This window comes from Megalops cyprinoides, chromosome 17 (assembly GCF_013368585.1).
Source record: "Megalops cyprinoides isolate fMegCyp1 chromosome 17, fMegCyp1.pri, whole genome shotgun sequence".
NCBI lineage: Eukaryota > Metazoa > Chordata > Actinopteri > Elopiformes > Megalopidae > Megalops > Megalops cyprinoides.
Genome location: NC_050599.1, coordinates 19,278,833 through 19,517,283, shown reverse-complemented (window position 1 = coordinate 19,517,283; position 238,451 = coordinate 19,278,833). Strand labels below are relative to the sequence as shown.

The window sequence follows — 238,451 nt, the reverse complement described above, 5'->3', positions numbered from 1 at the left end:
GCATGTCTTTTGATCTACCCAGAGAATCTACCACATAACGATCCCCCATTAACACCATGGTAGCCGTTCTGTATAGACAGGAACTGTCTCACCCTATAATGGAATGTCAGACAGGAAAATGAGATGGAAAACTTCAAATAAAAAATACCAGCTCATTTAAATCAGGAATTCTGTAAGGGTTTGTGTGTAGAATTACAGTATTTAGACCTGTCTGTACAAAAGGAAGTGTTTGGAGAGAAACATGACTTATCCTGAAAAGGTCATTCTTGGAAAATCTGATTTTTCTTGAGAATGACAAGTTCAATCTAAAACAAAACAAATTGATTTTTTTTCATTATTCAAGTTCATAATACCAATGGCTTCTATGTTTCTGATATAGAAGGAAAATATCTCAACCTGATTGGCATATGTGCCCTCAGAATGAAGTCTTCCCAGCCACTCAATTAAGATTTCCACCTTGTCCAGGATGTTTTTAAATGGCCTGTGTTGACCTTTAGAGAGTGTAGATCTTTCTAAGTGTCTATTGAATAATATTTATCACCAATATATTTTTAAAAATAATTTTATGATTAAATAGCTTTTGACTAGCTATTTTCAGCTGGTCAGATTCATCTTGCATTATTGCCTTATTTGTCACTGAAGCCAAAGTTTTTGTAACACTGTAGTACAGTAGCTTTAGTCCAACAAGCGGTTGGTGGCTGTCAACCATCTTCTTTGTATCGTAGGATATTGCTGTGCCACTAATAGTTTGAGGGGCAAGAGGTCTGTGTGCATGTGTGCACCTCCATTATTGGTATGTAGGTGGATACCTGTGCGTTTCGGCTGTTGTCTGACCAGAACGTAAAAAAAGACAACACATTAATCACTACATGTTGAAGTAAACTTCTGTTTTAACAAGCAGCTCAACTTAAGTGTGCCTGGTTTTTTTTTTCTTATAGTAATGTTACAGTTTGTAATGTAGTGTCGATGTGTTCTGTTGCTTGGTTACACTTTCCTCTACGTCATAAAATAATCTCCTGTAATTCCCGGAAGTTCCGGCAAAAATTGAAACGGAAGTAGGTACGTGGCCGCTTCAGCTGACATTCGGCATGATGGCGATGGAGGTGCAGAGCTCCGACCCGAACAGTGGCACATCCAGTCGGCTCGAAGTCTCTATTGACGGCCTGACCCTTAGCCCCGACTCTGAGGGCGACCAAGAGCATGTCGAAGGGATGGACCCTCCGCAAGCGAAGCGCGACAGCGAAGTTCAGAGTTCACCCGGGGGTACAGATGGGGAGGAGGGCGAGACTGCCAAAACCATGGAAAGGAAATGGGGCTTTTCTCTTGAGGAGCTCTATGGACTAGCGCTGAAATTCTTCAAAGGTAATTTATGTTTGTAATCTGTCTGAAATATTATCATTAGCATTGTTAGATCCGTGTGGTTACCTGGCCGGATACATAGTCTCAGTTACAGTGGTTTGCCAGTTGGCTAGCTGCTGTAGCTAGATTGCTAGCGAGCTGGCTGGCTGGTTGGCTGACCCGGATTGGTGTTGATCACCACTCATTGTTTTATCTGTACATTGTAAATGTGACAGGCTGTGAATGCATGTTTATATTTATTTACCAGACATCGCCTTGGGTAGACTCATATATAATCGTTGAGTCATATATAATACATATTGTCGTTTTATAGCCAGTCAGCTACCTCGCTAACAACCCATTTCAGACAGCTAAATTAGACGTGTGATCGAATACAATGTGGCTACCTAGTTGGCTCAGTCATGTGCTTAAATGATCATGGGTCATGTGCTTGATTTAATCCAGCAAATAGCTGTATAGCTATACACTTGATTTAATATTATCAACTATTTTTCTGTACGACCTGCCGTATTTCGTTTTGCTCGCCATGAGCAAAGTTTTCGTCGTGTACTATATTGCATTAAAGTCAGATTGTGGACTTGTGACTTTTGGACGTTGATGTGGTCAGTGTCATCTATGTTTCAGTAATGTGCTTGAACGCACACACATTCCAGGGCAATTGCTTGTACCACTGCCCGTAAATTCTCAGATTTGCAGGAGTGGAGTGTTTTTCCCCTAGCGTTTAAATGAACAGGACATAAGTAAACGTAGTTGAGGTATTAGCGGCATGTTTTGGTCGTCTTTCAGCCACAGTCTATTGGCCCGACTGATCCAGGATGCCTGATGTTTAATTGATGGAGTGTGGTTTCTTTTGAGACGTTACGGTTATTTCTCAAACTTGTTTCCAAGCGTCAGTGTTGTTGCAGTCCTCCAGGTGGGCGGTACCCCGCCGGTAAGGGGTTGCTCTCCACAGAGCCCTTGAATGGCGGCACATGGGTTATTGATCCCGGAGTCATCCTGGGTTTTACAGCTGACTAGTGTAGATGAATCACCGTTCGTTCCTGTCACTTGGTCGCATGAATTCTTACATCAGACAGTTGTGGTAAAAGATCGTATCATCGCTTGATTTCTGTTTGTCTTATTTTAGTGTTTCTCGTGTTTGTTCAAATGAAATAGCGTAGACGTTACATTTACTCTGTCTAAAAATAAAATAGCCTACAAGTTTCTGTAAAATTAAATAATAGTCTTTTTCGGTGTTACTTACGTAGCAGGGGATAAATAGTTGTAGCTTTTTTTAAATGATAGCATTAGGTATACATGCCCATGTACAAAGAATCTGTTTATTCTTGTAAGTTGATTTTTCACATTAGTATAACATTAGCATAAGTATACATACACATATTAAAAGTTGCTGTAAATTTTGAGACCTGAGTTTCTGGACTTAGACACTAGGAGCCGGATTTAACTCTGACATGAAGTGCATGAATGTTTCCCCCTGTTTACCCAGAGCTGCCCTTTACAGTAACAGGGAACAATGCAATACTGTATGTGGGGCATGTCCAACCGTCAGTCGTAAGGCTGGTAGTACAGGATGTCTGGCAGAGTGCCAGCTAATGTTGTAAGTATGTCTTTCTGTTGCAGGTAGAAGTGTAATTTATTTGTTGCAGTGAATGCTGCAGTATCTCAGAGTCATTGCATGGGTGCAAAGGCTACGCTAGAGCCTAAGGCAGTATGTAAATGCAGACTCACACTTGACTCTGTTAGGTGGAAAATCCTGATTTTTGCCTAGTTCAAGATTTGGAAATGGGCCATGAGGAAATTGTTTGAGAGTGGACAGTGATCTGTCTGAACAAAACCTATAACTAGGCTAATGCTGCTGCATCAAACGGACGAATGTTCAAGAACAGCTTAGAACATCCTAGAATGTGGGGAGTCAGTGCAGGAAAGTGGCAGGGAGCTTATGGATTGATTACTTGTTGTACTGATAACAGTGGCTGTAGCTTTTTAGCTGATACTGCTGAGGTTATAGCAAAGACAGTTTTTATGATTTGTTTGCTCATCTAGAATGAGCCCCATGTCACACAAAAATAAACCAATTGTTTAATTTTAGCAGCAGCGTCTTGATTGGCGAGAAATGGTTATGTATAAAGGTTATAATACTCTAAAAAGTGTCAATTTGCTCTTTGGTTTATCTCACTGAAGAGGGCATGGTGGCAGAACGGGATTCATATTCCAGTGGTGTCTGTATCACCCAGTCCGTGTTTAACTCTGTTAATCAGTAACTTTTACATGGAGTCTGAATTTCCATTGATTTGCTAGAAAAATATGTCATAAATGTACTGGCAAAACAGACAACCTCATTCAAGGTGACTTACTTTTAATGCACTGTTTGTTTTCAGTTATTCTTTCTGTAACATTGCCATAAAGTTACCATGCATAAGCAGGCCCATTGGAAGTGACCGGTCTGGGACTTCTTTGACATTTCTGTCATTTCCATTGCTGTAACTGGACCATGCTGGCCTGTCCTTGATCAACTTTCCATTTTATTCCACTAGTTTGTGGTTTTAACATATTTTGGCCGCTTCAAGTAAGCGCTTAGCATAGACTTCAAGTATATTTGTGTCAAAACTGGGGACGGGTGACTGTTAGATCATCATAAAGCTTCCTGTGCTAAATTATGAGCTCTTGACATATATTTCAAAGTTGACTGTAACTGTCCTCTCAGATTGCTTCAGAGCCTGACAGTGTAGGAGAGACAGGAGTTACATCAACCAGTGAGGTGTTTTGTTGAGTCCAGAACTGTCAACACCCACCCATTAACAACACTTCAGTTTTTGAATGTGCGCAGTTAGCCAAGAAATACATGACTACATTGCTCCATAGTTCTTGCTTGTATTAGCACACTGGTTTGAATCCTACACTGGCTTGAATACCGCACTTGAGCACCCTAGAATAGAATTTCTGAGAGGAGCAGTGGGGTAGTATGCTCATGAGTTAACTTTACCTGAACATCCGTGGTTATACTTTTTCACAATGTGTGTGGTGGGTAAGTGAGCAATGAATGAGGCTGCCCATCCCTTAAGCAAACAAGAGAACACAATTGAATTGTACATTGCAATTGTATCAGAATACGGTGCTGCCTGCAACTGTTTCCCCACTCATTCTCCTCTTGTTGCTGTAGTCCTGTGAAAGGTGGTCTCGTACAGCTCAACGTGGAGCCCGCTGCAGGAAGGATTCAGAGGGCTGGCTTTTCTGTTGTTATTTTACACCTGAAACAATAGCCACAGAGCTCGCATGGCGCGCCGAGGCGTTTCAACAGCTGATCGTTCTGAGGCAGAAAGCACGCCTCCGCTGTTGCTGGCTCCCCTTTAGTAAAGAGCCTCTTGCCACTCTCGCATGCACGGCGTTCCGCTCGCAGTCTTTTCTCCGAAAAGCATCCAAGTTGCTTCCACTAAGAGAAATGGAGTAACTGCGAAAGAGAATAGGCAGTGTGTTCCATGTCACCAAATGGGTCGACTGAGGAAAACAGTATAGCACACACCCACTATGAGGCTACGCTGAACAGTTGTGTTTAGTTTTGTGGATTGGAATTTACATCACAGGAATAGCTCGGGGTTCCACCTCTCATCCGTGTTTCAAACACAGCTGCCCCCCCCCCCCCCCACAATCGACAACAGCACTGGGCTTGTTATTCTTGAATAGAGAAAGGGTCAAAGTTTCTATTGACTTTGGAAAATTCTCTTGCTGTTGCATAGTCTTGCATAGTCCTTCTTAGATGAAGTCACCCTTTAAAGTGAGCAAATCAATCATAAAGATGACTAATGTTGTCCCGTTTCTTTTTCTGCAGACAAAGATGGCAAAGCCTTCCATCCGAAGTACGAAGAGAAACTTCGGCTAGTGGCCCTCCACAAGCAGGTGTTACTGGGCCCGTACAATCCAGACGCTTCTCCGGAAGTGGGATTCTTTGATGTCTTGGGAAACGATAGGAGGTAACTTGTTCTGTGGGAAGCATCTTTGAACTGGTTTTAAACTGAACCTGTTGACCCCTTCTGTGGTGTGTGTGTGTGTGTGTGTGTGTGTGTGTGTGTGTGTGTGTGTGTGTGTGTGTGTGTGTGTGGATAAGCTGTACCCATGTTACAGGGATGTTTGAGGGTGTAAATGCATAATGTTACACATCAAACAACAGTGGCACCGTGCATAATAACACAAAAACACAATTGCTTGTTGAAACTTGATGGCAAGCGTGACCTTGCTAGGTCAGGATCAGTTTAATTTTGTAGCTTAGAATGGTAGAGTGAAGGATTTGGATGAGGAAAGCCTGTGCTGATTCAGTGCTCAGAGCACTGTCTCTCTCCAGAGCAATTGGCATGCTCTGCACATGTCCGCAGAGTGTATTTGAACATTGCAGAATTCAGTGTGATTGGGAGCATTAGCACCGCTTATCTGAGTGATTAGGGATGTTCCCTGGTAATGGAAAAATGTCACATTTCTGTTCTGTTGGCCAGGAGGAGAGGTATTAGCTAGGAAGAGTGCTGGGCTGTACAGGGCTAAAGGCAACCCTGTAGGTACCATAAAAGGCTTTTCTCTAACCTTTTACATTTGCTGGTTTTTGGCCTTTGTGTGATTGTGGTTTACAGATCTACACTCAGTCATTTTAGTCAAATGACCTGGTCCAGGGTTTCTTTGAATCTACAGTGGTATTCAGGTTTAGAAAGGAGATTTTTCGAATGGGTACGTGTAGGTCTTCATTTTGTGAAAATACCACTATTCAAGTAGGTAGCATATGCTACCTACTTGTGATTCCATTTGTTAAAATGTTATTGACTAACTGTTTTAGTGCAGGCTTGGATAGATTAGATTGACATTTGTGTCTGCTGTTTCTGAAACTGAACACTATTCAGAAGGGATTGTACAACTTCCCAACTAGACTGCAATAACTTTTCAGAATCGGGAGGCTGTACATCAAAGTTGTGGGTTGTTAAATATGTATAAGCTTTCTGATAAGCATCTTTAACACTGTAGCAGGACCTGCAACGTCCATATTTGTACTTTTATTTGTACTTTGTATTGAACTTGACAATGTGCAAAATAACCGGATCCTCATTTCCTGCTGAAGAGCCTAAGTCAGCAAGAGCGATACAGGAGGAGGAGGAGACCTACAGCTCATAGAAAAAAAACAGAAAATTGGTCATCCATTAAAAATGCTTTTGCCTGCGTCCTTTCTTTTACAATACTGTATGCAGTGCAGCTTGCTTGTTAGTTATTTTGTACTAGTTTTCAATCTTTACATTTACAGTATATGCCATTTCCACACCTTTCCTTGGTGATTCCTGCTTTATTTAACATTGTCAGAATGGTCAGTATTATGGACTATGTTAGATACTCTCAAGAGTCAGTCGTTTGTCACTGGGGAAGGAGTTGACATTTTCATTTTCTTCTTTCAGTTTCTTTGAATTTTTTATTTCATGATTGTTTCAGAAGAGGCTTAGTTCAGATCGCTTACCACATTGGGAACATAACCTGCATTGTAACAGAAATAGGTACAGTAATTACAGCAGTTGTCTCTGCTGTAATGGCATGCTACTGTGTTACTGGTATGCAGCTGTCATCATAGTACTGTAGCTCTGATTAATTACCTTAGCATAGTTAGGGCTGGCTGCCTTAACTGTAATAATGTCTGTCACTAAGACATGCCTCTCCAGCAGCTGAACATTTTCTTGGATATCAATTGGTGGCATTATATACTACTATGAACCACTACACCAGCTCAGTATAACTTGTGGTTTAAATGGTGAGGCCTGTCTCACCCTGAAGGATCCGTATTTTCATGTATGTGTTCCCCTCTCTTCGTCTTTGAATTTTTCAATCTGCAGGCCACTACAAAAACCTCATACTTTTATTGAGAGGTTCTTAGAAAAGTTTTGATGTATGATGTAACGATCAAGAGTGTCATTTGTCAAGTGTGTTCTTTGAAGAGTCAGCTTCCTGGAATGCTAAAATCGCACACGGTGAGAGCCTCTACGCTAACAGCTTGTCTAACGTGTCCTCCCCTGTAGGAAAGAATGGGCATCTCTGGGCAATATGGAGAAGGAGGAAGCCATGGTGGAGTTTGTGAAACTGCTGAACAAATGCTGTAATTTATTTGCACCTTATGTCACGTCGCACAAAATAGAGAGGGATGAACAGGAAAGGAGAAGGTGAGAAAGTGCTTCTTTGTCAGCATTGATCACCATCTCTCTTCCGTTTCCTGTGATGATCACATCTTTGCTCTCCTTTCTCCTGTGATGATCGCCCCTGTCTCTGATGTGTCTCGCATGGCGGTTGCTCTGTCTTTTGCGTGTCTCCTGTTGTTATCATACTGCGTCTCTCGTGTCCGGCTGTGACGAGCACTTCTGTTCACGTGTCCAATCACCATAACCCTCTCGCTTCTCCTGCTGTGTCCTCCCTGTGGCTCGGGCACGTCTCCTACCCATCCCGCCTCTCTCGGCGGGCAATGCGTGCAGGAGGGAGGAAGAGGAGCGGCAGCGAAGGGAGGAGGAGGAGCGGGAGCGTCAGAGGCAGGAGGAGGAGCAGCGGCGCAGGGAGGAGGAGGAGAGACTGCGGAGAGAGGAGGAGGAGAGGAGGCAGGCGCAGGAGGAGAGGCTGCGCATGGAGCAGCAGAAGTAAGATAGCGTTTTTCAACAGCTGTTGGTGAAACTTGCGCATAAACACATAGGTTACATTTTTATATTTAGCTGTCCCAGAAGCTAACTTTACACACAGTGTGCTTTCTTACCACTGTACCTGAGTCTATCCTGGAGCTCTCCATAAGCAGCAAGTTCCTCAGACAGTGAAAGCAGCTTTGATGCTCCAGCACACCTTAGTTAGCTTAACCATGAACACAGCCCTCTGTACTGCGTAGCGCACTGCAGTGATGCAGCCAGTGCATACGCAGTACTGTATGTATGTGCTGCAGGGTAGAGTTTGACCGCGTGTTCTCTGTGCAGGCAGCAGATCATGGCAGCCCTGAACGCCCAGACAGCGGTCCAGTTCCAGCAGTACGCCGCGCAGCAGTACCCAGAAAACCCGGAGCAGCAGCAGGTTCTGATCCGACAGCTGCAAGAACAGCACTACCAGCAGTACATGCAGCAGCTCTACCAGGTGCAGCTGGCCCAGCAGCAGGTACTGTAACACGCCCCAGGGGATTGTGGGAAAGCACAGTTCATGTGCCAATCAAGCATATACCATTGATGACTACTGTTTTTTGGTCAGGTTAGACAGTGAAGGGTCACATATGGGTCCTGTGCAGTTCAACATACTTTTTGTATATATGTATGTATGTATGCATGCATGCATTTAGTCCATCTGTCTGTCTGTCCATTCAGCCATGTCAGTCTAATGGACCTTCTTAAGTAAATGAAGACATTGACCTGAGAGTTTGGGACAACTGAGCACTGGAGTTTTCATCCTTGTGTGATTAATAAAGTGAGGGAGTCCAGTGAGAGAGATGTTTGAGAAGACCTCTAGAGCAGCATTTGTGATTGTGTCTGTTTTTGGTTGTGCTCCAGCTGTGTATTCTGTCATATCACAGGCCGCCCTACAGAAGCAGCAGGGTGAGGCTGTTGTGTCGTCATCATCGGCAGACGTTAACTTGAGCACAGCGTCCCCTGCTGAGACAGAGGTTCCAACACTGAACGGCCAGCCCGACGAACAAACAGAGTCTCTGGATAAGGACCAGGAGGTGGAGTCTGCAGAGGAGCTGACTGAAAACGGGCCAATAGGCATGTATTTTCATAATGATTGTTTGCAGTGGACGCGTCGGTTATTTGGGAGACCAGAAATGAATCATTTCCCCGTTAGTATGTGTGTTAAAAGTGTACATGCTGTAAAATCCATGCATCACCCAACCTAGTTTTGGTCCCTTGGTTTAGTTCAAAGGGAGGCCACCCCGGTCTTCGAGGACCACGCTCCAGCAGGTACATATGATTTAGTGCCTGACCCAGAACCAGGTGAACATTGGCTTTACATTATATCCAATTCATACTAGTTAGCGGTGCAAACCTAGCATGGCATAAGCCAGTTTGTCGACCATGCTTTTTTTTTTTTTTACCACAGATATTAACAACACTAACTAACCGCTACTGGTCCAAGCTTGTAGATCTGCTTTGTGGTTAACATGTCCGCATTGGTAATGCAGTAGAAGGGCTTTGGCTGCTCAAAGTGACCACCAATAAATTGCATAATGTAAGGAAAGCAACCATACTGAGCCCATTTCAGAGTCTAAGAGCTAAGATTTATCAATTGCTTGCAGTACTCAATATACTCAAAAATTAACTGAATTCATGAGCTGCGTGTGTACATTATAGCAGAGATAGTTTGGAAAAAAGTACAAACACTCTCCCTGTAAACTCTCATGAAATGGAGGCTTTGATGTAAGGTTGCTATCTTTGCTTTTCAGTATGTGAAAAATGTCTGTCCAGCAGGTTGTCTTCATTGTGCAACAGCATGGCTAACGGTAGTAAAGACTGTTAATTAGCTGTACCCCTGCCTCTGTTTGGGGCCCGGCAGTGTACTTGCATGTCTGGCTGCCTCATGCTACGGAGATCAGAGAAAGAGTCCTGCAAGCTGCTGAGCGCAGCCTTAACTAATCGGGACTCTCCACGCCCCCCTCTGTAGACATCGCCCCCGTGATAGCCGCGCCCTCCATGTGGACGCGGCCGCAGATCCGTGACTTCAAGGAGAAGATCCGGCAGGATGCGGACTCCGTCATCACGGTGGGGCGGGGCGAGGTGGTGACGGTGCGTGTGCCCACTCACGAGGAGGGCTCCTACCTCTTCTGGGAGTTCGCCACTGACTACTACGACATCGGCTTCGGGGTCTACTTCGAGTGGACGGACTCACCCAACACAGCAGTCAGCGTGCACGTCAGCGAGTCAAGCGAGGACGAGGAGGACGAGGAAGGTGAGCCCTGTGGCAGAGGTGGCTCTCTCCGCAAACACATGTCATATCCTGTGGATCGCATTCCATTTTACGGAACAGAGAGCCATCCTTCATACTCAACTGTCAGAGTTCACTATGCTTTAGTCCCTACTGATTAGTGTGGAATAGGGTTGAGGCCAGTGGATCAAATCCTGTGTGAAAAACCGCTAAGTATACTAAACCTGAATTTATCGAGCAAGGATGTAGCAGTTCAAATAGGCAAACAGACTTTACAGCCTGCTGTATATCTCTAAGTGCGCCAATCTCTCGTTTTCATTACAGGGGATGCTCGGAGTGAAGAGGAGAAAGCCAAAAAGAACACCAACAAGCCCCAAGTGGACGAGATAGTGCCGGTGTACCGGCGGGACTGCCACGAAGAGGTGTACGCCGGGAGCCACCAGTACCCCGGCCGGGGCGTCTACCTGCTCAAGTTCGACAACTCCTACTCCCTCTGGAGATCAAAAAGTGTCTACTACAGAGTTTACTACACTAGATAAGCCAGGAGGCGGACACCGGGGCTGGGGTGGGGGCGCGCGGGTGGGCTGGAGGCACAGGGTTCTTACAAGCTGGGTCCCCTGAAGGGGCGCTGCCAACGCCTCTGTCCAACCGGGATCTGGAAGGGCGGCGGCGGAGGACCCGTTCGCACGCCTCGCGAGAGAGAGCCTCTCTCGGCCTGCTTCCTGAGGAGGGGAACATCGATTTTGTGTCTCATCTGCCGCCTTTCAGCTCTCTTGTCATAGACAGCGTGAAGTTCATGGGTCTCCTTTCAGCAAAACACTGCCTTACCTTGTCCTAAAGGAGCGAGCATGACTCATAACATGATACCACGTTAGGTCTTTTGCTGCATGATTTCATGAATGAGTGGTCTGCATTTGTCTGTAAACCTGTTTTGCATACTGTGTTCAGTGCTGATACATGTTATCCGCTAACGATCTGCAGTGATGCATGATGCCGAGTTCACCATCCTAATGGTGTGTAATATAATAGATTGATTCATGGAAAGGGAACGTGTAGGAGAGTCTTTGGAAGGACTTTCGGTAGATCTAATCAGTACATAAGGTTCACTGTTATCACTGTGCTGAAACAGCTTGGCATGTAGAACATGCTTTGCCCAGCTAAAAACGTGACCGTGAAGGTTCGGAATCGCAGAGCTATGGTGTTGAGCATCTTGCCACGGGAGTTTGCAGGTGTGGGGAGATCAAGGCTGTCTTTACTCTTAGCCTACACGTTTTCTGACGCCTGACTGGCTCAGGTCAGAACGGGCGTCTTGCCTTTTTGTTGCGGTCAGACCATAAAAACGAAGCCATGGTGAGGCAGTGACTGAGGCATTCATTCACCTTGGTTAACCTGTGACCTGCGACCCTGCTGATGCTCATATGGTAGACAGGACAACCTTAGGACAATTGTGCCCAGTTTCACAGCAAGCATTTGGCCCACGCAGCCCAGGCCATTTCAGACAGGGATGGCATACTTTCATAATGTCCAATCCTCACACTGTATCTTCACACTGTCGCTCTCTCAGCATTCAGTTTGCAGAAACCTGTCCTCTTGTTTTTGTGCATGTCTGTTATTGGTGTAATCTGTTACTCGAGTGCTCATCCAATCATTAAAAAAGTATGGAAGGTGTGTTTTGTTCTCATTCAGCAATGCAAAGTTTCAGAGTTTGGGATTGCAGTAACAACTGAAAGCACACGTGGTTCATGCTGATTTCTGTTTCTCTTGAACTTGCCGTACTGGAACTTGCCTTCCAAATCAAGGTATTTTAGCATTGCCTCCTAAATTGAAAGGGATTAGAAATTGTAAAGAGGGCTCTTCAGACATGGTTTGACTGCAGGTTGCTGTAACACTATGAAAGAAAATATATAAAGCTGTTAAAAGATCATAATTTAGTATTCCTCTCACTTTAAGTACAGTTAATTACAATCATAACTATGCTAATGCAAGGTATACACTGGTATTTGGATGACTGGCTCATAGTGTTAGCACAAGGATCAATGTAGAGATTTTTCAGTACTGGAATGCCAAGAATTTATAGAGTAATTAGAACTCATGCCTACCCTAGATGATGAGGCTTGACCTAGTTTTCCACTGTCAATCCTAGCAGTGCTATAGTGCAAACAATGCATCTCAAACTGGCATTGCTGTTGGAACAGCAAGTATGCAAGTTATACTATAGTTAATAAACTGCATTCTGTGGAAGCTTTTGGATATAAATGTTCAGGAGGGATAGCAGCTAGCAGCAGATATGTCTTTTACATGCATCACCTGCGACTCTTGTCTGTAAATTGTGGGGAATAGTTGTCCTGTATTCAGTGCTGTTTGCCAAGCTTCATAAACTGACTGCACTTTGATACTAAATTCACTGAAGTACTCTGAAACCAACAGCTGGATTTCTGCTTCCATTCATTTAGATGTTTTGCCAATGCATGTACAAAAGTAAAATGCCAGCGGCCAGCAGTACTATTACCTGGTCTTCCTATAGAAGATGAGTAAACCAAAAACTGCTTTCCCATTTTTTGCAGTGTGGAGCCTCTGAAGTATAGTCTTTAAATGACCATTGTTTGATGTTCTTTATTTCCAGCTACATTTTGCTATGGATACGATTTAACTCAGGCTTTGTGTAATTCCCCTGTTCGCTCATGTTGAATGGGATTGGATGTGCTCTTTCCTTGGTTAGTGTCACCCACTCCACATTCTCCAGTTACCTTTTGTTAGTCTGTAGACCCTTGGGATATCATACAACACCATACTGACTTCAGTGTCCCCTTAGGGTAAATTTTATATTCTAGCACTAAAAGCTTAGTTTGCAGCTTGTGGGCTAACATAAAAACAAAGTATTTGTTTAATGTTTTGTAGTTTTGGTTTATATGTAGAAACATCTGGAAACTAACATGAGAAACAGTATTCTGTCTAAAATCTTTAGTAGGAAATATCGCCATCACAAAGCTGTGTTGTGTCTATAAATTTAGTATTTCAGCTTTCTTCAGTAATGTTAACAGCTCTATACTAAAGCCTCTGTCCTCATTTGACCCTTCTTTATAAGGTCTTGTGGTAAAAGCTGCAATTAGCAGTCAATTACCGCTACTTGTGCTTATACCTGGAGGATTGAACTAACTTAGAGGATTTTGAAAGTTTTAGCATTGGTTGTTTATGTTACTTAGTATGGGTGTTACCTTTTGGCTTCAATCAACCGCCAAAAGCTACATTTAAACAAGCCATGTTGGCACTCAAAATATGATCACAATATGTTTTGCCTTTGTTCATGTTACTTGCACGGCTGTTACTTGGCTGTTCTATTCAACACTGAGAGCACACATTTAAACCTAGAGTTCTGAGTTTCTCACTTATTCAATCCATTCTGAAACTGGTCAGCTTTAGTACTAAGACGTCTTCTAGCCTGACCTTTACTGGGGCTCACAGTGCCCTTTAGAATGTGGTTATTTCCTTTATGTGGAAGTGCTGGTTTTGGCATCCACCTGCCACCTGGACGGTGTGAATGAAACCCAGTTGTGGTTCACCCCTGTGATTTCTGCCTGGTGCTCTTACCTGAGCCTGTACTGTTGATCAATTCAAAGTGTTTTTGTTGTCATTTGATTACCAGTATGTACATAAAATCCATATTCCTATTTGCTGTGAATTAAATGAAAAAAAGCTGTTTCCTAAAGTGGGGCAATACATGTCTGTTTCACATTATCACTGTGACCCTTAAATGTATGCAGCTGTCTGGAGGTCCATCCAAGTTGAAGGAATGTAATTTTGTATGATTAAAAAGCTATGGGGCAGGAAAATGGTCTGCCTAAATAACGGATCGTTCCAAGTCAGAGATGCTCGGCAGCATTTGCTGGCATATGGGATTTAAATGACTACAAATGGCCCGCAACCAGCTTGTTTGAGTTACTTGCATGTAAAATAGTGTTGTGGATTCATTGGCAATATCATGCAGTGAACACAGGACAGGCTCCTTCCTTAGATGCGGTAATATGGAGACCAACAGCAATGGTAAAGACAGATGTAAGAAACAAAGGCTTGCTCCCCATGTGGGTAAAGACATCTTCCCCGAATCTAGTATGTTCAGACTGGCTTAAGTTCCTTTTTTTGTTATTTTAACGGTAACAGCACAGATGTTGGTTTAACATTGATCATCATTCTTAGCCTCCAGTGCATTTTGTTTTTCTCTCTAGCGATAATGTTGAATGTTGGCCCTTGTGAAAAGAAGGTGAGGTGGGGTGAGCAGAAGCTTTGCAGGGGTAAGATGAATGCTTTTGTAAATTGTTCAAGGTGAAAAGGTGGGGCTCTGTATGTAAGCTGTAAATTTCAAACTTCCAACATGAGAAAGCTCAGTGATTTTTATTGCTTTGACCTGTGTTCTGTGCAGTGCGAGTGGAAAACTCTTGGGCATATATTTAATCTTAATTAAACTTTCATCTACCTGTACCAGCCAAGTGTGAGTCTTTCATTATAAGTGCTGTATCTAGCCATCTCTCAGAGAGATTGTATTGCTCTCAGTATTATCAGGTTTCATAAGGAGAAAATTTGTTGATGTAAAAATGTAAATTGCCGTTTATGATACTGAGCTATGATATACTAACTCCAGCCGTACGCCTTAGTTGCTGCTGATATAAGATCAGTGCACAGCATGTCATACTAGTACTGACAGGCTGATTACCGATTCAGGATTAGAGTGAGGGAGTGATTTGCTATGCGGGCCTTTCCTCAGGGAGAGATCCACCATTGCTTCAGAAGAACTTTTGCCAGTGTGTTTCTCCACATCTGGAGCTGATAAGAGCATGCGCGAGGTAAAGGTGTGAGGGCTAACGCCATAAAGAAACACTTCTTTGGTGGCCTGCTTTGGTTATGAGAGATGATGAATTCCACATGTACAGCACCCACAGTGAGTGGGCGTGACTCACCACAATACCAGCAATGTGTTCCACCAGCCTGGGGTGGTCCAGGAGTACTCACCACTAATCATGTGATGTGGAGACAGCAAGATTAATGTAGTCCGTTAAACTGCAGAACAGTTACACCTCTACACTCCAAACAAGCCAAGACACCGGGATATCCCCCACTTTTTGCTGTGAAGCAGCATGGGAATGGTGCTGTAATGGCCACAAAGACTGAAAACAAATGTAATTGTAAGCTTCATGTCCTGAGCGATTAGGCAGGAAAGGGTGGACCATGTCTTGCGTGCTCAGTATCTCCATTATGTTAGCTTATTTGTTTACTTGGTAAATATTTTATCTAGGTAGGGTGAAATGCAGTTATGCATTTTCTATCAGTGCCACATCCCATCTGAGCTACTTTCTTCTTCCACCACTGAAGACAGACACCCCCTTCCCTTCATAACCCTGTATAAAACATTTCCACCTGTTAAGATGTAATAAGGAAATTATACATCTTCATCAGTTGAATTCAAAATTCATTTATTCATTTTTCAAAAACAGATTTTAAGTACTCGTTGTTGCAGAGATTGCACAGTTAATCATTGCAAAGATTTTCATCATGGTAATAATGATTACATATTCACATACTTCCCCAGACATTTCAATTTCATAGTCCGCATGGATTCATTTTCATTACACTGATTTCCTTTCAAGTGCTCCCCATCTAATAGTATTGTCCTCAACTGCCAATTCAAACAGTTCAACTGTTCAACTTTCTTATCCCTGAATTCCCCTGTAATCCAGGATGTGATCATCACCATCACTAAAACATCCTTCATACCGCTAAAACATCATTTGTACATTCTGATCATCACTTCCCTTATGTCTGTTTGTCTTTCGACTGAGCATCCATTATATACAGTGCATGAAACATATTCACTTGCTTTGGAGTTGACGGCAATCATGAAGGTCAAATAAAGTGTAAATTGAGCAATTTAAGTGTAAACAAGTATCTTCTTTCTTCACTAAGGACATAGGAAAAATGAGGGCCAAGAGGTGAAGCCCTGTTGTGTGTGTAATACTACACGCCCTTCTTGTTGTCAAGGTTAGGAGCACAATGCCTATGTATTCAGGTGGGTCAGAGCTTCAGAAAATTAGAAGCTGGAGGTCCTGGGTAATTCCTGGCTGTCTGCAAGGTTTAGCTTCTGTCTTTGAAAAGGGGTGTTAAGGATTAAGCAAGAAACATCACAACATGTCCATTTAGAAACCTTATCCCAAGCTCAAGCACACATTGGTTTGTGCTCATACTTTTGCTGAACCATGAAGTGGTTAAAACAGTTCTGTAAGGAGTGTTAAATGGCATCTGTGGCTAATGTGTGGAAAGTCAATGCTTTGACTTACAATTGTCTTCTTAAACACAGGTGCCATATATTATACTAAGGATCTGTGTAGCAACCCCAGCTAAAACCATGTTAAATAAAAGTCATTTGCCACATATTCCAGTCAATGTTACTGCTGTATAATGATCAATGTTGGCATCCTTCTATGCATCTTATTTTCTGAATATCCCATCCAACTAGGATTATCTCCTGTTCAAAGCAGCCAGTGTACCAACTCTGTCCCACTAAGTGAAAAGCCTTTTTTTTCTTTTTTTTTTGCCTTTGGGGTGGGGAGGGATTCTGTGGCATGCCATAAAAAGCAATGGTGCACTTACATGATAAGTTACATACCTACAATTATCTGCTTTACTGGGCTTTTTAAAACTCCTGTGTGTTTTATATAATGCAGATGTCAGACTTAATTTCCGTGAATCTACTTAAACTTTGACCTTTTTTTTCATCAGACAAACTAGATAGACAGCTTAATTGGGTGTTCACCACTTCCCTTTCACCAACTGCATTTTATGGTCAGCAGTTTCAGGGCAATGTAATTAATCTTACCCATTTGACTGATTCATTACCCTGCAATCAAAGGATACATCGATGAGCTCAACTCCTCCAGCTGAAAAAAACACAGCATTAGTCAACCTATAACGGTATTTTTAGTACAAGCAGAGAAGCACAGAAAGAGAAATGACGTGTGAGGAATCAGTGCTGTACATTCCACCCAAAAGGTGTGAAACAACACAGGGGTAGTTATTTAACCCTCTGCATAACAGTGACAAAAGCTGGCTATGACACAAATCCATCCTTTTAATGCCAATGTGTGCCAAGCAGTGGGTGTCATATAGGGCTACACTTAAAACCTGGCTGGGGACTGAACCGACTCTTTGTGAAAGCAGACACAAACCATGGACACAATGATAACCCTGTGAACGACTGGTGTCCTACTCAGAGGGTGTGCTTCTACAGTGCATCAAGTAGCTTCATAGCACGGAAGCAGCTGTAGCGCCACATCACCCAGGTTTGGTAACAGCTCTCAAAAGCTACAAGCTGCAGACGCACCCTGAAGCCACCATTTCATTAATCCTGTCCTGGCGTCCATCACCTTGTGGGTCACTTACGTTCGCCAGCAGCTTGTTCATGTTGGCGTCGCTGGCGGCCTGCCTTTGGTCCTCCGCCATCTCCTCCTCCTGGCGGCAGAGGTCAAAGTGCAGGCGGGCCAGCCTCTCCTGCATCTCGCGCACTTGCTCCATCTGGTCGATGGAGCACTCGTGCCCTGCAGACACGAACCCAGAAAGCAGAGAGAGAATGCTCAGCTTCCACTGTCAGTGATCAGGCGAGGGTCACATACATCACAGCGATAGCAGGCTGCTGGACTGTGAGGTATTTCTGTTGCGCCGATATTGCTCACTGCTCATATTCCCACCATATTCACACCACTGTTAAATTCAACTAAACGCATATTCCCACAGACAAACCTCACTACAGAATATTTCACTGCTTATATGTTTCTCAGACAATGGTGCATCTTTGCAAAAAAAAAATAAATAAATAAAATGATCAAAATTATTCACTCCTCTCAGAGTCTACTAAGAAAATCGCACAAAACTAATCCTGCTTCAGCAATATGTTATCTGGACTTTCATAGGAAACTGCTGGAACAAATTTAATGAATAAATACGGGGAGGGTGCTGTATATTGAGCACCCCCACCCCCCAACCCCACCAGTCCATAGCTTGGTGAATGGCTTATCTACCAGCCCAATGTCAAATGTTAGCAATTAAAGACACACTGGATAGTAGTGCGTGCAGGTTGAGAAAGGTCCAGTGCACATGTTTACAGGATTGGCCACAATACCAGGGAAAATGAAGGCTTAAGGAGATGTCATTCTCGCGGGTCCTCCACAGCCCCGGTGTGCTGTGTGCTGTGGTTGGAGCCACAGTGTCCGCCCCCTGAGACTGGGCTCACCGAAGGCCTGTAGCTTTCCTGAGTGGAAGTCATCGAGGAGGCTCAGCAGGCCCCTCTCCATCTCCTGCACGTCAGACACGTCCGTGAGGAAGGAGTGCTGGATGGGAGCGGACTGGCTGCTCTTTCCCATCTGCCCCTGCGGCCTGGGCTTGTCTCTCCCCCCTCTGTAGAGAGGCACCACACAGACATGTTAGGTCAAATAGCATTTGGCAGCACAGGCTAAGGGCAATGCACTTGTGGGTCACTGCTTTTGTACTTGTTATTGAACTACATGGCCTGAACAAAAACATACAATTCACAAGCAGAAACAGCAGCAGGAATGGGCAATGCTTGCAGTGAGAATAAGGGCAATATAATAAGCTCTGGGGAAGAGGTTTTTCAGGGCAAATAATCACTGTGCCAGTATTATGAGTCCAAGCGAGCTAATGTAAGTTCTATTTATTTCTTCCTTCAAACACAGACTGCACCATACCTTCACAGGAGAAAATTAAGAACACACATTCAGTAAGGTAATAACCCTACAGTATTCACAGCACACTGTAAAAAGGTTGATGTTTCATAGGAGGGAAAGAGAGTGGTGGACCATAACAAATTGTTTGCATGTGTTTGTAGAGGATGTATGTTTAATGAGTGATGATGTAAAAAACACAATGTCCTAAGATATCTTTGGACCGCTACGCTTATTCTGTAAGGAGGCCAGTCGGCTAGAAACTGACTGTACACACAACATAGATACCTGATTCACAGTGTTCCAAGGTCCTTTATGTTTACATACTTAGGTCTTAATTGTGGCCCACAGGTTCTGAATCAGAAGGGAGTGCGTTTCAGGTTTCACTTGTTTTACATCAAGTCCTGGGGCCAGACCTGCCACAATGTTTGCTGGTTTTAATTGTTTAACTTAATTTGATAAGAAGTAACTAAAACAGATGAATAAATGAGCTGATGATAGACATCACTCGAAAGCCCAAGTCAGGGTATTATAAAACTGAATGTGCTCTTCAGTCGAACAGCTTGGCCGGTATATTTACGGTTTGACCTCAAGTGGTCAAGTGGACCCTGGTGATAAGATGCAGTTAAGTAGCTGATCAGGAGCCAAAACTGAAAAAGGAGGAAAAAAAACTCGAACACACCCAATTCTGCAATGCGTTCATACTGCGAAGGCAACATCATGGCTACGAAAAGTTTCTTCCAAAGACGACTTACCTCCGGCACTTTGCTTTCTGATTGGAGTGCGTTCCCAATTTCAAAGAATCAAGACTTCTACTGGAGGAGATGGGGAGTTTTCGATAAAAGAAAGCGGGTGGTGGAGGAGGAGGCGGCGGAGGAGGAGGCTGATTATTGAACAGCCCTTGAGTTTTTCGCCTCACTTTTCTCTCTTCCATTTGTTTTCAGTTTTAGGCTCTTTCACCGCAGCGGCTTTGCGATCAGACCAAAGTTTATAAAAATTACAGAAATTATCAAGCGTTCGTAGACGGACGAAAGAACGCCCGAACCTGCCAATTCCTGATGAATAGCTAATATGATGTTAGTTAGCTAGCTAGCTAGTTGTGAGCTGTATATTTAGCGGAACAGTATCCCCAACGATTAATGTTAAGCCTTTATTAATAGATAGCTATTAATAAAGCGAGCTATAATGTTCTTTAGAAGCATGCCAGCGCCAGGCCAGTTAAACGAATGCGATTAACTAGCTAACTTTACAGACAGTCCACACTTAGCGTCTAAATATAGGTTATTTTATGCAATTGCTACGTAAATAACGTTGGATACAAATATATACTAAAAGGATTAGACCTAACAAGCAGGGAGCTCGATGCTGCGTTGTGGCTACCTTAATTCATAACGCGTCTTTGGACCTGTAACTTCGCAGGACTAACCACTGGTTTCGATAACGAGAAAAGCACGCTGAAGTGACCCGTTATAAAGAAATTCCCCACATAATTTGGTCATCGGTTAGCTAGGTAGTTTACTGACTTAAGTGTGTCAAACGAGCGTGTTAACAGCAAGCTACCTGTCACTCCCAACTTTTCTTAAAAGAAAAACAGTGCAGTGGTTGCTAGAGCTTCAGCCAGCTACACTTCCCCAAAAAGCGCCTCCATAACTTCGGACTTTTGATTAGTTCCTCGCATCCCGAATGTCCTTCTTTATTTGTCATGTTACGTATCTCGCTAAACCCGTAGATAGGAATCCTGGGAAACGTGGTTCAGCAAGCTAAACCCGCTCACGGCGGGTGATAACGAGGCACATCGTTTCTCTGCTTCGCGTGAAAATAAATATAAAAAAAAACTGCTAGTAGTGCATATTTCAGGTGTAAAAACTAAGCAGTAAATTTGAATGAACATGAGCACGACCTTAAATATTGAGATATTTACAGCAATGACTTTATGTAGTCCTAATCCTGATCAACCTCACTGGTACTTTTTGTTCGTTTTGTTGCTAATTCATAGATGTCATATAGATGGATGTTTCTGTACTAGGCTACTCACTTCAATTGAAAATAAGCAGTGTTGAGTGTTTGCTTGTCTGCTGATAAATCTCGTAACAAATAACTTTCAATAACATTTACATTTTTCTTCAGACCACAAGAAATACTCCAATAGTTCCTGTAACTAATGGAAATGCTGCACAAAACAGTTTGCATAAGGCAGGTACAGCATATCCTTTGTTCCTTTACCTGTACATGGTGAAATGAGTAATGTGAAAACGCTGAAGAATCCCATACTATGCCATATTTTCAGTCTGCAAAAGAAACATTTGGAAATAGAATGACACTGGGAAACGGGAGAGAAACGTCAACCCCACAGGCAGAGACATTAGTTATTTTATAACCTACTGAGGTATAATAACGACGCAATAAGTTGTTGAGATAAACGGGGCTTTAGAGGAAAAAAACTGCATCATCGTTTTTTTTCCCCAGAAGGCAGAATTTAATCTGCAAATACTAAGAAATGGATAAGGGTAATGGTGTACTGGAATAAAGACGGAATCCTTGCTACAAGTTCTAAACTCCAACCAGTGCTATGTTCCTTTCAACCACAAGGGGGAGTCAAGTATTGTGTTTTTTATGGACATACCGTCATCAGGTTCAAATCACTGGCGTTCTGAATCGTTCCTGTTCCTGCGTGCTTATTTTGCTTTTTTTGTTTTGATAATATTGATTTTTGTCTTGTTGGGTTTTGGAAAACATCCGAATAAATCTATTACAATCAATCACATTGTAGTTATTTATAGGTGTGCATCAAGCCAAGCAAACTATACTGGATGTTATTTAAGTGGCTCAATAATTACGATGGCCTATCTGTATAGTAACGTGCTGCAGTGTTAAGAAAAAAGAGTGCGAATTCTCCATATATGCATAAACATTTATATAGCTTTAAGGTACGGTAAGGATACAATTTTTTTTTTTTTTTTTTTTGCATTGGTATGAAAAAAGATTATCGCGGTTTTAGTTAAATGGCATGGCTAGCGAAAAAATGACTTGTATTAATTATTTGCTGTTAGAAATGATAATAGTAGATATGCATCAATTTTGAATAATGAGAGCAAATGTATTTTTTTATTATTGTAGGCGCCGTTTATTATGCTATTTTGTAATTGTTGCCTATTTTATTTATTTGATGTGTAGATATTTTATCCATAACAGCTACAAGGCTGAGATACAATAAATAGAAATCGTAGGATCAATAAGGACAACACCAACAATAATTTGTGCAGAGCATCCATGAAAAAAAAAAAACAGAAAATGGGCATAGAACTTGAAAACTGTGTCAAAATAAAAACATAACAGTGAAAACAGAATGCCTTACAATTACTTTAAGAGCAACATACATCATACTAATAATATCTATTTAAATAATAATATTTAGCCTATATGGCGTGGGACAACTATCCCACAAAGCAAAATGAAATTGCCTCATAAAACTTTTTCTCACAATAATGAATTATAGTCGGAAAGACATACACTGCACCGTATAAGAATTCGCTGAAGTACAGAGCGATTCTGGAATCCTGGATTATGACAGATCCTAATTCTGGGAACCAAAAACTGGGTAACTAATGTAAAACGGTACTGTTCAGTTCTGTTCAGTTAAATTATTCTCTAGTACGATAGTTACTTTAGTTACAATTAGAATAACGTATGGGTATTTAAGTAAAGTAAATGGTTAACGTGAAAATGTTTTTTTTTCGATTGCACGTTGTTGTCTATGGTGCACGTCTTTCTTCGGTGTTTCTCAGCGGAAGGATGGGTCCAGGTCAAGTTCCATTCCACATTTTTTCCCAGACAGCGCGTAACCGTCGATCGACAGACGCAGGTAAATTTCTGCTCCGCGTTTTCTGTTGGACTCCAGTTCCACTTGCTACAGGTGGTTGCCTGTTCTCCACGTTTTCCGTGTGCTCTCCACACTTCGTCTCCGAGTAGTTTGGTTACTAGCCTCGTCTGTCAGGGGATTTGGACGGACTTGGTGCAACATTTCGCGAACAGTTTAAATTCGCATCCTTTGTAGAATATGGCGGGATCTCTCGTTTGTGCAACGGCACAGTTTCTGAAACTAGCACAACTTTCTCTTGGATGTTGAAATTTTAAAAACTGTTAGCCATCTAGCAAAGTACTACATTTAGTATTCGCTGGATTGGGTAAAATGCCGTTTCACGAAAGGACAGTGGAACCCCGGCTTGTGTGCAGGTTGAACGATGGAGGTTGCAAAGCCGGGGCGCCCGATGACCACGAAGACGTTAGCCTGGTCGATGGGGATGGATACAAAGTCCGAAAGAACATCTTGTTTACTTCTCTGGAAGAAGTTTGTTGTCACTCACTCACCAACATTCTCCGTCAACTTTCCGATCTTTCGCGGCATGCGAGCAACATATTTCTGGAGATAGAAGCAGAAGCCGGATTGTTATCGCAGAGATCCTGCAGAATTCAACTTCGCCTGGAAACTTTACAGAGTACTGTCCGCAGTTTTGACCACAAGAAAATCAAAATCCGTAAGTTGACGTGTTTATTGTTTTTGGTCTGTTGTTTATTTATGTGCTCTTCTTGTTGCACAAGCATACTGTCTTGAGTTCCATATTGTTCTTTTTATTAAACCAGCCTGCAAGCTACTGTACTGTTTTTGTATTGCGTTTTGCATAATTTTCTTTGGAAAAACTGCGCTTTAGCGAACAATTGCACCTCCACGTTTTTGACATATTTCTTTGGAGACCATAAAGCAGGCGAACGTGGAGCTTTGTTTGCTAACTTGGTCTAACTAATCTATTTGTTATTGTGCCTGTGATACCTAGCTAGGTAGCTATACAGCCATTAATATAGCTGGCTAAACTAACATTACATTTAAAATGGATCAAAGGCAGTTTCAATGACGCAAAACGCTGTTGCTGTTCAAGTACCAAATGGCCAGCGAAACGGTGTAAAACAAAAGGCCCCCGTAACATGTTGTAGGAGGAAACACCATAGCGTCTGGGATGGAGAGAGTTGAAAGTTATGCTAATGCAGTTTTTCTAAGGCGCAAGTCCTGTCAAACTTGATAGATCCTCAGTCCCACATTGACCATCTGTGAAAAACGGTCGCCTGGGGCGAGCGCGACAAAACTGATTTCACTATCACTTCGGTGTAGTGGGTAATTGGCTGGCTGGAAAAGATTTCGTGGTTTATGCCAGTGCTGTCACTGAACATGTGGGACAATGAATTGAATGCATTCGGTAGCGTGCGTCAGTGTGGTATTTTAAGTATCACGTTTAGGTACCATACCTAGTTCTGCGTTACAACATTCACAATATGTTGCCATTCTGAAGTAAACAAACGGTACATCGTCTAGTGGCAAAGAGTTGTTCAAGTGAGACTCTTTCCTTTGCGTCTTTGTCCTTCGTCATTTTCTTTCCTTTCCACGCCGTCTTTAGTTTTTATTTATTACAGGAGCGATGTGCTGTCCAAGCAGTAATATTTTATGTAGGTTTAACATACCGTCAAGTGAACTGACTGTCAAATGAACGTTCAGTGCAACGTTGAACATGAAAATAATTATGGTTCCTTCCTCAGTACAAGGTGGAATCAGAATTACAAAGACTTGCTTAACACAATAGGTAGGCTGTTTATTGTTGAACAAAGGATGAAGAGATTAATCCATCTCAAGGTCATTGCATAATTTTGAGCAGGGTATAGGTGCATAACTTGTTTCCCTTTTAGTGGATGCTAGCAGTGAACATTGACAAACTTTGGCTCAGTGTATTTTTAAGAAACTGAGAAGTTCACCTTGCCTCGATAAAAATGTGTTCAGATGGAAGGGGAATATGAATATGGAAGGGAATATAATGTCTTTTACAAGGCCAATGACCTGCTTAGTTCTACAGGTTGGTTCTGAAAGGGCCTTGGCACTGGAGTATTTGTCTCTCAGAAGCAGGGGAGGCTTGTGCTGGTTCATCTGGATGGGCCGTGAGCGGTTTCCTCTCTTTCTCTTTCCTCTCTCAGCTTTTGTTTCCCGTCACATTTTCTCATTCCCCTCAGAGGCTGTGTGGAATGCTGATTTGGGAGGAAACAGGAGAGGGAAGGCCTGGCCAGGCAGGCAGCTTTGGGGGAGCTGGTCGTGGCAAGGTTGGAGAGCAGTTGGCTGGTCCGTTTTGAGGGAAGAGCTCCTTTCACTCCCCTTCTCTCTCTCTCTGTTTCCAGGGGGGGCTGCTGGCACCAGGCCCTCGGCTTCATTATTAGCTTGCATTTGGCTAACAATGGCCGGGCAGTCCTGTGCCAGGGCAGGCAGCTCATCGGTATGTGCAAGGCCGAGTTAAAGCTTTGCCAGTGGACTGGAGAGCTGAAAGGGGTGGTTCCATAGACGGATGTCCTAGAACACCAACATGAGAATAAGAAAGTATAATGACAAGAACAGGACATGCAGCTCATGGTAGCTTGTCGTTTGTCTGGAATTAAGAGCGACTCTATTACTGTGTAGAGTTTGTTCTGGAAGGGTTCTGCTGACTAAAATTTTGAAGCCTTGATGCAAATGTTGGTCTGTGAAATCCTTTTCAAACAGTTTCCTCCAGCACTTTGAAATGATGTTAATTTGGGAATGCAACCATTTGTCAAAAGTGAAGTCTTCCCCTTAATTTTAGCCACAGCGCTGGTTAATGCTCAAATGAGTGGGTGTAATGAAGTGTGTGAGCATTTCTGTCTGTTTTGATTTCTTCAATGTTAGGTCAGTGTGGTCAGTGGTGTTAAGGTGCCACTTCAGTTATGCTGTAATTGAAAGGCATATGTTGTGCTTGTTCCTCTTGGACGCTTACACGACAGAGGAAGCCACTGAAGGAAAAAAAGAGCCAGATGAGTGAACCACCTACTCTCAAAAGCAAAAGGAAAGAGGGCGTAGCAAAAGGTGATGTGAAGTCCAAAGATATAAACTGCAACATGAGTTCTCTTTACCAAATACACTTTTATTGGAAGTCACGGCATGGTTAAAAAACAACAGAAATTCAGGTTACCATGCCGTGTCTCCAGCTGACCCATTTCAGAGCTGCCTGACATTATAAAATCTTTTCGGTTGTCAAAAATCCTCACCAATACAGCTAGCGCTTGGGTTAAAAAAGTTCTTCCAGTACAGTACCCAGATTTCAGTAGCCACACTGTTTGCTTAAGCGCAAACAAAAACGAGCCTGGCTCCCATTTGGATGTTTTTACGAGCCCTTTCTACATGACACATCCAGTCAAGGAATATCACACTTCCCACTGAGGCTGGTTAAAACCCTGCACTCAGGAGCAGATAGCGTCAAAACCCCGCTCAGTGACCCAAGACAGCAATTAAGTCCATTAAGTCATTGCGGTTTGTGTCTGTGAACTGTATGAGTACAGGTTTTGGAACATTTAACAAGCGGCGCTCCAGTTGACTCGAGTGAAACAAAACCACTGCCCAGTTTGGCAGCCATTGTTCTACGCTGTGTTCAGAGAGACAGGGTGCTACATACAGAGCAAATAAGCCATACTAAATGGAACAGGTGAACTACACAGACAAAGTGGGAGCTATGAGACATTTTGTGACATACACATTCTTTACATTCACCTGTAGTTTTATTTAAAAATGGGGCAGGTTTCAGCCTCTTTGCAGACCGCAGTGGGGTTTATGTTTTGCTTAAGTGGTGTTTGCTAACCCCTTTGTGCGGTTGGGAAGAAGCTCTGTTGTGCGTTGCTGTTGTGAGATGTGACCTCCCGCTGCGAAAGGCGATCTGGGTGATGTGCATGGAGAGCGTGGTGACGCTGTAAGACGGGTGGCGTTTTGTGGTCCGCGATACCCGTGAGACACGTTCTGTGTGACACATAACTCCATGTAACCGTGTCATGGTGTAACCCCATTGTTAACTCCCCCTTAAAGAATCTGAAATATGCGTAGTGGAAATACACCTAGTGGCCTAAGGGCCAATGCGGCTGTTGATCGATTGCACAGTGTAGACTCCAGTTTCACTGGTTCTGGTCCGGCAAAGTGCTGAATGCTGTCTTAGTCCTCAGTTTCGCACTGCCACAGGCTCTCTCTCTCTCTCTATTGTACGAGTAGATCATGTCAGCTGTACTTTACTAAGGCTTTAGGATTAAGCTTGGGATGCTTGGGCTCCCAGCACGTCAGTTTGAATCATCTAACCTTCAAATTGTGGTCAGGTGGGCTGCTGCTGCTTAAAATGCCTCATTTCCAATAAAATGACTGGAGCTGCACCTTAACTGCCTCCCAGGCAGGACTGGTGTATTCCACTAATGCTTGTAGTAGCTGAGGGTGGCCCATTTCGCACTGAGGTGCGCAGCCAGCTGAGTAACCCCAACCAGGCCCCTAGGAGCACTGCACTAAAAGCTGCTCTGTGCCAGAAGGGGAGTGGAACCCCTAGGTAGCTTCATAGCTGGAGGCTGTGTCATGTTGTTTTCGGACAGCGCATGAATCTGTGCAGACCAGTGGTTTTGAGTCACACGTCTTATCTCTAATAGTGATGTCACACCTTACACCACAGTGTTTGTCCCAGTGCGGGGCCGGAGCAATACGTGTTTTCAGAGGGAAGTCAGAGTTGCCTGCTGCTGTTGACACCTTTTGTCTCTGAGTGAGATGAGGCAGGGGGCCGTGGGTCGGAGTGTCGGTCCTGGCACTCAATCAGCGGGGAGGGGAAATGGCGGCAGAGCAAAGGGCAGTGTTTGTGTGAGAGAGCGAGCGAGCGAGAGGGAGAGAGAAAGAGTGTAGCTGTGGGGGCTGGGGGGAGAGAAGGTCACTGAGCTTCATTTTTTACCCTCTTCTCCAGTGTCTTTTATCCCCTGGTGCTGTCTTTTAACCTGTTGATAAGTTGATTGATAGCCTCATTTTGCTTGCACGTTTCTTCTTTTACCTTCAACCAAAATCGTGTTTTTCTGATTTCCATGGCTAATAATTAATCCATGAAAACTAAGTCCTAGATTCAAATCAGTAACATTCAGTAACCAGTAACATTCCTTAACTCTGAAAAATGAATTTAATAAGCAGGAAAAGTTTTACCATTTTTTTCATTTCTTTCGCAACGCCTTGCTGTTAATTTCAGTATCATGCAAGTAGTGAAACAATTTTATTTGATAAATGGTAACATCTGACAAATCAAATCCAGCCCTAAATGTATTGTTTTTTAATCTCTCATGTCCACTTTCTTTGTTGGTGTGCTTTGGCAAAACTTTTTTTTAAGTGGAATTTTAACAGGGTGACTGTAGGTTATCTGTTTTCTTCTGAGTGTGAGGGGGAATGTAAGTGGAATTGTCTGCTCTTGGAACTGTTCCAAGCCTTTCTCAGCGATGACTATAATTTTCCTCTTGTATTCGGGTACGGCAGTCCCAGTCCTGCTCTAGACAGTCGTTAGAGACTAACGGTGAGTCTCAGCTGTGCCTCTGGACAGATGCTGAGGGGAACTCCTGTAACCCGCTTTTGTTTGACTCCCGTGATCTCTGGAAAGTGTTACCCATCTTCTTGGACCGGATTCCGGCGCGGTGCCTGGCGGCCTCCAAAGAAAATACTGAGTATTTGTAGTGGCTGGCGGGGCCCTGCCTTCCAATGTGCTGAGTCTGTCGTAAGGTGAGCGCAGACCGTGAAAAGCGGTTAAGTGGTTGCATGTGTGCCGCACCGGTCCGGCCCTCTCAGATCCGGGCATGTGCGCATAGCAGTTGACGGATTTGCAGTGCGACATGGAGCCCCGTTATCTACAGCTTCTGCTGAAGCCTCTCTGCCAATCATCAGATTCAGTAGTCATGAATTTTGAATGAAGTTGAATCTGAACGTTGCTGGTTCGATTCCCTGCTAGGGCACTGCTGCTGTACCCTTGGGCAAGGTACTTAGTCCACAGCTGCCTCAGTAAATATCCAGCTGTATAAATGGATAACATTGTAAAAATTGTAACCTGTGTAAGTCTCTCTGGATAAGAGGGTCTGTTAAATGACAATAATTTAATGTAATATTGGACTATATGTGTGGTTACCCAAGCAACATGTCTCCTCATGCAATGCTTCAGCTGGCTCATAGTCGGGTCGTGGGGGCTGGGAGGGCAGGTATAGGTTTGGCCCAAACTGCTACCATGTAAGGTGAAAAATAGGCCTTGTCCTTAGAAATGGACTGAATGGCACACAGTGGGCTTACCAAGCTGTTTATTTTACTTTGTAGGCTGTCAGTGTAGGAGAAGTTTTGTTTAAGACATGGTTGAAAGAGGCTAGATGCTACCATTAAAGAAACAGACACTGAAGTTAGATATCTCTAATCAGAAATTTGTATTCAAGTGGACCGTTGTAATTGATTTGATTTGGGGACCTACTGTATTTAGCATTGGGAATTGGAGCCTGTTGCCTTCTGGTGTATCACATAGGTGTAAACAGGTGTGAGTAATGAGTTTAGTTTTAGTGCTGTTTGCTGCCCCAGAGGCACGTGGCATAGTTTTCGTGTTGAACTACAGTTCTCAGTATGCAGATATGATACTGCTTTATAGTCCCGTGTTGCAAATGCTAAATGTGGGGAAAATTATAGTATGCAGTTACAAATGTCCTTGTACCTTTTTCAATAATCTGTGAAAAACATGTATGTTATATTATCAAAATATGTTATATTATCTAGTAATTATCTTTTTTTCTGAAACAAAGTCTAAAATCCCCGACTGTAGCAATTGCACAGGGTATTGAGGGGAGAAGTTGAAGTTTTGATGGATTTGATGCAGCTCACCATCTGGAGTGCCCAGAGTGAGCTTGCAGCTGAATTTGTCTGCAGGTCTACCATCTTGGGAAAGGTCAGCAATCAAATTGCTGTGATTGGCCTGGTTTTTGCATATGCCCCAGTGTCCATCTTCTGAGCATAAACCGATGAGCGTGCAAATGCTGTTTGTGCTGATGGAAGGTCTCTTGGATTGCTCTAGCCAACGACCGTACCTCATGTCAATAGCCTAGCTTCTAAGAATGGTGACACGCTATTGGTTAAGTTCCTGTCGATTGGCCAACCGGATAGCTGCCTGAAAGGAACACTCAAACACAGGGCTTTGTGTGTCATTACATTACACTACATTACATGCATTTAACAGATGCTCTTATCCAGAGCGACTTCCATCACAATAGAACATAAGTGTGTCCATTTAGTTTAAATGAGCAACAGAGTCAGACCAGGCTCACAGCACTCCCAGAGCAGTGAGTGTGATCATAACACTATTCAAGCCCTACCATAAGTTAACTTGTGCACACAATAGGCAAGTATACTGCCATATAACAGTCCCAAGAGCACAAATTATAATACATCTTAATACTACACATAAAATTAATATCAAATGTAGGACGTAGTGGTGTTAGGGGGTGGGGATAGTGTCAGCAGAGAACACGAGGCACAGTCTCGTGTCCTTGTGAAGGAGCGGTCTGGCCCCGCCCTCTCTGCAGCACTTTAAACAAGCACACACCTCTCTCCTGAAGCTGCCACATTCCTCTCTTTATCCAGCTCGGATATTTTTGGAGTTCACAGCCCCTCTCCTGAGTCACTTATGTTTCCCTCAGCCTCGTGGAGGGATTGTGCGAAGCTTTTCAGAAGAATTCTCAACCGTTCGTCTGAGATGTAGGCTGGAATTCAATTAGGTCCAACCCACCACTTAGTGGTCAGTTAGTGGTTCAGATTTTTATATTTAGTTTCCAGTTTAGTCTTCCTTTTTTCAGCACGGATCTATGAAATTGGTCTTTGAGGTCAATTAATGACTTCACTACCCGGGTTGCCTTTCAGTGTTTGTATTGTCAATTTGGGTGCTGGGACTTGCTGGACCGGTCACTGTGTGCGGCCGAGAACACCAGGGCCAGCATAAATAAGGGCACTTATTTCCTGTATCCCCACAGAAATGCCACCTTACACATATTCAGCAAGATTTTTACCTTTAAGAAGACACACCCCTCCCCCTCCAAGTTAACAGTAACTCACACAATGTAAGTTGTGTCTGGGATGCATAGTTAGTAACACACACCTGAGGTATATAATCGTTGAATGCTTTGTAGTGAAGATGACGACTGTATGTTTCATAATGCACATTCATACCTGTCGGTCTTAGTCACAGGTAGTGTCCTTTGGTTGTCTCCAGCTTTTATGAACAAACACCTAAATGAGGCATTATGAATTGCCATGGCCTTTGTTTAGATGTTAGCACCTTTCAGGCAGCTAGAGCGCCGGTGATTAATTTGAAAGAACGAAGTTCGAAGTGTAACAGAAAATCCCTCCTAATCACTGTTAGCGCAGAGTCCACGTTTGACCCATAAGTGAGCAGTCTGACAGCCTCTCATCTCCTGGTCTTTTTGCGGAAAATCCGGATGCACGCAGCTGTCACTTGGATTAAGAAGTGCATTTCCTGCAGCAACCATGCATCAGCAGTGCCACGATTTGCATGATCGCTGATGGAAATCAGCTCTCGGTTTGACTTTCCGTGAGGCAAGATTGTCTCCTACACAAATTCAGCTCCGGCTGAAAAGAGTTTTACTGTTCTTTACAGCTTTGTTGCTGCTTTCGAAAATAATTTCAACATAGCCGTCTGGTAATTACTGCAGCCAGCCAGTTGCAGTTCTCAAAGCGTTGCCTGTAGGTTGTTGTTCCTTTACAAACACTGTATTGTAATGCTATACAATATTTCTGTGGTACGGGACCTTGGATATTTCAAACTGGAATTGCATTTCAGTTATGCTGCCAAGGTTAGATTTCCATTTTTCAAGGGGGGTTGGGGGGGGTGACATGTTGGATACTAAAATAAGGAAGAGGTCCTCTTAAATATAAAAAAATTATTAAAAAAGAGGAGGGATGAGCACTTTTATAACTACCTGTGCTACTCATACAAGTAGTGACACAAACAAGACTGATCATTTCAGAGAATGTTGTACCGTTAATACCCACTTTCTGTTTGCATGTGGATTTCGAGACTGATGACAGATAATCTTTTCCTGAGGCATGTGGTGGATAAATATAGCCTGGTATACATTTCACCAAAGGTTTTGTACTTTTGTCCTGGAAGCTCTGTGATGAATGCACCTCTCTACGCCCTCGATTAACATTGTCTCACAGCAAGGTCACCTCATGCCCTCTCGGTTTTGGTTCAAATCATGTAAGACACAGACAGTTGCAAGATTTTGTTCCGGTGGCTTGAAATATGTTTTTGTGTTATGACTCGTGTTATTGTTGGTTTATAAATTGGGCAGCTTTTTTGCACTGAGCTGAGGATGAGGACTGTATTGAAATGGGGTGGAGTTTGTGTGCCGTAGGACAGAAACCTTAGGGCTGAAAGGATTGGCACTTGTCACACGTAGGTGTCTTACGCCAAAGTTTCGGAGGGTTTTATTATTTTGCGGCAGCGGTGACAGGAGTCGTTTTGCCTGCAAACCCAGCATCGGATGTTAAGTGCAGGTGGGGCAAATAATGGGGTGGTTATCATTGGCTGTGAGATTTTGCCCGTGGACTCGGAGGCCGAAGTAGGCTCTGGGGTCCGCGTGGCGACACTTGGCTCCTGCATTCCATCCCTGACCCCACGGCCCTCTCATATGGGGCCTCTAACGTGCTAACACTGCGCTGCTGGAGCCGGCGCTCGGAGACCACAGGCAGGGTCAAGGCCTGCTGTCCTGGTCATGGCCGTGCAGTCCATCCAACCGCGGCTATCCCTGAGCTGAGGATATTTTTGTTTGGCATGGCATTAATCACGTTTGGTTAACAGGCGCCAAGGGGCTTCCCTGGACAAGTGAACCCCAGGGAAAGGGTTTAGTTGGACAGAGCAAGCATTTGTAAATGAGCCTTGTAATGGCTGTTGAATTGCTCTGTGCTAGGTTGTCCCAGCTGAACACTTTTTGTGCAGTTCAAGTTCAGATTCAGCTTTGCGTCTGATTTCAGTGTACCCTTGTATGCTAAATAGTAATCATTATAAGATAATCGGCTGATAATTCTTCAGGAAACACCTTCCTGTCTTGCTTACCCGAACGTTAACTGGGAAACCGGAAACATTGCTCCATTTTATCTGAAAAGGAATGTTCGATATGTTTGTGATAAGGCCGTGAAGGGAATGGCTACGCTCCATTAAACTGAGGCATTTCCACGTTCTGCATCGGCACGGGCAAACGGTGACAGGCTGGCTGCATCCTTTGGCACGTTGCCACTTACCTGCAGAGAAAGGTCGGGCCTGAAAATCACAGCTTGTGTTTGTTTTCCCTGAAAATGTAGAGGGGAAATGTCATTCATTCTCTGTTTACTGTACTTATACGAGCAGCAATGGCTGTTTGCACTGATTAACAGGTACCTAAAAGGTTTGCCTTCAAACGCTCTCAGAGAAAATAATAATTCAGGGGCTGTAATCGCATTGCGGTTGCATGTTATTTAAACTTTCATTATGGTAAATGCTACCCTGAAGAAGCCTGCGAAACCACAAATAAGCAGCCAGCAAACTCCTGCACTCTCTGGGGAGGGGTACTCTACATTTACCCAGCTGCCTCAGATTTCTCTCTGTTCAGTAAGCTTACATGCAAAGGCCCATTTATTATCTCCCAGCCTTCCATTATCGTTGACCACTGACGTGAAGAAGGCATGTTTTATGACGATTTAAATCTCAGTGATGGATTGTGCAAAATTGAATCTGTGAGAAACTTTCTCCTTTCTTAGCAACAGAGGGGTATATTCAGCCATTGTTTTACATAAAGGCATTTAGCTAAACCTAAAAGCGCATGAGAAGGATTTTGGCAAGGCCACCACACCCAGATTGGTCTGTTTAAGCCCCCTATCCAGGGTAACAACGACTATGGGGTTTAAATGGGAAGAAACCATCAAGTCCTTTTGTCCGGGACTCTTGAGTCCTCCTTGGGAGTCCTGGCTGTTGTGTGGGGGTTTCTGAAGAGGAGCATGCAAAACACATCCCGCTTAAACAAAACTCAGGGAAGTGGGCCAGCCCTCCTCCGCATGGGACGAACAGGGCGCCCATTCTTCTCTCTCCCGCGTCCAGGCCAAGGCCTCTCGCCCCGGGGCCGAGGAGGCGTGAGAGAGAGAGACGGAGAGAGAGAGAGACAGAGAGAGAGGGAGAGCCTCGAATGGGCGCCCTGAATGGGCCCTGCCAAGCCAAGACCATCGCACCACCCTGCTCTCCTGACTGCGATCTCCTCACAAACCTCGCTTCACCCTTCATTCATAGCCTACGCGTGCGTGTTCATTGGCTATGGAGACCGAATGTCTCTGTGGATCAGATACAGAAACCCCCCCCCGTGTTCAGAGCGACGGGATACTTTCTGTACTTTAAAGAACAGACTGTCTCCGGTTCAAAGCATTGCCATATTGACAAGAATAAAATGTCAGTGTTTCAAATGGAATTGTAGTTAGTGATTTGAGCGTGCAAATGGGAAGTGATACTGGATGTGCAATTAAACAAGGGAATTGAATCCTGAATGGGGCGTTTGTTGCCCATGGGGGCGGTCACGCCCCGCATGCTGCATTTCCAGCTACCTTCCATAAGCAGCCCCGGCTCTAAGCCACCGAAAGCTGTGGGATTAGCGGCGATAGCGTCATGCCCGAACATGTGGCTCCAACAAGATGCCTCGCGAGGGGAAAAGTGAAAGGAGATAGCATTACGTGCTTTTCCCTGTTTGCGTACATTCCCCATCTTTCCCCCCCACCCCCCACCCCAGCTCGGGCCACACGGTCACGCTTTAGGCTAATGTGACTCGAAAGCCCAGTTCAGAGCGGCGCTTAACCCCACGCTTTCATCTGAGCGGAAACCACAGGGAATGAGGGCACTCTGAGCATCGGGAGATGAATCTGAAACAGTAAGATGTTAAATAATAGGGGTTTAAAGGGAAGGGATGATGAACGTTTTTAATCCCCTCCTGGGTTGCGTGCGGCAGCGAGGGCGCCGACGACATGCCTGTTTCTCTCCCACGCCCTGGGCTTGCTGGGGCCTTTCTTCCCTGGCTATGCATTTTATTAAGGGCTGGCTGTTTTCACAGAGAATATGGTGTTGAATGGTAAGTTATTGACCTGTTGGCCTAACAGTTTGGGGGAAAGGAGTTACCCAAGTCTCTTGCGAGGGGGTAGGGGATTTTATTATTATTTTATTTTATAAGGTTCCTTCAAGTCAAATAAAATGCTTGTTGGTACAGAAAACAAACATGATCTCACCGCCTACCCAAAGATCTAAGGGTAGAGGTCTTGAATAAAATACATATGATTTTTCTGCCATTGCTTATTACTGCAATGAAGGAAAACTGTAAACAGCAGGACACTAGGTGGTTATTACTAAATACAATGGCAGCTTCTCTCCACTTGATCATGATTTTTCCACTTGGCTGGCAGCATTCTTAGTTAACTGTTGTGTTAGATTCTGAAATAACTGTAGTTTTTTCATTAGATCTGGCCTTTTTTTGAAAACGATCCACACTTCACCATGTCTGTCCTTCCTGAGGTCATTGTGACACTTCCATCAAGAACACCAAGAAACAAACTTTGTCCAATGTGATTAAGTGATACTGAAGAAGAGTTCTGAAATGAATATGAATGTCATATCAGTGTGCAGATGCTAAAATAGTGTTTGCATAGCTGTGTGCTCTGTGTCTCCACATCATGTCAGACATACGCTCACATGTATGCTCACTGTATTTTGCATGAGATTTTGCCCTTTGCCCGAATGTTTGCATCCATCATTGTTGGAAAGTACATATGTTAATGTTGTCAAGTTGTAAAACTACACATATACTCCCACATATTTTAATTGGCGGAGAAAGAGGTTTATTTTTCCATTGGAGTACTCCAGAGAGACACAGTGAGCGGCTGCCCTTTAAAACAAGTGGTGAAGCAATGCATTGTTAGACCCCAAAGGCAGAGTTTACCGGGTGCTGTTTGTCAGAGTTATGCACTGAATTATACATTAGGCCTAATTGTTCACCACAAAGAGTTCTGCACTGTAAAGCGACACCGTTGAATGCTGCAATAGGGCTCCCAGCCACCGCTGATTAAGGGCAACGGGAGGCTTTTCCATGCTACCAAACAGAAACTGATTGAAAACCGATGACTGATGACTCTCGGTAGCTCACATTCCCTGTTTATCAAACTGTATCTGCTGTTTACAGAGCTCTGGCACCACAGTAAACCTGTGGGCACGTAGGACTGAGGGTTGCAGGTTTAGCTGTTTTGCATGTAGTGAAGGCTGAGTGTGGGAGTGCGAAGTGAAGGGGGGATGACAGGGTAGCGGCTGGCTGCGAACGTACTGTGTGTGACTGGCCCGAATATGCAGCAAACATAACATTTTTTATTTCTGTTCCCAGGGACACGATCAAAATCAGGTAAAGGTGTTTGAACAGCTTGTCCGGATTTGTAAATATTGGTACAGCACCCAGCGTACAGGCTTTTTAAGTGCACTACCATTCGAAGTTACTTTTTAAAGTAAAGCTAACAGGCCTGCGTTGGCTGTTGACTTTTACCCCACTGCCTCATGGGACTGATTGATGAACTTGCCTATAGATGGAAGAGTAACAGGTTAATCACCTTGAGTTTGCAAAGCGACACCCAGGCTCACAGGAGGGGTTCTTCTCTTTGCATTTAATACATTTACAGTCTGACTATCAATGGTGAAAGCATAAAGCCTCTTTCAGAGAAAAAATAAACTCCATTTTTTACGGTCTTATATTCAAGTGTTGTGGAATTTGCAGGAGAGTCTGAAATAAACTCTTTTTCTTATATTTCACTAAAGAAAAATACTGAAATGTGTTTGTGAATTTGGTAGGTTTAGCTTTGTTGTGTGTTGTCCACTTTATCCTGTCCTTGTATTCAACAAGCTTTTGTTACACAGTTCAGCTCTGGGGCAGCCATTTTGTTCCAGGTGTTGGGCAGAAAGGATAATAACGCATGGAACTAAATTACATTTAGGCTAATTCCTTCACTCCGAATTAAGTTTTACCGTAGGCAAAATTTATAACCCAGGAATTCTGTTCAAAATGTAAAGTTGGAGCTTGCAAAGAAGATTGGAGTACACAGATGGTCTTCATAAATGTTTATAAAATGGTTACATTGTTGCTCAATGACAAACACGTGTCTGAAATGGTGAAGCGTATCCATATTGATGTCACATTTTCTGAGGTCTGGAAATCCATTTAAGAATTTACACATGTGCAAAATATAAATCTGAAACCCAAATAAGGATTTTCACAATAAAACTGGTCGATTGGCTCATGAATCAATCAATCAATTGAAACCAGAAACCTCTAGATCCATCTTGCAGTTTGTCTAGGGGTCGAGTTTAAGCGTACATCAGCAGAGAAAGAGGCCTGCAGAGAAAAAAAATGGAAATTTCACAGATCAGTGTGACAGGACCCTGAACATGGATTTACAATCACAGAATGGGTATGGATAGAATGGCATGTGCTACACTCCTTAATTTGCTAAGCAGTTGATGCAGTTGTAGTGTCCCTCTTCACACAGAACTCCCTACTGGCCACTCTAAAAGGGTTGTTCCATTCCTAGGCTGGGTACCTAATGTGTGTGCTGGATTTGCCCCCCCCCCCTGATTTTTGGTTGGTTTGACCTGTTCGTTGAATACTGATGATGATTTGACATCCCTTTGTCAGTTATCCTCTAGAGGTCTTTTTTGAAACCTATTTTTTGTTCATTTGTTACTCTAACAATCTGGCAAGGCAAATCATTTTTCAATTTAAAATAAATTTCTATTTGAATTGATTTTTCGAGAGCTCGTAACAATACAATGAACAATTGGTTAAGCCTAATTTAGATGGGGGCTCCAGTGTGTGAGGGACAGATAACTTTACATTCGCTCATCAAACGCTGTTATTCAGCGTGACTTAACCTGAAGTGCCTCAGCTGTGTACATGACTAACATGTAAAAACTGTCAGTTAAGTACCTTGCCCAAGGGTACAATGGGGCTGCCCCACCTGGGAATCAAATCAGCAGTTTCTGGGGTAGGAGCCCTGCTTGTCACCACTACACCACACTGTTAGAAAGAACAGATCACAGATGAAAAACGCTAAACAGGCACCGTTTATTGGCAGCGGCTATTCTTCAGGCCTCTCTGGCCACCACCACTCAGACTCAGGGGAGCAAGGCACTCCAACACTTCAAGGAACGCTCCTTGCAGAATAAATTGTTTAAATTGAATTTCAGTACTTGAAGATGCTTATTGTACTGATAACAGACATGCCTGCACACCTTCAATCACACATTTCTTTAACAAAAAACTGACAGGTTACATGATATATCCAGATCAGCAGTCAGATGGCTGCTTAACCAGAGGAATTGGTAGAGGTTTGGACAAACGGCAGCATGCTCAGTGAGTCCACAGGACCGGGGCTGGGGAGCAGGGCTCAGCAGGGGCCCGGTCGAGCCCAGTTGGCTGCTGTCCTGAGTGGAGCAGGAGATGGGGGGGTTGTGGGTGGGGGTTTTTCCATTTTCCACGCTGTGCTGTTTGAGCGGCGGAGGAGAGGAACGGACGCTCCGCGGAAGTGACCTTTTCTGGAGGGAGTACAAAGCCGGGCTCCGGAGGGGACCTGCGGAGGAGGCGATGAAAGGCGAGGGCGCTCGCGCTGGCTGCCGGGCCAGCGCTCCTGTGACGTGCCTGAGCAGGTGGCGATGAAAGCCGCCGTTGGCTGGGAGCACCAATGCAGGCACTAACGCAGACACAAAGCCCTTTGTTTTTTAGGCCTCTTCCGCTTAAGTGCAGCGGAGCACAAGGATTGAAATCAACAGAAAAATAAACATGGATTTTCTTGGCACATCTGTCAGCGTTAAGTTCAATCTCAGGTTATTTTGTTTTCGGCGCTCCTCCTCCTCTCCCCTCCCTCACCATTTTGTGTTTTTTTGAAAGGATGTTGTTAATCTGTGCTTAGCATATTTCATTTATGCCACAACCTCTGTGAGTAACGTATGTAGTGTGGGCTTCCCTCCCTCCCTCACCGCTTGCTTACGTTAAACAGAGCTAACCTCAGCAGTGAGGGCTGCTTGTTGCAGGGGTGTAGCACAGTGGTAAGGAGCAGGACTCGTAACTGAAAGGTTGATGGTTCAATTCCCCACTGGGGCACTGCTGTTGTACCCAGGGGCAAGGTACTTAACCCAGAATTGCCTCAGTAAATATCCAGCTGCATAAATGGATATCATGTAAAAATTGTAACCCATGTCAGTTGCTCTGGATGAGAGCGTCTGCTAAATGCCAATAATGTAATGTGATGTTGCACAGCAGATTGTTATTTCTGTAATTTTGTTCTGGTTTAACCCTCTGTCTTGCTGGCAGAGTTTGGTAGCTCATGGTGGGCTATTTCCCTCTCTTCCCTTGCAAGCTGGCGATGATGTCATGACCAACTGCAGCCTGGGGGTGAGGGCAGGAATGTGCACAGTGACCCCTGCACTGTGTCAGCTGAACCCCAGTCTGGGAGTCTCCATGTCCGCTCATGATGGGTGTTGTCCGTAGGCCATGCCCTGCCTGTCATGTGAATAGTCCAGTCCCTCAGGTCACTATTAGCGCTCTTCTCAGTCAATAGCTGAGGTCAGTGTCACAACCGCAATATGCCTATAAACGAGGGATATTGCAAGTCCAGCAGATAACTGTTCTAAGATTCCTGTTCACCTTAAGCCACTATTCCGGACACAGGTTTGTGTGGATAACTCCGGGAAAGAAGTCGCACTCTTCTGGAATGTTCAGAATGTCGAGAAGGCGTTATCTTGCGTGTTCCTGCTACCCTGACGCATCTAAAGAGAATTCCGCACTTACCCTTGCTTTTGTCACTCTGTTCAATGCCTTTTCAAGGGATAATCTGACTTTGCCCTGACAGCCTGACCTTTCCGAGAAGGATCACGCGATTTGATGTGAAAAACGAGCAGTTTGTGAGAAGAGGCCTTGGAATCAATTCGTACCATCTTGAAACTAAACTTACAAAGCTGTTTTGCAGTTTTTTTAGCGGGTTAGATAATAAAGATAATGATGATAATAAAAATATAAACATAGCTAATATGTATTAAAAAGCAAAGACTGAAAGTTAATGTGAAATGTTAATGTCAGCACAGTGTAAGAAATTGTCAAATTGAGATTTAATTTCTGTTAAAATCTCAAATAAAAGTATTGTGCTGTTATCCTGACCTTTGGTGGAATTACTGTACACTGCAGCCTGAGTGATGGAATTTTCCTTGGTGTTTTCTTGTTTTAATTGTGGTTCTGAATTAGCTTAGCTCCATATTTTCTTATTTCAACAAGAAATCTCTTGACACAGAAAAACATAAGCAGCATTTTTTGAATTTTAAGAAAAAAGGTGTTTTCTGTGGGATTCTCTTTTTTTCTTAATAAGCATTGAGGAAAATATATATTGTGTGTTTTTAATTTAATATTAATCCAAAAATATTTTCTTGTCGGTTTTTTGTTTGTTTTTCCTGTGGACAGCTAGTCCATAGAGCAACATAATTCCCTGGGCTATGACTCTAGCCCATACAACGGCATGTTTCCCTGGGATATGACTCTTCAGGAGTTGTCCAATAATAGGGTGTTTTTCAGGAAGGCTTGTTAGACCGAAGTGCCTTTGTAGTTCTGCCAATCAAAGCAACTCACTACTCCTCTCTCTCCATTCTCCACAAGAAAGCGACCAAATAAAAGTGAGTTTTTGCATCGTCAGCTCTGGCCTTGAGACATATTTCTTTTACTTGCTGTGTCGTTACTTAGACTTGCAAAATTAGAGCTAATTTAGGAAAGCAAAGGGCCCATAATGTTTAGGCAGTGATATTAGTGTTTGCTTCATCCTGACATTTTATGCCTTTGATTTTCATACTGGTGGATCAGGAGGATCCAAAATTAAAATAGGAAGCCTTCTCTTTTTTAACCCTATATTTGGTATGATTTTGAATTGAGTTCCACTGAGCTCACCTGATCTGTGCTCCTTGGGACACATTGTGTGGAGAATAGCAACTGGAAATTGCAGTAGTATTAATAGTTACTTACAGTGGCACGAATGGCTTGCGTATGGTGACAGACTTAAAAATTAAGGACAAAGAGCATTGCGGTTAAATTGAGTAGCAGCTTAATACATGGAAATATCAGGATTTAAACATATCTTTTTTAAATATGCTGTATATGTATGTGCATATGTTGTATATGCTGAACAAATATTTGATTTATGATGAACCCAGAGATCTGCTTATTCAGGGAATAAATGCCTGTCTCTAAAATGATTCAGGTGCCCTGACAATAATCCAATTGCTTGTTTGCTTAAATTAAAATCAAATTAAAATCAATCAAAAGCCTTTTTGGTGTCTTCACAGACTGTCTTTTTTAACACACAGTTAGCGTGACCTCTTATGAAAGCGAAAGCTAATCCTGGATAATTAATTAAGGAAACATGTACAATAAAAGGTAGGTAGGGCGTGACATTTCCATTGAAATCCTCCAGACATGCTAATACTCTTAGGGGCGCAGCCTCAATAGACTGCAGCAAAGAAAGGGCAAAGTATGGGTGGTGTTCAGGTGCCAACTGGAAGCGTTCAGCGGGGTGACCAGGAGCAGAAGACACTCCAGGAGCATCATAGAGCTCCACAGTACCCATGCCGTTTCCACTCAGCCCAAAAAAATGGAGAGAATGTGTGTGGGATAGGGTGGAGGGCCTGCCCTCGCCCCCCTCACACGCAGTGCCACACTTGATGTGGCCAGTCTTCCAGTCCACATTCTACCACAGGCCATGAGGTGGAGGAGCTTGTAGAAATGCATTCAGTCAGACTGGCGAGACCAGGAACCAAGAAGCAAGAGCGCGCAAACAACCTTAAAAACCCACATCAGAGCTGTCAGAAAATGGAAGAGCGGGGTAAATGCTGTTGTGAAATCTGACATGTGCAATGCTAACCTGAAGCATGTCCCTAGGCCATTTGCTTTCTTGAAAAGAGGAAAACAGTCTTCTGCTTGGAAGCTGCAAACTGTGGGAATTTGGCAATAGTGGTTCGTCTGGTAAGTCACTGAGGTAGCGTGAGGTTGCTGAGAAAACGATTAAAGATGGGTGTGCAGTAAAAAAACACATTCATGGAGGCATTCAAACATATATAGTTCTGTTTTATTTAGTGGACAGTCTGAAAATGATTAAATCAAGGTTGATCCATGTCCATGTTTGTAAATAGTACTTCCTGTTTGCCTTTGTGACAGACACAAGGGATGAAACTCAACAGTATTGTTTGTAATCTACTCAAATTTTATCAAGTTTTGGCCCTGATAGGAAATATTGAAAAATTGTTGGGAAATGATTCTCCCACAAATTCTCCCTGCTAAAATAACATCCAGCATGTATGGAGGGACAAATGTCTGAAACCACCAAGGAGGGCTTTTGAGAACATTTGGTAATTGAAGAAAACAAATTTTCATGTGCTTCTGTAATTACGTGATCTGAAATGTTATGATATGATCCATGTCCTGATTGTGATTATTGACCTAAATTTTGAAATCGAAGCAATTGAACACTTAGACTTTTCAAACATTGTATGAGAAGCTTATAAACCTATCTATTGCACAACACCTTCACACCTGAAATATTGGTATGTACATTACTACACCCAGCTGTTCTGTGGTATAGATTGTGTGTGCTGTTTCTCTGCCTCTTGCAGAGCATGCAGGAATCCCTCTGGGAATTTCAGTTGCCTGTACTCTGTTTACAGTGAGTCGAAAGACACTGCTATGCATTTACTAGTAATGGACCGTTCTGTTCTGGAACGATCAGAGATATAATGTACAAATCTGAAGCATTTCTAAAGCTGCTTACTGTGCCTCGGTTTGATACAGTGACACTGGTCTTCCATAAAGGGCCCATTGTGTGCTCACAGTGTGTTTAATCCACTTTTGCAGCATAGATAAAACAGTTTTAAAAGCACTGATGGAATTTCAGCCGTTGTTGCATCTGTACTAACAGTCTTGTAGCTGTCAAAATAGACAAGGAGGCTTCCATAGTGTATTTCAGTTCACTTTAGATTGGAATGAGAAGAGAACCCAGGCGATATCAGGACGTTTTAAAATTGACTCGCGCCGTAGTTTGAACCCGTGTCTCCATTTTTTTTTTGTATTTATGTTAATAAAAACAACCCTCAATTTTCCCACTCCCAGTTTCCCACTGTTCAGGAGTGTGAGAGCAGGCCCAAACCAACTCTGATCTGGCTGCTGCACTGTATCCAGCACATATATCTGCAAGCACTACAGGGCGAATTCCTCTGTCTCTGCGGGGGGAGGAGATGTCTAAACCAGATGTGGCTCCTTCTCTTTCACAGACTACCCCAGTGCTGCTCTCCTTACATTATCTCTCCCTCTCTCCTTATCTCTCTTTCTCTCCTTCTCTCCTTCTTGTTCATAGTAGTAGATTTTGTTATTCTGTTACATATGGTGTGGTCTGTCTTCTGGTCAGCAAGGGACATTTAGTCTCTCAGGCGCTTAAGCAAGCGTTAACTCCTGTTGACGGCAGATTCACATTTGCCACCCCCCGTTATGATCCAGTGAAACCTGTTGATGTTGCGTAAATCCCAACGCTTTTTGCCTGTCGGTGGTAGCCACTACTGCGCTGCAGGGCTCTTAGTGAAATTGTGTTTACGCTGAAGGGAGAAACTATGAAATACCGGCCAGAGGGCGAAACTCAATCTGAACTGTGAAAAGGAAGCTCATCTTCAAAGTCTTCCCATGAGCTTCCAAATCCCGGACAGTATGTTCTGACCCATACCACATAGATACAATTTTGACACATTGGGGTCTGCAAGTGATGGATGTATGAAGGATCTGATGCTGGAAAGTGGTTGGTGGTGAGAAGCAGAGGTGAAACAGTTAAAATGAACGGCGCTAGAATGGGCCTGGTTTGCTTAGAGGCAAATTCTTGGCTGAGTTTTTACTGAGGAACAAATAGGAATGAATAAAATAAACACCTGTGGGTTTGCCACCTTCACTGCAAACAAGACTTTATGATGTGTAATTGGAGAACTTTCATGCTTTTTGCAGCCAACTTAAAAATGGAAGTCGTGAGAGAACATGTTGAAGTATGAAAGCTAGGGATGAGGGTGAACTGCACTCGGGGGGGGTCCTTTGTTTACCTTGATTATGGGATCAGAGAATATTATCATGCTTAATACATAAAAGTATGAGTATTTCTTGTAGAGTGAGTTGTGATTGGCTTTGACAATGATGCTGCATATCTAGTCCGTCATCCACATGTTGACAATGCTGAATCAGGGTTGGCTAATCAATTCTTGCATTTGCAGTGGAAGTATGCACAGGCTCAGAATCAGTTCCTCTAAACATACAACCTGGTTAACCCAGAGGATTTCTGTGTACAGTAGATGGAAAACACTTAAGAGTCCTAATTTCTACTGCACACCTGTCATTAACATTGCACAGATGCTCTGAGCACTAGCTGGAAATGCTTGAATGCCTTCATTTGATTGTCATCAGTTTATTTTCATGAAAGGTACATTTTAAGGCATGCAGTAGCATGCCAGTATGTAAAGCAGAACTGGCTTCTGTTTGTTTTTATTTCTGTAATAAACTAGCACAGCAGCACGTGGATTTACTTGATATTGTTGCTGTTAATGATTTAGACGTTGTGTCACCTGCTGCTTACATAAGACTAGAGTTTCTGTGTTGTGGTTTAGCCTGTATTCTGATTTCAGCTGCTGTGCACCTTTCTTCTGGGCCCCTTTCTGAAGGCTTTCCCTCTCCGAGAGCTGATCCCCCCAGAGGTTTCCCCTCCGAGCGTTCGTCTGGCGTTAATGTGTGTCAGAGGTCTAAGCGATAAAAACGCAGCGTTTCTGGGATACCCCCGTCTGCCTCTCAGCTCTCTCGGCCCTTCTGTAGCCATCTGCATCTGCAGTGGGCCCTGTCCAGTGGACTGCAGCGTGAAGCAGGCCCCCGACTTCAATCAGTGTTTTTCAAAGGAAGTAATTAAACTCCACCACTGCTGCACCCCAGTTTCTTCCTCCCCGCCCCCTGGAGTAACAGCGTTGGGGGAAGTATCTGCACGGGGGGGAGAAGAGGGTCTAATAAGCCTGAAAATTGCTGGTGTTCCACAGGGACCGCTGGAGCGCCCCTCTTCAGATATGTATGTCTTTGTCCCTTCAGTCAGAGCGGTAATTTGACACTCGACATAGAGGCAGTTTAAATGCCAGGCCTCAGGGAAAAAAGGGCTTCTCTTATGAATAAAGTATGTTGTGGAGTAATGGGAACTGAGGCTGAAGGCCTGGAGAAAACTGATTTCAGATCGTCCGTCAGGATAAGACGAGGTGCCGGTGTATCCCGTGCGAGAATACAATCTACAGATAGAAGTTGCTTATCTCAAATCAACTTCCTTCCTTCCCTCTCTCCTTCTCCGCAAAATACACTCATCCAGTTGTGAGCGGCTGTGAATTCTGCGGGCAAGCTACTTGCTTCTTTGCAAGACCGTTGCAGTCCCTAAAGTTGTGCGTTGCTGACAAATACACCATATTCTCCCAGTGAAAGTGTTCCCTGAAGTCCCCACCTCCTGTTATGTCTGAAATCTGTTTCCTGTTCAGTGCAGCAGACTGGCATGTGTTGTGATTTGAGACATGACTCCGCTTGTCCACCCCAGGTGTGGACTGACTTTACTGCTAGCTGCTGCGGGACTCAGGTCGTCTTGTTTAGCGGCTCCTCCCAAACCACAGGTAATGCATTTAAGCAGGTGTTGCATGTCTTTGCTACATGCATGTTTATTGCACTTTTTATGTCCTAGCGCTGAAAAAAAGGAGCAGGTCTCACGCTGGTCTTGCTGAAACGTGTAATTCGATGTCTAGGACAGACTGAAGCACAGAGGAACTGAACAGGGCCAGACTGTAATGGTTTAAGACAGACATCATGGTTTAAAGCCTAGATTGCTGATGCTGTCTGCACAGCATAAGCAGAAGGAAGTGAATGCAAATGGGTTATCTGGCAGCACCGTTCGAACAGCTTGCTTCTCCAGCCGTGAGGTTCTGGAAACATCTACCTCGGGTATGGGGTGTATGTGGGCCCTGCTTGGAAGGGAGAGCGGAGTCTCCAAACCATCTGCTGTTGAATGACAAATAAACAGCACTGAAAAGGAAAGACAGGAGAATTCGAGCGCATGATGGATTGAATCTCTCTGCTGCTGTATGATGTATGGAGGAACGTATAACCTTTTGGTTCAATCACTCGCACGCTGCCTCTGAGGCTGTGTGGCCAGGCTTTGAGGGGTTATAGCAAACATTCGCTAATGACATAACAGCGTGTCCTAATTGGCCCGTGAAAGGCGATTTGGTGAATAAATGAAACAGCTGGCTGTGTGGCCCTGCAGGCTTAGTGAGGGAGCCCCCCTGGGCCATATGTCCTGGACACCAAGCAGCCCTTTCGTGTAGCTGTGAGGTGAAGAGTGCAGACAGCTACAGAATGACTCACACGCTCCGTGGGGCTCTGTGCTGTCTCCCACCTCACCCTCTCCCCCTTTATTCATGTATCCAGAAGCACCCTGCAACCTGGAGACTCTCCATCTCCTCACAGTGGCAAGAACGCTGTGGCATGTTGAGTGTCTTGTAACGATTACAAGGGCACCTTGTGCTGACCTCTGAGACATTATCAGTTCTTTAGCCTACTTTCATCATGCATGTTGGGGATTGAAACAAATTGTTTATGGCAGTACATGTTTGACAATGAACCAAAGGGAACGCGCTTAGTTAGATGTGCCAAACATGCACTATGGCCTAAGATTGGCCCAAGAACGCTCATGGATGAACCCTTGAATACGGTCAACCTCATTCTTTGTCTGGGTTTTATTTTCCTCACAGAAGCCTCCTCTGGCACCTTTGTTAAGGCAACAGTGAAAACCTTCTGTGAGCAAAAAGACACATTGTTTCTCATGTATAACCCTTTATTTTTTTTCCCAGGCACCAGAAGTGTTACATGTCGGTGTAAACATTTTGTCCAAACCGCATAATGGTGAAGGCCCAAATTCATGCAGTCATCTGTTTAAGCTGGGAAATGCGTCCCAGAAGTGCGAAGTGAAAGGGGCCAAGAAAACAGGAGAAGAGTGCGGGCGAGAGCGCCGTTCTTCCTGCCCGGGTTCGCCAGGGAACCCTCCCTCCTGCCTGGGGACCCGGGGGTTTGGTGTGGCCCGGGCCGCCTCTGGCCTGCCCGGAGAAGTACAAAGGGAGGCCGCATCAGTGCCTGGCTCTGGGAACAGACTTGGTCTATTTGCAGATGTTGCGCCCACGCCCTCTCTAATTCTGGCTCTCGGCTGGGCCACGATCCATGAGCGCCTCTCTCTCTCTCTCTCTCTCTCTCTCTCTCCCTCTCCGCCGCTGCAGACGCCTTGGCTGCTACGAGCTGTCTGTGAACACACAGTGCCGTCGCTGTTCTCACAACTTCCCTGCCTCAACGTCAGTAAATGTCAGTCAGTTAATGGAGTTGTTCTCCTTTACTTGTTGTCATGTAATGCTGCGGAATTCCAACGCAAAAAAGCACACTGAATAGTCATTTCTGAATATGAAGTTGTTTTGTAAGAAAAAAGGCCTTCAAAGTCATAGCAAGAAAATCGTGGTTAAATAGAAACGGCAAGGCAAGTCAAAAGACATGGGGCCAGCTCTTTTAGTGTGCTTTAGTGTATCCACACAATCTAAATTAAACCACGTCTAGCAAATAGCACTTAATTTTCAGAAAGTCTTGAGAAGAATACTATTGCCACAGATCTTATTCCATAAAGAGAAACAGAAGACAGAAATTAGAGCCGCCCGTGGCTGCATGTTCTGGAATGCCCCTGTGTTCTATATTTGATTCTGTGATGACATCACATTGCGTGGCCCCGGCGCTGCAGGCAGGCCGCTGCTGTTTCCCATTTGCAGGAAGCGGAGGAGGAAGGAACGGCTGAGGGAACGCCACCAGACTGCAGAGTGTTCCCCTCCTGCAGACCCAGCGGGGACGGGTTCGCGGGCACCTCTTTTTCAGAGCGCAACAAAGCAGCCGAGTGTCAGCTCATTCCACTGTCATATCTCACCTCCTCATCAGCCCCGGCCCCCGACAAAGGAGGCCATTGTGCGAGGTGGGGCGCTCCAGACGCGCTAGGCCCTGTGGCAAGGAGGGGGGGGCCAGGGCCTCCGTGTAATCGAGCCACACGCAGCCGTGCTTGCAGTGAAGATTCTAGACACCCCGAAGCGGGCTTCGGGGGCCAGGGGTCCGGAATGCTTCGCCCCCGTGAGCGGGCTCTCGGGGGCCCCGGCATTTTTCACCGAGGTTTGTTTTCATACCCGCCCCCCAGCCCTCCCCCGCCCCCTTCCCGTCGGTGGTTTGCCGTTGGCCCGCGGCCCACGCCGGCTCGTTTTATAGCACTTTCATACGGGACTTGGCCGCGCGCCCTCCTCTCTCCGCATTGTGCTTTGATGATCCTCTCCAGCTATTAAATCGTGAGAGCAGACCGCGCCTCGCGGCCTGGGTCCCTCAAGCAGAAAATTGCCCCTCGGAATCAGAGGTCTCGGTAATCAGTCACCTCGCCCTGGTGTGAAGAAGTATGCGACGCCCTCATTGTTTTTGCTGCTTGTTTCGGCCTTGTTTAAAGAAGATCAGATTAGACGCCTCCTCGTTCATCCCTGTAAGACGAGGACTCGGGGTCTGTGTCAGCGCTTTGATCTCTCTGACGGTAATATCCCCAAGACATTAGCTCTGTATCAGCATATAACGTCAGCAGAGCGGAGCAGCTCTCCTGTATGTTTTTGTAAGATGGAGCACAGCTGGGGATGAGACCTGCGTGTGCGGTTTGTATATTGTCTGAGTCCCCTTCTCCCCTGTAGTGCACCAGGTCAGCGGTGTGTCATTGTCACCCAATACATGCGATGGGGAGAAAAAAAAATGTCTGTTGAAGCTTGAAGAGCGGAACCTCCAAAATTCAAACATACGAGGAGTTATTCCCACAACAGACATCACACATTGTTGGATTGCCCCAAATCAGTTCTGGGGAAAAACAAGGGAAGTAGATGAAAAACATGTGGTGACCTTGACCTACTCTGTGAATTCCTATCCTCGTGCAATCCCATGCGCGACTCTCTGCTTGGTTTTGTAAAGTAACTGGAAAAAATCAGCTTTGCCGCCTTTGGAGAGCATATGCCCATTATAGTACATTGAAGTCACAAACCCTGTAATTGCGAAAGCCTTTCCTGTTCAGAAGTTCTCTGGTTATTTCGCATGATGGTTTGTTGTGTGAGTTAGAGCGAGTGAGATACGTCCCAGGCTGTTAATATCCCTTAATTTGGCCAAACCTATGTGGGGCTCTGTGAAAATGCTCTGTGGTCAGAATTCATGGGGCATATGGCAGCTTTTTATCGTGCAAGTTGCATCAAGTTCTCAAAACCAAGTCTTTGCTTCAAAGGCTCTCTCTGCATATGTGGTATATTCCACTAAGAGTCTGTTTAGAAGGAGTTTTTTTGTCTGTAAATGTCACATTTTTCGGCCTGTCTTTGTTAAATATTTATCCTGATCTCTTGCTGTTTGTCTCTTTTTGGGCAGTCTTTTGTTTGCGTCTCTGTCTGTGTGCGGGGGTTTGTGCCTTTGTGTGTCTTTAGATAGGCTGTTTGTGGTCTCCTTATCTGAAAATCGCCAGTTTCGGTCAACACAGCGTTCAGGATCCAACCACTCAGCAGAAAAAGGGACGCGGAGTGCCCCATTTGTTGAGGTGTAAGGCTGTGGTTTGGACGGGTCTTTCCTTGTTCCAGTGAGATAAAAGTGGTCTGCTGTGTGAGGCTGCCCAGCCAACGAGCTCTGTTGCTTCTGCTGTGAAAAGGGCCAGAGCCTCTGCTGTGAAAAGGCTAATTGGACAGAACTCGCTTCCCCCTTCAGGCTGGGTTACAGCCCCATACACATGCCTCACAGTCTCGTCCTGAATGGAACTGTATGAATTGCCCATTGAGTCACTGATGGAGCTGGAATGGATCAGGCCTTTGACGGCGGGATGAGGAGGGCTCCACAGCTGACTCATGTAAAGATAAATGCCTGGACTCAGTCCGACCACATTGATTGTGTGCATTTTTTTCAGCACCTGCTTAAAACCACAGTGTTGTGTAAGTGCTGAAAAAAAACACTGCATGAATTTGTTGCTCAGACTTAACAAAAAAGTGCTTTGTTACTTGCTTTGTTCAGTGAGTTTGCCTGAATGCCTGAAAACATTCATCATCCTTTTTTCAAAGGATGAGTTGTTTTCGGCTACTTTTCATTTTTGCGTCCTGTGGAAAAGTGGAAAAAGCCTTCTTTTGAGTTTGGTTCTGAGTTAAGGGACTCGGATTTTCAAGTTTTCGAAAGCAAACGCACAACAGAAGGTGATATTTTTGACATGAGTGAGCGTTTCCTGCTCTGAAAATGTGACCTGTGTTGGGCTGTGTTGTTGACACCTCGCCGCTGCGTTCTCCTGCTCTCGGCGCGTTGGCCGTGGGAGCCGCAGATGGCGGTGTGAACGCGCTCCCTGGCGAACAGGCCGCAGAAAGCGCCGCCCTGCTCTTTCCTGGAGTGGGCAGCTTTCCAGACGGACCTGGGGCTGGGAAACCAGCCGCTACTTTCTCCCAGCGTGGTGTTCACAGCTCTTCCGCCCAACACTTGGAGACAGGACAATAGCAGCAGGCCCACATCCACGATCCCTCCTCAGTGGCTCTCTTAAGCTGTTCCGCTCCGGCTTACGCTCAGAGGTCCTGGAGACAAAGGAGCAAGAGTCGAATCTGTCGGCTGTCCAAGCGTATTAGCTCTTTTTAATCGCTCTTTCGTCCCCCTGTTTTGTTGCTGCTCGTCAAGTTCTCCGTGATTCTGAGGCCGTTCTGGTCAAAGCCCGGGCTGCACGTCGCTGCCTGTTACAGTACGGCTTCAAAATGCCACGCAAAGCCCCGCGTGGCATTGCTCATTCAGCACGACGGGCAGGCTTTCAACACCGATGGGTGGGACAGGGAATTCAGTGTTTGCTGTTGTGCCTTAAGCCATTTTGGAAATGTCATCAGCTTGCACTCAGCCAGCAGCCTCAGCTCGCAGTCTGTTTGAGAGGCAAAACTCTTTGCCTGCAGTGTATGGTGTGCCAAAGCCTTTCAACAGAGGAGCAGAGAGCTCTGATATACAGTGATGGTGTCTTTCACTGAGTGCTGCGGAAAATGACACACAAACTTCTCCCCTCCCCCCCCCCCCCCGCCTGTGGAATGCTGTGGTGCGCGGCGGCGAGGTGAAATGCGTTAAAAGCGGGAATGCCGGCGTCGCACGCCGGAGCTGTCTCCCTGGCAACCTGCCGGCTGGGGGTCACATTGGGCAGGTCCCCCTTCAATGGCCCGTCCTCTCGACGGGACGCCCCCTTTTATTCGGCAGTGCGTGTCTGCGATCCCCGCACACGTGCAGCCGAGCGGCACAGAGGCTGCAGAGAGGGGGGCGGCGTGGAGGAGCGCGGCGCTCGTGAGGGGCACAGCCGCAGCCGAAATGCCCGTGAGAGGGATCAGCTTCTGGGGCTGCAGGAGGAGGAAGAGCCCTTACCCAGGTAGGACCGGAGCTGCATTACCCTGGCGCACTCCGGAGAGAACCAGGCAGTTGGTTCGGAGGGACGGGATCAGCACAAAGGGAAGGAATTCTTGTGCAGAGAGAGCTTGGCAAAGACGGTCGCGTGCAGCGCGGACCAATGTTTGAATGCAATCCCACTGAAACTTTCTTTGTTCCACAAAGAGAAACTGAGTGGTGTCTTTGTGTTTGCTGACAACAAGACAGGTGAAATTCTGCTGGTGTTGTAGTAGTTGCATGAATTCAGGGTGTTTCATGCATGCGGGAATTGCATGCTGATTTATTGCATTGGTGTGGAGCACGTGGGTGATGCACATTGTCACTTGCAGATACCTATGGAGTGCATTTAAAAAATCTGGTTCTTGTTTATAGTTTTATTTGGCAGATTTTCTTTGCAAATTTTGGATTTTTTGAATTTCTGCTTTTCTCTCTGTTGCATTCGTTCTGTTGCAAGTCTTCGCTGTTAAACAAAAGAAGTGATCATGGATCAATGGATGAATCTCTATTGCATACTTATGTGTCAGTTGTGCAATGTAAATTCTGTAGGTGTATGTGTATTTATCTTTTTCGCGTATCAGCTGTAAGTATTAATGCTATTTGCTTGCTACTTCTTGGAAACACATTTTCACACCATCCTCTTATGAATGTTGCTGGTTTGTGCGTTGATATGGCAATGCTTTTGGTTTTCCAGTCCTGAAAGCAATCATGGTCTTAGCTTTTCCACACTTTCTTCCTTAAGAATACGTTCATTTTTCCAGCGTGATTTCACTTGTTGCCTGGAATTTCTTTGCACCATTACCCTTGACTTGCTCCAGACCACTTTTGAGTTTCTCCGGATTACCGGTTGAAATTTTTCCCAAGCCTGCGCTTTTCAGAGCGCACCTAAAGCGTCCCTCTGTCTTTTGTCTCGGCGCTGATTGAGGCGGGGAGGCCGATCGGGGCGGACGAGATTAACTCGCCTGGCTTTAATGAGAGGGTCGCCCAGGGATGTGTCGGGAGAAAGTAGGGCAGTTTGAGGCGAAGCCCTGAAAAGGGAGCCCCCTGCGCGCGGGCTGCCGGTAGGGGTTTGTGCTGGGAAAGGGGGCCCCCGGCTTTGGGGAGCAGTGGAGGTGCAGTAATCACAATGAGCCGGAGGGATGAAAGAGGGGACAGCTTTCGGGAGCCATTATCCCCCCCATTCCTGCTCCGGCTCCCCTGCAGCCTGCACACCTGCTCCTGCCCTGCGCTCCAGCCCGTGCACAAGCGCTTTTGGGGATTTTCGAGAAATATCTCAAGCGCGCTGCTCTACCTGAAATTTTTTATGTTCTGGGCGACGGGTTGGGCTCTGTGGGTACTCGTACTCCTGACACATCTTTGTTTCATGTGTGTTTTAATTTTTCATTTCCCAGACATATTGTTGTTCTTGATTCCAATGCTTTGGGCCATGTTTGGCTGCAAACGGCATATTTGGCAAAGCTGGATGGTTATTCCATTTCTTTGACAGTATGTGACTCATTGCAGTGACTGAGGCTCATTTTACGGTTTCATTACATTACATTGTTATTCAGCAGACGCTCTTATTCAGAGCAACTTATACAGGTAATGATTTTTACATGTTATCCATTTATACAGCTGGATATTTACAGAGGCAATTGTGGGTTAAGTACTTTGCCTGAGGGTAAAGCAGGAGTGCCCCAGCGGGGAATCGAACCGGCAACCTTTCAGCTACAAGCCATGCTCCTTACCACCTCTTTACCACTATACTACACTGCCACCTCAAACATACTATGAAAATGCATTTTACCTTCTGGTTGACTGCTCCTAAATCTGTCCTGCAGGTCTGTTAATCTGCATTGACAGAGGTCCAGGATAGACCAAACTTTTGTGTGGATCTGCGTATAGAGGGGTTTCAGCCTATGCGTTGGGCCTATATGAGCTAACAAGGGTCTCTTCCCCCCCATCACTCACCCACACTCTCTGTGCGGTGCTATTTATTCATTAACACTTAGCGCTCTCCTCCTCGTAACACAGCGAAGGTGTTAAATTGGATCTGCTCAGAGCCCTCACTCCTTTTCCCCAGTGTGTCAGAGACAGTGCAGTCAGAGAGGAGGTGCAGTCCTGTTCTCGCTACCCACCCCTCTGAGATTACACTGTGTGGCAGGGCGTACACTCCCTTTGTCTTCTCTCTGACTAATTACAAAGGCAAATATACATTCTTTCCTTTTGTGTTTTAAGTGATAAGGAAGACTCTCTGGTGAAGTCGCAGTCAAAGTGTCGGTGAGATATGACATCGTTGTTTGATTCCTCTCCTTGGAGTGATTAATGTAACAATGAGCTATAAATATTACGAGACAGGCAGTGGTGTTTTTAACTGATGTGGAGTCCTAGTTTTTTGTGGTAATGCAAAGTGAAAGCAAAGACATGGCTGAATAAATCTTGAGCCTCACTCTGAGATGTTCCTTGCACTCTGGTATTTTGGTGTCTGACAGTGTTATTCTTTTCTTTACATGTGCGTGCACTGGACCCTCCTCTGACCCTGGCACTTCACTTCATCATAGGTAAGTCTGCTTTTTTCCTGCAACCTTCTTTATGACCTCACATGCTCTTTTTCTCCAGGGTTTTAATGGTGATGGCAATGATAGCGGTTGTCGTTATGATGTTGCTGGCCGGTGTGTCAGTTTATTCGAGGATATTCCTCCAAAGGCCACCGAGCAGTCTATCCGCCGGCTCTCAGAGGAGCTGTTGGTCTGACCGTCCCTTTGAGCGAGCCCTTTTAAACTCCAGACCCAGGCCCTGCGAGGCCACGCGGACCATGTTAGCAATTTCCTCATGGTGGGAGTGTAAATAATGGCCGTGCGCGGCGGCGGATGGAAACGCTCTTTTCCGCCCGGCGTTACGGGGACGGAGCCGCATTGTGTTTCGGATGAGGTGGCGGAGGGGAAATCCTCCGTTTCAGAGCAAGTCACAGGCGCGTTCATGTGCGAGGGATGGACGCGGCTCGTGTGGGAGGTAGTGGAGGTGGTTATATTAGGGAGAACGTGCTGGGTGATGAGCAGGCGGTAATGATACGGCGGCGTGGTGCTGGAGGGAGGTCGGATGCAGTGGGGCTCTGTGAACGGCCCGGGGGCCCTGGCATTGACTGAGAGGTGTCAGGGAACCTGATCGCCCTTTTGATTGGCTACGCCTCCCAGGCCTCACCTGCAGCTCAGGAAACCGCACCATAAAATATGTCAAGATCCTATCTAAGTGAGGCCTCTTTCACAGTGGTATCTGTAGATCTGAGAGGCCGGGGGGGATTCTGAGTGAGGTCACGCACACGGAGAGGAGTGTCTCTACCTGTGCGCTCTGTGTGTGGCTGGTGGGGAAGAGCTGTGATTTATCCTCTCTGGGTCCTGCAGAATAGCCCTTCTGACCCACGCTAAAGGAGTGGGTACATCCGTTTCTCATTGGAACGATTTACCGGTGCTTAGAACACATCTCATACACTTATTTCATACTCTGGTGTTGCTTCAGGTCACTGTGCTGACTGTGTTGAGCCTGTCCTGATTTAATGTGGGTCCAGGCTTAAGAAAGAAGAGCTTTTTGGGGGAAGATAGGTAGGTAGGTACACTCTGGGGAAAAGGATGCAGCTGTCATCTTGCAACCGGCTGTAAGGCCATGGAGTACGTGGATCTTTACAGCTCTCCCAGCTCTTTGTTTTACCAAAAACAGAATCATAGCTGTAGGGGTTTATGTTTGTGGATGTGTGTGGGCTCATGTGTGTGTAGGTAAGAGTGCAAGTTTATGTGTCTCTTTGTTTCATTGATGTGTTCAGTTAAGGGCAATGTGCTGTGCAATTATAGGAAATATTACCTTTGCACATTGTTTTTGTGCTGCTCCCTGGACTGACATTAATGCCTGCAATGTGTCCATGCCACCTCTGTCATTGGCAATTTGGCATGGGTTTATGTGACTCTCGTCTCAGTCAGCAGAGATGAGCGGAGCACAGCCGCGTGCTTTACCCGCTGAGCAAATATGATTCTGGACTTTGCACCGCAAGCTTTGCATGTATTTTCACAGTCAGGAGATAACACTTGTAACACTTGATAATACCTGTCTGTAGCGAAGCAGTAATTTGATAAATTGAATTTATGAGGATCCCGATGTATGGCCCATACTGAACATGATAGATTTACCAAGTTTATGATGCTGACAGTATATTTAGAAAGATTGGGCCCAACAGTAATTATCCGGTATCATACCAGCCACTGGAAATGGCTTGGCAGAGACATACAGAGGTGCAGAGAATGCATTGCGTGTCAGTGTGTTTTCCGCTAGCTCCAGCTCCTCTGTGAAACTCACTCTGTAACAGCTGCTGTGCAAAGAAGAGTCTCTGCATGCACTGACACATACTGCTGTTAATCATATGTAGCACGTTTGTGTTTTCCCCTCCAGGCAATGCCACTGAATAACACCAGCCAATTAGCATGGAAATTACATGGAGCCAAACCACACTCATCTCAGAAGTCTCCCAGAATACCCTTTTGACTCTGTATCTGTATCAGCACTCTTTGTGGGTAGTATATACCACTGTATCTGTTTTGGAATATGCTTGGGGTTATTGTCACAGATTCTCTGTTATAACCAGATATTCAAGTCCTGCACTCCTGTGCTCCCTTCATACTATAGGAGGTTCTGTTGGGTAACAGGCTCTGGTGCTCTGATGTAAAACAGAGTGAATTTTCTGTTTTAGACCAAGCACCTTCAAGAACAATCTCAGGAACAACAGTGACACGCACTGAGCTGACTATACTCCGTTCCAGACTTCCCTGGGGGGACTGTAGTGTCTGTATCCCAGCAGGGCCTGTGGGTAAATGCAGGGGGTGTCCGCTTGCAATCAGAATGAGTGACAGACAGGGCCAGGGATCTGTATATGTCTCTGAGTAAGTGTGTTAAGCCTTTGCCAGAGGGGCCCCGATTTGTCTATCAAATGTAGCATGCTAGGAGATGCTAATAGGACAGTATCCCAGTAGCGCACAGGAATTGGTCCCTCTTCCATATGCACGTGTTACCTGCAGCGTGGGTGTTGTGTCTGTAGTGTTGGACTGTGCGAGCGAGTACGCTCCGCGGGACCGGGCAGAGAGGGGGAAATCTTCCCTCTAATTGTCCTGGCGCCTCGCTCTAACACAGCTGATTTCACGCCCCGCCGGGCATCACCCCTCTCTGTCTCCCGTGGGAGATGGGGCCGGCATATGTCCTTAAATTGGCACCATCCGGTGCACGTGGGTTTGAATAATGCAGCTGCCCCCCCCCCCCCCCCCCCCACCTTGAGAAGGGGCAGCAGTGAGACAGACCCAGATGCTGACCCCAAAGGCCCCCCCCCCCCTCCCCAGCAGTGCCCACTCCGCAGGTCTCGGGGGGCCCATTACGGGGGGGTGTGAAGCTCAAGGCACACTCGGTCTGTCGCAGGACAGGCATAAACGCTACTCTCCATCAAATTTACATCTCACACAAAGAGCCTGTGTGTCAGGGGTGCATGGGCTCCTTTTGAGTTTGGGAGAACGGGGCTTAAAAAGCTCTGAACCTGCAAAGCTCACTACACAGAGATCTCAGGGGGATGTGCAAACAAGGGCAATGCAAGGGAAAGGAATTATTATGTATTTATTATTATTTCTGCCTTTTATTTTCTTGAATCTGGGTTAGTTGGTGTGTTAGTTTTTCGCCTGAGCAGCTTTGTGTGAGGGCAGGTCTGAGTGGTCAGGATAATAAAAAAAAAAATCTCCCTCCTGTCTGTCTCAGTTTTCCACCTCACATTTCTTGCCCACTGTTGCAGCAGTCAGGCGGTGTAGTGCGAGAAGAAGGGGAAAAAAAAAAGGCTGAAAAAAAAAAGGGCCCCATTCTCTCATGAGGCTGACACGGATCTGCTGCTGATCCCTGTGTTTAAACAGCGGCCCGGGGGAGCAGGCGCCGCATTAGCATGCTAACGTGCTGCGTGAGGTCCGTGGGGGCGGCCCGCCGGGGAGAGACGGCTCGCAGCTGCGGCGGGCCGCGTGCCAGCCCCGCAGCCGCTCTCCCATTGTCACCCGTCAGGCAGCCTTCCCAAATCGCGTGCGGCCCCCGTCAGCACATCGGAGGCCTCTCCCCGCTGTCTGGTGGGCGTCACACTGTTTGTTCCCCCCCCCCCCCCACCATGAATGTGAAATGTGACCTCTGAGCGGGGAGCCTTGTGTCTCTGAGAGAGAGAGAGAGACCGAGGGCGGGCGTCAACACACTTTGGCAGTTCTGAGACTTCTCCCCCCGTCAGTACATTACACGAGACCCCGGGTCAGTTGCTGTAGTGAATTGCTGTAAATTTAGCTTTTTTTATCTCCCTGGCTGTTAGTAATGGCAAACAGCTGCTCCTAGCTCTGTTTGTTTCAACTCTAATAGAGCGTATCGCAGCCAATTGATAACCCATTTGCGGAAGGAGTTACAGCTTGTTTAGTAATTGTGAAACTGGGACCTAGGGCATCGCGAACACACACGCCGTTTCCACAAAACTGTTGATGTTGTCTCTACACGTGAACGTCGGTGGTTGGACTCAGTGTGGAAGGAGCGTGCTCCACCGTGGCAACTCCATTCTCATCCGGATCGCACCTCTCCGCATGGTTGTATGAAGGCTCCCTTGGGCGACCTGGTCACTTAATATGCTAATCCCAAACCATTTCTTTTGTTCACACAATCTCCTCTTGTGTTCTTAGTTTGCACAGAAAACAAAGGGAAATAATTGATCTGTGGAAGAAGAGAATGAAATTTGAAAGTCCCAGATGTGATATCTCTTTGTCTCTGTACGCATGGCAAACAGATCCGGAGCAGAGGTTTTCGTATGAAACCTACATCATATAGGCCGTTTACCGATTGACCAAGAACGAGAAGGGATTAACCCTGAATCTTAATCAGGTTCTTTAAAGTTCTTTAAATGATATTGATATTATTCCATATGTTTCAATTTATTCCAAAGTGTAACTGATGGAAAGTGTGCTTATAGTGTGATGAGGTGGTAATGTTGATGTGGAAAACTAACCTTTTATTCTTCGGTGTTTCTCAGACAGAAAACTGAATGTTATACTGTAGATAGAATTATAATTCAAGTGAGAATTGAATAGTCTTAAATAGGAACTCTGTTTGGGATTTTGTGAGCCAGCAGATCTGTGCTGTGTTTGAATTTTGTGTGGGTGAGGGGTCAGATGGCGAACCGTTCCAGCCCCTCACCGTGCTCCCAACTTGCCACCCCCAGTCTGATAATGATGTTTTGGAGAATGCTAAAGGCATGCGCTCAGGGCTGAAATAACGGCCGCCTTGCTCAGAGAGTGAAGGGAAAGCCAGAGAGTGGCGTGCCGGGCTGATGAGTCAGCGTGCAGGGGAACGCTGGAGCCTCCTCGGAGAGCCTCTCCTCAGCAAGCGCTCTGAGAAACACCTGCACTCCTGCGTGGCCCGGTGTGCGACGTGCTGCATTCCCGCCTAATGCGGGAGGGCCGCTGTTGCTCTGCCGGCCACAGCCCCAACTGTCTGTCTGTGTGCCATCCCACAGCTGCTGTCTGTCTGTGGGCCTGCCTGTCTGCTGTCCAACAGCTGCTGCTTTGTCTGTCTGTCTGTCTGTCTGTATGTATGTTTGTCTGCTGTCCAACAGCTACTGCTTTCTGTCTATCTGTCTGTCTGTCTGTCTGCTGTCTAATAGCTTCCTCTTTCTGACTGTCTGCTGCTATCTGTCTGTCCACCTCTCTGTCAGTGGTCTCCTTAACTGTATGACTCTCTTTCTGTCTCCTGGTCTATCAGCCAAACTGTCCCCAGTGCCTCCATGAGTCTGCCTGTCTGCTTGCCTGTTTCTGTCTGCCTAATGGTCGGTGTCTGACTGTGACTGCGGCCTCCAGCTGGCTGGCCATCCTTCAGTTGTTAGTCTGTGGTGCTCTGCCTGCTAGTAGCTACTTTTTACATTTATACAGCTGGATATTTACAGAGGCAGTTGTGGGTAAAGTACCTTTTCCAACGGTACAGCAGCAGTGCCCAGTGGGGAATCTAACCAGGAACCTTTTAGTTACAAGCCCTGCTCCTTAACACTATGCTACACTGCCAGCCACCCACCTTGTCTTATGAGAGTTCCTGGATGCTGGAACACAGACTCAGTCCTACAGTTACCAGATGCCTCTGGGTATGTTGCACGAGGAGAGCCCCGCCCTTGCCCTGCTAGGGCAAACCTGCACATGCGCACAGACACAGGTACAGAAATGGAAGAACAGGGAAAACCACATTGCTGAAGACGATTCTCACGTCAGAGTGCTTTATCTGTGCACCTGACTCCCTTTCACACCAGGGACCCATCTAAATTATACGGTCCATTGTTCCTACTGATTGTTTGCCAGCGAGAAATGTATTAATTGAGCCTCAGCACTTTATTTGTTTTTTCCATCATGTGTGTCAATGTGCTGTGCTGGCAAGACAGCTTTGGCAGCTCCTCTGTGGAGCTGTGGACCCCCATGGTGTGTACAGTAGTCTGCCGCACACTCACACCTGTGGGAATTCACTGTCAGGGACATGACGAGGGACAGGTGCTGAAACAATACTGATAAGAGCGGGGATGAATGATAATGGAACGGATGCGTGATACCAAGCTGTGACACTCGGGGCAGGATATCCTTCACTGTTCCAGGAAAGAAAAAGTCCTTGTTTCCGCTCGGCGCATTTTCTCAAAAAAAAAAGAAAAAAAAAAGGGAAGCCAGCCCTGAGAATGTTTTAAGCGTTTTCCACTGAACCGTGACTAATTGGGAATTCACCCTAACGAACCCACCCTCTTCCCCAACAAAGCTTTCACAAGCAGCGGCTTGGAGTGATGATCCGGGTCACGCTGTACTCCCGGACTACTTCAGAAGATGTGGCCGTTCTCGTCTGCCTTGTCAAATCAAACGCACGAATGAAAAATGAATTGGCCTCCACTGAAATTCTCACACCCCCCAAAGGCTATGACAGTGGCATGTTGAGAGCGTAGGGGTGCGTCAGTCACACGGACCGCCCTGCCCCCGGGCGTGCAGGCGAGGCCACGAGTATACAAAGGGGACTGAGACGGGGCAGAGTGCTCTCGGCTGGAGAGGAAGGGGGCGGGGGTGGGGGGTGAGAGGGCGAGGGGGCTGGGGGGTGGAGCCGCGCGCTGGCTGGAGCCCATCTGTGCCGCGGGCAGCCCTAGCAGGCAGGCCCACTTCCTCTGGGGTCCCCGCACCTCCGCTGGCCCCATGACATCATCTACAGGGAGAGGGGAGGGAGGGGGACGGTTTCGGGCTGGTGGCTGCAGGCTGTCAGAGCAGCAAACTCTTCTCCCGCTCACCTCAAAAAAACGTCCAGGGAACGGGATTTTGTCTGAGTGTGGGTTCTGAATGAGGGGGACCTAACGCTTCGCTCACAAGCTTCTCCTGGAAGTTGTGGACGAGAGAACAAGTGAAGAGCTGAGTAACCTGTGAAAATGGCGGGGAGTCTCAGACTCGGCCAGGGATGTCGTCACCCGTTTCACACGTCTGCGAGACGCCCTGTTTCTCCAAAGGGCACTGGGTACGGGCCAGCGGCTGTGGAAGGGCTGTAGGGCTGTAAAGGGCTGTGACAGGAAGTCTATCAGTAATTCACCTGCTGCGACAGTGGCCTGCTGGCAACCCCGCTCTGCCCTGAAGACGAATGATAAAACCGTCCCTCCTCTCCGTGAGGGGCTGGGTTCCCGAAACCTCACTCGAGCATTACCACATGGCATCAGCTTAATGTCATTTCTTCTCAAGAAATTGCATCTATGTTTGATGCAATTTGACCCAGGGCCTACAGCATCTTCTTGAATGATGCCATTGAGGTGCGCTACACGCATAAGCGACACATTACAAACCTCCTTTACATGTGTTACACCCTGTATTCCTTTTAAGCACCCTTAGGAAACACACTGACATGCTGACAGGCTGGCATCTGGCAGTACCTGAATGTGATTGTGTAAACTGCCAGACAGGCCTTGACTTACGGTTAATCAGGCTTTAATCACTGTGGAGCAATAGGCTTTGGTGACAGTGGGGTGGCTGGAGCTTATTCAATAGGCCAATAAATTGAAAGTCAAAAGGTCACGTAGTTTAATGTGGAGCCCGTATGAAGGCATTGATTTGACCTGTGCTGCTGTGTGGACCTTTTTAATTAAAAATCAAAGTTACAATTCAATATTTAAATATTTATAAAGGGAGCTGACACTTGCTTTTTAGTATGCTTGTATGCTTGCTAGTGTTGTCAAGGGCACCTCTGACAGGTCAGTGTTTGTGTATCTGTCTGTGTGCAGGTGTGTTAATTTGGGAAGAAGGAGAATTGGGTTCCTCTCTTTATGGGGTCTGAACCCGTTTTACTTAAGTGAGCCCCTGTATAAACAGTACCGTGGCTCCGTATATAAAGATAAGCCTCTGCCATCTATGCCCCCCCCCTCCCCTCTGCCACCTGCATTCAGCCCCATTCCTCCCCCAAAATGAACCTTAACCCCCATCTTGAGGCGAAGGTAGCACCGCTGCATTCGTGGCAGCTGCTGTTAATTGGCACGGGCCTGGATCTCATATCCCCCCTGCCCGTGACAGCGGGGTCGCAAGGCTGACAGCTCCCGTCGCCATGGATACGCCCATCAGCCCCCGGCTCCGGAGTGCCAGGTGCCCCGCTGCGGGGCCAGATTGGGTCACTTTACTGTATCCGTGTAACTGCCACTGCCATTCATGCCTCCATTAGCGGCTGGGCTCAACTGAATCTTTTGGCACCTCTATTGTTACTGACTCCGTATTTTTTATCTCTAGTAAAGTCAGATTGAATGCAGATGGTTTTGAACATGCTTACGAGGGTGGAGTTTTTTTTGGCAGGGAAACGACCGTTTACAATGGTGCTGTGGCTGCAGGAGCGATACGCCTGGCTGTGTGGCGGTTTCCGTGGAAAGGGCTCGGTTGCACAGGAGCTGTTTCTTTGGTAGGGAGAGGAATTCGGAAGGAGGACAGCGGTAATCTCACTAGAATGGCACTGCTGGGCGGAGCCTCTGGATTACGAGCCAGAGTGTGTATGTGTGATTGTGCGTGTTTGTGTGTGTGAGAATCCAGCGCCCAGATGGCCCGCCCATGCCGCTGAGTCAGACGGGAGTACGAGCCGAAATGACTAACGCCGCACGGCAGTGAAGTTGACTGTCTGGTTTCTGAATGGCTTTCTCGTTTTGTTTATTTAAAGTGGGCAGCATCCGGGCCCTCCTTAAGATCAGCCTCAAACCGAAGTGCACCGTTTGAAGGAGCCGGAGCCCCAACAGCTGTACGTGCTGTTTTTTTAAGATCTTCCTCAGCTGCTTGGGGTTAAAGGTCAGAGACCAGAGGTCAACACCTGCTCCACCTACTCTGTTGAGTCATTGTTAATGAGCTTCCCAAAAAAGACCATATGTGGCCACAGTTAAGCACACAGTTGTATCAGTGTGTCTTAAAGCTGATACATTGATTTATTATTGAATGAGAATGTTAAGCATGTCAGGATAGAGATTTTAATGTAACTATATGCCTAAATTACCATTGTTTTTCTACAGGTCTTGTTTAAACCTGCCCTTATTCCTTCTTTTTCAGTGGTTTGTGCATAGTTTGTTTAACCACATACTTATGATTCATAAGTTAAGCTTTGCCATGCATTGAGATACGTTTGCATGCATTTTAACCTTTCCTTCTGCAATACGCTTTGTCCTTAACTTTTACTAATTTGCGCAGGTAAATGTTGCAACTGACTTTATCTTCTTACACAGTCAGGGGCCGTAAAACAGGATCTTAGCTTTTTCAGCACACACCAAACACAGATTCACTTCCAGACTGCTTTGCCTTACTTCCTTTGAAAGTCACTGGAGTGAATGAATAGTGTATGAAGTGCCAAGTGAGCGGGATCCTTCAGCGTCAGGAAGCACGGTTTACATGTTTCCTCGAGGAGGACGACATTGCAGGAAACGCGAGGAAGCGGCTTGTTTACAAAAGGTGCTTTCAGCAGGCCTGCTTTGGTGAACTTCCTATCCGTTATCAAACTCCTGACACAAAAAAATGAGACCGTGGTCTGTCAAGAGTGTTGCTGTTTAGTGATATGACGAATTCCAAAGATCCAAGAAGGATGGGATTAAACAGAGCAGTCATCCATGTTTGGAGCCGTGGCTCTTGGCTTTTGAGTAGGAATATGTCCATGTCTGCTCACTGTGGAGCTGTAGTCCTGGGCACTTTGTTTGGCAGATTACGCAACTGTGTTTATTTACTGTGTTCTGATAGGAGGGCGAGGCGTGCTTTTCTTGTTGGTCAACTAGGCAGTGTGATAAGGACTCTTCCAGTGAATTTTGAGGTATCTGAAGAGTTGGAGATTCTCCAGGACTAGCCATTAATTAGTCCTGGAGAATCCTGTTGAATGTCAAATGTGTGATGGGAACTTCTTGCAGATGCGTATGTTTTCTAGTCTGCGGTGCCCCCTTGTGGCAGAAGTGAAATCTGTCCACTGTAAAATCATGTTTCTGGAGGTCTGTGGGATGCTGGATTTTGTGCCTTCTTGTTTCTTCATTGTTTAATTGAAATAATTTGGATGATTATTTGCCTAAAATGGTGCTAAAATTTAAATTAGTTGTTGACTGAAAAGCATATACATCCTGAATACTGTAAATGCTGGAATTAGTACAGTAAAATAACTGGGTAGGGTGGACATCTATCATTCCATGTTTTATTTACTTCAACAGAGTCATTGATTGTATGGGCATCACAATGTTTGATTTCATGTGTACAAAAAATGGATTAAAAAAGACAAAAGTTTAAAAATAAGTAAAACACAACAGAAAAGACTTGCAGAGTAAATGCATTTCAGAAACATACTACAATTCTTCTAGCACAGAAAACAATGCTAGTTTTGTAGAAGAAATTGTGCAGTGGGGTAGTGTGGAATCGTATCTCAAAAGGAGTATTTTAATAAAAAGGTCAAGATGATATTGTATGATGCTCATTTTAATTATAGCTATTCATCTAGTGATTTATTATAGGAGGTGACAGATGGAAGGTCATCTAAATCATCTTTTATTCTGTTATTCACCACTAGTGGTAGGTTGAGGGTATGGAGGTTACTAAGATTTGTAGGTGATATTTAGGTCCCTAAGTATGAAATGCCTTGAAATATTGGTGTCTTGATTATACATGTTCTTTCAGTTTAGTGTGATGTAGGGCTGCAGGAATTTGACATGAGGTGGAGAAAATGAACTCATGGCAAGAGGAGAGGCCATTTTGGATGACAGAGTTGTTATTTTTAATAATTTTGCGAATGGTTTACCAGATCCACACTGCTTTAAAATCACAATTCAAATCACCTATCAAATGCCACACCTGCATCTAGAAAGAGTATTAATGGCTTTTTTGGAAGATGAATTTGAAGTATATTTTTATTTATATGGATATAACATATGTTTCCATCCTGGAATGAAACAGTCATGGCAAGTGTTCGCATGCCATGCTTGCCATAAAATATAACTAAACCTGCACATGCACACACATACATACACACAAATGTGTACATATATGTCACATGCACTGCTTCAGCTGAAAGATTTGTCACGAGTAGTATGATTTATTTGTGAGAATTGCAACTCTTTTGATTTGTGGGAAGCAGAATAGATCTGGCTAATCCAAGTGGGTTTTTCTTTTTGCTTATGGGAGCTTTGTTTCTGTCAGTAAACGTAAATCTCACTTTAGCCTATATAAGTGATTGAGAATGTTAGTTCTTTTAGCAGGGAAATGGATGCCGCAAATATTCCTGGAGATTAATTTTATGGACTGTGACATAACAAAAACCACAAATTCCTCATTGAGTTATCTGACGATCAAGTATGATCACCGTGGATAGGAATGCATGCTAAGCCGAAACAGAGGGGAGCATAGTGAGACACACAATATACAGTAGAGGGTAGATCTATAGACATAAGTATGTAATGTACCATGTAGAAAGAATGTATATGGATGGAAACAGTGGGCAGGGTGTGGGTGGTGTTGTGGATGGTCTGGAGCCAAGGAAACCAAACTGTAAATCAGCCGTTATTTGGTTGAGGCCTGAAGGGAATTTGTGTTGAGACTCAAATGATGGATTACAAAGATAGGGAGAGCAAATGCATGTTTGCTGCTATTGTTGATATATTATAGCCATAATTATTGTATTTGCGTGTTCACTACATAATCACTCAGTGCACGTGATTTCAGGTTGAGTCTGTGGGCACTAGGGATCTAAGGGATTGTGACCTGGTAGAGTAGAAATCACCAAACAATGTGGTAGAAGTCAAACTAAGCTAGGAAATTGCACAGAAAGGGAAAATTGGCAACAGGGGATGCTGTACAGAAGGCACATTATTATGGTTTTGTGACAGATTTTTTCTCTCAACTCAATGAATATCACCCGTTGGTGTGAATGGCATGTTAAAGCCCCTGGGAACCCTGGAATTTATCAGCAATCTCCCACTAAAGCCTTGCTGTGAATGGATCCACTTTCTCAACCCGAGGAATTTCTCACCTTGTGACCAAGTACAAAACAGTGCTACAAAACATGAGTGTAGCAGCCGGCCCTGAATGTCACTGATTCTGACGGGTTCCGGGTATTTACACACTGACATGAGAGGACCATCGTGTTTGCTAGCACAGATCAGAGATCTCCAGACTACTCAGCCTTGCTGACTGTAAAATATATAATGCCACATTATCACTTAAGGAAAGTATGAACTTGATTGTAGGACCTCAGCAAATAAACAGTGATTGTTTAGAGTTGGCTATCAGAGATATTCTTTGGTGGAACACGTCAAACATGTACCGGTCACGTCACTCTTTTTTGTAACTTATTTTCTTAGACCATAGGATGTAATTTTGTATTATGAAGGTCCATGATTGACAGAAAGTTTTTCCCTTTGGTTGTGTATAAATACATACGCGCAGTCACAATATGCGAGCGTTCACTTTGTCATGTATTCTTCTATCCCGGAACATGACATATGCTGAATGTGTGCATGTCCTGTTTGTCTTTCCAGGCCATTGTCATGCATAATTAACACCGTCCATTCACAACAGCTCCCCCTGCTGGGGTAATAAAGATTAAAGCAGAGCAAACCATGTCAGTGTTCAAATCTGACCACTCACTTCACCTTCCTCGCTGGATTTTATAGTCATGATTTTCTGAAAATAGAAACAAAAGACAATATCTGTTTTGCAAATTTTCCTTGATCAACTGTACAGCAAACATTTTACAGCAAACTGTACAGAATTAATTTCAGAATGAACTAACAACGATTTCTGGGGTATCTGACGAGACACAAGATGTGATTTGTGCATTGCCTGTAAAATTCTGAGTATTTATGCCTGGTTATGTCCATAATATATGGTGTATAATATGTAATATGTAGCAATTCAGACATTTTTGTAATAGTCTTCCTTAAGAGTTATTTTATTGAAACATTGAAAACTGAGCTCTTATTCATCGTTTTCCATGAAGGCTTTTTGAGGAATTTCTCAGGTATTATTTTGTCTGGATTTTAGTGGAATGTGAGTGCTGGTCAAAAAAGCAGTTCACTCAAGACAATTAAACACCATGAATACACGGGGCAAGTGGGCACACCTGGAAGAGTATATTAACTGAATTCTGAGGAAGGCCTCGAAACTGCGAATCTCCTCTCCCGTTCCCCCCCAGCCACATGCTGTTGACCCCCAGGAAGAGCCTCCAGAAGCAGCCAGGAGCCCTGGTGCCGCACTTCACTGACACCACAGCGCTGTTGCTGGGCTACCACTTCCTGTGGGGCCCAGTAGCACTCTGTGGTTGCTAGGAGAGGCAGCTACTATGGAGATAGACACCTGCTGATTCTCATATAGCCTAATCCATCTCACACCGGAACCCTGCTTGTCCTTGGATAGATCTTGTGTGAGAGCAGTACCTTTGGATGCTAATGAGAAGTGCTTTATTTTCTTTCATAAGAGAAAAACTATTCTTCAAAGAAACTCTATTCTAGTCCCCTGATGTTATGCCTGCCTTTCTCTGTGGTGATTACCAGCTTTCTGTACAACTGCTGTACAGAGGGTGGATGGAATCAAAGTAGACTGCTGCAAATCAGTACATTGTCAGTTATATCAGTTATAAATGCATTAAAAAGAGTAAAAACAAACAAGCAAAATTAGCTTTCTGAGCTTTAAAGTATCATGGGTAGTGCAGAACCTCTTATTTGACTGTCATTCTCACATAAATGGTCATGTGACCAGTGTAAACAAGGACTTACGGGAGTGCATTATAAGGTGAATTGACTCAAATATAGCAATAGGTAGGGCCCATATAATAACATAGATTTCCTGGATTTTTGTGTTTAAGATGAACACTTCCAGATGCTCTGCTGAGTCACCTGCTTGTGCTGTTAGGAAAACCAGACTGCGGCCCTCAGCTCTCTGGATCTCACTTTGGGGCAGCAGTGTGTTTAAACAAGGGGTCAGCAGGTTAGAGGGCACTGCATTTAAGCAGGGGGTGGAAAACCTTGGGGGCGCACTGTTTTTGTGCCCTTGACTGAGGTGCTGAACATCAATCAATCTATTATAAACTCTCACCTCTAAAAAGGGGTAATAAAATATAAAGACTTTACAAGTGTGGTGTCTTAATGTGTGGGTGTGTGGGGTGTGGTGTAGGTCTTACTGTGTGGAGCCCTTTATTCTGCCTGTGTCTGGGGCCTCACATGGCTAATTGCCAAAGTGGTCCATGCTCTGAGCCGAGCCCCCTGGGTAATCCCATCAGCATCATCGATACTCTGAGCTTCATTGATAGCTGAACTGCTGGCCTGCCTGCAGCACGGGGTCATGCCTGATCTGCATTAGCGAGACATACCCTCTCTAAAAGCTTGTGTGTATGTGTGTGCGTGTGTGTGTGTGATAGACCAGCTGACCCCTCTGCAGTCACAAAGTCTTCCTCTTACGCGATTGTCTTCTCTCAGCCTGTGTTATTAAACAAATCATAATAAGCTTATTTTGTGTTCTCTTCTGTTTTAGGCAGCCTCGGATTTGGTGTGAACTTTCGAAATGCCCTGCCAGCTTTCGGAGAGTGTATGTCTGAGTAGTTACTTAAAATTGTTGTTAAGGCTGATCGATCAGTCTGACGACTCATGTGGCACCAGGAAGTAGACATTCTATTGACCTTTTTGCACTGTCCAATCCACAAAATGTCTGGACGCTCAGTGTTTAGATGCATGACCTGCACTCCATCCGAACCTGTTCCCAGGTGCCTGTGCACAAAGCCAGCCGCACATCCTCTTTGGTACGGCCTGCGGAGCAGTAAGGGTTTGGTGTGGTCGCAGGACGAGGAGAGGCATGAGACAGTGGGGTCCCGTGCGAGTGCTGTGTCCCCCCTCCACCCCAGCGGCCTGCCCCTGGAGTCAGCAGGTGAAACCCAAGGCGGGCTCCTGGAAGAATGCGCCGAGGTCAGCAATGCTGCTCCAGGGTCAGGGCTATAAATACATGCAGTGTGAGAGAGGTGGGTGACAGAAAGAGAGAGAGAGAGAGAGAGCGTCACAGATCAATCAGAATGTGAGGAGGCCTGCTGCAGGAGATGAGGATGGGTCACAGGGCGGGGCATGTGTGGCAGGGCGGGGGGAACAAGTTCAAATGGAATACAGGTCATGCATGAGCCTGTCACATAACTGCTTACAGATATTGCCAAATGATTCTCAAAATTATGTACGATAATCACAATACATACAGCAGGGAATAAATACTATGAATAGAATATTAAGTGTGATACCTGTTATACCATTATAAGTAGCATATCATGTGACTTATAAATGACTTGTCTGTAACTGTAATTGCCTCAGGGACTGCAGCCAATTGTGTGTGCTTCTGCCTCTAAATCTGACTGTTCAGGGTGTGCTTAGTTACAGAGTAAAGCTAGTGAACACTTTCACTATAAACTGCTATCCTTGACTGAGAAGACTGTGAGAGAATAAACAACATGACCGACACTTGACCCCCTGAACTCCAGCAGTAGTGTCTTGAGGCAGCCACCCCCTCCGGCTCTGGGAGGCCCTGTGTTTTCTCTTACTGGGACACAAATTCTGTGGCATTGGTGCTACAGTAAACAGCAAAGCCAGTGATGAGCACTGCCCCTTACAACACGCTCAGCGGTGTGAGGCTGCAGGGGCTCATGGGAAATCTGGCTCTGATACACTGCAGTGAACAGTTGGCCTGGAGTCGTCCAGAACACGCTTTCTGTTCTCTCCCTCTGAGAGCTGATGCGTGCGGGCGGGACAGGATAGCACAGGATAGCAGCAGAATGGCTTCCACCCAGGCCCAGACACAAACCAGATGGCCTAGTGGTGAGTTATACGGGTCATTGTGTTATTAGCTGATTTATACGAGCCTTGTGGCTCTTCATCAATGACTTGCCAACTTACAACAGGAGTCTTTTCATTCATCTCTTTTAGTTTCAGCAACAAGCTCAACAAGCAACAGCCAATAAAATGCATCAGATTGGTCTTTCACATGTTACCCTTAAAGACATCTCTCCTCCAGATTTACTTTGAAAAATGCACTTCTGACACTGTTAATGTGAGTTGTGGTGGGGCTAGTTCTTGCTACATACTACACAGTGCGTGTAGGTCAGTCAGTGGTCGGTCAGTTTCAGGTCAGGCCTCCCTCACATATTCTTAGTCAGAATAATTTATATGATGCATTTTTGTGTTAAGTCAAGAAAAGATATCAGATATATTATAATTTTGTTCTGAAATATCCAGTCTGTGGAAAGCCAGAGTTCCATTTGAAAGCAGAATTACCCTTCTTGGTTTCACTTTCTGTCTTCCTCTGTTTGAGCGTCTCATTTCAGAAAATAAACCCCGCTCCAAAAGCTGTGAGTAAACAATATAACGATATCCTACTTTCCCCTCTTTGTTTCTGCTTTGTGTCCTGCGGTGAAACGCGCAGAGCCTCTTATTTCTGCCCTCTGGTTTTTAAAGAGCTGGATTCTTGCTTTATACAAGCTCGGGCCATGAAAACAGGCAGGCCATAATTACAGAGTCCTGGTCCAGCTCTGTAAAGAGGTGGGGGGGGGGGGGGGGAGGCCTCCAGAGCCAGCAGACCCAGTCAGCCCAGCACCCCCTCCTTTGCCCAAACTTCAAAAAGCCTCTCCCTGCACTTGGACCCGACCACAAAGACCGTTTGAGTGGCTTCCCAACCACCCACCTTAAAATAGCCCAACACCCTCACACACACAAAATAAAATCCACTTATAAAAACGGGAACAGAACCCAATAAAAAAAGCCTCCCTTTCAAACTGCAGTTAAAAATGAGTTTGGGAAGAAATTGGGAGAGATTTCAATTTAGAATTGCACAGTGGCCAATTTGGTGTTCCGTTACTGTGGTGCGAGGTTACCAGGAGTTTCTGCTAGATCTGAGCAGAGTTTAGAGTGTGATTCACTGTTACTGCTCCACTTAGGAGTTAGGAGTCCAGTAGGAAATTTAAAATGTTTTGTTAGCAGATCAGAGGGTTTATTTATGGGGGAAAATGGCTAGTTTACCCTGCACTTTCACCCCAGACTCCAATATTGTACCACACACCTCACTATGTGTTGCACCTCACTGCTTGACCCTTGGCAATCTACTTAGCCACACTGACCAAAGAGTATACACACATGCTCTTTAAGAGGTGCCTCTGTTCTGTGCTGTATACATTAGTATTTAGCAGGCCGTTGTGTTTTCTCAAGATTGGTTTTGTTTACATTGAGATCAGCATTGTATACGGAAGGCTTTCAGCTCCTTCGCCAGCACACCCACGCAATCTTCGCTCACAATCTGTAGAAAGTGGTTTTAAAACATTAACACAAAATTTATGCGTTCATTTGAATAACAATCTTTGATGTGTATCTTTGATGTTTTTAATGTAAAATGGAATTTAAATAAACCACACTTGTGTTTTACAATGAGTTGGGCAGAAGAAATAAAGGCCTCGTTAAGTCATATTTGGAACTTACATAACTGGCACATTGCCCTTTGCTCCCAGTGCCAAACCAGGTCACGGGTATGATGGTTGTGTGTGTGTACTTGTTTGTGTAGCCAGGATGCCTAAAGTAAAGAGAGGACACATTCTCGCTTTTCTGGGCCGGTCAGGTTTCCTGCCGGCAACACCTTTTTAGAACCCAGCCCGGTGTCACACCCACAGCTGAAGCAGCCAGTCAGAATTGTCTGTTTTCCATCTGTATTTTAGCATTGAAAAGTAATCTAATTTTTCTTCTTATAACTGAAGTATTTTAACTAGAACAAACCAACTACCCGCTCAAGTGTGCTCAAAAGACTACTGCCAACAGTGACGCCTTTAACTCACACTGATGGCTGTTTCTGAGGAAGAAAAAGTCCCTAAATGAACTTTAACATTTTAACATCTGAGCATTTAGCATCTCACTTGCAGGTGGAATTCATTATAACATTTCTGGAAATAATTTGGATGTGAAAACTCAGCCTCAAAATGAACCTGCCCCTGGTTAGGGGTATATGTGGACGTGCAGTGGCTGGTGTTATCGTTGCTTGTAGGTTGGTCTGACCCTTGCCGATGGGCTCCGGCACGCAGCTCTCTGTAGAGCTCTCCCATCAGACCGCAGCTGTTCCTCTCCCGCTTATCTGTGGAATGTGCAGGGAGCTCAGATGAGCCTCCAAAGCAGCACTAGCATGCCCAGGGTTCCTGGAAAACGCACACGGCCGCTCTAGAGGAAAGAGTGCACTCCTCTTTATTTCACACCTTGTCATGTAATGAAATGGGTAAACTCTCATGCAGGCAGTGCTGCCAGCTGTACATGTTATAGATGTGATCTTCGCTGATTGATCAACCTCTTCATCAGTTTAGTTTCGTACAGAAGATTCCCAGCATTATGCTTAGCAATAATGATTTGCGGAAACTTTTACGTTTAGTAACTTACGGTAACTTGTGTCTTACACCGGATCATTGTATCGTCAATAATAATCATGACTGTGGGCTCATCACCTTTGTATGTTATTGTATCGGTACCATATAACAATATTGTGCCCATCAGATTACATGTCATTGTTCTACAAAATTGTAATGTAAAAAATGTGCTCATAAGAAATTGCTATTTAGTATTTTAGTTGATGCGATAATCTGTCCAGTTTAATCAGTGAATTGCAGCAGCCCTAATTGTAGTGTGTTTGAAACTGGAGCAGGGTTGTCCTGATGAGGCAGAGGCATTAGTGGGGTTCTGTAGTGGCTACAGGGCCTGGTCCTCTTTCCTGTTTGCCCTCAGAGCAGAGTATTTCCCTGCATACGGTTACGCTGGGTCCTTCAGTACCATCTCTTTGTTACACGGTTTATTTTGATGTCATTCGACTTGATTTAAAGCAGTGAAACTGCCCAGGGCTGCTGGCCTCAAATAACCTTTGAGAAATAGGAACCGCCAGGCTGTCTGCAGATGCTTTTCAGCAAATTATTGAATTGTGTGAAATAGATATTATTGATTTTGCAGTGTCCCCCTCCAGAATCAGCAGACTCCCCCCTGAGACATCTAAGCCCTCAGTGGTTTATCGTGATTGTAGTGTGTGTGTGTGTGTGTGTGTCTGTATATGTAGGGGGGGTTGGGGTAGAAGGCCCAGAGAGACGGAGACATAAAGCTGACCTTTACCCACACCTTCAAAGCAACCGGCAGTAGACAGCATTTCCTAAAAACCAAGCTGTCCATCTCAGAGAGCGGTAATCAATGCAGCCATGACAGACACTTTAGAGAATTAGCTCGGGACACTTCGCCCCTATGCAGGGATCAGGCCTATTGTTGTGGTGACAGAGGGGACCGATGTCAGGACAGCACCGCTCAAGTGGGTGCGGGCTTTGTGGAATTTATGTCATTTAAACTGGTCTGGGCTCCCTCAATGTTTCCCCACTGGCTTTGGACCGCGTCAGCCCCGGCATTGCAGACGCTGTAAAGCATTCTTGCTGTTCTTGACCCGCTGAGCTATGAGATGCTTAGAGATAGAGTGCATTCCACCAACAGGACTTGCGGCCTGACACACCAGGTCTTGAACTGGGTCACGCCTCACACAGAATATCACCCCTGCGGGATCCAGCCTCTGTGTGCTGATGCACCAAACATAGCCATTCTTCAAGTAGCACAATGATTCCCTATGACTCCTAGCACCCAAAAAATCCTGCTTTAAGCACATATTTCTCTCAATGACCGTATATTAAAAACATTGAAACCCGAAGTGTGTTCCTTATGTCCAGTCTACTCCGTAAATTTCGTTTTTGTTGCCGTCATTATGGAAAACCTCGCTTCGCAGAGATAGGATGTTGGAAATGGAAGCAGTGTTTTCAGTGCTTTTGTGCTTTTCTCAGGATATTCAGCCTTGATTTTAACGACTTTTTATCATGTCAGCTAGCTAGCTAGTACAGAGTTGGCAACACAGCTCAAGCAGACCGTATAGTAAGTGATGAACTTGTGGCGCACGCGTTACTCAAGTTCAAAATCTGCAAACTGTTGTGGGCGTGAGAGATATTAGAGTGGTGCAAAAAGGACCAATAGACCGCACCAAGTTCAATGTAATTACTGCGCGACTAGCCTATAATCGTATATAATTATGATTACTTTATTATACAGATTAAAAAAAAATTAAAAAATAAATTATTTATCCTTTCTGTGCGGCCCGGTAGCGAATGTGCCGTGGCCGGTGCCCCGTGGTTGGGGACCGCTGCATTAGGCTGATGAATGCGTTGAACACCACAGAGCCAGGACTCTGTCAGTAGCTCTCCGTTTGAGGCTGCATCAGCGCCTGTGTCCTGTTATCTGTCCCTTCATCTGTGCGCAGAGCGACCTCTTCAATTATTGATATCGTGTGACAGCGGGGGCCCGCCTTTCATTACGCTGCAAGGGACAAAGGTCCTGCAACTCAGCAGAATCATTAAGTCAGGGGACTGGCGGCGCTCTCCTCCGGGCTGATCTGAGGTCAGCCAGGTGTCCGCGGAGATTTGGGGGGGCGGGTTGGGGTACGCCTTAACAGCTTATTGTCCGTAGTGTGCTGATGCAAGACCCAGTGGGCAACAGAGCAAACGTCTAAGGTTTATGTAAGCACGTTTCCTTACACAACAAGTCATAAATAAGTAATTATTCACTTTCTCATTAACCCTGCGTTGACCCTTTATTATCAGCTGCACAGGACTTGTTTACATCTGCAGACTTGTTACTTATACAGTCACCATGCCTTTGCAGTGTGCTTCCTCCCCAGTTAATGCAACATGTGCCCATATCTAATCATGCAGATCCAAGATTTATGAATCAGGGCCCAGTGGGCCAACCTGGCCAATTAAGGTCAGTGTCCTGTCACTCAATGAACTGTTAATCATTTAATCCAGCTATTGTAATTACAGCTAGTATTTAACCAGTCTAACTTCTCTTGTAATTCCTAGTCTTTGAGTTATTAGTGGAAAAGCTGCAGGATTCAACAATGCAAGCATGGAGTGGGCAGGTTTCAGAGAGAATTGTTATTGTAAGCACTATAGGCTTTCTATGATTACAGTTCATTAATTACATTGGTTGCGTGGTTCACAATGTCAGTGTGTGTCTGTATTGTTTTTGTGTAAATTTAAAAAAGAGAAATGTAAACCCCCTTTCTGAAAGCACCTTCAGTCCAGGAGTGACCCTGTCACAGTGATATCCCACAGTGCTCCTCTCTAGAGGGGGGGTTTTATGGTATATCAGTTACATCGGAGTGGGCTGGCTCACTGTGGCCCGGGAGAACGTGTTTATCCTGCTGCCTGGTTTGCCCACACAATCGAGGGTTTTTCCTTTCCCAAAGCGGACCCCCCCCTTCCCCCCCGCCCCGCCCGGCCCCGTGTGGTCGCAGCCCCGTGTGAAGGCCGCTCCCACATCTTCCCTCAGGGCATCTTTTCATTTGCGCTGCGGAGACTAATGTGCCTCCCCTATTTCTGTCTTCACATAGCCTTGTGGAATATGCTACCTCTGGGAGATTTAGTGGTCTAGAGAGAGCTTAGGCTCTGTTAGGGGGGAGCAAGTCTGTGCTTACGGGGTTGGAGTTATCAGAGAGGCAAACCAAAACACCTGTTGCCTCCCCCACCTTCTCTGTTTTCCCTCTCTCTCTTTCTGTGTTTGTCTCTCTCTCCCTGTTTTCTCTCTGTGTTTCTCTCTCTCTCTCTCTCTCTCTCTCACTCACTCTCTTTCTGTTTGCATGTGGTTTGTTTGCCTGCCCTGCCTGTTGATTCGGTCAGCGAGGCGCTCAGGGGCGGAGCCGGTTGGCTGCCCTGCTGAAGGCAGGAACCCATTCCAGAATCAGGTCCCTCCAAGTCAGGGAGCAGGGAGTGGCTGTGGCCCCGGCACCTGGGGGGAAGGAGAAGGGGAGGGGCGGCGGGGGGAGAAGGGGAGGAGACTCACGCAGCGGTTGCCATGCCTGTTGACAGAAGAGGAGGGAGAGAGGGAGGGAGAGAGGGGTCGTATTTCAGTGGAAGACTTGCCCGTTGGTAATCCTAACCCCACAGCCTTTCAGTCCACTCCCTGAAGGTTTGCCACTGGCTCCTAATGAGAAGCCTGCGATGTTAGCGAGGGGCAGGAGAGCCGCGGAGCACAGACCCAAAGCTGGGACCACCGCGGCTGCGCCGGCCGGGTGAATCATTCACAGGCCTGGCCGTTGGCACACACTGACTGCGTGTGAGAGCAGATAAGAGATCTCCCTTGTGCTTTCCAGCCAGGGCACTTTGCATGCACTCGCCCACACGCGGCTTCCGGAAACACAGAAGGCAAACACGCACACACACAAACACACACATACACATGCGCACCCACTTACACACACACACACACACACACCGCAGTGGACATCTCTTCAAGCTGGAGAGCCACATGTCTTCTCCATGGACCGCTCACCAGCACCAGCCGCTTCTTCACAGTTCTGCACCGGACAGAGCGGGCCGGACTGCAACACGCGGATGATCGTGTCTTATCTGAACGCCCGTCAGCCCGAGAAGCTCAGCTGGACTTTTCAAACAGCAACCTTTGCTCCTTGGGGTTTTTAAACGGCGCCTGGCGGCTGGCGAAGAGGAAAAACAAAACGCTGCGTCTCTCTGGAGCTGCGTGCGGGGATCGCGGAGAGCGGGACTTACCGGCCAACTCTGAGGAATAAGGTGACTGCGCCCAGACTGGAGAGAGCAGAGAGGACTAATTACAGCTTATTCAATTCCACTCACAGAGGAGGACTTTGTGTAGATGCCGTGCTGGAGGAGGAAGCAGAAGGGTCTATCCTGCTTGAGTATCTTTTGGAACCTGGAGTGGATGATCACTGGACAAGGAAGAAGAGTAATGATTTTCCTGTGGTTGTTGAGCAGGGTACATTATTGAAGATGGGGAATACTTTTTTAGTGTGTGTTTGTGTGTTTTGATCTGAACTGAGGTGTATTTCTGGAGAACGGAGAACAGGTCTGATTTCTTTTTGTGAAGGGGGTACCCCTGGAGGGTGTGAGTAAGGCCTGCCCCCGTGGCGGAGAGAGAATCAGGGTCCGGGCCACATCTCTCTCAGCACCCGTCTGCCTCCCGCCGGGGGCAGGATGAGGAGGGACAGGAGCTCCGGATCCTTCCGGAAGGAGGGGAAGGAGAGGGCGGCCTCCATCCCACGCGCGCTCAGCTGGCTCAGCCTGTCCTCGCTGTCACGGCAGACGCGCCGTATCTTCCGCAGCCAGGGCGAGCTGGCCGCTGGGCCGCCGGGCGAGCCGGAGGAGGACGATGACGACTGGGTTTACACGCCCCAGCACCGCAAAGGTGAGGCCGGCAGCGTCTCACACCGGCGGTGCCTAACAGGTGTGCTGGACCTCTTACAGGCATTTTCTGGATCTGTTCCTCTCCTGTGGAACCTGACAGCTCTGTGTAACTGGCATTGTTTTAATATGTCAATGATAATTGACATGGAGAAAATGAGACAAACGTTGTAGTGTTCGTTCTCTTTTAGAGAGAACCATCTGTTTTATATTTTCTCTGGGTTTCGCTTAGTGATCTGGAGCCTCTGTGTTGAATGCAGTGAGTGTGTTTTGCAGGTAAATTCTGAGGCACCTGTTGTGAGGGTTCTGCTTTAGTAGCACAGAGGAGAGTTTCTCTCGACTCTGCTCATCACCACTTCCCAGGATTCCTTAAATAGGAGCAGGACAGGTCTGTGCTCTCTGCTGTCCCCTGTTCTCTGGGGAACGTACTGTATGTGCTCTGAGTGTCCATAGAAATACTGTATAGAATACAGGCTTTACCTCATGAGAGAAGAGATGTGTGGGTGTGCTTGGGTGTGTAGGTTTTGGTGAGTTTTTTGTCAGGATTGCACTGTTGCCCATGAGACTTGGCTCTCCTTTAGACAGCCCTTAAAAGACGAGGAAGTGATGTGTTTACGCACGGGGGAGAAGTAGGCCACGGCCCTTTATTGCTTGCTGTTGTGTGCCATATACACACCTTGCTTACAGAGGCCTTTGTGTTTGGTGAATTGTAGCATTGTGACAGGAGGTGGGTGGGGACACTGTGGGGTGTGTGGGGGTGTTAAAAGCATCCCGCCGAAGTTGAAAGTGACCCGGCGGAAACTGGAGTCACAGGCGGGCGGTGACGCTACTGGGCACCTGTGCCAACATAGCGGAGATGGTGACTCTTGGTAACAGCCGGGCCACGGCGCCTCAACAACCTGCTCTTTGAGGCAGGGGCTGCTGCCTTGAACCCCACACAGTGATGTGTATCAGTCAGTTGTACCAGGGCCAGCGGGGAGGGGGGTGTGGTCACAAGAGTTTTACAGTCCTCTTTATAACATCTGGCTGGAGCCAGGGGCAAAATTGGAGGTAAAGCAAAATTGGCATCATAACATGAACATGTTCACAATAGAGCTATTTTTACTGGTTAACTTCTGCTCATAGACTGGTGGAAAATGAGTGACTTTTTAAAAGGCCATGATGTAGGCAGGGAAGACTGTATTTGCATAGAAAAATAACACGCACGCACCAGTGATGCGATGTCACGTTGGCATTAAGCCCACAGCTGATTTGAGGTGGCTCTTTCATTGGCTGAAAAGTTACAATCTCTTGATTAATTCAAATTGTCAAGCAAAACAAACTCTACTGGTCAGAGTGGCAGGAACTAATGTGTACAACCTGAAATATTTCATTCTGCCAAGACTTTGCTGACTCCTCTAAAAGCAGTTTCAAGTAGTTTTAAGAGACACATAATACTGCAGGGTGTGCAAAAGGATGAGAGAACTGCAATAGACTACAAAATACTGTGTGTGCACTACCTGATCCATCACTATTACAGATTAAATATGACAAATTCAAATTTTGGTAAAAACAAAAGAAAAAGAATCTGGAAACCAGCAGGAGTGACTGTCTTATCAATCATCAGTTGGATTTATTTATTATTAAAAAGAACACACATCCCAAGAAAATGCAGGTGGAACAGAAAATATGTATTTATTTGGTGAAAACTTGATAGATGATAAAGTAGCAAGCCTGAAAGTAGTCAGCTTCCAGAAGGAGGCTCACACTTTTGACTCCAAGCTGGCAGAAATTTCTATCTGTGGCCTAGTCTGTTTTTCAATCTGTTTAGGAATTTAGGACTCTTCAGCCCTGGATTTTTGGGTTTTTACGAGCAGCTCATAATGAGGAAAGATCTGAGATGAAGCACAGCTTGGATTAAGTAGGCTGAGGTATGGTCTGGTTATGGCTTGAAAGGAGAAGCAGGAGGAAACGTGGAGCCTCCTGTACATTTCCAGGAACCTGACCCCGGTTGTTACTTATTCATTATCGTTTTATTCTCTCCAGTGGTGCGTGCGATGACTGAGGCCATCTTGTCAATGGAGTCTGTTCTCCATTGTAACCCGAATCTCCCAAGCGCTCGCTCGAGCAGAACAACAAATATCAAAGCGCTGGGGTGATTGCTGCCGATTTAGAAATGTCATGTGATTGATGATCTAGTCTGGCGCTGGAGATTTGTCCAGCAGTCCTGTGACGAGGTGGACCGTTCGGTTGTCATACCGAGTTGTAACTGAATCTGCTGTAATGTGAGTCCACACTCGGGGACAGTGTTGAGCAACCCAGCTGATGAAGGAGCACAGCGTTGCGCTCTTGTCTGGACTGTGACACCCGCCAGAAGGTGAGATGTTTGCCATTGGTTTTGGAGATGGAGCCTGCTGGATGGCAGGACCCTACAGCGTCTTCACTCATGCCGGGTGCCTGGGTGTCGCCCCCGAGGAGAAGGAGAGTGGCAGAGGGGACTTCCTAAAATTTCCATGCATTCTGTCCCCACCTACACGCACCTGTTCCATTTGTGGGCTGAAATTTACATGGATTAGTTGTAATTCTGCCCTTCTTCCATATTTGAGTCTGTTCTCCCAGGGGGTATTCCTTTACTTTCCATTTGTTCCCACTTAGGGAAAGACAGTGGAGGGGAAGTCCTGGTAGTGTGTCTGTGGTTGTTGTTTGTGTTCCCTGAATTTACTACACACTCAAATGAGATGCAGCTCACAGAATGGAGAACTCTGCTTAGAGGAAGAAATAATGCATGTGTTATGGTTCTAAACGCACTTTGTATCTGTTATATTTAAATGAATTATTTTATATATTTCCAGGAAAGGTCCCCTCATAAAACCTGACGTGTTTAGCAGGAAGTGTTTTGCTGTTCATGTGACCTCATGTACCGGATTAGTAGTTAGACATTAACTTCAGTTATGACTGCTTGGATTGTAAGCAGAGGAAATGTGGTCTTACTTTGATATCAATAAATTTAATAAATTCTTATTAATCGAGTTGGTGGTTAAATATTGATTGTCCTCACTTGTTTTTGGAACAAGCCCTGAGAAGGGCTTTTTAAGATCAGCAAGCATGTCATATTGAGTGGCTAACACAGCTGACTAATCCAAGATATCCTGTCCCTAAGACAATGCTTCCCTCTTGTGAGTTGAACTCAACAGATGGTTATTGCATCATTAATTCGTTCCGGGACTATTATTGTAGGCGATTAACATTTGACATAGAGTCCATTTCAAGCTCCACATCCTCCACGGGTTCTGATGGGAATTTAGTGGTTTAATAGGGGGACAGTGCTGTTCTACTGAAAGATGGCAACCTGGAGTTCAATTCTAATAGCCCTATTCACCCTGTTTTAACCCCCTCTGTGCAATGTGGCTCATAGGAAGGAGTCATAGGACTCGCACATCTCTGCATTAGGCATGTGTCATTGAGGATATTACATCACGGCGAGCAAGGAAAGGCCAAACGGGAAAGCACAGCAGGAAGTATTGCCAGAAGAAAATAGCACGGGCACTTCCTTCATGCGCCAAGCAAATTAACTTAAAATACTGTGTTATGCTTTGCCTGTGCTTAAATATATAACATAATGATAGGCTGTAGTGCACTGTAGTAAACCTCAAGTTCCAATCTCGGCAGCTGACTGATGGGATGTTTGTGCCGGTATCCTAGCGACACGTCCACCGATGGTAAAAGCAGTCTGTTGCACTGTTCCCTTTTCCCTTTGGGTAAGCAAGGTGATAGCAGCAGGCCCTTTCAGCTGGAGGCTCGATTCGGAGGAGTACTCGGTGGATCTGATTCATTGTCATTTTGTACTCGCAGTTGAGATCAATTCACTGTGGTCAGTTTTCATGCTGGTTGATGTATCCCAGTCTAATTCCTGATCTGGAATTGACTTCAATCCCAGTAATCATTTCCATAATATGAAGCCAAATTTTGGGAATCACAGTGAAAAAAAAACAAACATTTTGACCCATCTGCAATTGCAAAACTAATGTTTCCTGTGGGATAAGTGCTGGACTCTGTCCAAACGAGAAAAGAAAAATGTCCTTTCCGTGCCCAATTTCAGTCTGTCATTTCAGATTTGCAAATCAGTGTTTGGATTTAATATCGGGCGCATGGCTAGATTACATCAAAATTTTGGCCCACGCATTCCGCAGGAATTGGCACGACTCTACGGTTTAGTCATGGGTAGATCCAGCAGCGCTCTTCCAGGTTGAAAAGGCGTGTTGTTCAGCCAGGAATCCAATTTCAGTTTAGGATGTAGGTCAGTGTTGTAATTGAAAGCTTTTTCATAGGTTTATTCATATTATATGACAGGGGAGTGAGTGGAAACAAAGTATGTCAGTGCTGAAGTGCACTGCAGTGCATTTCAATGAGTCTTCACTAAGACATGTCATGGCTGCAGAATCCCAGACACAGTGGAGCTGCTGTAATACCAGATTACTGGTGCTGATTTGCTTTAGCGACTTCTGTAATATTTTGGACAATGTTGCCGTACCAACGCTGCCTGATGGCTGGATTGAGTCGTCATTAAAAGACGGGTGGTTGTAATCTGCTGCAGCTGTTGCCCTGAGCTCAAGCTGAGGATGGCCCTTCTGACCTCCCATGCCAGAGTGTGCGGGCGTGTGCTGCACTAGTGTGTGCTCTCCATGAGGGGATGCTGCACAGAGGCACACCTGCACAGACTCACTGACACTTATATCACCTGGATGGGTTGAGAGTAGACACAAAGAAGAGGTTGAGCCCATCCAGGTTAAAAAAAGATCAGCAAGGCTGCATAGTTATGTGCTGCATGGAATTGATCCTCTTAAATACAACTAATGGTGAGCTGATTTGAGCGTTTTGGGATAGAGAGCAGAGCGTTTTGGTTGGCTCGTATCAGTCATTGTCTTACACGTGTGAACAACGAACAGAACTGGGGAGAGAGGTTGTTCAGGCAAAACAATGATAAGTTGAATTAGGTGATACAGTGACAGGCAGAATTGGCAGCCTGCATACACTACACTACAATGGGTTTGATCATTAAGCATTTTTTAAAATCCCAGGCAGCACACAGTTCTGGCCCTACTTTGTACCCCTGAACCGGAGTTGCTGGACTGGAGTACATGCTGTTTGTGTGAAGGGCTAAGTGCATGCCAGCTAACCGCATGGCGACGAGATCCGCGGCAGCCTGATAGCATCGACATGCGGACGCACAGGAATTTAGGCGCACAGTTCTGCTGTCTCCTCACCAGCTCAGAACCCTCCCTCGGCAACTGTCCGTCACACCGTCCCTGTCATGAGCCTGGCAGTGCCGCGCCGTCCCAGGGGCCTCCGTGTCCGCACGCCAGGACCCTAAGCGAATTCACCCGGAGCTGCGCTCCAAAGGGGCCAGAGAGCTTGGATTTCAAATGCACGAAAAACCACAATTGCAGGAACTGGGGAACGGCTAAGTATACAGTGGCGGGCCTGTGTGTCTCGCTGCAGGAAAGAGCTCAGCAAAACATGCAGCTAGCTCTTCCCAGACAGCCTGCCTGCCAGAGCCTCTCTGAAGGGTCCATGTGTATTTACAGTGGACGCTGTTATTGTTTCTGTTTCTATCTATGGTGTATACTTCAGTAGGGCACAATACATTACAGAACTTAACTATAGGATGTTCTGTAAGTATAACATATGTGCTTCCTGTAGCTGTGGTTGCATTAGTACTGAAATAGTATCCGTCAACGTATCTCTCAAATAGTATCCTTCTCTTTCTTCATCTCCCTCCTTTTGTGTCTTTCTTTCTTTCTTTTTCTCATATCCTGTTACCCTTTTCTCAACTCAGTAACTGTAAGCAATTTACTTAGGTTTTCAGCTTGTTCATCTATATATCTTTTCAAGTGGACATTTTTAAACTTACTTTGCAGACTCTATAAGAAACCTTTATATAAACATTCTTGCATCTTTAAAATGTGATGATCTTTTGGAGCGTTCCTGTATTATATTACACCACGTGAGTATGACTAACAATTGCTTTGTCTCTTCTCTCTCCCTTGCATGTGCCGATGACAATAACTCTGGATCCTATTCAGGTAAGTTGCACTTTTTGCTGATAAATGTATCATTTATGTGGGACGTTGAACAACGGTTTGAGCTGATGTGTCTCCATGAGATTGCCACAAGCCAAAGCATTCATAAGAGCATTTCCTTTTTAATGCGAAAAGGAAAAAAAAAACATTGCAGACTGACTTAGTCCTCTTCTGATGTTACGTAATTCAGCATCTCTGTAATGCTGTCAGTATTGACTGACATCCTCTTATTTTAAGAGCATTATAGACCTAATCCCTGAATTCCCTGACTTTGAGATAAATATGAGGAGTTGTATGAACAAAGGTCTTGCAGCAGGGCAAGTGTGACGGAGGCATTATTACAACATTTTCCCCAAACAAAGGGGTACAAGCGTGGGGTCATGGAGGATTACTCTCTTGACTTGTTGTCTTTTGGGGGGATAACACCATGAGTCAATATCTGCTTACAGACAGAATCACTCCTTCTCTCTCTGTGCTACTAGTAGCTACAATGCAATGTGGCGTGAGGCAGGGAAGAAACGGAAAATCCATTATTTTCTCTGTTTTTAGGAGCGTACAGTGTTTATGTTTTAGAGTACGTCATCACCCAGATGTTGCGGGGCAGCGTGGTCTTCTGCCAGATGTGGGCCCTCTCAGGGTGTAGCTGGGGGGCTCATTAAACTGCTAGAGGTGGCATGCCATGGTTACCTTATAAACACTGACCCCATCTGGCTAAATTCAGCGGCAGCATAGCACAGGCAGTTTGTATTTTAACAGCTTTTTTTCCTTTATTTCTGTTTGTCTAACAGTTAAACAGAGACATGCATGGAGAACAGAGTAAGGTAGACTTAAACCTTCTTTGAGAGGGACATGGAAGACGTATGGCCGTACTCCTTCTGCTACAGGCTGCCGGCTCCCGCAGAGGCTATTCTCACAAGGCAGAAAGGGGTTGTGTTCATCCGACACTTTTAATTTCATGCACGCGTTCATGCAGATAACCACTCAAACGGGCCTGACAAGCTTATAATAGCCAGCATCTGCTGATGGCACACAAGCAAGCGCTCGCAACCTGCACTTGAGCCAGATTACGCTGCTATGCGGTTGGCATGAGCCGCAGCCGTTTGGACTGACACCCGTGTACAGTGTACACACATACGCAGAGGCATAGGCGTGCACACGTACACTCTGTCACACGTGTGGACGTGACCGTTGTTTGTGCAGTGTTTGGGCTTTTAGGAAGCGTCCCTTCCCTGTGGGCTTCACATTTCCCAAAGCCCATGTACTCCGTGTGCTCCTGTGTTGGGCTTCCTGAGGACAGTGAGGCGTTCTGTGCCTATAGAATGGAGCCTAGGCTTCCCTTAACATCTCACTGTGTCACCTCAGACTCGCGGGGGAAGAGGGATTGGCATCAGCACTGAGACCAGCACCGCATGGTCGCGATTACAAACTCATTTTCCACCAGATGGCCTCCCAATAGCAAGCTCCTGCCGCTGTCGGCCTGGTGCCCTCTGAGGTGGAAACGGTTAATGAGTCTGAAGGCCTGTCGTCAGATTTCCAGCAGTGAGCAGCCCCTTGTCTTATTACCCTAAACACAACCCCCCCAACCCCCCCCCCCCCCCACATCATCTAGGGATTTGTACAATGTCAGGTGGCCGTTTTCTTTGTCATCACAATTCAAGTGGCCACTGTCTCAGTGATCCAGTGGCTGTCACATTTCCACATAGCTGGAACTTGGCTCTGGTCCTGTACTGTACTATATAGTGAGCTCAGCTCTTGCTCTGTGCTGTATAGTGAGTGCTACAGTGAGGCCGTGTGCAGTGTGTACAGTACTGCAAAGTCCTCTGCTAATCACACACTTTCATACCTGTCCCTGCTCTCTGGTGGTTATTTTGAAATGGAACGTGGTTTGAGTCATGTTCACCTCCCACGCTTGATCACATGATAACGAACCTCCTGTCTCCATGGGTAATCTATGCAGGCATGCACGGGACTTCTCAAATCACATTACACATTACACGTCACAACATAACTAATTTGCCCCTGAGGGGATGGAAAAAAGCACAAAGAGCAAATGCTGGTATGTAAAAAAGTGGAAAATATCCTGGCTCCCCTAGTGTTAACTAAAGATAAAGCCTGAAGAGCAACTCTGCTTCATCTGTTTGGGTGCGCCGGACCATCAAGCCAATAACAGACGTGCCTTATTAAGTTGACACTTTGAAACTACAAATGACAGATCGATTTGTAGGGCATGTGATTCCATTTTGGACTTGAGCAGATCTAGAAATGTGAGATCTGTTTTGCTCTGCGGCTGCAGTTCGAGTCCAGCGCCCTCCCTTGAGAGGCATGCTGGGATGCGCGCATTGTGCAGGATGCGTCGTCCCGGGAATAGATACAGGATTACCGTCTGGAATCCCTCACTGTGGGCAAGCGAGGAATTCCGAGACTCATTTGGTCCAGATCGGCTTTCGGATGCCTGAAGCAGCTGGCATCGTGATGTCACTCCGGAACAAAGAGGCTGTCAAAACAGGATTGGGCGTCTCTCTACCCCCTCTGTGCACGTTTGAGAGGAAGGCGGGTTTTCAGAATCACTACGTTTGACCTTTCCCGAGTGGCATCTGGGATTTTGTTGTTGTTTCATACATCACCACACGTCTGACTCATGTTTTCTGTTTTTAATGTTAATATTGTGCTCGTCAAAAGCAAGCAAAGGTGTGTCAAGAGGTTAATGGGGACAACTTTCCCTGGCCTTCTAACAGCTTGTCCTGTGGTTTCAAAATCTCAGCTTTTTTTTGTTTTTGCTTTGGTCAGTGTGTTGTCACTATGTGAAGAAACATGAGCCACAGTCATAAATGCAAAAAAAAAAAAAAAAAATAGAAGAAAATTTCAAGATTGTCATATCCTAACAAATGCATTAAGCACTCACCTGAACAGTTAATCTTATGGAAACACGTCCCGTAAACCTAAGACTGAATCTTCATCCTCCACCTGATGACACAAGCTATTTTTAATTTATCAGCTTGAGCCCTCCTTTAAGCCCGTTATTAAATATTGAAAGGCATTGTTTGGGATATATTCATGGTTTTACCCAGAATTAATGTCCTCCACTTTCCAGTGAAATTTTGTGTGCGTATTGTTTCCATTGCATTTTCCAATACTGATGATGTCAGAATTACATCAGTTGGCGTTATGAGAGTGAACAGTTGGCTCACGTTTGAATGCACTGTAATGGGTTTTTTCCAGTCAAACCCACATGTTGTCAGGGACAACAATCAGTCGTGCAACAGAGTGAGTCATGGGCATTACAAGCAGGTATCAGGAGGAGAGACCATAGACTTGGAGTTAAGTCATCCTATGATATATATGTGGTGGAAGGGTGAGGCGAACCATAAAAATCCTGCACAACTCTACTGGAATGGAATTTTGGGGCTGAATGTACTTAGAAGACAAATTGAATTCAAAATCCAGTGATGGACAAGGAATTGCTGCAGAAGAACTCTCAAAGTAAGAGTGGTCAGTTGTAAGAAAGACCCTCAGTTTTCCCGCACAGCTGAACAGACTGGCGATAACAGGTCAAACGGCCACAGGGCAGCCGCTGTTTTGATAACAAACAGTTGAGTCGGGGGGATTAAGCGATTAAATTTTATCACCGGCCAATTGACAAGCATAAGCCAGGCCCCCGTCCCTGGAACTGCTGACAGTCCAGTTCAGAACAATCACGGGCCAGGCCGGGCCACACGGCACGGAGAAGGGGGGGTGGACTGGGGAGGGTGGAAGCTTTGTGCCGGAGTGGTGAGACTGGGATTGTTTCTCCCCCTCTCTTTTTTCGGGGGGAGGACTGTCAGCAGTGTGGACGGGAGAGAGAGAGAGAGGGGATTGGACAGCAGTTTCCTGTAGCTCACGAGCTGGCCGGCTGCCACTGTGAGAGAGAAGGGAGCGTGTGTGCGTGTGAGTGTGTGTGTGTGTGTGTATGCGCGCGTGTATGTGTGTGTGAGTGCGAGTGAGCCGAGCAGAGTGTGGGACGAGGGGAGCTGCTGGGACTACTGCTCCAGGTTTTGGGAGGACTCCGCACCACAGGCTGTGGCTGCCTCACGCTTCCACAAGCAGGGACCGGAGGAGAATGTTCTGTCTGAAAGGTAGGAGCAGCTGTGTGTGTGAAGGTGGAGCGGGTGTGGGGCTTTGAGGAGGAACTTGTCTGGGGAGTTTGGTGAAAAACTGTTCTCGGAGACAAAGAGAAAAGGGTTGGATCTCTCCTCGGATGGAAAGTCTCCTCCTTGACAGAGCCGTATTTGCTCCTCGTGTTTCCTTTGTTTTCCTGCAAGGAGGTGCCGTTTGCCGGGGGGAGCAAGAGGGAGAGAGCGAGAGGGAAAGGGAGCTTGTTGGAAAAGTTTCTGCAACGCTGCCAAAGTTATGTCCGCGAGGTGCATGATTCCTCCAGCTGTTTTTATGGGGGGGAGGAAGACGAGGGGTTCTTTTAAAGATGATTTTCCTTTGTGGAGCTGAGTTTTGAATAGTGTCTGACAGTCATTTAGCAGACGCTTTTTGTCTGTGAAACATGTGCTGCGCAGGCGTTAGCTGGACAGCTGTGAGGTTTACTCGGCTTACATTTTCGTCAGTTTCGTTGCCTCTCGCCAGGAGCTGAGTGTGCTCGGTACCCGCGGGTGGATGTCAGGGCTGTCGCAGCCTATCACAGGCCTTACTAAGCTTTTGGAATTCGGGGTTGCTGTTTATTTAATCACTGGGGTTGTGATTCCTCCTCAGCTGTTGTCCTGAAGTGGAAAGAAATTGCTCAGTGGTCTTCATGTAACTTGCTCGGATCTGTGAGGTTTTTCAGTTGTCACACAAACCAGATGCCCTGGAAAAAGTGTCTGAGAGATGATCTTTTTTTTTGCTAGCTGGTGGAAATTCTGGGTTTTCTGTGAGCTGTAGGTTTAAGCAGGCTTGATCACATGTCTGTCAGGTGCCTGCAGTGGTTAAGTGGCCCTTAAAGACCTCTCTCTCTTCTGCCATGTCATCTCGTGGTGTCTAGTTCCCAGCCACCTCCTGACTGACTAGATTCACACTTACTATTACAGGGTAACAGATTTGGTAGGTCAGATAATCTGTTGAGAATAACCAGCCTGCAATACCAAGAGACCTTGGTCAAATGCACAGAATGTTTCAGTGTTACTTGACGAGTCAGGAACCATGTGTCTTGTGTGGGTGAAACGGGTCCATTGGCATTGCAGGCTAACTGTTCTCAGTAGAGAATCTGGCACTTTTTGCAGTGGCATGGCACTCACTTTGTGTCACATTGTTGTGATCAGACCTCTGTGGGCACGGACTCTGCGTTTCGCTTATGGGCAGAAGCGCAAACGGTAGGGCTTGCTCTCTGCGTGTTGTCAGCCAGAGAGGTGGACCAGACATTGGGAGCCCAGCCAGCACTGATAACATCCCCTCCTAACAGCATTCCATTCACATTAAGACCAGAGAGTTTAATGCAATCAGATTTCTGCGAACCGTCTGACCATTAGAGTGTGACCTGGCTGGGATCGTGCCAGAGCGGTGGGGGTTAACTCAGGGCGCTTGTTAACTTCAACTGCCGACAGTTCTGTTGGTTGCTGGTACCGGTATGAGGAAATGTTTTGCGCTGGTTTGGAGAAGCAGTGTCTTTGTGAAGATTTGACTGGGGAAGTCTTGCTGATCCTCGGTGTATGAGGACAATCATACAGAGAAGGTCTTTGTCTGCTCAAAGCAAAATGAAAAAATGAAAATGTTGCTCAGGTCTCAGCTGGACAGTATACAGTAAGTATCAGAAGATCAGATACGTTGTGCAGGCTGTCAGGGAGAGGACATAAACAGCTCCAGCTGTTCTGACCTGGGAATTCAATGTCTGTGTGATAAAGTGTCAGGGGCTTGCCGTCATGCACAATAGAAAACTGAGATATGCAAGATGGTGTGTAAGCTCGTTGTGAGCAAAAGAAAAGTGGAAACAGTTTTTCTACAGGGAACCAAGAAGGTACTAGCTCCAAGTATGCATTTACTTCAGGGCAAGCCCAGTTACAGTGATACACTGACACATGGTCTTCACTTGTGCCTGAGAGCACTGAGTTCAATCCAATACTTCGGCATGGCTGGAAAAGCAATCAGTTGATATAATGAGAAAGACCCCGTCTCCCCCTCTCGCTCCCCAGCCGGATCCTCCGAGCGCTGGAATATGCCCGTGAGTCACGTCTTTCCGTGGAGCGGCCGGCATATCGATGGCTGGGGCGGGGGGTTCGGACGTGCCCTGAAAAGCTTTGATTTGCATCAGTGCTTGCCAAAAGCCGTTCATTAAGTGCAATTCTGCCCATTACCCAGAGGGCTGATGGGCTTGAAAGCCCTGTCACATGACCCCCCTCTTGCCTTTTAGCGAACAGGACGAGCGTATTGTCTCCTGCCACGGCCTGCCCCAGCCGCTAAAGTTCGCTAAATCAGTGGACTGGCTCCTGTTGTCATTACTCTCAATAAGGCAGTCTGGAGACCCTCTCCACCGGCATGTGGTTTGTAAATTTAGAGCCGTCTTCTGTGAACAAAACGTCCTCTGTAATAAATTGGGTTCCAGTGGTTTAGCTCTACTGGTTTATGTTGGCCGACTTCAAATAGGGTCACCAGCAGGTTATCTGTAGTGGCACGATTTCGCTAACTATAGCTTTCTCAGACTTTCACTTACATGAGTTATTTCTCTTCGGTCAGAGGAAATTGGTATAGCATGCAGCTTTGCATAGTCTGTAAATACACAGTCTGGAATAGGTGAGACACCTCACTCCAAAGTCCACTAGCAGCGGCCCATCTAATCGGATATTCCTTAGCATTAGAGCTTAGGTCACCATGACATACTGCTTCTATTGGCATCTTCTTCTCCCCTTCTGGGCCCATGTGGTTTAAGGACTTGGTTTAAGATATCTTTATAAATAGATATTTGGAAGCCCCCCTCCTTTTGATTATATAGAACTAACCCTCTCATACTGCGTGTGGTTGTTTCACCCAGGGAAGTGGTTTGTAAGTGATCATAGGCAGAGCACTGATTCTAAATCCCTGCAATGTCTGCAGATTACTGGACTTTTGCAGTAGCAGGAATCACAGCTACAACCATGAAATAATGAGGAGGGAAAAACAGTCCATATGGTCACACTGATGGGAATTGGATTTTTCCACGCTGAATTGCTTGTCCACCCTAAATCTACTTTCACATAGTCTGTCATTTTGCTGTAATAAAAGACATGTAGAGTTATTTGTTGATAAAATGAAGTGTTTAGTTGGGCATGTCAGTATCAGCACTGCAGTGGACCCCTACTTTCCCTCCTTTTTTAATGCTTCATACATTGTTATGATTTTTAAAAGTCATGTCAAGTTCATTCTGGAATAAATATTAAATAAATACTTGATACTTGAACATTCTTACTTAATGCTTGATAAAAGAACAAAAAAATAGGTGAGTAAGCAAATGATATTTTTTTCCAGAGAAATCTCCTAGCTAGGTATGCTTTAAGACGTGAGTGTCTGACATGAGCATGTCTGTGTGGCTTAAGCAGCTGATATTCAAGCACAGATACTTCATCCTCAGGTCAGTATACTGTCCCTGCTGTCTGTCCAAGCAAGCAGCCATTTTGAAAGACCTAGACACTGTATACTTTCCACGGGACAAGATTTATGAGGAAGGCACCACGGGACACATGGTGCAGAGTCTTTCCACTGCTCTGATGGCAGGGTTGACTTACAGGCAAGGCTGTTGTCCTCAAATGTCCACCCTGCTCAGCTGTGGACGTCGAGATTCCTCCCTGACCCAAACAGCAGTCACAGGGTCTGAGTGTCTGTGTTTGTGATGAGGAGAAGCGGTGGGGGGAGGAGGGTATGGGAGTGTCACGGCAGACCCACCTCCTGGCCCCGCTGCAATCCCGAGAGCCTCCCTTCCTCGTCTCTTCGCCCTCCTGGGGTCTCGGATTCCCCAGCTGTCGGGTGTGTACAGCGCTTCGCCCACTCATTCCTGGGATTCTGTTCCACAGACCACAACAAATGTGTGGAATGGGCGCCAAATTCATGCTGGGAGGGGGTCGTGCATCATTGGGGTGGGCTCTACCAATCAGATTCGAACTTCGCAGAGGGGTTTTGGTGTGGTGTCCCTCACAGACCAATCCTTAGCACCCTTGTCGTCCCTTATGGCTTGGCGGGCTGTGGATCTGAGTGCACAGCATTCAGATGGTTTGTAAGAATAGCTCTTGTGGCCTCTGTGGCTGCACCCAAGGGGTGAGGAGAACTCTGTAAACGGTGCTGTTATCTTTTCCCCAAAGGAGAACACACCTTTCAGCCACTGCTGTGTAGGAATGTGGGATCTCTCCAGCCCTGTACGCACTGTTTTCTCTCTGCTTTTTCAACACAATCTGCCTCTCCAGCAGAGAGCTGGGACAGTCTTCCCTGAATGAAAGCTCTCCTTCTTCATGGTGACTCCTATTTTATCTAGGGATCTCTGAGGGAGCTGGCGAATGTTCCTCACATTAAAGAATGTTTTAAAAGAGCGAGATCTATAATATTGTGTCAGTTACTTTAAAACTTATAGGGGAAAAACAAGCTGCACTGGACTGGCCTAAATATTTTATCCATACACAACAACAGTTATGCAATGCACCACAACCCTACGTTCTCTAAAATAAAATAACACACTAATAATCACAAGCATGTCCTTTTGATGTGGCTGTGAGAACAGTTAGCTTAGAGCTTGCTGTTAGCATTCATGACATGTTTAATTCTAAGGCAGACTCAGAGCAGGCCACATGGCCTATTTATGCTTCCCACTTGACCTTTGCCTCTACCAGACACTTCAACAGCTATCAGCCCTCACCTCTGCAAGGTCAGGAATGGGAGCTCTTTGCAGGGACAGTGGTGGAAACACTTCATAGTCTTCCGGTTGTGTTTTTTATTTGCAGTGAGTAGGCAGACCCTGTAATAGTTACATATTGAAGTAGCTGAATTATAAGTGTAATATGTAGTTTTATTTTATTAGAATGAACATGGTTGTATGTATTGTTTTGACAATACAGACTGTACTGGGTAGGAAAGATGTAAGAAAGCTTTGTTTTATTTAATTGAGCCGATTACAAGGGAGAGACTGACTGCATAAACAGCAGATATTACATTTTGTATTACATGTCACGTCTTCTGTGAATTTCTGTCTTTTCCATGAACTGTTTTAATCTTTCCAGGATGTTTATTTTTTCCGGGTTCTTGTGGAGAGTTTGATTGCACGAGATCTACGTTTGGTTGTGTTTGGCAAGATCACAATTTGTTGCATGCAAGCCGGGTTTTCTCTCTGCCCCACTATGGAAAAAGCGCTCCAGAACACTTGCTGTCAGGTTACTGGCATGTCGTGATTTCATTTATTTTTGTTGATAACACAGGGTTTTCCATGGTCTTTGGCAGACAGGCATAAATACAAATACAAGCCCAAATTCCTACTTTCGTGCTTTGTGTACAGGATGATAGTTCTCATTGTTCTATATTTGAACCATGTTATTGCTTAGAAGCACTCTTGTAAGTGATATCCTAATATAAGTACTGTCTTAGTGCATAGCATGCCAGTATCTCCTCTCCAGTTCCTCTATAAGTGAACAATCTCTGAATGTAGTCTTCACCAGATGTGTAAGGCCCTCTCTCAGAGCATGGCTCAAATGCCTAGAGGGGGATCAGAGATGAAAGTAACACTGGGAAAGTAACACTGGCCTCTCGTGGAGGGGGCGAAGCTGCGAAGAGATGTGTGAGATATTTCGGGTTTACAGTGAGGCTCGTGCCATGGCCATGAGGAGCGTGAATTCCACGGGGAGGCCGTCGAAATGGACGTGGTGGAGCCGGGCCCCCCGCACACTTGGAATGGCATCCCCGTGGGTGACGTTCCTAAGCGCCCCTCTGCAGCTCCGACCAGAAAGCCACGCATAGCTTGCCGTCTGAGGTTATATTTAACCGGCCGCACGGGAGGGCATTCGAAACATTTTCGGCCTTACGCTGATATTTTTATCGGCCACGAGTTTGCGTTTAGCATAGTCCGCAAGTTTCTTGTTTGCGGCACCCTGATGACGTAAACTGTCAGTAGTACCAATCCAATCTGTTCATTATTGTCGTCCTATTACTTGTGGAACAGCTGAACTTGTGAGGCTTTGAGAAGCTCCTTAGAGTCCAAAGCTGGGAATGCCTATTAATTCTGTCATTATGTTACTAAGGATTGTGTTAGGGCAGTGTTCATTTGCTCTGAGGTAGTTCCACTAATCAGCCTTCCTCCTTCGTTGGAATCTCTAAGGCAGCGTGCTTCCTTACTCTGTTGGCCTGTGCACTGGGGCCCAGTGATGTGGGAGTGGCAGAGCTATTTGGGCAGTGCACCCTCGCCCACTGTTCTGCCCCTTGTGTGCCAGCGTCCCACCCTTAGTGGGTCTGGGGTTAGATCTCTGGCTGTCCCTTCACCACCTCCGGGACCCCAGCACGATTTTCCTTCACTTTATCGGCCATACACAAGAATCACAGGAGAAGAGTGCAAATTGGCCCCAAATCCACCAATTTTATTCAGACCATAGTTATCATTATTATTATGTAGTGCTGTTAGCACAACGTAAACTTCGATAATATCTAAAGCGCTTGAGGAGATCGTAAAATGACAAACCGCTCCGCACCGAATTAGACTCGCGAAACCGCTAACTGGCTGGACCCCATACGTGCAGGCATTTCCCCCGGCCGCTAAGCACCGCGGCGTGTAAACAGAACCTACATTTAAAGCACACCACGCATAAGATGATAATTACATGCCAGGGGACGCTACATCAGCCCTGGGTTTCATTTGGCTTTGAGACTGCAGCGCTGAGGCGGAGCGGGAAGGTGGCGCCTTTGACAAGGAGTCATTCGGCACGGTCGGGTCGGGGAGGCAGATTATCAGGTTCCGCTTAGCGATGTCTTATCCCTGCAGACGACGTGCTGGATTGTGGAGCGCTCCGATGACTGGCAGCGCGCTGCTATGATTCACTCTCATCCTGTCAGCATCAGTCACGTCACCTTATCGGCAGCTGACCTGACAGCTGCCGAGATAAAGCTAATCGCTCCGCTTTTTAGGAGGCTTAAGTTTTCGTTTTTAGTCAGGAGACAGTAGGTGTGGCAGAGTCTGCGGTTTCCACTAAGCGGGTGAACTTTGCAGTCTCAGTAGAGTGAACACGGACAGCGTACTAAACCGGGGTCAGCTGGTTAACATACAGTGGTAGTCATAGACAAAAGGGGAAGCTAGGGGTCTATAGACAGTGGAGCTCAATAGTCAGCTGTGTCCGGATAACAGTCAATAGACGGGACAGTAGACAGTAGACAGTAGTCAGCAGACAGTTGCAAGTCGGCTGCGGCCAGCAGACAATGGGCAGTCAACAATTCACAATAGTCAGTAGGCAGTGGGCAGCGGGTAAATGCAGTGCCTTAACGAACAGGTGGCCATTCCTGTATTCAGCGCCCTGGTCTCCATGGCAGCAGTTGTCCCTCCCACCCCCACCAGCCTTGCTCCAGTGAGCCTCCCTCACCCAGCAGGGGCTCCGACAGCATTGTTCTCCCGGTGCAGACTCACCTATTGACAGCTCATAATCCAGACTCAGATCCCCATGCTTATGCGATGAGTCTCCTCCCAGTGGTCTGTGGGAAGGGAAGGAGGGGCGGGACACGGAGGCTTAGCATTTTAAGTAGGCCCAGTCCTGCAACATTCAGGCATCTTGGGGTACAGAGACATGCCCACAGTTTCCACTTGCGGTTTTGCAATGGCACTTGGGGATTGAGGATGTTTTGTTTTTGTCGTTGCTGACTTTAAAATGCATTTCTCAATTTAAAACCGAGGCTTAAAGTGTCTTTCTAAAAAACAGCAACAGCACATTCCATAAATAAGCACAATGCTAAGTATATGCTTGTGTGTGCGTATGTGTGTGTGTGTGTGTGAGCACACACATTTCTGTGTATTGGTGCTTCTGTTTACTCCCAAAAATTCATCCCTCCACCCCTTCTACCCGTGTGATTATTACCTTTTAGTTTTTATCTATATGTACAGTATTTGGAACTTTCCTGAAAGAGTAAGTAAGTCGAGTATACCAAACAGCATAAAAGCAAATGCCTGAGGCACAAATGTATAAAGGTGTATGCTGGATATATGCAGTGCGCCTCAGTTTGTTATATGGCTACCAGACTCGGGGGTGTTTTACCGCCTCCCTGTCCTTTTAGGGAGACGACACCAAAGCGGGGGAGATCAGCCCATGTGTTTGTGTGCTTTTCTGCTGACGCACGCTCAAAAAGCAGCGAAACCAGTCGTTTGGCCAAGTGGATCCAGATGTTGAGAGGGCCGGTATGCAGCAGTAACAATGACAACAACGGCAACAGTAACAAACCGTCTCTGTAACGGTTTTCCTCTGACCTGTATCTGTTTAAAGGCTTATTGGAGAAACTGACCCTGCTTCAGTTTATGCTGAAAAGTGGCAGTAATGTACCTCTTTCTGAGGATAAGAGATATCACAGCTTTAGCAGTGTAGTACGTTTTTGCTGCCTCATCAAACATAGCTTTTGCAACAATATGTTTAATGTATACTGTAACAATGTATTAATATGTTAATGATAATCTAATACTGTATATTCATGTTATCTGATTCTAAGTAGGACATAATACAACAGCAAACAATTAACAGAGCCTTGTTGCTATGAGGATTGACTCAATCCAAACAGCACCCACTGGGAGTGCATGAAATTTGTCTGGTAGCATGGATTTGCTATTTAACGCTTTTGCACACTAATTTTACTGTTGTATGCCTGTTTTTAGCACTGCTTTGATCTTGGTGTCTTTACAGTTGTGGCTGTTTTGTCGCTGTGTTGTTGTTCTGGTTTTCGTGATAAGCTTTCGGCGTATTGTGCCATGTCACCCGTGTCGGAGAAGAATGTCTGCCACATAAATAAGTAATAATGATGATTATGGAGGGGGATTAGGAAACGGCACTACACTGGAGGCGCGGTTGTGTTAAATTTTCATTCTGACTGAGCTGAATCATTCACAGTTGCTGCGCCCCTGTTCTGCAAAACCATGCTGGTGTGGTAAGGAGAGTGGTAACGGGGCTCCGGTTTTATATCGGACTCCATTGTAAACTGCTTCATGGAGATGGATGGCCCAGCGCCAGGTCTGTGTGTTCTGGGGGACAGCAGCACATTCCTGCCACGTGTGTCTGTAAAAGCCCCCACACGGGCCTCCCGGGCCCTGTAATCTCTGTTTGTGTTTATTGAGATTAAGGCAGAAAAGGGGAGCGATACCCGCTCTAAGCCTGCCAGTAGCCGGTGGCTGTGTTGCGAGCGCGGTGTTTAAGTGGCGTTTGGCGTGGTCAGCCCTGGCAATGATAACCTTCGCGAATGGCTTTGCAGACCCAGCCAAGCTGCCACTTCTCTGGGGGTTTGGTCGGTTTGCTAGGCTGCTGTCCCACAACCCCTTCCCTCTCCCTCTGGAGTTTCTCTCTTTCTTTTTGTCTTTCCCTCTATCTTTATCCATCGCTCTCTTTCTCTTTTTACTATCCTTCTCTTTCTCTTTTTCTCCCCACTCCCCCTCTCTCTGTCTCTCTCTCCCTCCCTCTTTGTGTCTCTCTCTCCCTGACTCTCTGTCTCTGTATCTCTTGTCTCAGTAAGTGGTGTTTAAACAAAATGAGTCAGCCTCGTTGGGCCGCCGGGCGGCTGTGGTCGAGCGGCTCTTACTGGTGTCCCGGTGTCCCCGGCTCTGGGTGAGTAATGCGAGGGCAGCGTCGGGCCAGGCCTCCGGGGGGCCGTTCTCTTCCCCCCGACTTCATCTCATCGCATTAAACCGCTCATAAAGCAGCCGCCCTCACTCCGTCACTGACACCGCCCTGGCAGCCCCTGTCCTCCGGCTCGCAGGCAGTGTTTACCGACAGAGAGCCCTGATTTCTGCTGCACTGCTGCTGCGGGGACAGACAGTGTGGCATAGTGGTAAGGTGCAGGGCTTGTAACCAAAAGGTTGCTGGTTCCATTCCCCACTCGGTCACTGCTGTTGTACCCTTGGGCAAGGTACTTAATCCAAAATTGCCTCAGTAAACATCTAGCTGCGTAAATGGATAAAGCTGTAGCCTACTGTACGTGAGTCACTCTGGATAAATAACAATAATGTAATGTAATGTCATCTGTTGGTTGCTGTTAATGCTGTAGCGATGACGCTGGATGACAGCACAAAGGACAAGAGCTGCTCCTAATTCCTGTGTCGTGAAGCAGGCAGGTGTGCAAGCACTCAGGCTCACTGATTGGATGGTAGTCAGGCCAGTGTCTCTGGGGTAGAGTTTTTGACACAGGCTTCGATTTTTGTTCCATGCACCTCTTTTTTCACCTGAGCATGTAAGCACCTCCTGATCAGGTGTAAGTGCCAGAATAAGCCGTGTAGGAACCGCTGCCTGATCCCTATGGAGAGCTTGATTACGCTGAGCCTGCCGGGTGGCTGGCTCATTAAAAGGTTACTGTGCTCAGTTCAGGACAGCTTGCTGGCTGGGTTTACCTGACCTGGCTTTGAACGAACACACTATAGAGCTGCAAGGTTTAGCACGGCCTGCTGTTCCCCTTTAAGGTCTCTGTGGTTTCCCATAAACCACCTTTAGAGGTGACTGGTGGAAGCAGGCCTGGAAACTGAAGTACCCCATACTCACTCTATTACTCATTGAATGAGTGGCTCCGCCGAAGTAACGGCTGGACCTTGCTTTAACCACCAGATGGGTTGAGAAACAGGCTGGAAAGTAGCCCCTGTCTTGTGCCAGCTCTGTTCTTATTCATCACACTTCCAGAGAGACGGCTTTTTAGTGCAGCGTTGTGTGATTGATTTACAGTGTCTACCACAGAAATTTTCACTCAAAGGACATGCCAAGTCTATCAGATAATTTTACTTTACAAGACATGTCATCCATAGTATTAAAGAATAGAATAGAAAAGGCAGTCGCTTTGTGGAGTCTAAATAGTTTCTCTGAGAAACCTTTATGGAAGGTGAAACCCACTGCAGAGTCAATATTCCTAGTTTCTGTTACTTCTGTTTTGTCTTCCTGGACCAGCTAATGGGAGAAGCAGTTCAGCAGGTTTATTTCACCTGTCTTTAAATCACCATTTCCAATCAGGCATCGTGACATTCTGAGTGTTCTCATTCCTTCACCTGAAAGTGACGTATGTACGGGCTTGTTTTTCTTTCAAGATTTGAATTTTAATTTGACTCTTGTAGCTCCGGGCAGGATCCAAAGTTCATGTACAAACTCCTTTGCAAAAAATGAGGTCATTTTCGAAACTAACAGTTGACCGAGTTTCAGTTAGATAGTGGAGTATAAAAGTAATGAGGCACTGTAGTTGTGAACGCGTGTTGGCAATAGTAGAGCTTCCCTTAAAGGCAGGTGTAGTCAAAGCAGTGCAGGGACAAGCAATCATAAGGTTACCCTCTGTGTGCGGTGAATTTCATATGTAGAGCTGTTTACCTGCATTTTAAAATAGATTATATTTTATGCACCTTAGTGTATTTTAAACCTCTTTGGTGATGGTATTAAAAGTCCCTTCTCTCTGAGTACCACACCACTGGTGAAAAGGATTTCAGTTTGTGGATTTGAATGGGCATAAACGTATTGAGTGGATATAAACAACCCCGGATGTCAGTATCTCATTAGGAAGTACAGTCATGATCCTTATTTAAGTTTATTGGAGATCCTCGTCCTCATTACCATCCCAGTGGTGAAAGCCACTCTGTCCCTAAACTGCTCAGGGAAGCTCGCTTGATCCATGCTTCCAGCCTGGACAGATCTGTGAAGTTACAGTGCCCCCCCCAGCCTTGGTCAGTGAAGATTCCTCTCATTTTGTCTGCGATGCCGTCCCTGGTCTTCTAGTCACCAGCAGGTGGAGCTATTCTGGGGGTTTGGCTCATTCTCCCGCTCCCTCAGCACACTCCTGGTGACCAGCGTTTCATGCAGTTCCACTGCTCAGCTGACTTTGGGCTGGACGGCTCTGGATAGCTTATCAAATTCATTTACACAATAACAGCTACTGCGTGGGATCAGTCACCGTGGCACCTGATTCTAATCATTCTGTGGCACCTGGCCATTCTCATCATGCATTTTCTCTTCTGTTTAATGCTCACCTTTCAACTCAGCCGTGAAAACACGCCAGCGTTCTCTGTGGCCATCAGACCCTTTAGAGGGGGATCCTCAGGTTTTGCATGTCAGCAGCATACCGTGTTATTTAATCAGGTTTGCATTATGAGTCAGAAGCTGATTAGTGATATTGTAAATCCTGACTTCCATTCAGGAACAGCTGTCGTTTACATGCATAACATTATCATGTAATGCTCTGTTCAGTTTCCTGTGTTGAAGTTTAAGCCAAAAAAAAAAAAGCTAGGTTCTGGGGTTCACTCGTGGTATAATTTTGAACAGGATAAACACTATGGGAACAGTGGTGGTGTCCACCCTTATATGATCTGTGTGTGCCGTGTTCCTGTCCTGCAGCAGGTCTAGCTGTCATTGACTGTAGTGTACTGCAATAGTTCTGTGGTAGCTGTGGTATTGTTTACAATACCTGTGTCCAGATCCGCTACAATTCTATATACACCTGCCATAGGACATTTATTTAATTATTTGATTCAAAGTCTGTTAATCTAAAGCCACATTCCGTGGTTATTGCATGTGAAGGGTTATAAGAGTGTAAATGTAAATGTACTGTTCAACTCATTTAATTAACGGTGCTGTAGTCTTGAAAGGTAGCTATAAAGAACTTTGAATGTGAAGCAACAATTAACAGATTGTTTAAAATATAGAAAATACAAATGATCCCAAATGCACCATCTAAGAGACATCCAAATTAACACAATAGTTACAGTAGTTTGCAAACGAGTGGTGTAGAGTGTTGTCTTTAAACTACCCTGCAGTCAGTCTCTGCGTCCGCCACTAAGTCACATACCTCAGATCATCTGTCACCTGCCTTTTGACTATCAGTGTGGATTTTCCATTTGAGAGAGATCTGTGTCAAACGCGGAGACATCGTAAAGCAGGGGAAAGTTTCAACACTAAAGTCCACTCCTGTACAATAATGTGTAGCTGTTGATTTAAGTCATATCAGGTGTGCTCAGTCTCCCCAGTAAAGAGCAGGACGCTGTGTTGAAGGCTTTGGGGAAGTGGAACCATCTGAGCCACTGTGCAGAGAAGAAAGCAAACCTTCCAGAGGTGAAGCCCCTGGCTTTGTGTCGGTGGGTTTGGGGGACACGCGTGTCACACAAACATGTTGTTGGCATGTCTGTGGGGTGGAGGGGGGGGGGTGCGTAATTACCTGTAGCATGGACACCATCTGTGACGCAGCAGCCTGTCTGGCTCAGCGCAGGGCCTTAATCTGGGATTAGAGGAGAAGGAGTGGGAGCCGCAGGGACAAAGCGGCCGCAGAACCTCAAACTGACAGGAGAGGCTGAGAGGGTTCTCTTGACAGCAGGGACTGAACTTCAGCCAGATTCACACGGGACACTTAGGTCTCCGCGAGGGTCTCTTCATCCCCCTTCCTCCTCCCATTCTCCTTTTGACTGCTTTTAGTACTTTTTTGTTCTTTGTTTTTAATTATCTGGCAGCACTTTCTACAGTTCTGAGTGCGCACGACTTCTGAAGAGTCTGTCAACAGGAGACCATTCAAGCTACAGCTTCTGGTTTTGGTGTTTTTTCTTTTTTTGTGGCTTCCTGGTGTTGAATTTGGAAGCGCCTGGTTTATTTTGGGAAGTGGCCTTGTAATCTGACACTCGAGGGATCGGCCTCTTTGTTAGGGAAATCGATGCAATTGAATTGAAGCTCTCGGAAGAGAGGGAGAAGGGGGGAGAGGCGAGCATCTTTAGAGGAAGGGGTCCCCCGGGGGATGGTGATGGCCGGCCCCCTCCCTTCCCTCTGAGTCACTGCGGGAAGAAGACAGAGAAATTGGGGGAAGGGGGAGTTAGACCACCCCCCCCCACTACCAAGCCTCCGCCCCCCATGACCGCTTGAAGGGGAGGCCCTGGGAGAGGAGCCAGCATGATTGCATACGTGCACTGCCTGTCCTCGGAGCCGGTGGTCAGCTGCTGGCACAGGGCCTACTATGAGGACGACGAGGAGCTGCGGCCCCTCTACACCCGCAGGATGGGCAACCTCCAGCCCAAGACCGAGGGCAGCCTCCGCCGCCGTCTGCTCTCCGCCAAGATCCACCAGAAGCAGGACTCTCTCTGGACCCCCAAGCCGCTGCTGGGCCACGAGCCCGGGGCGGCCCCAGTGAGCCACTGCTGTCCCGGATACTTGCTGACACACTCCTATCAGGAATGGAAAGGTACACAGCTTTTCTCTGCTGCCACGTCTGCTTTTGCTCTTTATACAGGACGCTTGGTTACCTCATGCCAGAATTCAGCTCCTAGAGGAGGTGCTTAGCTTTGTGCCTTGTTTCTGACCGCTTTGATTCTGGCACCATTTGCAAGTTCTTTACTTTTCCAGTGCCAGATATGGTATGTCACTGCTTGTTGGAATGTTGGTGTGTCCAAAAGTATTGACCACTGTTTTGTGAATCCTGAAGACCTCAATTTTACATCCTTTGCTTTGGGTTCACAGTGTTGCTGCTGCAGGTGGCTTTTTGCCAGGTGGGTCAGTAAGAGAGTGGATGAAAAGTGTTTCATGTATGTTGACGCTCCGCTGAATCTGGATCCGAATGCTACATGAATCTGCCTGCTTTGTCAGTGAGGGCTTTTTGTTCTCGGATGCACAGATCGTGCTGTGAGGTCTTCAGGGAGCAGTACCTTCTCTGTGCTGGAAGTCCCCCCTTGGCTGCACTGAGGGGCAGCAGGGGGATTGGTCATTCAAGGAGGCTTTGCAGAGTGATGTCCTCTTCACTGTGGGAAAATGTCTGCATTATTAATAACCCAGTTCATTCATACATTTCCACTGTTACATGAAAGACCACATTTTTCAGTTTTTCAGTTTTTCCTCAGTTGGCCTCTGATTGCTTTTCCACCTGGAGCATGTGCTCTGCCCAACGCTTTACAACAGCACACTTGTAAAAATGCACTATAACAAAATGCATTTTGATTTATTGATTGATTGACCAACATTTTATGTCTCCGGTTTTAGATGAGGTGAAATGAGTGCTGACTGTCTCATTGGTCGATGAAGGCTTTTGGCTGCTAAATTAAGTGTTGGCCCCGTGTGCCTCCCCTCTGCTAAATTTCATTTCCTCAGCAGCACACAGAGCGGTGTTCACATCCCCCGCTGACTAACACGCACTGGCATTACAGTGACATCCAAATGGCTCTGCCCAGGGGGGATGTCCATCATCGCTAGGCCCAAGCAGAAAAGACTGGCACCGCCTATGAGAAAACCCACCTCCAGAAAAGAGTTCTGCACAAGGAAAGACAGCTGGAGAACACAGACCGGCCTCAGGGCTGTGCGATTTCAGCAGCTAGCGCTAGTGCTAACTCCATGGGCTTGCCTGAGCTTTGCAGTTCTGTCTCAATCTGTCAGTCAGATTTATCCAGCGCAGTGGATACAATGCATACCCACAGAAGGGCTTTGGCTTGCGTGCAGTTATCACATTTAGACTAACATTAAGGCATTGACATGTTCCAAGGGTTTATGAGTATTGGTGCATCCCTTTGAGAATTTTGTAAGAGGTACTGTTAATCTTAGCTACAGGTCTGTGATTCCTATGAAAAAGTAATAAAGTACATGTATAAAGCTGGCAGAATGATTTATTTTAATGCGTTCTATGTCTTTTGACTTGCATAATTATGTTTCATAAAATGTATATTTCATATTTGGTCATATATTTAACATATTATATTTTCTTAAGGGACAATGGTTTTTGGGAGTCTGGTGTAAGGGGGCTTTCGTGATTGGATGGGTTGGAACTAGAGGAAATCCGTGGAAATGTCTTTTGGACAGCGGATTATATCAACATGCAATAAGGGCGGCTGACAGTGATAAATGAATGTTGTGGTTTTGGTGCAGTACATGAGTATCAGCGGGGAGATGTCAGGGTTGACCCAGTTTGTTTCCATGAGTTTCTAACCTTGGGGGGCGTGTTCAAGTCACCTTGGGGAAACAGGGGGAGAAGAAGAGAGCAAAACGAAAAACAAGTGTGAGGGAAGGAGGTCAGAGACGGATGGAAGGAGAGGTAGAGGAAAATACTGTCCAATGAAAACTGTAGAACTGAAACCTCTCGACTCGGCAAGCTGTTGTCTATACCAATGCTGTGGTGCTTTTATTCAGCTCCGTAATATGTATTTCATCACGCTCCCTAAGTGAAATCAGACCCTTTCCAACCTGCCACACTGACTGCAGTAGGAGAACAGCACAATGGCTCTCCAACAAAAAACAGGAATCATCTTCCACCTCTCTATAATTTACCTTTATATTCTGCATTAATGTCTGTAGAATGTATATGACTGCTGTTGGTGTGAGCCTGAAGTTATCTTCATTTGATACCTTTATAATACCTGTATCAGGTATTATAAGAGATCAAGAGATGAAGAAAAGGCAGTAAATGAAAAGAGAGCTCCTATTGCCTCTAATTTCCTCATACTGTAACTCATCCCTCAGTGTGATTTTTATTTTGCATTGACCACAGGAGGGATTGCTTTATTGTTTCTGAGGCTGTTTCCTGTAGTGTCAGTCCTTTCGGGAGGGATAAGGGTGCTGGCTTGAATGATTCATTCCCTTTTGTCGCTTGTGTGCATGGCGTAACAATGCAGCCCGGACTGTTACCCCATTCCCCGGGCTAATCCGCCGTGACAGCGCGAGATGTCGCCAGATTTCTGCAGCATTGTGTCCATATTGGAGGCTGGTGGGTGGTGGGGTGCGAGACGCCTGCTCTGCGCATTACCATGCGCTGCCACGCACCCCAGCCTGGAGGTGCCTCCAAATCAGCCACGGCAGCAGGAGGTTTATTTCAGTTCACCTGCGTTATCAGGTGCTCTTGATCCAGGGCAACCAAGTCATAACATTTTGTGTTACATTACCTTTTGTTGTGTTATCCATTTAGATGGTGTCATTGATTGAAGTGAACTACCTTCCTAAGGGCTACATTAGCGGTAAATGTGGATTTGAATTTACAACATTTCGGTTGCAAATCAGCAATTCCTTACTGATTCCTTTCCTAACCATTACACCAGTCTGCCGCTATGTTTTTTTTTTTTTAGTATCATTGGGCACATTTCACTAACCCTGATGGGCCTAAATTTAGTATCACATTTTAGTCGGTCACCTTGAAATGTCCCCCTACCTATGTGAATAACAGTAGAAGCAGGCCTTTGGGGTAATCTGTTTCTCAAATGTTTTACAAAGCGAGCTTCAGTGTAAACATGTATGAATGAGCAACATTGTCAGTGGGAGGGATAAGGTGAGTCAATCAGTCACTGTTATTATCTCTCTCTCTGTTCGACTGACCACCATGTTCATATAAGCAGCTCCGTGACACAGCTCCGGTCCAGTCTAGTATCCTGCTCAATGTTGCCTGCATTAGGCAGTACAAGTCTGACGTGTATACAGTATTATATATGTATAAAATATGTAAGTTGCCCTTCAGTTGAGTCCTTCAGTCCCAGTCCAGAGAGTGTGATGTGGTGTAGTTAATCCTGATGTATATTCAGTCTTCACATCCTTCAGTCTCTCCCTCTCTCTCGCTCTGCCTCTCTCTCACTGTCTTTGGTGTGCCTGAGTCAGTCAGGGCTTTTTTCAGGGCCATCACAAAGACACATTGTTACCCATCAACCCCCCCCCCCCCCCCCCCCCTTTACAAATCTTGCTGCTGGCAAATCGGAGACAAAGGGGTGAGGCTGATCCAGCTGGGACAGTATGAAGACAGAAGGGTTTATCCTGATCTATTGATTTCCCTCTAGGAGAGGGGAGGGGTAGGAGGGGGGGGACCCAATCAACTGTAACGAGCTGGAGTTCACAGGGGAGTGTGGGTCTGTGTGCCTGGATGAGGGAGCCACCCCGTGCCCCAAGCCTGCATGGGACAGCACTACACTGCAACAGAGCCTCCTCCATACAGCACATGTGGATCTGGGGCTCTGGTGTTAGTATGGACGCTGGCTCTCTCTGGGTGGTCTTCATCTCCTCCGTACAGAGACCCAGCATCATCATAATCATTTGGACTGACTGTGCTTCTCTGTATCTCGCTAATAAGGGCTTCAAAGTGACATCCATATGTGCGTTTGTCTCATAGTCATGTTTTTTTATGTTAAATATGTTTTAAGGGTTAATGTTTGCAAAGTGAACGCTAGAATGATTACAGTTTGCTTCTGCAAGTACACAGGGAAAAGGGCCCGTCTCCAAGTTTACCGAACTCCGCTGTGAGTGAGAAGTGTTTCTGAAGGCTGACAGCTGTTGTTCGTAATTAGTCTTAATGGCGAAAGAGGGGCCAGATTCACAGCAGTCTGTTCCACTCGGTTAAACAAAGCTTCTTTTGAAGAACCGGTGGGTATGAATCAACAGATTTATGTGTTTAGCGTAATTGTCAAATAGTCATGATTGTTGCCACTTGCAAATATACAGCAGAGCAGACCATTCTAATGGCATTAGAAATCAGACACTGGACATGCTGCCTGTTTAGTCTGGCAGGGAAGGCTTGAGAATGGCATGAGTAGGTGATCGTTTTAGAGGAGGGAGAGTGGGGTGGGGTGGGGGGGATGCCCCTCCCTGTAGTGGCACTGGGACTCTCAAAAAAGAGCACCAAGGCAGACACCACTAATTAAGCCTAATTGTTGTACTGGGGGCTGCCCTGCGGTTTTAGAGGCTCCACTTAAGGAGCCTGAGAAATATTTAATTGAATTCCCAGTGTGTCCCTCATCAGATTACAGGAGAGGGGGAAAATGTCTGCTGCACACGGCAAGGGCGAAGGCAAAGTGAGGCTCATTATCGGGCGCGACGGACAGCACTCAGCAGACTCACTCACTCACTCACTATCATGCCATTCATGCAGCGTCCTCTGTGACGTAAGATAATGGTGAGGAGAATAGCTTCATAACCATGGATGGAGCGTCATTTACAGGAGTGTCATTCCTGTTGGAGTGGATGGCCTATTTAACACGGACCTGGGCTCTCATGCTCTGCATTTGAATAGACGATCCTCTGTTTTTAACTTTTTCCAGGTCTGAGAAAGGTTGATTTGCTGTCGGTGGACAGAATTGAATGACATTCTCCTAAATTTGTTTTTCAGGATAGTGCATTAGGCCCATATTGCCATATAAGGAATTCTGCCTGTGAGCATCAGTTTAAGTACGTCAGTTATGGACAGTTGAGAGCCAATGACGCTGTCTGAAGTCCCCCCCACTTTAGCTGTAATTGTGTTATCAGGTCCTTGATCATGGCTGGTTAGGGGGTAATTAAGTTGTGGAGGACAGAGAGGGCCCTTGAGAGTGATTTAAATCCACTTCAGTGAGGTCTGGGGCTCAGGTGGGGTGCCCAATGATGGGGAGCAGGTGTATCGGGGTCCAGGGGCGGGGCAAGCAGGCAGACACACACACACACACACACACACACACACACACACACACACACACACACACACACACACACACACACACACACGTACGCACACCACTTAAACCCCCACACATAAACACACACGCCATTTCTTTCATGCCACTTCTCTCCGTCGGTGTGAGAATCTCTGGCAGACGTGCGAGGCTCTCTCTCTGGAGAGGTGAACTCCTGAACCCAGCGCCTGCGTCTCCGCTGCCTGCAGGAAGGGCTCCCCTGGCAGGTGTTTGTGATGCAGCTGTTCCGCTATTCTTCCCTCTGTAACGCGCTCATTCACAGAGAGCATCTCCCCTGAAGCCATTCCTGCTGTTCGCCAGATTGATTTTCCCTGAAGTGGCGTGAAGACGTGGGTGAAATGCTTCCTGTGATGACTTAGACGGCGCATGTGTTTGCTTCACAATTGGTTTGTTTTAACGTCACAAGAACATTGATTTTTTTCATTGATTTCAAGAACATTTTTTTTTCCCCCCAATGATCTGAGGTCAGTTGGGTGCGAGCTCTGCCAGGCCGGGACCAGCGCGGTGTGTAATCTCGCAGCGCCCTGCGGTGTAGCCGTCTGTCCTCGGGCGGTTTGAACCCTCTCGGTATCCCCAGAGCGAGGCGTCCCGCAGCCTGTCGGAGACGTCAAGCGCCTGTCACCTCGGTGGAGAGGCGACGTGTGAACATGACCTGCACGCGCTGGTGTCCAGGGGACGCGGAGCATCGAGGACAAAGAGTGTTTCTGTCAGGGTGTTCTGTTACCATCAAACAGGAAGCCACAGAGCAAGAGCTTCAGTTTCTTTCACCATCATAGCCGTGGTTGTACCAGTGTGATCTGAGGGCAAGCATTTGTTACCCCTTTAGTAAGCAGACACAGTGTTTGTGTTTCAGGGGGTACCCACCATAACCCCCTTACCTCACATATGTAACCACCACAGGACCCCCGTGTGGGGAGAGATGTCACCCTAATAGGATTGCCACCATCGCCTCACCTTTCGAACGGGTAGCAGGCGTCCATACGGTACTCTGGGTAAACAGCGCTAATTCAAGCTAATTTGTTTAATTGCTTTCCAAATAGGCTTTCCAGCCTCAAACAGCTGCTCCCGGTTCCTGAGTGACGGACAGTGGTCTCTCCCCTTCTGTCCCTCTGAACACGCAGTGCGCCGCCCCATCTCTCACGGACAGTTGAGAGATAGTCATTATAGCCACGCTGTCCATCACTGTCAGTCATGGTAATTACGCTCAGCTTTTGCTTTGATTCCTCTGGAAGTCCGTCTGCAGTGCTTTTCAGGATTTTCCTCTGACTGCTTCTCACTCCAGAACTCAGGGCCCGTTGGCTGCAATGGTGAAGGTCTTTACATGTTAATCTTTATTGTCATTAGTTCAGCTTCAGCTATTGGTTTATGAATGTTCTCATTTGGCAGCAAGTCACCCTTATCCAAAACAAATTGGGGAGCATTCCCAATTACAAGACCAGAGCACGCTGCGAGTACAAAATAGGGAAATTCAAAATACGAAAAGGGACATTCTACCAACTGCAAAGATGGAGGCCGGAACTTTTCAGACTGGGCAGAAATGAACGTGGTTTCACAGATTCTGAGTCTAAAGCCTCTCCTCACCGACAGAGCTTGCCGCCATCTTGTCAGTGGCCTCAGAAAATTGCGTCTTACGTGAGCAGAAAGAAGTGAGTCACTCCATTTCCGGCCTTGTCAGCCTCTGTTTGGCTGCGGGCCGAGGCACCGGTGTGATCCACTGATCTCTCCTGTCTGTCTTCATCTCTCAATATCCTCCTGCTCTCAGTTGCAGCAGGAAAACACTAGACTTCATTTTGGCTATTTGTGTGGTGAGGGGGGAGGAGGTGAAGGTAACTAAGCAAAAGGCCTTTTGTGGTGAGGTGCCAGACTCATCCGCTTTAACTCGGTTCAGCTCACAGGTTTGTTCTTCGTCAGCTGGAGGCCCCCGTTAAGCAGAATGAGAAAGGAACCGCAGGATGGAACTCTGATGCCTCCACGGGGGTGGTGGTCATTGTCTTTAAGACACTGTCGTTTTATCCCACCATCTCACTGAATTGTCATCTTAATCCCAGTCCCTTTCCCCTGCTTTCTTGAGTTCTTCTGCATGGTTTCATTGTAATTCCTTTCCTGTTAAAAAGCTCTTTACTGCATTTAGTGTTTTAATGAGCAGCGGTTACAATTCAGTGAGATTAAATATCAAGTGATCACAAGCTGGGTGTAAATTGGCAGTTTGCCAGGAGATCTGGGGATTCACATTAGCAAAATGACTATTAATCTCCTTAATAAATCAACTAAAAGTACTATTGGCAATTACAAAGTTCCTCTTTACTTCCAAGATGCAATTATATTTGTATACCACAGGATGGCGCCAAATTCTCAAATAACCGTCTCATTGAGTTAGGCATGTTGCAGGAAAAAATCTCTCAGGAAAAAATAAGCACAGCATCAAGTAAAAAGGTAATGTTCTGTAGCAAATTAGTAGTTTTAGAGAGACTTGAAATACTTAAGTTTAAATGAAAATTATTACCTCTGCAGACAATAGATTAATAATATGGTAATAAAACTTAAATGCCATTTATAACCTTCTTAAACTTCTGTCATTAAGCTCAAAGTTAAATGGTGTCACATTAAATTCAGACAGGGGGTTTTATTCAGATGTGTGGTCACCAGATTGGTGTTGGTCCCTCTGGGGAGCCAATGAGGCATGCCCACATTCTAATTGCACTCCTTTATGTCAAAATGAGTGCTTTAGTAATTCCTACATTGTTAATAAATCTAATTTAACACACAAATATAAAGTAGATAGCTAGGGGTGAGTGGTTTTTAAGCAATTGCCAAATCCAAATCGAGCAGTATTCCCCCGAGAGCACCCTGCAATTGTATTAACCAGTACCTCTCACGCACAAACCCCCCTGCTCCTTCCCCCCGCCCCTAATTCCCCTGTGAGTGTGAACTCCTTTGTCACTTAAATTGATGACAATCCCAGGATCCTTCGCTTCATCTCTGTGTGCCAAGTGTGGTCCTAACAAGACAAAGCAGCACAAATAAGGCAACAGTTTTATAAGGCATGTTGGGGCTTGAGGCCCATAAAAACTTCTACCTCGCACCATTCTTTGATGGAGAGAGAAGACCCTGGACATGAGCTCCCTCTCAGGCACAAAGACCATGTTCCTCAGTGTAGCTGGGCCCAGAGGGGGAAGTTGCCTGCCAGGCACACAGACCATGTTCTTCAGTGGTGCTGGGCCTGGAGGAAGCAGTTGCTTGTCAGGCACATGGACTGCGTTCATCAGTGTTCCTGTGTCCAGAGGGGGGAGCTGCCTGTCAGGGTGCCACTTCCCCCCTGCCAGGCTGCAGAAAGCCAGCACTGAGCAGGGCCATTGACAGAGCGCAGTCACGAGATGAGCGCTGGTGCTTACAAGCTGCTAGCATTGCGTTTTGGCAGAGGGAAAGCTACTCTCTTGGCACGAAAATGCGTACTGCTCAGTGATTTGAAAAATAAAGCATTGTGTTCAGTGTGGGGCCTCTGAGGACTAACAGCTTTGTTCGGTGTAAAGTTAGGCACATGTCTCTCTCTGCTTATACAGTGAGATTTTATACTTTTATACTGTCGCTGTGCCCTTGGGTCATGATGGCCCGTGATCTGCAAACCCCTCCTGTATAATTACATTGTCCCTGATGCTTATTAATGGACAAACATAAGTCTCTGACACGGAAATTGACTGGAACTGATTACTTTTTGTCATTAGTGGCAGACGGGATGAAAAGATAATGCCGTCATGCGTCTTCCCCTTGCTGCCATGGTAACCCCTATGTGGCAGTGAGATCTGGTCGCGTCCCTTCATGGAGTGCATCAAAAATTAATGAACGAATGGATTTTTGTCCCGGCCTCCCCACCAACCCCCTCCCACCCCCTCCCTGGACCTTATGAAGCTTCTGTCACTTCACATTAATGCCGAGACAAAGGCACACTTAGGTCTTAATTCTGGGGGGCTCAGGAAACAAGAATTTATACTGAGAAATATATTTTGTTTTAGAGGCTGATGCTTAATTTATGGCCTCCATATAAGTGCTAGGCCATGCTCTGGACAGATTAGAAATTTAGAAATTATTGTAGTTTGGCTTTTGAACCTCTGTTAACAGTCAAATTGTGTAAAAAAAAAAACAGTTTCATGTCATGACATGCCTTAGAGCAGTTACATACGCAGGCTCAAGATGTATCCATCAGCAGTTCTATCATATAAGATACTACAACCAAGATACTTAGTAGACTGTAGCTAATACGTTGTAACTTATTTCCCAAGAATGCAGGCCTTCGTATTTGACCAAGGTCAATTGTCCTTTCTCCCACTGGCTGAAGTCTTCACTATGAACATGCTATTTATTTTTTAAAGCAATTCAGTCTGAAGATTTCAGTTTAGATGCTAGCTTTATGCCACAAAGGCCTTTAAATGCTTAAATATTTCCACAAAACATGTGTTTAAGACGTTTAGATTGATGTTTTTACAGCTCTGTATCTTCCCAGATGAGCCATGTATGATTGTTTGGGTGGGGGTAACAAAGGCGATGTTGTTGCTGCACTCTCCGGTTAGCGGGGGGAACAGGCCTCTTCATGCCATCCCTGCAAACAGAGGCCGAGCACTCTCAGCTGAAGTGTTTTGGAGGGGAGAGGGGCGCCCAAAGCCCCCTCCCCTCACCCCTGCTCTCTCTCATCCCTCTCTTATCTCGCTCCGGTACCAGGACCCACGCAGATGGCATCCAGAGAGCTATTTTTACCCCGTGGCTCGTGCCTCGGGTCTGGAGGTGATAAGGCCTCTTCAGTTGCAGGTACAGCCCCAGTGCAGGGAAATAGGCCACCCTGTTAACCCTCTGAGACCCAGCAAAGGGCTGTCGAGTTCGATTATTCTGGGCGAGAAAGTAGAATCTCTTCCTAAGAGAAATAGACCCACTGTATTTTTTTTTGTATAATTAACCACACCTTTCCGCTGTCCTTGACTCACACTGAGGCTGCTAGGTATGAGGTCATGTTTGTGATTTGTAGAAATACAACCATGTAGGTAAACTTGAGGACAGAGCCGCTGGGCTGCTGCTGAGAAGCCTAAGTGTTTGTCATTTGTGATGATAAGCGCAAAGCCAAATGATTCGAGCAAACGACACCCTAAGGGTCACAGGGGCCTGACCCTAAGGTCACAGGGGACCTGACCCTAGGGTCATGTGAGGCCGGAAGAGATCAGGTTATGGAGTATGGCTATCACATTCCAGCTGTTCCACATCCTGATTGCCCCGCATTGAAATCTAGGTCACGGGTTTCCATTATCAGCGCTCGCAGATCACATCAATGAGATAATTTCCAAGTGGGAGTTCTATACGCGAAGCTATTATTATATATAATACCTGAATGTGGGTTACTGTGTCATGGACATAGAGTATCAAATGTGTTGATGCTAATGTGCACAGTGTAATTAACCCTGTTTAGAAGCCCCCGCATGGTAGCTACTGCAGGGCAACCAGCATGCACAAATTGACACACAAATTTAATCAACCTTGCGGTTTTATTATCGAGCACTGCGCAATCCAATCACCCCTGTGCCAAAAGAAGGTCATCAGTTAGCGAGTCTGATTGGCTGTGCTTTACCTAATCGGTCCCGTCTCCTCAATGCGGGTGACTCTGTCAATTGGTCAGAAAGGCACCCCCTATTGATTGGCTGCTGGCTGCCTGCGCCCTCCCTGATTGGCTGCTCGGTGCCAGCCGGCCTGCTCCTTTTGTTCCCACGCTCCCGCTTGTCCTGAGGAGGCTAATGAGAGCGCCGGGCTGTGGTCTCACAGAACTGGGTCAGATCATGTTCGGCTTCCTCTGATCTTAGACTTTCCTCTGTTCGGGTTCCTCTGATCTTAGACTTTCTCCCCAGTCACCGTCAGTGAGTCAGAGAGCCGCTCTACAGCCACTTACAGTCAGATGTGAACATAAAAACTCCTACACCGCAGACAATGTAGGTCATATACCAGTGCCTCTGCACCAAGTCAGATTTAGTAGAACATGTGGAGACTCTGGGTGCGTGAGTCGCCTAACAGCACCGTTTAGCAGTGTTGCTCCATCCCTAATTCAGTTACTATCGCCGTTTAAACAGCTTCGGCTAAGGTTCAATAGCAGCAGTTAAGGACGGAAGGGCGGTGTCACCGTAATTGGAATGAATGGTGTGCACATGGCTCTGAGACTGCGGTCCTGTGCCGGTCACGGGCGCCGGTTAACCTTTCCTGACGCGGTCCCGTGCTCTCTGAGGAGACAGGAGAGCTGGGGGTGACGTCCTCAGACAGAATGCGTCCCCAGGGAGCTCAAGGTCACGGACAAACTTCCTCAGAGCCACACAGCCATTTTGACCCTCCACACCTCATTTCCAGTGTACAGGAAAGCCCTCAGGAGCTTGTAACCGAAAGGTTGCTGGTTCGATTCCCCGCTGGGGCACTGCTGCTGTACCCTTGGGCAAGGTACTTAACCCACAATTGTTTCAGTAAATATACAGCAAATAAATGGATAAAACTGTAACCTATGTATGGCTTTGGATAAGAGTGTCTGCTAAATGACACCAGTGTAGTGTAATGTAACGTTATGATATTAGACATGCAGGATGAGGCGGCGTTGAGCTGAGAGACCTTTGACGGCCGCGTCTGAGGCTGCGGTATAGATTCCATCCCCGGCTTAGGAGTGACGAGGGTGGAGCAGCGAGGCGACCTGAGCTTTAGGATTCACAAATCGATATCTCGCACAGCACATCGCAGACAGGCTGGCGGGTGCATTATTAATGGGGCTGTCTGTAGACTCCCCCGAGGTGGCAGACCTGCTGGCTTACAGTGGCGGAATAGGGCACAGGCCAGATGCATGAAGCTGTGAAGCGCAGACAGGGGACGGGATGGGCCTCCTGAAGTGGTCTTTACCGTCTCACTCACAGCACTGTGGAATTGAGTCGGTGGGGCAGTAGCTGCTTTTCCCCTTAACCTGATGTTGTTCTGAGCTCTGGGCGTACAGGTGGAGGGCTGGAGGCTTTAGTACCGGTCTCTAGCGATGAGAGAGCCTTCACAGTACCCATAATGGGTGGTGCTACCATGTGCTGCCAGTCACTGATTTTTAAACAATCAAAAGAGTGCTCTCCATTGCAAACTGTCATGAGTGGTCCCAATCACCAATAATGCATGATTGCTTTTCCCATTTTGGGGATCATGAAGCCTGTCTCTCCTATTACTAACATAGTCTGTTATGCAGAGATTCATTCCACTGTGTAGGGGGATATTGTTTGGGGCATCAGTCCCAAATTGGACCCCAACCTTTGTGACATATTAAGAGTGGGTGGTGTGTGTGTGTGTGTGTGTGTGTTTGTGTCTGTGTGTATAACACTTATGCTCCCAAAGCGTGTGTTGATATAGCTAAGATGTGTCATGGTGTGGGAGCGGTCAGACCGCACTACAGTTAGAGTATCCCCCCTTCAATGAGTTAGGTTTCTCATGTTTCCTGGCTCTTGTTTCAGGCAAGGTGCAGGACACTGAGTCATCGGTCACACAAACAGCTATATGAGGCCACTGTTTGTACCAGTTTGGCCATTTCATGGTAGCAGGGGGTCAACTGCAGTTCCTGCTGTAAAAAAGCACTTATGTTATACTTGGTACTTAATCTCCATTGTTTTCAGCTTAAACAGAGTTTTTACTGGAATCCGGGATATTTTAGAACAGCTACTGATTTTACAGACTTCTACCCAAATGTCCTATCTCCAATGAGAAAAAAAACAATGTTGGGGAACTTGATTTGTTACCAGAGAGATGTCAGTTTGAATCCGGGGTGGGGCACTGCTGTTGCACCCTGGAGCAATGTTCAAACCTCAAACCGTATGGCTGCTGTAAATATCCTGCTGTGTAAATGAATAATATGTCAAATGTGAGGTATGTAAATCTAGGTAAATGTAGTAAATAGTGTCCTCTGCTGGTAGATGGGAAGAGGGCACACAGATGTCCCTTGTGAGTCAGGAAAAACTAATGTTTGCACTGCAAGTGGTATTGTACTTACAGAGTTTCTGCTTGTCTCACCACATCTAAAATAATCTAGAAACAAAGGACACAATTTCTTTGAGAAAAAAGGCAAAAAGTTTAGAGATGTAATTTATGTGGACACATCAGAGCACTTGGGGTGAGATGAGGTGAGTAAATTTAAATATGCTTCATGTTCCTCCGTTTTGCTTTGCTGATGATTTCATCATCTAGTGCTTATGTCTGAGGGGTGCTTCAACAGTGTCTCACCAGAGGTACAATTTTGCTACTCTTTTTCAAAATCAAATTCATAGTGTTTTTTTTACTCTCAGAATAAACACAGACAAATTCCCAAATTTATTTTATAAAAACATACAGAGGTAGGATTTATCCCTGCTTCAGGTTGTGTAGGTAGCCGCCAGCCAGTCTAAATCGCATGCGCCTGTAATGATGTTGCTTGCAGTAATAAAATGTGATGTGTAATCCATTACGTGTCAGTGAATCATGTAGTGATACATAGTATCATCACATTTCTTAATTACATGATGAAGGTGGAACCAACTGTAAATGGCCTGTTAAGCCCCACTGAGTGATTTGTGTATTTCAATTACAGCCAGTTTCATGTGTATAGCTGATTAAAATTCCATTAACAAAATAACCATCTTAAGTCATAATTTTACCTTTAAACAGGGTCAAAACCAGTTATTAGCAAGTATCGTTTTAGTGAAATTAGGCAAAGACAAAGAAAGGAAAAAGGGAGAAGAGGACAACAGGAGCAAAATAATTGGTGCTCAGTCATTTTGTCTTGAAAACCCAGTCGGAATAGAGAGGCATCTCAGATCAGAATGTTAGCCCAGCCCCTCATTTCTCATAGTTTTGAATTCTGCCCACTGCAGCACCAGACTTGTGATCGGAGGTGATTGAGCGGGTCTAATTTTGACCAATTGGAGCGCGGCTGCGGTGTTTAACAATACTGATGATGTGGACAACATTTGCACAGCGCAGCTGTGCAGCCGGTCCGCAGTGCGCTTGGGCCGGCTCTATTAAACCCTCAGCACAGCGTGGTCTCCCTGCAGGGTCGAGCTGCTTTCAGCAGTCCTGCCTCCGCTCCAGGTTTGGCTGCAGCGGTCTGCAGTGACCTTGCCAAAGCCAGGTGTCATTGTGTGTTATACTGGGAACCCATGAGCTGCAAGACACTGCCCTTTGAGTTCTGCTTTATAAAATTACATTGCTTTTTAAATGATTATAACATCAATTTTTTTTTACCTCAAATTCAAGATAATCTAGTCATCTAATCAAGGTCATAATCATCCCTGACTGGAAAATACATTGTGCTGTGTGACTGTAGTTATTCTACAACATAGTAAGAAAATCTTGAAATATGGGACAAAAACTTATTCTTTTGTGGAGAATAATTAGACAATAGACAAATTGTTGATTAAAATATTAAAATAATCTGGTGCATTCCCTTTTCATGGTGATACATTCTTAATCATAAGATTAGTGATCTTAAAATGAGTAAATGTAAGTAAGGTTTTTCTACAGTGTGTCATTAACTGCCATGAGACTGACATTCACAGTAAGAGGATTATTAGCCATCATTTTCTCTTGAATGCACTGAAGCTTGATGTAAGCCGTATTTCTTGGTATTGTAGCTTATATTCAAAATGCTTTGAAGTGATGATGTTTGAACTTACATAGGATAATGGGAGTTTCCCTAGAAGGAGCTGGATCAGAGGCCTTTACTTGGTAGTATGATAATCCATTGTAGGCAGTGATACAAAGAATTGGGTGGTATTTGTTATATGAATACAGCCAGTTAATAAGCATGAAAGTCATCAGTCATTGGGACAAACAGGGGCGTGTTTCTGGAACAGAGCAGATATTCCACTCCTCTCAGAATGCGGAGAGGACAGCGAACCAGAGCCGAAGGCACAGCGCAGACCATAGGCTATGCTGAATTAACAGTGTGATTTCTTTATCACCGTGGGCTGTAAAGTCACAGACACAATCACACCAGAGATAGCCAGGAGTGGTGTGCGGCTCCCATTGAGTTCACCAAGGCCATGCAGACACTTAATGGACCGGCCCTATATGACACACAGCCATGAGGGGTACGCTAAGTGTTCCTCTAAAGCAGGGCCTGGAAGTGAAACAGTCACCAGGAAGCTATGGCCCCGAGCGTTGATAGACAAAGACCCATAACCTTTTAATGTGTCTCCCCCTATTGGTTTTATGGGTCTCCTCATTGTCCCATGCGTGTTTATTTCCCCTTTGGAGATGGTGGCGGGTTTGTCCATGTCCCAGAGCAGAGTTGTAGCCCACTGTCCTGCAATTTGTGCGCCTCTGGGCCCCCCCATGCCCTCAGTAATGAAGAGGTGTAAATCTTCATGCTCTCTGGGCTCGTCTATCTGAAACACACCATGAAAGCCGGGCCTCCTTCTTTCACAGGGACATGGGGGGGAGGTTATACTCGAGATGCATGTTCTCCAGTCACACAAACCTGCACTGACCTGTATGTCAGCTAATTAGGCTAACGAGTTCCTAAGGAACTCCGGCAGGTGCTGCTATGGTGCGCCGTAGCTTCGTTAGCAGTGGAAAAACAACAAGTGATTTTGTTGCTTAAACTCAGGGAGTTTTTCAGTGCCTACATTATATGTTGAACTCTGCTTTTTATATCGATCAAAAGGATTTACCTGCAAGTTTGTGCACTTACAGTAGCAGTGAAAAGTTTGAAAAGTGAAATTCATACATAGGCATCAACTTCACTATTTTTATTTGTCTAAGAAACAGATTCCAAGCATCTAAGCATATGTCTTTCCCATTTAAGCATGATTCCCATTAGGTCTGTATAAACTTTTGACTGGCACTGTGTGTATGAGGTGGCACAATAAAAAGTAATGCCTCAGATGAGGTTAAATCAAAAATCAATGGAGGCTATCCGAGCTGGTGGGTAATGTCTGCGTGGGCACAAAGTCAGTGGCTTTGAGAAGTGAACAGGCTGTGGCTTTCACCATTTGGAAGCTGGTTAATGAATGTTTGTCTACAGGGATTCAAAGGGGCTTGAGTGTCTTTTCAGACTGGTGTGTAAAACCTGATATCACTTCATAGGCACATAAATCCTGCCTCTTAAAGGCCATGTGTATAAAAGAATAAAACAATAGATAAGTTTTATGCTGGTTCTAATAAATGGTACATTTTGGCCCACCTTACATGAAATATTAGGAATGAGCCAGTGTTTGTCCTTTCTATGGCCTGTGTGCCCACCTTTGTGTGAATGATGATGTCAACGAAGAATAGCACCATTGCAAACTTGTGGGGGTGGGTAAGAGGCGGGGAGGGGTTACGTCAATAGATAAAAGCTTCAATGCAGGGGGGCAGCACTCAGAAAGCAGATCCAATAACACAGTGGATCTCCTTCCAGAGGGGGAGGGTTGTGGGGTTCAGGCAGGTGAATGGATTTAGGATTGAGCTGTGGTGTCACATGAGCATGAGCACAGACCCCCAAAGGGGAAGAACCTGTTCTCCTGTAAACAAGCAACTCACCTTTTAATTGTTATTGGGGATGCATGGAGTGTCATCTAAAAATGCAGACCTCAGAACACATCTTAAAGGAGCTACATAAATGCACTCACAGTAAATGATTGCCTTTTGAATCGTGTGCTGATGGATTGATAAGGGGCTGAGAATTTACTATATGTGAGCATAACCCCTGAACCCTAAATTATACAGTCTTATCTGAATATAAACAGGGTTAGCAACTGTGATGACCCCCTCCCCAAAGCAGTCTAACTTGTTTTAGGGGGTCCTAGTGGACAGGGATGGGCTGGCCTGTCTTGGGCTCACCAAGGAGGGAGAGGGGATAGTTTAGCTGACCTTGGAGCCCTCTGCCCTCCCTGACCCCAGAACAGCCCTGTGACCCTCTCCACTCACCTCACACATCATGCGAATCACAAAGGAACCCCAGGAACTGCCAGGGCCAGTGTGCTGATTGAGGAGAAAAGAGGACAGAACTTTGACCTGCAGGGCTGTTGTGAGACGAAGGGCACTGTGCTTGGGGACCTGTGCAGAGGAAATACCTGAAGATATTTAACTCATGCACAACACCTCCAAAGGTTCTGAACATCCAACAGCCTCCTCCTTGCTCTCTCGCTCTCTCACTCACGCACACTCTATCTCTCTCACACACACACTCTCCCTCTCTCTCTCTCTCTCTCTCCCTCTCTCTCTCTCTCTCTCTCTCTTTCTCACTCTCCCCATCTCACAGCACTGTGGGTCTTTGTTCCATTCTACTTCAAAGCTCTGTCTGAAAGCCTTTTCCACCGGTGCAGCTGTGTGGAAATAGCTGTGTTTATACAGCCACAAAGACATTTTTCTGTCAACAAGGAATCAATAGGTTAGATAATCTCAATAATACTCCGTATTTCACTCTTGTCCTATAGTTTTGCAGAGGGATTTGTGATACATGCAGGTTATTCCCCTGTTGGACAGTTTTACATGCAGCACAACAGAAGGAAAAGCCACTTCCATTGACCGTGCACAAAGCATAGCCCTGCTTGGACTCCCACACACATTAATACACTCAAACAAGTGCTTCAGAGCCCTGCCATAGACTCACACAATGCACCCCTCCTTAATTGACTTGCATTCATGGCAGCTCTCCCTACATAGAGCGAAATGCCTTTTTTGTCAACCAGGCTCTGGCATGAGTGAAGTGGTTTGCATTTTGAGCATTCTAACACATATGTTGTGTTTCCACATACAACATAACCTCTTCTTTTGTGTGCTGACGGCTATGCTGGAACGGGGTTGGAGTGAATGGGTGGGGGATTCTCCCTAATTGGAATGAATGCCTGGTTTGCAATCAGTAAACATGGCTGGGCGTTTTGGGCTAAGCACTCAAAGAATAATGGGGTGCAGATGAGACTGGCCTTCTGATCCCCCGTTCCCAGATAGCTTTGCATCTGTGGGGCTCTACGTGACTCACCACATGACCTCATCCGCTGTAAACGTCTATAGGTCTGTCTGATTCCAGCTCCTTGTTCCAGGGGTTTTTTGTCTAGGCCTTTTTGTGTGCTGTCTGGAGAACTAAAGACCCCCAGCCTGCCTTGCAGTAGCTTTGAGAGCGGGGGCTCTGTCTTGCTTGCGCTGGAGTCTCTGGGCTCTCATTGGCCTGCACAATGGAGCAGGTCAGTCGGAAAGCTAAGGAGTGCTGAGGAGCGGGAGTGTTGGGGGGGGGGGGGGGGGCGGTTAGAAGGATCTGACAATCACTCCCGCATCACCTCTGACTGTGACCCCCTGCTCTCGCCTCAACCCTGCAGCAAGTTCTCAGTGAAGCCGAATGAGAAACTGTTAGCAAAAAAGCATTAGAAAAAGTCAGTTAGGAGCTCATGCTCATTTTACCTGTTGACGTGGCAAAAGTGCATTTGAGCAGCTAGATTTTCAGTCATCTGTAAATCTGCAGAATGCTAAATTCATATGCTTGTGTGCTCTCCTGCTTTCACAAGAAGAGAGATGACTAGACTGTATTGTTTGGCTTTGGCTGGGAACTTGCACCTTGTTTAAATATTACAAATAATTATTAAGCGCACTGGGTAATTTCTGGGTACTGAAGTGTATTTCCTCAACTTCAGATGTTGCTGCTCTTTGGCACAGAATGGTTGTGGTACAAACAAGACTAAAGATCCTAAAATTACGCAAGATAGGCGCAGAATCTCCATGGGCCGCTGTAGTTTTGCCTTCACTGTCAACTTTGAAGGATCCGCAACAGGTTTTGACCATAGTGTGGGAAACCTGTGCCACGCTTTAAAGCCATCAGGAGCCATTTGAGGAAGAAAAACACTCCAAAGAAAACAGAACACTTTCTTTTCAGGGACTCTTTGTTCCGTCACCACTGTTTATGAGCGTGTCAGCATTTGTGTCCAAGAAAAACGCAAGAGTGGCGTTACCCAGACTGCAGTGCCACTGAAAACTCTCAATCTGGCAGGTAGAGCAGACCAGTGGAGGGCCTTTCATCTCTGTTAATTTTGCTTCAAGGGTTTTAGCCCATTACTTATTCAGTCTATCAAAGACATTTACATTTGGTTGCTTAGCAGACGCTCTTATCCAGAGCAACTTACATAGGTTGTAGTTTTTACATCGTTCATGATGCATTCTTAATTCATTGAACTTAATAGAACTGTCTCGGCTTTCTGAAGGTACATAATCAGACAACATTTTGTACATGTATAATGGAAAAATGATATAAGCAATGGCCAAACCATTCTTCTAATTCATTTTCTCCTTTTGGTAAGTTGCCCTATTCCATGAGTGTTATGTCTCTGCACATCTTTCAGGAATAATTTGAGGAAAAGGAAGGTGATTTGTAAAATTTGTAAGTAAGCTGACAAAGCAATGCACTTGTAAATTTCAATAAGCTTTTATGTTTCCAGTTGTCAATGAGCGTTTTGTGAATTTCCGAGTTTTGCAGCAAACTAGAGCCATGTGTGAGGACATGGCTAAAAAGAACAAACGACACCAAGAGCAATCAATACGGATTAGGCTACCTTTAGCAGCCATCAAAGCCCTCTCAGTGCAGACCAGACCTGTGCAGGCTGGAGCAGCTCCATTAATGAATTAGTTTGCTCCACAGATTGTAGGCGTGCAGTGCGTGCAGTGCGTGTCTTGCGTGTCCCTTTTTGGACAGAATCTTCTTTTCTCTCCACCCCCCCCCCCCCTCTTATTTTCCAATTAGCAAAGTGCATCTGTAGATTGAGTGGAAGGGGGAGGGGCGGGGAGGGAGAGGGTGCGAAGCTTGACAGACAGGAAGGTGAGAATAGGCTCATTATTCATACAGGGCACATTAGTTTTGGCGCGCCTGTCAGGGAGAAGAGAAATCAAAAGGGCCTGTGAAGAGGGGGGAGCCGGAGGGAAGAGCAGATTTCGCTTATCATTTGGTGAACCCATTCGCCATGCATGTTATCTGGACTCCTGTTTTCCAATGTGATGTTTAATTCAAACGCAAGTTCTCATTGAGAAAAAAAGAACAGGTTTTCTTTCCTATTGGATGAAAAGTTAACGGTGCTGTTTTTAAAACTCCTCTCTCCGTTGTTGAAAAGGGGCTTGTGTTGTCTGAGGCCTCGTATTGTGTAATCGGGTCTGAAAGCTGTAATCGCCTTTGCCCCCTCTCCTTTCCCCTGCCCTTGTTTTAATAACAGATAGAGATGTTGACCGGGCTCTTAGTGCCAGGAACAATAGCATTTTAATTAGAGCCGCTTGCATACATTATCTTAATACTGTAAGCGTGCCAGACGGCAGGAAACTCCGCACAAGCCAGAGCTCCGGGGTTCAGCGGGGTATAGAAACGCAGTGAGTCCAGCTATCAACAGGAACGGGTAGTGAAGGAGTCAGCAGGGAAAGTAGCCGCTGTCATGCAAACCTTCACATGTCTCCAAGGAGCTGCGGTCTGCAGAGAGAGCCCTGAGAAGAGTGGGGGGAAGTTCCTACACCCCCAACCCCCAACCCCACCCCGCGCCCTCCCCGGCCCCATGCTCACACAAACTCGGGGATCATTTGCAACTCCATTGAGCTTGTTGTATTGTAAGCACACCCCCCCCTCCCCTCACCATGAAAAGAAAATAGGGTCGCCACGGAGAAAGGGGGAGGGAGAGTGGATCTGTGTGTGAAGGGGGTTGGGGAGGGGGCGAGGGTGGTGGGGGGGGTGTAGGACAGAGTGGACAATGGACGGATTGTATGCAATCTATATTCAGTTGGCAGCGCTCCAGCGGCGGGGTGCTAACGCAGCAAGCGGCCTCATCAAACCGAGCGGGGAAAGACTTTCCCCCCGTCCTTGGAGCCTTGCAGAAGAGGCAGAGAGGGGCGCGTACGAGGAGCATACGGGGAAGGGGAGTGGAAATAGGAGCGCAGCTTGCGGAGAGGCAGGGAGCGCAGACATCAGCAGCACAGGCAGTCAGGGAAGAACTCCTTGGTAACAGCACAACGCACACAGAGGGGCAAGCCCAGCACGGCGATTGTGAAGCCCCAGGGGGTGGGGTGTGTGTGCGTGTGTGTCTGTGTCTGTGTGTGTGTGTTTCTCCAGGTCTGCTTGCCTGAGGGGAGGGGGTGGGAGGGGGTGTTCATTGTGCTGGAGGGGGCGTGGGGGAGGTAGAGAGAGAGAGAGAGAGAGGCAGGGCCGATTGCGCTGCGCGCCGGCCGCAGAGCGCAGAGTGAGACAGTGAGAGGAACGAAGTGGCAGCCCCGCGCGCCGGCTTTCTCGCTCTCGCAGCCACACCTTCCCTCTCCGCCGGAACCCGCCGCCGGACCCCCACGCGTCTCCGCGGATACGCTCCTGTCGGTGGGGGAAACGCACACGCAGACCGCAGCCATGGTGTTCATCGGCACCACGCTCAAATCTGTCATCAAGTACTTCAAGAAGAAGGGTAAGCAGGAGTTTCCTCTGCTCCAGGTGTGATTCTCGGCAATCCTCAAGGTCAGGTGGCAGTTCTCGCGTGCGGGTAGGTAGGGTAGGGTAGTGTAGGGTAGATTTTAATTCTGCAATATTTCGGATGAGCTTGGCCGCGTGCATCTTTTTGGACCCTTTGCTTGTGCGTCTCTGCATGTAAAAAGGTGATTTTATTATGTCCTGCTTTCTCCAAGGGGCGATTTGTGTCCCAAAGTCTTCTTTCACTGTGCTTGCAGACTGTTGTGTGTAGGTGGTGCTGGGAACCTCTTTCATGAAAATCATGAAAAATTTTGTACTACTTCTGAACCCCGTTTGAGTGAGGCTCCCTTATAATCCCACTCTGTGGCTCTGTATGGACGCTCCTCACGCGGAGGTTATTCATTTGTTTCTCAATGCTGGGATTGCATGTGAGAGCTTAGGTAAGGTCATTCAGTGGCACTTTTCTCACGATCGTTTCTTGATGACTGAAAACTCAGCTGTCATTCTGAAGTCATTACGTTAGCTGTTCAGGTTCACGTTAACTTGGTGATAGAGTATCAGTGTTAATTGAGTCAGCGCATCTCAACAAAGCATCAAATTTGTCACAGGAAGCTGCTGAAGTTGTCGATTGAAACACCTTCTGAGTGCAGTGATCGGATTGCCCTTTGAGCGTAAAAGAGTTGACAGATAGCTTTGTGCTTGCAGATTACAGAAGCCAGCAGTGTTTTCCCCATTTGAAAGGATTCTTGTGGTACAGGAGATAAATTATCTTTACAGTCTTTTATAAAAGTGGCAGTGTCCTGTGTGCTTCAGCACTGTAGACAGCTCTCTATGACAACAGCTCCTCTGTTCTGGTCTCGCTTTGTGGAGATTTAAGCACGCTCTCACAGAGGGAGAGATTACAACCTGTTTAGACACAGGAAAGATAAACGCTGTTACACTGAAAGGGTGCACTGGGTGAGCGTTGGTTTTGAGGCAGGGCTCACAAAAAAGGGAGAGGGCTTTTGGGTGTTTTATGCTCTGCTTCCATGCCACCCCAGATGGGCCGTGCCCCTCTTTTCCAGATCGCCTCATCTCCAAGTAGAAGTTGCGCGCTTGATCTCTGACACCAGATCAGTTTCCCCAGCCTTTCCCAGAGGGCCGGCCATTCAGCGCAGGAAGCTGAAACTGATCTGAGCTGTCGCTTCACAGCCACATTGAGGAGGCACAAGTTGGATGTTTGCTGAGGGGGGGTGGGGGGGGTCTCTTGCCTGTGGAGGTTTGGGTGTGTTTGTGTAGTGAGACGTGCACCAATAGCGCTGTGCGTTCACCTCTGTCTCTCGGGTCCATTCATCTGCAGCTGTGGCAGTTTCCTGTGTCACGGTGTGCAGACAAGCGTATTCGCGCTAATGCTCGAGGTGTGGCCGTGTTCTCCGCGGGCTGTTAACGCCGCTGTCAGTCACACATCAGCTCCTGTGTCCCGAGTTCAAAGAGAGGGAATAAAAACCTTGCGTCTCAGTTTTAAGGCTGTGATACAACAATTTATATTCATGAGCAGTGGTCCTTTTTGGTTGCTTTGGGTATGCATGGCTCTAATGAGTCATTTAAGCAGCAAAGTGATAGAATGAGTGATAGCTGTGAATGGGTAGAAATGGCTTAGTTGTCAAAGCAGCAGTCAGAAAAAAGCTTTGTGATAATGGACATATATATTCCTCCCCTGTGAACCCCTCTAAGTGAGTATGATAGATTATGCATGTACATAGGGACCAGCAACATATGCCACACAGTTGCAATTTTGTATTTTAGTTTATCCTCTACATTCAAAGAAGTATTGGGATTATGACATAAGCATGTGGCCTTTACTGGTTCTGGCGTCATTGGGAGGAGGTTATCGATACGTATTGATCTGTGATTGGTTTCCAGTCGCGGGTTCGGCTTGTGCGCGTTTGTCCCCAGGCTCTTCCTGTGTGGTGGGAAATCGCACTCTGGGCTGCTGGGGGATTATTTCAGACTCAGACGGTCCCCGCTATAAGCACTGAGCTTTGACTGATCCTACGGCTGATGCTGAAACAAGGCTTTTTTGTGCCGTTCCCACCCAATCCCCCCCCCCCCCTTTTCTTTTCTCTGTGAGACCTGCCTGAGTTCGGGCAGCACATGAGCCCCACTCACGTGCTGGCGGGGGGTGCAGAGGGGCCTGCTGACTCCAGACATCTTTTTTTTTCCCCCAGCCAGAGAAGTGGACACTTTGGAGCCTGCATGGCAACAGGGCGTGCTTATTTTTAAACTACAAAGCGCCACCCAATCCCCCCCCCCCCGCCCCACATGACCAAAAACGAGCGCACCTCACTCTCTTTTCACCAGCGGTTTGGTGCCGTTGTACACCATACACATTGCCTCGTGGTATGGGGAGGGGATCGATCGCAGTGCTCTCTTCTCTTTGGTCACATGACCAGGATGGCATATTGCTCTGACCTGTCTCTCGCACTCACTGGATCACGGTGACGTGTGGCAGGGCCATCTGTCAGTCACGTAATTCACTCCCAAGTGCTTTTTCCACCAAAGTGCCTACAAGGGAGGTTTCCGTCAGTCTGTGGTTGACAGTTGATGGTATTTGGCAGTTACAAAGCGTGTAAGTCATGTTCTGCAACAACGTGAGACTGAAGTTTATTGTCAAAGCGATGTTCGGTCCTCCAAAGACACGTTTGTGTAGGTCACAGTCATTTTCCAGTGTTAGAATTTAGAATGTGTTCATAATGTGTTTAGGGGCTTAGGATATTTGCACACCAGAAGGATTTCCTCTTACAGAAGACTGTTTTGAAAGAGGAAAGGTTTGAAAGTTTTTTTGTTTGTTGGATCGTAACCACAGTAAATTGAGTGAGAAAGTGTCACCCCTCTTTTTTGCCTCAGAGGTGAAAGTGATCCCTTTGGCATCCATTACGAGCGCAACCAGAGTTTGTTTGCCCAGGGCGACTGATGAGTTTCTCAGCTGATGGTTGATTTAATGGGGGAGCCAACAAGCTGCCGTAGTCTCTAATGAGACGTCTCACCTCTGCTGTCGCTCCTGGTATGGCCCATTTGCACGTCTCCTCACGGTCCCCTCTGGGCTTGCATTTTTCTCACTCCCTGCCTTTTGTGCTAATCAGTCAAATGGCAGACCTGTTGTTTTGAGGTGAATTTAGGGAGCTGACATCAGTGGCCATTAAAATGACATGCAGTAACTCTTGTAGTTTAGCTTGGTGTTTGCCCTCTCTAATTCTGGGTTTGTTGGAGTGTACAGATAAAACCATGTGTGGTGGTGACCTTATTTCTTCTCTCGGTTTTTGTTATTAAGACTTGGCTAGATCTTATCTGGGGTGACTTATCTGGGGTGACTTACATAGCTGACAGTTTTTACATATTATCCATGTACACAGGATGGTATTTACTAAGGCAATTGGGGTTAAGTGTCTTGCCCAAGGGTATAGCAGCAGTGCCCCACCTGGGAATTGAACCTGTAACCTTTGGGTGAGGAGTCCTGCTCTGCGTCAGAATAAAATACTGGCTGGGTTCAAGCTTCCTTATCAGGTGTATGTCAGCTTCTGAGTGAGATGTATGGCTGAATTATATTTTTTTCCTGATTCTGGAGAATATCATGCTAAAAATTCGATAAAATACTCAGTTCTCAACCATTGTTCTCCAGGAACCTGACTTAAATTTCTGCTTCAGGTTGGGAAAAAAAGGAAATTTGAGTGTGATTTCCTGTAACAGACCTCACTTGCAAACCCGTTTGTCAAGATTTGAAAAAGCTGAAAAGTTGGTAACAGGACACCTCTCATGATGACTCCACTGCTGGTTGCATGACTTGAGCTGCTCTCCTAAAACTGTTAAGCCGGCAGACTGATTCCTCCCTCCGTGTCGTTCGTTGTGGTGCGTCTGTGTCTGGGACGGTGGACTGACCTGGGCTCCTCTCTCTCCCTCTTTCCCTCTCTCGCTCCCTCTTTCTCTCTCTCCCTCTCTCTCTCTCGGTGCATCCCCGCAGCCGTGTCTAACCTGGACGAGGAGAGCAAGTGGACGGTGCACTACACGGCCCCCTGGCACCAGCAGGAGAACGTCTTCCTGCCGGGCAGCCGTCCCGCCTGCGTGGAGGACCTGCACCGCCAGGCCAAGGTCAACCTGAAGACCGCTCTCCGAGGTGAGGGGGGAGTTAGGGTGCTGAAGGGTTTGGGATTGAGGTGGTGGATTGGGGGGGGGGGGGGGGGGGGGGTTGGTGTTAGTCTGTGTGAAGAATGAACTCTGCATACTCTGCTGTAACGAAAATGTGTATTTGTCTCACAGTGTAGGGGTTATATGTAGAGAAGGGGAGGTATTGTGTATGAATCCTTTGAAAACATTGTACTGATAATGCAAAAAAGGTTTCCGCGTAATACTGACTCATAGTACCATAGTTTTCGAAACTTGCTCCTCCTGTTTCCCTTTTTGGCCTGAAAAAATGTTTTTCACCTAAGGTTTATATTCCTATACTGAGCTTTGTAGTTTAAACTCCCCTAAATGTTAACACCTAGTACTACCTCAGACATCGCTTCCTATAGCCCCAATTAGTGCTTCATGCTCCTGTTTCCAGACAAAGTTTACCTCTTTTCACCTCATTATGAAAAAGCTGGAGGTCTGAGCGTTTCTTAGCCGCACGGCACGCTCATGTGAGTACACCCCTCCCCCAACCCTTTCCTTATACCGAGAGCCACAGAAGAAAGACAGCGAATGTGAGGATCCTGTAACGAGGGGTGGGGGTGGGGGTGGGGTTGGGGTGGGGGTGAGTTGGCAGGCTCCCGCATTCTGCCAGGTAGTCCAGAATTTCAGGAACACAAACACCTGTTTTTTTGGGGAATGAGCAGAGCAGCTTGCCGCCCCCACACCTCGCCAAGGTCACTCGCCCGGGACGCGGTCATGGGAAAAAGGAGGGGATGAAAGCTCAGCGGGATCTTATCAGTGAGCTGACCTCCCTTTGTGCCAGAGAGATAAAGAGAGCGGAGGAGAGGCAACCCGATACTCCATCGCATCGAGTCACCTCCCCAGCCCCCCCGCCCGCCTCAGACCCCGCCGGCCATTGTCCCCTCGTCCTTCCTTCGCTTGGTGGCGGGCTGTCACCCCGGCCCCAGTGCCCGTCAGCACACTCGGCTTACACCTTCCTCGTGAATATTGATGACGCTCTCGCGGACCACCTGCAGCGAGGTCCATATGAGCACCTGCAGGAGAAGTCCCTGCAGGCAGGTGTGAAATGTGTCTGCCGGAGACTTGAATTTTCAACCCCTCATTACACTCTCTACTGTTCAGGCACATCCAGGCCTATTAGTTGTGACTTAGTGTCAAATTGTGTGACCAATTTATACACCTAGTTCAGAGTATCAGGTTATCAGAGACTGTAGTGCCCCTTTCCCCCAGTGACCCTCAGGTCCAGGGGGTACTAACCATCTCTGCACATTCAGCTTCTGACCTCTGGTACTGCTGGTACAGCTGTTCGTTGCTGTAACCTGCCATGTCATTTATTTCACTGTTTTATTGTTGTATTTCACTGCATACTTCCAATGTCATGCTCAAAGTCTGAGATCTTCATTCCTGTCTGACCTGACCACACAGCCTGTGTCTTAAGCATCACTTATTAAGCTGATCTTTAAATAGATGTCACTGTGAGGGTTATCGCATTTACCCCAGTGATCTGCAGATGTAGCCTTAACCTGTCTCAGCCTTTGCCGAATGGGATTGTCCATTTTGCCAAGATCTTTTGAAAAGCAGCATCTTGCCCAGAAAGCATTAAAGCAGGTCAATCAGGTTAGCAGCACTTTGTTAGACCAGTGGGCTCAAAACAAGGGTGCCAGCCAAGACTAGGCTAAACCCCTTCTGTCATCAGATTAGAATCCTCAAACACATGTCCACAGGATGTGACAGGAAGCGATGCCACTGTGCTGCTTTGTGTGGCCTATGATATACATTAATGATGGACGTAGAGCAGTAATTATGTCCGGCTAAATATGCTAAAAATAGCTGCGAGTGGTTTGCCAGACCAGCTCTGCTTAATGCAACCCTTAATGCTTACATCACAACACTCCAGCCTTTGGCCCTGCATCAGACAGCCGTCTGCATGCGTGCTTTTGTGCGCGTGTGTGTTTTGGACACGGGTCAACGTTCATGCAGATCGGTCCCAGAATTACAATCTGTTTAACTTCTCAAATAAGAAAAGAACATGTCACTAAAGGCTTTTTAATTCACTACCTTTGAAAAGGATTGCCTGTGATTTCTCTATAACAGTTTATGATTAACACTTCACATATAGGGTTAAAATGCACAGACACACACACACGCACGCACACACGTACAGAAAACCAATACAGATGGGCTTTGAAAGCTCAATATCTGCATGCCCTGGAGGGGCCGATATTTAATCAGGCAGTTTGGTGACGATGGCATTATGAAACACGCGAGGGGGGCTTTGTCTGCTTCCCGCGGCACACACGTCCATCGGGTGGCTTCTGTCCCATCATGCCTCTGGGCTTGGCGACGGGGAGTGTGACAGTCGACCATGGCATGTGTGAAGTTTCCAAGAATGGGCTTCAGCGGTTTCACACGTGTCCGTGGTGATGTGTGCGCAAGCACGGGGTAAGAGGCAGTTACACCAGCCATACTACATACAGAGCAGTATCTCTGTGTCAGGATCACTACAGTGATGCTATCCATTTCACAATCTGCAGTGGGAAAATGGCTGTCTAATTTAACAGCTCCTATAATTAAGGGAGAAAAAATGAAAGTAGTTGCATACTTACAGTAATGTGCTAAATTACAAATAACAGAATGTATGAGTCAGGAGAAAAGTGAATTTGCTCAATGGGACAGGTTTTGGGCCTGACACACTTTGGGAAATGGGTCAAGAAACACTCTTTTAAAGATGCACTTTGTATCCTCATAAATTGAAAGTGAGAACAGCAATAACCTGACTGTCAACCACATGAAGATTTGGGATCTTTAGATACTTTTAACATTGGAATAGGGCAGTGTAGGTTCAAAAATGTGTTCATTGATACATGAAAAAACCCAGCCCTTTCCTTGTAGGGAATTTGCCATAGCCCTATACATAGTCCAGTTCTCCTTCTCTGTAATATATAGTTTAATTCTCATGACACAGTTTTATAGAACCAACCAAACAGCATTTTCAGCAGTGAAATAGCAGCAGCCTGATATCCTCGGCAGGGGGTTACTTTCTATATAGCAGTGCTGTGTGTTTTATTGCATGATGGTGCTTTGTCTGCAGCCGTGTACTTTTTTCTTTTTAACTGGGAGAGCGGTGTGATGGATTCTGGGGGAGATGTGGCGAATGTAGGCCACGCTGCTCTCGTTCTCTCATCTCCTCTCCGCGGGCTCGCCGAGGGAGCGTGGCTGCATATTTCACTGTCAGCTCACCAGCCTGTGAAATCTACCAGAGGGTCACCGACTGGTCCTGCCGTAATCGTCCTTATGGTTCTGCTGTGAAGATGCTTGCAGGAATAAGATCAGAAACACGCTGCAAGTGCTTCGTAGCCCTACTGTTGGGACTGGGGGTCCTCTCCTTTTTTTGCTTCAGTAACAAGCCGTCTCTGTTTTAGCTATTCCTTTTGCCGAAATCCCTCCTGCATTAAACTAATCATTAGTATATAGAGTTCAAATTCCTTGGAAGACAGTGCGCTTTATAAATCAGTGCCAAAATTCAGCAGGTTGCTTTGGAAACCATGCATGGGGAAGTCCAATATATGAAGCACTGTACGCCATCTGCACGAGGCAGCATGGGATTGATGAGGTAATTATCTCCTTGCTTGGAGGAGGAGAAAGGAGGAGAGGCTGATTGCAGCTCCTAATAAGGCACAATGTCATGGATGTTAATCCGGAGAAATGAGAGGATCAGAGAATTTGCCCCCCTTAAGCGATGGTCTTAGATCAGTTGAAACTTTTATGGAGAAATCTCACTGGATTTGCATCAGGCTTGATTTTCCCCCTCCTGCATCCTCAGGGAAGGCATGTTTGCGCTTGTCGTTATCCGTGTACGTGTGTTAACATCACCGGGAGACTCAGGTGACGTACGACCTGCACACGTTCATCACCCCTGTGTACAGCCAGAACTGCAGGCTTACCGAACAACAAGGCCAGCGAGTGAGAAATGGCATGAAAATAAGCCATTTGTCTTCATTTTAACCAGGTATTGGTTGAATGAAGTTCTGACGCAAGGGATCTAAGCCAATTAAAGGGCAGGCTCGTCGCACCTGCAAGAGCGGTGGAAAAAGCCTCAGAGACAGGCTGTCTGTCCGTGTGTGCGGATGAAAGCGGCCCTCACCCCCGCGCTTTGATCCGGCTCACTCAGATCCACCAATCTGTCCCTGCAGGTAGAGCCCGCTAATGTCAATAACCACTCCCCTCAGACCACACCACACCTTTCAAGTCTGGGTTTTCAAAGCAGGCTTTGCAGACGGGGGCTTAATGGAATTGTTTTTACCCCCTCTCCTCCCCGGCTCAGGACCTGGGGACCGGTGGCGGTAATCCCTCTGGTTCGATGCTCCGCTTCCACTCGAGCGTGGGGTGGAAGGACCCCAAACAAACGCAAGGCTTTGATCCTGCCCTTCCCTCAGCCCGTGTCTTCTGCCTGGCTTAGGCAGGAGGGTGATGTGGAGGGGCTTTTTGTGACACCCAACAGCACAGCTTCTCTGATGTGGAAGGCACACCTTTTTGTGTTCTGTCTGTTTGAGTGGAATGTTTGGGGCGTAGGTCCAGAGCCATGCTTCGGTCTCTCCGGTGGTGTGTCACAGAAGTGAGCTCCCGAAAGCAAGCAATTTACCTCTTTCATGTGCAGGTGCATGAGTCTCCTACTGGAGTGGATCTCTGCCTGGGAGTCCAGGAGGAGCAAACATAGGCGTGTGTGTGTGTGTGTGTGTGTTCGTGTGTGCACATGTGTGTGTGTGTGTGTGTGTGTGTGTGTGTGTGTGTGTGTGTGTGTGCGCGCGCATATGTGCACATGTGTGTGCATGTGGGTGCATGTGTCTGTGTGCGTTACCATATATTCTAACCACAGCAGATCTGTGAGTCAATAAAGGGTAGTAAAGCTATCTGGGGACACTTGCACAGCAAGACTTTTTTATTGCCAAAATATATTTCTCTTCACTTGATGTAAAAAAAAAAAAACTCCATGAATGTATTTCCTTTGGAAAGAACAAAGAGAAATATCTGGAGAAAGTTAAGCAGAAGAAAAGTTCACGAAAGTTTCTCACAGAACAGGGATCCTTTAAAAAAGAAATCTATACATTCTTATTTGAAGACAGAAACTGAGAAAATGAGCGGGTAAGAAATGTTTTTTGTGCGCCTGAAGCTCTTAGCCACTGGATGTGAGGATGTAAGCCCCTGTCCCGTTGTCCTGGTTACGGCTCTTCAAAGCTGAAACAAGCGCACTGAGCGCGCTCGGCTCCCGCCCCCGCAGCAGGCACCTGTCTGTGTGTGGTGTTGTGTGTCGGAGTTGGTGCTGTTTATTGAGCTCGCAGGTATTTGTGACCAGCCGCATTGGTAGTAGCGTCCCAGTGGCGGAGGCAGGACCCTGCTGTACGGGGCCTTTGGGAAGCTCCCCCTCCTTCCCAGGCATGTTTATGCTGAATTCCTGTTTTACAAGATCTTTATTACCCATCCGGCCACAATCGGTACCTCCTGAGAACTCGCACAGCTCTGTAACTGAAACAAACAAGAGATCTAAAGATATTTGACCTGCCATTACTCTCTGCTCCTCTGGTTTTGCTGCCTGGTTGATCCTTTGGTTTTGTTGTTCCCTTCCCTGGAAATAAACTGCTTTTGTTCTCCTTAAAAAGGCTGAATAGCACAATGCTGCGTATGTGCCTCCTCTCTAGCTGAAACACCACTGTTCCTCTCCACTGTTAAAGAGCTTCACATCTGTGTGGTGAGTTTTCTGTCCATAAAAACGTCAGCCCTCAACACAAGCTGACACAAGCATATACATTATTGGTAATGGGTGCTTTGTCGTCTAATTCCACATAAACTCAAGGCGAAGTGCCAGTTTTTCTGATCTCAGGAGATTTCGTATTTAAGATTGAACTTTTTTTTTTTCCTGGAGGAAATATGCTCCACACGTCAAGGTCCCCCTGGCAGCTGTTCGTCATGTTTGCCTGCACCGACTCCGCCGTCTGCCCTCCGCTTTTCAGACGGGCAGAGCGAGGCGCGCTTGTTAGTTATCTAAACACACGCTCGGGCCCGTGTCCACAGGCTGCTGTAATCTGAGCGCCGCCGACTTATTTAGCTGTCATATCAAATTGAAATCCATAGTGCATTTGCTGGCCCCTCTGCCAGAGCCATATGCCCCGCGGCCACGAGCGGGCAGCCAGCTGCCACCGCTCAGCCACGCCGTACGCCTCTCCCCCCCAGCCCCCCCCCTCACTGTGGACTGGACTGGACCGGACCGGGCACACGGGGCTGCCTTGTTGTTATGCCATTAATATAGCCCTGCGTAATCTCCCAGCGAGGCCTGGTCTCGCTCACAGGGTGCGCGTTTTAGGCACAAAAGGCTCTCAGCTCTGAAGAGGCAGGCCATTGTAATCCCCCCCACTCTCGTTTATGGTAATTCGTTATCTGTGTTCAGTACCAGGATTAATCGCTTCAGTTTTAACAGCAGCTGTTTACTGAAATACAATATGAGACCAGGACTATTCCTTTTAGAAACAAGCTGCATATTTGTAAATAACATGTTGAAATGAAGATGAGATGAGTTGAATATTCCCAAATTAACAAAATAATGCAATGGATCTTGTATGTATGGTGTTGCTCACATAATGTTAGATTTTTCTATTTCATTTAAAGTGATATTGTTATTATATAAAGATAGGAAAAGGAAATGCTTTCTTAAATATGATGGGTGATCAGTAACATTACTTAAGCTACAGGGCTTTTATTTGCATTACGTCTGCCACTCTGTGCTATACTGTTAGTCATGCTGAGCTGATTTCTAAATGAACAATTTCCATTTAATCTAAAATTAGAACAGTTTATGAACCAATGCAAAGCTGTTCATGGCGGTGCTCTGTTTTCACACCAACGGTTTAAGACGGCCTGACATATTTCATGACATATTCCTAACTATTTCAAATAGTGCAAAATTTCAAAGTCCTAATTCAGTTTTGCGATCAGTACGTTGTATTGTATTGTATAATACTGAGACGGCTTGACCTGAAGTAACATAGTCAAATTCTTGAAAAAAATCATTAATCATTGTTAATCATGAATACTGTAGTTTAATTACTGTGCATTTCTGAAGGTGTGTCCTTCGCAATGTGACACCTGGCAGTTACCGGTAAGATTATCAAGGGCAAGCTTAGTGCTTAGTGACAGACTCTGTTTGGGTTGCGGTTAGACCTGTTAACAACGACACTTTGACAGACGTGTGCTGTATGGTAATGCGGAGTGACAGGTCCAGGTGGAGCCTGAGCAGCTGGCAAACACAAATCCACTTGTTTGATTATCAGACCTCTGGCTTGCTCTTATAGAGGCAGGGGGTGGGAAAGATCAGGTGAGATCATCACTGTGCGCCACGCCAGCTGCTCTCAGACAGCACAACCCATTTAAAAGTTTAATGGTGTAATGGTAAATGTGGATGGGCTGATAAAACATGCCTGATGTCCTTAGAGAAATGATGTCATGAATTAAGCCAGCCCCACAATCTTACTAGCCACTAGCCAGATGCACAATGATAAGTGAATAGACATAGGCTTTGGAAGGAAGGAAATAAATTATATTAACAACAGCACAATGATGTCAAGATGTTAGGGCAACGCTGAGTACCTGCTTGACTCAGAAGCATGTGCTCTCACGTTCTGTTGGGCCCTGGTCCCTTAAAATCAGAAGATGTCGATTATGTGGCCCCAGATGGTGGCAGGTGACGTATCAGGGCTCCTTTCTGGAGGGCGGCTGTTAACCCGCTGCGGTTTGTTTGTCCCCTGTTGCCTTTCAGAATGTGACAAGCTGAGGAAGGATGGCTTCCGCAGCTCTCAGTACTACTCCCAGGGCCCCACCTTCTCCAGCTCCACGCTGTCCGATGGCAGCCTGCATGAGGACGAGGATGCGGACAAGAAGGTAGGCCGCGCTCCGCCCCCCCAAGTCCACCCTGCCGCCGTCAGCTTTCCGTCTAACCTCTGTGGGCTTTTACAGAGAGATGAGGATCAGCTTTTACACAGAGAGAGGGAGCAGCAGCTGTAGACTTGCAGGCTGACTTATCCAATTTGCCCCGGAGGATGATCAGGTGGCCGTATGGTTAGAGGTTTATTGGGAATCTGACGGGGACGTGAGGTCCCGGAACCTGCTCCTGACAAAGAGTGCAGTGGCATGTGGATGCAGGTCCTCGCTTGAACATCCCGACTCAAAGGCCGTACCATACAGCACAGCACCCCAGCCAGAGAACCAGGGCATTAGCTTTCAGGAAAGGAAGATTTCCATCTGGTAGCCAAGCAATACCGCTTGTTACCTGATTATTTTCCTTCTTTGTGTCTGATCACGGTATTGACACATCCCAGTCCTGCATTACTCTTTAGGCCAGTGAATGGAGCCTATCAGGTGGCTGCTGACCACCAGTGGACAATCTTATGAATGGCATTGTGATTTGGTGCTTGGTTGAAGGTTTTTAGCATGCTGAAGTTCATCAGAAAAACGTAGGTAACATTATAAAAATAATAATGTACTGCAAATGCACTGTAAACTGACCTCCTCTTTGTCTCAATGGCAAAACAGGGAAAATCCAAGAAACCTGGTCAAAACATGATATGGCTGCTATGTAGTGGTCTGAGTTTATGCTTTCAGTTTACCGCTGTTCATTACTAACAGCAGAGGGTCTGACATTCTGTTGCAGATTCAGCCAAATAACACTTTGGATTGGTCTGTCCAAGCTTGGCTCCGATTTAATATAATTGCACAAGGTCACATTTTTCTTTTCCCTGCAGAGGAACGATTGTGTAAAAGTTGATGTAGGTAGTTTTGAATCAGTTTATATGTTATATGTTGCTAAGCATCCTGAAGGCATTCTAATGCAGAGGTTTACTTTCTGGTCATAAGACCTACAATTTGAATGCACAGAATCATTCTTATAATAGGCTTTGCTAAGAATCAATCACTTAATCAAACAAATGCACACACCCACACACACACACACACACACTGCATCTACTTAATCAAACAACTAGTTGTCTAACTTTGTTTTAACTGTGAAAGTATCCCTCAAGCTGAGATACATGCAAATGTGTACAGTAGTGGCTTAGTGGAAACTGATACATGACTGCCATCTGGTGATGAAAATTGGAAGTGCATCACACTGCATCCAAAAATGTTGGTCAGTTAATTTTAGTACTTATTGCAAATGCATTATTATTACAATGTACTGAGTTGTCCCTATGACATTCAAATTCATGCTTTACACATTTAACTTATGCTAATCACTTACGTCGTACCGCAGTGTGTGGAATTTGATATGTCTCTGTGACGTGTCTGTTTTTCTCGCTGTTTCCTTGTCTCTTTCTCTGCCGAGCAGTCTAGTTTGCTAGGCTGTCTGACTCAGTCTTGCCTTACTGTGTGCTGTCGTTTGAAACCATGGAAAAGCAAGGTACCCGCTCCCTTCGGGGCTGCAGACAAGCGCTGCGCCAGCTACTGTGTGATCACCGCTCCAGCGCCCACCCCCCCACCCCCCTCCCATAGGCCTCATTAGCAGCCCCTTACCATGTGGTGCTCAGAAAGTGTGTCGTGCTGTTGATTTTGTCCCCTGTTTGTTTCTAAACCTGTGCCTGTCAATTGGGACTAACAGATGAAAAAAAAACGTATTTAATGATGAACACACCGGAATGTTCTCCTGAGGAAAAAAGGGGTAGAAAAAAAATGAGTCAGCTGTAACTAAGATGCTCTGTACTCAACATTGATTTGTCCTTGCATTGTAGAACCTAAAGTTCCTTCAGTGGACATTTTTAGTTCAACAATTTCACCAGCAAAAGGAAATTGAACTCTAGACAAAAGAGACAGACTTATTCCTCTGTGTTTTTTGGCAACTAAGGCCATTTATTTTTCATTTCAATTCTCTGAAAGAAAAAAAAAAAGCTTGGCAAATATCCCACATTTAGCATATTACTAAAGGCCTTCACAAATAGTTAACTCTAAGCTAATGTGTAGCTGCACAGTACTATTTCTGACAGCAGTCTTTCATTAAAGTGAAGTGATGGTCATAGCCTGGTACAGCGGACAGCCTCGAAACTGTCAGCTCCTCTCTGCAGCATCAGTGGAGCACATCACATTGACCCCCCCCCTCCTCCCACACACACAGTCACACATACACACACATGCACTCTCTCTGTGGGAGATACGCACACATACACTCTCTCTCAGTCACACATGTGCGTGCACACACACGCACACTCTCTCTCTGTCACACATGAGCACACACGAACACTGTCTCCCGCACGCAGTCACAGGGGCTGTTTACAGCTGTGTCCGTGTGAACCGCTCCCAGCCCCCTCTTCTCGGATCAGCGCCCCGGTGAGCGCCGGTCCCCAGAGGTCGGCTCTTTTCACGCGGCGGGCCTCCATTGTTCCGCCCCCACTGGCCCTCCTCTCTCAGGGGGGCGAGGGCTGAGCACCCCTCCGCCGCCGCTCCCCACCCCAGCGCCGCGATGCTAACGCGTCCTGACAGCGCACACCAGTTCAAAAGAAAGTAGGTTAGCGGACTCCAATAGCCCTGGCCTGCGCGGAAGTACAAAGCCACAGTTCCTGGGACTTTTTTTTTTTTAGCCAGCGTCGTCGCCTCTGTCCCAACTAATAATGAGTCTCCCCATCCCCTGTCATTCTGATAAAGATGTGCTCAGGAAAGGCGTGAGCAATGACGCTCGCTCGGACAGGCAGGCTTCCCGGTTTGACCATTTGCGGCGTCAGTAAGTTTTATTATTTACTAAAACTTTTACTTTCATGGTCTTTCCTGATTCAGCTGCGTTTCAGCTGAAAATGTCACCAGACTGAACACAGTGTGGGGCTGGATCTCTCTGTGATAGCTGTTTGCTAATGCTGAGGTATGGAGGTAGATGGATGGCTGCTGACAAAAAAATCTGTCTCTCCCTCATGCTAATTCCAAAGGTTTTTTTTCCATGCCTCACTTGAGGATTTATTCTTTTGAATTATTTAGAGATCCGGTGTACGTTTGTTTTCATAAACTAGGACTACTATGAAACTGGAACCCACACGGCTGCTTCTGAAATGCTTTATTGCAGTTTCCTTTGTCCTAACTGGCAGGCGTGTTGTATTTGGAGGAGAAAAAAAATCAGCACCTAGCTACAGTCTGTTTGTGAAAACAGTCACTGTGCAGTAGAACCAGGTGTGATCTCTTGTCCTTAGCTGGCTTACAGTGGTTTGTTGTTTTGTAGTTAGTAACTGGTCTGCAGTGGTTTTTAGTTTTCAAGTCACTAAATGAACGCATTTCATTTAGTTAATATCTGTATTGATGTTCAGTGTATCCTCTCATTGAAATTCCTAGTGTGTTCTGTATGGGCTAGCTTTCTCCCTTCCCTGGCTACAGTATTAGATTCAGTGCCATAGCGACATCCCGTCAGTTGTATTACCTTTGATCTGTTATGAAAATGTAATTCCTCCTCCAAGGGTGAGCTCAGGCAAGCTGAAGGGAAGAGGTTAAAAACAGGAGGAAAAAAACACCTAGGAAAGAAAAAATAGGCTTGGGTGCACTTTTTGTTTCTGCTACAGAAGTGAGAACACTCAAATCTTATTACCGTCATGCAGCCCATAAGCAGAGGGTTTAATGCATGAGTAGGCTTCTCTGTGATTCTCTCTTTACTATTCCTCTCTCTCTCTCTCTCCCCCTCTCTCTCTCTCTTTCTGAGTTTCTCTCCTTCCCCTGCTCTCTCTGTGGTGTGCTTGTAATATTAATGTCAGTATGTTAGCTACGAGACAGATCTTTATGCTGTCCTCATGAGTTTAAAACACGAACGCTGTACCTGCAATAGGGGCCATCAGATGAAAGAGATTGCGAGCGAAAGCCCTGCTTGCAGATACTGCCTGGGGTGTGACTGTGGGGACGCAGGTGCAGCGCAGATGCTTGCCGAGCGGTCAGGACAGGCTCTGAGTTTACGCTGTGCCGGCCCCCTCTCTGACCACCCCCTCCCCGTCTCTGTCGTCTCCAGTCCACAGCGTCATCGGCGGAGGAGGAGAAGCTGGTGTGCCCCATGAGGCCCCGCTCCCCCCTGCTGGGGGAAGGGCGCGACAGCGACTTGCAGGCCTCCTGGAGCAAGCCCCTGCCCACCCCGGAGGAGAGGATGAGGCAGCAGGCGCAGGCCGTGCCCACCGACATCATCCCCATCAATGTCACAGGTAGGCCACGCCCCCTCTGTCCCCGGCCACACCCACTCTAGTTTCCCCCCCGCCCCACATTAGAATGTGTTCTCCTTCTTGAATAAAACCGCCGGAATGTGTCTCATAGTTCATTGGACTGATGACGGCAGAACGAAGAGGCAGCTCTGAGTTGTCTTTGTGTTTTTCACACCAACGTTTCACTCACATTTCAGTGAGTTTTCTCACATGGTGATAACCCCACTAACCTTTTCTAAGAAATTTGTATTATTAACAAGTAACCCAAAATTTCATATGAGTCTCACTTGGCTGATTTTTTTTACAACCTACATAATGGAGTCCTGTATCAATTAGGACGGAATGATGCATTCTGAAACTAAACGGTTTAATTTTGAAAATGAACACAAATGAACATGCAAAAAGGCCACTGAAGTCTTATTGTAAAGACGCCTTGTTTTAGTGGAATGTGGTATCTTTGTCTTTCATCCTCAGTCAGGGCCTCATCAACAGTGTCTGTTACACTTGCATTATTAGTGTCTATGTGTATTCTGTACAGAGTAAAAGTGTGTATGTGTGTGGATAAATGGACAGATTAACTCTACCACTAACCCCTGTCCACGGCGGAGGAGGGTGTCAGTGTCTGTTCCCTCCATGCACTCACACCTCCAGGGCCGCCAGTGTGTGCGTCTTCACGTGCCCCAAAACAGCAGCCCGATCATCCGTCACCTGTGACGGTTCCCCACCCCCCCCTCCTCGGTCGGCTCTCTCAATCACGGGCTGACCTTTCCTTCCCGCTCTCCCTCCGGAGATATCTGTATTAGCGCACGCTCAATCTCCCCCCCAAAAACCCTCCTGAGCGCCGGGCCTCTGAAGGTCAGGGGAGAGATCCATTACGGCCGAGCTGCTCGGGGGCTGTCACCGGGTACGCCACACTGGGGCCCTGCACTAACTCACTCTGTCAGCGCGTGGTGGCGCCGCACACGGTCTCTGGAGACGGCCGCACCTGCCATATCAAGTGACAAACCCAGCACCAGCGCTGGATTTTAAACTTCTCACAACAGCTGTTGGTCACACCCCAACCTGAACCCACCGTTTAGAAACTGGGAGGGTTTGTTTTCTGTCACAAATCTGGTTCAGTTAGAATTAACATTCAAAATCGAATTTTTCTCAGTGCTCTGCATGTCAAAATGTGTAGTATCATACCTTGGCTTGATCCCAGAGACCGTCTGCCAGCTATCGCGACATGTTTCTGTGTGTGATTATTAATGTCTGGATCTGTTACTGCATGAGAGACGCATGCCTGTCGGTTAACCACTGGTTTGCTTGCTCTTTGCTGCCTCACATCAGGGGAGAATTTTGACCGGCAGGCCAGCATTCGCCGCTCCTTAGTTAACACTGATACTGTGGTCAGGAGATCCAAGAAGGTCAAAAGGAGAAAGACAATAACAGGGGTCCCCGACAACATCCAGAAGGAACTAGGTATGGCTCCTCAGTACTGTATCCTGTTCCCTTCATTTTATGAGCTGCCCCTGTCATCCCATCAGTCAGTCCAATCAAACTTTAGAATCCCCTCTAATAAATGTTGTGATGTTACAGTACATTACATTACACACATTTAGCAGACGCTCTTATCCAGAGCGACTTCCAGCACAATAGAACATAAGTGTATCCATTCAATTTAAACAAGCAACTGTGTCAGACCAGGCTAACAACACTCTTGGTGTAAATAAGTTTATTTTGTGTTATAAATAAAGTTTCTTGTTGCTCCTTTCACTACACCTTACTCTGACTAAAAGCCTCACTCTGACTATGATCAGATTGCCCATGTGACCATTGTTCTGCACACTCCATCAGTCGGTTGTTGGTCACAGCATAAACCCGCTATTGATGTCCTTTGGTGCAGTTAATCTGTCAGCACCAGAAAGATGTATGTCTGAATTGAAAGAAGTGAGGTGTGACAAACCTCTTTCTGCTCCTGAATGGAGTTATTAATGATGCTGAGAGGCTTCACAGGGTATGGATTCTAAGATGGCCCAAACATAATTCCCTCTACCACAGGGAGAAGCCCACTCCCTGATGGTAAAAGTAGCAAAACCCTTACCTCTCTGGTGGTCCAGGGTACAAAGGAATATGCCTGCCCAACCAAGCTCACGCTGCTTATTTTGAGCTGATGGGATGTGTGTCACGGAACAGTGTGAGTTTTAGAGGAACTGTGTACGGTGTCTTTGACCCTCCCAGGTTCAGTTAATTTCACTTGAGCGAAAACCAGCTAATCCAGGCGTACAATCATTTCTTGAATGCATTTCAAAATATACACATAAAAATTGGGCAAGGGACACTCATCATGATCTGTAAGATATCCTCACGGCTGGTCTGAAGAGAGAAAGAGCTCCAGCACTTACATATGGCAGGGAAGCCCAACTGTGGGCTTTTTTTTAATCTCCCTGTCACTTCCTACATTTGTTTAAAGTGAGTCTGTCATGATCTCCCTGTCACCTCCTGCAATAGCGATTCTGGCGTAAACTCCTTGTCACCTGCTACATTTGTATGCAGTGACGCTGTCATAAACTCCCTGGAGCCTCCTGTTGGTTTCCACACCCGTCATCCTCCCTGTCTGTTTTCCCGTCACTGATCCTGGGTCAGTGTAATAATCACGGCGTGCTGTAGTGTGTTCCGCACCCTTCCTCTAAACCCTCCGTATAATCTCACAGCTCCCTTGGCAGAGTTTGTCATATTTACATGATTGCGTAACGCAGGGGAGGATTTTTTCAGCTAATGCCTCAGAAAAGAGAGGACTGAGCAGGGGGGTTGGGGGTGGGGCAGGACTGGATTTGCTCGTCAGGGTGTCGGTTCAGAACTGCTGGGCTTGTTGTCTGATGTGGAAGGTATCAGATACCACTATCTGCTGCAGAATTAAATCCAACTGCAGTTCACCTTGTGGAATCCAGGGCTATGCACCCACACAAACAAATACACACACATACATATATGCACATACACGAACACACATTCAGATCGGTAATAGTCCTCCATGTGTGCTTTCCATTGTCAGTAATTGGTATGAAACTGACCTTTGGGTCTGCCCGCCCCCCCCCCCCTCCTGTCCTGCCAAATCAGTTTGCAGGAGTTGTTTTCTCATTCCCTTTCTTTTTTGTTATTTTCAGCTGTTGTTATGACAGTCCAGCATTTCCCCCCTGACCTTTGAACTCTGAGCAGATGGGTTGGAGAACAAGAGAGGTTTTCACTAGGGCTATAGAAAGCCTGCTGATAATTATCAGACCTAAACCCACATTAAGCTCCACGGGATGCTCCAATTGTTCATGCGGCAAGTGAAGCTAACTGTAAATGAATGTCATTTATGCACAGCAACATTGCTGAAAAAGCCCCATAGTTATGGTTGTTTTTTTGTCGATTTTTGACAGTAATGTTATTCTCAAAATGGCCATTAAGTCAATACCAGCTAGGAAACCTGCTGCTTTATGATCCAGTTAATGCTGTCTCGCAGTGATAGAGAGAACTCACAGGGGGAGGCTATATCAACTGGGAATCAACACAGACAGACAACACAGACTCACATAGTTTCCAGCACCAGCCTAACACACAGCAAGTAATGTATGCAAAACATAACTTGCCTTTGCAGTTTCCTTTGTACTTTCATGAATTAATTGCTGGTCTTGACACCGCTGTACCAGTTGCCCATCCCGCTTCCTGATGCTCATTTACTTCACTCTGATCCATCAGAGACCGAGGGAAGCGTGATTAGAATCTGTCACATGATTATTTCCCTCTGTCCTCCTCTGATGAAGCCTCCCAGAGGTTATAAACACTTCAAAGGGGCAGCGGCAAATCAAATTAATTAGCCTCCCGATAGATGGACTTAATCTGATGGACAGCTTCGTGTCAGGAGAAAGAGGGAGCGGGTTTGGTGTTGCTCACGTTCGCTCTTCTTCCCCCGTCCGCAGCGGCGAAAGGACACAGCGAGTTCCGCGCCCAGTCCATGTACATCCCCGGCCAGTTCTCCACGCTGGGCCGCGTCGGGAGCGTCAACTCGACGCTCCGCCGCTCGGACACGCGGGACTCCAGCTGCCAGACGGAGGAGGTGAAGATTGTGCCCCCGTCCATGCGGAGGATCCGAGCGCAGAGGGGCCAGGGCATCGCCGCCCAGATGGCCAACTTCTCCACCTCGTCCTCGGGGAGCATCTCGGCCGCCAGTGACAGCGCCGGGGTGGTCTTTGCACCGCAGCTCAACGGTGGCGGCCAGCGCTTCCACAGCTTGCCCCGCCAAGGGGCGCGCGTCTCCCTGAACGCTGACCCCAACTACGCCAGCACCCCCTACAGGATGGAGGACTGCACTGCGGGCACGCAGCCCCGCCAGATCAGCAAGCTGCAAGCAGACGAGACGGTGGTGCATCTGAGGAACGCCCCCAGGACCGGCACTCTGCCACGGCCCAAGTCCCAGGAGGTGAGGGGCACGCAGGGCGACGTGTCCGCGGCAGGTGGCCCGGCCCGCGTGGTGTCCCCCCACGCCACCTACTCCACCACGCTCATCCCCAACGCCACGCTGTCCTCCTCGGCGGAGGTCATCTCCATCCACACGGCGCACAGCTCCGGGTCGGCCGCCGCGCACACGCAGCCCTCATCCTCCCGCCCGGCTGAGCGGCCCCTCAGCACCGCCCAGACCGCCCCGTCCCGCTGCGACTCGGCCGTGTCCCTCAGCACCGGCACCTACGCCGAGTCCGGCTCCCAGTGCAGCACGCTGGACGGCAGGAAGGGCGCCGACGCCCCCAGCGAGTCCAGCTACTCGGATGGAAGCTTCCAGAACAACGCCGCCGCCGACCAGTGGGTCTACGACACCCCTGAGAACATCCTGCCCAAGAAGCCACTCACCTCCAGCTGCTCCACGCCCATCAACCATGTCTACAGCAGCCTGGAGCGGTCCTCCAACCGCACGGACTCCAGCTCGCTGTACTCCATGGACAACGACGGCTACTACACCTCCATGCACCTGGACTCCGGGCTGAAGTCGCGCAGCCACGGCAACATCCCCGGGGTGGGCCACGCCCGGCACAGCATGTACGAGTGCCGGCAGCACCACAGCCAGGAGGACCGCACCAGCCTCTACAGCGACAAGTCCCTGTCCCGCAGCATCTCCCTCCGCAAGGCCAAGAAGCCCCCGCTGCCCCCCACCCGGACCGACTCCCTCCGGCGCAAGCCGGGGAAGACGGCCAGTGCCAAAGGGACCGTCCTGAACGAGACGCTGATTGCCACCCTGCAGCAGTCTCTGCAGATGGGCCTGAAGGACAAGGGAGCCTCCTCCCCCTCCCAGAGCCCTTCCAGCGACTACGAGGACCCCTGGGTGCTCCGGCCGCGGAGCCAGAGCAGCGTCAGCGCTGGCAGCAGCGGGGTGTCGGCATCGGGGGCCAACGTCTACTCCATCTGCCCCATCACACCCTCGCAAAGCGACACCAGCAGCTTGCGCTCTGACTACGCAGAGTCTTGGGGCTACTACGTGGACTATTCCCGTCCGGCCGAGCAGCCGATGTCCCCCGTCACCCGCTCTGCCAGTGCTGGTGGCGTCCCCAGAGGTCTCACCAACGGAAGGGACTTTCTGGATGGCTCACAAGCGGCACTGCCCCCAGCCCAGGATGGCAGTGAAGTCGTCAAGCCCAAGACGGCCTCCTCCCCAGACAGGGTGCACAGGCTGACGTCTCCTTCCAGCGGTTACTCCAGCCAGTCCAACACCCCCACCGCCGGCACCCCTGTGCCCTCCTTCATGAGGTCCATGTCTCCAGCAGGGGCGAGGTCCAAACCCAAAGTGCCCGAGAGGAAGTCGTCCTTGCTGTCCTCGTTGTCCGTGTCCTCTTCCTCCACATCCCTGTCCTCCAACACCTCCGACTCAGCCCGGACTCCCGTCCCGCCCCCTCCCCCGCCGCTACCGGGTGTCCTCACCCCCCCACCATTACCTCCCGCCTCTGCTCCCCACACCTCCACAGCACCGCCCAGCACTCCGCCTCCTCCCCCGCCTCTCCCTGCGTTAAGCCCAGTCTCCACAGCAGGGCAGGTCGTCCTCCCCCCACCAGCCCTGCCCCTACCCACAACCCCCCAGGCCACTAAAAGCCCGCCCCCTTACATGTCCTCTCCTGAATTCCCTCCCCCTCCTCCGGAGGTATTAGTGGACTCTGGCCTGCCAGTCAACGGGACAGTCAGCCCGCCCCCACCTCCTCCTCCTCCACCACCTCCTCTGCCTTCCACTGCTACCACCATACCCCCACCCCCACCGCTACCGGCTTTAGCTCCGCCTGCCACACCCTCCAATCTGAAGGGCATGAAAGAAGCTCTCAGGCCTGTGAACCCGCCTAACACGGACCACACGCATGATGGGGAGAAGAGACCGACCCTTGGAGAATCAGGCAGGTCCCCAATGCCCCTGATCACCGCCCAAGCCCTGCAGATGGTACAGCTTCGCTCTGTCAAGAAGCCAGAGATACTTCCAGATTCTGAAGCAACCACAGCAAACACTCAGGAATTTGGGGGTGTCCAGGAGTCTCTGAAGCCCCCAACGCCACAGAAGCCTAAAAAGCCAGAGCCCCCTACGTTGCTGCTGCTGACTTCCTGCTCTACTCCTGCCCTGAATGGAACGCAGAAGCCACCAACGCCAGTCAAGAAGTTCCTGCAGGACCTCTCCAAGGAAGCCAGTCCTCCAGACTTCGCGGTCAGTGAAGCAGCCAGCAATGAGCCACCCAGAGATGCCGCACCTTTAGAAGAGTCACACCTGCACTCAGGGTCCTCTGGGGTGCCCTCACCTGCTGTCCTGGTTGACCCAGAGCAGTCACCCCCTGCGAGCCCAATGGAGACAACGCAAAGCCCAACACCCAAGCAGAAGCCTCCTGTCCTTCCCAAGAAGCCCAAACTCTCCCTGATCGTGCCCCCAATCTTGACACCGCCTGACCTCCCTGAAAAGGAGGAACAGGTCCATGTTCCGGGCGCAGATGCGACCGTGGCTCTGAGCCCGCAGAATGGGATGCCAGCCCCTGAGGCTGTAGGAGGTCAGGAGGGACCCCCACTGGAGCGGGCGGAGGGTGAGGAGGAGAGGGACTCTGGCACCTCCACGCCTCTGACCCAGAGCCAGGAGTCTCTCAGCAGCGAGCTCTCTGGGGACAGCCTGCAGGCCGCCCTAGTCAGCACCCCCGTCGCCCAGGAGCTCACCCTCACCGACGACAAGAGCACCTCCGATGGAGACGCAGATGCAGATGGAGATGCAGACGGAGATGCAGCCAGCAGCACCACGGGCTCTATCAGCTCCAAGGACGAGGACAATGGTGAGTGGGCCAAGCGAACTGTACATGGCCAGCTCCTTACAGCTGGAGTCCAACAATATAGGACAGTGTAGGACAGAAAAACAGCATAACAGCTCACTGTTAGACACTGTTATAGTGCTCCCCAGTGATTTTTGTTCATTTTCATAATATTGTTTGAGTGTGGAGAGCTGACAAACAGCAACCTCTCGCCCATAACATGCGCATTAAAATTTAGGAAGGCACTTACTCAGTGTTGAATCTGTTAAAAAATGTGAAATCTGAAACTGAAATCTTGAAAAATTTTTTCCAAATTGAATTCTGTTCTGTTTAAATCTGCTGTTTGTTGTTGTATTTGAATTGGGACCAGTTTTCTTAAGACTTTAATGGAACATAATGGCGGAAGCATGCAGTGCTCTGACAGGGTCGTGCTGAAGGCTGCATCTCCACTTGTCAGCTCCACTCATACCTAGGAGCCAGCGTGCTCTCTCTCTCTCCGTCTGAGCCTGGAGAATGATGGCACAGCACCTTCCCCCATAGGCTGGACTGAACCATTGCTGCTGTGGCCGGCGGTACATGCCTGGCCCGTGAGCCAGTCCTCCCTTAGCCAGCTAATCCCCCAGCTCTTTGTTTTTCTCTGCTGGTGTTCCCCTGTGTCATTGTACGGGGCAGGTCCCAGACAAAGAGGCTGGAGCTCGCCCAGAATTGATCGGGCGTACAGCCCAGCACCCCCTGCCGCAGGCAGTCCTGTCTCCGTGCTCGGGTTGGCCAGATGGAGGGGATCGTAAATAAGCCCCGCTCTCTCCGTCTCAGCCGGTCCTTCCCTTGGCTGTTTGGGGTTCCCACCTCCAGAGTCCACACCCCCTCCTCCCCAACGGATGAGTTTCAGTGTGGCATCCTTCAGCAGCGGAGCTAGGACTCAACAGCTCTTGCTCTCTCTCGCTCTCTCTCTCTCTCTTCCCCTCTCTCCTGTCCTGCAGTCCCTCTTCCCTCTCTATCTCTCTCTCTCTGTCATTCTATCCTCTCTCCCAGTGAGTTGCGCTCACTCGTCACTCTCTCTCTCTCTGTCATCTTTCCTCTCTGCCTGTCCTGCACTACCTCCTCTCTAGACTCCTCTCAGTCTCTCTCATTCTCTCCTCTATCCCCTATGTCCCATGCTCCTTCTGCTATCTCACGCTCACTCCTCTCTTGCTCTTAATCTCTCTCTCTCTCTCTCCTCACTCTCCTTTTCCCTCTCTGCTCTCTCTCTCTCTTTCTCTCTCTGTCTCGCTCTCTTAAGCATTCTGCTTGAGATAGGAAGGGGCAGTGTTCCCAGGAGAGGGCTGGTTAGCAGAGGGGAGGAGGGGGGGTAGAGCGTGCGCGCGCGTGTGTGTGTGTGCGTGTATGGTGTGTGTGTGTGAGGGAGGGGGTGCGGGTGAGACCGCCTGCAGCGGCTCAGGCAGCCTGAGCACAGATGCTGCGAAGCGGCAGGACAGCCAGGAGAGGGGGGATCCAAAGCCGCGAGAATGTGAGGACCTCGGAGCTCGTGTGTACCTGCGTTCGCCACCCTCAGGCCGGGCTTCCCAGGAGCGTGTGAGCGGGAAGGAGAGCGCACCTCCTCCAGCAACCCCCCCCCTCAGTGATGCACGCGCCTCTCTGTCTCCCCCCCAGGTGAGGTGTTCGACTCCAGCACGGCAAACTCCTCGCCAGCGGCCAGCACCAACGGAGACGCGCTGGAGGACACAGTGACGCCCACGCGCCCCCGCACCACCGAGGACCTCTTCGCCGCCATTCACAGGTAGACCTAAAATTCCCCCGTCGGAATGATACATGCCGACCCCCCCCACCCAACCCCCTCGTGCTCAACTCGCACTCACAACTTTCGTCGACCTGTCCCATCGCGTTCACGACCCATCTGTCAAAAGTGGCTCAGGTCTCTGGGGTAGGCTGCCAGGGAAGCGCCAATCTCCGTGGTAAATTAGTAAAACGGAGGCGCACATGACTTGCCCCCTGCATGTGCCGCCATCGCTGTAGCGGGCAAAGTGCTTCATCCATTATTCAGCGGAGTAAAACCCCTGCCCTTAATGTTAGACTTAATGTTGCTGCCAATCAGGGGCTTTGCCCCCACACACTCACACCTCACACATGTGTGTGTGCATGCATGCACGCTCTCGCACCCTCGGAGACCCCTTGACAGTTACTGCTGCGAAAATTAAACTGAAGCCAGGACCTCTCTGCAGCATCCTGTAATTTCATTCGAAGGGATTTTGTTTCCCTGGTGCCAGGTGAAGGGGGGGTTTTAAGGCTTTACGTTTCTGCTGATTGGTCGATGCGCGGACTCACCGCAGCTGAGTTAACCTTGGAACGAAGACTGCATTCGCATAGAAAAAAAAAATAGAGCACCAGATGCTAAAGCCATTGAAGCTTTATAGATCCTACTGTGTTTGTAACATGTGACCTGGAAATGCTGTTCTTAGAAGCAAACCGTTGAATTAGGAAGAGAACTGTCGAGGACACGCTTGAATGAAATGCTGTGTGCAAAATTCTGCTGCAGCTGCAACTTGAGCTATTTTCAGAATTTAAGATTAACATTCTCATAAATCTCCCGCCGCAGGTAAAAAAAAAAAAAAAATCCCGCACCCTGTTTTTCATTGGCATCAGAGCTGCTGTTGGAGTTTCTTCTGTAACTTAGCTGCGCAGACAGATCATTTAGCCAATCGCTTTGTGTAATTTGGCACCGGTTGCACACTGCCACGTTGTAGTGATGGCACCCACAATGCACTGCAGTCAGACAACAAGCCCGAGCATTGCGCCAACCACCAGCATAACCCTGGCACATCCAGCAGGTTCCTACGTTGAGCAGAGTTTCACCCCCTCAGCGCCCGGAGTGGCTTTCATTTATTTCCTCTGTCTGCTGTCCTCATTAACAAACATGTCACTGCTGTGTTTGGCTCCTCTCCTCCTGTTGCTGTTCCGAAGCCTGACTGTTTCTAACCCCCTCCCCACCCATCATCTTCTGACGTTCATGGCTGTCGTTCTGTCCTCCCTCCTGCTCTCCCCCTGGTGCAGTCGGGGAAGGCTGAACGCGAATGCACCGTGGCAGGCGTGGTGTGGACTGGCAAGTAACACTAATTGGCTGGTCATGTTTCCCAGTGGTGTGGCTAGGATCGGATTAGACCTGTAATCCAGTAGTACCCTGGGCAGATGAATTAGTTTCTTTTTTGCACTAATCCCGTCACCCTGTAATCCAAGGCTTTAGCACGATTCAGATGAATATGTTTTTATTATTATTATGCTTTACTTTAATATGTTACCAGTGGACTCTTAAGATCCCTGCTGGTGGGAATGAACCTCTAGTTCGAACCTCTGTCCGCTTTTCCTCTTTGTGCATATATAGAATTTCCTTTTCACCGCATACAGGTGTACCTTTATGCAGAATGTACACTTTTGAGTTTTAGCTGTGCTGTTACAGTGTCTAGTTTATTACAGCTTGTGGGATCCTTCATCTGGGGATTACTGCAGGTGCTTCTTGCTTTGTGAGAAAATAGAACAAGGAGTAGTGGGATGTACAGTCCTGTCTGGGAACCTTAGACAAGTGGTTTGCAGTTGTATGTCTATTTGGTTGAACTTTAAGAGAGGTAGTGACTTTGCTGCTCTGTAGTGTGTAGTCTGCATTATTAGTTTAGTGTCTGCGGTGATGATGGGCTTCGGAGTGAACAATACAGGCTGCTGTTCAGAACACAGAGCTTCAGGTTTACCATATTCACAGAGCTACACCAGTTCCATCTCCTAGTTTCAGCATTTAGTGACTGAATGTTGGTATTAAACATAATAACAGAATACGCCAAACTAATAGTGGTAAACTACTATTGGTGATAGTGATATGTGTTATTAACATGCGCACCCCTTTTTCTCAAACTTAACTGCAATGTTTGTAAACAACTGGGATCGTGGCTGTGCTCCATCTCCTGCTCGTCCTTTGAGCTGACAGTACTGTCTTGTCCCCTTCAGGTCCAAAAGGAAGGTGCTGGGCCGGAGAGATTCTGAGGAGGAGCGCTCGCGAGGCCACTCCCCGTCGCCCCCCGTCACCCCCACGGGCGTCTCCCCGGGCCTGCCCCGCCAGGCAGGCTCCATCCAGCGCAGCCTGCGTAAGTCGGCCACCAGCAGCGACAGCTTCAAGGCCCTCCTCCTGAAGAAGGGCAGCCGCTCGGAGACCAGCTTCCGCATGTCGGCCGCAGAGATGCTGCGCAGCACCGACCCGCGCTTCCAGCGGACGCGCTCCGAGTCCTCGCTGGACCCGCCCTCGCCCGACAGCCCCTGCGGCTCGCCGGGCCGCGGGAAGAGGGCGCAGGAGGAGTGGGCGCGCAGCGAGGGCCTGCTGCCCCGCCTCTCGCCCTCCTCCTCCTCCTCCCTGTCCGGCCCCAAGTACGGCCGCTCCCGCACGCCGCCCTCGGCCGCCAGCAGCAAGTACAACGCCCGCAGCCGCATCCTCAGTAGCCCCATGACCGTCATCTGCGAGCGGGAGGGCGAGCTGAGCGAGGCGGGTGACGGCGGCGAGGAGACCCCGCCCCTCCCCGTGACGCAGGACTCCAACGGCACTTTATGCGAGGACAGCAGTTAAGGCGAGAGGGAGGGCAGCCCCTGAAACCGGGGCGCTGGAACTCGCTCAAGGCCGGGAGGGAGGGGGCCGGCTCTCACCGGAGCACCCCCACCCCTGCCACCCCCGACACGCCAGGTCCCGCCACGTTGGGTTCTGGACCTAGTTCTGCATCAGGACCTGCCGGGCCCCGAGCGGCCCAGGCGGTTTCTGCGGTGCTCAGTCTGAAGTGGATACCGATTTTACTGCAGCTTTCTTTAGTTTGTTTTTTTTCTTCCCTTCTTTTTGTATGAGAACCTGTCCCACAAGCAATAGCGGACTTCCCAAGGCAGTGTAGCCTGACGTTTTCCTGTGCTGTTTTCTTTGTTTGTTTGCTTGTGTTTTTTATACCTGTTTGGAGGTCCAGCTTGTAGAGTAACGGTAGAGTTCTTTTAGCTTTTCAGAAGGTTGTGTTGAGAACTGAATTAAGGGAAAGCTACGTGAGAAGAAGGAATTATTAAGTGACAAGTTGTTCTCTTTTTTTTTGCTGCAGTGGTGCTACTATTTGACAACTGAACTGGGTGGTGTTCTAACCAAGAGCATTGTTGAGCCTGGGGAAAGTGAAGGTTTCTACTAACAGTCTGGTGTTGCTCCTTCTGAAGTTTGCATTCCTTTTTTTAAAAAAATAAGGGCTGCGTCTCAAAACATGTTGCGAGGCGAGTAAAGCAACCCTCTATTTCTGTCTCTCTCACCTTTGGGTCAGAGAGAGGAACCAACAGCACATGTTTCTATGATTTTTTTTTCACACTGCTCTAGTACCCAACACTGAGTTTTCTTTTAGAGCAGGGGGGTTGGTTCACAGAGCTGGGATTTCAATAACTGAGCGACACTGCAAAGGGCTCGAGACGGTACTGTAAAAGCCAGGTAGCGGAAACAAGCAAGTGGAAAAGATGGCACTGCCGAGGTGGATTTCAGTGTAGGTTTTGGAAACCTTTATAGCTCGATTTTTAGTTTGTAGATTTGCACTGTGTATTAGTGTTTTTTTTTTTTGAAGACGTTGTGTTTGGGAATCTTTTAAGAAGTCTATGTTAGTGTCATTTGCTTCTTGGAAATGAAGAATGAATTTGAAATGAAAAAAATGTACTTGAAAATCAAACAGCCCTGTTTTGTTTGTGAACATTTGGATACCAAAGAGCTAAAGGGTACAGCTTAGCCTGCAGTATTTCATCAGAAAGGCAGGATCTGAATCTGATTGATTGTATTGGACTGGTTGTGACCAGGATCTTGTTTTGTGGAGTTTAGCAAGTGGACTAAAAAAATTGACTTAATTAGGATCCCAGTTAATACTACACACTACATTATTTTAACTTTCTAAGATAGATTTCTTTCTTGTGCCGTTTTATAATTTTTTTGTAAATATCTAGAAAATTGTAAAAGTAACATTTGACTTATTTTTCACAGAATTTGTACATTTTTAGAACCCTTGTTTTTGAAGGGGGGGGGGTCCTTTTGTAGGCTATTTATTTTAGTATAGTGAGAATATGGATGTGATTTGAATTTTTTTCCCCATCTGCAGTCGTGTGGAATGAGGTGTCCATTCCTGGTCTGGGATGCCCACTCTCAAGGGCTTTAGAGACGCCTCTCAACCAGGAGCTATGTGTCACCTGGAATGGGCGGCTCAAGCTCCCAGCCAATCAGCGGCCCTGATTAAGCAATGAATACTGGTGCTGGGATGAACCTACGCCCATGGGTCTCTGGCGGATACCACTGTTGTAGACAGTGCTGACGGGAGAGTGGAAATCCCTGAACCCCACAATGAGCAAAGCTACACTGCGTTTTCAGTGTCTCTGTGATTTGAGTGATGAAAGCGTTGAACAGTCCAATTCATTCGGACGACTGCCAGCACTTGGTGGATCCCTCCGCCGTTGTGGGGTTCATGGAAGCCTCATTCTCCTGTGGCTGGTGGAGGGATGGAGAGATCAGGAGGTGTGGGCAGGCTGCTGACCCTGTGTTTGTCTCTGTAATAAAACATGATGTTATTAAAGAGCCCCCGTCTCCCAGTGTCTGATTCACGGCCGCCTGTCACTGCTGCTCGACTGAGGGCCTCATCAGCTCATCAGCCCCCACCCCCCACCCTCGCCGCCATAGTCATACATCAGCGGGAATTGCTCTGGTGGGACCATCACTCGACCCCCCCACCCATCCCACTGTGACAGTCCCTTCACCCATCCAGCCGAATCTCTCAGCTTTATATAACCCCCCCCCCCCAAATGAGTCCTCCTTTTCCCTTTTGTGCAGCGATGTTACATAAAAAATATCTCTAATTATACTGTTCATTTGGGTGTTTGAGATGAAAGGATGTCTGTTCTTTCCAATTTGACTGATAACCTGAAGATGATTCACAAGTCATGATATTCAGAATAATTCTCAACCAAATCAGAACGGACAAATGTGCCTGTACTGAATGAATGGGGGATGAGGGTGCGGAATGATTAGGGGGGCATTTGAGTTCAGTGAATACTCTGCTGATGAGAATCTGAAGGACTGAGGGATGGTAACATTTCCATAAAGGACACTAGCCCTGTACTTCACTTTCTCCTGTTATATCATGTAGCTACCCACCACAGAATCATCTCTCCTTTCCAGCCACTCATAGCTATTACTTTATTTCACATTTGAAAGTAGTGTTCAAAAAGTCATTTTCATTTAAGTCCTTCTCAGTCACAAACATTCCAAAAACAGACACTTCCCTCAGTTAAAAAATACAAGCAATAATATTACCAGTACATCTTATTTGAGCTTCACAACATTGCTGGTCACTTCTGAATTAGTAGTTGCTCCCACAGGCTGTAATGCAAGCTTAACAAAACCAGCCGATTGTAATTGGTCAATTCCCCGGCCATTTTAGTCCCCTTAAACACAAAAGGACAATGACAGCTAGCACCATAAACAGTTCTTTCTCCAAGCAAAAAGAAAAATATTCACAATAAGGTGTGTTAAATGCTTTCTGGATGGCAATCATTTTGTTATTTACAGCATCTTAAAAAGATACTTTGACATGTATTATTATTTCTGTAACAATGCAGTACATTAAAATATATCTTTTTGCAAAGGCAGAATTTTGCTAAATGCAGATAATATGTATTGTACTTGACTTAAGTTTAATTGTTGTCATACTCAAGAGTTAGAGGCACTTGTGATCACAATCACGGTGTAAAAAAACTGTTACCTAGCTACGCTACGCTATGCTGTCGACCTCTCAGAGCCTGGCATCAGGTCACTCCTGTGCACCGGCGGGTTTGATGAGCCACACTTCGTTGCGCCTGTTGGTCAGTTTGAAGGGGCTGTCATAGCCGGCGAAGTAGTAGCGCTTCTCCTCGAACTGGAGCCCGTCTCTCTGCAGGCTCTCGGTCAGTTTCAGCAGCTCTTCGCGGCTCTTCTGCTCGTTGGAGAAACCGCCGTACGTCCTGTGGGACAGCAGGGATCAGCTTGGGAGGAGGCGCAGAGCTTTCGTTAACTGCACGGCACCACGTGCAAGGGCCCGCAAGGGGGACGTGACATGGCAGTTAAAAGGGTTACTGCTTTTTCTGTAACTTCAACCATATTCGTAAAGGGAGTCTACCACACAGGGAGTGCTACTGTATTCAATTTTAAACAGTAGCACAAAATCCATTCAGAGAGGAGTCTACTCCAATGTTCCACATCCAGCCAGATACCACATGACTCTGCCCGGCTATGTAATAACAAAACTACAACCCGGTGCTATATAACTGTTCACTGCCTGTCTGCAAGGTTACAATTTTTGCTTCACTGCGTTACTGGATGAAACTAACACTATGTTCATCACTCGGATCCTTTTCAGACACTGGCTTGGTGAATAACCTACATTTCAGACTGCTGCCAGACAACATCCACATGCTAGTTCATGAATGCATAAAACTCGGGTAAGTTTCAAAACTGATGTTAGCCTTACTCTTACAGTTAAATCAGGGGCTTCCCAAACTGCATCAGCCTGCACACCACCAGCTGAATGTTGTGTCACTATGTATTAGCTTGGTGGAAATATAATTCGAACACTAGCGAAAATATTGCCAAGTGGTTTTAGAAAAAAAAGTTACACTGAGCCAGATAAACCAAAATGTACCGCAGACCATTCAGAATTTCAGTGAGGCCCAGGAGGAGCAGAGTCTGGCTGTCTGGGTGCTTTTTTCACACTTGCATACTTACATACAGACACTAGATGGAGCCAAAACGTTCAGACGTCTCTAATTCAGCTATACACAACTTGGTGAGTCAGCTAGGGAATAGTATCAAATTAAACATTTTTTTAAAAACCTAAAACAGTTACCGCTATAGGGTATATATACCGCTATAGTACCCACACTCTACCCCCTCTATTCACTAGTAAAATATCCCTGATGCTACTGTAGAAGTGTAACAGATGTGGAGCGTGTGTTACCAGATGGAAGCTAGATTACAGCTCAGTGGCTGTCTTGTTGATAGTGTAAAGAGAAATGTGCTTTTAAATCAGGATCCTACAGCTGGAGAACAATCTAGATGTTTTGACAATGTAGAGAGGGCCTTGGGCCTTCTTTAGCCTTTATCCTTTTAGGCACAAATTAGATTTTTTGATACTTACACAACATTCCTGGTTCATTTCATTTATGACAGAAAACCCCCTGAGTTATTGTAGAGCTACTGCTCTTGGTTTTTGTAGGTACGCTTACTTTAAAAAAAGAATATGTGTTCAAATGTATTACTCCAGTGTAAAGGTAAAGTATGACAGCATTTAGATTAAACAGAGCCCTCAATAGTTATGTCCACTGTAATAGGACACCTGGCAAAGCAGCCATCCCCAGGCTGTCTTTTTAACGTGTGAATGAAGCACTCGAGTGTCTATTAAACCGCACCTCACAAACGCAGTGAACTCCTTCCTGTTCTCGATGAACACGTCCGGGTCAGTGGGCTTGGGCGGGGCGGCCTGATGCTGCTCTGGGATGAAGAAGGACACGGTGAAGGTGCTCTCACAAGCAGGACCCGCTCCGGGGTCCACCAGGCACGTCACAGGGGCGGTCATCTCCACCTTCTCCTCTAACCGAAATGACACAGACCAAGCGTGAGATGACAGGCGCCATGTTCATAGCTTACTGCACCAACACCTCTCTCGATATCCTGGAAAATCAGATGAATGTGATTCAAAATCCACAGTGACATGATGGACACCGGGAAGTCAGGGACATTATCCTCATGTTATTAACTTATGGCAGGTTTGGTCAGCACCATAAAATAGGAACACTTGGCACTTCTTATACAACAGACTTGTCCAGTGAACTTTTTACAGTAAACACTAGCTGTCTTCTTTTCCTGGTGTGAGCTTAAGAACCAAACTGGCTCAATAAAGTACTTGTATGCGGTAAAGTATCACCTGCAGTTACAAACTACATACACTAACTTTCAAACAAATCAATGCTGGGAAATACTTTTAAATATCAGTTTGTTTGCCTTGCTGGGTCAGTTGATTCCCCTTGCTGGTGCTTCTTCACACAGCTGTGAGCAAGGCTTTAGCTGAAGCTTAATTTCTGGTTTCTACTAGTGAGGACAGTGCTTCTGTTAAAGACTCACTCTCCTCATTGCTTCCCTGGATGTATCTGAAGAGTCGCAAGAACCCTGCACTGAGAGCTGGGTCAAACTGCAGTCCAGTCACCTTGGTGCTGACCCAGTTTGTGGCTTCGTATGTGCGGACCTCATAGTCCTCTGCCTTTGGAGACAAGACACACAGACAGTGACAGACAGAGCTTCTCTCCCTTCTCCACAACCTGTCTATGACCTCTCAAACAGGGAGGCCAAAATGACTACAGAGTGGTCCTGCTGCTACCTGACCAAAGTCTGCTGTCACACACACCAGGTGTTCAAAGCTACAGAAACTCAACTCCACTGCAAGAGGTGCATATTATGATTATTAAATCTTTGGTACTATCTCAACCATTTTATTATTATCCCAGGGGACTACCTGGTTTAATGAAGAACAAAAGCAAAAACTAACTCTTAGAATGAAAAATACATATTGAACTGAGGACAGACAGACATCTGCTTTGTATCTGCTATATCCTCTCCCATATGTAGGTATAACCTGTCCTCCCCAATCCTGTGAAATTGAGCAATCTACCCACCTTACTCTCTCCGGGAGTAAATTTGGGCAGTTGCAGACCAGATGAAAACAAAGCTTGCTGGATAGTTTTCAACATCTCTCCTGCAAAAAGGATATCAGGATCATATTTCAAAATGATGGGATATATTCATTCGAATGCTATATTTGTACAGTAATAACAAAACATAACGAATCTGTATGGGGATGTACAGGCTAACCGCTATAGTTATTAGTGTTAACTTGGAATAAACAAATACACTGAAAATAGGCTACATGCTCGTTTTCCTACATTCACAAAAATGTAATAAAACATGTTGTGTAATAATCAAATAAAGAAGAAACAGAGTCCGTGGGCTGCTCTAATGGTCCCAAGCGCATTTATTTGCACATTGAGATAACATTTCGATCCATTCAATTCACTTTTGTACCCAAATAATCAAATATTTGCATACATTCTAACTCAAAACGCGTTAATGTTACACAAAAGAGTAATGCACGATACTTACCTTGTGACTGCGATACAGCCTATGGTACCCGAAGACCAGCAACTACAGTAATCTACAATGCTGTTCAGTACCTGTTTTTATTCTTACTCAACAATTCGAGCTTTTTAGAAAATCCAGGAGGTTGTTCGCTTGCAATTCCTCGTCGCTTTCCACGCACTGTTGACTAGCCTGCAAAATTTGATTCGGAGTTCCGATTAACAAGATTGGAGTTACTTAACAGCTATGAAAGATTGGACCGATGACAAATGTACGCCTACACAGGCCAGACTATGTAACTGGCGATGTTTACACCAACAGCGATCGCTTCCGCATCCGATCCCTCCTCCCCGCAGTGAGAGCACTTGGCAGGTTACGCTCACTCCCGATTGGTTTGCAAAATCACCGGCGGTCTGTATTTGTTGGTAAGGGCAGGCTCCGAAGAGAAGCGCCCGTTTGGTTACAAGATTAAACGAAACGTCGCATCTTACATGTTTGTTGTATAACTTGCCCTGCCCAGTGCCGTTAAATAAGGAGCAATCTACCAGCCTTACTCACTGCAGGCTCTGCGTACTTCCTGAAATCTCGCTCTGTGGGTCTACCTGTTCATGCACGCTGTGGTTAAGTGGATAAAATTACTGTTTTATAAGCCCTGTATAAAATTACATACATGAAGGTTGTAGAAGTTCTGTTAACTGTTTGTTGTAATTATGCTTTATCACTATTTTACAAAGTGGATACATTTAACCAGAACATGTTCTTCAACACATTTATTACAATTAGTATCAAATAAGTATCAAACAAAATCTATGGTATAATTACATCACAGTATACACATGTGCCTCCTAGAAAGCTTACTCAGTTACATGCATGGAAGAGAAACACAGTAAAAGTAATAAAAATCAGTACAGTACCAATCATCTTCCACTTGTTTTCATCATATTGTTCGCTACAGAATAAATAGAATATATATATTGATTTAATTGGGGTCTGGAAAGTAGCATTTTTGCAACATGTTGAAAGACTAGTTTCTCACATGAAAAGGTAGCTTTTAATGACACTTTAAATCAGCAACCTTCTCACTAGTAAGCAGAAGGCTGCAGGTTCAAATTCTGTCTGTGGCACTGCTGCTGTGCCCGTGAGTGACTTATTTCACTATTTCGCTTCATATCTAGCTATTGTGACAAGGAATATTAATGCACAAAATGCATCATATAAGCAATGAGAGTCACCCTTAATTGGACATTTGCTAGGCAAATACATAAATGCTGCCTGACATACATTTTCTTTTCAAATAATGACTACAATTTATCTAAAATCTGTCATAAATATACATAATTCTAAAATTAGCACATAATTATATAAAACAGGGCACAGTTCGGAAAATAACATCAGGTAGTGCAGGTAAATGGAGAGGCATAGCTGCGAATGGTACAGTACTTAGTGATATAGTGTATCAGAGGTCAGACTCAAACTGTAAAACTCTTCCATAAGGTATGTCTCTGTGAAATGCAGAGCTCTCTTAATGAAATACTCATACAGAGAGGTTGGAGAAAATCTAAGGATTCAAAGCAGCGGTGGATGGCCAGAGCTGGGGTCAAATACAAATGCAACTGCATTTAAATGGAACCAAATACAGTATAAGAACTAATCACATTTGCGTTGTCTTTGGGTATTTGCACAATCTGACCAAAAATGAATTTAAAATTTCTCCTTTCTCTTTAACAAGTATTCATACATACATTTGAACACACTGAATAAACACACAGAATAACAGCAACAGCACAGTTACAATGCAATAAATTGCAAAGAGATGGTTGTGACATGAGGGGCACAGTTTGTGAGGTAAGAGTTATTAAGAGCAGAAACAATGAGCACCATCAGTAGTGATACCAATAAATTGAAAAGTGAACACAGTAAGTCTGAAGAGATCATTTCCATGTATGTTTTACTTGCTGTGTAAATGGAAAAAGAACATCTAAAACATCTCTGTAAAAATGCACATACAAGTTAGCGATTCGTGTGGTACTTTTTGGTCTCTAAGACCATGAGATTCCCGTCAGCGCTCATTTCGTCTTGAGGGCCGCGTTCTTCCTCCGCGCGGGCTCTCTCTGCACCTGCCGCGCCCTCGTCCCGAAGCCCAGGGACTGCAGGGACTCCGCCATGAACCTCTGGGTGGGCGAGACGCACAGCATCACCAGCAGCTTGGCGTCTCCTCCTGGGGAAAGGCGAAGAGGGAAAAAACAGGGGTGGGCTCTGATGTGTCTGTGACCTCAAAAGCTGCGTGGATACCGTGGGTACGACATCCTCAGGACTAAAGGGGATGACGTGTTCAGGGCTACAGTGTGAGTTATGCTGTAGTTCTTTCACGAGTGTTTAGCGTGCAAATGGTGCGCGCAACCCTTTCCCTCCACCGCTGCATGCATATCCCATTTTTTACGTTCCCTGCGCCAGGGAATATTTTAATATTTGTCTGGTCACCTCTAATTGAGACTTCATCTTGTTCGATTGTAGGAAAGTGATAAAAAGAATCATAAAAACACCTGTGCTTGGAGCATTCATCAGTACATCAGACTGTGTCTCACAGTGAAACTGTCTGACAGCGAGGCTGTCGCACTGCATTAGAGTGCAGACCGGATGGGGCTCACAGGACGTGTCCTTACCGATGGAGTCCTGCAGCAGGTGGGTCAGCTTGCTGTTCCTGTAGGGCACGTGGGGGCGCTGCTCTGCCAGGGCGCCCAGGACGTCGGAGAGGGCGGACAGGCTACGGTTTATGCAGGACGTCTCCCAAAGCGCAGCTCCTGTCACCCCCGACATCCCTGCAACACGCATCCCCACCATGGCAATGCAGCTAAGCACACAAGCTCCTCCAGCGTGACTTACAAAGAGCATCTCATAGAGTCACATCGGACGCATAAAAGACCTGCTTGGAACATGCGTTGGCCCCATACAGCACGTGGTGGGAACTTGTGCATATGTGCATGAGTGTGTTTGACAGGTGCAGTTCAACATAACCTACATTAATTCTAACGTTTTAAATGGAACTTCATTCCAAAGCAACTTAAAGATTCCCACCCTTAAAGATACACTTTCCTGAATTTTGCAGGAGGTGATTACAGCTGTGAAGAGAAGCAGCAGCTAGCACAAAAGTGCACCATGTGTGTTTAATTTACTCTGAAATAAGAGGTGTATTCACAGCAGGTCATGCGACACACAACAGTGTTGGATGTAAATCAGTGAGATAAAGTTGCTATTATCTAATGCTTTGCATTGGTTGACTGATGCAGCATGACCGCTGGACTCACCCACACACTCGCTGCCGGCCAGGTCCACCAGCTGCAGCTTGGTCCTGACGGGGGCCTGGGAGATGCTTGGCCTGGGGGAGGGGCACGGCGAGTGACAGGGGGAGTGGAGAGGCGAGGAGGCGGGGCTCGCAGGTTGCTCCTCCATCCCGCGGCGGCCAGAGGCGGCCCTGCGGCAGCGTGGGCTCCACCACTCTTTCTGGGCAGGGCGCTGGACCTCCTGCCTGGCACTCTGCAGCCTGCGGGCTGGACACACCACCAGGGGAGTCAGAGGACATCTCATACACCACAGCAGTGCTCTTGCAATCACACAGTATTCAGTTTTAATGTACACTACTGAATAGCCAAAAAAATAAATCAGTAAATAAAGATACTTACACACACATTGTGTATTTATTTCAAACTGACAACTGACTATTATTAATGTAAAAATCATGAATACTAAACTGAGTATAACTACTATAAATATTAACCTCAATTAAATTCATGAAGTTTGCAAAGCAATCCAGGTTTGCCCCTATAATAACAGATTCAGGTCTCATAGGCGGTGTCTCACCCAGTGCCAGGACATTGGGGCTCTTGGAGGTGACAGTGAGGGTGACGATGAGGTGGGAGCGGGAGGAGTCCCTGTGCACCAGCGTAGGGCTGCGGGCTCTCAGCCTGAGCACGGCACTGATCACCTGCATCACCTCCGCTGAGCTGCGCACCGACCTGACACACAGCAGAGTGAGGTCAGGAGGCACGTATGCACACTAACACACAGCCAAACATACAAACACATAGAGCAGTCAGACATACAAACACACAGCCAGGCACACACACAGCAGAGATAGGAAGCACATAAACACACAAACACACAGCCAGACAAACACACAGAATGGTATACACACATAGCAGGACACACTCTTCTGCTGGGTTTGTTGTCTGATGTGGAAGGTATCAGATACCACTGTCTGCTGCGGAATTAAATCCAACTGCAGTTCACCCTCTGGGATCCAGGGCTATGCACCCACACACACAGAGGCATATATGCACACAAAGACACACAGATCCAAGCACACGCACAGGCCGGAATACACACACATCGGATTCTGCTTCAGCACCCTGTTGTATGTTAGAAAGCACAGAGGTGAGTCACTAATGCTATGCAGTGGTAGTGGCACTTACTCGTAGGTGAGGGAGGTCACCTCGCTGGTGCCAGTGCTGGTGGTAATGACATCCCTCTTTGCCCCTGCGCCCTCTCCATCTTTGGAGAGCAGGTCAAACACCTCGTTGTTGTACACCTCCACTACTGACACCTCCACCGTGTGACTGTCGGCCGGCTTCTCCGAGATTAACCTATTGGACACACACCAAAGGACAGTAGGGAGGAAGTCAGTCTGTCTCCTGGTGGAGCACAACTGGCTCGGGGGGAGCAAAACATCACTGACCTAGCTTGCTTAACTGGAAACAAGGCCGACTGACATAGCTTCCATTATTTATATAGTATACATTTATATTGCTGGATATTTAATGAAGCAATTCATATTAAGCACTTTGCTCAAGGGTGCAACCTTTGGTTTATGAGCCATACTCCTTAACCATTACACCCCAATGTCCCCAATGAAGAGTGTACAAGTGTTCAGCACATGCGGTGTCATGTGTGGCTGTACCTGAAGAGCTCCGTGGCTGCCTTCGGGATAACGCCCTGCAGAGGGGCTCCCTCAGGTCCCATGGGGTCCTCATTCTGAGACCCGATCATTGTGTGTGTCTTCCCACTGCCTGTCTGTCCATACGCCATAATACACACATTATACCTGTGCCAAAAAAAAAAAAAAAAAAAACAGAAAAACACTGCAGATTGCAAAACAGACTGAGACATGTTTCTGTTTCATTAGCTACATCTCATTAACAGAGCCCATAGGTTTCTTCCTGTTTTCTCCTATGTGGCAACATGCTCAGACTGAGAGCTGATTGGTTAGTTTTCCTGACTCACCCGTCCAGCAGAGAGGTAAGCAGGGGCTTCACTTCCTCAAACACATCCTCTTGTGTGTCCTCTGGGCTATGCACCCTGCCAATCAAATCCCCGTGGTGACAAAGAAGCTCTGACTTGACACTTCAACTCATATACTACCTAAATAGCATCTAATGTCGGCCAATGTCACTGACATTAACTAATAATATATAAATAGTAAGTGATAAATACACCCTCAACAAAAAATTTTCCTGCCTCATGTATAAAAGGCAATTTTAAGACTACAACTGCTCTAAACTACACTAAGGATACCTCTAAAAAAGGGCCATTGTACCTCTCAAACTCAAACATTTTGTTCACTGGAGAGTTCCCGGCTTTGGAGCAATTTACAACAACAGTGTCCTGAAACAGTCGCAAACAAAGCAAGAATCAATTCATCCCACTTCATCTTTATTCACCAGTCACATATAGTACCAATAACTTACACCAATTCACTAAAGAAGATGTTTAACTGGGCATAACTTTGCTTACAGGTTGTATGTCATGTGTGGTAAGCAAGGCTAAGCTGGGAGTAACGAGGACACACAAAGTAAATAGTAATTATAAGGCAAATTTATAAATGCTCGTACATCTAACCAAAAACTCTCCCTGTTCTTTTATTCCCAAAGCACAACCCTGGGTCTGTTTAAATTAGACTAAACCAAAAGGACACATGTTTCATCAGACGGATCTGCATACTCACATCATTGACTGCATGCACTACCTCCTCTGATAATGTGGACCTGAAGAGTGCAACAGCAGTAATTAGAACCATAGTGTAAGCATTCTCAAATAAGGAAAAAAAAATGGTATATGTTCAATATGAAGTATAAAAAACAGACTACTGTCATGCTTACAACGAAAAGAGGGAATTTAACATTTAACCCAGTAATTATGGATCATCATTCTGTGAAGGTAACTTAAGTGATTTAGTGATTATCCAACACCAGATCTGGAGTACCTTTACATCTATTCTTAATGTACAATAAGCCCAGTAATGTGGATATCAAACATTTGTACCCAGACACTGAGCCAGACTGTCCGAATCCAGCATCAAAAGGAAGAACTGGACGCACTCGGCAATGGACCCTGATGTTCCCTCTCAGCTCCTGCGATGTCAGAGCAGTGGGGAATATGAAAGAAAGACGAGGAGAAGAGGACAGACAGACAGAGAGGTGGAAGAAAAGGGAAAGACGGACAGAAAGGGGGAGAAAAGCAAAAAAGGAGAGAGGGAGCTCACTGACCAGGTCCAATTCTCAGAACAAATTACACAGATTTCAGTCTGATCTCCATTTTCAGGGGGCAGACAAAGCATGCTGGAGGCACGCTTCTAAATTTGGGTGCTTACAGTTTTACGCCAGTAGCCTATGTATACTTCTGGACCAGAGAAACAGATGTTAAGCCTTTTCCTCACAGCAATAACTGAAGCATCCTACACAGACTTTTCAGCACTAATACTGATATCACTCTTCTGGAGAGCAAACCATCCATATCTGTTTGTTTATTTTTATCTCAATCAAGTTTCCTTAACTAATAGCAAACACATAACTAAACAGCAAACACTTTTAATTCAAAATTGAACAGGAGCTTGTACACTGGATGACTTGTTTTCTGTCTAACTCTGAAAGGCACTGTACTTGTCAAACCAGATAAGTGGATATCCATTCATCTATACTAATTAAAAAAAACCATGCAGACAATCTCCAAGAGAAACGTCATGTGCAACATAAATGAAATTACTAACGGATGAGCTTTAAATGCACTATATTGACAAATTCCCATATTTTCAAAAAAAAGAAAAGTACAATATCATATGATAAAATGTCAAGATGACAGATATATTTGTCTCTCAGAAATTATAACACGACCCCCAGGTCCTGAATGCAGTGATCTGAGCACAACATTCCCAGCCCCAGAACCAGCAGCTCTCGAGTCTTGTCTAAACACAGAGACAGAGGTACGCACCACCAGAGCGTTGTGAAGAAGCTTCCTCCTCAACCGCTCTGTCCTGCATCGCTCTTTCTCCTCCTGCAGGGAGCGCTCCAGAGCCTCCACCTTAGCCTGCAGGGCTGAACACACAACATTTCTCACACTGATGTTGACATAAAATAAGAGGAAAGCATTTTTAGTACAAATAAATTCCAACTTGAATTTTGTATGCCATCGTAAGTTGTATTTTAAAACCGACAGGATTCTTCAGCAGGCATGAAAAAACATTTATGCCCGGGGAGAATTCAGAGTAGATCTTTCATGCCAGTCCAGTACAGATGAAGGGCAATATACCCTCTCAAGCTGCTTCATCTCAGTACATACAAGAGAACCTTAGGGGAAGACCGCAGGTCTTATAACAGTGAATTCCAATCCTTACTGTGCTTAAATTATGCTAGGAAAGCATAGCTCTTTCATACAGTAAACTAAGACACTACAGGAGATGTTTAATACCAGTATTTATAATAACCACTGGGATTAGGATAAAAATGAGCCTATATTTTCATATATTATGATATATTTTACACCTACATCCACCCAATTTTATCACCTTTCCAGCCACTGTATCTGAACAACACTAAAAATAAATCACCTCACATGTATACAAGTGCTGTTTTTTGTGTTATACTGGGTTACAAAAAACTCTCGCTTCTGACAGGTGGTACATGGCATCCTAACATAAACAGTGCCATCTCCATAATGTCCCTGGTCAAGACCAGACCCAACAAGACTCAGTGCCAGCTTTCATGTGCAATACCACTTCTGATTCACATAAGGGTGTTGGCTCTCTCTGATGTAATAACGTAAAATTACTGTAAAGTATTTACCATTGACACAGTAGGGACTGAAAAACAATTTCTTGGGGAGATGAGGTGACAGCGTAACAGTTAGAGCCATGCTGTGAAGGATAAGGCCCATGTGGGCGACAGACGCGTGGCCACACCAGACCGCCGGGGTTATCCTCGTCAAGAGATAAGAATGGAGAGGCTCGTCACCATGGCGCCCCGGTGACGCAGAGCGTGCCTGACCTTGCTGTATCCACTGACGACAGCTCTCAGAGGACACAGGGGATTATCCCTGGGGGAAACCTGCTACTTCCCCACTGCTCAGCACGACAGGCAAACCGGTTCACCACGAGAGCTGTAACAGGGTGTTCTCAACAGATGGAGGAAAAAACAGATTCTCACAACATGAGGCGCCTGTGCCTTTGAACTCCCAGGGATATGGGAATGGAGAGAGCAAAATTTGTTTTTTTGGAATCCAAACTTTTATACTTGTGTCTTATTATTCTAATCGCTAAGTCGAATAAGTCGAATCGAGGTAATAATTCACATTAAACCTTTGGATTCTGGGTGTTAACTGAATAATTTAGTAATCCAATTGATTAAATGATGTTAATAGGATTCTGTGTGAAGCCGAAAGCCATTAAACCAAGCAACTACCAAGGAATTCATTCAACAGTTTAAGATGCATCTCATTCAAGCTTTCTTTAGTGCAACCTACTGCAGCCAAAATGCCCACTACAGGAAAATATTTAACCCACAGAATGTGGAAGATTTCTGAAGTTTCAAGGTTCTTCTCAGTTTCAAAGAAAACAGACAAAAGAGACTTGAGTTATACTTGTAAAACAGAGAAGAAAGCTTTGCCTTGATTGTTTCCATATGGAAAATGACAGCATAATGATGGAAACAGAACTGCGGGAAATGCCAACATAATGAGGAACACAAAACTAAAAGCACCGAGTGATGCTGTAAGCACAATGGAGGCACTGGCATTTCTACACAATTTGAATGGAAAACCCTTGCCAGGACAACTGTGTACTGTGTATGTTATATGTCCAAGAGAGAAAGAGGAAGTCTCATGTCCCCAGACTGCAGAACAGACTCCCTTCCCAGCAGGGCATTGCCCAGTGGTCCTCTCTCTTCACATCCTCACTGTCTCCCTGGACAGCACTGGTGGTACTCACCTTGCACATCCTCACCGTCTCCCTGGACAGCACTGGTGGCAGAGACCACTCTCTCCAGGAGCTGTTTGCTCTGCCCCTCCAGCTCTGTGGCGAAGCCCACATACACCGCAAAAACATCCCGCAGATCTTGTTTAAGGACCTACCAGAAAAGAACAAGCAGTTTGCTAAAGCAAAGCCACCTCCGACACCTAATACAGCATCTCACCTTCAATGAGACTACGTTATAACACTTGGCTGTACTAGGCCAATGAGGCAATGAGGTAAATTTACTCCATTACATCTACTGCCATGGCAACAAGTATAAAGCATGATGTAAGAAACACACGGGCTTGATATATTCTATTGTCCATTTTGCTGACAACAACAACAGAACAATGAATGGAGAATACCACAGATCTCAAATAGTAACTTAAAGACATTTGTTTAAAAATAACGAGAGCATTCTGTGGTGTGAAAAAAATTGACCTGCAGTCCTACCTGTACTTCAGAGAGGAGTTTGGCAAGAGCAGTCTGTGTGCTCTTCGTGATGTTTTTCTGATGCTGGCAGCGCTTTTGAGCTTCAGCCACATCCTCGTGATCCCTGCGCAGTTTACCAAGACACTACCAAGCAAAGAGGGGAGCTATTAGTCTGCCATTTACTAAAGCAAGTATTAAGGAATTTACACCTTCAAACACTCACATTAACTACACATGAACGCATTATATATGAACCATAAACACAACATTATTGTAAATCCTCTCACGAGGTATAAGTAAATATCAGTTTATGTTTAGGTACTCTACAACACATTCTACACAATAAATACCTATACATAAGTGACAATAACTTACATATCTATTAAATAAGTGTCACACTTATTAAATAAGTGTCATCTGTTTTTCATGATATATTTGTTACAATGTGCTACTTGAAATTTATTATGTTGAAATACAGTTAACCTCGACCAGCAGGAACATCTTAAGGTAAATTAGGTGAAACTAAGGGACATCTGTCTAGTTCCCCGCAAATAAGCACTTTATCCTCCCAGACTGTCCGGCCATCTGTCGCGCCAACTTTCCAATTAGCTGGCAACACTAAGGGTTGGCTGTACAGCGTTGGGAAGCCAGATAAATTGTGTCAGGCTGTTTAAATATAGGTTAATGTGGTAAAAAATGCAGGGCCTTACCTCTGCAAGCCTCAGGTGTAGGAGAGCGTTCTCCGTTTCCAGCTCCAAAATACGTTCCTCTTTACTCTGAAAAAAAAAAAAAAATAAATAAAAAACTTAAGACTGATGACAACACGCAACAGCAGTTACGTCAGGTTGCCTATCGACAGTTGACAACACATCGCTACTTTATCAAATACATCACGTCAAATCGCGTCGCACAGTACGTGTCCCATTCAGTTTCCTTTACAATCATAATTCTTCGAGTCAGTTCAAGAGTCACCCCCGCCTGTCATGGAATTTCTACCTCGCTAATTAGCTAGCCTGAAGTCAAGCTATCTATTGTTAGCTAAACCAACAACGTTACCTAAATCTAGCCGTCTAACGTTACATACCCGAAGTTTGTGCTCCAATAGATGCACCTGGTGAGCAAATATTTGGTCCCGATTTATAAATAGGGGCATTTTTTACAGACTGAATGAAACATTTAAGAAGCAGTACAATGAACTACTGCCCCGCTTACACGGAGTCCATAAATCCTCTTTCGCACGGTTGAAGCTGTCAAACTGAGGGAGCGCGTCATTAGCTACGTGTGACCGACTGTAGGAACGCGGGATCTGATTGGAGCCACGGGCTTCATTAAAGACATGCTACCTGTTTCAAAAACAGTGGAATGGCGAAGGTGATGGATGACTTTTCACGGAAACATTGATCAGCTCATTTCGGATCAGGTGTGAGGGGCGTGTGATTTTTGAGGCGGGAGATTGCTATATCACTTCTGCCTTCATGATATGGGATGCAATCTTATAAACTCCTTTTACATCGCAGGCAAGTGCGTGTCCACGCCCATATCTCACTTGCAATCAGAATATGAAAGTGGAATTATTGCATTGTGCCACTGCACAGCTATATACTACATCATACATTTAAATAAAAGTTTTCATTTTATCACAGTTAAGGTATGAATCTCCTGTGTATACGCATTTGTTTTCCATTTTAATAACGGAGTTAGGGAAAACCTGGATTGGCACAGGCAGGTGGTTCTTAAGAAAGATTGTAATGGTGACATGTGGATTGTGTAAAAGTGGAAGTATATCTATCCTGAGGTGATTCAGTATTAGAGTTAAACATTGATTCCTAGGAGAATAAATACATGTTGCAAGTGAGATCATGTCTTTACAGTTCACTTTTGGTGCACAACTGTTTTTTTACTCAAATCTGACATCTGTCAATCCTCGATGATTGCATTGTTTTAGGTTGTCCGTCGGTACTGTAGGTGGCAGTATTTCACACAATAACATAAAACCTGCCATCGAAATGAATCAGAAGAACATGGATGGACCAATGAGCGCATATTTACAGTCTCCTTTTCCGGTATCGTGTCAGAATAGGAGAAGATTTCAATAGCACAGTTACGCTTGATTGCGGTTGGTGTGATTTACTGTACTTGTAAACAGGGAAAGCAGGATGACCAAATCAAAAGAAAAAAAGAGAGAAAAAATTAGCGTCGCCAGTGAGGTCAGTATTTTTATTGCGTTTTTAGACCATTGTGAAGTCTTGCTGAGGAAATCTGGAGATGCTTTAAGCTATGGCTAGATGACTGGAGTCTAGCACAGAGCCAGCTAGATAGCATGCTAATGTTACGGCTGTAAAATGTAATGTTTAATCTAAATATATAACATTTTCCATTTTGCGTGCGTGCTATGAACATATTCTCGGTCGTGTGTGTGCTCGTTATTGATTGTTATTTTTATTGAAGACTGTTACAGCTTTATTGAAACCAAGAAGGAGCGCCGATTTCCAACATGTCTTCGTGGTGTTTTGAATTAAAATAATTTCAATGCTATTTGTTCAACCTTGTACTTTATGTCTTCTTTTGTGTTAGATTGACCGTATCGAGGAACGTCGGGCGCTTTGCCAGGATAGCCTTGAGAGGGCCGAGTTCAGGAGGCGACGAGAGGAGCTGTCTGAGCAGGACAGGTAGGATGATAAACTTAGGTCAAAGGCTTTCTTGTGTCCGTCCATAACATTCACCTGCCTGTCCCATATGTTTCTTATGTGTACTGCGACCTACCTTTTTGTTGGTTCTAACATGTTCGCGTGATAATTGTTTATCTAAAAAGAGTGCTGATAATATGTCAATAATATCAATACTATTTGATTTGCTCCGCATAGCATTCATGTAACTCCTTTTCACAGCTTTAGGTTTGGTTAAGCAATTCAGTTTAAGTGCCTGTAGGGTACAATAGTAGTATGTTCTCTGAGTGTAAGTGCAGTTCCATAGCCGCTGTTAGCCGTTGAAATGCACTGCTGTCAGGACACAGTGCTGCAGCTCTCCAGACCTCACCTCATAACATATCCCTCCAACAATGACGTTGCCCTGCCACCTAACATTCTGCAGTTCTCTAAGTTGTAATGTGAAAAGCCAGATGTAACCACATGTGTTTCTCTGCTCCAAACAGACAAGCTCTGGAGGATGAAATGACCATTATGACAGAAAGGATCCAAAAATATGGTGAGAAATATTTTTCCTCCACAGGCCATCCAAACTGTGTTTGCCCTGTGTGTGTGTGTGTGTGTGAGAGAGGTCGTGCTTCTGTGCATCTGAGAACGCTGGGTGTTTTTACCCGCAGAGTGTGAGCTGGAGATGCTGCGAGGGGAGAACAGGCGGAACATGTTGCTGTCTGTGGCCCTGCTGGCTATCAGCGTGCTCTTGTACTACGCCCTCATCAACTAGGACTCTTCAGAGACCCCCCCCCTTGCTATGCCTTCATCAGCGGCAGCCATGTGCGTTTCCAGCCCTACACTGCTGTGTGGTTTGGTCTTCATTCTTGTTTTTAGGGACGCCGGCATCACAAAGTCAAGTTATCCTGTGCTTCAGGTGTAAGTCAATCACTGATTGAATGTAACTCTACAACTGACAGCATTCTCAGACTGGAAGCACCTATTTCTTGGTATAGCGAATCACTGCATTGATCGTCAGAGTCTTCCATATATGTACTGCTGTATGCCTTCATTTACTGATGTTGTCTTTCCATCTGTATATTATTATGCCTTGACCGGTTTAATACTGAGAATGTTGTGCTGGAGACCTGCTTCAGCTGAACCCCTCTGAAACACCTTGAGCTTTTGAGTAACAGTGCAAGGCACTGCCAGTGTGCAGAGGGGCAGGTTGAAGAAATTAGGATTATTGTACAAATTCAGAACCACTTGCACATGTGCACTTACTATCATGCAGTGATGCTAATTAGCTGTGTTGGCCTTATGGTTCACAGAATGTTTGATGATTTTGAGAGTATTGCACTTATAGACAAGTAATTACCGTTACCAATGCCAAATACAGAAAGGCAATAACTGTAACATTGCTCTCACACTGTGGTCATTTTATATCAGTTTGCAGTTATGTGCAGCAGCTTTAATAGGTAGTATTTTTTGAAAGAAGAAATCTGAATTTGAGTTTATTTAAGTACATTACAGAGATGCAAAACTCTATTTAAAGCAAAGGGCAAGCTATTACATGTAATATGATTGACAGTGTTACAATTAATTACTGCTTAATATCGTGCCTGTATGTGCCAGCATTCATTTGTGGGACGTTCATAATTGCATCTTGTTTGACACTTTTGACCACTAGATGGCAGAGTTGCACATTGCATTGTTGTACGTAGGCCTTTGGGAATCTTTGTGCTTGTTTTTCTTCAAAGCATGTCACCACCATCTTTTGCTTTCATTGCAAAAACGGCTATTTGTTGAAGTAATACATGTTTACAGTTATGTATAATTGTAATGTGGGTTGTTGTTCTATAATTTATGGCATATAAATCATGGCATGATTTGAGCCACATTTTTGTTTGTGCATTTACATTTATTCATGTGGCAAACACTTTTATCCAAAGCAGCTAAGTGAAAATGCAAATCTGCATCCTCCAAACCTATACAGAATGCAAACCTGCAAACCATGCAAACCTGCATCCTCCAAACCTATACAGAATGCAAACCTGCAATCCATGCAAACCTGCATCCTCTGAACCTGCAAACCATGCAAACCTGCATCCTCCAAACCTATACAGAATGCAAACCTGCAAACTCTTGCAAGATATTCAGTAGGCTTCTATGACATGGGGGACTCAGCAGTCTCTGACCAATGGAATGCACCATGTACTGTCTTTGTGTACCATGTAATTTTCTCTCTCCTGAAGTGTAATTAACTAGGGTGTATTTGATGTTATGGCTGCACAAGAGCCATTCTGTAACATGTGCCGTGCCTGCATGGATTCCTGTATTACAATGCATGCGCAGCTGCAGCTGACGCTAGCCACTTGCACTGCAGTGTCACCATAGTAACTGTGCTGAAGGGCCACAGCTGGAGAATCAGATCAACGAGAATACTCATGAAGCCATTAGCTGCATGGATGTGGGGAGCAAACTGGTTTTAAAATGGTTAGAAAGGACAACTGATTAATGATCACAGAAATGTCACTATTGGATCTAACGTACTAAGTTTGCATCCAGTTTTAAAACATTATGTTTCTATAAATACCTGGCCATTAAAATGGTACCATTCATTGATTAAAAAATTGTTCTGTTTTGTAGCTTGCAGTTATACATTAAACATCATATGCCAGATGTAATACTTTGACCTTTAGCATTGAAGGTCAGCCTGTAAGCTAAAAATAAAATATAGGAAACTGTCAGTCTGGTCATTCCTTTTAAGTGGCTCTGTGACCCAGTGAGTCTTTGTGCAATGAGCCTGACAACTTCCACAGACTTACACAAATGCAGTTACAATTCCAGACACAAAGAAATTCTCATAATATCTGTGTGAGGTCACAGTTTGTTCATGACCTGCATTAAGTATTGCAAAATAATCCCTACTGAATCTTTCCCTACAGATTCAGTGAAAGGAAGACTGAAAAAGCTTTAGAGCACACTTTATTACGGTCAGAAACGCTTCTGTGGATTTCACCGTTTCGCCAGTTTTTTTTTTTTTATCAAATACAAAGGAACCGTCTGATTCGCCAGACTTCATCTTCAACATTTACAAACAAAACCAAACCAGGGTGAAAGGACCACACGAGGCAGCAGGAAAAAAAACAAGACACAGGAGCAGACGTTCAGTACATCTCCTCTAGGACATGCCAGCTACCGATCCAACTCACTCACTTATGCCACACGGCCCCGTGATGAAAGAGCAGTTGATATCTGTGATGTATGCCATGGCGCGAATCACTAAAATAGCTGTTATATCTGCATTTGAACATGATTGCTATCTTTTCTGTGGGGGTGAAGCATGTATCAGCATTGTATCAGCGACCCCCCCTCAGGCGGGCAGCGGTGTCAGACTGAAGGAGACTGGCAGTGACACAAACTCAAGATGATCGGAGGTGCAAGGACGTTTGGTGGCCTGCTGCCCGTGGCGCAAAAGGCATGCACTAATCCGCTACAGGTTTTAATACATGTTTAACACATACTGGGAGTTACCTCTGTTCATTACACAGGGTTTCAGTGCAAAGCAGTTCACCCAGAATGAATTAATGGGTAAGATCCTATCCCCATATCCAGCCAGACAGGGTTGGAGGGGGGTTGGGAGTCGGGGTGGGGGCAGCGGTTTAGTCAGAGTCTAGTGTTGAATGACTGTTAAAGTCCACGCTCGATTTTTAGGGAGGAGGGGGAGAAAAGGATAATAGAAGTACACACAGAGGACTTAAACATAACATGGTGAGATGTGGTTTTTAGTATCGCTGGAGGCTGCTCTGGCCTCGCTGGGTGGTTCCACCCCACACAACAGGGGATTTATGGGGCTGACAGTCTTTCAGAGCAGCCCTGGTGTTTCAGGGCTGGTAGTGCTGGTGGATGAAGGCCAGCACGTCCTCCTTGGACAGTTTCTCGGGGTCCACTCGAGTCTGAGAGTCATGCACTCTGACCCCGTCCTCCCACGCCCAGAACAAGCGCTCAAAGTGGCAGACACTGGAGAGACAGAGCAAGGGGAGTTAGAGTATCAGCATCTCACATGTGGTTATACAAGGAGGACAAAGGGTGTAAACACATCTGTTAAGACTGGGAGGTGAACAGAGCACCAAACACAAATCTAGATATATGTATATAATGTGTATTATCTTCCAGTAAATCATCAGACAGTCACCTTAAAATTTAGCAGATTCCATGTAAAATGTAAACCATGTAAACAACCTGAATCCAGATTAAGACAGGCTCAGACACAGGGTTAACTCTGGGTTCGGGTGCTCTGTGGTACGTACTGGAAGGGGGCCACAGCATTGTGCGGGAGGTCATAGGTGGAGTCTTTCGTCAGCTTGTTGTAGAAAAACTTCCGCTTGGAGTTCTTGCTGTACGCCATCGTCCAGGGGTCTAGCAGCCGGAGGGCAGGAGAGAGAAAGTCAGACAGTAGGATGGGGAAAGGAACGGGAACGGGACATTGGACCAGAACACACCAGAGCCTTCTCGACACCACATGAACCCCTCTTTCTCTCTCACCATTGACGGTCTTGATGATGTAGAGGCCATTGGGCAGGAAGTGGCGGTCGTCCCGGCCGGTGTAGGAGAGACGAGGGACACCCCCCGAGCTCTTTGTCACCTTCATTTCCAGCCTGGGGACAGAGCAACAAGCAGACAAACATGAGCGATGACGACTGGCTGCCCAAAGTACAGGAACACACATCGTCTCCATACTCCACAGTCAGGCCTCCTGCACTGACCCTGGTTCGGCCTCTTTCTTCTTTCTGCACAAATATGGTTGAGGATAAGGGTATGGTTAACTGATGCTGGATCAGGGTTTATGGGGTTTTATCTGCCCTGGAAAGTTCTGTACCTTACCTCACAAAGATCTTTTCCATCTCCTCCAGTCTGTACACTTCTTTTACTCTGACAGAAAAATACATTAAAGAGTCATGAATAATTCCCTACTCCCAACAACTGATGTTCCAGACAGAGCACAGTGGCCAGGCACACGAGTCACAATATCACAGCCAACCAGAGGTTGGGGGGAGGTGAGTTTTCAAGGACTGGCTCACCTGATTGGGTTCATGTCGGGGCGACTGGGTTTGGACACAGCTCTCACAAACTTCTCTGCCATCTGGATTCTGTCATGTAGTCCAACACACATTTTTAAAAATTGAACCTAGACGTTTAATAAGTTAAAATAAATGGGCGTATACTTGACCACCATGAAATGGTTATGAAATGGGACAACTGCTGCCATGTGATGCTGGTCCAGCTGGGAGTTCTCTGTCTCAGTGAGAGGGAGTCTCACTGTCAGTGTAGGCAGTATGACACTTTACTTTAACAATAAATTTAAAGCTTTATCCAATTAGGAAAAAACTTCTAAAATATCCTTCTAAGTGTAACTGTCTGACAATGACTTGTTATATATCTGTGTTCTGGGTTGACTGCATGTGAAAGAGCCCATGACACTGTTCAAGGCAAGGTTAAGTGAATAGAATACTGTGTGTGCTGTACAGTGTACAAGCATTAGACAGGGTAAAAATTTTTGGGTGGAGCACTGCTTCAGTCAGTTCATCTCTATTGGGAGCAATGAGTGGAAATGTGACTGACCGCTGGTTGAAGTGCTGGTCTCGGACATCAGTCCCGTTCAACACCAGAGCATCCAGGACGTGCACGGCATTGATCCTGCGTTGAGCCTTGCCCTGTAGATGAGCAGAAAACCAGGAAGTCACACTACAGCTGTCTACAGGATAGGATCTACAGATGTCTATCAGATAGGATCCCTGATCCAGACTATGATCTCTAACAAACAGGATCTTTGGTTAAGAGTTGAGCAGCAGGTGTGTTCGTGGGTGAAACTTTACAATGGGATCCCCTCTCACTCAGGTGATTTTGGGAGCTGTACTCTGAAGATCTTCCCACATTAAACTTTTATACATAATTGTGACTTCATAGTGCGATTTTATTGCTTTCACAGGATTTCGCACGTGTGAGACCGTAGAGAATAATTACTGTATAAGAATATAAATTTGGCAAAAAAAGGCAACAGTGACATTTTAACTTCAAAAGTAAGGCATGGCCTAGCTTTATATGTCTCACTGAAAGACAACACATCCTAAGGGAGCGTCCAAATCACTACAGGGAGCACTGGGAAATATGTACAGAATGGGAATGATAACTCTCTTCGACACCATAAATACGACCTACTGAAGGTCTATTACCAGGCCAATCCCTGCTTCCCTTCTGAGATCCACAAGATGACTACAAGCCGTTGTCATTGTGAGGGTCACAGCTCTAGAAACTGAAGATATATGACTCAGTTTTTCCAGGCTGCTCTCGTTTGTGTTTTGAACTACACTGAAACACAATGTGGGTGATTTCCTATCAGCGTGAAGACCGTTTGGCTGCATCAGGGTGCCGCACCTCTCCCTTGAGCTCCTGCACGATCTCCACACTCAACAGGGTGTCTCTGGGCAGCTCCGTTTTCAAATTTTCCAGTTTCTTCCAGCGCAGGGGCGACTTGCCGTCCCACGTATAGATCTGAGATTTCTGCAGGAAAAGAGGTGCTTATAACTGACATGAAACACTCCAAGATCAGAGTTTCCTCCACTACCTGGAATTTTTTTAGTTGGAGCTTTTGAACACTTATCCATGTTTTTACACTGTTATCAATCAAATGAGCTCCAACCTCTTAAAGCTACTGTGCCATACCATTGTGCTAATGTAATGTTGGCTAACCCCAAAAAGTTTAACCAGTCCAATGTCCATCTCCCCCATGGACCAAACTCACCCCTAGGCCCAGCAGGAAGAGCTGCTCTCCCCCGCCCACGATGCAGCGGTAGTCCAGAACATGGTGCACCTTGTCCAGCGTGCTGGAGCTCAGCGGGGTGGGCTTGGAGTTGAACGACTCGATATCCGAGCCCTGAGGCACAGAGAGGAACAGAGCTGGCACACACTACAACACTGACACGAGGCATTGGACTGCTGACTCTGTATGACACACGCAGACATACACAGATGTGTTTTTCAGTCTATCCTCTTCTGACGTTTAAGTCAGGTTCAAAGAATGCATGGTTCATTTCATGTTTATGCACAAACACACTCGGCGGGTGCCACACCTTCATTAGCTCATTGAATTTGGTTTTGGGGTCGGAGGAAGCAGGAGTCACTCTGGCCTTATCAGGGATCTGAAGAGAGGTACAGAGAGGCAGGGAGAAAGAAAGTGAGCAGTCGGTGAGAGCCTAAACACACTGCAGCCCCCATGTCTGCCTGTCCCAAATCAAGAACTCACCCCCCACAATTTCAGACACTCCTTACGAATATCCGCCTGCTTGGGCTCTGATAGAGTCCTGAAATACAGACATAGACCAGGTCACATACAAACACATGAACAGATACACACACGGAAAGAGAAAGGGAGAAGGGCAAGACACACAGTCACATTAAAAGCCTCAGACTAAAACACAATCAGACCTTGAGACTGAAAGAATGACTACAGAGCAAACACGTCAAAGCTCATCACTGATTGCACCCACATACAGATTCATGCCATCAACAAGCATGGGTATACAAATGGAATCACAGAGGACGGAGATAGACACAAGCAGACCCACGTAGAGAAGTCTTTCAGCACAGCAGCAGACTTTAAAAGGAAGATGGCTGACTCACGTGTCCAGGACGAAGGCATGAATTTTAGCCAGGGCCTTTATCTGGACTGCACAGTGACTGCAAGAGAAAGCAGAGGCAGGGGATAAGTAATTTTTACATGTACGTGTCTGGAGCACTCACAATGAGTTCCTTAGTTACAATGGGTGTACTATCTTCAGTTCAGCATGAGTGTTGACATCCATTTGACAGTGCTTGTTGCCTTACCTCTCGTTAGAGGTGACCATGTGCTGAAAGAAATCCGTGTCTCCTTTGATGATGTCTAGTGGCACCACCTCATTGACGTCTGCATCTGTGTTTCTCAGCTGGTTGAGCTTCAGGTTGACGGTGAACAGATAGTCCCTCACTGCGTCCGAGCCAGGCTTGAGGCCCCGGCACACCACATATCTGATGAGAGGGAGTAGGTAAGACACTTCTGCAAAAGCTCAACACAGTATATCAGCTGTAAGTCCGAGTTTAAGCATGGCTGTATATTATCTCCAGTATATCTCACATCTTAGTGGCTACGAGTGTGAGCTTAACTACAGGTGTATATCAGCCATGAGTCTGAGTTTAAGTGTGGCTGTATATTAGCTCCAGAATGTCTCACGTCATAGCAGCTATGAGTTTAAGCTGAACTACACACATATGAGGCTATGAGGCTGAATCCATGTATGTCCATATATTTTAGCTACGAATCTGAGTTTATGCATGGCTGTATATCAGCTGTGAGTCTGTGTTTATGTATGGTCATATATCAGTGATGAGCCTGAGTTTAAGTATGTCCATATATAATCTATGAATCTGAGTTAATGCATCGCTGTGTATCAGCTACGAGTCTGCGTTTGACTACGGCTGTACATCAGCTATAAATCTGAGATTAAGTATAGATATATATCTGCCATTTGTCTGAACTGAAATATGGCCACAGCTCAGCTATGAGTCAGGGTTTAAGTATGGCTGACCTCTCTGAGTTGGCAGGCCTGCTGGTTACGGGTTTGAAGAGGGAGACTCGCTCGAAGCAGAGGTAGAGCAGGTAAACCAGACCCACACTAAAAGGAGTGAACAAGTCGAAGGTCTTGCACACAAAGTGACCACCTGAAAAGAGAAAACATGATTTATCATTCAGAGCTCTTTTCAGATAAATTACAAGAAATTATATTTGATCACATTAAGTAGTATAATTTCTTGTTATCGCTTATCATGCATTTTCAATTCAAGCATCCAGTAAAGAGTCAATGAGAATATGAAAATGAACACGAGAAAAAGGTTTTAGTTGGACATACCAAGCGCATATTAATTGATTCTTACAAAGCAAATATATGTGTGCTTAATACATCTAAACATCTATTTTTTTTTCTTGCAGAGCCAGTCTAGATGAATTTTCATAGTTATTCAGATGCACTGAGTACAAAACAGTGACAACTATTAGAAACACAGGGAGACGAACCTGTCCTGACGACAGAGAGTGCTGTAAGGAACTGACACAGCAATAACTGTTTGCTAAGGATTTCTTGGATGTTCTCCTGTCCCTCCACTGAGAAGCCCTGCAAATAACACACAGCCAATCAGATCCCGGCAGTGTGAAACTCGAGCCAATAAAAAAATCAGAACAATGCCCTATTATAGCAAACAAGTTCCTAGAGCCACAGTAGTGATGGATTCATCTAATCAGATTTATGCGCTCAAAAGAAATACAGGCATGACAGTGCATGAAAGTGCATTTTGATGGCACTTTCAATGCATAGCAGTTTGAGTTCACAAAGAGGTTGGTATAGTGACTGGAAGCCTGGATCCCTCTCAGTACACTAGCCTACATCTACAAAACTATAATGGCTTCAGATGCTAAAGGGTATGACTTAGGAATCCCATTTCCATAAATGTGGCAGACAGACAAAGTCACACAACGGCACATAACAAAAACACAGATATGCCAGTCAGAGTTCATGTTGCCACAGAGACAGGTTAAACAGGCGATTTCTGCCTTCCGCTTACCCCATCGGCCATGAGGAAGTGCAGCCCTCGACGTTCTGTGCTCTCAAGGACGAAGTTCCGGAACGCGCTGATGTTTTCCGGGCGGGTGATGTCTCCGTCTCCTTCCACCCCTGCCTCTCCTGGGACAAGCAAACGAGGGGAGACGGGTGAGAAGCAGCAAGGTGGATGGCATTAACGGGCACTGCTGGCGCGCGCGTCTTTGTACGAGACGTCTCTTACCGTAGTAAGGTTCGAACAGCTCGCTGGGAGCGGCGTAGAAGTCCTCCAGCTTGAAGTCGTTTGGGCCCCGCAGCGTCATGCCGAATCCCTTCGCGTGCCACCGCCGGCGCCACAGGATGTACTCGGAGAAGCCCCCGGGACCCGCGCACACGTCCCCGAAATACAGCAGCTCCCCGTCCCGCTCCCGCGTCAGTGGCTTCTGCAGGGGGCGCAGGGACAGCGCACGCACTGACAGCGACTCTCATTAACAGTTATTAATCCGAGACACCGCATGGCGGTGTGTGGCTGGAGTCTAACAGAAGGTCTTTAATGGAGGTGAGGTCCATCGGAAGAATCATAACTGTGCTGAGCGCTGGAGAGTAAAGTGTTGCATTGCTGAATACGAAAACGTGCAAAGCTGGAACACTGGAAAGTTCACGTCATAATGATCTACCTTCTCTTAGTCAGCTCTCAGTACAGACTCAGCCCAGCAGCAATAAGCTTACCCCCTGGGAATCTTTTGGGTTGGAGAACATGTAGTCAAAGACGTGGTCGATGTTGGCCATCTTCATGGCGGCTCTGCAGGAAACAAGATAGTCGTGAATGAAACATGTTCACACTTATCTTATGAATGCAGCGCAGCAGTCCAGCAGTGTAGAACGCGAAGGTTGATTCTGGTCACTTAAAAAGGAGAACACGGCACCGTCATGTGGAACGGGGCCTTGTGTGTCGGTGTGTCTCAACCCCAGCATCGGACTGCCCCTCATCCAGGAGACAGCTGGAGCACAGCGGGTTACCTGTTGAGGAAGAAGGCCCCCCGGATGGTCTCATAAGGGTTGGACCGGGTCCGGGCGCGACGCATCTCCTCCCCCTCCAGGTCATCAAAGACAGTCTGCAGACAGCACACATGTTCCGACACACTTTACTCATAAGTTCACACTGACCTTTCAATAACTACACTCTGTTTGTCACTGTGTATTGTGACTCACCTTGCACCGCAGCAGGCTGTGTAACAGATCCTCACTGCAAAACTCGGTCTCATCCTCAATCTTCATTTTCCTCTGGAAGTAATACAAAGCTACTCAGGATCCATCAGCATGAAATGTGAATAAGTGGATGCAGGTCAATGTGCAATAGACCCAGATCCTTTGTGCACAGAGCAGTCAGACCTTCCCCTGACCCTTCTGGTCTGTTACGCACACACGGACCTGTATGCAAACGAGTCCAAGTCCAATACCTTTCCCACCGTCATCCAGTCCCTCAGTTCTTCGTTATCTGGGATCTCCGTGGAGCACTCTGGGAACCACTGCACCTGCTCGATCGCACTGGCCTGGAACACACACAGGGGAAAGGCAATGAGCATGACGCTGGAGCGTGCCTGAGTGGACAGCGCCTGAGGTGCAGAGCTGGTGGCGCACTGGTCAGCGGTGGTGGCGACGGCGGGTACCTCTGGCTCGTCCCGCCAGTCCACGTTGAGCTCTCCCTGGAAGCCCTGCAGCGTGAGGCCCAGGCCCCTTCGGCCACGCTGGGTCGACGCCTCCACAATCTCCCGCCGCCCCTGGCCAAACTTCCCCAGCCCCTCCCCTTCCCGGAAACCCATCTTGGCCTGGGGGCATAAGGAAAGAGAGCGACAGAGGAGGAGAGAAACAGAGGAGAGAGAAAGATGCAGGTGGGGTGTTAATTCTGGGTAGTGGGAGATGCAAAGAAATAAATGGACATCATTGAACTTTAAGTGGCAGGAGACACAAAGGCTGAGACAGATGAGCACATACTGAAATCTGGACCCATGAAATCCTCCCCGAAAGGGACACACAGACACACAAATACACTTTACCATTAGTTTCTGTGACACACTGTTGTAGATGGAAAACTTATTGGAGGAGCTCTCCTGGGATGCTCCTGTCTGTGGTGCATGCTGGGACCCCATGGAGAATGCCGGTCTCTGGTCTTCGGTGTCACTGAAAGAGTCACTCTGACTAGAGTCTGAAACACACACACACACACACACACACACACACACAAACAATTATCATTGCTTGAAACTGTCTACAGGCACAATAAACTGAAACTGTGCACTGGGCCAAATGCTGCACCGACTGGCCGATGTGGATGGGATTTCGGGCAGCGCAATCAGTGCGGGTTATATTAGGCCCTCGCCTGTCGGAAACGATACGACTTGCTGCGTTTAAGAGCCGCAGATTATCGAACAGAGTAAGTAATCTCCCGTGGAGGCATCAGGTGGCTCAGACAAAACCCAGGATGCAGCCGTGCCAGCTCACAGCGCCGTCTCACTCTTACCCTGGCTGGTCGCCTGGAGGGACTCGTCATCGTCCTCAGAGCTGGGCTCCTCACAGCGCTTCTTCTTCCTCTTGTGAGCGTCTCCCTGCTCCCCTCTCCTTTTCATCATGGCTATGAGGTGCATGCACAGTGTCATGGGTCAGTGACAATAAAGGCAGCACTGAAACGCAGTTACACAAAGCAAACCTCCAGAGGCCTACTGCTAACATTCAGCATGCTCAACTCACATATAAGCATGCAGCATCAACTCAATGTGGTTTGTACACAATTCCATTCATAATAACAAAAAATTCCACTGCAGAAACTAAAAATATTAACGCAGACACAAGAAACAGGCATCATAACGATCAAAGATGGCATTGTCGGAAATGGTTAACTAGTCTACGCTACACCCAGCCGAACTTGCAACTACTGTCACAAATGCAGTATTATTACTCATCTGCTTGACAAACACCCTTGTCCAGGACTACTCTCACAGTGTACATGTTAACCACTTTCTCTATACAACACACGCTCAGGTTCAGCACGTTAAATGATACAAGGCTGTGCCGTACCAGGTAAGTGAACTGAAAAATGAAATGTGACAATCCCAATCCCTTATGTACACTGGGGTCCAAAATTGTTGGAACACTCACTTTTTTTCTGAATACCCATAATATTTTTGCTGCATATTCCATCAGACATTGGGAAAGTCATATTTATGTCAATGTCAATGTCAATTTCAGCTTCATCTTCTGTGACCATGTTCCAGCCTTGTTAGGTTTATATAGGCTTCAGTATGAGTGTTCAAGTAGGGGGCAGGGCAACGTTCAATTAGGCCTAATTGAAGTGATGGTCATTTTTGTTCACTTGTCTGCACTCAATAAGTATGTAAGTACCTTTTAAAATTAAGTTAATGTCATGGAATTGTCAGTTTGTTTGGCAGAATTAATGTCATACATATTATTAAAATGTTGGAAATAAGGGTAGTCATCAGGCAATCGTGTGCCAACCACATAAGATGTTAATGAAAATGTTGTGAAAATGTTAATAGTTGCCAAAACACGTAACTGTTTCCGCCACACCATAAATTAGGTTCGAGTGATAAAACGAATAGCTACATGGACACATCCACATTTAACCATGAAAAGCCCAGGTGTCCCAATAATTTTGGACCCTAGTGTATAGTCTACATACCGCCGCAGTAGCTTGTTTAGCTTAGTTCGGAACATACAAATAGCTCACATCACGTACAGTACAAGGCGCCGTAATGATTGCTAGCTGACAGCCATGGGAAGAAATTGAAATTCACAGTGTCAGGGAAACCGTTTAAATGACAGAGATTACCTCTGCGCTGTGTTCTGGTAGCTTAATTACCTGTGGTTCGTGTTACTTAGCTGGCAAGACAGGTGAACTGTCTCATTCGCTCCAACACAGTCCACTCCAAACCCAGAACAAGGCTTTAAAATGACTTAAATGCACAAGGGCTCCGACGTCTATAAGGTTTCTGCTCCAAAGATGAATGTCTGAATCGCAAAACACAACTGTCAGCGACAGCTCTTGAACGAGCTAGCTATCTTGATCTAGCTATTTGTTTTTTTTTAATAGCTTGCTAGCAAGCTATAGGCTCACGGAATACTGGAGTCTTAGCTAGTTAGCTAGCCAGCCAGGAGGCTGCAGTATTCGTCTCCCATCACCATAAAGGCGCACATTAAGGTTTACAAATAACCTGTTTTACAAGTATGGCCCGTGTTCTCACAGTTAATCTCACTGCAAATATATTTTATTGCGTACAACCTCCTCCCGCTTTCAAATTTCGGTTTCGAGCGCTGAAAGTCGCAGGGGTCCTTCCTGTCTGACAGCGCTCATTAGTGACGTAGTTTGAGTGGGATGAGGCTCTGAACCAGGTGCCTGCCTCAATCATCATGCCTCAGTCATTCTGCCTCTCTGCAGATTATTGGATTTAAAAGTAATTGCTGCAAACAAGTAGGTACTATAGCAGTATTATACCAACGTACTGACACGGGCTTCAGTTTAGAACAGACGCTGCACAGATCTGTTCTTCTGTATGATGTTTTAAACGCGTTATTTTAATAATCTGTTAATCCATCCATCTGAAAATATATGGCAGTGGGTTCGTGCAGCTCCTGCTCTGTACTGCTTTTTGTGAACAAAGAGCCTCGGGGATGGAAGGTGACGATGGGGATTAAACCGTAGTCTGTCTCAACAGTGTAGAATGGCCTCAAGGCTACAGCTGTGTCAGTTTAACAGACACACGGCAGTCCACAGGGGAGAGGTTTGAAAGTGTACCTTCGCTAACAGGATGCAATGTAATGTACACTTGCCCAGGGGTGTACAGCCATATTGTACTCAGCCATATGTGTATATGGCAGTGAGTACAATTTATGTATCTCAACCCAGGCTGTGACACAGAGTCTTTCAACATCTCTTGTCCAAGCGTGTCTGTATGCATGCACATTTAAGTTACTTAATAATGAAGCCAAACTTTAAGCAATCTTGCCACATGCCCTCAAAACTTGGCAATGTCAGTTTATTAAAAAGTGCAATAGGACATTAATTAGCACAGGTATTGATCATGCTACCCTGATTTCAAAATTTACAAAGAGGAATATGAATAACTCCATGACACTTTCTTTCTCTGCTTTTCCACGCAGATTTCTAATGGTTTTCACAATGACAGACTTTTGGCTAAGTTTCATTAATGATTTTGCAGGCTGATTACACATGTACCTTATGTATATCTCTGCCAGGTGTATTTTAATTTATTGTTCTGCCCTCACAGAGTTTTTAGTGATAGGGGCCATCATTAATGAATTCTTCAGCTTTAAAGTACAGCATAGGTGCAATGTTGATGTTTATTCCTGCGATTTTCAATGATTTTGAGAAATCCCCTTCCCCTAATCATTATATTTCACTAAGGCATTACAATTAATGCAAATGAGCATCATAATGCTATTAGCAATGACGCTTTGCATTGTTTTTCTGTCAATGTGTCTAATGAGTGGCTTTAACCAGTTGAAAGTATAACGTCCAGTCTGGATCATAAGCTGCTTTCGGATAAGTGTCCTCATCCCTAATTACAACTGAATGGAAAAGTCAGTGAGCTGATTTTATGTACGCTCCTTTCTAATTGAATCAATTGTGGGTCTTGCTGGATCTCGTTAGACCCCCGTTCTCTTTTACCCCAATACATGTGTACTAAACTAACAGAATAACATTCTCTTCCCATCCTAGTCATATAGGCAAGGCATATATCTTTGTCAAACACTGCTTTGCAAACTGAAAACTGACTGTACTAAATTAAAAAACTTATTGTAATTTTCAGAGGCTGTCAAGGAATTGTGGTGACAAGCTCAAATGGTGGCCAAATATCACAGAGTCCCAATTGGCTGAGGGCTTAGGGTAGTTTTTGAAGAACTCAGCGTGAGAGTGTCTGTTGAAAGAGGGCTTAAGATTTGGCTGATCCCCCTGCGTGTGGCCAGAGAGAGAGAGAGGAATTGGGCCGGCGTGGACTAGCCACACTATTGCCAGACACGACATGTTTCGTGATGGGATCTGAAAATAGCATGTTTCAACCATTTACAGTCTTTCCGTGTCTTAGGCTTGCCAGATGAGGGCTTAATGCTATATTTAGGATCTCTGTGCAGCATCAACTTTGGAGAATGAGATAAAGTAACACCAACTTTTGCTCCCCAGGGAATCAATTTGCTGGGAAAATAGAGTCAGGCAAGAGCAATCCCACTGTAAATCTAAATATGATTGAAGGGCTTTTCTAATTGGCTTTAGTGTTGGTTTTCTGTAAGGGGTAATTATGCCCTACCCACACGCATATTCCTTAATGAGACTGTGTAGTAAAATATGGGAGTCATTTGGTTTTAATCTTTCATTGGTACCTGTTTACAATTAACAGGACACAAACTTGAATTGTGTTCATACTTAAATTCAATATGAGAACATTAGCTGTCACCACAGCCGCCCATTCAAAATAACAGTGCTATTTTATTGTTCCATTGCCATTCTTTAAAACAGCTAGTAATCGTACCACAAAGTACAATGTTTATTCAAACACTGGTAGGGAACATAATCATAGTCAGATGTATTAACCAGTCATTTCTATCCAGGATGAAAGTATGTCCAAAAAATAAACTAACACCCTGGGAAGGGTCAAAGTGTATTTGAGAAACTCTGAATTAAATAACAACAAAAAGAAATTAGATGTTGTCCGATTAAGAACTGATTTCAAAACGTGCCATTTTGAAACGTCAAGGCCTTCTTCAACGTCACAGGAAAATCGGCTCTTCTGCTTTGTTCATTAGCATTCTTCTGTTGTGCGAACAAAACGAGGGCACTGAACTCACGCACATAGCCAGGCCAGTTCAGTTTCTGTTAATCAGATGCTCGTCTGTTGCACCACATGCCGGCCTGTTGTTGTCTATTGTTATCAGCGAACAAATTTTTGTCAATTGGGTTTTCACGCCTGCACTGTGTATGTAAATGTTTGCACATCAGCTCCTCTGGTTCTTTGCCAGCAGCTTCAATAATCCCCACAGACACACACCATGTGATGAGTTACGCAACTAAGACAGTCTTTATATACCCCCTCTGGGTGTCACTCTCAGGAGAGGTCAGATACAGTCGCGGCAGTGCAGGTGTCCCCGGACAGGGGACAGCTTTTTGATGGTGGAGATCTGAGTGGAGGGTGGGAAGGAGAGAAAGAAGGGACCCAACTACTTGTGGGAGGTTACCAGGCACAGTCGCTGGGGGGTTATTTTGTCATCCCAAGGAAACCCCGGAGGAAGCCAAGATGTTTTTCCGAATCCCACGACTGACCCCAGGGTACATCAGGTATCTGCAGGTGAGTCAATAGTTTGATGCCATGGTTGTTGATGATGTTCACCATGCGCCAAACACAATATCTAAAAGGTTTCAGATGCCAGCGTAGCTGTTTGATTCCTGAGTGAACAATTCGATGGTGGATAAATTCACATCTCACCTGCGATTCAATGCACCTACACAAACTACCATGACAACTTGCAGCTTTAGTAGTCAGGCAGTCTGTCTGTCTTTGCCTGGGAGATTAAACAGATCAACATGCTGGTTGCTTTGAAAGGATCTGGCTTTAAAACTCAGTCCCGAGAGTGTGCAGGGTCATGTTAATTCTGTTTAATTGGCTGTCCCTAGGTTACATCAGGCTTACAGGTGAGTCGATAGCTTAAATCTCCCAGATTCTGCAGTGTCATCCTTCACAGTATGTAATGCTCATTCAGATGGATAAACAAGCATTCGCTGTCATGCTGCATAGGTTCCTCTGACCTTTCCTTGACGCCGTTGACCTTTGTGTAGAAACATACTGTATATTAAACAATTAATGTCAGTATATTGGCATGTACAGGTTCATTTAAATATTAGCTAACACTCTGAAATAAAAAAAATTATGACCCTAGGTATGACCCTAATTATGAATAATATTTTTTTGAGTACAGAACAAATGTATTCCTTAGTTTGAAAAGATCTGCTTGACAAAAGGAGCTCTGGTTCAACTTTATAGTTTTTTATTGGTTCTTAAGATCCTGACTGTAAATCTGATTATATTTTTTGACAGCTGTAGCTAGAATTAGCAAGTCTTTGGCACTTGAGGTGAATCAATTTCAATTATAATTAAGGTCAGCTTATTACACTTTAGTTGAGTAACTGTTCATGTGGGTGGGGGGGATCTTAGCCTAGGGACTTACAATGCAGTGATGTAATGTTTACTGTGACCCACATGCTTCTTTGACTCAGAGTTTACCAGCAATGACTATTGTTTTTTAAATCTCATATGTGACCACAGAGAGCATTTGCTCACATATACGATAACAGCCCTAATTCATTTCCTTATATTCCTATCCTTACATTTATTTAATATTATTTCACCCTCTAAAACGTGAAGTCAAAACCATTCAATACTTCAACAGAACTATTAGAGAATAAATTGGTCATTGAAAGATTTAAACCTAAGATCATATTTACAGACAATAAACGTCACTTAAGATTCTTTTGTTACCTCACCGGGCTGCAACTCTAGGACAACTTTTCTGATCCACTTCATATGCTTTCTTTCTCCTTGTTACAGAAAGCCGGAGTGTTGTTTCAGCAATAAAAATGTCAGTGGAAATATTATTGAGACTTTTCCCCTATGGCAAAACAATTGCTGGGCTGAGAAGAGTGCACCGCACGCACTTTCTCAAGGACAGAAAATCAGACACAAACAAGAGGGCCGCGCCGCATGCTGCGTCAGAGAATAGCGGCAGGACTGGTGACTCCTTTCTCTTCGCCTTTCAGACTCAGGCCGCCCAGAACCTGCTGCAGCAGGGGGAGGGCCCCCTCATGCCGCGCATGGCCATGCTGCTGGGGGTGATGGGAATTGGAATGTCGGGGTACAGCTCCCGGCAGCTGACCCTGCACAGCAAGCCCTCCTCTCGCGTCTTAGGGTGACCGGCCCCGGGACGCGCCGCCGCTGGACACAGACCATCAGACCACACCGATCAAAATCAGTCCAGACTAAGGTTTTACTGGCAGAGTGTTTACTATCAAGGCAACACCCCCATTCCAAGATAACACAGGTTTCACATTTAGAGATGATGGATGCCTTAAGGTACAGGCACCCTAGGCACTTCCTTTCCTCCAAAGAGCTGATTCGGGATCAGTTTACCCAGCACTAATCCGAACACCAGTCACAATGTTGAAAAAGCTGAAACCGATCCAGGATCAGCAGTTAGCTGTAGAAACTATCAGCAACCATATGCGTAGTGAACACTGTTGTGGAAGGTTCTTACCAAATCAAAACTTTTAGTCGGGTTCAGTTACAACCTTGTAATTATACACCTCCACTCAAACTAGCCTTTGCTTTCCTCATGAGTATGCAATAAAGTATTATTGAAACTTTTGATTTGGTGTGAGCCTTGATGTGTCTTGTACTTTGATATCTAACTCTTTCGCCAACTGTCAGTTCAATCAAGACACGACACTGTCTGGCATTAGTGCTCAATAAGAAATTTATCATATTGCAAATTTCTCAGTTTTAAAACACAAGAATGTATTTTCTCTCTGAATAGAGATGCTAGAGAAGTTCCACAAAAAGAGAGCAATGTCTTAAATTTCTTATAAAGAATTAGGGCCAGACTGTTTCATGTATTGGTTGAATTCCTTCTTAGTGTGATTAAAAAGGGCATAGCATCTATAATATCAGACAGTTTGCCTTCTTATTTCTTTGGTAAGACTGACAGTGGTGGATGCTGCATCATGTCATCTACACTGAACTTCTTCACCAGAACACAGAGGGTACGGTCCATGCTAGCTATGGATGCTTCACTTCCCAGGCTTTGTGCTTTGCCATTTACCAACACACTTTAGAAAACATTAATTTTGCCATAATTCACTCAACACTTGTGTTGAGCTCTGACCATCAAACATATAATGTTGTTTACTGTTGACTGGTGAAAGCTGAGGTTAAAGTACAATGTCAGAGGACTGAATAGTCCCATGTTTATACTGTAATAGGAGTGTTACTTGACCCAGGGACAGGGCAGATATTCCATGCAGTCTTCTACTGATACAATATTGGGTTTTTTTGTGAGTCTCCAAATTTTCACAGCCTGGCTAGCGGCGTTATTCCTATTTCACCTTTTAAAGCAGGGACCAGTATAATACAATGAATAAAAGTCTTTGCTACTAGCACATTCAATATTTTATATAGGGTAAGTGATTTTGTTGTTCTTATTTAAACTGTGAACGCTGATGTAGCATCAGGAAAACAATGGTCTTTGTGTTTTAATTTAATTCCCTCCTGATATCTGATAACTGTGTAAATATTGCTGCTTTGCACATTGTTTTTAAAGTTGATGAATATATATTTTGGAAGAGAGATACATTTAAGAACAGTAGCTTTAAGGTGGCATCTTCTCTGTGGAAGCTAGATTAGGTGGAGTTTTGGTTGAATTAACATATGGCAATACAATCTGACGGCTTTGATTCAGGCCAGCCAACCTGAATGCCTGTCTTGAGTGCTATATGTTGATATACTGTATCAAAATTCCATCTTAGCAATTGATATGAGAAAAAAAAGGCTGCCAATAAATCTTTGTAATGAGAACAAAGACAGAGAAAGGCAAGTTATTATCTAAGTAATTAGATGCATGACTGGTATGGTCTCTTAATAGCGTTAGGGTTTTTAGTCAAAAACCAAATGTATAATAAATTATTGAGAGCTGTTTGTTTGCACACTTTCTTGCATGATGTCCAATGATGTCCACTATATGAAAGAATCACCGACTATGAATTGTTTCTTAGCACCAAAGGTGAGGCAAAAAGGCACATGAGCTTTAATGATTTTAATCTCACTTTGTTTCCGGTCCGTAAAGGAAGCCACCATCGAGACCGTCAATGGGATTTACCTATGACTTTGGATAAAAACCAGATTAAATTCTTGGCAGGCCACTGAAGGATTTTTCTAATCCAATCAGCGGACGTGTTTCTTCTGGATCCCATTTTACACTCTTTAATTGGCCAACAAAAGACACTGAAATAGAGGCTAAGGAAAAGGTGTGGTCAGTCCTCCCTTTGGCAGACTTCTGCACTTTATTTGTCAAAGCATTTCAAAAGGCTGGATTTGTTAAGCTTTGAATTAATTTTCTGTCAATATGAGCGCACGCTTGTCTGTGTCCAGTCATGCCTTCATCAGACGTCATACGATTTGTTTGTGTAGGATGTTGGTTGGGTTGCTGCAGAGACCTGTAGGATTGCTGCCATTGTCTTGTCTCTGTTTAAGAAATTCAGAATAGATGTTTTCTTCACAGTTGGCTGATTTCAGGTTCTTCCGTATTCAAATGGTACAACTGACGTCATCGTGCTTAAAGGAGGGATGTCAGATGTGCTCCTTTAATTGCTTCAACATTAATATTTTAGTACAGGAAAGACATCAGGAAATAAACAGATACTACAAAACGGAAATTTGAATGAATCATAAAACATGACAGAAGACAATTGGCATCCAGTCAAATCAATTAAATCTTTTTCTTTTGTTAGGACACCACTGTGCTCAGTGAAAGTACAAGATTGATTTACATGACGGATGATCTAAAAGAGTTGGGTAAATGCATCGTATGTTGTTATTGTGACTGTTCTTGTCATATCAATATTTATATTAGGTCAATATTTCTCTTCCTTTAAGTGGTGGATCCATTTTGCATTTTCAATGTTTTATGGAACTGTGTTGATGTTAACTGCGATAGTAAACCTGCTTCCAGTTAAAGCTGAATATTCTAAATATATATTTATAAGCGAGATACACTAATTGTGTCTAAGTACAGACATATACTTGCTTTGATTTACTGTTCCAAGTGACATTAAATGGTTTCATCTTAAGGTAAGCAACATGCGTTGTTGAGCTTTCTGTTTGTGAGCCATTATTTGTAATGTTGGCAATAAACTTAATAGTGAAGGCTCATTTTTTCTTTTCCAGAACATGTGAACCACAAACATATTCTTACTTATTCATTAATGTATCTTATTTAAAAGTCTTTACATTGTATAACATCTCCTGTGTGTAATAAATGACACTATAATGATCGTCATCTCTGGAGGATTTCATGTTTCTTTGCCAATGCTAACATTACATTCAGCACAGGAGCAAAATGCTGTTGTATTAATCCCACACTAGGTGTCAGTAATGCCCCCAAATTGATCTATGGGAAATTTAGTTTTATATTGCAGTTTATGAAAACCTTTTAAAAACAGCAGTTGACTCAACAAATCAATAATATTTTAATTGTTATGATGTTGATGTGAAAACTTCACAAATTTTCCATATGGTATGTGTTATTCCGTGCGTACAAAGTTCAAAGCTCAGATCTGTGATATTTACATTCTATATTTACATTCTATATCTCTATATCTCTTGGAGTGTTTCCTGAAATTATCTGATGATAATGGTGAATACAGAGCAAATAACCAGCACATATATTTTTGAAAGACTTACAGTTCCACAATAACAGTTATCTCTTCCGTGCTTTAAGCAGAAATAAATAAATAAATACAAAAACACAAACAAAACCACCCTCTTAAAATAGTGCATTCAACAGAATTACTTTCATGTCTTCTTCAGTCAGCGAACTCCACGTGATATTTGTTTGTATTTCTATCACTCAAGCTTAGTGATCCTCCAGACAGCCACCCCCTACCGAGGCTCTGAACACTGCCTGTGGCGAGTCAGATTTTAGCCCTCTTAACCTTGTTGCGATTAACCTTGTTGCTTTGCGCAATCCATACCAGAAATATTCAGCGCAAGTTATGCTGGAGAGGATATCAGTTAAGATTATGATGATGACAAAGCTCCGCTGACATTCAGCAGAACACTTTGATGGAGCCCTACCTTAGATGCTTGCCATCCTTTGCCCTTTAACCCCTCTGAAAAAGCATACAACCATTCAAGAATTAGAGTGCTCCCAGAAAAGGAAATTTCATTCATTTCAAGGCTTTTAATTCAGACTGGAGCTTTATATATTAAGGGACTATCAAACTATCAGAGGATCTGGTGGACAGTGATATGCAATCTGGTTTTTCTAGCAGTAATAATACACACTTTCAATGTATTGTCTTGCCTAAGAAGTCAATGTTGCTTCACAAGCAGGAAATAATGCTTCATAAACACATGTGAACAAACACAGACTGTAGTAAAGTGTCACAATCCATTTTAAAGTGGCATTCCATGTCATACCAAGTGGGCATCTCTGGATGAGGTATGCAGTGTATGTGAAGGCATTATGCAGTATTCATGTCAAGCCCTTCTTAAAAGGTGTTACCAGCAATAATAAGCCAGAGATGGTGGGAAGAGGAATTCACATTTTGAAGGGTGCACTCCTGCACTGATGAATAAGTTTGATTTGTCCATAAATTGACTGTGACAATTTAGGGGTTTATGAGAATACCTGTCTTGTGTGGGTCTCTGAAATGGGCTTCAATCAATGAACAAAGCATTCCATCCGTAGCTTTGAATTACAAAGCGGAGTGATCGTAAGTTTTTCAGTATTCACATACTTTCTTGTGGCTGCTAAACTATATTGTGTTCTGAAAAAAACTAACATTTGCTTAAATTTGTTACTCACAGTTAGGCTGAGTTGTATAATGGTTTTAGAGGAAAACGCTTTATATTCTAGGATTAAGCATTAAAAGATTTCCAATATTTTTTCACATTTTAAGAGTGAAGAGTGCTGCACTAGTTGGCACTACATTCTGGCTCCATCTATTGGGTACCAGACACACTACCAGACACCTTACAAAATATTCTGGAAAGGACCATGTGCTATGTTACTTTGACTTTGAGTTTTGGACTGTGCTCATTTTGGTATCTCTGATAAACTGCTTTGCAACCCCGGTATAACAGTGAGATTTCTGTTTTCTTTTGTTGTTTGTTTATGTGGCTACAATAAAATGTGCTATATTTAATATACATTATGGTCTCAATTTTCTGAATTTTGCAAGATCCCACACTGGTGAGACAGGGAGTCACACAATTACAGTAGCTTACATGAGGTGGACAGTGAAGGCGTAATTCAAAGCAAAAAAGAAATCGTTCATTCCCTGACTGGTCTAAAATACAGCAGCCCAGAAAAGCGATCAAGCGAGAATGACTAGAGGAACACAAACACAGCAGGAAACTGATGCGTGCTGAAATTCAACACAGCTGGAATTATGGGGTCAGGAATCCCCCTGCTCCAAACACCTAGCCCTTCTCTGCTAGCAATTTCATCCCAAAGATGACAGAAGCTGGTGACATTGAAGCTTACCACCAAGCTTTTGGGGGGAACCTACAGATAAGAATAGTAGCCTTCAAGCCTTGATAATGGTTAGCGGGACTGATCACTCCTTTCCCCAGGGAACCAGCCCAAGTTGTGTATATCATGACCTGGATGTCATCCCCCCAGCAGAGTATCCACAGTTAAAAAAAGAAACACTCTACAGATACAGGTTCGGCACACAGTTTAAGGCTGGGAAGTTTTGCAACTGGGTATTGAAATCCTAACAACTGTCAAGAGCATACATGTACAAACCAAGCCATGGTGTGGTTATAGATGATCAAATCAGAGTCAGTGTAGTTGTGTAAAAGCTGGTCGTTGATGAATACTGCATTGCCGTTCCTTGTAAGACAAAGATTGGCCAAGGGACCCACCCACAGTGAAGCACAGCAACAGGAGTGGCAGAACTCTGTGAACTGAACCTGAGACTTCCTCTCCACACTGCCAAGAGAAACAAACCTTTTAGACCATGAAATGGCCACCTCTGATGCCTCTTTTGAATCCAAATGGCCAGGAAGCAATTTGTTTTTGAAAAAGTGGCATGACACTGCAAATAGGACTCATTCATGATTCTTGCATTTAGCGACCTCCATCTTGGTTCCTAAACATGATGGCAGCATCTGGTTGTGAAAAGATTTATGCAAAATAAATAAACTTTTTATTTTATGTCCTGAGTAGATTAACTAATTTACCAATTAGGACAAGCCTTATTCATCACATCCTTGAGCCTTACCAATGGGTATTAGCAAGTGACCTAACCCTAAGGGGATAAGGAGAAGACCACTTCTGCAGTAGTGAATGGACTGTACTAATACACAGTGTTTCTTTTTTGTTTACATGGAGCACCTTCTACTTTTCTGAGAAATGGCTTAAGTGCTGTCTACATTGTGATGTCTACAAAATTATGTGGCCGCATAACTTGTTATTATCATTCATAGCAATGACTGCTATCTACCAACATTTTTGCCAACCTTTACAAAATGTTGATTGCTGCAGAGCCTATTACATTTTGGACTTACTTTTAGAAATTCCCATCACATGACTGCTGACATGATTATCTGTAGCAGATTTTTCTGGAGGCAGGAGCAGCCCATGATAGTGAGTGTAACAGATCCTTTCCATTACTGTAATGAATATGTCAGGCTTGCTATCCACTCATGGATGAGCAAGGATAAGCTGCAAGATACAAAGCAATTTTTTACAAACAACAGGCAATATAGGATAACCATTACATTACATTACATGCATTTAGCAGATGCTCTTATCCAGAGCGTCTTCCAGCACAACAGAACATAAGCGCATCCATTCAAGTTAACCTTATTTAACCTTATATAACCTTAAATGATGCAAACTGAACTATGAAGGATGTACTGTACTATACCTTTCCTCTGTGACTTGAATCAGCACTGATCTGATCACAGAAACTGTCAAACAACTGATGAACACACTAAATTTTGATTCACAAAGGTGACACCTAGGAGCACAAAATCACACCTATTATTAATTAGACTGCTCCATCCTCTCCCCATTCAAGGTGAGGAGAGGGTAGGGCACTTAAATGCATGGTACAGAGGGAGGGTGGTGGGGGGGAGGCTTCAGAAGATTATATTCCCCTGCTTATTGGTTACTTTTATTACTCTCCTCGGGTGCTGAAACATTCACTTCTTTGTTGTGGGCTGCTGGAGCAGGTAACCAGAACCACCTGAGGAGTGGACTTTGAGAAGGAAACACAATAAGACAGTGTGTGATTCCACCCCCCCCCCCCCCCCCCCCCCCCTGTCTGGTCCAATAATGACCTGATCCACTGCAGTGGGCCTCAGGGAAACAGGTGCGTCTCTCATCAAATCCCACTGAAAACGCTGATCTCAACTGTGGGCTCGCTTATGTGGAGACACTGATATCGAAAGAGAAGCTATACTTACAACAGCAAAGAGTGAGGGAGAATTTGTTTCAGCTGACCCAGGAATTGTTGTATGAATTCGATTTCCTCTTACTTTATTGCTTCAATTAGCTTCACACCAAGCTAATCACACAATCTGGGGAATATATTCATCTTATATCAAGTAAGGCTCCAAACAAAATGTGGAAGTGAAGGCAGTACTATAAAGCAGCTCTACAAGACTACTATGAAGGGGTTTTTGAATTTGCCATCCTTATTTACAATGCATCTTACACACACATGCATACATGTAAAGACACATACATATGTAAATATGTGTGTACACTAGTCTGGTGTATAGTTATTTTTAGGTTTCTCCACCTGCATACCTATAGAAAGTTGTGAAACTTGGTAAACATCTTTCACGATAGTAAGTTTAAATGTTTATTCCCTATATTTTGATGTATTTCATTGTATAAGTGCATGTTTTATAGTGCTTTGGGAAACTACATGGGGTGGGTGTCAAGCAAGAATTCATCCATTATTGCTCCACTTGTATTATATAACTAAGTTCTCAGTATTTTTTGACTACTATGAAACAAAATTATTTCTTGAAAATAAGTCTCTGCCAGTCGGTGATCCATCTAATTGGAGTTCAATGAAAAACTGTTGCGTTGACTTATAGCTAGATTAATAGTTAATAGTTGTGTCTTGTTTAGGTGACTGCATTATCAAAGATGGACTCTGAATTAGGATGACAATGCACATGGCAACCTCTACCTTTCATACATGTAAGGCAATTCAGCCGGATGTTGCTAGCTAGCTGAGAAACACCAAGAAACCTTCTCAAAAAAAGCAGTAAAAAGTTGTGATAGTACGTTAAATACAGTAAGTAACTTTTAAGTAACTCTTGTCCTGATGGGTGTTTCCATTCCAAAGAGAATCAGCTGCAATGTAAAGACAGAAAGTGATTTGAGCATCCAATCTCAAACTGAATCAAAGCAGCAATCAAATTCATACAACATGGTATCAGCCAGCCTCCGCATCAGGGTTCAGCCCATTGCTCCTTACTGACTAAGACCATGTTGAAAAGCTGCAGTGTTCCGGTTCCTAATCACAGTGCATGTGTCTTTCCTCTGCATCACTGCCTGCTTATCCTCTTAACACCTGGAAAGCCATCAGTGACGCTGCATGACCTTGCACATTCTGTCTGGTGTTTTCACAGAGGCAGTGTTTGACCTGGTTTCCCTTGGGGTCTGCAGCTGATCTTATTAGATGGTTTCTGTAAAAGGGTTTTTGAGGATGTTGGAGATGTAGAGCACAGCTAAAGATGTACTGTATGCCCTATAAAAAGAAAAGGGTTCATAAATATCTACCACTTGATAGGTCAGTTACCCATTACAGACATAGGACTGAAAGGTATACAGGGTTACACTAATGAGACTCTTACATCAGACGAAACTGCTTTAGTGACCTGACAATTGGCATTCAAATGCTAGCCCTCTGTCTACACTCGGAGAGTGAGAGTGAGAGCTTCATCTGGTTATCAGCTATCAGTTGAAAGCTACACATTTGCTGCCCTTTGTACATATGATGTAATTTCTTTTGCGTACTGGGAATTATGTTTAAGGTCACAGCCCCGGATAAAAATATCATTTCTGGAATCTACACCAGAATAGTTGATGACATGGCTAAATTTGCTCATGAAGAGTTCTTTAGAATTCCTCTAAAATGTGCTTATTTAAGGAATAAAAGCCAGTAGGGTCTGGTATGCTGCACCCCAATTGCACTCTGTCATTTAAGCCTCCACAGGACTTAAAATTGTGAGCATACACTTCAGAATTTTCAACTGACTTTATGGTATGGAGGGACAATACAGAAATGGAAGAAAATGACCAAGGACATTTTGGGACAATGTGCGTCCACAGCTAACAGTTGATATATCAATGCAACCACAAATAGCATGTCACCTGTGCCAAGCCATTATATGATATAATATTGTGTCCGAGTCCTTTCCTGGAAATGAGTGCAGACCACTTCCTGTCTTGACTGTACTTACTACAGAATTAATTGGCAAACTCCCCTCCTTGTGAAGGAAGTAGGAATCAAATGCCACTGACTCACTCATGGTTCACATTAAATTAAACGGTAAATGGACAGAATCTATATAGTGCTTTTCTATTCATTTTGAGTACTCAAAGCATTTTACAGTTATATGCCTCACATCAACCTAACAGTGCAACAACTTTAATAATTAGATTTTCTTGTGCATACAACCAAATATGTACCTATCTGTTGATCCTGAGTAGGAGACCCATCTATAAAGGAAGGGGAAAATTTTATTATAGTTTACTTCTGAAGGTCAGCACATATAGCACATGCCACTAACTAAACTAAACTACTAACTAAACTAAACCTGAAATTTCTAATAACTGAATTTAATCATCTGATTGAAACGGTACATTTACAAAAAGGTGACTGCACTAGGATTGCAAAGTATTTGGTGCATACTCCTAAAGATGGCACACGTAACCATAGATTAAGTGGTCTAAACCTGGATGGGATGAATGCACCTGGTTGTATGCACAAGGATGATGATTTCCCTCTGGTGTTCCAATTATTGTCAACAAGTATCCACCACTTATAAACAAACAGCTGCTGAAGGCTGTGGGGGTGGTGGGTGGTGGTATGGATAGAGGGAGGGATCAAGTCTGTGGCGATGTAGATAAAGAGGCATTGCCTATAGATAAGTAACACTTAGACTACAGCCATGTCCTGGGCAGTTGCAGTTACAGCCACCATGCCCTCTACACCAATGATAAGCTACTGCGTGGTGAGCTATTGACATAAAGCAGAAAAGCCATTGGTGGATAAACCTACCTCTTACTGGTACAAGACTGAGGAATATATCACAGATAGAAATAAAAAAAACTGCACAACAAAGGCTACTAAGCAAAACATAGTAGTAAAGGTTATGAATGACCTATTTCTGCAACTAGATTGAGAAATGCAATAGGAATGTATTGCTGTGTCACTGAACTCTCACTGGCTGGAAATGCTAGAGTACTGTTCTTGCGTCATCCGAAGATGCACTGGCACACGCTAAATCATCCATCGGTCTGAACAGCTGTTAGCTTATCCTCAACCCAGAAACTCATCAATGATACAGTATGGATGACTTCTCTCTTGTATGGGTGGAAGAAGCGTTTAACCTGACTTCCCAATGTGTTGGCAGCAGGTCTTGTCAAAACTATTTGGGGAGTTATTTTTTGAGGATGTCGGAGATGAGGATTACAATTAATGATGATTAAGACACAAGTGCTATTCTACAGAAAAAAAAAGATTTGTAAAAAAGTCTTTGTAATCTGATGAGCTATAATCAATTATAGACAAAAGAGGACTACATCAGGCAGGGTCTGCCAGGATACTGAGTTACGTTTACAATTATTTGTTGTTTTTCCTATAAGTAATTCTGTTTTTTGAATAGTGCATTAATTAAGCAATGTTCTTAAACAGGTCTGTTCCTGTTCATAAACAGTAAAAAAAAACATACAGAAGTATAATAGTATAAAGTGTAATAAAACTATAAAACTGTACACTAACACCCCTGGACATACAGAAATAATGGTTATTTTGACAATTTTGACCATGTATTTTAGAATAAGTTTCTTTGAATAACTGTGAATTACAAACTTAAGAAAGGGATACTTTGTTCTTTGAGGTTGGTGGTTGCTGGCATTAACAAAAAAAATATTGCAAAAGAAGTGACCTACTCAAGGTCATTCTTGATATCATACACCTTAAGATATTTTAACACAAGTGAGACCATCCATACTTGTGTTTTGTCTTCAGCATTTGTTTGGGCTACAAATGTTCTTCAACACACTGATACTGACTGTTGTGGAATCAAAGAGAACACAAGAACACTCTTTTCTTTTTGTGTGATCGCAAATAGTTCCCTATTGTCTAAATTCTTTTCCCTGAATTTCTACAATAATCACTTCTTCTTCGGTGTGCAGAGCTCTTCATTGACAAAAGGAGTTTTTCAGACAAGGTGACAAGTCAGCTGATTTGAGAGATGGAAAAACAGAACATTTTAGCCACGAGATTTCCTCTTGATGCATGATTTACCAAATATAGATGTGCTGCAAACCTCAACGAAAGACCGAAAATGAACAGTCCTCGACAGAGTTGCTTTTATTTCACAACTAACGAACGTTGCGTATATGAACCCACCAGTTTGTGAAACAACAAAGGCCCTGAGATGTTCATGCGATGATTAAAACATAATCCCCGAGGTATTTAAACCTCCCAGGCTGCTTAAGCCTTCATGTCACATTCTTTTGACTTCTCCCCCCTGTGCTTTGCGGGTCCGGCATAAAATCCTGTTTCCCAACGGCCACAAATGCGGCCATTGTTAACAACAGAAAGAACATTGAGAAAAGTGTTTCTGTCACTGCGACACATTCTGCTACTGTAATTACATTTCAAACCCCTACCTAAAAATGGTTTGAACTGAGCATCTCAAGTGTTGAGGAAGAAGTTTCCATCCCTTCTAAAGCAATGGCTTGTAAGCTGCTGAATCTGTGGTAAATAAAATGCAGGCACGTAACAGAAATAATTCATTCGATGACTGCATATGAGTATCAGCAAGCCTTACTTTGGAGGTGAGGTCTGAGATTTGTGGTGAGGGGTAGGGAAAAGACTTAAGACTGAACTTCAAGTCTCACAGGAGCAGTTGAAACATCTTAAAGGTGATACTATACCATATTTTATGTGTCATATTCCAGGTTAAATTTATTCATGCAAATATATTGAACATATGAATGGGAGAACCCACTACACTATAAATACCAATTGTGAATTTTATGGCATTTCAAAAAATATTTTTATAGTGTAGATGAAAGACATTCACAATGACAAATGGAGTGGTTTAAGGAACTTTAACTTGACATGTTAAGGTTTGAATGCTGAATCCTGAATGGAGAGCTGTATTCATATCAGTGAGGTACATCAACTGAATGGTTTCAGTCAACATCAATACATGTAAATTGCTCATTTGTGAAGTCTAACTGAGTGAACTCCCTGGGTGATCATACCCACAGTGCCTGTGAGGAAAGTAACTAATGTAGAGCTATACATTCAATACATATGTTCTTTTGTGTCTGTTGAAACTACTGCCAAAAATAGTGGGAAGAAATAACACTGAATTGAAGTTAAATTTGAAACATTTAATCACACATTTATTGCATGCAGCTCTCCATAGAGACTCTTAATTACAATAACAATGATGCATTTTCATTTGCATAAATACATGAAATTAAGAAACAGTATTATAAATTACTTTATGAACAGTCGAAGCACTGCAATGTCTATGTAAGTATATTAATAATTAAGGATATGTATACTAATAATTTATTGCTCAGTTTATGTGTGTTACCTAAAAGTGATATTTCTGCTGTCTGCAGCAAGAACAGAATGCTGGTAATTCCCATCTGACAAGTTTTGTCATCACAGGTGTCTTTGAGATTCACTTTCCCATTACTGGCAGCATTGAGTCTAGGTTGGTTCTGATAGAGCGCAAGACATGTTGAGAGCAAAACTAGGGGAAAGTTGGCAAGGCCCTACAGCTGGAATGACATCAGCCTGCGGACTTGTGGGAATGCCATCTGTGAGACGTACAACATGAATCAGCACATTTACTGTTTACAGGTAAACTTCTCCCATACCAGCCAAGTGAAGCTTTATTGCACAAGACATTTGCTTGTTGCAGTGTGCTTGCATTTGACTGCTTTGGTCATAATTCATTGGGCATTACCAAGTACGGAGTGGCCCAGCAATGCCAAAACACTCATCAATGCCAACATACTTCAGTGTACGACTACAGGAAGCTGCCAAATCTGAAGTTTCAATAAACAAGCCCTTACTTGGTAGCAGAATTAATTACTTGTTTATTAGCCACAAATATTAATTAGCAAAACAGTCCAAACGGTATACATATGATATATTTTGAGTTACATAATTCTCAGTAGAGACGCCAGAACAAATATAGAATCATTTTCATTATAGACAGTAGATAATAGCAGTGACCAAAGACTGGGATACTATAAATATGTTTGTATAGTCAATGTCTTTTTTCCAATGCTTCATTTGTAGGAAACTTTTATCAAGTGATACTTAGCCTTTGGTTTTTAAGATAACTAACAACTGTATGTTATTGCATGAAGTCACAGCATTTTACAGTGACAAGTAATGGAGACAAATGATTTGTGCGATTTAATACTGTGAGAACATGATTATCAACGTCAAAGCATTACTCTAATACAACACTTTGAAAGATACAGCCCATATTTAGTGAAAGAAGATTCATATAATGCAGGAACAAAGGGACGATTGGCACTCAGGGCTGTTTTCTGGAAAAAAATCAGATGTTTTTAGGGAAAAACTCATGCATGTGGCACTTCAGTTGTGATTATTGACAGGTTAAAATCAAGATTATTTTATGGATATATGAAACTGGGAACAAATTTCATTTTTCATATTTAATATTTGGACAAAGTGAATGGCACAGTGGAGCAGAATGAGGGCAAACATGAAGGTGCTTACTTCATATGGCTAGGAGCGGCAGTGTGGTGTTGTGATAAGAAGCAGAACTTGTAACAGATTTGACTCTCAGTTTGAACACTGCTGTTGTACCCTTGAGTAACCCAAATTATAAATATCCAGCTCTATAATTGGGTGAATGTGAACTGAGAATGTTTTTTTTTAAGTTTTAGAGATCTCAAAATTATGGTTTACACTCCATCACCATGTTACTGACCTTAACAAGCCTGTCAGTACAATGTCTTTCATTGATTTCATTCTGCCAATAACTTAAAGTCTGGGGGGAAATGGCCCATAAACATCCAAACAAATGAGGGACATCTGAGTTTACAGCAGTGAAATGCCAAACAATATCAAAGATTCACTGAACTGTACACTAAATCAGTCACATCTCTTATCAGGCATAGGAACCATTGCAATCGACTGAGAGCATATTCATAACATGTAGTGTTTACAAACACACTACAGCAGGATAACAGAAAATTCTCTTATTGTCATATGCTGGAGTAAGGAAACATAACCATTTTAACTGAGAAAAAAAAAAAGCTAGAGCCACAAAACCCGTAGGCAAATCAAAGAAATCGGAGAAATCGTGCAATTTGTGAACACGGTTAGCACAGCTATTTTAAGAAATCCACAGAACAATGTGCAATTTGTTTGTCAAGTGACTACGTTTTTCTGTGTGAAGGAAGTTTGGAAGCAGGCCAAAACCTCAATGTTAAAAACTTGGTTTTACTGTGGGGCCCACTTTATTCCTAACACGACGACCTCATGGACACATCTCCGCACATCTCATTTATGCTTAAGACTAGACCACACTCTGAACTTACTGTCACAGCAATATTGTTCTAGATCGGCAATGGAGATGGTAATTCAAAATTAAATAGATGTGGGAAATTTCACAGAACATATATTTCCAAAGTGCCACATCAGCTCAAGTGTCATGACCTGCAGTTGGCTCTGTAGATTTTGTGACATCTTTTTGCCTGTTGAATTAATACTCAACACACCGTGGCATTGGTGTTGAACTTAATTTGATCCCTTAATCCCATCTTTTGTTTGAATATTGTTTGTATGACAGACTAATTTTACTCTGTTGATGTAATGGTTGTTATTGCCACACTGTCCGTTTGTTATTCTATTTTATATGGAAACAAATACAACGATAATTAGGATCACACTCTCATTATTATGATTATGATTATTAGTCCACAATTTAAATTTACAAAGAAGACTACAAGTCAGTAGTTCAAATCAAAAGTAAAGAAGTTTATTGATCCAAGGAAATTCATAAGAGGTCTATTTTACGTCACAGTCTCAACTGCAGAAGAGGATGCAGTAAAACTAAAGACACGCAACATCTGTTACATTTTCTCACTTGGTTAAGAAACAGAAAAAAGTAACAGCCTTTTACAATTTACCATGGCAACCATGAAACGGGGGTTGTTTAGCAACACGATACGTGGGGTAGAGGAGACCAGGGAGAGCAATGGGAGGGGCGATTTTTAAAGAACCAGGTGTTGGTCACCATTCCACACGCTAACAAATAAACTAATCGTTTTTAAGTAGCGGGTGCGTGAGTAGGTCTCACAAGCACCTCCGCCCAAAGCATGTGAGGGGAAAAGTGTTTTTTGGTGAAACTTTCCAGGGTTTAGAGCAGCAAGCTAACATTCTCGTTAGGTGGTGCTTCGCTGCGATCTCTCCTGCAACTAATCTCCCTCCCCCCTACCCTAGATGCAGCCAAGTTGACAGGATAAGCACTCTGCCTGTTAAACATTCTTGTATCGGTGAAATTTTTGTCGAAGGTGGGAAAACGGATTAAAAGAAAATGTTTAAGAAGAGCAAAGGCAAAGTGTTGGTAGAGTACGCATCGGAGGAGGACGACGTGTCGTGGCATCACCAGCACACTTACAAGGTAAGTGTGCGTGTAAGATAATCGGCAGCTACAGTAGCGATAACTAACAAAGAACAGCCTGGTCCGCCTATAATAGTGTCATGTTGTAGAGCAGGCAACTTCTAGATGTTTCTGGGCAAATGTAAATATTAACTCCCAGTGTTTGAAATCTCAAGGTAATGTTTAATAACTTGATGAAGTGCAATGATGTAAAATGAAGGGGGGTTAAACCTTTACCGTCGCTAGAGTTCCTGTTCTGTTATGGCGAAGTAAATCAACAAGCCATGTAAAAACTGTAACAAAGTGTCATGGTTGATTAAATCACGAAAGCTAAAGGTTAACGAGTAAGAAGCGCGCATGTGTGGACAGGGATGTAAGCGATTGACAAGTTCTTTATGCTTACAGTCAGCTCCTGTGCTTTAATCACTACTAACAGGAAAAGTTTTGATGTAGATTTGGTGTCGCCTAATTTTGAGTTTGCTTGCCTGCTTAGTTTGAAAACATTGAGTTTCTATTTACTGACTGCGAGGGACTGATCAAACACAAAATTTCGACCAATATATTCCATAAGCACGAAGTGTGCGTGCGTGCGTAAGCGAGTGAGTTGGCACATTGAGTTTTACGTTGTATATTAGCATAATTTAATCGTGAGCACCGGGTAAAAGAAATGAATGATGAGTGCATAAGTGCAGCCCATAATATAACTTAGATCATTCTTGAGGTATAGCACACTATGCTTGTGATAGATAGAGTTTGTCCACTTAAATGTACGCTTCTTAGTGGGAATTTGGGGTGCTTAATAACTGTAAGACCCAGTCATGTAATGGCTGATTTCTGGAACGATGTATAATGCGCTGTGTCATTTTCATTTAGAAATCTGGAAAGTAACAGTTTTGAGACGGTTGCCAGTCTTATATATGTCCCAGTAGATGCCATTATATTTGGGAAATGTCCAGTAACTTCCATTGTTTCACACTACAGACGTGGACCATCTGTCAGAGGGGGGGGATCTGTGAATATTAAGGGATCCATGTTGCAGGTGCTGTCTGCAGGAGGAAGCTCTTTAAATTCCTCAGTCCATTCTGTTGTATATTTGCAGCTTTGATTGACCACACATCCTTGTGTTTGCCACCTTCTCAGATATGCTGGCCAAGGTTCAGTAGTGGCCCAGCCAGGAGCTGGAGATGTATGTGTTGTGCTTAGCCAATCTAGGTGAAAGTGCAGCTGACAGATGGATATATTCAATAATGAGTTGAAAGGGGACAAGTCTTGTTGGTTGAGGTAAAAACATCATATTGCACCAGAGAGCACCAATTATTTGGAGCCTGGATAGTTAGGGTTTCAGCCAGACCAGTCTGGGGTCCAAACACCAGTGGAAGTCAGGGCAACAATGTCAATGATGCTGTGTGAGAAGGAGGGAGAAGAGACAAGATCTTTAAAACACTACAAAAGAGCGCTGAATCAGTGCTTCTTCTGGTGATTGTGGTACTTGATGTCACTGTGTGATGTATTTCATCAGATTCCCAATAAAGGTTTAGAGAGAGGTGAATCTGCTGCTGATATCTTCCACTGCTGAATCTGCTGCTGCTGATACACTGGGCAGCAGCCGTTCTGTGGCAGGACTGTCAACACGCTTTCATTTTGGAGAGCCGAGCAATGTCTCAAGCTGGCCAGGTGGCTAACTTGAGAGACCCAAATTACAAGTCCTACTCATTAAGAAGGTTTTTTTACGGGGCATTTAGTTGACCTTGAGCAATGACATGCTGGTTTAACTTTTTTTTTTTTTTTTTTTGGAAAGGCATCACCTCCTCCAACACAGTGTCCCCATCATTGCAGTTGACTGTAGTCCAGAGCTGCTGGGGCTCACTAACTAAAGCCACTTTGATCATTTTACTGATTTCCTCTTAGTGGCCTACTGTCCTAGTTCTAAAAGGCCACATAGTAATGTTGTTATAGGACAGGTAGCACATAGACCCTTGATTTATGGGTCAATCCAGTTCCCCTCCTTTGAAGAAATGACCAGAAACCTCTTGCCCATTCATGTCAAGAAGAATTTGAATCAGAAGTCATTCACCCTACAATTTCTTTTTTCTTCAGGGGTGGAACAGACAAAGGATTACTCATGCTTATTGATTGTAGGTAGTTTATATTGCATTGCATGTTTCATAAGACATGCTCATTTGAGTATGTGTCTCACCAAATCACAGAGAGCCCAGAGATCGGACACTGGCCAGCTGGTATTTTCCTAACATGCTGGATCCATGTCCCATAAAGATTGGATTGAGAGCTAATATTGCTTCTCTCTCCCTCCAGCTGTAGGACAGGGGCTGTGTGGCAGCTTGCATCTAAACCCACTTCTCCACCAAATGGATTTTTAAAAATATAAATTAGATTGCATTGCTGCCATCTTCCCAGTAAACTCTAAACAGGCACACAGCCTTTGACTCAGGAAAATGAGGCTTTGTTCTGTGGTTTGCTAGTATCGCAAGTTCAGGCCTGAGGGAAGATGTAAAAAGTTGAGCTTTCTTTGATAAAAGCAAGCTTTGCCATGTCATTTTTCCAAAGTAACATTGAAATATATTTTAAAAGCCCTCACTGGCCATGGAAATGTTTTGTTTCCAGTTTTACTCTCTTAGAAATATTGTTATTAATAGAGTTAAACAGATTTTATGTTGCACATTTTGACCCATGACCTTGTCAGATCCATCTACCTAAAAGCATTGGCCGAAACATCTGAAGTGCCATTCTGCCCAGACAAAAAAAAAAAGCACTGAAAGAAAATACACCAAAAAGATTTATGTAGAGAACTGGACATCAGTGGTTTTATGATTTAAGTTTAGTTTGTTTGGTTTAAGGAAGAAACAACTCCTTACAGTTTGGTGGTTTCACCTTTTCTGAAATGAGATTAAAAAAAAAATGGCAAGGTTGCTCCTTGTGTTTATCTCTTGCATCTCAGTGTGATCTATCCATCATTTTTGGATATCATTTTCAGAGCACCGCCCTCTAATTTCCATTTGCTCTTCATAGTCCAACAAAAACAACATACCTCCAAGAGTACATCCAGTACCATGTCATATTTCAGCCACGATCACCTGACACCGGTTTATTTAACTCAACTGAAAAACAACTGGAACTGATTGGGAGAAAGGCAAAACAGTTGTGTTGTTGGTGCTGAGTGTGTGTTTGGTAAACAGCAGTGATTCCGGAGCCTTCCTGTTGGCCTTTGATCTGCTGTGGTGGCAGCTGAGGAAAAAGACTGCACAGACTTGCCTGGTTGTCCCAGACTTCTTCGATTTGCCCTTCTGAGAGATCAGAGGAGTGTCCCGAGGCTGGTCTGGCTGCTGCCGTTTATGCAATCTCAGTCTCCTATCGTCTTCATTTCAATTGCTTAGTTACAGTGTTGTTATTGTTGGTATTATATATATATATATATATATATATATATATATATATATATATATATATATATATATATATATATACTGTATGTATATATATATATATATATATATATATAATATAATGTATATATGTCCATTACCAATGCTTTTGCAGTCCAGAGTGGTAGTCAATATGTCTTAATGAAGGAAATTCAGAAGTTCATGTCTTAACTGGAAATGAAGATGATGATACTTTTATGTCGGTGAACATGTCTTAATCCACATCATTTGTTGCTATTGTTAAGGCGGCCTGAATAGGTTGCAAACAGGGCGGTGTGTTTTCAGTGTGTATTTTTTTTGTCATTTTTAAGAATTTCCACTTTTCAGTATTATTTTTTTTGGCCAATCATTACAGTAAATAACATACTAACCAGTTAACCCACTCTTCAGTCCGAACTAAAATAAAACAGTTCTTAGTTTCTGCATGATATTTCTTGTTACAAAGTGGGTACCTCAGTGGAGGTTGTAGAACAATGCACAGCATTTGCCAGCTTCTGTTACTGTTGTAAAGTCTATATTATTGGTATTTTTTAAAATGTTTTTTACATTTTTAAACATATATACAGATATAACATGTAACTAGTAAGTTCACATAGTTGTGGAATTGCTTTCATTCAATAGACATACTTGGTATTAAAACAGCAGGGAAAATGCCAAGCGCATCAAAAGCTCCATGCCATTCTGATTAGTGAACTAATGTGACAGCATTCACCAGCAGTCCCTGTAACTGGAAGATGCTTCTCCCAGCCTCCTTGTTGTGTCTGCCTCCTCTTAAATTGACTACTCCCATGATGATAAGTTTTTTCCATACATGGATATTGTATATGTGTACATTCCTCCTACTTTTTTCTATTACAACCCTGTTTTGGAAAAGTACAGAAGCTCTTTTATCTGAGTTGGTAGAGATGATTTATGGGGGCGGGGAGGAACGACCAGTAGCAAACATGACATTTATGTTAAGACAAAATTGGCCATCGTGCTAAACCCAGTTGCATGGGTTCAAGCCCAGCCGTGTCATCAGCTGACAAGGCCACAGTGGTGGAGCAAATTGGCTTCCTGCTGCAGGGGCCAGGGTGGGCATGTCAGCAAAGCCTCTTCGCCCCTCCCCTCTCAGGCACCCTGTGAGTTGTCAGACATCTGTGACTTGCTCAGATGACATCAGCAGAGGAGTGCCTATCCTCCAATTGGCAGCCGCTCTACTGTGGTGCACTTTGTGACATGTGGTGTGAAAAATAGCCATTGGCTGCCATTGATTGCATTCATCCCACTTCAGTGCACATGTACTGTATGACTGCAGAGCTTGTCATGGTAAGACAAGCCTATCATACAATTGTTGAGAAGAGAGAAACATAAGGGTCAGGGTTAGGGAGAGTAACATAAATGGGAAAAATAAAACAAAAGAGTTTTGATTTAAAATGCAAAATCAAAACTTGATGAAATATTGAATGAAATATTTTAAGTTTCTTTGATTAGACAAATTGCTTGGAGGAGCACAGGGGCTATTCAAAAAACAAGTATTATGCATCATCTTAGAATATAAGTATATGCCTATTAAAAAGTTTCATATGTATGATTTCACTGAACAAAACTGACATTAACAAAGGAAACAAGTGTAAGAATTAAAAAAAGAAATCACAAATTAAACTTACAGATGGATACCAGTGCAATTCAAAGGTATACAACCATCTGAGCACAATCAAGTGTGTATTAATGAATATGCTTATGTGCTTATGTCCTAATTCACTAATTAGGTCTAAATACTGCATTACCCTTTCCTCTGATTTGTGCTTTCTACATTCGTAAAGTTGGTGGAATTCCTAACCTTTGGCCCAATCAGATATGGACGGCATAAATTTAAGGCCACCACTTGTTAATGCGCTTACAGTTTGATATAATTTTTTCCGCATGGTTACCTGAAGCTTTCAAGCTTACACATTCTGCACTGAGTGAACCCTAATCTTACAGCTAATTGAAGTATTTTACAGTACCAGTATTGGCCGAACTTTTTTTTTCTGTTGCATATTTAATTTCTATCATATTTTGCAGTTATGATGATGAGGTAGGCTATATTTTTAATTTAATTTCACTGTTTCGGTGTAAATAGTGTACCGATACTGCCAGCCCCCCCCGGCCTTTCAAAGCCCTACTGTTTATTTTACTGTTCCAGAAATACTTTTTCACTGAGGACAGGAAGGCATCTGTGTGTCGTGCTGTGTGTGTGTATGCTGCAGTTCCTCGCTGATAACTCAATGGCTTTTGCTTTCAGGATAAAGGTCCAGATGGCGAGGAGGAAATCGCAAGTTCTGCGTCAAAGGTAAATGCACCGCCGCTTTACGGCCTCTCTCAGTGGCTTGTTGACATATTGGCAGTTTCTAAAAACAGTCTAGCGCGTTGCCTTTTTATCTGGCTTGTGTGATCACCACTTCTTGTGACAGTGATCCAATCAATGTGCTGAGAACTGACTGCAGTCACAAACTGTTTTATTGCCTTGTAACTTGAATAACTTCTATATCAAGGCCTAGCAATATTTTCAGCAATATACCTGTGAGTTAGAACACTAGTTAAATTGTTGAAGTTCATTTACTGATCTGTTTTGATCACTTCCAGTGGATGTCGTTCTCTGTCTCAAAATGCTTGATCTTGCATGTGATCATATGAAAAACAATACCTGTTCAAAGTGCAGAGCCTGGCGAGTTTTGATAAACCAGAATAAATAGTCATAAATTTGAATAGCATGTAGTTAGTCTTTTGTGTAGACAATACTGAATAAATATAATTTGATTTGTGTATCTACGTTGAGAAAGAAGTTTCACTAAAACTCCCTCTTAGCATCAACATGCTCAATAGGGCTACCTAAATCATAGTTGGGCCGGTCTTGGATCATGTAGCTTGAAGGCTTTGATTTTTGAACATACATTGCTCAAAAAAAGATTCGGTCACAGTGGAAATCGCTTTTCACCTCCATTCCTAATATGAACAAACGGGGAAAAAACGATTACGTATATAATGGTGTTTGCAGTGCTTTAGGCCTAGACTGAAGTGTTGTATAACAAGCGCTGGATCTCCTTTTAAGGGATCAGTTAGCTGTTGTTTAAGTAGTACATTATGTAACAAGATGCCCTTCCATTACTTGTTTGTCACTTTCGGAGGAAGTGGTATTGTTGGTGGAGCTGGGAGTCCTGGAGAACAATTGTAGTGGAACATAACATATCTGAAAATAGAAGTGTCCTAAATGATGTTTTTGCAAGCCCTGTATCTTTATTTCACCTCCAGTTAATTTATAATGATTCGTACCTCACAACCTGACGCCATCTTGTTCTTCCAGCATTTGCTTTGAAAGCTCAGGTCTGCAGAATAGTAAACTTAGGCTACAGTGCCCTTTAGGGAGTGATCAGTGATATTATAGACAGTGAAATGCCTTTCTTTGTGACCATGTCACTATATGATACTGTGGTGATATAGTAACATTTCTGTCTGAGGGTTCAAGAAGAGTCCTTGCCTCTCCTTTTCTATTTTAACTTAATCACCACACTCTTGTAGCCAGTGTTGTTTCAGGGTCTGATGTTTGCATTCATGTATGCACACATGCAGGCACACAAAGATGTGAAAAGTAGTTGTTGTGGAGGCAATGATTAGTTATTGTGTATTAGGCATAATTTATTTGATTCTTCCTCTTTAGTAATTTAACACCCAGTACAGAGCCGGACTGTGTCTGTCTGATTCACTAGCATAGCAATGCTTGAATAAGGTAAAATATAACTTGGTCACAAATTGACCTTAAACCCTCTCCCTGTTAATCCCGTATCATATTTATAATCATTAATCTTATATAAAAGCCAGAAGGAGTTTGATGTCCTGAATACATTTCAGACAGAAAACCCACTTGCAGTAATCCTTTGTGTTGTACCAAGCACTTTTAAGAAATGCATAGAGAAAAGCAAAGGATTGTTGTTATACTTTCAAATGTGATGTTTTATGTCTATCAAGACACTCACAATTCACACTACCTTGAGCTCTCTCTTATTTTCCCAGCATTTCCATTAACCGTAACGTTGCACTTAATGTTGTCTGTGTTCACAAACCAGTTACTTCTGTTTTATTAACACAGAAGCTTGTTGTGGAAGAAATTCTTTCTAATAAGACCTCCATTGTGTAAGTCAGCAAACTTCAAAAAAAAAAAAAAAAAAACCTGCACAGAAAGCTGGTGAAAAGAACTGCTTAATCGAGTGAATTTGCGATTATGGTGGGCTGTTCTGGGGCTGAGACGCTAAGGTCACCGGCAACACGGGGGAGTTACCTCCCGCCCCTGGAATGGGCCGGTGAAGGAGGTGTTTAGAAAAGTGGAGCGTTTCTAGGTACGCCGGACTCCCCCACAAGGAAAGAACCTTGAGCTTTTTCAGTTCCCCTGCATTCCTCTGCCTGGGTTCAGAACCTCACCGCTTAACAGGGTTTACGGCTGTTAGAGAGCCCTGGTTCTTTACCTGATCCAGGGGTTTGGGAGTGCCGTTCTGAGTGAAGATTTTCTTTAATGAAAACCATAGATGCACTGCAGCCTATCTCAGGAGAAAGAACCCGTCATTTTAGTTCAGATTAGGTTGTGTTTTTACAGTATTACATAGAGGAGACATTTTAATGTTACCTGAATTCTTCTGCCAAAAGGAGTATTGGAGCACTGAATACCGTTAGCCGTTAAGCACGAGTTTAATTTTGCGGTGTTTGTTTTGAGCCTTAATGGCTCACCTGGGTAAAACCAATAAAACAAGAAGGGACAATTAATTTAGAGGCAGTGCTTGGAAGTAAAGCTTTTTGTATACAAAAGCAAGATGGACTGTGCGTGTTGTTTATATGGGCAATCAACCAATACCTACAGTACAGGATGGCTGCCAGAGCAGGTAATATATCATCAGAAATGCTCAGAGCTTTAGATGAAACCATGAGCTGTGAGTGGACAAGAGCTGTCCCTTTCACTGAGCACTGTCAGAGTTACTGTCCTCTGATAAAAGGATCCCCATTACAAGGTTATTTAAATAAGAATGTATCAAAAATGTAGGTGCAAAACACTACAAGTACCAAAAATATTACATTTGTGTCCTAATTTGATTTTGGAAGCATGGTTGACTTCATGTTGGCTGAGCATGGCTTCCTTTGTTTTTGAATAAGAACATGTAACAGCCATTTTATGTGTTAAATTTATTAAACATATTCTGTGATGTCTATTTAATTGTTTGGATTAGAAAGCTCATATAACAATGTATCATGCAGAGTCATATCTAAGGAAAGACAGTATTTAACTGAGAAGAGGCTTTTTTGCAGAGATCCAGCCAAAATATCCACAAAGCAGCATTTGAAAGGGCCATTTTTTGATGCTGTTAATGTCAGTGACCTTCACTGCCTGTGTCACTGGCCTTGAACTGGCACCATAACACATGAAACAAAATTTGAATGACATCTAGAAAGAGCTCACCTCGAGAGAGGTTGCAACAGGAAGACATGCATGACGGTGAGACAGGAGTTAAGCACTACTCCATAGATGGTGGGATAGTGAAGGTTAAATATGTAGCAAGGGGAAGTTGTGTCTCTGCAGTGTGTTCATAGATAGTACCTAACAGATATGGAATACTCAAAGATTACTCTGGCTGAAAACAAGTTGATGTCAGATTTTTGAAGACATTTATTAGATTTAGTGCAGACCATTTGAGGTGCTCTCTTAACAAATTTGTTTTACACTGGCAAAGTTGTCATTTTGATGCCATATTATGGGCCTTTTCTATCAACTCAAGTTAAATGGATCCAGTTATTGTCCACCTGCTCCACTTGTTCGGCTAATGACAATGAATGAGTGTGGCACATCAGTGCTGACAGATCTTCACAGAGAAATGTGTACGGTGTCTACACTGTTGTTTGAAACGCACAATTTTCCAGCTGACAAGGAAAGACGTCCTTCAAGGGACTCTTGTATTGTTTTGTGTTGTGTTGCCTTGAAATTTCTTAGAATAGGACCGTAAATGGAAGAAATTCATCTCCACCAAACACTCTGACACAGCCTTCACAGAATGAGATGGGGAAACAAAGTTACCCTTGACTTTATATGGGGGACTGGGGCTGAGCTATGTCCCATGAAAGATTTATGAAGGTTTTGTTTATTTAGAATGAAAGTGTTCCACTAACTCCTAAGGCACAAACATCAAGTCGCTACAGCACAAATAATATACTGTAGCAGATATTAATAAACCTTGTTTTAAATACGTAAAGCCAACATTGATGGGATAGGAGCTGCATCTTTGTAATCTGATTTGCTGCTTCAAATCCTTTGATGAAATAATTCAGGGTACTCAAGTCTATTTTGAAGCAGGGAGTATCTAACAAGATTAAGGTCACTTTTCTAGCTTTGTGGTATTTGTGTGTTACTTAAAGCCAGTTTGTGTTTGTGTGTGCGCGTGCGTGTGTGAGAGAGAGAGAGAAAGAGAGAGATGTGTGTGTCTGCGTGTTTAGTTTATTTAATTTGTCTTTTAAAAAATGTTAATATTTCCGCCTTTTAGTTTTGTCCTCATGAATCATACTGAGCTAGCTGATGTAATGCGGGTTGCAGCTACTTTCAGTGCTAACAAAAAGAATCTCTAATTAGCCTTTGAAAATGTCCCAGCTTAAGTTATTTTTGTAATTTGGTTTATGTACAAGAAAGCTGTCACTGGAATGTGTAAATATAAATACATTCTTTGCTATTTGAGGCATAACCTGATAGAACACAGAATGACAACAAAAAAACTTTGGGAAGGGTTTGATCTCATTTATTTGAGTTTTGATTCATAGCCTCTGACTCACAGACATAAAAAGGAAGCATTCATGCTTTGTGTGTCCCAATGTGGTTTATTTTGGTACATTTGCACGTACAAAAGTGTGTTTGTTTTTGTGACATCCTGTCTCAGAAAAGGGGGAAGGGGAACGCTGCCTAAATACAAGGCTTAACATACAGTAAAACTGAAAATTTTACACACCGAGTTACTGAAATGGATGGGTAATGAAATGGCATGAATTTAAAAAGCATAGAAACTGGGAAAAACCCTGTCCCTGAAACATCCCTAGTCTGTGGCAATGGATTTGTCCTCATGAAACAAGCAGAGCCAAATAGTTAGCATAACTAGCGAAAGGCTGCCTGCTCTGTAAAATAAACTGTGATTCATCTGACCAAAATTCCTGTGTGGCAGAGGAACTGAGGTGGATGGGAAGTCTGTGAAAAGAGACCCGGTCTGTATATACAGGGTTTGCCTGCATTAGAGGAGCCAGAAACATGGCTGTAATTCTGCACTGCTAATTTAGAGCACGTTCCACTCTGTTTGGCTGGTTTATCTACGGTTTTAAGTATTAATCAGTTGTAATGCTAACAGCACTCAACTTTATGTTTTCAATCTTTTATAACAACGTATGGAGGGAAGTTTGTGCCAAATTTCAAAATAGGTGAAGAAAACATGAGGAATTGAGAATGGGAGAATAAATGTCAAAGTGGGAAACAAAGGTCAACAGTGAGAAAGAATTGTGCAAAGTACAAACTCAGCCCTTATTAGAAGCATAAATAGTTCAACCCTGTTTTTCCTTGTTTGATGTTTGATATTTGTCATTCGTTTTCCTCCAGTGGCATCCCCGTTCTCTCTGTTCTTGTTCTTTTTGCTCACTTGTCATCTCTGCTTTTCGATTGCTGCTCCTCTTCCTTGTTGAACCACAAGCTGACAGGCGATCCATCATTCTCTCACTTGGGGCGGGGTTTATGGGTGAGTGTGTTACAGACTAGTTTATGGCACCCATTTTGGAGTACGTATTCCCTCGTTCACACTCCTCCAGTTCAGAACTACTCCCTCCTCCTGCTACCTACCAAAGCTAAGCCTCAGACTTAATCCCTGAGCAAAAGGAATGCTCGTGCAGAAAAGAAATTCCAAAATGATAAATGGAAAAATGCAAATAAAGATAAGCCTCTGCCATTTCTTTTCCTCGTTAAATCTCTGTTTTGAATTTTGGCACAAATTACTCTCCACATTAAGGTATCTGCTGCAAGATAGAAATAACAATAAAATAGATTAATAGGTTTCCAGAAGTGGGTTTTGGCTCAGGCTACTTCCCATGCTTTCATAATGCATATTTTTAAGTATATTTATATTAATAGCTTGTGTTTGTTTAATAAGATGCTGTTTTCTTGTAAATATTTGCTAAGCAGGTTCCTTAGGGCCATTAGGAAGATGTTGACATGGAGTCCTGTTTGTCTTGTTAGGCTAACATCTATTTACACAATTCACAACAGCCAAGTTTATGTAAATATTACATGGCCCTCAGAATTCAACCAAATGGCCGGTTGGGTTCAGTGATCTTATGGTTTTGATGTTTTGAAATGAAATCATTGTTGGAACATCAGTTTGGTACACAGTAATAGGTAGACAATCTGACAGTTGGGTCTCAGCCACATCAGGGATGAGCTATACAGCACATACACAGTTACTAACATGCTGTATTTCCACTTTTGTGTTGTAACTGTTATTTTCTTTGTATCCTTATGTATGCCTCCAATGGGCAGAATTGTTGTTCACCGTTGTAAAATTCCACATCTTTTCGGATTCTGTAAGCCCTGGTGTTAATACAGCCATTAAGGACTTACTTCTGTCTTGCTGACTCAGCTAACTGGACAGTGGACTAAATACACCTAATAAACTAACTCTGTGGATGGAAACATTCTCTCACTGAATAAAAAAAAAGGAGTGAATGTTTTTATTCTCCAGCATGAGAAGGGTTTATAACACCTAGAGCTCTGTTCTCTAAGGTGGTCTTGGGATGTCCTTGTCTTTTGCATTGTATGCATCTAAAGTTTTAAATTTCAAGCCTATGTCCCTGTCTCTGTTCCTGTAGCTCTGTCTTTCTTCCTGAGTGTACATGTTCTCTTGTTTTTCCATTACTGAAAGGAACTGCTCACTGGCCCTAACAGTTATTTATATATTTACTGAAATGGTGCCTCTCTCTATGTACCTAGAGGAGAGAGCTAAGTCTTCAGGAAAAAAGGTGCACTGAAGGAGAGGCTTCAGTGTACCTCCACATTGGATCTCACCCCTTCTGTGCACAAGACTTAAAAATTTTAAAGTGGGCTGAAAATGCTTAAAAACCCTGCCTTTAAAGAGCTCCATTTATCATTCTCTGAGAAACAGACAATTACTTCCCCCTCTGTTAACATTTAACACATTGGAATGCACACGCACCAGCCACACCAGTGTGGCCAATACAATACTGACTGATGAATACGTGATAGGTTTAAGCCAGCATTTTCCCTTCATCCTTCAGAGAGGAATCTTTGGTACTGTACAAGCAGGTACCTCTTGAAGGTTATGACGTTTGGTAATATTTTGTCTCAGCCAAAGGTACTACCTTGAAGAGCTTTCTGTTGACGTTACCATTACTGTTATTGATATGGTTATCATAACAATTTTTACAATCTACAAGATGTTACTTCAGAAGAGAATGTGCTTGAAGATACACTGCTGTGACCTTCTCCCGATTTCCCTTCCCTATCTGTTTGTTATATAACAGGACTTCAAAGTTAAAAAAATCAAGTCCAAGAAGGAGAAGCGGGACAAGAAGCTCTTTTTCGCTCCAGATGATGAGCACTTCCTCCTGACAGGTGTGGCTGCAGCCGAGGGAAAAGGGTAAATTCTCACTGTTTCTACACTGTAAAATCAGCTCCCATAACAAGCACATATGTGGGTGTGGCCTGCGTCATCACCGGAGGTTTCAGGTTGCCCTCCGGTGTGCACTCTCCCAGCCACACCATTTCCCCTCGGCTCTATGTCCCATGTGCCATTTCTTTCCAGAAAGCAGCATCTGACTCAGGTCCTAAAGTTCACAGCATAGCGCTAAAGGGTGCCAGGCACTGCTTTGGGGTCCACACTGATACTCCTATGATGTGCATTACTGATGTGATCAATAGACATTTCAAGCATCACAAGCAGCAGTGTAGCATAGTGGTAAGAAGCAGGGCTTGTAACCGGTTGCTGGTTTGATTCCCTGCTGGAGCACTGCTGCTGTACCCTTGGGCAAGGTGTTTAACCCAGAGTTTTTTAAGTAAATATCTAGCTGTACAAATGGATTACATGTAAAAACTGTAACCCATGTAAGTCGCTCTGGAAAAGAGCACCTGCTAAATGTCCATAATGTAATGTGATTGTAGCTACTTAATATGCATGAGTGGTGAGTTTGGCTGCTCTGTCTGCTCTGTCTGCTTTCTGGTATGGCACTCGGTGTGAGATCCTCATCTCTGATAAGAGAAACCCTTACCCTCTATTTCTCAAACAAACCGGTGACGTGCAAGGCCTTGCAGAGTTTTTGAAAAGACAGTACTGTGAAATGTTTGCCGCAGACAGCAGACGCGCTTTGAAGATTTACGAACCAAACCTCTTCCTGTCGCACAGTGTCTGAACAATGCTCCCCTCATTTCCTGTGTGTGCCTTCTGAGTTCCTGACAGGGGGGGTGATATGCGTGGAATGCTGCATTTCTGCTCCCCTCCATGTCAGCTCGCCTGGTCAAGCGGGCTCTGTTCACTGGCTCATGGCATGCACATCCTGTTTGGAGGTGTTCTTCAGAATGCCGGAATGTTCTGGTGTCAGGAGAGAAGAGTAAATCTCCATGTCACAGCAAAATCATAAAATAACCCCTCAGGAGATCACCCTCTGTGTTTCTGTTCAGATTTGGTGCAGTGTACAGTACTACACAGTACAGATTTTTAGTTCTGCTGTTTTGCAGTGTAATGCTTCAATTTAAATTCCACTGGGTAAACAGCGCTTTCATCTGTCCAAACAGGTCCAGCAAAAAGACCAAAGAGGAGGACAAGAGCAATATATTCATAGAAAAGGGCCAGTGTTTCTGGGACAGCGTCACCATGACGATGAAGCAGATCACGCCCACCAAGAAGATGGACAAGATCGAGGGGTGGGAGCCGCCTCGCATCAGTGAGGCGACGGAGGAGGCGGAGGATTGCATGGCCAGAGACTCCTTGGTCCAGCCAGACGAGTGCCCCTCCTGGACAGGCCTGGAGGAGGACTCCTCCAAGTACACCAATCTGTCGAAGTCGCACGAGCCGGGGATCCGGTGGACCACCAAGGCCAAGGGTAAACTGGCTGGCATAAGGAGGCGGAGTCGGGGGAGTGTCTCGGAATCCTGGGAGGGGCTTAAGTAATCACAGCCTTTATAATTCAGCCATGAGAATGCCAATGCCTGTCTGACTCTGTGCTGCTGTTTTGGACCGTTTCATAATGTTGTTACAGTGATATACATGTGAATTCTGTTAATACCCCCATGCTGCGCAGACATCATTGTAGAGAAAGCACCCAGGGCTGCTCTCAGGAAAAAAAAATCTGTAGCTTACCTTAAAATGATCACATTATTTGCACATTATAAGTCAAATTTTATCAACTTTAGTCAACTTTTCTGGAGAAAAGTCAATAAACATTTGAAAATAAACCACAAAAATGTATATATATGTGTGCCAAGTATACACAAAATCAGTGACTCAAAAGTGGACCCATAATTAAAATGTCCAATCAAACAAGTTTGGTGCCTTTCGTTTTTTAAAACCAGATTCATTCATTCCACATAGGACCGTACCGTGCGTGTCTGTATGTTAGGGGGTATTGACTGGGTTCATCTGTATCTCTGGCCTTGAGATGAGTGGCAGATTCCATTTGTGAAAAACAGAAAATGAAACATAAAGACCCCCCCCCCCCCCCCAAAAAAAAAAAAATACACAAATGCCTTACACTACCTTTAAACTGTGATATCCACTGGCCTTAATATATTTTATAAAAAGACATATTACATGATGTTTTTATTAGATCTTGAACAATGTTTGAGACATGGTGTGAAAACTGTGCGCTACTGTTAAGTTTATTTGACATGTCTCTGTTCCCCTGTGAACCCAAGGAGGGAACATGATGCTTTAGCTCACAATGTGTGCAGCTTATGGGCTTAATTTGCTCTGTGCAATTATTTTTAACTTAAAGGAGACCTTTCAGAATCTGTCACGAGTGTGTGTGTGTTTGTGAGTGTGTGTGTGTGCGTGCGTGTGTGTGTATGTGTGTGTGTGTGCGCGCGCGCGTGTGTGTGTGTGTGTTTTCATATAACACTGTATTGCCTAAGCTTAAAGTTTATTTAAGGGCATTGATGTCTGCAATTGATGTGATGCAATACTCAGTAATCTAATAAAGAGGCACCAGCAAAGTGTTAGTAGAAATGATCGCATATGATAACAGCAAAGATAATGATGGTAATATTAGTCATTTTATTTTAGGCCGAGAAGCTAAATGTATTTGCAATCGCTGGAATTTAATGTAGTGTTGATTAAATGTAGTCTTGAGGAAGGAGAGTATCTGATGTGCATTGCACGATTTGAGGAGACTGTTGTTGAATATGTTAAGGAGTTTTTGTTTTTGTTTTGGGTGAGATGTAGGTGGTATGGATGCCCCCTGAATGCAACATAGTTCTTTGCAATGGTCTCCCCTTCCATTGGTGTTGCTGTGTTATGGGCAACACCACATACGTAGCTACGGTGTAGGGGACCATTTATTTCCAGGAAGAGGGAGTGTGAGTACCATGGTTTTAGACTGACATAAGTTCCGTTTGGTCTGTGTTACAGGTGCATTTCATTTAATTTGTTAAAACATTTTGAAACATGTTTTGTGTGCCACATTAACGTGTGGACTTGTCATGATCAGCTTTTGTTACAAGGTTCAAACTAAACATGTCCTTACATTTTTTCATGACATTTTTTGCCAGTCATGCCTCTGTTTGGTGGATTAATGAATACAAACTGTTTTTTTTCTTTCAGTGAAGTTCTTGCTGCCCAAGTTAAGCGGGGAAACTGACTACTTGACCTAAATTCCATTGTATGAATTCAATGCAGTAGAGTCTTTGTCCGACACTCTGCAGAGCTACTGATTCTTTTAACTGACCATGAATCGTGTAATTAACTGAAATACGGGTGGATTGCCGAGGCAATCCTGTATTCGTGAAAGGCTAGGTCGTAATTTTCAATCATAATAAAATTTTTTTTTTTTTTTTGGAACGTCTGACTGAGTTTTATTTTAGCACTGCAACATGAGAATGCACAGCACATTGCCACGGTATGACGAGAACTGAAAAGTGATCGACAATGGTTTGACGAAATCGGATGCATTGTGAATGTTGCTGATTTTCTTTTTTTGTTCTTGCCCTTTAGCTGCCGCTGGCATTGTTTACAGCCCTGCACATGTTCCCACTTCCTCTGCTCCCAATGCAGGGGTGGAGACGCATAACTAGCTGCACTGAGAATGGGCCACAGTGACTTTAGTCCTTTTTAATGGCCTGTGCTGCCCCAGTTCTCTCTGCTTGGCATTGTCCCACTAAATCTGGCTCTCTGGAGGATATTAACAGTATTCTCAGTATGCCTCAGAGTTTGCTAGGGGATAATAAATCAATTACTGGCATTCAATATAATCAGATTGTGGCTTGTCCTTAAATCTGAAAAACACATTCCTGCACGTGCCCATTTATTATGGTTACACAATATTTTGTGTGAAGAGTGATATAAAAAATGGTAAGAAAAAAGAGCAACAGCAGCTGCTTCAGTTTTTTTATAGTGAAGGATAAAATAGGCATTGTAGTTGGATTTGAATGTACTGCTTTCCTCCCATCAGAAAGGCTACTTCTGTGGAGTGGCTGCGTGTGATGAACAGTTACACCTGGACATGAATGTCATGAAGGCTCCCTCCCATTAAGACCGCAAGCAATGAATGCATTTTTTTTTTTATTTCAGATTGTTACGTTCCTAGCAAATTTCTGTACCAATTGTTTAGTCCTTTCAAGTACATATAAGTTATTGGAATGATAAAGGAATATTACAAAAGTCAAAGAAAGGATACAAAATACATTTTCATAAATAGTACTGTTTACATTTCTGTTTCTGCTGGAAGCAGATTTCACCAAAAGTGTATTGTAAAAAGTCTTGTTATATGGTGACTGCAAATTTACACTTTAGTGTCAACGCTCAGATATTTGCACAGCACAGCAAAATACACAGAACAGAAAGGTAGAGACCTACAAAGCTACGCTTAACGTGCATTCCATTACAACGGAACATAAAGCAGCAGACAGACTTGCACAGACCATAGAGCCACCAACAAGAAACATTTTATACTCCCTCCCAAGGTGTCAAGTGGACGTAAAGATGCTTATCAAATCACGAACAAACTGTTAAATGCCCCCACAGTAGTCCAGACACCATCCTCTGACATTTCTTCGACATGCTAAATCCATTCTTTTTTTTACTGTCATTATTATCCTTTCATTGTATGCAAAGAGCAGAACAAATACAGTATCTTCAGAGCCCTTTTGCATTTAGGGAAAACTGAAACCATTGCACACTCTTGGCGAGCAAAGAAGAAATGCACCTTCCGCTCTACAGAAATCAACAGTGGAAGAAACAGTCTAAAACTTGAAGAGGTCAATGAAGTGCTGTGGTGAGACAGGCATGAAGCAGCTGTCTGGATCATTGGCTGTACAGGGATGCCCAGAGTCCTGGAAGAGAATTGACATGTGTTACTGCAGCAAAGCCAATGAAACAACAGAGTCATAATCTTTGTGTTTAAAAGTTGAAAAAGATACAAAACAGTGGTCACTTCCCTAGTCTTGTGGAGCCTGAATAAAAATGTCCTATAGATAACTCCACAAAGTAGCATTCAACTGAACAAAAGTCAAAGTGACCTCAACATTTTTTCAGGGTGTCTGTGGTAATTTTGGGTAAATGACACAATGGACTGGGTCCTATAATAGAAGGTTACAAAGGCATTTAATTGGGCTACTTTTTCAAACAAAAATGCTTGACTTCCTTTAAAAGATAAATCCCATTGGGTTTAAGGTTTGTGGTGGGTGTCAATTTAATATTTCTGCCAAAAACAACACTGTTTTGTGACTGATTTTAGACAGTGTAAACAACCCAAAAGTGGTAACTCAGAGGCCAGAGAGGTGGTCAAGATAGGAGTCACGAAGAGGAGACAACTTTACCACCTCATGTATGGTGCCAAAGTGGAAGTGGTTTACAGCCTCTACAAATCAGCTATACAAGCTCCTTTTGGCCTGCGCAAGTGATGGAATGTCCATAAACTTGGCGAGTGCTGCTGGAAATCCAATTTATACCCTACAAATACTTCCTTGCATTAATGAATGTCAAACTAATTTTACTGAGTATCAGTATATCAGGAATATTACCTTAGAGAAGAGAGATACACTGATCTCTCATGGTAATGAAAAGCGATTTAAATAATAAGAAGACCAAATTAAGTGAGGAATGCTGCATATTACCCTTACTGCTTCTAGGGGGAGGGCTGGGGGGGGGGGGGGCAGTCTTATAAAATTATTTATAGTAACACCAACACAAAGAGTGCTCGTAGAAAAAGGTGGACAGCAATGGAGGAAAGTAGAAGAAATTTCAGATACCTTGAATAACAAAGCCAGATGGCAGTCCTTGTGAAATCAGGGAGGAGGGGGCAGAAGGAGGGGATAGCATGGATGGAAAAGGTCAAAGGTTACAGATTAGCAAGGAAGGGAGGGCTTCTCTACTGTTGCTTAACACTGCACCAGATGTCAGAGTTTTTAATAGAGGTATAAATGAAATGAAAATAATGAAAATTTGCAAGTAAGAAAAAGACAGGAATGCATCAGGTTCTTCAAAGGCTACCACTCTATGAGTAACACGCAGCAGTTAATGTGTATGTGTACTTTTACAACTGTAGACTAGTTTCTCAGAGGATATCAGGAAAACTCAAATGCCATGCTAAGACATTCTTAAATTCATTCATCAGTTAAGATATTGAATTCTACAGCTCTTAAAATAGTGACCACTTTATTACAGATGGGAATTTTTAAAATAGGAGCATCCTTGGATGCGACATAATGACACATTTTCGTAATGGTAATAATGAAATGGTCAATTCTCAAACAGATTCTTTGTTATGCTTGTTTCATTAAATAAACAATGACATTAATTAAATCTAACTGTGAAACAGTTTGCCATAAACAGAAAAAATAAGATTTTTTAAAAAATTATTTCCCAGTACTTTATCAGATGCAAATTAATATCTTGTGTCAATGTCCCATGACTATTTAGGTGAATTTCACCATTAAGTTTCTGTTATTTTCTTAAAATATACCCAACTATTTAAGTCTAAATACAGAAGATTCAAGACTCAATAAGCTGAAGGTGAATTGCTACTTCTAAATACCACCCAAAGCTGTTAACAGTGTCAGAACAACTTTAATAGAACCAGTGGTAAGCAGGCATTAGAGGATATTAAGTCCAAATATAATCTTAATTGCAGTGGTGTGACTTCTACTCTGAAAAAGAACACTTTAGAATATTACCAAACCTGAAAATGGTATCTGAAAAGCATTCCTTCTCTGGAAACAAAGAGTATAGTGATCACACTGACCATTAAAACAGTCTGATTTAGAGGCCAGTTAATTTACAGGCTCATTTTTGAAAGGTCTGTAGTGCTGATTACAGTATGGAATAGAAAAATAAAATGGATCCATTAAAATGAGAGCAACAATGAGTGTAAGACTCCATTAGCAATGAGTGCAACTCACTTATTGCTTATGGAGGATCTGGGGTGATTTCAAAGATTTAAATCAGCCCTTTTCAAGGGTAAAACAGCATTATTAAGTACAAGTATTAGGTCTGCGAACACCCCCATGCATAATAAATATACATCTGGATACAGCAGGGGTAAGGCGTAATGAGGTGTGGCAGGGAGGAGTACAGAGGAAGCCAGTACTACAGTGTGGAGGACTCAGTTTCAGTAGGGGAGGTCATTTAAGATAGAGGGGGGGGGAAAGAGTGACTGTAGCACTGCACAGTGGAATACACCAACTGTGCCAATACTGAGCTATAAAGCCAGGAGTGTCTGCACCTGCTCCTAAAGGGCTGTGTAGTAACGTGAAACTAAAATGTGCAATATTTCAGCAAATCCAAACATATACCACATACGTTATAATACAACAGCCTCTTTCCTACGCCAATTAGTTCATGTACTGCAGAACACATATGTTATGAGGACTATAATTTTACAAAATAATTTTCTGTATACAGCATGCATGAAATTACATATAACAAAAGGACAATGGTATAGTGACATATGGCATTTAACATGTGGACTATATTTTTTATAGAAATTCCTTTAGTTTGGATCTGAAATTTGCATACACTTATCTTCATATTTCCACAGGATCATATAATCTTAATTGTATATACTGTAGGGTACACATAACTTACTGTAGTTCAGGTAAGTTCAATCAAGACAGTGAAGCTCTGGTCATGGGATTATTTGCTCAGACAGAAGAAAGAACTCCCACATACCTGCCCTAGAGGACTGTAATTGGCCACTTCTGGCTTCAAATTTAAACAGAACACCCCTTTTTACAGCTTGCTTACTGTTTCGTTGTTTGTGCTTTCTAGAAATGATAAAAGGTGTTCAGCTTACCTTCCAGAACAGAATGCTACAGTGTCTGCAGAACTGCAGAGTGTCTCCATATTGCTCCCTTTTGGGATAATACTTCTGGAGGGTGAAGTACATCAGCTTCCAGTCCACGTGCCCCTTCTCGGACAGAATTAAATGCCTGCAGAACTGAAAAACAAATAAAGAGTCTTAAGCCTGGCACGCAGCAATGCTTTAAGCCCCGATTCAGCCCTGACGATAGCCCTTATTAACTTGCTGTGATTATTGCTGAAACTCGCACGTTGGCTTGACACCACAGACCCCCACTGCGTGTCAGATGCTTACCAGCTACAATGCTCTCTCCTGTGAGAACCTAGGGGGCTGGTGAATCAGGATGTGGCAAGTCGGGAAATTTTCACCTGGAGTGCATTCAGTGCCATTAGCACCTTTGCTAATTGAGCGAACAGGAAGGACTGCCAACAGCCAAACCAGCACGATCGGTCAACAATGTAATATGCCTGCAGCTGTTTCCAGCATGCTGTTTACTGCCGAATCACCACATCAAGTGTTGGCAAGGGAGCCGGGGAGGAAGACACAATCCCATCAAAATGCAACAGTGATGCAATCAATGGATAGATATACTGTAGCCAGATAGCCGAGGAGAAATTATAGGTGATGCTGCATGTTCTGACTTCAGAGCAGTTTTTTAAAAGCACATTTGAGAAAGTAATTATCATGGTTGCATTTTGATGTGGTGAGACATACCATAATTCTCCGATCATAAAACTTCATGCTTATTTGTCAGACCAGACTCCAATGGTTCTCTAGTAGGGAACGTGGTGATCTCTATACTCACAATTGTCAAAAGCCACACTGTATGTTCTGGGTTTTAACAGTAGCGACTCCTATCCAGATGGTGGAAAAGTACTTAAGACAGACAAGATTGCACAAAGAAACTGTTTAGCACTTAAAATGGTATCCCTCATACCATGTTTCATTTTGGCTGAAGCTGTGACAGTGTAGGGTTAGGACCTGTTCCCCCAAAGCAAACTCACGAGACCCAGAAGCCAGGAAGCCCTGAGGCTTTAACATGTAAGTCTGCGGTATGTACAATCTTCTGGCTGGATTTACATTACTTTGTTTGAATACTTCAGTGACTATTACAATTCATGATCTTTATTTGTATACGTATATCAATACAAATAAAGACTATAAATGAATAATAACACTCTTAAAATACAATCTTAATGTATGATCATACAGTCCTCAAAAACTGTTGTTACAAATTTTGTTAATACAACAATGCATCAACAGATTCTGTATCTTACAGCAAATCATGCAAATCAGACCCACTTCTAACAGAGTGACCCAATAGAGGCTGGATAACAACTGAGAACCAAGGGCCTAGGTAGTGTTTCATTCTTGCAATTCAATGGCTCCTCAGCCCTCTAGTGGTCATTCTGTGTACCACATACTACACTTTCGTAACGTGATGTGCCCCCTAAATCCCTCTGCTGTTTGCTGTAAATATTTTGTAATAAAAATATAACTCTTACACAAAAAAATAAAATATTTAACATTTTTGTTACAATTTGGAATGTTTTATTTATTCGTAACATTTTTGTAATGACAAAGAACACCAGTGTGGGTGCCACTGTGCTCCACGCAGATAACGCGTGCTAGGTTTGATTAACATCCTCCAGCACAGGACTAGTGATTTTGTGCTATCATGACATCAGCAGCTTCTACTGGCTATGATTCACACCTCTGTTTTGCTCTTTAATGGATCCCATAAGAACTCAACTTCAGCTCACAATGCCCAGGGGTAGTGTGACTTAGGAGACAGTCTGTGCAGTGTTGGCTTTGCTTGTATTCATCTCCTCATTCCCCTGCGCAGTAATATGTTTCTGATGTTTGAACAGCTGCTTAAACGTCCAGCTCTCCGCAGCGTGACATGAGAGGACATTCCCCAGATGTTTGCCTGGGTCTGAGGGAGGCGGCGGTCCGTACCTGCTTCTCCGCGAAGTGGAACTGGCACAGCTTCTTCCACAGCTGCCGGTCCTCACTGAGCATGTGCAGAGTGGGCGTGGCCTGCCCCAGGTTGATGATGTCCCAGGCGTCTGAGAACTTGTACAGTATGTTGTTCTGCATATGCAGCGGCAGGTCGCTAAGTGTCACCCCATTGGTTATTTGCTGGAAGAAACGCAGAGGAGTTGCTGGTAGCCATGGTATTGTGCTGCACTGTTCTCTGCAGCACAATGCTGCATTATACTGTCACTGTCTGAGGGCTTTCACGTACACAGCACAGCCCTCTGTTAAGGTTCATAATAGATGTGGTGAATCAGAACGCAATGCTTCTTTAATGAAAATAGTTGACAGCATTCTGAGGCCATTATCTCTGCTACGACAATCCCATCAACAGAGAAATAAACTGCTATCTGCACAAATCACATGAGAGAAAATGGACTCTAAAGGCACATTAATTTTGCTCTTCGGTTCACTTACATGACCTCTCCATTAATTTATGTGGACTGAACAGAAGAGCAGAGGAGGGTAATTATGATATATTACAAACTCTGTCATAAAGTAAGATATAATTCAGTGCAAAACAGCATTGCGATTTTTTAGATTCAGATGCCATTTACACAATAACAAAACATTATTTTTTTAGTTGACTGAGACACATGACAGAAGCCCTGAGAAACACAGTTATCCCAGCATACCTTGGGGATCTGGAGGTTGTTGAGCTGCTGCTGCCAGTTCAGAATGGTCTCCAACCTGCAGACCCAGATATTGATGTTTCCTACCAGCACCGACTTCCCCACCTCCCGGATCAGGATACAGAGAGTGGAGCTCAGATCCTGGAGGAGATCTTTGATGAGACGTGGATTCTGCTGGTCCTCAAGTACTGCGTCATGGAAAAATAAAACAACTCAGCTCTAACATTCAGGAACACATTTTCAGTTGCTCAAAGCCACAGCAGACACTCCAAACAGAGGGTGTAACTGAACCAAAGGTGCATATTTTTTAAAAGTACTTATTTAAGCTGCCAACTTTTTAGTTCACAAAGAGCTGTTTTGGCTAACTTAGGCCAATGTTTGATTATGCCTTTGATCCGCCCGGCAATAAGTTGAAGCCAGTAATCAGGAAGCGATCTGGTAAGGTGGCCTCGTGGTGTGCGTCCGCCCACATACGGGAAGCCTGCGGGTTCAGTCCCGAAGCCGAGCTATACCAAAGGCTTTAAAAATGGGACTGGCAGACAGCAGAGCGGGGACGGGTGGAGATGTGGCCCTGCAATGAACCAGGGTCCTGCTCCGGGAGGCGCGTTAAAGCACCACAACAGAGCAACGGGGATACGCTCCAACCTATGAGCCGCTTGCTCCTGGATGTCGCTTCAACCACCTGCTAATAACCTCTGAGATGAAAACAATCCCCTGCCCAGCGCGGGGCCTGCAGAGTGGTGCAGTGGGAGCAGGGTGCAGAGTTCTGACCCTCTGATCCACTGCCGTCGGGAACTCGAGTTAAGCTGAGCAACGTAAAGACAGGAATATCAAATTTGTGAGTTTAAAAGATCGGTGTTCTCCCAAGGCTAGGCTCAAGTTGCCCATAACTCCATCGTAAAGCAGGCTTGACTTGATTCAGGATGAACCTTAAAAGGACTCCATACAGGGCAGCAGGAAAGAACAATGGACATTGGTCCCATCACCACAGGGTTATGGGGTTGACTCCCAGGTGAGACATTACTAATCCACCTGACTGAGGAAATTTACTTGCTCTAGTGAAATCCACCTGCATAAATGTGTAATCAGTCAGTCGAAAACCTCCATGCAAAATGGGACCTGCCAGAAGGTGATAGATTAATCTAATAACACACTATTAAGAGTCAGAGTTTTATCCAAACAAGTTGATTTTGGCACTGTGCAATCATGATGTCTTCTGTGTGTTCCACTTTGCAATGAACCACCCTGTCACCACGGCGGCCTTGTGACGGCTCTCATGCTCATCTCACCCTTTTTGACGATCTTCTCCAGAATGTTGAAGTAGTTCTTCTGTGCAGCGCCACTCAGGGACGTCAGCTGAGACTTCGCAATCAGCTGCAGCAGCTGGATGGGGGATGGAGAAAGGACTTTAAAGCGAGCCCCGTCACTCACGCTGAATAAGAACGTCACATCTAAGGTACCTATTTAAACTCGATTCATTTACAGCAAACTGTTCTCTGAGTGATGGCACTGTTTACCTTAAAATGATAATTTAATGTGCGTGTCTACTTGAAGCTTGTAATTATATTTGATGCCTTCTGTAACAAAAACAGTATGTGTCTGAAACTGTACCAGATGGAAGGATTAAGTACACGCTAAACAGAAACATGGGCGGGATGGCTCACGGTGGATTCCAAAATGTCTGATATCTCCATTTAAGCACAGTCCCAGAGTTTTATTTTGTAATGAAACTCCTCTTTCTAAGTCACATTTAATGCATACATTTCTGATAAATTACAAAGTTAAGACTATGCTGTATGTAGTCGCACCTGCATGGTTATGCATATACTGTTTTAGCAATGGATGCTACTGATACCAAAAGAAAGCAAGACACGACAAAACTACTGCACAGAATCAAATACTTCATGTCTTACCTTCACCACATAGTTGAACCTCCGGATATCCTGTATGGCGCTGGAAAAATCTAGGCGGTTAAAAGCCTCTCCTAATGTACAGTAACCATGTCTCTGTGGGAAAAAAAACACAAACACAATAACACTTTCTGTGTGCTGATGTGGACAGAAAGTTATACGGTTATATGGTAATATGGTTATATGATATGCTTTTGAGTACCTCAGTGGGAATACACACCTAACAAAGTCATACTTACAAATACTATATGGCAATACACATAAACACTCTTGAAACTTTAAGAAAGTACAAAGCACAAAAGCTAGAAACAAATGTACTATAGGATTTTAATGTACTATAGGATTCATTTTGGGCAAACCACTTGATTTACAACAATAGCCAATGAACGGTCATCAATTATCAGTCCACATTTCATAAGACACAAACACCAATATTACAGGAATATAAGTAATTGTAATGGGACAGATTAAAAAGCAATAGAGAGAGGAGAAAATGTCAACATATCCAGGTCAACACTCACTTCTCTAGTGCTCTCCTTCTGAACATAGATCCACTTCTCTTGATAGAAAACTGCAATAAAGGAAAAGTGGTCAAACCAGAACATGTAAAAGACTACATTGTGTGGCATCGTCTTAAATCAACACAGCAAGCCTCTTTAATGCCTCCAGGCAGTTTGTGCAAGTACACAGAGATAATACATTTCAAAATGACATCCATTTATCTTTTGCAGTTGCATTTATGCAATGGCATTTATTTTCATTTTGGCAACATTGAAAAAGCCAGTCACATTTTATGCTTACACTGTGATCTTGTGTTGTTGTTGAAGTAATCCTTTTTCCTCTTTTTAGCAGCTACTTCGCAGACGTCCCCCCCAAAGAGGTTTTCTTTGTTTTCATCATCCAGCCTGCTCGAAAAGAGAACACTGCTGTTAGGAAGAACTGTGTATGAACGAACAGTGATTTTTTACCATATAAAGGACAGAATCTGAATCAGGTGCCATGCACAGCATCCTGGTTGCTCTTCATTATATAAGGGGGCATTCCAAGCAGCATTATCACTAAAATATTTTAGGATTGCAATGTGGACATTTTCGTTAAAACCTTAGCGGGAGTTGGGAGTCTTAAGCTCACTTATGTAATGGAACTGAATGAAAATGCAATTCACAAGTCCAGAAGTCAGTCCATTCAAAAGAACAAAAATGTCACACTACACAGTCAGACCACAATTTACACACCCTGTAAAGAGACAAATTAACAGTAACATACACAGCAATAGTTTATGTGACAAATGAACAATGTGATTGAATAACCCCAAGTCATCTGTAACAGTTGCACTGCATCATACCTTTTTTCTTGTACAAGCAGGTTAAAATGCTAAAGCTAGGCTTCTCCTGTTCAGGTTGCATGTGTCAATTTCCATGTTAGCTAGCTTAGGTGGCTTACTCATTAAGTTTCAGGAAATGGCTTCAAAGGCAACAAAAGAAAAATGCTCCAGCTCTGCGCACACATGCACTCTGCTTTCTATACTGCCCCAACATGTCACGAAATCCCATGGAGGCCCCCTGATTCTAATGATAGCTCTGATCGTACCCATGCGCTAGCCATTAAAAAGATAGTATCTTTCAAATATATTTTAGGACAAGAGATGAGTTATTTTCTTTAGAAAATCTAAGAGAGGTTACATTCATTTAGCATTCCTTCACACAAAATTCATGCCACATGCCAATTTTATTCAGATTTCTGCTGCGTTCCTCACGTTCAAAGAGATTTGGAGTATTTCCGTCACTAGGCCTTCATTACAGACCAAATACTCTGCAAGGGCTTTAACTTCTGTCCAAAATATTTCATAACACAAAAGCCATACTAAATTTGGAATGATCTTCCTCCATGTGCATTATGTGAGTATTTATTCTGATCTTTGCAGCCAGCATTACCTTACAGCACAGCAAATTATGTCAAAGGCATACCGGATAAATTACCAGTGGCTGATAGATCAAAGCAGCCCACTGATGTTCAATGCATCAAATCCGTGATTTAAGGTCTTTCACCTGACTGCTCCATCAGCAGCTGCCCCATTAGGGAAAGGAGTGGAGATTGAAACCTGATAGCCTTCTGCCTACAAGATCCAAAGACATTTATTCCAATCAGTGAGTATGAACCAGTCACTGCAGAATAGCTTGTGATATGCTTTCATGCCATAGGAGAACAAAACTTTTCCTTCACACACACTAAGAGGTGAGCAATTCCACAGCCAAATTAAAACTTTGATCCTCCAACTAATGAAACAAAAATCCTTTCCAAATTGTGCTAATAGTTTCAGCCTTCAGAAACTGGCACTGTGGTCTTCAGGTGAAGCTTCCGCTCTAGTATCCTGGCAGGTTGAGAGTGTAGTATCAAGCCAGAACATAAGAGCTTCCAAATGGTAACCACTGCCTCCTTTATTGGCAAGCCAGCGTAAAAGAAATGAACTGCGGACCTATGTGTGCAGTTAATAATAATAATAATAATAATAACGGGGAGTTTATGGCTCCTCATGATCAAAAGACCCTTCTTCCAATAAAACAATCTTCTGTGTAGACTTGCAGCATGTCTGACTATCCTGTTTATCTTTTTAGCTTTAGTTTGGATTTAGCTTTATGGAAGACAAGTGTTGAGTGTAGTTTTAAAAAGCAGAACACGGGAGTGATCATAATAAAAAGTTTGTTAATAAAAGGTTTGTAGTAAAATGAAATCTGAAAATGACAAAGTGAGTTTATCCACTGCCTTTCTATATAAGCTACAATTACAAACTAACCATTTAAAAAAATCCACGATGTACACGGCTTCTTCCCTAGTTTAAACATCGCTGGAATGACAGTTTGTTTGGATACATATGACCTGAAACTTGATGCGATAAGAGTGATGGATCTGAAAAAATAATCAGGAAAATACAAGCCCCCGTTTTGATTCCCCTTTCATCCAGACACATCGAGCATGAGTCACGAGGGGATTGCTTGCGTGGTATGCAATAAACTAACATTTCATGGTGAATTCTTGCGCTGGACCCAAGGACAAAAGAGGCAACACTGGAACGGGCCAGAAAAAGCACAAAACTAATGTTTCTTTGTCTCCATTTAAACCGAACCTCGTGAACCCAGGACTACGCAGGTCATGACAGACACTATGACATACAAGTACTTTCTAGGATGGTAAGTTTCTGCACTGATGACATCAGTTTTGATGCAGGTGTACCATGCTGAGGCCATTAAAGTGTTCACAGAGTGGAGAAAAGGCAGACGGCCCTGGTTTCCTCCTGTTTACATTCTGGTGCATTTCTTCCATATTACCAGATGCTTTAGAGTCCTGCTAAATTGTTCTTACAGTTGCCAAATGGTTTATAGCGAGCTAGTGTTCTCTGAAAGTGTATATGCTGACAGTAGGCATGGGACTTACTGCTTGTAAACTGGAGATCTAGCAGACATGAATACCAGTAAAAGGCCTTAAAACTAACAGCTTTCATTTTTTGCAGGCTGTATCTTTGCCCAGCCAATTGATTTCCTTTGTGAGGTAATCTCTTTAATGCTATCATAAACGTTGCTTTCCAGCTGTTTGTGAACACAATACTGATCTAGAAATTCACTCTACAGCTACTGATTAGTTGACAATATCACAGCCACAACACCATCAGAACCCAGATTTTAGTGGAACTAAATGAGAGCATTTTAGTGGAACTAAACGAGAGAATTGGGCAAAGCACTGTTGTTCAGTTACACAACTGAAAGTGACTGCAGTTATCTGCACAGAGATAATCTGGTTAAATCTGTCCAAAGTCTGTTTTGTGTTATTGTGAACATTGACCAGAAGCCACAATTCAGACTGATTTTTAGGAGCATCATATCATAGACAAACATACTTATTCCATAAAAAACAGAAAACACCAGAGAGAACTTTGCAGGTGCAAATGAAACAGACGTTATATTCCTTTCTATAGGTAAGGCCTTGTGGAAATTTCAGAGGAGGAGCAATGCAGGGTCTGTCATGTCAGCTGTCAGCAGGGGTTCTTTGAGGGAGCACTGGTCATTGTGAGGTGCAGTATGATGCAATCCCTCTGGAAACAAAAAAGCAGCTCCACCACTGGTAGGTGGAAGAAAGCACAACTACCCAGGGACTCACTGCTAACTGCCTACTGCCGTCAGCAAAGGCTGGTCAGTGATCAGGGCCCAAGAAATATTTCTTGACATCACGCCAAGTGCTCTCTGGCTGATTACTGATCCAAAATCAGTGTTTCTGATGGGAGCTGGGAGAGAGGAAATGTTCTGGCAGGCAGCTACTGAATACATGCTCCTCTTAAGCTTCTGTAATAAAAGTGCAACACTACCTCTCCAGTGGAACTTGCTATCTACTCCAAATATAAGCCTCATATTTATTTTTCTTGAATAAATCATGTCATAGAACAATTGTGGCTGAACTTGTACACATACATATTAATCAAGGCCTTCTTGGAATAAAAACCAGACGGTGTTGTTTTATTTACCATGATGGTGTTGTTCTGAAGTATGACTGAGCACATCTAAGCCCTGAGGGAGATTTTTTTCACAAAATAAGTGGAAATATTTTACATCTGCTTCTGTTATTATCTATTATTATTATTATTATTATTACACACCCTGTATTTTCAATTATCCCTGTATACAGTTATATTAGATAACATTACATTCCTACATTGCATCTAAGTCTGATGTTTTAATATTTACATGAAAAAAAATATGTTTCAAAATCTAATTAACGAAGGGACTGGAAAATTCCAGACAATGTCTTCAAATAAAAAAGCAGAACGTTAACTTGAAACACATGACAAAACAGATGCAAGATAAGAACACGGTGAAGGAGGCCTTAAATCTCAGCACTGATCTTATTTCTCGAATGGAGGCAAAATGGGAGGACAAATGCTTTTCATTCTTCAAAGACACAGGCGTTTCTGCAGTGCAAATCCAGCTTGCTATGCCAACAGGCACTGCCTCCAAGCATAGCTAGCAGGGCCTGAGACCTACACTTCTACTGTTCTCAGACACTTCATGTCCTCAAAGTTAATTATCATGAGCATACTTGTGTTTTTTTTTTTTCAGAAAGCACTACAAATCTGTTATGACACAAAGGCTGTATGACACAGCAATAACCTTAGCCACTGGCTCCTGTGTTGTAACCATTATTCACCTGTGTTTGACCCATACCCATGAGGCAGCGTTTTTTTTTGGTGCAATTCACTTTTTCCTCTTTGCCTTTTCTTTACAGCCCTACCCAGAATACTGAGTCCTGTCTCCATGATGCTACAGCAGTAATTATAGGATATGCTCTGCTTGTTCCTTTCCTGGATGCCCTGAGGTCTATTGCCATGACACCTCTTCAGAAATTAAAGGGTGCACTGTAGCTACTTGTACCATCGGAGGCACAGTGCATTGCCACAAAATGAGCTCAGAGGCTTTGCATTTCACTGGCCTGTGGGCAGCTCCGAAATGCTCCGGTTCTTCCACTCTCATCCAGTTCATTACCAAAAACATATGCAACCTAAGAGTGAGATTTGGGTACTTCTAAACTGCATCAAAGGAATTAACACTATTCTCTTTCAAACTCATCATTTTAATGTTTTAGAATACCCAGTCCTAAGGCATTAAAAAATGCCTTAATGGTACAACAACCTTAAAATGTGGCAACAATCCACAGATATAAACAACCTAAATAATTACACCATTATCAGAATGGACTGTTACGCAATCCTGTAATAATTACGATAAATATGAGAGATAATTAGTTATATAAGACCTAAGTCCGATGAAAGGCAGAATCAAAGAATCAAAGAAATCACACTTGGTAGGCTGGCTGTTAAAGGTCATTTGAGAACAGTGCTCTCCTTCATTAGAAAGAGGGCTGCATTCTCTTCCATCAGCATGTTCATTCTATTGCTCACAAGGTGACACTTCAGCACAACCCAGCCTTTTAACTAACCTGAGCTTATCACAGTTTTCAAACATTTCAAACATTTACTAAATTATGACAGAAGTTTGAGCAAGGTCCATCACCTCTTTATCTTATGTGTGAAAAGCCAGAAATGACACCATTCAGTCCACATCGTAAACATAAATAGAGTACATAAACCATTCCAACTCGGGGCTGGTCACTAATCAATAGGATCCAATAAGAAAACAAAGACGGTTGCACAGTTGGTCGATGGATGATTTAGATAATAATCCAATGGCAACCTGTGACATAAGCAATCCATACTGTGTGCTACAACGAAATGAGTACCATGGTAAATTAATTCACATCTAAATGAATGCTACCTATCCAACTGCAGGTCTTTTCCCCCTTTTCCCCTATAATAAACCTAACTGCATTCTATTTGTGACGTCCATTATCTCTGTGCAAAATATTACTTTAATGACTTGACCTCAAGCTAACACACACTCTAGCTGGGTCCTGTATATTTAACTATGTATGGACATTATTTTAAGATAAACTAACTGTAATGAAACAGCACACATGCATTTCAGTGGCTTGGAAGTTTCAAAATCTCAAAACAAGCTGTACTCAAGTCAGGTAGACTGCATAGCAGATATATAACCTATCACCATTAGAGAAGCAATATTTGAAAAGATACTGATTGTGATTTTAAGTAGTGTTTAAAATGTGTTTTCAAAAGGAAAGGGTTTGTTCTTACTCTTCCAAATCAAGTGCGTTATTGTTGCTTCGCAAATCATGGCCATAGAACTCGAAACGCTTCCATCCGTCTTCAGTCTTTATCCAGCTCCATCCTGGGGACCTCCAGTCCTGGCCCAAGAACGGCATCCTTCACCTGGCTTTGGAAAAAGAGAACAGTCCAATATTTCCAGCTCACAAAAGGATGTTAATAACATAGCTAGCGTTATCTGGAGAAACCACACAAAGCTGGCCAGCGAGCCTGCTATAGCTACAACTAGCTAGCCACACTAGTCCCAACTATGTAGCTAGCAAGCTAACATTTAAAACTGTTTTAACTAACGGTAGCTAAATTCAGATGACAGTTCACCAGATGTCTTCCTGTTTTAATCTACCTTGCAAGACAGCTATCTCCTACCCAGATATGTTGCGAAAATTACATCGACATAACTAGTTGTTAGTGGAGTGCGCAACTAGACCCATTGTAGGAATCTAATTTAGCTGGCTAGCTGGCAACAATAGCTAGCCTATCTTGGCTAGCGAAAAAGGTTGGTAAAAATGCAAAGACAGCTGAAAAACCTGGCTTACAAGCCAACTAGCCACTTAATGCCGGATGAAAAAGCTTCAAGATTGTGGTATTTCTAATTATTTTTGCATGACAACAAATTTAACCCGTATAATTCAGCCAGTAAATTTCCTTACCAACAGCTCTTCCTTTGTTGTATTGAAAAATTCAGCCTTTCCCGAGAATTATTGACGGAAGTAAACAGTCTTTTTATTGGAATGTGGAACGCCTCTTCGAGTTATTTGATTGGATGCTTTGTTTGTATTTACCCTGTTGCTACCCAGTATCTGACTGCGGATTGGTCTGCGTAGCTTTCAATCATAACGCAATTTATCTGCTGTGTTTTTCTAAGGCATCTACCGACACGTGACTAAGAGCCCTGCACATGTCTGCATGTTTTGGTTTTGGGGTGGGGGATGGGGGTTGAAAGTGAGCTGGCAGCTTTGACGGAACTGAATGTGCTCTATTCATTAAAAGTAATATTAAAGAAAATACATGTTCCTCAACTTTAGTCCCTCGGTTCGGGTAAATTACACGCCGTCGTGCCAGGCACGAAGGCAGCGACCACTGCGTTTAGCCAACTATTTGAAAACATTACAAGCCTCCGTTTTTTTTTTTTTCGAAATGCAGAAATCTTTGGAAACCAGTCAGGACAGTAAAGCATTGTGCCTTTCCCGCATGGCTGAGAAGCGCAGAGACAATGAGCGTAATTAATACCAGTGAACAAAAGAATATTACGCATCGTCCAGCGTATCTACGTACGGGTTACATCACCGAGTGTCTTCGCTTTTTAAAAGGGAATACTGTACACCAAGTATGTATTGTGTTTGTGTATTGTTTGCATCAAATTTATTTAAGCGACGCAGGC

General features: G+C 44.9%; 10 protein-coding genes across 15 annotated transcripts; 5 read left to right on the top strand and 5 right to left on the bottom strand.

Moving 5' to 3' along the window:
- Positions 1 to 1,065: 1,065 nt before the first annotated feature.
- Positions 1,066 to 11,966, top strand: LOC118792035 (Golgi resident protein GCP60-like). Of its 2 annotated transcripts, none has more exons than XM_036549723.1 (9): positions 1,066 to 1,362; positions 5,186 to 5,327; positions 7,395 to 7,535; positions 7,842 to 8,000; positions 8,325 to 8,499; positions 8,909 to 9,098; positions 9,249 to 9,293; positions 9,994 to 10,278; positions 10,579 to 11,966. In XM_036549723.1, the coding sequence occupies exons 1-9, from the start codon at positions 1,089 to 1,091 to the stop codon at positions 10,791 to 10,793; spliced, it is 1,626 nt and encodes a 541-aa protein (XP_036405616.1). In that variant the 5' UTR covers positions 1,066 to 1,088; the 3' UTR covers positions 10,794 to 11,966. The 2 variants fall into 2 exon arrangements, with proteins under 2 accessions (XP_036405616.1, XP_036405615.1); XM_036549722.1 differs by having other exon boundaries at positions 9,249 to 9,326.
- Positions 11,967 to 16,147: 4,181 nt separating this feature from the next.
- LOC118792582 (coiled-coil domain-containing protein 28A-like) lies at positions 16,148 to 20,278 on the bottom strand. Its single transcript, XM_036550462.1, has 5 exons — positions 19,733 to 20,278; positions 18,530 to 18,693; positions 17,683 to 17,837; positions 17,158 to 17,180; positions 16,148 to 16,388 (listed from the first exon to the last, which is right to left on the bottom strand). The coding sequence occupies exons 1-5, from the start codon at positions 19,909 to 19,911 to the stop codon at positions 16,334 to 16,336; spliced, it is 576 nt and encodes a 191-aa protein (XP_036406355.1). The 5' UTR covers positions 19,912 to 20,278; the 3' UTR covers positions 16,148 to 16,333.
- Positions 20,279 to 23,140: 2,862 nt separating this feature from the next.
- nhsl1b (NHS-like 1b) lies at positions 23,141 to 152,454 on the top strand. Of its 4 annotated transcripts, none has more exons than XM_036549598.1 (8): positions 23,141 to 23,512; positions 127,259 to 127,411; positions 135,236 to 135,357; positions 139,442 to 139,628; positions 140,955 to 141,086; positions 143,570 to 146,926; positions 148,553 to 148,679; positions 150,893 to 152,454. In XM_036549598.1, the coding sequence occupies exons 1-8, from the start codon at positions 23,167 to 23,169 to the stop codon at positions 151,500 to 151,502; spliced, it is 5,034 nt and encodes a 1,677-aa protein (XP_036405491.1). In that variant the 5' UTR covers positions 23,141 to 23,166; the 3' UTR covers positions 151,503 to 152,454. The 4 variants fall into 4 exon arrangements, with proteins under 4 accessions (XP_036405491.1, XP_036405492.1, XP_036405494.1 ...); XM_036549599.1 differs by lacking the exon at positions 23,141 to 23,512 and adding an exon at positions 76,908 to 77,262; XM_036549601.1 differs by lacking the exon at positions 23,141 to 23,512 and adding an exon at positions 87,305 to 87,429.
- A 1,727-nt stretch (positions 152,455 to 154,181) lies between these two features.
- Positions 154,182 to 158,411, bottom strand: hebp2 (heme binding protein 2). Its single transcript, XM_036550451.1, has 5 exons — positions 158,112 to 158,411; positions 157,628 to 157,707; positions 157,080 to 157,215; positions 156,368 to 156,548; positions 154,182 to 154,924 (listed from the first exon to the last, which is right to left on the bottom strand). The coding sequence occupies exons 2-5, from the start codon at positions 157,700 to 157,702 to the stop codon at positions 154,735 to 154,737; spliced, it is 582 nt and encodes a 193-aa protein (XP_036406344.1). The 5' UTR covers positions 157,703 to 157,707; positions 158,112 to 158,411; the 3' UTR covers positions 154,182 to 154,734.
- A 1,568-nt stretch (positions 158,412 to 159,979) lies between these two features.
- On the bottom strand, positions 159,980 to 169,018 carry kif25 (kinesin family member 25). The gene is made up of 15 exons (XM_036550544.1): positions 168,878 to 169,018; positions 168,504 to 168,569; positions 167,815 to 167,937; positions 167,338 to 167,476; positions 165,348 to 165,451; positions 164,403 to 164,491; positions 164,086 to 164,125; positions 163,678 to 163,745; positions 163,365 to 163,439; positions 163,042 to 163,185; positions 162,557 to 162,727; positions 161,946 to 162,100; positions 161,393 to 161,635; positions 160,751 to 160,906; positions 159,980 to 160,305 (listed from the first exon to the last, which is right to left on the bottom strand). Exons 1-15 carry the CDS (start codon positions 168,944 to 168,946, stop codon positions 160,154 to 160,156), a joined length of 1,794 nt encoding a protein of 597 aa, XP_036406437.1. The 5' UTR covers positions 168,947 to 169,018; the 3' UTR covers positions 159,980 to 160,153.
- Positions 169,019 to 169,863: 845 nt separating this feature from the next.
- ccdc167 (coiled-coil domain containing 167) lies at positions 169,864 to 173,021 on the top strand. Its single transcript, XM_036550102.1, has 4 exons — positions 169,864 to 170,000; positions 170,368 to 170,462; positions 170,945 to 170,997; positions 171,116 to 173,021. The coding sequence occupies exons 1-4, from the start codon at positions 169,950 to 169,952 to the stop codon at positions 171,217 to 171,219; spliced, it is 303 nt and encodes a 100-aa protein (XP_036405995.1). The 5' UTR covers positions 169,864 to 169,949; the 3' UTR covers positions 171,220 to 173,021.
- Positions 173,022 to 173,416: 395 nt separating this feature from the next.
- On the bottom strand, positions 173,417 to 184,391 carry cmtr1 (cap methyltransferase 1). The gene is made up of 24 exons (XM_036550101.1): positions 183,933 to 184,391; positions 182,577 to 182,687; positions 182,113 to 182,261; positions 181,726 to 181,884; positions 181,516 to 181,608; positions 181,268 to 181,339; positions 181,076 to 181,170; positions 180,785 to 180,857; positions 180,300 to 180,498; positions 180,081 to 180,199; positions 179,536 to 179,632; positions 179,051 to 179,183; positions 178,314 to 178,493; positions 178,110 to 178,166; positions 177,733 to 177,790; positions 177,560 to 177,628; positions 177,232 to 177,363; positions 176,865 to 176,990; positions 176,052 to 176,143; positions 175,511 to 175,579; positions 175,314 to 175,361; positions 174,975 to 175,087; positions 174,740 to 174,848; positions 173,417 to 174,449 (listed from the first exon to the last, which is right to left on the bottom strand). Exons 2-24 carry the CDS (start codon positions 182,683 to 182,685, stop codon positions 174,314 to 174,316), a joined length of 2,487 nt encoding a protein of 828 aa, XP_036405994.1. The 5' UTR covers positions 182,686 to 182,687; positions 183,933 to 184,391; the 3' UTR covers positions 173,417 to 174,313.
- A 2,882-nt stretch (positions 184,392 to 187,273) lies between these two features.
- zgc:193593 (uncharacterized protein LOC564090 homolog) lies at positions 187,274 to 189,283 on the top strand. The gene is made up of 2 exons (XM_036549280.1): positions 187,274 to 187,431; positions 188,898 to 189,283. Exons 1-2 carry the CDS (start codon positions 187,381 to 187,383, stop codon positions 189,048 to 189,050), a joined length of 204 nt encoding a protein of 67 aa, XP_036405173.1. The 5' UTR covers positions 187,274 to 187,380; the 3' UTR covers positions 189,051 to 189,283.
- A 15,131-nt stretch (positions 189,284 to 204,414) lies between these two features.
- si:ch211-225h24.2 lies at positions 204,415 to 219,969 on the top strand. The gene is made up of 4 exons (XM_036550080.1): positions 204,415 to 204,804; positions 210,490 to 210,537; positions 217,785 to 217,900; positions 219,052 to 219,969. The coding sequence occupies exons 1-4, from the start codon at positions 204,718 to 204,720 to the stop codon at positions 219,425 to 219,427; spliced, it is 627 nt and encodes a 208-aa protein (XP_036405973.1). The 5' UTR covers positions 204,415 to 204,717; the 3' UTR covers positions 219,428 to 219,969.
- Positions 219,970 to 222,260: 2,291 nt separating this feature from the next.
- On the bottom strand, positions 222,261 to 237,786 carry fbxo25 (F-box protein 25). Of its 2 annotated transcripts, XM_036549729.1 has the most exons (11): positions 237,721 to 237,786; positions 237,041 to 237,179; positions 231,148 to 231,251; positions 230,868 to 230,917; positions 230,350 to 230,442; positions 229,726 to 229,819; positions 228,440 to 228,624; positions 227,727 to 227,909; positions 225,762 to 225,905; positions 223,720 to 223,746; positions 222,261 to 222,801 (listed from the first exon to the last, which is right to left on the bottom strand). In XM_036549729.1, exons 2-11 carry the CDS (start codon positions 237,166 to 237,168, stop codon positions 222,712 to 222,714), a joined length of 1,098 nt encoding a protein of 365 aa, XP_036405622.1. In that variant the 5' UTR covers positions 237,169 to 237,179; positions 237,721 to 237,786; the 3' UTR covers positions 222,261 to 222,711. The 2 variants fall into 2 exon arrangements, with proteins under 2 accessions (XP_036405622.1, XP_036405623.1); XM_036549730.1 differs by lacking the exon at positions 223,720 to 223,746.
- Between the last annotated feature and the right edge of the window lie 665 nt (positions 237,787 to 238,451).

Excerpts from the sequence above, each read along its gene's own strand:
- LOC118792035 (XM_036549722.1), top strand. The coding sequence starts at position 1,089 with ATGATGGCGATGGAGGTGCAGAGCTCCGACCCGAACAGTGGCACATCC. Across the intron at positions 9,099-9,248 it reads GACTGAAAACGGGCCAATAG|TTCAAAGGGAGGCCACCCCG; the intron begins GCATGTATTTTC and ends CCCTTGGTTTAG. Across the intron at positions 10,279-10,578 it reads GGACGAGGAGGACGAGGAAG|GGGATGCTCGGAGTGAAGAG; the intron begins GTGAGCCCTGTG and ends TTTTCATTACAG.
- kif25 (XM_036550544.1), bottom strand. The coding sequence starts at position 168,946 with ATGCCCCTATTTATAAATCGGGACCAAATATTTGCTCACCAGGTGCAT. Across the intron at positions 167,938-168,503 it reads TACACCTGAGGCTTGCAGAG|TGTCTTGGTAAACTGCGCAG; the intron begins GTAAGGCCCTGC and ends TTTGCTTGGTAG. Across the intron at positions 164,126-164,402 it reads CAGTCTGGCTCAGTGTCTGG|GTCCACATTATCAGAGGAGG; the intron begins GTACAAATGTTT and ends TGCACTCTTCAG.
- hebp2 (XM_036550451.1), bottom strand. The coding sequence starts at position 157,702 with ATGTTGAAAACTATCCAGCAAGCTTTGTTTTCATCTGGTCTGCAACTG. Across the intron at positions 156,549-157,079 it reads CCAGGGAAGCAATGAGGAGA|AGGAGAAGGTGGAGATGACC; the intron begins GTGAGTCTTTAA and ends CATTTCGGTTAG. Across the intron at positions 154,925-156,367 it reads GAGTTCACTGCGTTTGTGAG|GACGTACGGCGGTTTCTCCA; the intron begins GTGCGGTTTAAT and ends GCTGTCCCACAG.
- nhsl1b (XM_036549598.1), top strand. The coding sequence starts at position 23,167 with ATGCCGTTTCACGAAAGGACAGTGGAACCCCGGCTTGTGTGCAGGTTG. Across the intron at positions 127,412-135,235 it reads CCTGAAGACCGCTCTCCGAG|AATGTGACAAGCTGAGGAAG; the intron begins GTGAGGGGGGAG and ends GTTGCCTTTCAG. Across the intron at positions 139,629-140,954 it reads CATCCCCATCAATGTCACAG|GGGAGAATTTTGACCGGCAG; the intron begins GTAGGCCACGCC and ends GCCTCACATCAG.
- cmtr1 (XM_036550101.1), bottom strand. The coding sequence starts at position 182,685 with ATGATGAAAAGGAGAGGGGAGCAGGGAGACGCTCACAAGAGGAAGAAG. Across the intron at positions 180,200-180,299 it reads GCTGTTCGAACCTTACTACG|GAGAGGCAGGGGTGGAAGGA; the intron begins GTAAGAGACGTC and ends TGCTTGTCCCAG. Across the intron at positions 179,184-179,535 it reads ACTCTCTGTCGTCAGGACAG|GTGGTCACTTTGTGTGCAAG; the intron begins GTTCGTCTCCCT and ends TTCTCTTTTCAG.
- LOC118792582 (XM_036550462.1), bottom strand. The coding sequence starts at position 19,911 with ATGGAAGAGAGAAAAGTGAGGCGAAAAACTCAAGGGCTGTTCAATAAT. Across the intron at positions 17,838-18,529 it reads AGGAAAGCTACAGGCCTTCG|GGCACGAGTGCTCCATCGAC; the intron begins GTGAGCCCAGTC and ends TCGTGTCTGCAG. Across the intron at positions 16,389-17,157 it reads GAGGAGTTGAGCTCATCGAT|ACAGAAGCTAAACCTTGCAG; the intron begins GTATCCTTTGAT and ends CCCTTTTCAAAG.
- zgc:193593 (XM_036549280.1), top strand. The coding sequence starts at position 187,381 with ATGTTTTTCCGAATCCCACGACTGACCCCAGGGTACATCAGGTATCTG. Across the intron at positions 187,432-188,897 it reads GGTACATCAGGTATCTGCAG|ACTCAGGCCGCCCAGAACCT; the intron begins GTGAGTCAATAG and ends TTCGCCTTTCAG.
- fbxo25 (XM_036549729.1), bottom strand. The coding sequence starts at position 237,168 with ATGCCGTTCTTGGGCCAGGACTGGAGGTCCCCAGGATGGAGCTGGATA. Across the intron at positions 231,252-237,040 it reads AACGCACTTGATTTGGAAGA|GCTGGATGATGAAAACAAAG; the intron begins GTAAGAACAAAC and ends CTTTTCGAGCAG. Across the intron at positions 230,443-230,867 it reads AGAAGGAGAGCACTAGAGAA|AGACATGGTTACTGTACATT; the intron begins GTGAGTGTTGAC and ends TTTTTCCCACAG.
- ccdc167 (XM_036550102.1), top strand. The coding sequence starts at position 169,950 with ATGACCAAATCAAAAGAAAAAAAGAGAGAAAAAATTAGCGTCGCCAGT. Across the intron at positions 170,001-170,367 it reads AAATTAGCGTCGCCAGTGAG|ATTGACCGTATCGAGGAACG; the intron begins GTCAGTATTTTT and ends CTTTTGTGTTAG. Across the intron at positions 170,998-171,115 it reads AGAAAGGATCCAAAAATATG|AGTGTGAGCTGGAGATGCTG; the intron begins GTGAGAAATATT and ends TTTTACCCGCAG.
- si:ch211-225h24.2 (XM_036550080.1), top strand. The coding sequence starts at position 204,718 with ATGTTTAAGAAGAGCAAAGGCAAAGTGTTGGTAGAGTACGCATCGGAG. Across the intron at positions 210,538-217,784 it reads TCGCAAGTTCTGCGTCAAAG|GACTTCAAAGTTAAAAAAAT; the intron begins GTAAATGCACCG and ends GTTATATAACAG. Across the intron at positions 217,901-219,051 it reads GCTGCAGCCGAGGGAAAAGG|GTCCAGCAAAAAGACCAAAG; the intron begins GTAAATTCTCAC and ends CTGTCCAAACAG.